General features: G+C 40.1%; 9 protein-coding genes and 1 pseudogene across 24 annotated transcripts in view; 4 read left to right on the forward strand and 6 right to left on the reverse strand.

Annotated features, from left to right (window-relative positions):
- Nucleotides 1-1751: 1751 nt before the first annotated feature.
- Nucleotides 1752-48428, reverse strand: pdzrn4 (PDZ domain containing ring finger 4). Its single transcript, XM_022222615.2, has 9 exons — nt 47988-48428; nt 21097-21368; nt 20248-20350; nt 10733-10831; nt 7913-7975; nt 5512-5613; nt 5180-5299; nt 3624-4685; nt 1752-3519 (listed from the first exon to the last, which is right to left on the reverse strand). Exons 1-9 carry the CDS (start codon nt 48054-48056, stop codon nt 2947-2949), a joined length of 2463 nt encoding a protein of 820 aa, XP_022078307.1. The 5' UTR covers nt 48057-48428; the 3' UTR covers nt 1752-2946.
- Nucleotides 48429-93375: 44947 nt separating this feature from the next.
- Nucleotides 93376-108718, reverse strand: cntn1b (contactin 1b). Its single transcript, XM_022222626.2, has 24 exons — nt 108574-108718; nt 102931-103034; nt 102787-102822; nt 102571-102697; nt 102287-102468; nt 100988-101083; nt 100601-100813; nt 100425-100524; nt 99524-99708; nt 99284-99408; nt 99059-99176; nt 98785-98935; nt 98484-98611; nt 97958-98130; nt 97745-97868; nt 97478-97645; nt 97128-97277; nt 96965-97035; nt 96632-96884; nt 96398-96519; nt 94987-95176; nt 94772-94893; nt 94524-94680; nt 93376-94443 (listed from the first exon to the last, which is right to left on the reverse strand). The coding sequence occupies exons 2-24, from the start codon at nt 102983-102985 to the stop codon at nt 94361-94363; spliced, it is 3129 nt and encodes a 1042-aa protein (XP_022078318.2). The 5' UTR covers nt 102986-103034; nt 108574-108718; the 3' UTR covers nt 93376-94360.
- An 872-nt stretch (nt 108719-109590) lies between these two features.
- On the reverse strand, nt 109591-183952 carry nrcama (neuronal cell adhesion molecule a). Of its 11 annotated transcripts, none has more exons than XM_022222650.2 (32): nt 183722-183951; nt 154394-154445; nt 135464-135650; nt 134955-134972; nt 134523-134628; nt 133303-133496; nt 133062-133184; nt 132652-132822; nt 129857-129968; nt 129534-129718; nt 128622-128753; nt 128280-128423; nt 127997-128108; nt 127639-127805; nt 126756-126903; nt 126533-126657; nt 125489-125518; nt 124273-124374; nt 123821-124018; nt 123658-123728; nt 123218-123443; nt 122938-123053; nt 121513-121720; nt 119770-119892; nt 118981-119157; nt 118749-118781; nt 118055-118120; nt 116618-116740; nt 116286-116441; nt 115811-115942; nt 114539-114617; nt 109591-113051 (listed from the first exon to the last, which is right to left on the reverse strand). In XM_022222650.2, exons 3-32 carry the CDS (start codon nt 135555-135557, stop codon nt 112817-112819), a joined length of 3906 nt encoding a protein of 1301 aa, XP_022078342.2. In that variant the 5' UTR covers nt 135558-135650; nt 154394-154445; nt 183722-183951; the 3' UTR covers nt 109591-112816. The 11 variants fall into 11 exon arrangements, with proteins under 11 accessions (XP_022078342.2, XP_051802082.1, XP_051802127.1 ...); XM_051946446.1 differs by lacking the exon at nt 109591-113051 and adding an exon at nt 113058-113922 and having other exon boundaries at nt 183722-183952; XM_051946371.1 differs by lacking the exon at nt 109591-113051 and adding an exon at nt 113940-114451 and having other exon boundaries at nt 183722-183952.
- Nucleotides 183953-191482: 7530 nt separating this feature from the next.
- Nucleotides 191483-203123, reverse strand: pnpla8 (patatin-like phospholipase domain containing 8). Its single transcript, XM_022222696.2, has 10 exons — nt 202988-203123; nt 199771-200884; nt 199225-199374; nt 198979-199130; nt 198077-198171; nt 197799-197970; nt 197627-197684; nt 197275-197469; nt 192961-193156; nt 191483-192788 (listed from the first exon to the last, which is right to left on the reverse strand). Exons 2-10 carry the CDS (start codon nt 200698-200700, stop codon nt 192514-192516), a joined length of 2223 nt encoding a protein of 740 aa, XP_022078388.1. The 5' UTR covers nt 200701-200884; nt 202988-203123; the 3' UTR covers nt 191483-192513.
- LOC110972143 (arg8-vasotocin receptor-like) lies at nt 202200-208568 on the forward strand (annotated as a pseudogene).
- Nucleotides 208569-209725: 1157 nt separating this feature from the next.
- LOC110972323 (THAP domain-containing protein 5) lies at nt 209726-214260 on the reverse strand. The gene is given in 5 exon segments (XM_051951663.1): nt 209726-211738; nt 211836-211840; nt 212264-212303; nt 212305-212377; nt 213928-214260. Coding segments are annotated over 5 exon segments (822 nt in total). The 5' UTR covers nt 214014-214260; the 3' UTR covers nt 209726-211120.
- Nucleotides 214261-214510: 250 nt separating this feature from the next.
- Nucleotides 214511-216999, forward strand: LOC110972342 (dnaJ homolog subfamily B member 9-like). Its single transcript, XM_022222738.2, is given in 5 exon segments — nt 214511-214630; nt 214920-215164; nt 215520-215654; nt 215657-215914; nt 215917-216999. Coding segments are annotated over 4 exon segments (690 nt in total). The 5' UTR covers nt 214511-214630; nt 214920-214947; the 3' UTR covers nt 215997-216999.
- Nucleotides 217000-221215: 4216 nt separating this feature from the next.
- On the forward strand, nt 221216-225074 carry LOC110972333 (aldo-keto reductase family 1 member B1-like). Its single transcript, XM_022222726.2, has 10 exons — nt 221216-221382; nt 221713-221880; nt 222304-222420; nt 222636-222713; nt 222808-222930; nt 223025-223131; nt 223234-223315; nt 224126-224209; nt 224376-224458; nt 224583-225074. The coding sequence occupies exons 1-10, from the start codon at nt 221317-221319 to the stop codon at nt 224623-224625; spliced, it is 951 nt and encodes a 316-aa protein (XP_022078418.1). The 5' UTR covers nt 221216-221316; the 3' UTR covers nt 224626-225074.
- A 1978-nt stretch (nt 225075-227052) lies between these two features.
- Nucleotides 227053-234901, reverse strand: LOC110972354 (aldo-keto reductase family 1 member B1-like). 2 transcript variants are annotated; one of them, XM_022222746.2, is made up of 10 exons: nt 234741-234899; nt 233357-233524; nt 233095-233211; nt 232789-232866; nt 231628-231750; nt 230664-230770; nt 228423-228504; nt 228053-228136; nt 227879-227961; nt 227053-227795 (listed from the first exon to the last, which is right to left on the reverse strand). In XM_022222746.2, exons 1-10 carry the CDS (start codon nt 234804-234806, stop codon nt 227753-227755), a joined length of 951 nt encoding a protein of 316 aa, XP_022078438.1. In that variant the 5' UTR covers nt 234807-234899; the 3' UTR covers nt 227053-227752. The 2 variants fall into 2 exon arrangements, with proteins under 2 accessions (XP_022078438.1, XP_051809324.1); XM_051953364.1 differs by lacking the exon at nt 233357-233524 and having other exon boundaries at nt 234741-234901.
- Nucleotides 234902-283215: 48314 nt separating this feature from the next.
- tfec (transcription factor EC) overlaps nt 283216-288358 on the forward strand; it is an 11376-nt gene continuing 6233 nt past the window's right edge. The window contains exons 1-3 of one of the 5 annotated variants that reach the window (XM_022222754.2): nt 283217-283462; nt 287167-287421; nt 288127-288228. In XM_022222754.2, the coding sequence (XP_022078446.1) occupies nt 283406-283462; nt 287167-287421; nt 288127-288228 (414 nt within the window). In that variant the 5' untranslated portion in view covers nt 283217-283405. Of the gene's footprint in view, nt 283463-283947; nt 284091-287166; nt 287422-288126; nt 288229-288358 lie in introns of those variants that run through there. The other 4 variants (XM_022222759.2, XM_051956982.1, XM_022222764.2 and 1 more) reach the window with 4 other exon arrangements.

Raw genomic sequence — 288358 nt, forward strand, 5'->3', positions numbered from 1 at the left:
CGGTGATGGGGATGCCAGTCTGATGTCTCTCATTAATTCTTCAGTTCAGTGGGCTGTGGACAGACACAGCACGCTGACAGGGGATGAGGAGACTCCTCTGGTGTCTCCTTAATGCTTTGAAATGGGAGTATAGTTTAGCTTTGATGCTTCCTGTCGCTAAATGGACATGCACCCCCTTCCGCACACACACACACTCCCTGAACCCACATCCCGCCCCCCACACTGCCAGCCAGTCATCCCAGTATGAATACATGAATACTGGGAACTGTAGCGACAGGCTAAATTACTATGTGTGCTATCAAGCCGCAGAACATCAGAATGCTTTATGATTTCTTGTGAATGTGGATATGGAGATCAGGAGGTTTGGTGTGGCACAGCTTGAAGGCAGGTGTGGTAGTTTCTCCAGGTGCATTCGATTCAATCAGCACTATAATCATTCACTCCATGTATTTAGAGTGCAGGTGATTGCACGGTATTGATCAGTTGCAGCACTTAACCACAAGGCATTTCCTTCATTTTGGATCTTAGATGAACAGCATGGAAGCCTCGGTTCATGGAGCCTTTGCCTGATGCACATGCAAGCACACACACACACACACACACACACACACACACACACACACACACACACACACACACACAAAATCAAATGTATTCTCATTCTGCAGGAGACAATACATTTTCCTCACAAAAAGTGCACTTTTATAAGCATACCTCCAAAATCCAGACATGTAAACACCTTGCCCTGGCTTGCATAATGCATGGCATGCTCAAACTGAATCACTAAGAACATTTGGGCTCTTTGTGTTTGCCTTTAAGCAGAGGGAAGCATAATAATAACACACTATGATATGAATTTTGTCAGGTATTCTGATGTTTTGCAACCAATATTTACCATATTCCAGATATAAGTAACCTCAAGCTCAACAAACCAGACGATGAATCCACTCCTTCAACAAGACGCCTTAAGTAGGCTCAGTGGAAAAAGAACTTTTACTGAATGCAAAAGTGCTAATTAGCAGTTCTGTGAGGCCCATGTGCTGTTGTGAGCTAAAGATTTAGCAGGTACATTTACTGTCTCAAAGAGCCCATATTGTGTGCTTTTTTCTTTTTCTTTTTCCCTTTCCTTTACAGCTTTTGTGTGCATGTAAAAGGTCTGCAAACTTGCCCAAAGTCCTCTACCAAAACAGAGTACTGCTTCTTACCTGCCTGAAACACCTTATTTCAAGTTCAAGCTTTTTTTTTCTGTGACCAATTTACATCACAATGTAACACATTTGCATAACTCCAGCCTAGCAGCTAGTTTGGCACGCCATCAAATGAAGAATGAGGCACCACCACGCATTTCGCCATCATTTCCTCACTAGAGTTGCTTTTAGTAAAGTATATCCGCAGAGATTTGGGATGATGGTATATAGCAAACATTTCCTGGTTTTCAGCAGGCAAGCTGACCAATCAGAGCTGACTTTTTGGGAGGAGGGCCTTAAAGAGACAATAGTGAAAATGAAGCGTTTCAGACAGACGTTAAAAAGAGGTGCTGCAGCAGGGTACAACGTAAGAAAAACTAATGTTTTTGATCATTGAAGTATGTCTTCTAGCAGTTCACAAAAAAATGAATTTCTAAACTGGTAAACATGCATAATATGGGCTCTTTAATTTACACTGCTACCATGGCTGAAAACTTGAAGTATAAATTAATATACTGAATGTAAACACACCAATGCCTTTAAGATAAAATATTCAGGAGCGTATTACCAACTAGAAAGGAAGTCTTCTTTCTCTGGCTTCCTTTTTTTATTGTTATTCTTTTATTACAAACATCACCATCAACAAATACTGAACTCAAGGCCTCTTCAATTAACTTTACAGTGAAAAGCTGCAGTTCTGAGTTGAACAGCTGCAAATATGATACATTTTCTACCCTTGAAAAACATTTCAAGGGTAGCCACTTAATGTGAAACACTTATCAGACAGACCATAAAAATTAATTTACAATAAATACAAAAAAAGGTAAACAATATAAATATGAATCTGTTTAACATTTTGAACATAATTCACACATTTATGCTTTAAAGTAAGGGTTGAAGGTTAAGTCAGTGATTCCATTAGCCAAGCATTCAAATACTTAATAGGCCAGAGTTTTGTTTGTAAGTTGAGGTAAAGCTGTTTCAAAAGGCCTTCTCGACTCATGAATAATATGAGCCTTTGAGATGGCATACTGATATTTTCAGTGCTTTAAAATGAGTGCTATACATTTTAGTGACTCAAGTGACTTCATAAACACATCAAAAGAAGTGTTTTGTGATGGGGAAGCGTTGTCCTTCAGCGATTTCATGAGGTTTCTCATATCTGTGCTGGTCTGGCATACAGTGTGGGCTACAGTACAATCAAAAAGTGTCAAGACATTGATATTTTGGTGATGCAAACATAAATAAGAAATTACAATAAAATGTTTAAAGTACATTGACATTCAGTGTAAAAATTCCTTACAAAAAAGTCGAGTTTACAAAGTGTGAAAAATATTTTCCCCATTGTAAAAAAAATGCCACCTTGAACGAGGCAAGTCAAGTTGCTTCATGTGCAATGAAACAGAAGAATGGAGAGCATGGAATCACGACACAAAGTATACACAAAGTTAATGTGTTGGTTCCTCAGTTTATGTAAATCTGTTTGAACCAACATGCTACCAAACTCATCTGCTATTGGAATCCAGTGCTTTACCAAAAAGCCAGTAAAAACAAGTCACGTTTTGAATGGCTGAGGTCTGATAGTGAACAAACATTCTTCAAGTGGTGGTTACAAAGTTGCTTCGGGAATGCTACAGAAGTCCTCAGCATTGATTTATCCACACAATTGACACTTTTAAAACCAAGCAGTAGTTCCTGAAATGCAGGCCACCTGATATGAAAGCATTCGGTTCTTAATATGAAGTATCAAACATATCAACTAAACAGTTGTGACAGAAAGGAAGGCATTGTGTACTTTGGAGCCCTCTGGGACTCTGGCCCCGTGGCTCATCAGCTCCTGGATGGTCATCCAGTTGTCCAGGATCTTCTTGTTTCGTTTCTTCATCATCTTTTTGTGACTGAGCTCTAAGATATTGACCTCCTTCCTGCCCTCAGCTCCACTTGCTGGTCCTTCCTTTAGACACTCCAGGCGGCTCTTCTGCATGAACTCCCTCCTTTTTCTTTGCTCCCTGGCCCTCGCCAAATGCTGCTTCCTCTCCTCTTTGCTCCAGTAACGGCCCATCTTCATCTCGCTCATGGCATCATCATCTGTAGTCATGCCCCCGCTACGCTCCTCTCTGATTCTTAGCGCTCGTTCCCTCAGTATGCGGTCACGAGCAGGTCTCCGGGCAACATAGCGTGTCCCGTCTGCACGAACTTTGACCTTCCACTCTAGACGTGGTTCCCCAGGGCGTCCGTTACGGTGCACAGGATCTCGACAGACACTGAGGAGACTCAGCTGGCTCTGAGAATACTCGAGAGAGGAGTGCTGCTGTAGCAGCTGCATGTAGCTCTGCAACACAGAGAACATTGTTAGCACAGAGTTGTTCCTCTGATGTGCCTTACTCAAAGGCATATCAGCATGATATTTACATGTGTCTTCTTGATTATACATACCTGGAGCTGTCTGGATCCTCCCTGGCCATAAGGAGTTGTCTGATATGGAGACCCATAGGGAAGCCCTCTCCTTGAATCTCTAGTCCTCCCTTTTTTCTCACACCTCTCGTCATCTGCTGGCAGAGCAGGGTCTGACTCAGACCTGGAAGGGTTGCTCTGGTCTGGACTGCTCGAGATAACAGGACCAGGATCTGCTGGTCTGCTACGATTGGCTGTGCTGTGGGGCTTGGGGATAGGGATGGGAATGGAGGGTGTAGAAGAGGCCAGTCTGAGGTTTTTCTGGTTGGCGATGCTGATGTGTCTCTGCAGAGAATGGTCAGGTGATCTCTCCATACCGAGTGGCGTCGACCGTGCACTCTCTGCTGTGTTGTAGGCACTGGAGCTGTCTTTCTCACGGATCTTATCGCTGTCCGACCTCTCCGGGTGTTCGTGGATGTCGGCCAGCCTGCCGTGTCGTTTGTGTCCATCTTTGGGGCTCCTTCCTGAAGAACAGGGCGAGGGCTGTGAGTGCTCCAGCTGGTGGGACTGGCGGAGCTGATGGGCCTGCATGATGCTCTGGCACTCCAGCTCAATGTTGCGTAGTTCTTCATTTAGCATCCTCAACTCCTGCTCCACCCCTCCTTCTCCTTCAATGTCATCCACACTATCTCCGTCCCCTCCTCCTTGCTCGGTAAGGCTACACTCTATGCTGTGTCGGATGGAGTACACCCCACACTCACCCCCGTTCCTGATTTGACATTTGAGCTCCAAGAGTTGCTGGAAGCGGTTCTCTAAACCAAGGATCCCACCTCCACCATTGCGGATACTCAGTACCCCTTCATGGCCTTGGCTTGTGGGAAGTGTTCTTGCACCTTGACTTTCCTGTGACGCACCAACTCCTCTCCTGGTGTGTGGATGCTCGGCCCTCCATCGTTCCCTCAGGCAATGGGCTGGACTCCTCCTGTGGAATCTTGCTAAGAGGGGCTGGTGCTCTGGACTGTCTGTACTGCGTCCAAACCCACTGTCTTGATTGTTGGAGGAACATGTTGCTGTATCTGTTGTCATTTCTTCTTCAGCTTGACACTGGGGAAAGTAGAGAAAACAGTCCTGTTTTTCAGGGGATGTTTTTTTACAAAGTGCACTGGGATGAGAGAAGGAAGTATGCCTTGAAATTACATCCATATTGGACAATTTTGCACCTTATGATTTACACCCAATGCTCCATTCCATTGCATAAAATGTTCTATATGCAAAGAGACTAAAAGTAAGGCTGATTACTCGACCTTAACCATTTGCTGCAGCCAAGATGTTTCCCCAACTTTAACCACACTAAAGTTCCCATATGCAGATGTTAGCATTTAACATAACCTTAGCTTTTTGCAGAAATGTAACAGTAAGATGTTACATAAATCAAACCCTGTGCTCTCACCATCCTTCCTCATCAGCTACCTTCTTATGTTTAGTCTCTCCTTTCTTTCTTGTCACCTCTACTTCTGCATTTACTTCCCGACACCCTTTTATTGCACATTTTTTTTGCCACTTGTTTGCCATTTGTTTCACTTAGCGCATGTTCTCACCTCATCTCTCCTGTCAAAGCTGCGCTCCTTCTGCTTCCTCCTCTCCTCCAGGATCTCCATCTTCAGCTCCTCTACGAGCTCCTGTTGCTCATCATCCAGCCATGCGGCATCGTCCTCCAGCTAAAAAAAAAAAGAAAAAAAATCACAAAATGTTGTCAGAAACCCTGTCTCCGTCTCTGGTTTTGTATGTGTTTTTGTGCGAGGGTGTGTAGGATCTCCAAACAATTACGCCGACAGGCAAGGAAAGAGAAAGGCACTTAGCAGGCAGCGGTTATCTGACATGACATAGGTTGTCAAGATGGGGCAGGAAGGCGACGTCGGTGTGTGCTTACCTGGATTTCTGGCCTTGTCACCAGTAGTATGATGCTCCTTGCTTCTTCACTTGACAACAAGGCAACAGCTTTTTCTCTGTCCTGCACTTCACAGCCATTTATCTGTACACCAAACACAAGAATAGGTGGACATGTTAATGAGAAAGAACTAGTACACTCTAAAATATTATGTTTGTGCGAATCGAAAAAGAGTTCAATCTTTTTGAGTTATGACAATTTCTAAAATAACTGAAGTTAAACCAAAAAACTATATTTGAGGAAGGCGAATTACCTTTTCCTCTACAATCAAAGAATTTTGAACTCAATATGAAGAAAAATCAAGTTTTCAAGCCAATTTTATTGAGTTGCCCCAACTAAAATTTGGTTTTGAATTAACCAACACAAAGATTTGAGTTTAAATGACACTGAATATTAGGTTGATGCAGTTACCAACATTATTATGTCAACCCAACCCATCAAAAGCAAATTTGCAGCTCAATTGTTTATCTAAATCAGTAAATTAGATGTTACCTCCTGCAAGTTGTGGGAATAGGTCAGTTGAGTTATTTTTAGAGAGTAGATGGACCACACACCAAACAACTGTTAAGTAATTTTATCTTCGATTTAACTAATATGAAGAACAATAGAACGCAACTTTATCTTTAGTGCTCCTATTTTATAAGAAACTTCGAGTGACGTTCTGATTTTATCCTTTTGCTGCCCATTTCCTCCCTTCATTAGTCTCTTCCCTCACGTCTTCTCTACCATCCGTCTTTCTTCCTTCCTGCCATCACTTCCTCCAAACTCCACAAATCCGTAGTAAAAGGCACGGGCAGGCTTCAGTAAAGGGGAGTCAATTGCGAGCGCGTGGTCTCGACCTCACGAGAGTCGGCTCTCACTGCGCCATCCAGACATACAATTAACTGTTCTTTGACAGGTGGCGTTCATCTTTTCCTCACTAGAGTAATGGGGCTGTCAGATGAAGATAATAGGGCCAGGAGTACAGCGGGCCCTGTTCCCCACAGTCATACATAGTGGTAGGGAACAGAAACACTACACTGTTGAGAATGGAGGTACTTGGAGTGCTGGATACAATAAATACAGAGGAGTGGCGATGTTGGTACACCAGATGGTAATCCAGTGGAGATGTCGCTTACTGAGAACATTAATAATAACCTCACTGAGAATCTGATTTATATAAGGAAGCATAAATAAGAAGTTACTAGTTTGCTGTATCCTTGTTTTCGCAGCTTGTTTTCGTAGTGCTTATTTGCGTGCACATTTTCTAACATGACAGATGTTTACGTGATAAATCCATTCAAAATGGGCAAGATAAGTGCCTTCAGATTCTCCCCTTTTCAACCAGGATGCTACGTCCTGTCAGGATTTCATGGTAAAGCTGATGTATGCTTCAAAGCAACGTATAGGCTTGCCGTTTTTTTGTCTTGTCACTCCAATTTCCCTTTCCCAGCAAGCAAATCTACATTGAAATATCCCCACAATGCAGAAGAAAAGCATGCATGTGCACTAACAAAGATGTGACAGACTCTTCGTAGACAAAATGGTCTGCAAGCCATCAGAAAACCAGAACCAGACTGTGTGGCTCTGGAGGCTTAAATAGGCTTTCACGGTAGCAGCCAATCAGGAGGGAGATACACAAGATGTTTTCAGTGAGCTTGTTAACGAGTTGCATGGAAAAATGTGGAGAACTTGTGTAAATATGCACCTACATCTGTATATTTTGGGTGCACGTGTGATGATGCACTAGTGTCAAGAGAAAAAAAAATGAAAAAATGCGACAAAAAACAGCAACCAGCTTCTTGTTCGGACTTAACAAGGAGCTGCTCACCTGGTTACACACACTTGGTGCCACTTATTGAGGTCAAGAGTGCAAACTTTTTCACTTTGCTGCAATGTAGTGGGAAAACAATGCAACAAAAGCTGCACATGTGTTTCAATAGATGCGTTTTAGCTTGCAAAATCTGCTTGCATTTCTTCTATATGTCACTTTGCATGCCCAGTTTTTTTCATCTGTATACTCTAAACAGCTTTGAATCTCTAGTTAGACTCACAAAGAAAGAGCTATTCTCAGGCTCTGACCCCATAGGTGTTTCTGCATAATGAGAATAAGAGAGCGTGTGGTCCAGGGGATGATGTAGTGCCTGGTGTAACTGCGACTAAGGACTTTAATTTCCCTGGTAAAACGAGGTGATTAAATATGCATATGCTTGCCCAGACTGGAGACACCAGCAAAAAGGCTGTCTTACAAGCAGCTTGGAGGCATTTTTCCACACAGACAGAAGATTTATTTTTGTAAACAGTGAAGAATACTAAGGCTTAAAACTACACAATGAGATGGAAGATGCTCAAAGCTGTGTGAGTTGATATTCTAAGCTGGTGTAGATGTGCTTTGGTCACGCACCTGTAGAATCCGATCTCCCTCCTTGATGCGTCCGTCTCTCGCTGCTATGCTGTTTGGCTCCACCTGCACAAAAGAAAGTAGAAATCAGCGCTGACAACTGCTCATTGTGCATCTATGTATTCTCCCGAAAACACCCAGCGCTCCCATCGCCGCTCTTTCATGTCTGCTGTTAGGAGAAAAGACTGTTTTTTTCATGAAGAGAAGATGCTTATTTTCTCTCCTGACAACCTTTTATTGTTCACATGATACTGACTGGTTTCGGTGATTCTCATTCATTCTGATTTGAGTTGCTGGTGACTGACACCAACAGACGTAGCATGTAAGTCTTTACACAGATGGAGTGTGTGAGGCAGCATGAGTGAAAGACTGCGAGAAGGGGAGGAGGAAGACAACTCAAAACATCAAGAAGTTGCAAGTGTTTACGGCGCAGATGCTTCTATTTTAGCCGGAATGAATCAACTGCTCGTATTTTCCCAAATGCATCCCAGAGGAAATGCACATAAGCAACAATCATTTGGTGAACTTTATTGTTCTTGCATTGAAGATCAAGAGAGATAGCGACATGTGGAATAAACGAAACTTGCATTTCCCAAAGTTGCACCAACACTATCCACACGTGCATCCTAATGAGGGGAAATTAGCATTTTTATCCTTTTATCAAATGTGCAAAAATAGACTCTGGGCGAGTGTTTTTCTGCAATCTGTTGAGGTTCAGCAGGTGCTGGTGGATTTTTTTTTGTGCTTTTGGTTTAAGAAGGTGAAAAAATCAGAGGAATAGTTGGCAGATTTATATTCAAGTAATGGAGGGTAATAGAGAGATAGGAGATAAATATACTGCATGTCTTTGTAATTCTGCCATTTATGTCTTTATGGTGGTGAACTAATCCTCATAGTGGCTCTTACTTTTCACAGCCTTTCCTTTGTGTTCGTAATGGGATTGAAACTGCACCTGCAGTCACACTAAATTTCTAATTTACTTTGTTGTGCTTAAAGCCCTCATAACTCCATTATTCACACAGGTTTGTCTCCAAAAGCGCAATAATTTGTTTCCATTCGGGCTTATCAACAATTTCGCATGAGGAAGTGTTTTGTTTTTCATTTGAATTTTAAAAAGAATCTTCTGGCTTTGCTTCCGCGTGTTTAGTATTCAGATGGGTTACAGTATAAATGGGAAAATGTGTCATTTAACATATTGTGTGGGGAAAGAGAAGGCTGTCGCTCAGAGGTAATTAAAACCTTCAATTAAAACACGGTAAAGGAGGAGGGATGGGAGCGGCAGGAACGGAATCACATTTCAAACCTGGCTTCCTCTTTGGCCAAGCGAGTCGATATTCGACTGACAAACATTTTTTTCTCTTCCTCTTTCCCTGATTCAGTTGCTCTTTGCTTCAGTATGTGAAGATGTGGAATTCAAATGGGATTTTATGCCATCTTTCAATAACGTCCTGCTCCAAAGGCTGGTCCTCATTTTGCTTTAATGAACAAGCTGCTTTGTTTTTATAAGATCTTATCGTTTAGCTTTTTTTATTATCCTACTGTAAAAGTGCTTCTATAGCAAGAAAACAAGTTTATGTAAATTTATACCTTATCATGCATAGAGGATATTCAAAGTGCTTTACAGGCAAAGGTAAAAAGGATAACCTCACAATGAAATTACAATAATAATAATTTTTGAGTAAAATGTTGAAGGAAGCACACAGATATTGCATAGAAATATTAGAATAGATTGAACAAAATGAGAAAAAATAAGGAAAATAAAAACATATGAAACATAAAATTCACAAAGAATAAAAATTATCATTTTTAAATTAAATTGATAAAAATGCAGATTAAAAGTACTGTCAATGCAGACCAACTTATGACTTAATGCTGATAAATTCACCAAATAAAAGGTAAATAAAATGCTGAATGGGGTACACAAAAATTTTACAGGAAAAATTAAAAATAACAATAAAATTGGAAAATAAAATCACGTAAAAGATAAAAAAAACTACAAAAAGAAAATAGAAAATAATAATTTAAATTCAATGAATGCAAAATAAAAAGTTCTGTCAGTGCCAACCAGATTTTATAAATTAATTTGATTAAATCATTAAAATAAAAGCATGAATAAAACCTTTATAAAACACACATAAATTGTAGAGGAAAAATTAGAAGAGATTACACAAAACAACAGAAAAAGACAAAAAATAAGAAAAATAAAAACATGTAAAAACAAAATAGAAAAAATAATTACTTTAATTTAAAACAAAAGGTCAACTGAAAGTACAAGTAGTTTAGACCAGATAATTTTTATATAAAAAAAAAACTTGATTATTTAAAAGTCGTGGAAAAACTGTTAAAAAAAAAACAATAAGATGGAAAAATATTAACTTAAGTAAAAGAAAAAAAGTGCGGACTGAAAGAACTAGCAGTTTAAACCAGATTATTATTTTTTAAATAAAGTTAATTACTTAAAAGTAGTGGTAAAAAGAACTGCGTCCTTGTTTCTTTATTTAAAAACAAAAAATAATCTAAAAAATTATTTTCAAATTGGCTATATTTGACGAAAATTCAAGCAAGTGTTATAATAACTAAACAGAATTTCACACGTCTGATCTGAATTGAGGCAGCAGTCACTAACCAATGCCTGTAGATCTTTCATTTAGCAAACTTATCTCTAATATAGTTTGAGTCCTGATCATTCAGAGACTTAAATTCATATTTAACTGTGAGCTGGTGCTGAATCTAAGTGATGTGTTGTCTTATTTGGGTAATTGAAGAGGCAGTTTCCATTAAAGCCCATAAAGAACCGGCTAATTGTTTAAACTGTGCTCATACCTGGCTGACATAGATGCCTGTATCCTCCTCGTCGTCCGTTCTGTAGCACAGGGTCAGGCCGAGCTTCTCCTGGCTGTTCTGTCTGCACAGCTCCACCTCCTGTTAAACAAACAAGCAAATGTTTCTGCTTTGATTAGATTGGATAAAATCCAACATCGCATCATTTGATGTACAGACTGTATTCCTGTATTACAGTTGAAACACGACGAGAGATTTGATCCACCAGGATTTTTATGCTCCACACGACTGCCACTAATCACTTTGAGTGTTTTGTTGTTCTGTCGTGAAATTGCTGCAGGCAAAGAGGATCTAAGTTAATTTTCTACTGTTATACAATATCCAGGCAACTGTCAACCTCTCTGTGCTCAGTTTTACACACATACACTGACTTTATATTATATGTTCATGAGGAATATTGCATACTGTGTGTAATATTTTTATTCTGTATATAAAACTGCTAATGTGTGCAGCTTTAAGCACAACTCGGCTCCACTTTCAGCTGCCAGATGAGCAACTGGGTGCCAGAAACCTGATGCCACTGAGGTGTTTCTCAGCAAAAAGTTCCTGACATTGGTTCCCAAGTCGAGAAAATGTTCAGTTCCACACTGATTTAGTCTCTTGTTTGGCTGCACATTGTGATATGTAGCTTTAGTGGTAATATAAAGTGCGATATATAGAAAAAAATGCGATGATTTTCACCAGATGACCAAAATAATTCCGTTTGAAAAGCATTAATCCCTCCAGAATGAATTTGGTGACTTTGCAGGGGAATGAGCCTGAAAATTAAAAAGAGGAGTTTGAAACCGTTCTCACATGGCTCCACACTGGCACAATTCATCTAAAACAGGTTTTATTCTTCGGTTAGTGCTCAGATTGGGCTCAGCATAACAAACCTCTGTATGACAAGTGTACATTTAAAAGGTCAAACTAATTAGTTGTGTTGCTTTGTGTAGTGGCGACAACACGGTACCTGTTTTTGGTCCTTCCTGAAGTAGAAATATTTCCATAAGATTGATGTTATGTTTCTTTTTGCAACCAGATTCTGCTTTTTTCCCCACTCATTTTGTTGTGCACAACAAAACCTTTGTCTCATATGAATAAATTAGTAAAAAAAAACAACAAAAAAAAAACAACCTCTCTGTATCCAAGAATCCTTAAATCAGAATAAATTATGTTCGAACAGACAGACTTTTTGTGCAGATTAGTCATGGAAAATGAGAGCTGTGCGAGTTTTCTTCTGACATCAAACAGCAGAAAAACTTGTAGAAGGAAGTGTTTCAGTTAATCTGTTTCGCTATTGTGCATTCACACACTGGAAAATTGATGCTGTGGTGATATGTTGTGTAGCTGTAGTCTCTTTGGGGTGCAAGATTTAAAGCTACAGCGGTCAACACATTCAATCCAGGACAATAATAAAGCAAAAACACACAACTTGAAATATATAGAAACACACAGACAGAACTGTAGCTGCATCATGTCATCTGCTGATGAAAAAAAACAATGTAAAAAAACAAAAATAAAGAAAACAAAAATGTGTGAAATATTTAAAAGAATATACCATACGATAGAAAAAAAATCAAAGATCACAATTTTATGACTTCATTTTAATAAAATAATAAGTAAATAAAATGTGTCATGAGGTACACAGAAATTAATACTGACAAAAAAGAGGAACATAAAACCATGTAAAAAATAAAATATACAAAAAGAAAATAGAAAAAAGCTAAATTTAAATGAAATTAATGAAAGCGCAGAATAAAACTGCTGCCATTGCTGACCAGGTTTTACAATTTAATTTTATTAAATTAATAAAGTAAACAGGAAGATTAAATGTTGATTAAAGCACTCGCAAATTGTGCAAAAATAAATCTAAATGATTCAACAAAACAACAGAACAAGACGAAAAGGAAAATAAAAGCGGAAAACGAATAAATATACAAGAAAATTGAAAAAAAAATCTAAATAAAATGCATAAAGTGCATACTAGAAGTACAAAAATGCAGTCAGGGAAATCTTCAAGTGTAAATAAATACACAGAAACACAGACATAAATGCAGCTGTATCATTTCGTGTGCATCAATGAAATAAAAGCCTGTCGGTATCAAACTGAACCCAGCGAGCCCTAACATACGGAGCAGCTCTTTTGATGGCTTTGGTAATGGCATTTCACTCACTGGCCCCCCTCCCACAGGAAATGTCCTGCTAAATTTAGCCCCAACTCACCACTGCTTCCTTTTGATCTCTGCTGTGTATAAAGGTAATCACATAAGGATAACTCTGGGGGTAATCTTTATTAACCCCGCACTGCCAGATTCATTTCACCACTGTGATGTTATGAAAGAAAGGGGGCATGGGATGGGGTAAAAAGACGTTCAAGGTGGGGGGTGGAGGGGCAAGAATTAAACCCCATAGTAGCTTTTTTTTCTTCCTGTCATAGGAAACCACGATAGCAGAGACTGACAGGGGGGGAAATTAATTTCTGTGGCATTTAACCCCCTCTGCAAACAGCCCTGACCTTCAAAGGTTGGGGTGTGTAAGGAGTTTATAATATTGTAGCATCGCGGCTACCAGCACACCTCACCAGTTTACTACACTGGCTGATTTGCAAAACCGACCCCCCTCTTGCAGCAGCATGCAGTGAGATCAGACAACGCTAATGCCTTTATGGCGGTGCTCATTGGGTGGTTCGTTAGGTTTCAGTGGATTACAGGATGCCGTAGGTGCTGAAGCTATAGAGAGTCTTGATTAGTGATGATTGGATCATAATCTCTGCTGCTGTGGAATTTGAATTACGGCTCAGCAACGGCTTCAAATCTCATCCCATCCAGGCTCTCAACTGATAGAATTTATCCTTGCTGTATGCAGTGTCCCAGTTTTAATGGGAAAAATCACATTTACCAGATGTTACTAATATATACGAGAACTAAAGACATATTGACAATTGGCGGCGTTCTATCTTATAGGCCCACATTAAGCATCTGTTAGCAACATTTCAGTCCAGAACGCACTTTACTGTCCATTCTTCATGTTTCATTCAAAAGAAATTACTGCCGAATCTAATGTTCACCGGCTCATTGTTTCTTCATTGCAGATGATGACATCTTTTTAGCTGCTACTGTTTCGCAGCAACAGTCTTTGGAGCGAAGTGATGATAATTCAAGCAACCCTGCAGGTGATTTTTAATGACAGGCTCCCCATTGATATAATGTTTCGGCTTTTTGAAGCCTTTTGTTTTTCACTTCTTAGGATTTTTTAGTGTCTGCTTTAGTGCTTCTTGGTCTATGCCAGCCTGTATTTGGATTACATTATAGGAGAACAGCTGCAGACAGCATCAATATAAAGCATTTTCAATTGACAAGGTGGTGTTTGAGATTGTGGATTTTTAACACAAACAAGTACAAACTAGCGGTCTGGACTGGAAACATTTATCTGGTACAGATAAAAGTGCTCTGACCAACTGATGTACGTCTGAGCAGGAGGACGTATGTGGATGCTTTACTTGATGTGAAACAGTGGAGCAGCTCTTAACTCTAGCAGAGTTGCTGAGGGGGTCATCGATGTTTGATCATCCAGTCTACAAATGTTTTGGTAACTCAGGAAAAGGCCTATACTTGTGTCCCTGTGGGGAGGCTCTTTGGGAGTATGAGATGTTGCCATAGCTACAAGCAATCCAGTCCTTGTTTAACCAAAGTGAGAGTTGTGTTTGTGTCCTTGGCACAAAGTCAAACATGTTTCTGGTGGGTGTCGGACTCCAAGGTTGCCCCTTGTCTCTGTCTTGTCCGTGATGTCCATACACAGGATCTTAAGATGTTGTGAGGGAAGTGTTCGTTTTGGGAACCTCAGAGCTGCATGTTTGCTTTTGGCAGATGTTGTGGTTATGTTGGCTTCACTAGCTTGCAGGAAGGTGTTAGGTGGCTGGAATAACAGTCAACACCTCCAACTCCGAGGTAATGGTTCTCTGCCAGAAACCGATGGATTGCTGCCTCTACGTTGGGAGGTAAGTTGCTGCCCAAAGCAAATTGAATTCAAGCATCTCAGGATCTTATGTTAATGGATACTAAGAAAATGGGAGGTAGGATGGACAGATGGATTGGTGCAGGTTTTGGCAGTCATGTGGGCATTGTACTGGACCGTCATGGTAACAACAGAACTGATCCACCTGTTGATCTACGTTTCAGTTGTGGCCTCATTCTTTGAGTCATTACCTAGACCTCATGTCCTCTTGGTAGTGACCCAAAGAATGAGGCTATGGATACCAAAATCAAATTCCTTGGACTTAAACTTAACATCAAGGTAACGTTGCGGCTCCTTCACCTCTAAAGGATCTATCGGAGGTGGTTTGAGCATCCCATTAGGACGCGTTGACCCTTGGTTCGGATCCAGAACTTGGTGGGGGGATTTCATATCTCATCTGACCTGGGAACACCTCAGGATTCCCTAGGAGGAATTGGAAACTTGTTTGCCTGCTACCATTGCAACCTGACCCTGGCTAGCTGAAACAAAATGGACAGATGGATGGATGATTAAGAGACAGATGGTTTAGCTTCAGCTGGAAATTTTAGAATCTAGCATTATGCTTGACTAATATGAGAATAAAAGTCTGGAGTCCAAGTTCCCCATTGGCATGGAAGTGCAATACTAAATCACAGCATTACCAGCTCAATAGTAGAGCTTACTTGTGAGTTTTTCACTTCTTGATCCATAAAATGGACCTTATTTTTCTTTTTCATTTTAGCATGCTTTGTGCGTGCACAACTCAAAGCTCAACGAGACTCTTTGTTCTTGTACAGTTATTGAATACCAATATTTGTTTTTGGTTTGGGAGATTAAAAAGCCAGCATTTGAAGTTTGGCACCTGTTGACAATCCATAATTAAGACATTAAAATAAAACGAATTTGGCAAACAGATAACTGGCAGACTGCTGCCACTTCATTAATCGTGCTGTGAAACCTGGTGATCAAACAGAGCATTCATTAAAATCTGTCATTATTCAACATTACTTTTCTGGGGAAAGAGCTATAAATACCCAAATGTGGCCAAAACTGTTCTCTATCTGAAATTCTTTACTTTTTACCCTTGAAATCAAACCATCCGAACGTAACACTTAGAACTCTGCTGCTACCTGGCAATATTATGGTATGGTAGATTTGGCAGAAGTAGCAGCAGTAATCTGACAGCCGGAGTACCCATGTGGACAATCAGTTTGAAGTGGAGCTAAACCCGTCAGTCAGAAGTAATGTTCCTGGGAATGGCAGCCCTATTCTGTTTCATCCAAGAGGAAAGCCATTCATGTTTCAGTTAGATACACATGGATGGACAGGGAAAAGTGTGGACAGCTGATTGGGTGTGTGTACGTCTGTCAGGTGTGTGTGAGAGAGAGAGACTGTGTAAAGCCGACCCAGATACTACTGCTATTACCACACACAAGCCCTCCACCCCCCCAGCTCTACCCCCGACCCACACAGGAGGCTCTTTCATCCAGACGATGCTGTAAGGTAAGGCCCCAGCTGGCAGCAGAGGAATCCTAATGACCCACAATGCAGTTCACTGAACCAGGAAGCACCTATTAAACCAAGGAGGATCACCAACAGTAGCAAATGTCAGCCATCACTGTCATCTGGACTGACCTCAGGGACCGTTAGCTGACTGAAATGATGCATCTGTCACAATGGAGACACTTGTAGGGGCAGACTGTGAATATGCTCATCTGTTCACAAGATTTTAGAAATATTTGAATATATAGAGGGACGCTGTTGGGAAAAAAAACAACCGGATTACTGAAAACAGTTGGTAGATTTGTTCAGATCAGCTTAGGGGTCATGTTTTATCTCAAATTATTTGCAATTGAAAAATCTAATTTCAACAAGAATGGCATTAATGGCAGTAAACATTCACATGACTCACTTATTTGTAATGTAGCAATGAACAGGAGAGCCACTTTCAGTGCTTAACAAGTTGAAAAATTTATCCATCCATCTATTCATTCATTTTCTACTTTGCTATGGTCAGGTCATGGTGGCAGCAACCTAAGCAGGTCATTCTATACTTGATCTCCCCAGCATTGTTTTCCAACTTTTTCTCAGGGACCCCAAGGCATTTCCAGACTAGATGAGATATGTAATCCCTCCAGCGAGTTCTGGGTCTACTCCCAGATGGATATGACCGGAAAACCTACAAACAAAGGCACCCTAAAGGCATCTTGATCCATCTTAATTACTTCTCAGTGCGAAGAAGAAGTGACACTACGGACAGTTCCCTCTGGATGCCTGAACTCCTCACCCTAAAATTGAACCCAGTCAGCATCCAGAGGAACCTCATTCTGACCGTCTGTATCAATGACTTCATGCTGCACTTTTCCATCACTTCGTGAACATGTATTAAGATACTTGCACTCCTTTACTTTGGGCAGCAATTCACCATGAAACCAGGGGCAGCCATACACAGGTTTCCAACAGAGATCCATGGCCTCAGATTTTAGTTGTTGACTCTCTCCAGCTGCTTCACAATCAACTGCAAGCCACTCCAGTGCACACTGAAAGTCATGGCCTGATGAAACCAAAAAAGCTATAGAGGCACCTCTGAGTTCCCCTCCTCACCCTGGCTATGCATTGACATTCTGTCAATTAATATCACAAACATGATTGAGCAGAAGAGGTAACACTGGCAGAGTCAAATGTGACTTTCTGTTGAGACTAGACACAAAGAAGAATGTATGTTTCCTAGTATTCATTTATTTTTGTTCCTGAATGAGCCATTATGTGTTTTGAATTAAGCTAGCAGGGCAATTCCAAGGACGGCAGTGTTGATTAGTGAGTTCACGTTTTGATTCTGACTGAAACATCTCAACAACTATTGGATAAATTGCCATTGAACTTGGTCAAATGTGGACATTAGGAAGAATCTTGATTACTTCAGTTAACCTTACCTTTAGCATCACCACATTTGTGTTTTTGTGTAAAATGCCATGTTAAATATATGACTGAGTGCCATAAAGTCTTGTAGATACTCTCTTGGCATTTTTTACATGACATTAGAGCAAGATGGGATCATTTCAGACAGAAATCTAACAGGCATCCACATTGAATCTGCAAGTCTGGCTCATATAATCTATAAATGAGCTGCACTTTTATAGCACTTTTTAAAAATCTGAATAACAGAATGTGTATTTCCCATTCACCCATTCACGTCATTGTCAGCAGAGTTGTCTTGTAAGGGATGGACCTGCCATCAAGAACAATTTGGGGTTGTCTTGCCCAAGGACACTTCGCCATGTGGGGGTGACTAGGATTGAACCACTCACCCTGCGATTATTGGACAACTTGAAGCCACCGCTGTCCACATGGCGTAAGATAGTAAAAATGGATTGTTCGTGATGAACATGCACTTGTTAGCATTATCACTGCATTAGCATTAGCAGGTATTAGCACAGAGCTTGCCACAAAGACTGAGGCTGTAGACTCTTGTTTTAAGATCGATGCTGCATTAAATCATCTTCAGTTTTAATTAAAGCGTCGCAGATCTCAGTTACACATCTTTTCACTGAGCGCCTGCATTTAAGCAAATTCACATTTTCTTTTCAGCCCGAAGTGTGTATCTGAAAAGGCACACAAATATATCTGACAGGCAGTTCTTGATGAAAGGGAAACTAACCGCCTGTGAATGAATCACACTGGTAATTCAACAGGGAGGCCTTTCAGAGAGGGATTTTCTTTTGGTACGATTATATGAAGAATGGCCTTCCATCTTGAACCCAGGGACTTTGCTATGCTACACAGAACAGTCTAAAGAGTAGATGCTGGTTTCACATGGGGCATCCAGTTTTCTTTTATTATTGCGGTAGGCAATTTTACTTGTATTGTTGTGAGATTTGTGAGCGTCATACATCAGGGCTGGTCTTGGATTATCTCCTGGGATTTTGAATTACTGGCACAATAGTGACCTCACGTTCCATTGTATGAATGGAGAAAAATAAGACTATATGTCTGAGTTACAATAGCTTATAAATAGTCCAATGAGCAATTTTATCGCACAAAGTGTTGATTTTGGACTAAGCATGAATACGATACAACATCATGACCACGTGATTATTAATTGGAAAACTGAAGGCCAGTTTCATATTATGAGGACATCCTCCTCACACTTATTGAAAAGATGCTATGATAAAAACACGAGAGCCAATGAACTGTTCAAAATTAGAAGCATAAATGTGATCTGTTAATTAGACTTTGCTATTTGATGTTTTTTTTAATAATTATTATTCTTTGAAGAATTTTATGGTTTTCATTAGATAGTCAGTAGAAGATAAGAGATGATAGTGGACAATATAGCACATAAAAAAGACATACTGCAATTCTACAATTTCATTTAGCAGACGCTTTTGTCCAAAGCGACGTACAACACAAGCAAGAATTCAGACATAAGGAAAAACCTGTAGTAAGTGCAAAAAGTGCTTCAAGTGTGATTGGTCAAAGGTGTTGCCATCAAGTTGCAGAAGAATTCCCCCCCCTTCCCTTTTTTTTTCCAACTTTGTCAGTGCTAAATAAGTGCTGGGTTTATGGACCGCTTGACTTATTCTACCCCTAAGGTGGAGTCAGATTAAGTGCCTAGGTGTTCTCTGAACAATTGAGTCTTCAATTGTCTCTTAAAAGTAGAAAGGGACTCAGCAGAACGCACAGAGTTTGGTAGTTTGTTCCACCATTTGGGAACAACAGAGGAGAAGAGTCTGGCTAGAGATATCGAGCCGTGCTGGGCTGGAAGCACCAGGCGTCTCTCACATGCAGAGCGAAGTGGGCATGAAGGGGAGTAGACCTGGATCAGGGAATCGGCTGGCATACTATTGTCCATGATCAACATCCACACCTCTATGGCACCAAGGTGCTGCAGATTTCTACTGTAAGAGTAGACATTTTAAACCGATAATGCCATGAGAGAAAAGATGAACAAGTGAACACATTGTAAAAAGTGTATTTGAGTATTTGAGCTATAATTAAATTGAAGTACCATTCCAAGTAAACCTCACTTCTCTTTCTGCTTTAGTGAAGCTAATTTACTTTTGTGGATTCTATCAAATTGAAATGACATTTTGTCCCTTTTAAACAATGTTTGATTATTGGAATTTCAAAACAACTGCAAAAATTGATGTCCATGTTACCACCCAACAGCCATTTTCTTTGAGTAGGATTACAGTGTAACGAATAATAAGTACTTACAAAATCATGTTTTGCATTTTACATTTGGGTGAAGCCAATACTACAGTTGGAAAAATGAGAAAATTCAAATTGACTTTCCTTAAAATTAGGCTGCAGCAATGCTCATTTCAGAGGAATGATTTAAGTAGATCTAACTTAAACCAGTGGCAATTTTATGACTTTTATTTTATTTGGATAAACTTAACCTAGTTGCATGTTTTCAGTTGAAGCAATTCATTTAAAATTGGTCCAACAACTTTCTTTTTTCAGTGCAAATTCTGGAAATTGATGAATGAATACAGTAAATCTATGGCGCTAAACTGTACCTCATACTCATACTCCTCAGTCCTCTCCACCTCTGCTGGGGTATTGGACAGATACTCGGGACATTCATAAAACTCATGTTCCATGGTGTGGATGGAATGACAACTAGAGAGAAGAGAGAAGAAGAAGCAGTTAGATCAATAATGGATCTCAAAACATGCAAGTGGTTCCATGTTGGTTATGTCTTTGCTCTATGACACCATTCTCAGCCATATTAAATGACCTCTTGTTCAACCAAACAGACATATTACCGACTATTCTCAATTTTATGTCACTTTTTAAATAATGGATATCCCATTTTGAAAAAAAAAACTCCAAATAAGCAATGCAGACTTCAACCATTCCCCTTATAAAAGCCATGACCTCTGTAAATGGTGACCATGATAACTGCCTCCCCATAATCACTGACCAAGTCGAGCAGATTTGTAGTTTTATGGGACAAATTGATTTCATTCACTGCCCAGCAAAGCCCTATAAATAGCCACAGAATGGATGTAGCATCAGAATGCCTGCTCCATCAGCCCATTGGCTTTTAATCGCCCAGCAAAAGCCCCCATTAAAGAAAATGGATGTAGCACACCGAAGCAATTATTGCATGCAGGTTTGGCTCTGCATAATGATATCACAGTACTTAGCTTTGTTGGGAGGGTTTCCACAGTGTGATAGGGCTGCTTAATAGCTACTGTGAAAGTGAAACAGAAGAGTGGTGGAACCTCATGGAAGGTAAAACTGCAGGAAAAACTATTTCCTGGCCTTGGTTAGAGAGGATTTCCAGCCTGTCTGTGTCATCTCAGTGTGTGGCATGAACACTTTCATAGCTGTTATACTTTCCTCCAATCACTTGGCCTCACCTGTCAGACAGCAAGAAGGGACAGATGTCGGGGACCGGTGGAGTCGCCGGCCGAAGCTTCGCCAGGGCCATGATGTGTTCAAAGGTGATGTCAGTTTGCGTGCAGACGTCCACCACACACACATCTTGTGGCTCACCGCTGTGGTTGTGTACGACGGCAGCTGTGGCTGTGGAGGGAGTCCGCCGGAGAACCTGGACAACAATGGGGTCTCGCCTGATGGCCTCCACCACCGCCTCGTCATGTTCTGCCTTGGAGAAGTCGCGCCCGTTCACCTTAGGGAAAAGAGAGTCTGGTTAGGTGAGACTTCGGCAATTAATGAACAGCCTGGGAGGAAGTGAAGTGACAAGCGGAAGCTGACACGTTTTTTTTAACCTTCATTTCCCAGCTGAGATTGGTCACTCATTCACAGTCATTTCAGCTACAGCTTCTTTCACATTCACGCCTGGAAACCTTACAATACCCTTACAAGTTGGCACAGTTAGAAGCTGAATGACTTCCTATAAAGCAACTTCAAGTTAAGTGCTTTTATAAAGGGCACTTTGGTAGTAATTCTTGACGGAGTGAGCCCATTACACCTCCTCCGTATTTTACCTACACAGTACACTTTCCCAGCAGGTTCAGACGTTTTAACTGCTGACCAGTTCTTCAAAAATCTGCTAACCTTTAGGCAATAGGAGAATTTACAGAGCCTGCATAATGTGCTTGATTCCAGCATTTGCTGAAGGAGTAAAAAACTCCCCAAAGCCTGCTTTAATGAGCTCATTTCATCTCTTTGTGTTTTGCCTCCGTATCTATTTCCAAATCAATCTAACTCAGATGCATTATTTACATTTAATTCCTACCATTCAGCCTATTAGACTTGGAATAATAGCACTGATTTTATACGATTGAGCAGCAAAGTGGAGAGAAGTGTAGATCTTGCTCCCTGCAGAACACCAGTTTTAGAATCAGAGCCTGCTTCATTCACAAGATCAGGAAAGATTGTGGCACAAGGGAATCAGCTGAGAACAGGTGTGCTTGTGAAAGACGTCATGCCAACAGTTGTCAACGTGAAAACTCACACATGTATGCAATTACTCCATCTAACGTGCTCCTTGTGTCATCCAGTTGCAGGCTCTTTTTATTTTGAAGCATTTGCTCACATTCCTTTCCAGTCTGTCACACCATGAAACTCATTGTTTGCACTGATTTTTGATGTCTGAGAATGTTGAAGTGTTTGTCAAGGGTGTAAAATGGGGAAGCAAAAGTCAAATGCCAACATCACTGTTGGTGAGACAACTACAAGCATGAAGAGATGCGTACTTGCATGCTTTTATTTACTCCTGGGAAGTACTCAGTAGCAGCAAATTGTACACATAAAGTGTATGTTTAAATTGCAGCTTTTTCTGATACCGCGCTGTAAAAAACTTTTTGGCACTTTTTTTTTACAGCTTCAATGTAAGTTAATAGTTAAAAGTTCAAGTTAATAATGACGACTAATAATGGTGATTTTACAAGACGTTATCTGTAATTTAACAATACAGGGAGAATTTGCCATTTTTCAGTATTTAATAAACACATTTTTTAAGAAAACTAGCACATTTCTGTAAAATAAGCATAAATTTTTTGCTGACTTTGATACAGCAAAAAATAGTGTAATTTCACAGTCACATCTTGTAAATACCAAATAACCATTTTTAGAAATACAGACTTTAAATTTATAGTTATATTTAGGGCTAGTATTACACATATATTTTTTCCTGTATTTTAGTCCACATTCTTATCTGAAATTAAACTAAACTGCGCAAATCTGTCACATAACAGTGAAACAAATTCTATGTAATTTTTTCAGTCAATATGAAGAATTTTTCTTTTACATAATGGCATTTTAAAATATGTAAAGTAATTATATTTTTTCTGATTTAGCTGCATTCAAAAAGAGTAAATCAATAATACAATAAATTGTATTACAGTTTTGGTCTGTTTTTTGCTTTTTCTTTAGTTTTTTTAATGTGGGCATGTAAACAAATACTTTTAAAAATGATGTTACTGCACTTTATATTCTGTAATGTGACAAAATGGGGAAAATCTGTAAAATATCATTATGTATATCATACAGTTGAAAGTGTTTTTATTTATTTATTTATTTATTTTACAATGCTGTATCAGCATTTTGGTTGTCATCCATGTTGGACAGCCTTTGTTGACATATTGAGGACTGACAGCAGTTGGGAAAACCTTTGGCTGACCATCAGAACACAAACTATACTGGCCTCTGACTTTATGGTGGCATTACAGATAACTGCTTCAAACGTGTGACCTTTTTTATCTGATGTTCATGTTAACACTTTTAAACTATCCCACCTCCAAAAAGAGTGTAGAGAAAGTTCCAGAACATTTTGAAGTTGTAATGGGGTCCAGATGGACACGTTAATCTCCAATCAGTGGGAATGCTCTGGAAGGCAGGAAGTGATTGTGCAGGTACACCTGCCAGCGTGTTTACCTGCTGTTGTCCCTCCGTTCAATCTGCTTGTTGATGAGCTAACTGGGAGCTGATTAATAGCCAGCAGATGTGACAAAGACCAGGGATAATGGCTCAGAACGTGCAGGATTCCTGTGTGCGTGGGTGTTTGTGTGCGTGACACATTTGGACATAATATACACTGCATTTACAACATTAGGGATAATTAAGCCACAAATGAGGAGATAAAGAGAAGCAGACAAGTTGGAGAAGGGGTTTTAAAGCTTTGAGCCAATTGAGATGTGGATTGTACAAAAAGCTTGTGAATGAAGGAGTTCATTCGTGCAGTTTCTTTCCTTATGTCCACTTAGACTTCAAGTGTATCGTTCATTATTATATTAGTCATGCTATTCTATGTTTTTATCACCGGAAGTCTGCATTAAAGCTTCACGTGATACAATGTACCATAAACAAACATTCAAAATAGTGAAATGTCTTTATGTCCTTTCTGTTTATTGCCCCCCCACGCCCCCAAATTGATATATTATTGTTTATTCATGCAAAGACCACAGTTTAATTTAGTCCTAACAGCTACCTTCCTATCTGTGTGTGTGTGTGTGTGTGTGTGTGTGTGTGTGTGTGTGTGTGTGGCTTAAATAAACATGCATACAGGTGTGTGGATTCCACCAATATCAAACTGTAATTCCATTTTGATTACAAGATTCCTCTCTCATTACTCAACTGGGCTGCTGCGACCAAGACGACAACGAGACAATAACGCCTCATTACATCATCTGATATAAGCCGAGAAAGCTCCATGAGAACACTAAAAATAGTCGGAGTTCACAGCAACCCATAGGGACGGCAGTAATGAACCAACAATCCAGCGCAGCCTTCATATACCTCTCAAGTTAAAGGTTATCATTGCCAATAAAAATGGCTCCCAGTAGCCCTAAACCAGCGCGTCTGGTCTGTCCAAACACTCCTTCCTTAAAGGCCAAGGTTCAAAGTGGTGATGCACTTCTAGAGGAATGAACATACTGTAGCTTGTGTGTGTGTGTTTCTACTTTGTGCGCTTTATGAGTGCAGTGTGTATCCATCATCGATCTGTGACCTTTAGCGAAAATGCCATTTGCTCTCACTTTGTATGTTCATTACTTCTCTTTGAAATTTTGTATGCTTTTTATGATTATAAAAGAAATTGTTGCATCTTAAGATCTAATAAAGGTACAGCTAGTTACCCTTGAAGAAAACTAGTTTAGCATGAACTTAACACGTGAGGGTCAGAGCCAACTCTTGACCCTGCACCCTGCCATCATATTTCAGTATCACAGTGTCTCTTAAAATCTACTTTAAGACACCACTTGCACTGAACAAACAAATGCAGAAGGTCACTTTCTCTTATTAGAATTTATAAAACAATGCTAGCATCACATAGAAGCACAATAGATACTGTCTCCAATCTGAAAGATCAGCTTTGTGCAATTTACAAATGTGACAGGACCGGTAATGTACAATTCCTGCAAACAACTGTTTCTAAGGTGATGTTTTTGGGAACAAAACGCTTGCAGTCAGGATGAATGTAACAGCATCACAGCTCTCCATAGAATGATATTTTAAGCAATAGTCTAGAAATGGTTTCCTCTGGAGAATCACTAGATTTCTGGTGACATATTAAGTGGACTACTATAGGGAGTCTGCAGATTGTTGGTCAAATAAAGCACTATTTGCAGTAATGGCGATGACAGACAATCCATTTAATCATTAAAACCCCTTTTATTAAACTTCCAACTTACAGAAAACTCACAATAAACTAAACAAGAACACTTTGACTTCTATCTGATAGTATTGGGCCATGAAGATAGATCTAAATTTGGATATCTGACTCTTCGATGTCACCGATACAATGGAGATGCATAGAATTTAGTTTTTTAATTTAAAAGATGTCCTTTGGAAAATTCTGTTGCTGCATCTTTTTCCCGAAACACCATATTGTCACTGTGGACTGTCCAAATCTACAGAACATAGTGTGTGTAGTTTTCACTCCTTTATACTGAAAGAATAGTGGTTTTGTTGTCTGTAGTCTGCTCTGTGAGCACAGAATACTTTTTAAAAACTTCCCTGCCTCACAAATCCCAACTTAACCTTCATATTTGGCTACCGCTTAATATATGTGTGACAATAAACTGGTGCATTAACACAAAATAGTAATAAAAATAGATTTCTTCTCATCAAGAATGTTGTTAAATTTGTCGCTAGGTAAAGCAAACTGTTGTTGCTCGTGTTTGGAGCCACATGGCTGTATCAGTGTTTTAAGCTCTGTTTTGAATTTAATATTTTTTCATATTTACTTATTTTTCACATGATAAAACAAATCATTGCCCATTAAAAGCCAGCCAGTGCCTGACCTGAAGCTTCCATTGTGTTCAGTTAACGGCTCGTGCCAACCTTTTAATGTGTCACAGGATTTTATCTGTTCGCCCCTAGGATGGCTAAATGTCGTTTCCACTTTTGAATACAAACAGGAGCGATAAGAAAAGCCCATAGATAAGAATAAGTGTTTGTTTGTATGTGTGCTTCATGTGTGCCTATGTGTGGCTGTTGCTTGTGAGTAGGTGTGTTTGTTGCGCAGAGATAAGAGCGGGATGGAAACCACTCAACCTCACTGCTAAATCTGACAGATACGGTGTCAATGCGAACAAATGGAAGCAAACACACAACAGAACACTTACACACATGGTTGAGGCATTACATCAGCTCCAGACAGGCTTAAAACACCACTACACTGTTTGCATTAACCATGTTTGACTGAATAATGGCGGCATCTTGCACTGAATAGGCTCACAATGGAAACAATATGCTGCCCAGGAGGGACCTCATATCCATTCAGCTCTGACCTCATCTGCCCCTGAGACGCAGCGCTCAACACCATCGCGTTTTCTTTCTAACCACAATCCCCCAGATCATGATTTTTGTGAACTTTAGCTCAGTGCGCCATGACTGCTTTTACATTCATAGGAACTGGCGTATTGTGATGAGTGAGGAAGCGCAGGTGGAGTGCCCCAGTAATCTGCCAAATCTCATTTCTCTTCCCCCTTTTGCTGTGTCGAGATGATTCAGGAGGGCCCGCTGTCATAAATGTCTCATTTCAATAATAAAAGTCTTTGACATGCAATATCATCCAGTGCAGCTGAGACAAAGAAGAGCGCGGTTTTCTGCATTTGAGTGGCAGGCTGTGCAACTGGTGGGCTACATGCTCGGTCAACTGAATCACACCGCATGCGAGATGAGAATAACGCGACGCCATTGATGCATGTGTGACAAGCAACCAGGGAAAACGAGCAAAACAAAAGAGGGAGGGGGGTGAAATAAACCTTTTATTACATTCTTTGTTTACAACTGTTTTTTGATGATCATTTTGTCGTGTTTATTGCCAGATAAAAGGTTGATATTGCAGTAGCTATGAAAAGTATTCACCCCTCCCTCGGATGTTTTCCATTTTTATTGCTTTCCAACGTGAATCATCATCAATTTAATTTGGCTTTTCATGTCAAAGTGAAAACAAATTTCTACAAAGTAATGTGAACTGATTAAAAATATTAAACGTAAAAAGCCTAAAAAGCGTCACTTCATTCAACACAGTTGCAGCCAATAGGTGCTAGAATTCATACAATTAGTGAAATGGAGATCGTCTGAGTGCAGTGAATGTATCTTAAGTGATTGCAGTATAAAGACACTTGTGCATCTCTGTGATGAAGGTTCTTGAAAAGTTAGCCACTTAATATCATTTTGAGCATAGCTAAATCCATTGTTAAGAAATGGATGTACTATGGTGTAATTTTGTTTAGAGCAGGCGTCCTAAAAACTGTGAGAACATGAGAAAAAAGACGGTGAATGGAGGCCACCAAGACATTTATGAGTCTGAGGGAGGCCACCAAGACGTCTATGATCCCTCTGATGCAGTTACAAGCTTCAGCAGCAGAGATGCGAGAGACTTTGCAACTGTTTCCTGTTCTTCTTCAGTCAAAGCTTTACGGGAGAGTGTGAATAGAAAACTACTGTGTCTGTGAATATGCAAGAATCTGCTAGGCCCACAGTAACAGATTTCATCATCTTCAAAAACTCATGAGACTGTAGACAGATACTTAGGAAGATGCATGTGTGTGAAGCAACTAAGACTGGCTTTTGTCTTTGCTGTCTTTCTGGAAAAGGGTAGTGGAGAGAGGGCATGACCAATCAGGGAAGGACACATGATAAGATCCAATTAGGAAGCGATCGCTGGCGTCTGAATCATAATCCCCAAAAATCTTCAGACTAAAATACAACTCCGGGGTTTCCAAACTGAAATGATGTCTGCAACATTTCCACAAGTCTTCAGTTTAGATGTAGTATGGAAACCAGGCAACAACCTCTGACACTGAAAAACTAAGCCAAAGTTTCAAAACCTGTAATTTCTCTCTTTTGGCTGACTCCAAAAGATAGTCAGTCCCAAAAGACCGCCATGTTTAAAAGCCCAAATTTACAGCAGAAATCAGCATGTTTGCAGGATGGTGCACAATCCAGAAAACAGAGTTTCAAAACTGTTCTTCAGAAAACCTATGGGTGCCATCACTGAGGGTTCATTAAACTTTATTGAGAGTCAGTGGAGGATGCTAGCTGTAAACATCGCATTGTGTGTATTAGAGTGGCTGGAGTCAAAACTGATGAGCGCAACAGTGGCATCTCCAACTGCTACCTTGAACCCTTGACTATGGCCCACACGGACTTTTTCTATATTAAAAAGCACTTACCGGTAAGTTTCTTTTCTGAAATAAGTGGATTACATAGTTTTTAAAACTATAGGTGCATTACTGTGGCAGAAAGTCATTGTTGAGGTTTATTTTCCTTAAAAATGTTAAATTCTAAGTGCTCTGAAGTTAGAAAGTGCAAACTAACTTTTCTTTTATCTCTCACACACTACACAATTACAGCACCTGCCATTTCAAAGGAGAAAGAGTCTCCCACAGCTTTATGTAAGATGTGTCTGGGAAGGGCTAAAATATATAATTCTCTACAATTATAGGTAATTTTAGGCTGAGCGTGATGACTTTCTGGAGCAGATGACTGTTGTTATGATATGATATGATTCATTTTAAAACTATATTTAGACAGAAGATTTAGGGCTTTTTGTGTTGCCCTGTGATCACCTTCACAGGAGCAGCTGAAGATGAGCTCAAGGGCACCTTTGTGTGCTTAGAGACAATTTCATAGAGGAAGACACATGCATTGTTGCACTGATCGAGGATTCAAACCAGGAACAATTCAGTCGTACAGCATCTAGGCCACTGCCCTATTTCAGTCAGAAAAACCTGAGACAAAAGGTCTTTGGCTAAAGTACATCAATCCTCACCATTAAATCCATTTGAAACCAGCTGTCTAGACTTTAAAAACTAGAAAACTGCGAAGTCCTGACCTTCAGTAACTGCAAATCATCCTCCCAACTGCGGTATTTTCTTCACATTTTGAGAGATTTGCTTCAGGGTCGTAAAAAAGCCTGACTCAACTTTATTTACTTTGTTTATTTTTAAGTGCACGAGAGACATTTTCACCTCTGTTTTGCATTTTTTCGCCGGGCTCGCTCGTCTTTCCCAATCACCAACTGCTCTCTATGCATTGTAACGCTCTGCTGTTTTACATTTCGGTATCGCACCAATTAATCAAAGTGACAAGGTATTTAATGAGAGGCAATTACAGTGTTAACCAAAATGCAAATCAGACGGGGAGAGAGCGAGGAAGGTGGGGGGCATTCGTGTTGGTGTTTTGGGGTATATGCATAAGCGCATGATAAGCTATGGCAACGGGTTCAAGGAGATTTCACTCAGTGCTCTTATTAGAACCCTTACTACTCGAATTGAGTTCAGCTCTTCCCCCCTGTGCTCATCTGCCTCCATGATTGCATCTATGTCCATGCCTGCGAGTGTGTGCACAAGTTGTTATGAGTGTCCTTCAGTTTTTTTTCGTTTTTTTTTTTTTACAGACATTGGCTCCGGCACAACAGGAGAAAACAACCAATTAGTTCTGCATGAGGAAGATGGGATGACAACATGAAACATGGATTAAATAGCTGCTGTCGGGACGGATGTTAAGCAGCCCGCCAGGTCAATCCCTTCCTCATCACACAGTGGCTGTTAGCAGTAGATTAGACTGTACTTCCTCTTGGTATCGCTCTTCACACTGCTGCCTGGTTCGAGCTGTTAGATCTCACCTTCAGAGGGAGCAGGCAAGATAAAAATGGACAAACTTTGAGGTAAAGAGTAGCAGGATTTAAATGGTCTCGCAGCAGCAACACAAGTCAGTGTTTCCCACATGTCCAAGCTCAATGATACTCGCTCCAAGTAACACGCTGCTGTATCGTCCTTCAACTGGTTATCCTGCATTTAAGCCCATTGTCATGAAGCATGTGCACTGCTAAAGTGTCCTTCAACAACATCGACTTTACAGGCCCTTAGCTGAGCATACAGTGTTGCCTCTGTATGTAGGACTGAAACAAAACATTATTTCTTAGATTTCCCTGAATTTTCAGATAATCTGCAAGCATTTGGGTGTTTAAAACTTCTAAGTACTGTTGTATTATATATTTTGTAAGTTGGCCAAACTATAAAAGGAACTGTTTGGTGTTGTCTGGTATATGTCTTTCAAACCAGTTTCAGTGCACTTTCAAAGGAGGAAAATGTCCTTTGATTTATAAATTGAGAACAGCAAGAATTGCTTGTTTTTCCCGTTGACAAAGACAACAGAATCATGAACTTGAAGGCTGTCACTTAAAAGCACTCGAGTACTGACCATGCAGTAACCACTAGAGCTGAAAAATGAAGGGACTGAGGTGTAGAATGTAGAAAACCCGCTCTTCTTTGAATTGCTACTCAAGGCTGGCTTCAAAAGCAAGTCTTCGACGTCGCGACACAAAACACTCAATTAGGAAGTGAATGTGCATGCAAATGTGTCATAATTTCCCAAACTCTTCACACTAAAATGCAACCCCAGAGTTTCCAAACTTAAACGAGATCAGCAACATTCTGACAAGTCTACATTTTGGCGGTTCTGTAGTGCAGACACCAAGCGATAACGTCTAGCACTGAAAAACTAAGTCAAAGTGCCAAAACCTGCAGTTCCGCAAATGGCCACTTGAGGCTAACTTCAAAAACGAGCCAATGTCCATAGATCCCCATGTTAAAATGCTCAACTTTACAACAGAAATGACGATGTTTAGAATCTGGCACAAAAATGGTTTTGGTCTCTATCACGAATTTCCTTGTTCATGACAACTGTACAGGAGGTGAATTTTTATAAATTACATTGAGGCTTATAGTCATGCTTTATTAAGGCTGCTTTGATTGACTGGTGGATGCAGTCACAGGACAATCCATGACCCAGAAATGTTTACATGGCCCACCTCAGCTCCTCTAATGTGCTACCTTTTTGCTCAATCTAGATTGAGGACACCTATGAGTAACATCACGAAAGGTTATTCCATCTTTATATACAGTCAAAGATACTGACAAACAGACAACTGAAGATGCAAGTGCAGTAAAAAGGTCAGAAAAACATTTATGCAATAACTGCTAGTCGGTCATTTTGGGTCATTTTTCACATCACACCATAAAAGAGCACTTGTTTATTGCACTGAACACGTCGTGATGTATGTATCGTATTCCAACTTTTTTTTTCTTGTTGAGTGGTTGCAAACACAACACCGGCTTAATGTTAATCTTTCATGGCAGCATGTGTGTGTCTCCATTTCCTTTATAATGACTCATGAACATCTGATCTGTTCTTATTAGTACTTTCATTTCTCACGTTCTCCTCTGTGGGATGCTTTTCTTTGTCTAGTTGTTGAGGTGTTTTTCCCCTTTTATTGTCACTGTAAGTCAGACCATTTCAGTTTGATTTACTTCGCAGAAAAACATCCATGTTGCCAAAGCAGTCTATAAACAGAAACTGCACATCCCTCTGTTTCTGCCTGTTATTTGTGTCTCAGGGGGTTTTCTCCTCTCTCGCTCTTCACATGTCTATCTTTTCCTACTCCGGCATAACAACACCAGCAGCAGAGACACGCACACCAACATCAGAGACTGTTGACATGTGACTGTCATTCCAAGCAGCCATTTCTGATGTAAGTGGGGGGAAATCAAAGGTTATCATCTGTCAGCGAATGCATTAAGAACCATCTCATTTCCTGCTCTTTGTACCACTTTTGTATGCAAGGCGGGCTTCCTTTCAATTAGGTTTCATGAATACAGATCCTTCCCACCGGTGCAGCATTGGAATGAAACATGATTTGTCTTGTATTGGACTTTTTTGGAATTACAATGTGGGTATTTTCTTTTATTCATACAACAGTGTATGTGCAGGTGATACTTTCAAGGGAACAAAACAACTTCCACCCATGTTATCGGTGAGATAATCCAAACTGTGCAAAGTCCAATTAAAAACCTCCTTTTGCAGCTGGAGACTGAAAAACCTGACGGCAAAAGTCAAGAGGTTTGCAACAGTCTGCCTGGTTTAATCCACAGTCATATTCGACATGTACTGTAGTTTTCTTCATTTTCTCTCGTAGAGTGAGTAATGCCTTCTGCCTGGTGAGCTCATACATCATGGCAGGGCCAATGTGTCTGTGTTTAACTAATAGGCTCTGTGTCCTCAAGCAGCCACCGATGGCATGGGTTATGACAAACTGCATCAACAAGACATTCATTACCCTCAACATCCTAGCAACCAAATCACAATTACCGCGATCCAAGAGCGAGCATCCAGCCCCACTGCCACGCTCTTATTCCTCGCGCATCATGTCGCCAATGCATAAATTAGCCTCCTTTTGTCACGTCGGGGGGTTGGCGGGTTGAGAATTAGCTCAGTTTGTTTTTGCTCACGATGAGACGGGGGCGCGCTCACGCTGGATGACTGTAAAACTTCTTTTACTGGCAAATCAATACACGCCGCTCTCATTTTCACTCACGTCTGGATGCTTTTTGTGTACATTTTTACGCATGCATGCTTGTGTACGTGTGTGTGTGTGTGTGTGTGTGCATCCAGGCAGATAGTTGTCTTGACTGACTAATGTACTCGGCCTGTGCTGAAGCAGGACTCTATTGTTGCACTGTGTCCTCCCCACAGTCATTAGATCGCCATTAATCTCTCATCTGCCATTAAAACAACACAGCCCGATCTCACGAGGATTCGTGAAACTGTCACGTAAGTTTTAGTTTCGGTTTCGTGCGCACCAACACGATTTCGTCATGTTTTTCGTGCCGCTCACCACGAAATGCGCACCAATGTATTTTAAACGGCGGACTTTTCGTGCCACCCAGAACGTATTTCAAACGAATGTGTGTATTATATTTTTAATGTAAAACCATGGCGAATCCAACGCTATATTTTGCATGACATCGTCCCTAACCATAACCCTAACCATAACCATAACCCGGTGGTACACTTACCTTTTTTTTTTTTTTTTTTTTTTTTTTTTTTTTCCCCAATTTGCATAGGAATTTCAAGAATGTCCGGCGGCCGGCGGCCGCAAACGCGATCACACAAGCAGTATACGCCGATGGACAGCTTAGATCGTCATGAATCCGCTGGTATAAACCACTTTCAGCTGTGATTACCACAGCGGGTTTCGTTGTGAGCAACACGAAAAACATTTCGTGGTGAGCGGCACGAAAAACATGACGAAATCGTGTTGGTGCGCACGAAAAAGAAACAAAAAATTTACGTAACAGTTTCACGAATCCCCGTGAGACCGTGTTCAGCCAGTGAGCCGGGCTTAACAATGGAGTGGCCCCTTCCTCCAGCCCCTCGACACATACTAGCAATGAGTTTGAATTAGGCTCTCGGGGGTCACCGATTAGACACACATAATTCATCCAGACGCCTGAGTTCACAAAGAGGTTATGTGTTACTTTTCTATATGAGGAATACACATTCTCCATCCAAGCATGTGAATTATTCTTGTAATTTGTATGAAGCTTGGTCTGTATTTGTCTTACAGTCGATAAATCTTGATTAGTTGGTCTGTTTAGCAAATACTGACCTTGACGTAGTTTGTTTCTCTGCTGCCATCCAAAAACTATTAATAACACATCAGTGAGCCATACTGGGTCATGTGTTCCTTCATTATTATGGATGTGGGCACTGAAGTTGATTGTAAGCCCACACAGAGTCTTGTTGCTGGTAATATTCACTAGATTGTCAAATATGTAATAATCCGCAGCTGAAAATAGGCCCTAACAAAAGCAGCATTTACTCCTTTGTCAGTAGTAGTTTAGCTTTTTTTTAAAAAAACAACAATTTGATTATTGTACCTCTTTTTCTTTTAATGCCTTAATTAGAACCAGGGCACCTTCTGAGATTAGTGCCACAGACAGAGGCAGGGATTGACAAAGAGATGATTGGTTTTGGTCTTTTTATGGCATTCATAACAACAAAATATGTAATAAATCTGTTTAACTCTTGAAAAATCTATGTTTGGACGAAAAAATGTGCAAAGAGGCCAGAGGATATATATATATATTGTATTGGTTTTTCTAGTCTAATATTTATGGCATTAATCAGAAACTAGGACAAAGGACATTTTCTAATTTGATTACCTTTTTCTAGTAACACTAAACAGTTTACGGTTTGGGAGTGATGGTATTTTTCATGGCATTAAGTAACAAAATGTGTAATATGCCTGTAGAAATATGACATTTATATGAGTAGTTCTACACTAATATTTAAGGAATTATTCCGAAACCAGGACAAAAGACTTATTCTAATTTGTTCTGTTGTTGGTGAGAACTGATGGTTTGTGGGTTATAATCAAATGTGATTTAGCAATAGAATACTAATTCCTATTTTGTTGTAGCCTGAGGCATTTCAATAATGAAACTTTTTTCTTCACTAAAAGTGGGTTCTTTTGTGAGTAGAAACCTTGTTAATTTTTGTTTGATTTCGCCTAGAGATTAATGCTGAATTGCTTAGATCTGGCAACGGTGCCTTTAAGATCCCATTCTGTTGACCTCGTTTTCATTGTTCTGGGTCTGAGCTGCCGCGGTGCTACAGCTTAACTGGACAGACACACTATTAGCGGTTCACCAGTGTCATGAAAGTGACACCACGCACAAATACCAAAGAAAAGAAACAGAAATCAAAGGTTGACTGAGGCTGAATAAATGCTGACTGAATGCATCAGTAGGATATTAGCATATTCTCTTGTTGCTTGAAGCACTGAAGCGAGCAGAAATAGAAAAATACACCCAAGTTCATCATTTGTTTTTATAATCCCAAACTACATGTAGATTCTACTTCATTCCACAGAGGCAAAAATATATGATGCAGGATCCAAAATAAATTTGTAGTATAGTTTATTAATATTCATGTGAAAATTGAAAGTGCAATGTTCAGAAGGGGAACATCATCACTGAATGCAGTCTATCTGTGGATCTTCACATATTTGGTTGAAGGCAAAAACAGCCAGTTCTGGATGCAGGGGGCATAATTAACAAAAATGCTAAAGCTTGGGAAGTGAAAACATTTTACTGGGGAGCAGGAAAATAAAAGATTTATGTGCTGCTTTTTTGCATAAAATTAAGTGATTTTTTTTCCCTTTAAAAGAAGCCTAGAGTGTAACATTTCCCTCCTCCCACCAAACTTTTTTGATTTTAAAGTGATGCATGTTTATGCTCAGTGGAAGCACCTAGCACATTAGCATTATTCATAACGTGAAGCTTCCTCAGTCCGCCCTTTGGTGGGGAAGAAAAACGACTTCACACTCCAGTAGCTGTGAGCGGTGGAGAGGAGAGCTCTCCCCGCGATGAAAAATGCTTCCATCCAAAAAGCACGGCTGCTTAGTTAAGTGAGAGACACACTGTGGTGCAATTTAACCCTCATTCGACCCACCTCAATCAAGACTTTAACTGTGTTCACTGTTTCAGGCAGCTGAGCAAAAGTCTGGAGTATGAGCGTGTGAATCACCTCTGGACCCAACATGTTAGAAGTCTGGTGATAATTAGCGGTGGTGCTGCGCTAAATTTCAGATTGTGTCACAGACTGACTCGGACCATTGTTTCTCTAAATGGGTCACATGACTAATTTGTGCGAATTTCCACGTAACAAAGCTGTGAAGCATTTTGTAATGATAATGACTGACTAGGAATGTGTGCACTCAGGAAGATAAGACTGATTTAGTGGCCATATTTTGAGAAGAAAATCTGGTTTTCCTTGTTGTTTATCGCTCCTCACAAGAAAAACTGCAACGCTTGTCACTCCTAAAATGATTTGGCTTGAAAATGTGGCTTCTGTATATCAGATACAGAAGTACTGTGACATTGTTTTAAGCTCTGCAAAGCCTCTTGGGGTGGATGGTTGGGTCAACAATCCTCCTTCCTCCTGAGAGTTAACCCTGTTTTTTTTTTATCTAGAACCAAGCTCTTTTTTTAATACTAGATTCTTTCTTTCATCTAGTAGCGCTTCTGTTTATTCTGTCTTTAGAAAACCTCTTTAAAAGACTTTTTTGACCGGATTAAGGTCAAGAATTAGTCTCAGCTGGTCTCACTCCCAGCTAGTCACAGTAGGAATCAGATTTAAATGCATTGGGTATTGTCTAGTGTCATTTTTGGGCGGTGTAATAGAGCTATAAAAATGTGTGAATGTCCGAAATAAACATCATTAGAGCCATATGTTCACTGCTGATGTCGTCCCTTTTGCTCATCTTCAGGCAATGAGAAGCTTGAAAGTCTTGTAACGTGCTTAATGTTATGACCAAGTCCATTTTAACCCGTATCATGATCTTTCCCTTAACTTAACCAAGTTTAACCAGTTTTGGTGCCTAAATTTAACCAAAAACAAAGTGTAAAGTAACCTTAAGTCACAAAATACAATGGAATTCAAGACAAAATACTGATCCGACATGGGTCACGATCCTCAGTCTCCTGGATAAAACTCCCGTATGTCCACCGGCTGTGTATATTGATGCCGAAAGACACTTTGTGCAAGATGCCAGACAAAATTGCGGTATTTCACAACACGGAAAAGATAAACAGGCAGCTCAATTGGGCCTAGAGTATTGGAAAGCTTGAATATTTATTGATCTCAAAGGTGAAAGTTCTGTGGATAAGTAAAAAGACCTTGACTGCATTTTTTAAATCAAACCACAAGACTTCAAAAACCTTAAAAAATAGTTTTGGTGTCCTTGGTCTTGCCAAACTTTAACCATCGTGTTCGTGGATATGAAAACATTCACATGAGTCATTTTTATTATGGGTATTTGCCATGTTTTCGGAAGGCACTTGCAAGTAATCTTCTTCCAAACACTCACATTGGTTGTTTTGTTGTTGCAATGATAAAGATGTGTTTTTTGTTAGGTTTGGAAGCCTTAAAAAACCAGTGTGTGGGATTTAATGGCATCAAGGAGGGACTACCAACTGAAAGCCCCATCTTTACCACACCCTTTCCAGCAGAAACTACGGTGGAAAAAAACGTTACAGGCCTTCTTTTGACGCAGTGTTTGGTTTATCTGTAGAACTATCTCAATGCAATATGGTGAACGCTGTGGTAGAGGATTCTAACTGTATTAAAAACTTGTTATAAGCTAGGTAAAACACAATAATTCATAGTTACAGGTGGCATTCCATCTCTTATAGAACCCACTAAATTCTACACACTGATCCTTTAATTGCACATTCCAGCAGAAATTCATTCAGTTGGGCAGAAATATGAAACAGTGTCGGACTACTCATTTGGTTTTCTTATACCATGAATATATTTGGAAGATTTCTGCCTAAACATTTCTACATATACACTTATTATGCATTTTATGTGGAAAATGGCCTACGCACCCCAACCCTAATGGCGACATAAATCTAAAAAGCTCTAATAAAGCTGCACCACACAATGCGTTTCCACAAACACACAACAACAAAAAACAACCGTGCCTCAGCCCCCCCTGCATCCTGAGGGCATTTCTCATGTCGGCATAAGGCTTATGGTTACACCCCGCGCTAAATGTAATCACCCCCCCTACTATGCAGATGGTTTAGTGTTATTCTATCTGTAACTGGACTCGATGCCAGGCTCAGAGTGGGCCTAATGACTTCTAAACCCAAGTTGGTTAAGTGGGAATTCAACACCAGCTCCCTGCTGTAACTTAATCTCCCCTCAGACCACCTGGACCCAAGATACACCCCGTGGGTTCACAACACACTTGACAGTGGCACAACAACAGTCCATTTGCATTTTTGAGCACGTAGCTAAACTGCCGCACAACACAAACTGCAGACCGAATTATCCTGCTCTGACGAAAACACTGTAGAACAGGTGTCCCGGTGACTGTCAAAGAAAAACATTTTACAAGCAACCAGCTGGAAACAACTCAGAGCCACTGTTTCTGTCTGTCTGCCTCCCCAGATGCTTATGCGTGATGGAGAATTTTTTGGCAAAGAGAATAAAGAGAAGAAAAACAGTGAAGGTTTTTGCCTTTTATAGTATAACTGACATTTGGTCTCAGATGAGAATTGCACCTTCGCTGCCAGAAAAATCATCCAAAGATCTGACTGGGAGAAATTTTATGCTAATGCGATGGGTGTTGGAGGTTTTTTATGTCTCAGAAGTTGCGCTTTAGCGTTTTTCCCCCTGCAACGGTGAAATATCTGGGGATTTTTGTGCATATTTCATGTATATGTGTGCATTTTTCTAGCAGCATGTAGCAGCAAATACCTGCAATGTATCCATAACAGCTCCAGATGGTTTGCTGTAACATCTGTCTAACCTGACAAAACATAGCCTGCAGCATGTGGCCATAAGGTGTATTATTAGGTTATTCTGGCACAAGGTTGACTTCAAGCCGTATAACAGTCAGCGGCTGACAGCACACACAGTGAGACTAGACAAAATTATTGGCTCTCCCTGCCACACATGAATGACAGGCGGTTTCTGTGCCTTCCGCCGCTATCTTTTCCTTTCCAGGGTCTTCCTGGAGACAATTTGCGGCACCTCTGAAGAAGGTGGGGTTACGCCAAAGTGTATTAATGAGTCAGACAGTGACAAACAGGGGAAAAGACAGACAGGGGCAGTGAAATGGAACGGACTAAAAACGGTGTCTGGTGACTGATAAGTGATGGGAGAAGCATGAGGAGGAGGTGGAGGGCGTCACTTTGTGTTTTGGAGAGGTTAAGGAGGGAGAAATCAGGAGAATGGGGGGGATTTAAAGGACTTATTGATGGCACATGACTTCCCTCACTGTACCATCTCCTCATTGTTTGACACAGCTTCTTCCAGTTCACCTCATCCGGCTCCACCCCACCCTTCTCCTTTCCTTTTTTTCTCTCCCTCGTATCACCTCGTCCAGGCCGCTGGGCTTGATCGGCGAGTATGGTAATCAGGGAAGAGGCTGATAACAACTGATAAGTCCTCTTGTCAGGTGCTAAGAGCTCGAATGACATTTTTACACAGTCATAAAAAGGGAGAAATCGCAGTAAAGCTGACGAATGGACGGACCCTGTGATTATCTCCATGTGTGAATGTACACAACAAATAGGCATGTCTGCCTCTTGACGTTGCTGTGTCGTTTGTGTACATGCATCACGCGAGCGTCCTTTGCCTTGGCTGGAGGAGTTACAGGAGAATGGGGTGAGGAGTGTCACTCTGCCCACTGAAAAAGGCTTTCATCCTGGGCTTATCAGAGCCAACACAGGGGGAGATTGTTGGCTGGTGAAGCGAAACGGCGACTGTCGCTGCCCCCCCACCCTCACCGGACCTGTCTTCCCCTGACTTTGTGACCCTCCCCAACCAACCTACGCACACATAGATGGACATATGTTTGCTCACAGCCTGGCAGACGGATACACAAAGGAAGACACACCTACAGATGACATTAAATGTGCCGAAACCATCTCTCTTTCTATCGCTGTGCGCAGCAATATATGCACAAAAACTAATTTTACATTGCAGAAATTCCACTTTTTTTCTCACACAATGTAAAGATGCTGTCTCCTCCGTTGAGTTGGCATTGAATAATCGCCCGTTTTCTGCTTCCATTTTTTGGCCTTCAACCAGAAGACGAGTTTCCCGCGGCGCCAGTGACAAGGCCATATGCACCTCTAAATCATGTGGTATTATCACCATGCTGTGCTCCAACGAGCAACTATAACCATGATGGAAGACACCAGATGATCTGTGTTTAGCAGCAGAGCTCATTTCCATAACGCTAGATGAACATTTTTAAGGGAAAGGAAAAATTACCCAACTTAAAGGCATTATGGAGGATGTTTTTTTTTTGTTTAATTTGTCTGATTCACATAAAATGAATATACTGACCTTTAGTGGACTTCTATGTATGGTCTCTCAAAGAATAAAAAATAAAAAAAAATAACTGTGGACATGGCAGGACCTGAAAAACATCAGCCAATCAACGCGCTCGGACCGAGGCGTTTGGTTTGCTCCCTTTCCTGTCAGTCAAAAATCTTCCGGCTCAGGCCTAGTTACGTAGATTACGTACACCTTGGACTTACGTGTTTTGTGTATGTGTTGCTTTGGTATAGCTTCGTAGTTAGCTGGCGACTTGTTTTGCTCATCTTTTTTACATAATGGCAGATAAAGGTCCAGGGGGACCCAGCCGTAAAAGACAACTTCACGAGTGCTACGCAAGTTTCTGGAGGGGGGCGTTTCTTCGTAAATGTTAAGAGGGGGGAGGTTAGCGGGGGGTGAGGGAGAGGTTGTATGTGCGCATGCGCATGCTACGTTCAAAGTCGTAGGAAATTAAATCTCCTCTAATGACTTTAAGTAAAAGTGTATAGTGTTCATAGCTAAAGCAAGTAATAAATCAGACATCAGATAATGCAAACCAAAAATCTAATTCAGTTTTTTGACATCCACCACAAATCTGCCATTCAAAACCTCCCACAGCAGCAGTGTGTGTCTGTGGATATGTGTGAGACCATAAGAGGGACTTGTCAAGTGGAATTACCCTCACAGGTGAAAAGGTCAAACTCGCCGACCCGCACAGACAGGCAGTTGGGCCGAAAAATGCAAGAAGAAAACTGGAAAGGTCAGTCCAGCCAATACTTTCTGCAAAGCTCAAAATCCCATCAGAGACGGAGGCGGACAGAAACAAAACAAGCGTGGATGTTGCGTCTCCCTGATAAGTGAGCAGCTCTGTTCATCTGTAGCATATTTTAAGGGCCAAACAATCAAAGGTGGGAGCACAAGATGACATTCATCACCCATCCAATATTTCCCCAAATCCCAGACTTCTGTGTCAGGATGTTCAATCTAATACCACATAATTATTTTTGCTGCAGCTGCATGATAACTGCATTTTCTCATTTCTTCACTGGCGCTGATAAAGGCCCGACCTCTCGGGCCGATGTGAAGCGATAACATCGGTGTGTTTCACGTCCCGATCTGGATGAAGTCATAGTTGAGGTCTGATTTTGGCCATATGGAGGTGACGGCTGTGTGGGTCTGACCACAGCCTCCCCTGCTCTGTGTGGCGCTCGCTGGACTCCATAGGTGGCGGCGGGATGGAGGGGTGTCTGTCTAGCCCCATCCATGCTGTCTAACAAGCTGGACATGAGGCACAGCATCTGTCTCTGGAGGACACACCCAAGACTGACCTAATTCACACACCCATATCTATATATATATATATATAAAGAAACCTAACATGCATTTACTGATTGTCCAGTAACAAGGCAGTAAACGGTATGCAACTCTCATCTATAAATACCACCCATATACCTTGTTCAAAGGCATCTGTGTTGAATATGTAAATGTAGCTTGTCTAGGTGAAAAGACATATCATTGCCCCAACTCCTCCATCACAAGCTATATTCTCTAAAGCTGACAAATGAGCCAGGAATTCCAGTTCCATCTAAAAACCACTTGAATTACAATATCCTAATAGGCTTTTGCCCCCAAAATATTGCTTCCACGAGCTTTAAATATTCAGTCCTGATTGACTTGGCTTCTGCAAATAATAGCACCAGCCTACAGTACTGATAAGTGCCTTTTGAATGTCAGATGCTGTAGTATGGCTGAAAATGAGCAGTCTACAATATCTATAATATGTCTATTACTAATATGTGCCAAGTGTTATAGTTAATAGTCTCATCCAAACCACACCATAACCAGCTGCCACGTTTTAACCAAACCTTGTACTTTCTGTTGTTACCTTGCAGCGATATTGAGGAAGGGAAATACTTTGTAGTGCAATTTTGACTTGTCTTGTTTGAGGACAGGGTTGATGATGTGTATCGACCGTTGACGGCAACAAACTTCTCGAGTAGGTATTTTGTCAGAAAACACAGCCCAAGAACAACAATTTCTGTGCCTGCAGACAAAGAAACAGTGACTTGAAAGGTGTCATACTGTTTAAAATTTTTTTAAAGATGCTATCCAATACAGTATAATGAAACAATGACTGAATATGCATGAAAGTACGCCTCGGTCTTCGACTTCTGCATCCAGTTCATGAGTATGTACTTGTCTCCTGTGCCTCCATGGTACTTAAATACACAATCTGGACTCTGGACTCAGCAGTAATGATGAAAACTGTGTTGTGTTCTGCTAAACAATGTCAGACATAATCAGTAATATCAGCTGAATCTGATATAATGAAAACTTTAAGGATTGCAGACAAAACCTATTGGCAAATTGACCAATCTACACCCAACAACCCCAACTTCAGTTTGGATTTCGTTCTGCACAATTGGATGTTCTTCCCAATCACTCACCCTTTGCTAGTTGGGGAAATATTACATGCAGGGTAGGTAGTATCTCCTGGAAAAATACAGCTACCGTGCGTTGTTGTACAGTGTAGTATTGTCTGGTACAATAGCGCAGACCTACCCAACCAAAAGCATAAAACATGTGTCCTGAGACTCCTGTGTGTGAGACTCTAAAGGCCAGAGGCTGTGGGACAATTTAACAAAGCCACAAGCGAAATACACAGAAACGGTGTTTGCTGCTGCCTAAATGGAGCCCTGCGGTGTGAGTGTGCACAGACACACACACAAAATCACAAATGAAATGTTGAATGTAAATGGTCTGACGAGAGTCATAAATCTCTCGGAGGCCGCTGGGCAGCTGGGGTCATGCAGCCAGCAGTCCTGTCAGAGCGGTGCAGCTGTGTGAACAGAGATAGCCAGTGGTGTAGCAGACAGAGGGGCGAGCCTGCAGGCTGCAAACTGGAATTGGCTTCTGAAATGCTCTGTTACTTTTTCAAAATGAAAGCTGCCGAATTGGTCTGTTCCAAACACTGCATGCCTGTTTTTAGGATGGGGGAACCATTACCATGTCTCCAAAATAGCTGCAATCCATTTTGTCATTGTTTTCATCCACAAAAGACATGTACCCTCTTTAAAAAGAAAAATCACCCTAGAGGCCTAGTTTCAGTAGAAAGTGGAACATCAAAATTCATCTGTGTGTCATTGCAGAATATTTGGTTGTGGAGCCTAATGTTGGAGTGACAACTCTCAGAGCTAGTTGGAAGCCTGGAAACTGCAAACACTCTATATGGAAGCAGTTAATAGACTTTTTAGCTCAGCACTTTTCTTTCCCACATAAAAAGTATTTAATGAATGAAATGAAGCATGATGAAAACAAACCAATACCAGCCGGAGTAAACAGCACAGTATAGCAAACATATAAAAGAAATGACTGCAACTTGTGTGGCTTCATCTCTGTTGGGAAGCTTATTAGTTTGGTTGATAATAGGACAATAAGTTCACATAGTTTATTTTACATATGCAGAATTGAGCCATTGCTTTCTGATAGCCTATGCATTTATTTGGCGGTTTTAATCTTTCGGTTAAATGAAACTAGGCGGTAAAACACAACTAATCAGGTAAAAAGTTATTCTATCAAATCATCAAGGGCCTTCTGGTTAACCATCTTTGATTTCTTGAAACTTTCTTGAAACTTCAAATTTTGGATTGAGATATTAAGTTTTTCTCCAACATAATTAAAATTTTCTTCACATTTTTCACACATTGAAATTTGTGGTGGTGTTTGATTGCCGATATCTCAAAAACTAATAAAGACAAAAGCCTTCAATCTTCACTGTTACACTGTCTTGAACAAGTAGATCAAATTGTCTCTGATGGCTGAGTTGAAATATATAAAACAGATCAAACAGTAATGAAACATCTCTGAGCACAAATGAACAGAAACAGTGATAATGCAGAAACCAACTAGTGATATTTTCAGAACCACATGTAGTTGCATGTTTACAATAATACAAAACAAGACATGTCGAATACTTTAAAAAATGAAATCCTTGATGTCAAAAATAAAAAGCCTGTCATTTTTGTTGAACTTTCATAGCTGATTGAACAGATATTACAAGTTGTATGACAAAAATAAAAATATTACTAGATAGCTTACACTAACAGAGTTCTGAATTGTCTTTAATAGTTCCTGAGATATTGTCTTTAAACCTCAAATTTCAATGCACAAAAAAGTGAAAAAGTGGGTCAATGGGAAATCATTGGCTACATCAAACTGAAAATTTTACAGATATCTTTATAAATATCTGTGTTTTATGTTATAACAAATGTTCAAATCAGAGATAGCTGAGCAGAAATTCTTCAAAAAAAATCTGATGATTTGAGACCCAATCATAGTCTCCAATATGTACATCTCTCAGAAGTCAGCACTGCAAAGATGGTCATAGTTCACCAACTTGTTTGCTGGCATGAAATCCAATAATCACTGCAGCCATTGGAATGATTTAATTAGAAACTTTTCCATTTTGAAAGTCAGGCCTTTCAACAGAATTGAACTTGTTTGGATCTTAACTACAGTTCAAAGACTCTCCACTCAGATAATCCTCAACAGAATCTATGGGTGAATCCTGTCATTCCAAAGATGGCAGCTGTATGACACGTATCACTGACCAACTGTGTGCTTTAGAACAGCCAAACAAAACCTTATTTTTGTAGAAACTAACCAGACTTTTTAAGTGTTTTTCATCGGATTTGACTGGTGACTCTATATATTCCTGGTGGCTACTAAAAATGTGGTTATTGCTCTTATTCTATTCATTTAGATAGGATCTTGGTCTCATTAGCCCAAAGCAATTGCCTGGGAATGCTACCAAGTTGGCTGCCAAGTGGGGAGACTTTTGTTAGCCTTTACCTCAACCCATTCAACTATCTCATTAAGATGGCAGTCAAAACAACAGGTCTTGAATTGACAAGTCCCTTTCACTTCCAACTAAATCACACTGTTAAATGTTTCATTTCCAGCCAGAAATCACATTGTTAAGGCCCACTGCCCCGTAACACAAGGAAGAAATAGACATAACACCACAGCATGTAGACAAATGTTCACATTAAGCACCAGTCCACTAACACTATGCACCTGTTCCAGCTCCGCTTTAGCTACATTATCAGCATCCTTTGTTTTTTTTTCACTGGTATAATGAGCAGGTGGCATCCTATTGTGTGGCACTGTTGGAAGTGAAACAGAACAGAAACACATTTAAAATCTGTAGTGTTGTGTGCGTGTGCCAAAGTAAAATGAGAGAGGGGAGAAACAGATTGCTGAGAGGGAGACAGTCGGAGGGAGAGAGGAGACTAATGAAGGTTACAGAGAAGGAGAAAGTATGAAAAAGCAAGCAGGAGAAATCAGTCTGGAATGATAAAAGGAAAAAGAGACAGTGGGATTGTTGAGGAGTCTCTCTGGATTTGCAGAATCCCCTCAGCCTCCAGTTTTGGGACACACTGACACACTTACTGCCTGGTGAGCCCTCTTTCTTTCTCTTTCTCTCTTTTTGTTTCCCTTTCTCCACTTTCTTTCACACTGGTAATGAGAACTGTAGGTGTCCGCCGACTGTCACATACACACCACACAGTGTTTAGCAGTAACACACATGCACACACACATACAATATTCTTGGACATCTGCCATGCTGCCAGGACACCTACAGTGTGATGCGGAAATACTGTAGGAGGAAACCATAAGGGTAATTTTTGTGTTAGTTCTAGCCAATCTCTATGCAAACGCCGTACTTTATGCTACATCTGTTGCAGCTCTTTTTTTGGTGTCATATGCAAAAATTGCAGTTTAATGCACATTGTAATTGTAGAATTTGAGCTAAAAAATAAAGTTGGAAATGCTGGGTGACATTTATTTGCTGTCTTGCTGAGAGTTAGATGAACTGGTTAATGTGCATATGGAATCCGCAGCCACTTAGCCAAGGAACTAATTTTTATGCTAAGCAAAAGTAGCCCTTATTTACCATGGAGTGAATGTAATTTGACCAGACGAAAATGGTGGGAAATACACATTTGCCAATCGAAAACAGTGGTATAGAAAAGAAAATTGGGGTCTTTACCACTGCAGAAACTTGAAGGCTGTTTTAGCATGACCTAAACCTTTGTGCATGTTCTGACTGCAAGCACGGCCTTTTAGAACCCATTCCGTAGCCATTTTATCGTGAGAAGTTGCTGCGTGGAACTCGGTGCTGATTGGCTAAACTTGGAGAGTAAAATTCATCATATAGGCTAACATAACAAACCCTGTGTTGTTCTTTTTCCTTCACAGAACTGGAGTTAAATCCACTAACTACTGTTTGCTAAAGATGACAGTTGAATATCCCGTGGGGGGGAAACAAATATGAAGTTTGGGCAAAATTACCAAACTTTATAGTTTTGGATCAGATTTGCCTGAAATAATTGATCAGAAGCAGGAACAAGATGGCTGCCAAGTGATGAGACTTGTCAACTCCCTGTTTACAGTCTCTATGCTAAGCTAAGCTAAGCAGCCATTAGCTCTAACTCCATTTTTACAAGATAGACATGAGAGTGGTATCACCTAACTATTGGCAAGAAAGTGAGTGGATATTTCCTAAGATATAAAACAATTTCTTTAAACAATAACATTATTATAATTTCCTTGGCCACATCCTTTTTATGCATCTATAAAATAGCTAATCAGTGTTAAATTACCAGTGCGTTTGCATACTGTTTGAGCGTTTGTTTTGGAGCAATCACCTCCTTGAGTTTCTTTTAATCGGCATGGCTAATTTTGTTGCAATCCACCCAGGCAGACGATACAGACATCCACCGTCTCATTAAGGCATGGGGGCATTTAGTCTGAGGGCATAATGAGCTCGAGACTGCAGCACTGTGAATAAGGTTCATAAAAACGGCATCTCGCAGCGATTGAAGGTTATGGTAGTGATAATATTTTTAAATGCCTCGAATACCACAACTGGCTGCCTTGCTACCGTTAAACATCATTTTCATCAAGTAACACTCCTGCTGCCTTTACTGTTGAACATAATCTGAGTTTTAAAAATGTACACACATAATCCGACCCTTTGGATGATACTACATGATAACCATATATTTCTAAACTAGCCTGTACCCAGCAGTATTGCTCAGCATCATCAAGCCATATCCAGTTTCTCCACTGTCTGTAACAGTGTAAGCTACTGAATGATGAATGAATCCAGGCTTGTTTGAATGTACTGTACTCAACAACAACAAACCACGTGTTTTTCCACAACCAGCTCCATACATAACCATATTGCTGCTCTATAAAACCACGTAACTGTTCACTGCATGTTCATCTAGCTGCATACTTGTATTTAAAGTGCTGTTAAAAACACGAGTTACAGTTGCTAGAAAAAGTCAGACAGAAGAAACGTGACGTTTTTCGGCAGTGTGTTCTTAACCAAGATTTGCACTTGCTGACACTTCCTATCTAATCAACACAATCCAACCAAGCCCAATACAACATGACAGGTTATTCATTCACCATATTTTACTGCTCATTTTGGGAGACAAGAATATGTGGTTGTAACACATTTAATACATATTTGTGTCTTTTTCCAGCTCTATTTTTCCTGAAATTGAAAAAAAGTCAACAAACTCACTGAACACATCAATGAAAATGAGATATTTTGTTCAAAAACGCCCAAAAAAAGCAGCCAAGGAGGATTTTTTACATGACAACAGCGATAGAAAAAAAAATGTTGAGTTAGAGAAGTCCACTTCTGACAAACAACACAAAGGGAAAACAGCAGAACACATTTGCCGGTTGTCCTTTGAACTGTATTGCCTCTGCACAGTCACAGGCGAAAGGAGATGTGATGAATTCCCCCGGAGCCAGCGCAGGAAGAAGAAGAAGAAGAAGAGCTGAACTTGTTCTCACATCTCCTGCTACTGAGGAGAAATAACTAGCTGCACTCACTTTGATGGAGACACGAACACACAGTCACTCACACACTCTGGCTTTCTGCCTGGCTGCTTGGAAATAACTCATTTTTTGTTCATTTCTCGCTACTATTTCTCCCTGCGTTTCCAACTCAACCTTGCTCACTTTTGCCTTCATTTGGTGGAAAATCCAATTCAACCCTGCCACATTTCACACCACGATCATCACCACTGTTGTCACCAAGTTTCAACCAAACCATCCAAGTTTCTCTTACCTGTGCAATCTCATACAGCAGTTTGTAGTGTTCCTCCCGTTTCTGCAAGGTGCACAAATTGCAGCCCATTCTAGTTGTCAGGGAAACAGTGCCGAGAGCCCGCTGGAGTGTGTGCGCTGTCTGCCGTGTATGTGAGCTTCCCCCCGGGGCGAAACACACTCGGGCTCCTCTTCCTTGGCTCCCCCACACCTCTTTCTCATCCGAGTATCCTCACAGATCCCCCTCTATCGCTCTGAGCACACATGTGTTTCACTGTTTAAGCAGGAGACTGTGGACCCTTCAGTGTGGTGTGTATATCAGTGACTAGATGAGTCAAACCCTCTTTGCCTGTCACTCCTTTCCCACCCTGACTCTCACTTGCATGCCTGCATACACTCTCTTCCCTCCACCTCCTCTCTCAGTGTGAGCGCACTCTTGTTTCTGCACACACGTTTGCCTCATAGAGACACACCTCCTCTTGTGGCAGGCTGCCTAACACATGCCTGCTCCTACTCCAGCTCATGAATAGACACCATCCTCATTGGTTGTTGGATGGAAGGGGCTGGATGAAGAGGGAGGGGACTGGTCTTATCTTGGGAAGATTCAATATCTGAGCATCAGTGTGGTTGCGTGCGAGCAAAGTGAAGGACATGCAGCTCCTGAGGGGTGCTTGAATGCTCAAGAGTCACCCCATATCCATGTGTTTCAATACAAAAATCCACTCAAACATGATGCCATCCCTGAACTCCATCAAGTTCCTGAGAGGGCTGTTTGTCAGTGTGCACGTTTAACAACTGGATTTGGCATGGAAATCAATCTCATTTGGATTCAATCAGATAGCCCTTTGCACTTAGCACAGTGCTTGGAGGAGTGGTGTTTAGTAGTCGCCATAGATTTACAGTCAGAGGGCGTTAGTCACCAAACAGATGCTCCCTCTCTCTATGCCGGCAGTTAGACAAGGGCACCGGACTGCGCTGACACACAGGAAGAAACACAGACTCGTATTGATTGGCTTCAAATTAGCTTCCAGCCCAACTGGCCCATCTCTACGGGGGTGATGGGGACAGAAAGAGGGGGAGAGAAAGGAAGACAGAGGATGGAAAGAGGAGGAGATGAAGAGGATGGAAGAGTCAGAGATGTCACAAAGATCAATTAGAAGAGCGGTGATGGTATTAGACCTGTCTCCTGGAAATTATGGTTATATGCCACTGATTTACAACAGCAAATATGTTTGAGAGATGCTTTCATCAATGTGACAAAATGTTATCGATCTTATCTGGCGACTCACGAAATGTTGATCCTGCACATGTCCACGCTAACAACGTGCTGTGTTTAATTAGTTTTGCTGCAATGTTTGCTGTTACAATGTAATATCCGCTTGCAGCAACAAAAGCATGATCATTTTGTGGTTGTTTCTAATAACCTATAGCATTTGGTGAAAGAAAAAGTTTATTTCTTTCCAGACAGCTAGTGAGAACTGCAGAAAGTTGTTAGTCTCGGGCAAGAAATAGTTTAGAAGTCAACTTTTGCACAAGCCAGACAAGATGCATTGTGTATGGATATACTGTACTGTTAGCCATGAGGCTGCGTTCACGAGGTTTTCCTGTGCCATCTTGGTTGTTGTTTGTATGCAACACCATCCCTCTGTTACTGCAACACTCCAGACTGTGCATGACAGTATTTTAATTTATTCTTGTACACACTGTGTGGTATAATGGTTTGTATTTCTTGTGTACTTTCACTTAGCAAATGTTATAGCAACCTCGCTGCAGGAATTATTAAAGCAATTCTGATTTAGATGTGCTGGTAGACAGATTTGGTACCTTTAGACAGAACAAGCTAACTCCCTCCTAATCTTTGTGCTAAGCTAAGCTACGTATTGGCATGAAAGTGATCTTGATCGTTTCTTCTAGTTTATGGATAGGATGTGAATAAGCATGTTTCCCCAACTGTCTTTGCTTTTGCTTAAAGTTATAAACCGCAGTCTTTCCTTATACTGTAAGAACTGAAAATCCAATCCATCATATGTCCATCATCTACCACCATATGACTAGCATGTAGAATGTAAATGTCTGTGTTGCGCTAATGTTGCTAATCAGCAATAAAAACACAAAGTACATCAGATGGTGATTGGATTGCCATTAGTTTTACAGGCTTGTAGTCGTAAACCAAAGTATTGAACGGCTTAAAATTTTGACTTTAGGATTGTACCGAGATGAAAAAGGAAGGAAAATGTAAATGCCTGTGCTGAACTTCATGTCAGTCCATCTAATTGTTAAGATATTTCACTCAAAAACACAAATGTTACACCTCATGGTGGTGGTAGCATAAAACCAAGTTTGTTGTCATTCTCTGAAAACTCTAAATGTCTATACCAAATTTAATGCAAATGAATCCAATAGTCGTTGACATGTTTTGACCTAGACTCTAGATTTAAACAGACCTACCAACTGACAGACAGGCATTACCGCCCTTAGCCAGGATCACTGATAAACATCCAGGCTTTGTTTCGTTCTCCTCGACATGACTGCAAATGTTTCTCGTTTGTGCGCAGATTAAAAAAAGATCTGAGAAAGAAAAAGTAACAAAATAAACCAACATTGGGACACTATACTAGAAAACATATCCTGTCTGGAGAGAAATTCAGTGGACAGTTTGCAAGGACAACCTTCATCATCCCAGCACGTTTGGGTCATTCTGACTTTACAAGAGGCCAGAACAGTTCATGCTGTAACACAATTTATTTTGCAATGAAATACATAAATTGCGCTGCGTGACGGTGTAAAATATGTTGTGGCAAAAGCTGCCTTCCAGTCAGGAGGCAGATGCACCATGTCTGCATGACGAATAGCCGTCACTGCTAAGACTATGAGCAGAGAGCACAGATGTGTCATCCTCCTTATCACCAGTCATGCAGGTACAGGGACCACAGTGGTTCAGTCAAGGGCGTCAGAGCAGATCCAGATACAACCCTCCAGATAACACTTAACCCTCTCTGTCTCCGACCACTCTTGTCCCTTTCTGATGAGGTCACCACTGTCTCCGCTGACCTCTGAAGGTGACTTCTCGGGGTGACATCACCAACTAATGAACTTTTAGATTCCTTTCTTCATTATTCTCCGTCGTCTGTTCCTTCCGCTCTTCTTTCAGTGTCTCCTACACTCTGTTAGTGCTGATGTTTGCAGTCTGGGATTACTAATATTACCAGACTATGGATAAATTGCCACTCTGATCATCCTTAAGCTCGGATTTGCTGACGAACACATACAGCTTGAAAGCTAATACTTCCGTCTAGAAAGTCCACACATGCAAACACAAAGGCAGACACACATGTACAGTGGGGTCCAAAATTTTGAGACCACATGGAAGAGTCATATTTTCATGTAAACCTGGAAAACATTACAAATTTTAAAGAGGAATTTTGAGCCTTCTCAAACAGCTTCTCAACGGTACCTCAATTCTCTTAAAGGAGAGGTTTTTTTTCTTTTAAAGTAGAGTTCAATGAAATCCTTATTCATAGTCAGTGTATTGTTTTACATTGGATTTTTTCAGACTGCAGTTTCTAGTGTTAATTTAAGCAAATTTCTGGCATTAAACGGTTCAGTTTCCGTAAGTTGTGTCCATTCTGATGAAGAACACATTCAGATATGTCATTAGAGACTTGCTTAAGTATTCAGCTTTCAACCATTGTTCATCTGTACCCCAAGTTTTCAGCAGAACCTTAATTACTATGTCATTGTGATAGTAAGAAACATGGCAATACATGAAAGTCTCAAAAGTCAAACGACTCTAAGCAAAGGGGGGCTTTCTCAGCATCAAATAATGATCACACTCAGAGCATGGCTCTCTAAAATACTCTACTTAGACAACATGGTTACATCAAGGTCTGTTCACTGGGAGATAGAAAAAGAACTTTAACGGACAATTAAATTGATGAAAGTTCCTTTCAAAAGAAGGCTGTTTAATCATGGCCTCAGAGGATGACTAGTACTCTTTAAAGTACTTCTCGGGAGGGAAAGCAGCGTCCAAATGCTTGGTGTGGCCAGAGATATCAGTATTTTGGAATTTATTGTGGGAAAAGAAGTATATATGCAAGGAGACAAACAGGAGACAGAATAATACAGCAGTGAATCAAATCCAGAGTGAAACATGGTGGTTGGACGAATCAGATTTGAGGGTGCTTTGTTTCTCTGGAGTGCCACCAAATCAACCAAGAAGGTACACTCCATTCAAAGAAAACATGCTTTGGTTTGCATCATTGTGGAGAAGGATTCGTGCTGCAGCAGGATAATGAGCATTAATGTACCTTAAAGCTGTCCATGGACAACAGAAGACCTGACTTCAACCTCATAGAACAATGGCAAGCAGTCTGACGTTCCAGTGAACATTTTTGGAATGGTGTGTCAGATCAAACTGGGATAACATAAGATACAAGGCTTTGCAGAAACTTGCGGAGACTATGACTGCTAAAGTGCTTGTATTATATTGTATTATATTATTATATATATATTGTGCATTTTTTACGTATCAAACCTTTCACTCAAGTCGCTGATCTCCATTGTCATTTGCAATAGTACTCAAAACAAATTGAAAACAGAAGTATCTTCATTGGTGGTCTCAAACTTTTCTGAAAAGCTTGAATATTTCCATCTTCTTTTCACCGAAACTAAAGTAAATCTGAAATGCAAGACATAAGAAGGTGACATCATGATTAAGGTCATTTACAGCCCCTCATTTTTACTGTTCACATCACCCCACTTTTCATCATCTCTACCATTCCTCTCCCCCTCCATTTCATCATCCTGTATTATTGCCCTCACGTAAAAGAGACGCCGGACAGATGTCTGCCACGCATAAAACCGAAAAGACCTGTATAACTTTATACATGCGGAATTTGAAACCAAGGGATGAGAAATTGCATTGGGTCTCTTGCAGCTTTTCACAAACAAATTGTGCCTTCATCTTTGATGTCTGGACTGGCAATCCAGCAGCAGGAGTGGTGTCATAGCTGTAAGGTTGCATGCTCAATAAATTCCTTGACAGGTAGTTAACTTTAGAGGTTGGGGAGGGCTGAGGTGGCTTCAAACAGCTGTACTGGTCATTTTATATTTTATGGTAAAGTCCGTCGCTGGGATCTGACAGTCAGTCAAAGGTTGACCAAAAATAGCTTTGCTGCAGAGGGAAAGTGTTGCACTTCAAAGGAAGCTGGTAACAGCACATTAGCATAATGTCCTATACGGCTGTGATTGAAAGAAAATGGGCCACTTTCGCACATACCTCTCTGAACATAGAAACTTTTTAGATAAGCACTGAACCATTTCAGCACTGAATTTCCGTGAAGAAACTCTTGAGTTCTTAGATGCAGCAGGTAATGACAGCTGTGAGAATCCTTTGCTGAGATGTTCAAAGGCTACACTATCCTTGACGAAAGACAGAAAAAATGCATCATGGGTAGCGAGTAGATCTAATCAAGAACAGTGATCACGCCTGCTCAAAGGCCTGCCCTTCAGAATACCAACAAGCTGCCATTAAATAAGTTACAAGAGCAAACTTTCCTCTCTCCTTCTCCAACAAAGTTAAGTTGAAGCACAACAATGTAGACACATAACGGAGACATCGCAGAGGCTCGTCTTTAATGTTAGGCAGACACAAAACACCTCCAGGACTCATAAATCTTGGTTTTATGATGATCTAAGAGTGTCCTTCATGCAATGTCATTTATGAGTCTTTCGTATGACAGTTTTGATGCTCAAAACAACATCTGACTTTGTTTTTGGAATTGAAAACAGACCTGTGAGCACAAAACACGCTAATAGGTTCTGATATCAGACCTAAATTAGCAAATACACACCTATGATTGACAGCATTAATGTGTCCAGTTTGTTGGTTCATTACATGACTTGGTTCATTCAGTTCTCATCCGCAAAGTTTGCGTTTAGAGTGACTTTTAAATGTCACGGCACGTATGGAAAGATCAATACGAAACAGCAGCGTTTCTGCTGGCGTAGACAGCTGGGCGTCTCAAAGCCAATGGCGTGAGAAGAGCCTCAGGGCGACCCACACACAGCTCTCAATAGCCATAACCCATACATTATTTAACACACTGAACCATTCATCTAGGTAAAAACACAATTAGAGTTCTACTTACATGCGTGGAGTTAAAGGCCAAGGGGAAATAATGGTACATGATCGTAATTAATTGAAAAACGACGTCCTTTTCTGTTTTTTTTTTGTTCTAGTAATTACATTGTAACTATTCATTATTGTCTAATTACTTTGTAGGAGGCCAACGTTCAGATCCAATCCTCATAATGACTATTGCTCCTCCATTCATTGTCTCCTGATCCTGATTGTTGAAGCAAAATGACTGACTCTGTAAAAAAAAAAAAAAAAAACACAGAGTGATTCCAGTCATTTAATTATCAAATTATGAGCATAGTTATAAGAAACAAAAGGCAGCCAGTGCACAAAAGCAGGAAAAAGACAAAACAGCTAAACTGGGATCTATTCAATGAAACACAGAGGGACCTTTTGTTCATAATTTGCAGACTGCCAGTTGGACAAAAATCTTTCACTTGTGAGTTGTTGTAGAAACAGTGTGTTTTAATGTCCAATCTTAGTCATATCCCCTTTGAGCAGCTGGGCAAATTCACACATATACACAACCAGACAGTCTTTTAGAAGAAAGCCATTCAGACTTTGGTGTGAACACGCCAAACAACCATTTAAAGAAGTCAAATCACTGTCCTCTTTCTTCTTTTTCACTGCTCTGTTGAACAAAGTTATTTTGAAAAGCGAATGGCAGCATTTCAAGATCCCTTTTGGACCACAATGAACAGACATCCAGACGATGCCTGGTTAAGTTGACTATTCAAGATATAACAACAACAACTTCGAAACCACAAAAGCAGCATGACCAGGGGGAATATGAGACCACGACAGCCTCTTTACTTGATAAGCCAGCAGCCAAACTGGCGTCTGACCAGCTGACCTCACACCATGTTAGCCATGCAGGGTCAAGTAGCTCGCAAGGGTGGAGATGTCCTCAGGCACTAGGACACAGGTTCAGGTTTCCTTCAGCAGGTTCGTTTCATTACTGAGCAGTACAGATTCACAAAGCTGAAGCTAAATCGACCCATTAAGCAATTTCCTTAAAGATCTTGGTAGTTATTCTGATAACATGATGACCAAAAAGGAACACAGATTTTTGGCATTTAAATGGCCGAAACTGCATTGTACTGTGCATTAGGTGGGTTTTTGGTAGGGCTCTAGGAAAGGCATTGTCAGCCTGTAAGTGTGTTAACTGCTTGGTCTGGGCTGAAATATCTCAACAGCTACATGAGTTAGCAAAACATTTGACGAGGATATCTACGCTGATGAAGATGAATGACTTAACATTGTTTGGGGCAGGTCAATGTTTTAACTTATCTAGTAAAATATTGCAGCATATAGTCAATGGATTGCCAAGAATATTCATTCAGATTCATGATTCAGTGCAAAATCATTCTGTTTGTGGGTACACCTATATTAAATGGCCACATTCTACATTGCCATGATTTCTGATGATCAATATCTGAAAATCAAATGCTGCATTTAAAAAAAAAAAAAAAGGTGCCTTAAAATGGTGAACTTTATAAAAGATTCAATTCATCGGAAATCATACAACGACTGAGCAGCTTTGGCAGAGTACTGCACTCTGAGTGCTTTTCATGTTTGTTCATATCATGGTCTCGTGCTAACAACTAAAGCTTTGTTAGGGAATATGAGAGTACTTCAAAAAGTTCTCCGATCAGAAGATGTCACAGGGGTAAGATAGTTCTTGCATTAATTTTTCAACATAGTCTTCCTTCACTTCAAAGAACTTGTCCACCAGTATTGAAGTTTTGCTATCCTGTCACAGACAAAGGTCACATCTTCAGCCTCCAAATACTCCTCAACAGCGTGCATGACCTCATCATCTATCTAAAAATGGCGACCACACATGTTGGATTTCAGGTTGGGAAATAGATAGAAGTCAGATACTGGAGGTCAGGTGAGCACAGTGGATGGAGAAACAGTTCAAATCCATGTTTGACTGCTTCTGTCACCTGTGCTGTGTGGATGGATGCATTGTCCTGGAGCAACAAAGCATCTGCTTGAAGTTTCCCTCTCCTTTTTGATTTGATCACTCCAAACATTTGAGCTGTTATTGACAGTGATTTAAAGTTTAACAGTTGACAGTTATGCCCCTAAATGGGAGTTACCCTATGCATGAGCATTTTAAGCAAGCTAAAATACAGGGTCCCTTGTGCTTAAGCGCAGCCTCAGAGAGCTGCTAGCTTGTCTGTAGCATCTTGGTCTTGCTGCCATTTGCTCAGTCATACTCAAGTTGTCTTCATTCCCAACAAGAACACATGTACATATATTCTAATTTAATATATTGTGATCTCATGCAGTTATTTGATCACAGAGTTTAAGCCAACTGGAGCTCATCTGCTGCACAGCTGAGTTTCAGGTTTCGCTCTGATCAGCTTGTTTGTATGCGAGTATAAAAGAGGCAGAGAGGTGGAGATACATTACTATCTGTGCTGTAGCCTTAGGGTATAAACATACACAGATACCCCCTGTGTGTGCACACACCACATTTGCACTGGAGTGCCGCTGGGCTCTGGGGCTGACCCTGTTGTGTTAACCCAATAGCATAGCTCCAATAAAACTGATTAGAGAAGTCTTCCCCTGCTGCTCCCAGGCCCTGCTGCTGGACTAATGGCACAAGCGGGCCCCTTAAACTTTCTACAACATCTGTGCCAGTATTGAACCATGAGGATGGATGGAGCACCAGGGCTAAGGGAGCGCCACTGGCGACCCAAGGGAGGGAGGAAGGAGGACATAGAAGACAGATAGATGGAAATATAGAGATAGATTGGCTGCCAGATAAACACAGCAGAAAGGGAACAAATAGATCAATAGATACTTTAGATTCGCTCATTCCACTGACATCCTACTTTTTGTTTCTCCTTCTGAATGTTGTGCACATCATCCTCTTCATGCTGCAGAGTGCAGGAAGGCCAAGCCAGCTGTTCCTCCATTGTCCAGGTGCTTAACAGGATTACAGAAGGGCAGAAGGCCAGATTCTCTTCACATATACACATGCAGCCGCTTCCATACACAGACTTGACCTAAAACTTCAAAGGCAGATCTGGAAGCACAAGGACACATCATCCCTGGGCTTTACGGATAAGGACTGGAGCCATGCTTGGCCAGGCATGCAGATACCATGTTACTAGGTTACTCAATATGACACGAAGGGTGTAACGAAACAGAAGAGATGCATCTCTACGAAATATGTACATTACAGTGTTGTAGCTCTTCAATATTTAGCTTTTTTATAGTCCTTTTTTCAGTTTTGACATACCTTGCTTTCTTAATTATTTACATTAATAACAGCAAACCACTCATAAAACTATCATCTGTGCAAAAATGGACATTAAATCATGTCTTAATGGAAAAAATGTCATTAATTGAAGCCCTGATAAACTTCCTAAACTGTGCATTTTTGTGCTTTACCGCACACTGCTCATAATCTCCAAACAGATCTCTTGTGGTTGCCTCTTACATGAATGCAAGAAACCCTTTTCACTGCCTTTCCCATTTCATTTTTGTTGGCCTGGGAGTTTTTGTCTGTCTGGAGCTCTTTTGATCCACATCCCTTGTTCAGTTTGGCCTTGAAAAGATCCTTTATTAACTTCATTTTGGCAAAGGTTGAAAACATCAGACCTCTGTTTTCAATAAGGTTTACAACATGGAATAGCAGCTGAAGAGATGAAGTATTGATTTCCAGAAATGTGTCAAACTAGAAGGGTTTATTATAATATATAGTGAAATAGGTGAAGTGTTTAATTTAGCCAACCAAGACCTTGAGTAACCTGTTATGCAAAAATGACGGTAAGTAGCTTTCCATAATTATGTTAATGCTATTAATCATTTCCATGTCTGGAGGGCACTAGATCTCTTTTTTTAAACACTTTTTAAGATCTCCCCCTCACTGCCTCCCACTCCACTGCTTTTTACATCTTCCGCATGCACATCCTCCCTCGCCGGAGCGCAGCCCTTTTCGATTTTTATCAGCACGCCGGCTGGGTTTAAAAGGGCTTCCCTGTTGTGAATTAATGTGGCCCTAATCTGGCTCCCCACACACGGCGATAAAGCGGTGTAAGAGACGGAGCATGTTCGGTCAGAGGACACCAGATTAGTCATACGCCACTGAGCTCGAAGTGGGGTCCGCGATGTCGCGTGCCGTCTCACTTCCTGCTTCCAGCTGCTGGTGCCCCTTTTTTCCCCCTCGTCTAATCCTGACTGCAGGACAAGCTTCTGCCTGTCAGGAAGATAAGGAAGTGGCCATTGTCTCCCTGATCCGCCTTATGCCTGTATGTTTAGGTGCTGCTTATGTCAACGTGCCAACCTGAGGTGTGGTAAGAACAGAAAGGCAGCGGGAACAATGCCTCCATCTGGATGGAGGAAGCACAGAAAAGGACACATGTTGAGATGACATCCCTCACAGTGGTGTAGTTTTTTTCTAATAACCGTAAACCAGAAGGACGGCAAAAATCTCCTCCTGTGCTCATTCACCAGCACACATTGTTGTTGTTGACATCAATTCCTTTACAGGGCCGGAGAAGCAATCATTGAGTTTACATCCGAACACCTGGCATGCGCTACATCGCATCAGTAACAACGGGGGCCCCGAGTCCATGTAGTGAATAAGCACACTGTATTGATTTGGGGCTTCGGGTGTAGCGGCCTAACTGGCAGCGGTTGGCCTTACAGTCAATATGCTCAATAAGGTGCAGATTGTAGAACATACAGTAATTTGGCAAATCCCAGGGAACACAGATCTATATAGAGTAAATCTATACAGCAGGTCAGTGGGGAGTTTTCACACAGATATAAATGTCTGTTCTTTAATCACAGAGCAACGTGCAACCGATGGTGTTCACAGTTTTGGTGTGACAGTCATTAAAAACCCTGCAGCTGAATATAGCTGTGAAGCCTCAACATATACAGTTGAATGCAATGCTATGCTTGACAAACCCATTTCGTGCGATGACAGTAAAAAAAAAAAAGCGTAATAATAGCATAACACATCCTCTTAATTCGTGTGTAGCTGCACGAGGTTATAGCAACAGGCCTTCAGGATGCAAACCTCTAATCTTTTTTATGCTGTGTGCAAGATAAATTCATAACATGCATGAAAAGAGAAGTCGAAACAGGTTTAATAGATGTTTATTTCTATATTTCTACTTCAAATGCACGGAAATATTAATTAAATCTCATGCAATTGCTTCCCGAGGTAAAGCTGAATTTATGCTATAGTGGATAGAAGGCTTTGAGATTAGCTTAAGTAGTCGCTTCTCTCTCGATCATGATTAATAAATTCACCGGATAAACCAATCTAAGCAGAATAGCATCACATTATACTGATGTCCAATCGTTCTCGGCGCATTTTGTTTTATTAGGTTGCATCTGCTGGAGGCTTTAAAGGCTTCTTGCTTCTACAAGTTATATTTAATGCTCACAGTATTGGCAGATATTGTGAGACAGACTGTTTTTTGACTTCAAAATGATCTACACACAAATAAATGTGATTGATTGCTTGATTGACTGGGCGTGCCTTTAGCACCATGCTGGTCTCAATCTTCGTCCAAAGTGACCAATAAAAATATTTACAGTCCCCCCGATGGCCATATACACGGAGAAAACGATGGTTTTACGAGAAGAAGATGACCCATCACAGTCCAGCTGAACACTTTCATTTCATTTTTGCAATATACAGTATTTACTTGAACCCCAAAAAACAAACAAAAAAAAAGACCATGAAAGTCCAAAATTGCTAACATAAAACATCAACAGCAAGAGGTTTACTTACATTCTTGTGATAAAAGGCTTTATTTTAGGCATGAACTCTAAAGATTTTATGTGATGCATGACAGAAAAACTTAAATTCAAGGAAAACAATATGAAAAGCATGACTTCAAAATGGTCAGTTTTCCATAGAACAGCGTGAAACAGCTGTTTTGCAGTGACATATAGGTCATTTCATGGATTACAGACTGATGCTGTGCAGTTCAAAGCAGACTTAACACGGACGGCTTGGAACGTACACAAAGCTCCACCACCAGCTCTGTTATGACCCCAGAGGTCAAAGGGATGGAAGGATCAGATGGCCTCAGTCTTTACGATGCTAATGAGGATCGTGGAAGAAACCCTTTTTCACAAATACACGGCAACACACACACACTTTCTAATACTATCTGAATGAGGATCTTACATTGATGACGTCCACTCACCGGCCTTTACCCTAATATAAGCCTCAAACCTGAACCTAGCTAGAATACCTCTTCAAAGGAGGGAAATTTTCCACCTTAGCAGCACTCAAAGCGCTTTACTGTGTGTTAGTCATTCACCCATCCACATAACAGAGCAAGGTTCAGCAACTTCACACCACGCCTGCCCATACAATGATTTTAGACACTTTTTAAGTCCAAACAGCACACCAAGAAGAAGAACAGCAAAATGAATTAGTTAATCTTTGTATAATATTTGGTCTGTCAGTTTGGGGATGTATACTCGCATGTATAGTTAGCTAAGTTAGCAGCTGGTAACAGATGGATAGTTAGTGTCTATTGGAGTGTCATCTTCTCCTATTAAACGCTAAGTCAATCGAATTGTTCTTGATAATGTAATCTGGGAAATTCCCTTCTTCTGATCAGAGTGTTGGGATACATTTAATAATAATTGTTAATTAAACAGAAGTTAGGTCTTTCAGATTGGCAAGTCTGGGTGTAGCTGGCATATTTGCCTATCTGGTCTGGTGATTGTCAGGCCATTTGGACAAGGTGGACCAGGAGGGTGATTTTATTTTTATTAAGCTGCGTTCTTTTTATGTCACTATTTTCTCATTATGTGTTGCTGGACTAAGAAATGCGTCTTCCACACCGAGTTTTGCTGTTTATTAGCTTGCTTTAATTAGTTTTCAGTTCACTGTAAATGGAATGTTTTTCTCAGACTCTCAAGGGATTTCAATGTTCAGTTTTGGTAATCAAATGTTTATTTACGAAACCATCTTCAACTTAATGTATATTCTGTTTTTCTCCCATCCTCATTGACTAGTGAACCGACAAGTCAGTGCAGTCGTGTTTACACCACTTGGCATTTTGTTCACAATTATATTATCTTTTTCCTCAATTAAAACAAAGCAAAATAAACTTGCTTGTTAGCGCTCTAATGGCCAATTAGCAAAGTCTTTGCTTGTTGGTTTTGCCCATTTGCTAAAAGGACAATACATTCACTATTTATTCAGTAGTTATATTTGTACTATTGACTTCTCAATAACTGCATGGCCTCATATGGGAAATGTTCTCTCTTGGGAATAGTTACTTCACAACAGCGTTCTCCATTTTGGACTCTCCGGTTCTCCATCTCCACAAAGGTCACCGACACCGACATGAACTGATCCAACACTGATGGTTGCTAATTAGCCGGCAGCACAAATTTGCCGGTTGAAGTTCACCAAAGTTTGTCTCGCCACGAAAAATTTGCACCGCGGCCCTCAGGGTTAATCCTCTGATTGCAGCAATTACACTGGAATGAACTGAATTCGCTGTGAAACATTTTAAATCTGCTTTCTGCCAGTCAGGCCCGGTCTGAACATTAGTCCCCACAAGGATAGCGATGTAAGAGCACCAAAACACGGGAGGTTTACGGCTCTCCTTCACCTTATAAAATAACTTGTTTTTCTAATCCAGCAGCAGTCTTGTCAGTTGTTTATGATCCAATATCAAGCCTTTTTTTTACAACCACCCTAGACAGAGAAAAAGCACAGAAGGTCAGAGTGTAGGTTTTTATTGGTACATACCAACAGTGAAAGTCATAATGCTGTCAGAAGCATTTTACAGCACTTTAACTGCTTGGTAAAGACAAATGAGACTGTCAGCTATGATTGGACTTCATCACTTAACACATATCACTTGCGTGTGCAATTTGTGCCATATGTTTATCAAATCAGTCTCATTTATAAACTAGCAGGGTGCTGAGGATGAAGAGACAAATTTTTTTTCCCCGCCTCCCTTTCTTGACATCATGCCGTGGTCGTCATAGCAACCATGCAATATGACAGAGCCGATGACAGAGGGGTGCTAAGCGGAGATCTGTCACTGAAATAGCCTCGTATGGTGGAGCCACGCTGTAATGATGTGTGTACCTGTGGAGGTGTGTGCGAATCAACACACATGTCATTACTTCTTCTTCTTCTTCTTCTTCTTCTTCTGCTGTGTCCACAGAAAAGCCAGATGATTTTTGGTTTGATTTGACCTGGGAGTTCGGCTCTCTCCACAAAAATGACAAAGGAGAGATGTCAAGTGTGTTTGGCCAGAGTGTCGTATATTGATGGCAGACAAAAACGAATAAGGTTTATCAGTTTGGGCGCACTTGACTGAGAGTCAAGGTTGGAGGAGTAAAAGTAACCTGCAGAAAGACTGCCACAATAAAGCCCTTCTGCCAAAGAGTTTGGAATAAATACTAAAAATGTTGCAGTAGTCGGCCACCTTAGCAAGAGGTTGTGTTTGGTAGTAAAAGTTCACGCATAAATATAATGGATGAAGCATTTCTGTTTTGATGAATTTTGTGAGTATTTATTTGATGCTTTAGAACGCTGCATGTTGTTCGTGTCTGTGGTTCAAAATAATCACCTCCATATGGTATTTTTATGTATGCTGGAAGACATATCTTGAGCAAAACAAGCACTCAAAGTCACGGCTGGACATTTCAACCTTGAAACTGCAATGTGGTGTTGACAGTCACCAGTCAACTGGGGTTTCTAATATAACAAACCTAATTCCAAGGCTTTCAGTGTGGGGCTTTCTGTATCGAAAATTATTCTTCAAAATCTGATTCTAACATGTAGTAGAATAGTCCAATATAAAGCTTGCCTTTATGGAGTGTAAAGAGCAGAGTTGTTGATGAGCTGGTGTGCTTGAGTTGCAGTGAGTGGTGCATGGTGGGTGGAGATAGCAGTGCCTGGTACATTCTAACTGTAAGCCTATATGTAGATTCACATCTAAGCCATTTTAGGGCAGGAATGGATTCATTTCCATCCCAAAATAACCTTTTAAATGTAAAGTGTTGATACATCGAGACAAGATGTGGTGGCCTTTTGTAGAGGGGCGTTTAATTTGACTTTTGATTTGGGTCTTTTGCACACCCGGAAAAGCACCAGATCTTTTCTCGGAATGTCCTGCTGATTTACTACCAAACTAGGCTGCAGTTGTTGCATTTTCTCTTTCTCGTAGTTTGTCCTCTCTGCAGGTACTTTTGGCTCCGTAGCCACATATTTCTAATCTGCAGTTTCTGGCCTCAACAATCTCCCCAGTCTTTGTTGTTCTCAGATGTATTGTTATCTGATTTGAAAAGCTTTTCCCTTTTCTCCTCACTCTAACCAGGTGAGTCAGATGACTGCCCTTTCCTAGCCGGGTTCTGCCAGAAGGTTTCTTCCTGCTGAGAGTGTCTTCTTTCCACTTTGTTGGGTTTCTTTCCATGTTATATTATTGCAAGGGGTTCACATTACAATATGAAAATGATTTATGTTGTCAGTTAGTGCTCCGTAAAGAAAACTGAATTTCTTCGAACTGTCTTTTCTGATGGAAAATGTTTTTTGTTATGCTGAACAAGCGATCAGAACACTAAACCCTCTGAGAAAACATGAATAAGCTGTTAAGATTTGACACTGGAGATGAAAAAGTAGTAGATAAAGTTCGATTTGTTTGCTAATTTAACAATAAAACGGATTTACAGGAATGTTAGCTTATCAGAACAAGACTGGGCCACATGGTTTACCGGTCATACTCTTGTTGCACTTCATTTACTGTTAGTCAGATTTTATAAATCACAGCAAATGACCTAAATCCTCAGCACAATACAACGACAGCATCAGATCATATGTTTAACAAGGTTTGCCAGTTAAATCTGCACCTCTCCTGCCATGAAGAAGCACTTTCTTTGTTGACCTTTAGTTGTCATTTCATCAGAACAGAGCATGAGGGCATGTTCGGGTCACCCTGAGTCCCAGTGGGGGGGTCCTCTTCGGTCAACAAGATCAAAACGCTTAAGAGGTGTAATCTCATGAGAGGGGAGCTGTTTGAGTGGATTCCTGATGCCACAAGGTCAGCGAAGTGTCAGAGTTCATCAGGCTCCACTCGACCTCCGTTCTTTCTGTTGAGATTGCGCTTAAGAGGAAGAGTTCTGAGGTTGTCTTCACACAGTACAGGGGTAAATTGGCAAGTAGCTCCTGGTCTGATTTCACAGCTCTCTTCAGACTCTCGGGGTTATTTTTCAAACAACTCTACTGTGTTCGATCGAGAGTGGTGCAATGCAGTGATTTTTTTGTTTTCTTTCTCGACAGTTCAGAACTCTGTAAGTGTGCTGCAAACACATCCAGACATATTTGACATCAGTATGTGTGTCTACGGGAGAATCTGAACCAGCACAGACTCATTTCTTCAGTGTCATTCTAGATATTATCACATACTGCTTTGTAATTGACTTTCTTATTATTTTTACATCAAAACAGAACAAATCTCCATTTGTGTGAGCAACATGATGCAAACAGTTAAAATAACAGATTTGGCAAGAGCTGATTGTTTCCACCACAAATATCACCAAGTATCTGTTCTGTTTGTGTCGTGACTTGACCCAAGAATCCATGTTTCCATTTTATTATAATTTCAGGGCTCACAGCATCCATGAGTCTCTTCGAGTGCTGCAGTGGCAAGCAAGGCCACTCAAAGCTTTTAGAGCATGAGGGATAAAAATACAAAGCATCTAATCATGCCAAACATAGTTACAGTTTGATGTAGTGGTCTTAATGATAGAGTATTAGATGCTTTTATTTGGCTGTGTCTATGATAAGCTCACTTTCACTTGTGTTTTTACCATTTTCCAGCCCAACTGCCCGTCTATTTCTTGCTCTTACATTTTAAAGAAACTTTAAAGACACATAAAGAGAAAGAATAGCCGCAATGAAATTGATTGAGGAGCAGTTAATTAGAAGTGATAGGGTGTGACACGCACCCCGAGGTGTCATGCGATATGACAGCAAAGATAATTGAGAACCTCCAATACCATCGCTCTGGATTAAATATTAACTCATATTCATTGTGACCTGAACGCGACAGCTGTAACCAGATCACAGTGATTTGTAAAAGCAGTAATGTGATCCTGTTGCCTAAAGGTATAGTGCACCCAAGGAACAAAAATTTAAAATGGAGCTCAGACTAGATTTTAAATGCATCTATTTGATATATTCCAGAGCTGTGCAGGCAGTGAGAAATGTGCTAAAAGTACATGGAGTGCAAACTTGTCAGTTAATGTCAGAGGGGCAAAATGAGGTGTGTGTGGCGAGTCTCTCTATATGGAGGAGACTCTACAGGTGCAACTAGTCAGTGATCAAGGGCTTGATTACGCACACATGAAGCCTCTTAGCAGCAGGTCAGGTCACAGCAAACACATTAGAGTGATAGAAATCCATAGCATTAACACATTTCCATACACTAATTTATATACACTACCGTTCCAACGTTTGGGGTCACTTAGAAATGTCCTTATTTGTGAAAGAAAAGCAATTTTTTAAATGAAGATAACATTAAATGAATCAGAAATACAGTCTAGACATTGTTAATGTGGTAAATGACTGTTCTAGCTGGAAATGGATGGTTCTAATGTAATATCTCCATAGGGGCACAGAGGAACATTTCCAGCAACCATCACTCCTGTTTTCTAATGCTACATTGTGTTAGCTAATGGTGTTGAAAGGCTCATTGATGATTGGAAAACCCTTGTGCAATTATGTTAGCACATGAATAAAAGAGTGAGTTTTCATGGAAAAGATTGTCTGGGTGACCCCAAACTTTAAAATGGTAGTGTACACAGATACAAATGTTTATATGTTACACTGGGGCCCATTGTTGTAGAAATACATTAAAATAGAGTGACGGAAAGCGGTCCGTATCTAAGTCTTTATTCAAGGTAAAATATATTGCTGCAATTGCTTTGGAGTAAAAATTGGTCCACATGGTGATTGGGAATCATAATGTTGATGTCACAGAAAAGCAAATTTGAAAATGAATCCGCAAAATGTTCACCAACAGATCACTCTCATGTTTGCTTCCCCACATGCTGGATGTCACATTGGGTACATAGGCAAGATTCCTTAAGGTGTATATGATCGATTTTTTTTTTTTGCTTCAGCATTCTTTTTTCTTGTCCCACAGCTGGTAAAAGTATTGATCTTTTTACAGTGTGAATATATGGAAAGAAGGACGGGAAGAAACCTGTAGATCAATTTCTGTACTATAGGACTATTTCCATTTCATGTTGCTTCATACTTCCCCTTTACTATATTTTTTGATAGCTTTTTACCGCCCGGCAAAACTGCGTTTTCCGGAAGGTATTGTTTTCAGCTGCATGGTCTTGCTTGCTTGCTTGTTTGTCTGTAACAATTTGGTTTCCGTGCGATAACTCGAGAAAATATTGATGTAGCCTCACCATATTTGGTACACAGGTGTACCATAATAAGACACAGGTCAAGTTCGCATTTGGTGACCGTGACCTCATTTTCAAGGTCACAGGGGTCATCTTTGTCACCGGGCAGTCCAAGTTTGGTAAAACTTCTTGTGTTACTTTTAAGATGAATATTTTTTTAACAATGGATTCCATGTTTGTTTTTAAAAGACAGCACATTGTTTCCAGGTTAAAGCAGTAATTTCCAACCCGTTTAGTCTCTGATGTCTTTCAGACAGCAGTGTTTGGTTGGAGTCACATTTCAGGTGTCTTTGAGTTGTTTAAAGCTCCACAGAAAGAGGATTTCACTCTTTCAGTCTCCCCCATTAAATATCTGATGACCCCTCAGATTTATCTGCCGTCTTTGTTTAGAAAACTGTACATGTAGTAATTTAACTAGCTCCATCTATAATAATATCAGTCAGAGGAACCAATCCAGTGCTTTTACTTTAAAAGTTTAACTGCATTTTCCTATTTAGTTAAGTAGACTTTTTCATACAGGATTTTACTCAGTATTTCTCCATCATTATGTTGTTAATTTTAGGATTTGAACGCGTCATTTATTTCATAACACAAATTATGGTGGGTGGAAATTTTTCGTGTATGAATGTACCAGTGTGTCTCCCAAACATTCATTGCTTTTGTGAATTATTGTTTTGCCTAAAACACATGCCTAAGCCTCTATAATTAATATTTTGATATTAACAATGGATCATATTATTACATGCTTCATTTGCAGGGTTAAACCCACAGAGAATTACCTCGGTTCTCTTCAGCTTTACAAAGTTTACTTGTTATTTCTATCTCCTCCACCCTTGTGTTCGATAGCTGCACCAAGCTGCTTTTTTTTAAATAAAAGAAGCTCTAAAAATCTACTTAGAAGCGATGAGGAAGGAAGGAACTCGAAAGTAAAATGTAATTTTATTGCGCCTTTTTGTTAACACGCAATTTGTTTGCAGACTACGAAGTATTTTTATTCAAGAGAGATAATGAGCTGACCAGATCGTGTCATAAAAGTCTATCTGAATCAAACAGATGGCAGCATAAGGCGTTCAATATGCAGAAATTAGCTGATGAGTCCTCAGTCAACTGTTCAAAGTTAGCTTTGCCCAAAAGCTGAGGACCTCATCTTGGGTCTGTTTATTAAAAGCCATATGCTGCTGCACAAACCACTAAACTGCAACACCAAGATAGTTTAAATCACATCTGATGTTGTGACTGTGAATATGTCTACATAGGCTGTGATTTTCATTTCCTCAAAATTACGCCTCTTAGCACACGTTTAGTCTTTCCAGTTCTAATCTACATATGTAATTAATGGCTCTAGATCAATGAAAAATAATCACGCCATTTTCTCTATGACAATATATAGTTATCACATCCTTTGTTCCATGCTGCTGGCTGAAATAGCAATGTACTCTGGCATTAAAAATTCTAATTTAGAAGGTTATTTGATGTACTTGACAACTTTACTGACCACTATTGTTCACATTATAGCCTGCATAAATGCTACAGAGTCCGTGGGTGGTATGTATGGAGGCTATAAAAGGAGTGAAATGAATTGCAGAAGAAGAGAGAAAGAGAAGAGACATAAAAAGACATAAAAAGTAGAGTAGAAAAAGGCGTAAAAATGAAGAGAGAGTGGAAGAAAGTGAAGGGGTAGAGGGTGAGTCATGGAAAAAACATTGATCATATACTGGGTTGTGCTCGGCCTGCTTTGTGCGAGACAAATGGTAGCATAGTGTCAGTATCCAGAGCAGTATATATATGGCGTGTCTCCACGTCTATCTGGGCCTGTCATGCTCTCCTGCTTCCAATGCATGACAATTATCCTGCTCCAGACTGTGCGGACAATAAAAAACAAGGCTCCATGAAATGACACCCTGCCAGCGTTTTAGCGCAAAAACTTCAGCTGTCAACAAGTACTCTGTGTCTGCAAAACTTCGAGTGATTTCTATAGTTTCCTGCTAATTTAGTGTTTGAGTGACTGTAAGGAATGGGAACCGTCCATTATCCGTGTGCATTTTATCCCTTCATCTGGAAGATCAGTCCAAACTACATCACAGCTGTGACACTTTGTGGTGTTACAGGGAATGTTTTGCATTCATAATCTGCCAAGTGCAAGGCTGCTGGAAAGTGATTTTAAATTTCAGTTGCCTTCTTATAGCTGAGAGAAAGGCGCAGCACCAAGTGTTTTATGAAGCGCCTTCAGCCAAATGAATGCATTCAACCAACGTATGGAAATAGATGTAAATGAAACAGTATTCAGAGAAAAAAAAGCAATCAGAAACACCGACCTACCAATCAACAATCAGTGTTAGCACGAATACTTCTGAGATTTGATTTTTCTTGGTACAGTGAACTCTGGATGTCACTTATCACCAATAAGCCAAATAATCAAAGTGTAAACCATCAATTCGGAAAACCTCAACCAAGAATAAAGGACATGTACACAGATTCAGTTTTTTAAGGGAGTAATTCAAGCTGAGGACTTAAAATGATGTGGTTCAAATTTAGTTTCAGTCAATTAAATTCAACATCAAATAATGTCATTCAAATTAAGGTTAATGCAATTCTTAAAATTATACATTTCAAAATATATATTTCTGCCGATACAAATATGTGTCACAGTAAACTGAATCACAACTTCAAGAAGTGAATATGTATTTTGAAGGCAGAATTCAGTGTTAGTCAAATAAATTCAGTTTCAAATTAAGTAATTCCAAATGATTTTTTAATACAATAATTGAAGCTGGGAAATTCAACTTCAAATGATGAAATGCAGCAGTAATCTAATTTCAGTCAAAGGTAGTCACAAATCATGTCATTCAGATTCAGTTTTTCAATACAATCATCCTAATTGTACATTTAAAATTTTATACACTTCAAATAGGAAACTGAATTCTATTTCAGTTATGTAGTTCAAATTCAGTATTTAATAAAATTTTTCAGAATGAGCATTACAGATGCAGATCCTAGCGGCAAACGTTTCCGCCCAGACATGGACTGTAAACCTTAAAAACCTTGACTGACATGAAAAGTAAATTTTACACTTAAAAAAAAAAAAAGCTCTTTTTAACAACTGAGCCTTAGCTACTTTAAAACAGTAACAACAGGAATACAGAAGTCTCCTAACTGAAACATCCAAAGCTGCTCCAACTTTTGTCCTCATATGAAACCCCATTATAGGTTTATTTTTGGGGAGAAATCATTTTCAGGGTCTTAAATCCCAACTAGCTACCATCTCCACTGCAAAAGCAATTGGTCCCGTCCGTGTCCGACTGCCAAGTATAAAATGTAGCATCTCAAAGAAACCTTGTCCAATTATCCCCTACATGGTGCCTAATATGGATTTATGTCTCTGGTCAGAAGCTTTTGTGTCCTTTCAGCGTCACAGGTCATAAACGTCCAGTGTCACACGAGGTCAGACGGACACTGAAATCACCTCCAACAAATCCTGTCCACACTTTGTATCCATCATCATTTATGTGCATCAGGCAAGACAAAAAATACTTCAATAATAGCAATAACTATCTTAAAAGAGAATTTTTTTTTTTTTTTGGGGGGGGGGGGGTCTGTGTAAAATTAATTAATTGAATAAATAATTGGAAGACTGCATAAGAACAACCTCTGACAGCCATTATTGAAAACTCTTCAAACTGTGAAAGAATTAGACCGAGTCGTAATTACAAAATGCATACATCAGCTTCAAAGGCTGCATAGCAGGGAATAAGAAATGAGATATTGAATCCTCAGCCGGTTTAAAACAGAGGAACGTAACAAATGTATTATTGAACATGTTTTTCTGCTTCACTTTATAAGATTTAATGTTTTTCACTTTTAAACTCCGAGCATCCATTTATTCTGTTAATTGGCCAAATAAAAGCCATAGAAGGGGTTTTAAGTGGCAACATAAATTCCAATTACTGATTCCAATTATCTGAAATTGGATTCACCTCTACCTCGCAAACAATGATAAAAGAAAACAACACGTGCACGGTGCGCGCACGCTGTACATGCAGAGAAACACCACAGGGAGGAGATAACCTTAAGAATTAAAGTGATTATTACAAAAATTGAATTATACAAATCAACTTGTATGCAATTATGATATTCTTACATCAATTAAAGAGCACAGTTGGATTCAAAGAGTCGGGCATATTTTTCATTGTCTGCAGAGAAAATAACGACAAATATCACTGCACAGGACTTAATTTGTAAATGTGTGACCAAAATAGTTCAGTATATTGAGAATTACACTTTTTTGTGTTCTTTTAAATAGTAATTCAGTTGATAGACATCCAAGCAAATAAAGAAGGTAAATTATTAATTCTCAAGGGCCTAACAGTGGCAGCTTGGAACTGACTGGAAGCCATTAGCATAGCTTAGCTTAGCTTAGCATAGCATGTCATGGAAACTTGCTATATCACCAAGGTCAGAAAACTCAAAACACTTTACTGGGCCATTATCAGATTTAATATTTTACACAATATGGAGAATAATAGAAGGGAACTTTCACTGGGGGTGCACAGTGGGGTAGTGGTTACCACTTTTGTCTTGCAGCAAGAAGATCACCGGTTCAAATCCCAGGTGCGCCTGGGATCTTTCTGCATTGAGTTTGCATGTTCTCCCTGTGCATGCGTGGCTTTTCTCCGGGCTCTCCAGCTTCCTCCCACAGTCCAAAAATATGCTGAGGTTAATTGGTCACTCTAAATTGCCCGTAGGTGTGAATGTGAGCGTGATTCTTTGTTTGTATATGTAGCCTTGTGACAGACTGGCGACCTGTCCAGGGTGTCCCCTGCCTTCGCCCAAGTCAGCTGGGATAGGCTCCAGCACCCCCCGCAACCCTAGTGAGGATAAAGCGGTGTATAGAGAATGGATGGATGGATGGAACTTTCACTGGTTAATATTCATAGATGTAAATGTAACTCTGTTATTACTTTCATATCATGTAAGAACCAGAGTCCTTCTTCCCAAAACCTTTTAAGGAGTGTAAAAATATCTAGAATTCTTGGCCTCAGACCTTTTGACCTGCAGCACTCCTTCAGCACCTGATCTACTAGAAGCTTATTCTACTCACAAAAATAATTCCATTCAAAGGACACATGCACTTAAAATGGACACAGACAATAAATGATAAACTAAGAGATCATGATTTATTTGACTTTCACATTCCCTCCCTTTATAATTTATTATATGATTAATATGCTATCCATGACCAAGCACTTCATTCTTTTCAGGCATATAATAAATCAAAATGGCATTTTCCATGGGAAACCTCTCATTCTCATTGTCTTTTAACATATAGTGCAAAACCAGTTTTTTTACAACAATAATGAGAGTTGATTAGCTTTCAATCATTTCTCACTTTAAAGTTATCACATATTGAGTCATGTTGTGCTTCCGTCTTCTATCCTCAGATTCAATGCCATCCAGATGATAAAGACAGATCTTTTTAAAATTCATCTGCACCAGATTTCTTTACCTTTAATTGTAACATGACATCTGACAGTGGCATAGTGATAAATCTTTTGACCACTGCCTTGATACAGGTTAAGATAGGCATACAAAAAACAGGGAAAGAACCATTGCAGGTAAAATGAGATGAAAGAGGATGAAAGAGAATCAGTAGAAGTGGCTCTTGGCTGGAAATATCCTAAGGTAGTGATTACATCTGTCAAGTTATCAGTAACATCCGGGATCAATGTCATACAAGACCCTGCAGTTAAATTCAATAGATGTGTGATTTCAGCATGGCTTTGATGAATCAAACATGTTATGTACGCTATGCACATTAGCAAATAGATCATGATTCATTTTACTTTCACAAGCGCAAAAACGAGAAACAGCAACCAGATAGCAGGCCAGTCTTTGTGCTAAGCTAAAAGTAGCTGGTTTCCGGTGATGGCTTCGTATTTACAGTAAAAATATAAGAGCCTTGATGATTTCATTTAAACGCACTCCACCAAGGAACATGTCAAAGTTATGTGACAATCGGCGTATGTTTGTCTGTCTGTCTGTGCACAGCATTGCTAAAAAACGGACAAACACATTTGGATGAAATTTTTAGGGAAGGTCAGAAATGACACAAGGACCAACTGATTAGATTTTGGCAGTGGTGCAGCTTATAGTCTGGATCCACGGATTTAATAAAGATTTCCGTATCATTGCGAGATAGTGGCAAGGCATCACTGTAACTATGACAACAAGTGAACGCTATGTCAACTGCCTGCTGATGATCACATGATTATGATCCTACAAGTGCGGACTTACTGGGATTTATCCGTCAGAAATCATACTAAAACTGAGCAGCCTTGCCGGAGTACTGCACCCTCCAAGTGCTTTTCTTGTTGATCAAATGTTCCTTTTAACAGCAGTTTTTTAAGCTAATAGTATCACGTGTGATGTTCCATTAGAAAATCCATTCTAAAGAGCAACACACCTGATTGAGAGATATAAGCTGATTCTATTGGCTATACATCCCCTCTGTATAGTGACCCACAATTTTAAATTATGTAGCGAAGTAAAGTGCACTCACATACTTCAAAAGGCACCAGAATGAATAATGAATTGTGATTTTTAATAACAGGTTTCACTAATGTATTCTGTTGAATAATTTTTAGTGTTTTTTTTGTATTTTTTATAATCTCAGGTTAATCTTTAAAAGCCAGGCTTTTTGCACTAAAACGCAGAAAATTTAGTGCATTTATTAAGCTGGTAATTATATGAAAATGCATTACATATTTTAACAGCACTTAGAATATTCAGTCTTCTCCCAGCTGCATAATAGATGTTATTCTTGCACTGTAAAGTGAGAGTGAACACTTACTGATGCATATTCAAACCAATGCGTGCTTTACGTACAGTAAACAGAAAATATGCTGCATTGCAAGCAACACACACACACTGATCAATACTACAGCTGTGTTGCAGGTCTGCAGGTCTGAAGGTAACCTTGTTTGAGGATTCAGCTAAGAAGCTGCAGAGGCTGATAGAGATTTGTGTTTTTGTTTCGCTCCATCCTTGTAGAGGGGACCTGTTGACCCCTCTGCTCAGCTGCTGATTATCTTTTCACTGGCAGAGAAAAATATGTTTCTCATTACAAGCATTGGAGATTGATTGCGGTCTTCTAGCTTCAGCGCAGTGTGTCTGATTGGCCTGCGGTGGAGATAATTGCAAGTCTTGTTGTCTGAGGAGCTGGTTCTCGTACGCAGCCTTTTTTTTTTCCCCTCGACTGGCTGCCCACACTGGAGCCCTGCGTTTTCATCAGTCTCAGGGTCTTCAGGTCGTAGTTTTATTCTTCACTACACATGCCAATGTGCTCCTGAGAACAATACTTTCTGGCTTTAGTTGAGGCAGTGGTTTTAGATATTATTCATTATGGAATTAAAGGTTAGACTGTGCTGCTCACAAACAGGTTTTGATCAGAGCACTTTTCTGCAACTAAAACTACATTCTGAAGCTTCCTGACATGTTATTTTTTTTCCTCCAGATGCTGCTCCTAATTAGGAACTGTTTCGAAAACCTCCAGACGCTCCACAACAGCTTTGTACCTCTCAGCTTATGTGCCATGTCAGATTTTCAGTGACGGGCTCTGCAACACAGATTGTTCCATTAAATGAGAACAAACATCTCCAAAGTGTGTGTGACAGGGTGTTGAGCAAGAGTCCATGAAGCGAGTCGGATTGTGTTTGCGAAGCTAAAACCTGGCGACAAATAAAATCTTCTGTGTATTTTAACCTGTTTCTGCTTTTCAGATTTATCGACAAGCATGGATTAACAGCAGCTCGTCTCTCCAACCTCCTTCTCCTGCTAAAAACCATAATTACTCATCATTGTTAGTTGCACCTCAGACTCGGCTGCAATTGGGGTCATTCAGGAGGTTAAAGGTCACAAAATAATCTTCATGCTTCGCAGGTATTTCTGCATTGTTTTCACACTACAAGGTTATCTTTAAAGTCAAGGAGGAACCTTGACTGAAGCATGTTTTATAATACTTCAGTGGAGATTAGAAATGGTAAGAAACATGTGATTGCATGAGTGCATGACATAAGTCATACATCTGTCAAAGGCTTCTTCTCCCATTCACATTCATGCATTTTTTAAAAAAGACAGGTGGAACTAATTGCAAGTGCACACCGATATTACACTTTGTTTGGATGAATAACAGTAAATAATTTTACATAAAGATCATTCTATCTTTGATGATTGGGGGAATTCTGCTTGGACATCTCAAATTTTTTAAAATGCTGTCTATGATGTATATTTTTTTGAAAATGAAAAACATGCTCATATTAAACAATACATTTTTAAAGTTATATTTTTAGTACCATTTTGAAACTCCAGATATCTGTTCTACTTATTTCGATTTTTGTGGTGCAATTATCATACCTGCTCAATTAGTTAGGAAAGTAAAAACTCTTCATTTTTGTGGCCAAATACTTTATATTTGAAGTATTCTGGTTAGAAAGTATCAGTTCTTTTGTTAATGTTTGCTCAGTGATAAGGCTTTTTTTGGCAGATTTTTTTTTCTTAAATCAACTCACCAATAATCACTGATTATTTGATCCAATATTGCAGATTCAGAATTAATGGCATGGTAAGAAATAACAGAAGGGAATTCCAGATGTTTATCTTTAATAGTTCCTGAGACATTTGCAATCAAACATGGCTTCCAATTTACATTTTTGCAAAACATGCTGAAAGTGGGTCAATGGGCAATTAATAAAATAAAATTTCAGAAAGTATATGATGCAGTAGATCAGTTGAAACTTTACAAATATTTTTATAATCATATTTCATGCTTGAAAATTTAACAAAATATCAGAGATGGTTCAGAGAATGTTCTAAAAATGTCATGATTTGAGATAGAATGACCCATAAGGACAAACCAACAGCTACTTTACAGAAGCTAATGTGATGCTAACTGTAAACTCTAATGGGGATCCAAATCAAGGATAAAGATAATTAAAAAAAAAAAAAACAGCATTGCAATGCTTTGATACCATTACAATATATTCGATCCAGTTTTATACAACGCGCAACTTATGTTCTGCAAAATCAATGTTCATTTCAAAGCAAATGTATGACCACAGTATCTAATGCAGACTGAGCGAAGGCTAAACTTGCTTTCTTCAGATTTACTCAGTTGTTGAAGAGTTGTTTGCATTAGGAGTACAGTAATGCATCACTGCCTCACTGCCTGACCTTATTACCCAGAAGCCCCTGCCCTCTGACCTTTGACCTCATCCTGATGTTCACACACACACTGAGGTCAAAACCTTCACTCACATGTCACTTCTCTAACCTTTGCACAGGATTAAAGCCATGTGCTGGTTGTCCAACTTGTTAACCTTCATTTGTACATCTTGTCATGTTGTGTCTTCTTATGATTGCAACCGATTGAAAGTTGTATTTTTTTCACCCTGTTCGACAGTGTCCACTTTCTTTCTCACTGAGTGGACTCACAGTGTGATGCCCATCTCTGCTGACCCAAGGATTGTCCTTCTGCACACTTTACGAAATGTGAAAAATGAGTTTAGAAATCACACCTGACAAAAGGCAGCCTGAAATCGATGGGTAAGGCCTTACAGAGCAAGGGGTTAATGGTTTGTTGAGAAACAGGCTTGAACATATCTGCTTTTTAGGATTTACTTTGCTCGTGTTGGACAGCTTGCAGCATAGAATGACAGGAAGGGTGAGATGGGAAGATGGCGTCATGTGAACTCAATCATGGAAACTGAAGTTTGAAGCAAAACAAACAGTGCGAGATAATCCATGAATGGCCTCAAGTATCTGAAGATGTTGTTTCTAAAGAGAGAGACATTTGCCAGTGTTCTCTTTACAACAAATAGCACAAAATCAAGAGATCTCAGTGTTGTTTGACTAAATGAGGGCCAATTACAAAGTGTTCAAGTTATAATTTAGAGCTTGACAACTCAAACCCTCCAACTTAAAATACCTCGACTTTTTGGATGGATTGCAAAGAAATATTGTGCATATTAAAATCCACCGAGGATGACAATGCAAGCAAAACACGAACATGCTGAACATATGTCTGTGTAGGTTCTCATTCATCCAGTGTCACGATCTGAGGAGGGCTGGACCTGAGCAGAGAGCCACACCACCAAGGCTGGTTGGAATGAAGTGTTTTATTGCTGGGGGGTGAAATGATGGCTTGGTGGGGGAAAACCAGGGTGCAGGAGCAGGGGGTTCCAGGCAGGGACAGAAGGGGTCCAAGTAGGAGTGGGGGTCCAGGCAGGAGTGGGGGGGTCCAGGCAGGGACAGAAGGGGTCCAAGTAGGAGTGGGGGTCCAGGCAGGAGTGGGGGGTCCAGGCAGGGGAAACCGGTGATGACTGGTCTGGGGAGAGCCGGAGGGGAAGGAGAATGGCATGGATCCCGGACAGCTGAACTGTGTGGAGGCAGGAAAAAAACAACGTAAGAAAACCAGGTAGGAACTCAAAACAGATATTGTGAGAGGCAAGAGAGTGAACTGAACTGTGTGGTTCTTGTTCAATACTCTGGCAGGGAGTGGAAGGCTGAGCCGGTACTTATTGTTGAGGTGAGTCATTAGTGTGATGATCGTCAGCTGTCCGGGAGCCGTGGAGGGGGTTGATTGCCTGAGTGGAGTCAGCTGAGAAGCTAGACTCCACTCAGGCACCGAGCTGTAGGGGAAGATACAGGGCAGAGGAGCGGATGGGAGACAGGCAAGGCAGAGGAGAAGAGAGCTGTGACATCCAGGTCATGGTTATCCAAAGTTGTTTAAATCAATCCACTGGACTTTAAGAAAGTTCCTTGAAGACGTTTCTTCAGTTGAGAACTGAAGAAGCCTCTTGGATGAGAGGTGAATCATCTTCAAGGAACTTTCTTAAAGTCCAGTGGATTGATTTAAACAACTTTGGATATGTTGAATATATCTTCTATTAAGGTGATTGTTAGCATGTCAATATTGTGGTTTCTCCCCCATTCTGACATCACCAAAGCATAATTATTTAGTAAATGTTTTTGGAAACTAGTGTTTTTCCAGATGACTCATATACTTCTATGACGACCCTAAAACTCATCACATGGATGTATGATCTTTGAGATTCTGACCCAGTCGCCCACCTACATGGCTGTGGAAGGCAGTGTTGATTAAGGGTTAGGGTATGAATATACAGGAAAACTTCAGAAAGCCTTTGTCTTTCTCCAATAGAAGTAGGAACTTTTGTCGGCATGTTGTCTGTTCAACATCTGTGGTGATTCATGCAGCCATCCATCATTTGCTGGAGGATGTCAAGGCAGATGGCAAAAAAGCACATTTATTCAGCACTGCCAAATACTTCCATTTTACTCCTTTTTTTTCTCCTCATATTTCTCGTTCTTGAAGATTAACCTTTGTAATGCTAATGAAACCAGAACTGGAAACCAGAATTCGACAGTAAAAACCAATGGATTGCTCCCTCTGGACTGAGGATGATTTGCTGGCCAAACAAAGGGGTTAAGTGCCTCAGGATCTTTTTACAAATGACAGGAAAATAAGTGTCAGATGGACAGACGGACTGGTGAAGCATCAGCAGTAATGTGGGCGTTGCACCAGACCATAGTGGTGAAAAGGGAGCTGAACCAGAAGGCAAAGTTCCTCGATTCCCCAGTCAGTCTATGTTCCAACTCTCACATATGGTCATAAGCTCTGGGTAGTGACCGAAAGAATGGGATCATTGGTACAGGTGGCCAAATTAAGTTTCCTCCGCAGGGTAGCTGGATTTAAAGCCGAGACACAGGGTGAAGAGCTCAGACATTCGGAAAGTGTAGAGTCGCTCCACCTTTGTAGTGAAGAGAGCCAGCTGATGTGGTTTAGGCATCAGACTAAGGTGTATCCTGAGTGACTTCCTTTGGAGGTTTTCTTGGCATGTACTGGTATGAGGAGACCCCAGGGTAGACCCAGAACTCAATGGAGGGATTACATATCTCTTCTGGCATTGGAACACCTTAGGATCCAAGATGAATTGGAAAGTTTAGGAAGTGAGCTGTTGGCCTACTGCCACTGCAACCTGATCTCATGTAAGAGGAACGAAACAGATGGATGGATGCAGTGAGTCAAATAAAATGGACATTACTGGATAGATTCTGCCTTCAGCTGCTTACTACTGCCAATGTTCTTGTTTTTTTCTTACATTTTCACAAAAGCCATTTTATTTCCTTCACCAACAAGGATTTCCTTTTGATATAACTCCCCAAAACTGGATTTTTTTCCATGATTTTGAACACACAAGTAGCTCTACACTTTAAAGCAAGCTTTTATACCCATCCTATTCAACTGTTGTTAGTTTTGAATGGCATTTAATGTTGCAGACCCTCCATACAAATGCTAAAACAGTCCTCGTGGGTAGGGAGTGGGTGTAGGGAATGAGTGTAGGGGGTGGGGTCGAACTGAGCCTATCATTTATTATTTATTATAGCATAACTGTAGACTTTCAGTCTTGTCCCTATGTGCTTGGGGAAAATAATGCAAAATAACAACGCGTCCTTGTGAAGTGTCCTTGAGTAAGACATTAAATCCCCTAAATTGCTCACATACTTCCTCTGCCTGGATCAGAGTGACAGATAAATTCTAGATCTGAAAAGGAAAGAATCCCCGCTGTTTGACAACTTTGAGCTTCATACAATCTTTTATCCAAACAGAGCACTCCAAAAGTAGAACTGTGCATCGCTACCCAAAGAAAAGGCTTATACGGGTTTATTCCTTCAGACACATGATATTAGCAGCTAATCTATTCTCACAGAGGAGCTCTGGTGACATCAGCAGGGAGAGAGCTTATGGACTCAGCTAATTTCTGTAATGTTCGGGAACAATGGGAAGAGGGGCTGCACTGTGTCATCCGTCAGTGACTAATGCAAGGCTGCCGAGGCACTTCTAGTGGGAATTGACAGGACATGGCACCTATTGTTTGGGAGGTGTTCTTTAATATGTGCCGGTGATGTCATTCTGGGTGCACATATGTCAAACCAATCAAACACTTTCCCTCCTGCATCATTCTTCACCATCCTCCATTATAATGATGGAATGCGAGCAAAGCAGTGGCTCCAATTGGGATCTTGGGGAGACCATAACATTTGCAGTAGATATGATGACACAATCATTTCAAATTAAAGTCACTTTAAAATTTATAGCTGTAGCCAATCAATTTTAGATGAGCAGGTGGTGAAATTACTGTCTGCAAGAGGTTTTTTTTTAGTGATAGAGCCACAGAATCATCACCCTACTTTGCAGTTCCCTGACCTCTATCAAGCATTTTAGACTCTTTAAGTTCATTGTTTTGGTTTTTCATCCAGATTTGGGCCTGGAAATGTCATCAATTTGAATTGCACAATGTCACAACACAATAAAAAGAATACTTTCTTTGACAGATTCTGACTTCATAAGTGGTTGTCGCATCGCTTTGCATGTAAGCCAAATGTCTGTCCTTCACAATGACAATCATGAACAGAAAACAGATGTTTCTCCAACCGTTTTGTGGGGTGTCATTAAATAAATGACATTATTACATGACAGGAGCTTGCTCATGTTGAGTAAAACTCCTCATGTGGAGAGAAGCGTAGAAACTTCACAAAAAGCAACGCAAACATCTGCTATGTTCTTCGTTTTTGCACTCAGCTGTGGCATACTGTACATCCCTTGAGGTTTAACAGCTGACAGATGGCAGCAAAACAAAATCAGCCTATGTTTATGTGCCTATTTATGCACCTATCTGTATATGTGCGTGCACATTTCTCTGCATATGTGCAAAAGCATTTATGTATTTCCATGTTTTGGATTTGGGTGTGCATCTGACAAGTGGTTCCCTGTGACACTGAAACGCTTCCTCTTTGATATGGACCTGATTCTCTCAAAATACCAACTGCAGGAGTGCAGTCAGAGCTGAGGCTTGGAGATAAACACTACTGAACTGGAGAGGAAAACAGATGTTGTGTTAGTGATTACAAATATTATCACGGATTATGAAGCTGTGAACATTTTGAAATAAAAGCTATTTTATGTGTGTGAAGAAAAAAAATACACGAATGAAGTAATATGCACACCAGACAGGTTCTTTAGATGAATGTCTGGGGTAGAACTCTAAATTGCACCAGCATCCTCTAAATTTGCACATAATCCCTTTTTGCTTTTCAGGAATAAAACAAAAGCAGGTTAAAATATTTCACCAGGGGGGAAAGGACATAAAAAACTGCAAAGTTTCTCTTTCAGCAGCAACCTAGAGCAATAGCCGGGCCATTAGCATTTTTCACTTACTTTGCATAATTTGAAGCCTCTCTTGCTTTGAGCGAGGACTGGTCATTAAAAATGCATCTGTCTCAATTAAAGCAATAACACATTAAGTCATTCCCGCACAAGGCACTTTCACCTTTTAGTATTTATTTGTATTTGTGAGGATAACTACTGCAAACGTGCTCGCCTCTTGGAGGTCATTGAGCATGTAGCTTCATTCAGGTGATGTGTTTGTTACGTGTGATCATGTTGCAGTGTGAACCAGGGTAGCTTACAGAGGCACTTTGCTGATTGTAGATGTCAACGTTCAATTTACTAGTCACAGGAAATACTACACAGTCTGTGAAAACAGTTGTATAATTTATTAGAAAGACACGTGTAGCTGTGCTCAGTGTTTAGAAGGCTTAAATCTGAATGTTGCTTGGGTTGAGTGTTGTTTTTTTGGTGTGAAAAGAAGAAAATCTCTCCAAACCAAGGCGTTCCTTGTATTAAAATGTCTTTATTCTGTTGACATGTCCTTGTTTGACTACCTAGCAGCTTATGTCTTCTTCATGGGTATAGTGCAAATGAGCTCAGGAAGGTAAGTCTTTGTATACATGCTCAGCTAGTCAATGAAGCAGCAGCACAGGTGTCTGTTATCAGTCTGCACCAACCACCAAAACACTTCCATTAGTTACACAATCAGGTGAATTGATTCTGCATGCGAAAAGATATCTGAAACATGTAGATCCACTTAAAAAAAAGCACCTGCAACATAAAAAAAGATGAAATTAAAAATGTATCGTGGCCCAAAGTCAAACACACAGAATATCAAAGCTCATTAAAGAACAGTGCACCGATTTAACACTGGTTTATACATATAGCCATTCATTAAAAATGTACAGCTCTTTCAAGAAGGTCTCAAATCCATTTCCTTCCTCAGACTTGGGTAATCTGCAGTTTTCAATTTCCAAAATCTAAAATGTTTCTCATTGAAGTAGCAACTTCAATCTGTCACCCCCACCCTTAGATCGTTTTTTATAATCTGACTGCTCTGAACATTTGAGCACATGTGTATTATGTGTTCTGGTGCTCAGGTGGAGCTTTGTCAGATATAAGAAACTTCCTACCAAGAGAATCTCAGCCTCAGATGTGAGACCACATGTTGCAGCTGGAATTTCTCTCCCTCAATTTTGCCCCTCTTGTGGGTGGGAATGGTGTCCGTTGGTTGATTGTTTTCCCTTTTCGTCCAAACTACACATCCAGGATTAATCCTTCTGATTTCCATGATTCATTCACTTTTCATTTGCTGTTTTAATCAACAAATATTTTATGTATTATCATCAATATTAAATAGAATTATTTAGTGCAAACATTTGTGTTTGTCCAGTAGTTCAATTTATGTAGAAACACCTTCAAAACTGCTTATATTTTCATCCATGCTTGCCAGTGTAGCCCAGATGCTTCCTCTAATTAAGAGCTTTTTCCAAAACCTCCAGACACACACTACAGCAGCTTTGTACCTGTCAGCAGCCAAATGTGATTAATGGATAAGAAAAGGTTGTGGTTTTGGTTAAATGAAAATGAACTGTGGTGCTTTTGCTCACTCTCAAGCATGTGCAGCGATTGCCTTTTAGAGGGAAAATATGCTGTCAGTGAATGTATTATATATTTGCCTTTTGCAGTTAATAATGTCACATATTGTGTTTAGTGCCAATTAGTAAATGTTAGCACTCAAACAGGCTAAATTACTGCAGTGGAAATGGTAAACCCCTAAGAATCAACACATTTATGTTGATGCTCCTTTCATTCTTCCATCATCTTTCTTCTGCTTACCAGGGGTCATGTTGAGGTAGCAGAAGGCTAATCAGGGCACTCCAGATATCCTTCTCTTCAGCAAAGTTTTCCACCTCCTCCTGAAGGATCCCAAGGTGTTGTACAGGAGATATGTAATCCCTTCAGTAAGTTCTGGGTGTCCTTCCAGTAGGGTATGCCCAAAAAATCTCCAAAGGAAGTCACTTAATCCTCTCATCAGATGCCTGAATCACCTTAGCTAGCTTCTTTCAACACAAAAGGTGACAGTGACACGACTCCAAGCTTCCTGTGGATTTGCGATTTCCTCGTCTTATCTTGAACGCTGGGCCCAGCCACCCTACAGAGGATGCCGATTTTGGTCTCTTGAATCTGCAGTCTCATTATTTGGTCTCTACCCAGAGCTCTTGACCATAGGCAGGGGTTGGAACATAGACTATAAGCTTTGCTTTCCTGCTTTTTGTGTAATTTATTGCCAGCAGTGCAGCTGCCATCTGTCCATCTCACACTCCATTTAGCCATTCCCTGTGCACAAGACTTTAAGATGCTTAAACTCCTTTCTTTGGGGCAGCAACTCACCCCCAACCCAGAGGAAACAATCCCCTGGTTTCCAACAGAGAACCATGGCATCGGACTTGGAGGTGTCGACTCATGTTTCAGCTGCTTTAATCTCGGCTGCAAACTACGCGCTAAAGGTCACAATCTGAGGAAACCAACAGAACCATATCATCTGCAAAAAAGCAGAGATGCAACTTTGAGGTTCCCAAACTGGATGCCCTTCTCACCGTGGCTGCTGATGTTAGCATTTGGAGTCACACCTCCAAAAGATGGAAGACTCACAAGAAACAAATATTTGTTATGACTGAAGACCAGCAGGGATGCTAAGAGCTCTGTGAGGCTCTCCTATGTCCTTTTTCCCTTGGGAAATATTGAAAGCAAATTTATCTTAAACGCATATTGAAATTTTGAAATGAATGAAACACCTATCTACTTATTTATCTGTCACAGGCATCTTTGTTGTGTCCATATGCTTCACAGTGCACTTATCTGCCCAAGCAGGACATTACAACTGTTTGTTATCAGTGTCACCTACTCAGATAAAAAGGGGAACCATTGTTAAGGCTCACAGTGTGGCATATTTGTTGCTTGTTTGGCCCACACAGGGAAGTCATCATTTATAAGGACTGACGTATTTATTGTTGTGTTGTTTTTTTCAGTGAAGATAAAATTTTATGGCTGACAGAGGATAATGGTTGTTCCTACGATGAACAATCTCTGCGGTGTACAGGTGCAAGAAGACAGGACGAACTGGACTTACTTAACAAAGCAATACCACTAATGAGTCTTTATGTAACAACTGTGTTGACAATAGAGCTGGTCTAAGAGGCTGAACCTGAGCCTGCTTGCGCCCACAACACCTGACATAATCTGCTGGCCCTCCTGATGCTCGTCTGGCATGATGTGAGAGTCTGTGTGTGAAAAGGATTTTCTTCTGGCTTGCTGTCAGGGAAAAAAAAAAAGGAAAAATCCCCAAAAGAGCTGCCTTTAAAACAGATGCACAAACAAAATCGGCAGACTGAGAAAAACACCACAGCGGTCCCATCTTGCAGTGCATCTGTTCCCACTTCAGATTCAGATGAAGACGATGTTTTAGGCTTTTGAAGTTGACATTCTCATTGTGGCTCCCAGACTGACTTCTTTCGGCATAACAAGTAGGGTTTGAACAGGATATTTTTGGTGGTTGTACCGACTTAAAACTGCTTCTACTCTTTAACTTGATTTCTACCTTTATGTCATCTTCTCCCTTTTGGAGAAATTACCGGGTGAAGACGCAGCGTGTGATGAATTCTGCCATTATTTTGAGAGTGTGAAGAGGGATGGAGATGATCGTTTTGCCTTGTGGGGACAGACTGATGCCACATCATTTTTGCGGAGTCTTTCAAAGCCTGTCTCTCTTTCCCCTCTCTCTCCCTCCATTTCCACTTTCTGTCTTCGTTTTTTCTTCCTGCCAGCTTGTTTCCTGTTACTCTCTGCTTCCATCCCTCCAGCTTTTCCTTCCTGACGGTGCAGGTATCACTTTCCTCTTATCAACCTGACATCGATCCTTCACTTCATGGCCTCCCGTGTGACAGCTGAGAGCGTGCCACACTAATGGCTGAAGCCCTGCTTTCCTATCCACAGCAGAAACAACGGCAGCAGTAAGCAGATATGTATCAGTCTGTGCAGAAATACATGATTTGATTCATTTATTATTCAGGTTTCAATTCATATTAATCCTAATGTACAAATCTAAGTATTACTAAACCCAAAAAGGTCACTCATTGTGGGTTAATTATTTTTGTATTTTAGTGTGTTAAGATCCAGACTTTTGCTCATTAACAGTGAATGCAAAGTAGAGCTGAGCTAAAAGTATTCAAGCATTAATGAGGCAATCACCAAAATCATTAGGATCCATCATCTGGCAGCCCATGTATAAAATATTCTGCCAATCCGCCAAAGAACTGTTGAGATTATTCACAAGACAAGTAAAAACTTTGACCTATTCGCAGAGCTAGGCTAGAACTTAGGATCACCAAATTATTAGGATCCATCTTTTGGCAACTATGAATGTCTATACACAAATTTCATGGCAATCCATTTGATAACTTCTAAAACATAATACAACAAAACAAAAATGTTAATTCCACATTGATACTATAACTGAATGAATCAGCAAATTCATCATCTTGTGGTCATTATGACTCCCTGCTCAATGGGTTGACTGTTGACTGATTATTAATAGTCAAGGAGATCGTTAACCGATTTATGCTGATATACACTGCAGTTGAAGGTAAAATCTTGTGGTAAAAATTTAGTAGAAGACAAAGCCAAATGCAAATCTTTGTTGAACTTTCTTTAATATATGTCTAACATTTCTTTGATTAGTGTTTTTAATATCCATTCTTCAGTGTTGACGGACTATTATTCTTGATGTGCTATCATGCAATTGTGTGTAAATACCAGGCTCCCGGGTGTGCAACCAATCAAATAGTGGCTGAGACCAGAGATTGGTGATAAAGAGACAGCCACATTAAAGCAAAAGTAGTGCTGTTATGGTCCAGCTTGCTTGGGGAAATGGAATTAACAAGAAAACAGACAGATGGATGGGGTAGTACCAAAATTAAAAGTATGTTCATTAATAATTGGTTCTTGAAATAACATAAATCAGCACAGGTAATGCAAAGCAAAGAATGGAGGGCAGTGGATGCAACTCAAAAACAAAGACACTGAATATGTACAAAAGTAGTCATACAAAATTCTGACTAGAAGTTATAAGTGCACATTACAACAGCAATCCTTAAAATAACAATCCTTTGTTCTTTTACCTTCACTCCCTAAGCCCACTCTTAAACCTGGCATCAACACATGACTTCTAATTGTGTTTAACAAAATGCACCTAACTAAACCCCTTAATTTGTCCCAGTCTCCAGTGACGACAAGCAATACACAGATTTGCTATGAATAAAGTTCCAAAATCACGAACAAAGAGACACAGTGAGGTGCTGCTTTCACCAAGTTACAGCTGCCCTGAATGAGAGTTCTCCTGAGTTTTCAGCAGGTGCTGTAATGGCCAATGTTGATTGATTTCAGGAGTGTTGGCCCAATCAGAGAGGGGAAGAGACAGGACAGAGGAGGAGCAGGCAAAGTGAAAGGCTGGGTGGAGTCCAAGTGCCGGCACCAATCTGCTCCAGAAGCCTCCACATTTTGAATTTACTTACAAAACACGGACAAGATGTATTGTATATTTTTAAAAAAGGAGTGCAGAACTGCAACAAGTGCATTTTAAAAATCTGTTTCTTTTATTGCATATTGCGTAAAAATAGATAACACAGCCGACAATGGAAAAAAATGCTTAATTTCACATCTAGTAATATCAAGGTTGATCCAAAGTCTGTACTTGTTTTAATGGTGTCTTGACCAAAGTGTTAAACCAACTGACTCACATTGTAATCTGCTGCTATGTCTTAAATAACATGGATAAAAAGAGATGAGAATGTCCTCACCACTATAGAGAAGACAGTTTTCAGTTTTATTCTGCTGTACTTGTTTATCTTGTACTTCGGTAAAGCACTGGATCAAGATCTTGGAACAAATTGAACCCAACAGCTCAACGCGCCCTTGTCCTTTCTGTTTAAAAGTGCTGCTACAGATGTCAGACAATGACGCTCTGAATCGGATGTTTTGTGCGGACTGCCCATTTCGCCAATTTCAGCAATCACGTTGAATTGACATCCCCTAAACAAAAGCTGAAAAGGTATATACAATGAGAAAGGTTCGTGGCTCTGTGGATGTACTGCTGCTAATCTTTAATTGGACTCAAAGAGGATTGGAAACAGTTTTTTCCTGGCATCAGCATCAGCAAGCATCAGGTCTGCCAGCACAAGACAGACACGAAGAGAGAGCGGGAGGATTTGGTGTTTCTGCCAAAGCTGACCAGGGGGTCCTGGTGCAGAGTGAAGCACAAATCTGGCAGGAGACTGATGAGCTCCACAAAACCAAGTCACACAATAGGACAACCTGCATGTAGCTATTCCAGAATTGAGACAACAGCGTTGGGTATAGGTATCTAGGGAATATTTCCACAATGGAGTTCCCCAATTTAGTCAGTGGAGAAGAAAAGCATCTTCTGTGAGAGTTTACAATGAACAGAAAGCAATCAATTCCCTTTCAATGCCACACAATGCGGCTAAAATTGTTCCCTTCAGCCTCAAGGTGCACATTCTTTTTGTTCACTAATCGTGAGAGAGTACCTACATCAACCATCAGCCTGCCAGAGCACCACCACCGGAAAAGATATGTGGAGGAGCTATTCTTCACAGGGTAAACAGGGTCATAAACTATCCATAGAAGAGGCAATTACTTCCTGACCTGACAACACGACCCATTTCAGCCAATCAAACAGCAGGAGGAGCCAGCAGCCATGGTCTTACAGGCTGCTAAGCAGGTTAGCTGTGCTGCTAACACAGGCCGCCGTGCAGCAGCAAATTGGTCTGGGAGATTTAGTGTGGCTCTCACTGAACCCCGAGAGCCATCTGATGTTGCTCAGCAGGATCCTCGCTCTGTGGGGCCAGCAGCAGCGGCTCCTCGTCTGGGCTAACTAGCTAGCCAGCCAGGGGGCCGTGCCAAATGCATGTGATTTATGGGCCAATGCGAAGGCTAATGCAGACTGCTTTGCATATGTCCTGGTTTGGCTCTTGCTTGGCTATACACACTTTACTTTGAGCTTTTCCATACCTTTGATGCTAACAGAGCTGCTGCTGAACTATATAAAAAGTGCTCTCTCTTTACATTTATAGTTGGCTGTTGTGCAAAAATGCCATCTCTTGTATATTGAGAAGGACAGGAATAACTCAGAGAAGGGAAATGGGGCTAAAAGGGTTGAGAGGATTTTATAAGAATGCAATGAGTGCATGTGAGAGGCAGGGAATCACACAAGCTGAACCTACTTAAAGCACTGAGGGCTCCGGCTGTATTACTGAATCTATTTATGTGCCTCAACCATCACAGGTTCAGCCTGACAGCAAGAGAGCTTCTTCTGATCAAATGGAAAGCAGCAAAGGGAATATCTAATATGCAAATAATCAGCCTCATTCCAGGGCATCATGGGAATGTATTTACTGTAGCTGACATCTAGGATTAGTTTATCTGGTGTCTGTCAGGAGGAGAGAGAATTTATTCAGCAAGAACAAAAACTGAAAATGTGGCAGTTTGTTTGCAGGAACCTGTGGACACACTTGGGTAGAATGTCATATTGTATACACAGTGAGAATAGAAGGAAATAATGCAAGGCAGGGGGCATGTTGCATACAGCGTTAAAAATAGATTGAAAATACAACCATATATTTATAGTGGTGAAGGAAGGGATTTGTTGCTATGTACAAAAACACCATCAGCAACGTGACGGATATAAGAAGTAAAAGTACTTCACCACGTTCAGAGTGTACACTAAAAATATAAATGTAGCATGCATGTGGTCTTTTCTAACTTAAAGAGAAAGTTACAAATCTAATGGCTGTTATAATCCTTAGGAAGAGTTAAATTTAGCCATTTATGCACAAAAATGTTCACTGGTGGCAAATTTCCATTCATTGTCTTCATCCACACTTTAGTCAGGTGTGACTTCAAAGGACAAAAATCAGTAATTGTAACCAACACAGACACTCATTGCACCAATGACTATTACAGACCACCTCAAAATGTAGCTTTGATCTACTACATGATGCCACATGATAGATTCTGGTGTGTCAGTCAGGGTCGTAGTCAGACACTCAAATGTACACAACTCCACCATTTGTTGTCAAAGAAATTGTTTCAGACAAGTACAACAGTGTCTAACAATGTGAACTGATTTCTACCCAAAAATCCACACCAACTTCACTGAACCCTTCTGGAAAAGTGAGACGACATTCAACAAGCAGGTTCAACATTCTCATTAACTCTGTTAGTCACAGATGTGCGACTCGTTACTGACTAGTGATTTCTGGTTTGTGACACCTCTCCCCATTATCACTTCTAATGTACATTTCTAGTCCATATTTGGTTGTTTCATGACCTTTTTTGTTGTCAAGATAGCATGTTGTTGCAAAAAAACACGTATTCCCCTACATTGTAATGAGTGGCTGCAACTGAATAAAATATTACATGCTGCCTTTATATCTGTTTCATCAGTGATTTATAACTAGGGACAAATTAAGCAGTATTTCAAAGTGTATCTTATATTAACTGTTTTATCTATGTTGAACAGTTTAATCAATAAAATTCCATCAAATTTCATCAATTGTGCTTTTAAAAATGTGCTATCTGTAAAGTAGCAAAAGAGAAAGACCAATATTCCCTCTGAAAGTAGTGTAAATGAAAATAGCCAGGTTACAAACTCATACATCAAAGCTGTACATAGCACTTAAGTAAATGTATTTATCATTCAATTCCTTTACATTGCTGGTTGTGACCGACTCATTCCTCCTTCCCTTTCGAGCTTTCTCGATACATATTCCATAAAAACCCCGAATTGTAAGATGTCGTCTGCTGCTCCAGTGGTGTGCTATTAACCCTTGTATGAGTAATCCTAAGTGCTTCAGGGGACCACTTAGGATTAAAATGACCTCGATCATGAGTAACAGTCACAAAATCTGATGTGTAGATGAATTCCCTGAAAAGCCTACCATATTTATGTCAATAATAATACAATGATGACTTCATTTGCACTGCACCTTTCAAAAACAGCCAGAAAACTCCAAATTAGACAAAAATTAAAGCTGATTCAAATAAATCCCAAACATGCCACACAGACAAGATAGAAAGGTTACAAAAGAAACCGTCACATAAGGAAAATTCATGTGATAAAAGTGAGTTTTAATAGATTTAAAAGACGACAGTGAGTTTGCCTGCATGTTGACATCACAGCCAGAGCTGAAGTTTAGTTTGCATCTGCATCCTTCATCAGGTGAGTTGGCCCACGCCACCTTTCTTATTTACAGTAATGAGCCAGGGGATTGCAGCGCTTCCTGCACATATATTAGCACAATATGAGAGAGACCTATCAAGCAAAACCAGACAAACCCCCACAGTGATGAAGGAACATTAGCAGTATTTCATCTTTTGCATGCTCACAGTCACATTCTACTGACTCTAAGTGCAGAAATTCAGTCAGATTTCACTGAATCCGACTGACAGACTACAGAAATCACATCACAATGTGTGAGTTTCATGTCAAATAAATGTTTCTGTTCATTGTCCAGGGTAGAGCCACACAAAGCATGTTAATAAAAGCAGAAGGATCCTTGTATCGCAACAACAGGCTTTTCAATATCCTTCTCTGGAGGAAGACTCACTCTCCTGCCACGGAAAACTCACCTTTGTGCTTCTGCTGTGATTGTTTGTAAATGACGGCAGCATTGATTTCAGCCTCACATGGGATTTTCTGTGTCTGTGTAATTTGTTTGAAGGGAAGGAGGTAAAATGGGAGAAAAACTGGTAATGGAGGTGTAAACAGGAGAGATAACAGAGAGGACTGTACTGTATACAAACAGGCATACTTCAAAGCAGGGGTGTCAAACTCATTTTAGTCCACTTGTAATGTATACTGTGTGCACATTACAAGTAATCTTCTCAACCTGTGTGCAGAGGGGACACACGTACGGTCCGCGGACCGGTACCGGACCGCCAGGGGGTCCGACCCGGCCTGTGGAATACATCTGCAATGTCAAAAAATATTCAAAAAATTATGACCTACATTACCACTGCCTTTGTTTGACCAAACTGCAGCCCCCACATTGTCTGCGAGGGGCGCTCTGTCTCACTCAGAGCGGACGGCGTGACTCGGCACCCGCGGCAGGTGGCAGCAATTCGGAACCCGGGTCTGTAGGTGGGGTTTTGTCTATTGGGGTTTTACCTGCTTTTATGCTGGCCCTGACACGCTCATCAGCAAGACGTCTTTGTCAACAAAGAAAAAAGTGAACATACAGTCAAGTCAAGACAAATGGACCACTTCCTATTCGTTCACTGAGGTGAATGACAAACCTGTGTGCTTGGTGTGTATGCAAGCTAGGAATTTAATCTTCTGAATCTATTTCTCACAAATAAAGACTGAAATTGCCAGTGGTTCAAACCTTTAGCTCGGATAAAGTTTACGGTTTGCATTACAGTGCTCATTAAATGTTCCATTTTTAACTCTTTACCACACAGTGTTTCCTGATGGGTGATGCAGTGATATGCTGTCTACTCACCAGTACACTTCTCCTCCTGCATCTTTACTCACATCCTCCCCACTTTTTCACCGCACATCACCGGTGCCCCATCTGTTGTAAGTCCAACAAGTTTGTCCCAGGGAAGTTTCATGTCGGTTATACTTGGACATACGTTTTCAAAATTGTCTTTTCCTGTCGTTGTCCCGTGCATCGATTTAATGTCCAATGTTTCCTCTGTAACGCTCAAATCGGAGTCCACTCCATGGATGAAGACGGCTAGCTGTGCAGTGTCCATCATGTCAGTCCTTTCATCAACAGCAAGAGTATGCAGTAAACTCTTTGCTTCTTTTGGTCAACCGTGTTCTTAAATCAGTGGTCATCTGACAAACCCGATCAGCAACTGTATTTCTACTCAGGCTTACATTTCCCAACATCTGCTTTTTGTGTGGACACCTTCAGCATACAGTTCTTCAGAAACTCTCCCTTGGTAAATGGCCTGATTTGGCTATCTCTTCTGCCACAATAAAGCTTGCTTTCACAGCAGCTTCACTTTGTGTTTTCGCTCTGGTGAAAAATGTCTGCTGAGATGTCAGATTCTTTTTTAACTCTTCTACTTTCTGTAGCTTCTGGTCTGCATGCAGGTTTTTCAGCCTGTCCTGATGTTTTGTCTCAAAGTGCCATCTTAGATTAAATTCCTTAATTACAGCCACATTAGCTCCACAAATAAGACACATGGCTTTACCGGCAATGTCAACATACATATACTCAACTTCAGATTGCTTTGAAAGGCTCTGTTTTCAGAATCAACTTTTCTTGTCGCTATTGTTAAGGGCTAGCTTTGACGTTACAGCAGGGTTGCAGACAATATAGACGCTTGACTTAAATGACGCGGAAATGTTTCCAGCTAACCTGTCATTCGGCAAGGCAGCGGTTGCGCTGCATTATGGGATCTGTAGTTTCCGTGTTATCAGCGCTTCATATCGTCGGGCCATTAATAACAACAATAATAAATCAATGTAAAATGATCTCGCGGGCCGGATATAATTGTATTACGGGCCGGTTATGGCCCGCGGGCCTTGAGTTTGACACATTTAAAGGATGTGTAAAAGCATGGAGATATACAAACAAGCCTCCTTTTTCTCTGTAACAGCATCAGAAGATGTTGTGGAAATGCTCTTTTCAATGGGTTTAGGATGAGGAAAGCAATGCTGCAGTAGCTGGTGGGACAAAAAACCCCTGATGATACATGTGAATAATATGATGTGACACTGGTGAAATGCCAGGAAAGATGATTAAAGAATGAGAAAAGGTATTTTTGATGAGCAACTTTCTGGTATAGATAAACCGAGTATGCAAATAGGTTTAAAACAAGATCATGATTGTGAGATTGGAGTGATGGAAACGCTGGTTAAAGGCACGTGGACGTACTGCCATCTGTTGACTGAAATCACACATCACGTTGCAGAGTTGTGGGCTTTGAAATGTCACAAAAATGGACAATATAACCTCACATTCATTGTTTAGCAAATGTTACATTGAAATCTCAGAGTCAACAGCAATGCTTGGGCAAAACTCTGTTATTAATGATGCATTTAAAACATTTTTTCCTTCCAAAATCTTTAATTATTAATGTTAAGCTATAAAAATAGCGCTCTATTTATGCTTTTGTTACTGTTCCTTGTATATTCTATATTTTGGTGTTTCTTTAACATGGACGATATTGTCACGTTAAAATGCATTGCAATGAATTAACTGAATGAACTACAAAAAAGTTCACTTTCAGTCAAATTGCAGTCTTTACACCTAAAGCAGTCTGTGATGATTGTTATTTTAAAATTCATTGTACATAATGTGTGAAAAAAAATTGGATTCTTCAATCTTGTACACTATAATTGGGAACTGATGAATTCTAAATCATAACGAGTCTAACTGTATTGATTTGTACAAACCGTATTTTTTTTCTATTGTCAGAGATGGGCTTGAACATTATATTTTTCCAATTTAAAATGATTAACATGAGATTAAGAAGGCAGTAAAGAATTCCATAAAAACATGGTTTTCTATTGTTGTATTTAGTTTTATGGTATTGCAGCTTGACATAAAGGAAAGTAGCATACAGATACATGTGATATACAGTAGTTTCTGTCCAACCCAGACCTCACAGTTCATTCAAATATAACCATTCACAGTCAAAAATCATCATCGGTGTCCAGGGAAAATGCCAAAGTGACATAATTTCCCTTGTTGAACCGATTTTTAATATTCTCTATTTTGATTCAAGTGTAAAATATTCAAAATAAAAAGCACCCTTGAATAAATATTGACCAAACACATTTTGGGAAATATAAAATAACCTTTTACAGTCTACAACAGTGGCCCAATGATTGCAAAATAACCTTATTTAAATTTTAAAAAATGACAGATTTTTGGCATTATATCTTCATAAAATGCATTTTCTTGCTCCAAACAAAATACATTGCTTATTACAGTCTTTATATAATATTCACTGGTTCGACCATCTGAGAGTGACAGCTAGTGTTTGCTACAAATAACACTTTAAAAAAAGATGCAAATAAAAGATGGAAGTAGCACAGGGCATATTGCATTGCAGTGACAGAGCTGTTTGACAAACGCAACTTAAAAGACTTTCCTATGTGTATTTATTTCCATCTGAACAGTGTGCGGAAAGAATTAGGTGCAGTATTATCAGCCAACAATCACCATCTGTCTTCATGTATTTTGGGCTAAGTTGAATAAAACGTCTGAATTCATCACAGATATTTTGGATCTACTCAAATATGATATTTTACCGCATGTATCCTTGCTGTTCTTCTAATGCAGTAAGTGATATATAAAAAGTTTCCACTTCATATTTGAGAAACAACAGCTTCCAGTGTGGTGTTACATCAGAATAAATGAGATGCATGATGTAGGATCTTAACCTGTGACTATCAGTGTAAAGACCGTTTGATGACTGGATCTGCTATTAAGTCCACGTATTTGCCTCCCAGAGTCTATTATATACACTTGTGGCAGAATTAAATCTCCAATCCCATAATGCACAGCGCCAGCAGCACCAATGACACAAGGCTTAAAGTGGGTGTGATCATCGATGCTTTACCTGAGGGGGAAAAACAACATGAGTAAAGTGCATAAAAGGAGAAAAATCTTACAATAATCAATAATTTGCTTTAGCCTCACCCTGAATCCTGATCTTCCTGACTGGACCATCTCCTCCTTCATAGCGGCCGCGAACCATCAGCTCATAGTCTCCAACCTGAGGCATGGGGAAGTCCATGAAGTGCCAACCGGTGATGTAGACCTTCCCGTAGATGTAGCCCGTCTTTCTGAACATGACCTAGGAGACACAAACCATGGATTATTTTCAATATTCCCCTGATTAACCCTTGAAATTTGGTTGATTCTCGCTTTATAAAGCTTGCATGTACCTTGTAGTAGAGGGGGAAAGAAATATTGCCAAAGATGTCGTACGAGATGTGATCCCACCACACATACAACCACTTTCCTGTCCAGCTGATGTAGCGCCACATCCTGGGAGGATCTGGTGGTGCTGTAAAGAAATCATTGAATCAGCCCACATGTAAATTTGCATAATATTACACATCTCATTGTGCTAGCGTTAGATTGCGATCGTCTGTCTTACGTGGTCTCTTTGTGAACATCTCACAGTGTTCACCCGGAGGTCCAAGGCCTGCTCCGTTGAAGGCACGGACCTCAATGAGGTAGTGTGAGTCTGGCAGCATGTTCTCCAGCCGGGTTTGATTGACTGTAGCTGGAACAAAGATACGATTGGCTCCTGGCTCTGGATCATCATACTTTCTCCAGTATTTGACCTGGAAAGCAAGAAACAAAAGGCTTTTTTTTTGGATCATTTTCTTGAACTCTTGTAGACTTTTGAACATCCATCCATCCATTCCCTATACACCGCTTTATCCTCACTAGGGTCGCGGGGGGTGCTAGAGCCTATCCCAGCTGACTCGGGCGAAGGTAGGGGACACCCTGGACAGGTCGCCAGTCTGTCACAGGGCTACATATACAGACAAACAATCAAACTCACATTCACACCTACAGACAATTTAGAGTTATCAATTAACCTCAGCATATTTTTGGACCGTGGGAGGAAGCCGGAGTGCCCGGAGAAAACCCACACATGCACAGGGAGAACATGCAAACTCCATGCAGAAAGATCCCAGGGATTTGAACCGGGGATCTTCTTGCTGCAAGGCGAACGTACTAACCACTACCCACTGTGCAGCCCTGGGACTTTTGAACAGATGGTAGATAATATATTGTGTCATACCTCCCATTATCTTGTAATATCGACGTATCTTTCAGTGGCAATACTTTACTTACTTGCACATCAGATGTAGCCCAACTAATTTGACAGACAGTCTACATGTGCCTTAAATCGAATCATTGCATCTCGGCTTTATGTAAATTAGCAGACTCAAAAGATGAAATGCTTGGTAAAGGCTTGGGTGCTAAGGATCACTATCTTGTTGAAAAATCCACTCCTGGTTCCAGACACTTTTTTATAGTTTGAGTAGCCACATGAGTATGGTACTAGTCCGGAATGTACAAATTGTCAATCAAGATTGAACAAACCTATGTGTAACAGTTTATGCATACAGCTACAGTAGGCAGAAATCTGGAAAAAATTCATTTTTGACTGTTTTCCAATTTTCAATTCAAATGTGCAACAATAATCTACCTTAGTACGCCACAGTGTCCTAGTCTTGCTGCTGACTTTATTGGTCTTTACACACTATCTCACCTAATCTGGGTGAAAAGACCTGTGATTAACAAAAGCCTCCCGTCCTGGAAAAGATTTTCTACAGCCTAAAACTGAGCCAAAAGGACGGGCTGAAGTCTAGGTTCTTCTCAGACCACTAGAATTACCACATGCTAAAATGTTATTGCAGATTTTTTGCTACCAAACGACACAAAAAAGATATCTACCTCAGCTTTAAACCTACAGAAAGGATACTGTTTATATAGCATGTGTTGGGTTTTTCAGCTAGAATATGCCAGTTGTTGTGTCTGTGGTTTTGTACCTGGTATCCCTCAATGTACTGCTGCAGGCCTGTTCCAGTGTCGACCACCGGCAGCCACCACACCAGAGCTTCAGTGGATGAAACCGGCCGAGCATAGACGTCTGTCGGAGATTCTGTCGGTACTGGAGAAGACATTAAAGAAAGACGAGAAAAAAATTACTCGAGTGCAGCTACTCTAAACAGGGACCCCAATATGGTTGAAGGTAAAGTTGAAAAGTTGAACCAAATCCTCACCATCTCGTGGGTAGTAGATGACCTTGGTGTAGCTGTAGGGTCCGTCTCCTTTCAAATTAAAACACTTGATCTTCACCTGAAACTCTCGCACCTGGAAGTCCTCATCAGTGGGAATGAAGTACGAGTCTCTGTGGACGTATCGTCTCGTCTCGGGGTCTGAGATGGTTTCGTACCACCAGTCGTAGGCGTCATGGGGCTTGAATGCCACGATGTAGCCAAACTTCTTGCCATAGAAATACCACGGCTGCACAGGCTGAGCAAGCAGAAAGAGATTCATGTCAACTGTGAAATACATGGAACTTAGGAATGCGACATTGAAAGGGGGAAACATACTGTCCATGTGATAACGATCTCGCCATTTCTTCCTCCATAACCTGCCACATCAGTGGGAGAAACCACCGGAGCTAAAGGACACAAAACAGTTTACCATTAGCACTTTTAAATAACATCTACCATATGACACAGTGACAAATATAAATCTCTTCTCTGTCCTCACCAGCATCCCAGGTTTTAATCTTGAGGGAAGGGATGCTGGCCTCTCCAGAGCCATACTCATTGGTAGCAATGATCCTAAACTGATATTCCATCCAGGGGTATAGATCCGTTACCTCTGCCCGCTCCATAGTGCCATCAAGGAAGGTTGGAGCTGAAGAACATGAAAGGACAACTGAGTTAAATCTTTCTATAAATCGGAGTACAACTGATGACGATGCAAAGTTATACAGAGGTCCCAAGGAAGATGAAAATTCAAAGAGATCACACAACATGCTCTTTCTTCTTTCACAAGGTTGCTCTAGTTTATCTGTGGTGCGAGTTGGCCCCCTGGTGGCAATGAGTAGGACTCACAGGTGCTGGCGTTTCTCCAGTCATCTTCATACAGAGCCCAGTAGTGCCTGGTCTGAATGGTGTAGTATAGGATGGGGCTGTTGTGCTCTGATCCTTTAGACCACAGCAGTTTCACCCATGTGTCACCAATCTCCTCTATCCGGATAACACCGGGAGGTCCTGGAACACCTGGAGATTGCGTAGAGAGGTGTTTTCAATCAAATTACAGTGAAAAAGGAAACTTGACATCTGTCGCTGTCTCAGGCATAGGAGCATGCTGGGACTGACCTACGACTTTGAGGTCAGCGTAGGCGGTGTCGTTGTCCACCACGGTCTGAGCTGTGCAGGTATAGCGACCTTCGTGCCATATCTGGGCGTTCTTTATTCTCAAGTCACCAGTGCCATCTTCATCCTGAACCACCGTAAGCAAAAGGGATAAAGAAAATATCCAATCACTGAGAAGATGTAGTATAAAAAGATTCCATGGCATCGGCTACCCACCATGACACGTTCGTAGTGTTGCCACTCAGCATCAAAGTCAATGACTCTGAAGTCTATCGCCCAGATGAATGTGATGTCCAGCATGGGGTCAAATGAAGCAGCACACCTCAAAATGGTCTCTTCACCAACCTGAACCTCAGTGTCTTCAGGTGCAACTGTAAGGCTGGTGGCCTCTAGGTGAGAGGGAAGATCACAAATAAAGTTGGAATCATTACACAAGTGCAAAATTTTATCACTGTTGCAGTATCAGACACAAGAAGTATGATGATATTGATTGAAAACGTATAAAATTTATCTTAACTTTCTCTGTTTATTGTGTTGAGTCTCTTTTGGCAAATTAATTACACTCAAAATATGCGTGTATTAATGTGGAAAGTCATTGTTCCCATGTTGGAATAACTGCTAGCATCGGATTTTATTTTATTTGTTTAACATTATATCGGTGTTTTATTTTGAAAATGTCACAGTTATCATCAGTACCGGTGTATGTGACACCCCTCATTGAGATTTGTGCACACACACTGACCTGTGATGGTGAGATAACCAGAGCTGTTGGCTTTTCCTCTGTCATTCTCCGCAAAGCAATTGTAAAAGCCTTCATCATTTTTGGTGGCATTGAGGATCTCCAGACTCCCATCGAACATGATGGAAATGCTAAAAATGGACATAAGTAAGTTTTCCAGAGCTGCACTGATTTAAAAAAATACACTGTGTTTGTTTATGTTAAACTTTTATTGTAAATAAGGCAAAATTAAGGAGATGAGCGTAACTACGGGGGTAAAATGGGTCCTTTGTTGTTGCTTCACGATTAAATGAATTGGGCTGACCGTGAATTGTTAAAGAGGAGCTCTTTGCCCTTTGTCCAGGTGAATCGAGGTCTCGGAGCCGCTCTGGGTTTACATTCGATCACCACACGTCCGTCTTTAGCTCCCAGCAGCTGCTTCTTCACAGGCTTGAACTCGAATGTTGGAGCACAAGCTGGAGAGCAAATTTAAGTATAATTACGTATTTGACAACTGTTGTACAATACAATGCAGCAGTAGAGAGCCTTGGAGCCTAATTGTGCTATCTACGGGAGTACAGTTTTCTGAGGTTGCTCACCGATCACTCGCAGCTCAGCGTTGGCATATTTTATGCCCCAGTAGTTCTCAGCGACACACTGGTACATCCCTGAGTCGTCAAAAGTGAGACTGGAAAACTTCAGCTCACCTTTTCCATACTAGAAAGCAACACAGATGTGCACTTGAATATAATATCAAGGAAGATCTACACGCAAAACTGAACTGTAACTTTGACGGTTGGTAATAAAAGTCAGGTTTTCTTTACCATGTACCCGTCTTTGTACCAGCGGATGAAAGGAAAAGGTTTCCCTGATGCCACACAGCGCATGGTGTGCTCTGAGCCAATGTCGATCTGAGTGTTGTTGATGGTTTCTGCCCACTCTGGAGCAGCTGAAAGCACAAAATCATTACTTGATGTTACTATATACAATGCTGATATACAAGTCTTTGTGTTTTTGCAGGGTAGACTCCATAATGTAATTTGCACACCATTAGCGTCACTTACACTCCACATAGAGCCAGGCCTTGTGCCAGTCCTTTCCTTTGGTGTTGATGGCTTCACACTCATACCCTCCCACGTCTTCATACTGAATGTTGTACAGATGCAGAACAGCTCCAGATTCACTGATTTCGTGATTCGCTGGGAGGTCTGTGGCATCCACCTTCCTCCACACAATATGAGGGATGGGACTGAGGAGACACAAAGGTAGTTTGTTCACCATCACTTACAGTCATATGAGAAAGGAAGTACACAGAATGGAAACTGTTAGCTTTTTTTTGACATATTTGGACAAGAAAACATGTGATCCTCTTTAAAGGTAACATACTTGAACTCAGCTAAAAAGAAAATATTTTTTCAGTCACTAGTTAAACAAAAATATCAATAAGAGTTATTTTTCTTGCCAGTACTGCCACTCTCTAGTGGTTTTACACCACTGTTCACCCATGTCCCACTAAATTATTTATTTGCAAGATATTTTGAGAGTTTTCTTGCATGTATTGTCCTGTTCTAAATGTAATTCACATTTTTGGACCATTCCACAACTCTCCATTTCGTCTTTTTGAGCCACTCCTTCTGTATTCGGGATCATTATCTAGTTGAAAAATGTATTTCTGGTTCAACTTTTGGACAGATAGTGTCACATTATCCTTGCAGCGCTCTTTGATATACTGCAGACATCCATGTTAAATCAATGACTGGAGGCTGCCCTTCCCTGAGGCAGAAAAGCAACCCCAAACCACAGTATTTCCAGGACCAATTGTTTACTTGGCAGATATCTAAAAACAATAACTTTCACTACTTTTTTTAGATGGCTACATTCACATAAACTAATTTCCTGCTGTATAGGAAAGCAGAAGTATAATGTGACCCTTATTGAACAAACACCGACTAATTTGAAACTTACTTTCCAAGAGCGAAGCACTCCAATGTAATATTTGAGGCCAGCATGGCAGTGGTGTCTGGAAACTTCACCCTGATGTCTGCTGGGTACTTTCTCTCTTCACCTGAGGCAAAAAAAAAAATGCACCACATAAAAAAAGTTTTAGCTTTTTTTTGTTCAGCTGAAGCCCAGTGACTTACCATCATCAGGAGGTGAGGGGATGAGAGGGATGAACTTGGAGAAGACGCTCTTCCCTAAGACGGGACTAGAAACGAAGCAGGAGTAGTTTCCTGCATCCTGAGCCTCCACTTTGGAGATGTACAGATTCCCCGTTTTCTGGGAGACAAAACGACGGCGGTCGGTGTGCAGGAATACTGGAAACTCATTGTAGATCCAGCGGTAGGTCACCTCCTCTGGAAAGGAAAAGACAGACGGACATGAATGAGTTTGAACCCCAACTTCAGGCTCTAATGAACAAACAGGCCAAACTGATTTTAGGCAATAATGCAGCCTTGGCACTCATATTCATACATATTTCAGAATTTTGAAGTGTTAATGCCTTGAAATACATGAAGACCTGCACATACGTGGCCAGGCTTTCGGAGGCGCACACAACAGAACTGCCCCTTGTCCTTCTTTGACGTACACTGGGTCTCTTTCCTCATCAGGAAACTCACCGATAACTACATAGAAGATGGAAATATAATCAAGGGACAAATCAGAATGATAAATGACTGTAGTACACAAAACAGTGGAGCCTTCACTGCTCATCATACATTACTGGAAGCTCAAAGAAATGAATCAGCTTTAGTCATTAAAAGTCAACAGAGTGGGTGTTTTCTTCTTTCAACACAGAGCGGTTTGATATAGGAGCTAATTTTATATCCCAGCAATTTGTCAAGACTGAAAATTAAGAAGAAATTAAGAAGGAAGACTGATATAAGCCTCAATATCATACAGCAGAGCTGCAGAGAGCTACATCGCAGTCAGATTCCATTAAAAGACCTGCAACTGAGGTTAAGCTCATTATTAATACCTCTGAATCAAAATTAAATCAAAACAAAAGGGCATAGCACTTCAAGTTCTACACTTACACATGCAGTTCAAAGTTTCCATGTAAATATCCTCATGTTTTATGCAAGCTTGACATAAAACATGCATCAGTAACTAGGGATTTAACCCTCCGAGGCCTAAACAGTTTCTAGGCATCGTCGTTTTTGCTCCTATCGCTTTTTCCCCATCGTGGATTCATTGTTCTCTACAAAATAAAATCCTGCATGGAAACATCTAAACCATAGCTAGCAGTAGAGAGAACTCAGAAATGCCTTTTGGACAGTAAACGATTAAAAAAAAGCTACTTGAATTTCTTTGAGTGCTTTGTGTAGACACTGCCTTCAATTCAGCCCAGCTCAATAAAAAAAAAAACTTTTTGACATGACTGGGTCAGCTTACTGGTTCCATCAAGAACTGCAGATTTTTTGTGCTTTTTACCAATTGTATTTGCTGCAAAAGCTTTGATTTGCTATTTTTTTAAAAATATGAGACATGTAGAATAAAGTGACTTAGATGAAAAATCACAACTTTAAGCTTAGATTTGGTTATTTTACCAACAGAACTGTACGTCACACATGATTAGTTCATGGACGATCAGAAAATTGAATATCTGACATGTCTTTCCTTTTTTTTTTTTTTTTTTACAGTTTCTGGCTCCACTAAATGTAATTTTGATGATATTTTGTCAAGACAACATGCCTCTCAAACCCACTGTCAAGTTTTTGTCAAAGAAATATACACATTAAGCTTTACACTGGAGGATCAAACTTGATGCATCACTTCACTTCTTTTTTTCTACAAATTCTCTGCAGCAGCAGGGTTCACATGCTCACATCCAAACTTGACCCTGGCCTCCTTGCTGATGACGGTGCCGTAGATATTCTTGGCCACACAGATGTACGTCCCAGCATGTTTTTTCTGTAGCGGGTTGGTAATAACCAGGTTCCCTCCCACCAGGCTGTAGTGTTCGTCTGGCTGTTCCATCAGCTTGATTTCCCAGTTATCACGGCGCCACCTAGCAGCAACACATATCCAGACTGTAGATACTGCGTGGACAAAATAATCTTGTGGATTCTGTTATGTAGCACTGTTCTTTCCCTTTGGAACTGTGTGTAACCTGTATGAAGCTGGTGGGTTTGCTCGTGCCCTGCAGTTCATGGAGATCCTCCCATCGGGTGAGTCTTCAATGTAGACCACATCCACAGGCTCCTCTTCAAATATGGGGCCATAACCAGTAGCATCCTCTGAGAAATTTCACAAAACAGTACAGTCACGCCCTCATCGAAAACTGTTGTTTTTCTTTTGGACAGCAATTACAAGATGCTCAACTCACCTCCGAATATTCTGGGCTCACCGAACAAGACGGCCACTAGGAGAGCAGAAACATCGCCTCGTCAGTGAACGTGTGCTTATGATCGACAATATTTGTATCACTTTCAGAAAGCAGGTAATACATTTTCTTATTTCCTTGTCTTACCTGTGAGGGAGAAAGAGGAGGAGAGGACCAGCAGCAGCAAAGCAGTGGAAGCCATGATGGACAGAGGGATGCAAACAAGAAGAAGTTGATGGACAGGGTATGAACTGGAGAGAACACAAAAAGAAACACGTTCAGGGTGACCAAATTTAGTTGATTTTGTTTAAACACAACTGGCAGTTTAATTAACACACGTACATGACCTCAAGCACGCAATCTACTGACTGCACGCCATCTGCATCCAGACCAAAAAGCAGCCAGTGCAGATCCAGCTAGAATCCTCCCCGCTGCATATAAATGATTCAGGATGTGAGTGAGTCAGCAGAACAATGCAGGAGTGTGAGCTGAGTGCGTCCACAAAGACACCTGCAGAAACACATGGGCCTCGACTGTGCACACTGAAATCCCAAAGGTGTTTGTACGCAGAAAACACACGGCAGCTCTGCAGCATCTAGACAGCTCCTGCCGTGCCGTCACACTTGCTTACACATCGCTTCTGAAAGAGGAAATCGCAGCACTGCTGAGTGCAAGTGCAGCGTTTCAAGCTCCTCTGACAAATGGGATGTAATGGGAGAAACAGAAGGAAAGAATCAGAGAGAGAGAGGTTAGAGAGCAATGTGGATATTTAAAGCAGGATGAGTCCAGGATAGGAAGAGGTGGAGAGACTGTTTCACTGTAGAACTCGTGTTATGTATATGGGATGTATATGGGATATAAATGAGGGACAAGGGGAAATCTCTGCACAAATCTCCTGTGCCATTTTAGAGTCAGGTAAGCTGAGCATGTGACAGAAATTGAATTTGGGTGCAACAACTAAGCATGCTCCATCTTCAAATATAGCACTTGGAGGCTGTTTCTGTTGAAAACATTTGTGTGAGGCGAGTGACGGCTAACTAAGGGGGTGTTTGTGGGTTGTAGTGTCGACAGTGAGTCAAGAGTGTAAATAAAGATGGAAACATAGAAAAACACTGCAGTAGAAGAGAACAATGATCAAAAACCGTCAGTTGCATTCTAATAAACACCACATAGCACACATTTTATGTACATATCATTTACATTTTAGGTGTTTTCAGTAGGAATTGATCATTCCAAAGGGAACTAATGTTTCTTTCTTTTTGAAAATGTATTTAGAAATAGCACTTTACAACACATTTAATGATACTAGACCTTTTCCCAGTTTTTGTTGTTGTACAGTCAAGCCTGGAATTATTCAAAGAGCAAAGTTTGACTTTAAGTTACTTTTATTCAACCAGCAAGTTTTTTTGGATTGGAAATGACACAGTTGTTTCCCAAAAGATCATTAGGTGATATACAAGAGGCATATATCTATTAGAGATCAGCTGATATGTTTTCTTGAGGGCCGATACTAATACGATTATTAGTAGTCAAGGAGGCCAATAACTGATATTTGAAGCCGATATTCATTTGCAGTGAAAGTGATCCCGGGATCTTTCTGTGTGGAGTTTGCATGTTCTCCCTGTGCATGACTGGGTTTTCTCCGGGTGCTCCGGCTTCCTCCCACAGTCCAAAAATATGCTGAGGTTAATTGGTGATTCTAAATTTTCTGTAGGTGTGAATGTGAGTGTGCTTGTTTATCTCTATGTGTAGCCCAAAGCAATTTATTGCCAAAGAAAAGAGACAAATTTAACATGAAAGTGATCAAACAAAGGAAAGCAGGGTTGGTAGATATTTCTATAGCAAAGAGCCAAATAAAACTAAAAGACTAACAGAGTTCTCAACCTAACTAGAGAAAAACTGAACAACTAAACTCCTTAGCCAAACCTAAACACAGTAGCAACACCCACAAACAAAAAACAGAAATGAGTGCAGAGTACACATAATTAATAAATAAAACATGTGCCTCCAAAACACACATTATCAAATCACCACCCCTCAGTGGCTACCAAACACATACAGGACACGAGTAGCTTCTCACCAAATTAGCCAACTGTTAACAGAAGCTACAGTCTTCACCAAGATGCAGCTAACTTCTCACCAAGTTAACAGCTGCTGACAGAAGCTTCCGTTCCAAATAGCCACCCCTCAGTGGCTACAGAACACAAAGACACCAGAGCCATTGAATCCCAGCCACCTAACAGAGAGTTTGGTTGTAGATTTATAGCAGGTGCGGTCATGGCTGGAGTCTTGCGGGAAGAGGAGTTGCGTTTGTGGACCAATCCGACAGGTCGGGTGTTGGGGACAACCAGGGTTGAGATCAGTTGTGGAGCTCCAGGCCAATCCATCCTGATGTGAGCCAGGTGGGATCTGGAGCTCGGTCTTCAGCCAGCAGTGATCAACACAGGTTCCACAAGCTATCCCAGCACAGAGGCTGTACAAAGTCCATCACCAACCACATGGCCACCAGAAGATGTAACAATGCATTAGAACCAGTGGAGCTTAGATTTCTGTTTTTCCCATCATGATCAATAAGAAACCTGGAAATAATGCTGGATCTATAAAAAATCTGGGGTTACAAATCTGATCCATTTGCTCCAAATTTGGTAGAATTTTTCTTTTTGAATCCTCAAAGAAGAGGTCAGTTTTTCCAATTTGGATATTTCCAAATCTTCATAGAACAAGTATTCCAATGAATGCAGTAGCAGACTAGATGATTTGTTTACTTGCTGGTGCAACAGTTTTGTATCCCTCCTGTGTTCCAAAACCAAAATGTCGCCGAGATGAGAGGCCTTCAAGATCTGGAGTATCTGGGCCTTGAATACCACACTTAATGTTCTGTGGATTCCAATCCAGTATGAACTTCATTCAGGACAATGGTAAACATAATATGTGAAAATGATCAGCATCCTTTGATCCACATCGTCTCCAACATGTCTGCCTTACATTGTTGTACTTTTCTGGCTGACGTGTTTTCTCCATATTCAAGCCCGATTCCGGTTTATTTTCCCCACTCTTCTTTAATGCACAAGGCGTTTCCCTTTTAAGCACACCACAGCATCGCACAATCTAGAGAACAGCATATTAGGTACTGAGCAGAGATATGATTTTAAGAATTTATGTATCTGCTGTTCTGATTAAAATACTCTGCTTTGAGGCACCGAGGTAAGTTGTCGTGCTCGAGGCTGTGTGTGTTCTGAGAGGGAAAACTGCATGGAATTTTTGGGTGTAAATGAGATTGTAAGTTATTTTCTTATCTAATTTTCAAATCTCTTCTCTCCTCTGTTGGGACAAAATTCTGTATTGTAAGCACACCATGTGAAAAGTTCTGGCTCGCATATGACTGGAACACCTTCTGCCATATGTTTAGTGAGATTTATTGCAGGTTTGCCTTTCTTTTTTCATCTCTTCCAACTGGACTGTGAACCCTGTATCAGCAATTACGGCTTGCAGGGGCAAGTTAGTAGCCACTCCAAATTGAGAGTCTTTCCATTTGGCCTTGTACTGCAATAATTACACCAATAGTGAGCTGTGAGGCACAGAAATAAGTTCTTTAACAAAAAGTCCCATTCCTGCTTTTTCTTTTCCTGGTGGTAGCACAATATAAGAGACGCAAAATAAGCAGAAATCCAATTGTTCTACTCCTTAAATGGATTTGCACAGCCAGATTTTCCATAGCTAATCTTGTTATGCTGGTTGGTAGATTGGTAAGACACATCTCTGTCATGTCTTGTTTTGATCTGTTGTTGCAAAGTGAAGCAGAGCCCCAAAATTGCACAGAACAGCTGCATCAATTGCTAGCTATCAGGAAAAACAATCAACACAGCTGCTGCACACAAACATACAGAAAATACAGTCGTTAATGACTTCCACCAGAGCTTTCTTGGGGTGTGTACTCTCCATGAAGATGTGCATGTCCATACATTTACTCGTTTGGCGTAGAATGCATCACAAAGCACTGAAATCGCCCTAAAACATCAGCTTAATGCTCAGGCTACAACCGATAATCTTCCTACAGTGTCACAGGGCACTGGGCTGCGATCAGGAGAGGGAATTAAAAACAGCAGTCTTCTCTTGGAAATGCTGAGAAAATGGGATGCAATGTTGAAAAAAGCTAAAGGAGCACATGCAAAGAAGCTTAAGTTTGCGCTCCAGGGTAACTTATAATAATGAAAAAGGTACATTTAAGGTAAATAGCTAGGGCTAATATCACAGCTTTCTACAGCAACAATCATCTGGCAACAAGCTAGCAGAAACATAGTCTTTGCAGAGTCATTCTGGGTGTGAGATGGACTGCACAAACTGTCAGACATCCCATTATTCTCAGTCAGCAGCCTCATCCATCCCAGCCAGGCAGGAATATAAACAGAGAGAGAGAGAGAGAGAGCAAGCAGAGGCATCCACCCAGTACAGAGATGCAGAGACTGCAGCACTGACTCCTCATGGGCACTCCTGATGACTCAACACTAATACCACGATGCTATACAGCAGTCGCCTGCTTATGTCTTTCAAATGCACGGCTGTATATCCACCATGGAGCTTTGACATGGAGTAAAAACACCAAAAAAGCAGACAAGACGATGCTATAGCTGCACCGGTTAAATTTAAATCATGCAAATATCATTAAAAAAATCCAACTTTTAGAGTTTTATATGTGGTTTTGGCCTTATAGACTGGATCTGCGCCAGTCTATCCTCTGATCAATTCATCCGTTTTCATATGTTCCCCTTGGCAATAATCCCATCGCAGATCCTCTTTGGACAGAGCGGCGAAATTTAGGTCAGCACATGTATTAAGCCCACTGTCTTAGTGACTGACCAAACAACTGTGTGGATTTGTACATGCAAGAAATCACATTTTAAAATCATGATTGTGGTTTAACCTCGGGCTTGCTTCAGTAGACATAACGCCAATGTTGAGGATTTCATTTCCTGGTGCTGTGTCCATTTTGTCAATGTTTTTGACATGTGGGCAGGTAGTTGTTTGTGCACCCTTATAAATTTTGCACATTTCGGTTGCAGTTTAGGAGACAAGGGAATGAAAGAATGAAGAAAATCCTGCACAGTGTGACAGAGCACATTCCTAAGTTGTTAATGCACTTACGTCGCAAATAAAAAAACACACTATATCAGCTCCTTTTCTTGCAAATCATGCCATTTGCAAAAAGAAACAACCTCCATCATTTTGAAGCTGGATACACAGCGTTTGGATTCGTATCCTAACAGTTTTTGCAGCATTTAAGACTTGATATGATGGTTTCTGCATTGTTTTAATGACACTAGAACACATTCTTCAAACAGCACTTGAGGAATAAGGGAGTTGCCCTCTTGCCCAACACTTAATCCTTCACCAGACAGATGCCATGATGCCTCCACAGCCTCCCTGCGCCCTTGACGCATTCAAATCTGACACTTTTCACCTTGAGTCTCCTCCCTGCACACACAGACACTTTTCTTTAGACTGAAAACTGCACAGTGAGAAGCCAAACCGGCCTTTTAAAAATACAATTTTAATCTCCTGACTTTGTCGCAGCAGCCTCTAAAAGTAACTGCGCAACCCCCTTACATCACTTCACCCCAGTGACGACTGAGCGGCACCGGTGATTCGCTGCTCTGCATTGCGGTACTCCAGTGCCGGTCCGTTTCAGCTGCACGCTGCGCTCAAACCGCACACCCGGCTTTACGCTCACACAAGTCCAGACATAAAAGCCAAAGCTCGGTAACGCGCACTCCGGTGTGGTGTCGTTCTTACCTTTGAGGGCAGAATGAGGGGGGGGATCTCAGAACACTCTCCTCATGGCTCACCTGGACCCGAACCGCGTCGTCCCCACAGAGCCCACCCGCCGGAGCGTCCCGTTCACACCAACTTTTCCATTGGATGGCGGAGGCTGAGTGGCACGTCCAGGCGGAGGCGAGGACGAGGCTCTGATTGGTCCGTCAGGGAGGGAGGGATGGGAGAGTGGTGCTGATGCTGCTGCTGCACATCCCAGACAGGGACGTAAAAGCACCTTGAAAAACCTTATAAATCCTCATGTGGATTCCCTCGTTGGATTGCCTTTAAACTGCACATCAAACAACAAAAAAAATCAACGTAAAAACATTAGTGGATTACTTTAGTCCCTTTTATTTTAGTGATAAAACACAAGCAAATACAAACATGTTCCCAAATCCTCAAAATGAATAAAATCGGGAAAAGTTGAATAAACAGGACTACAGAATCTAGAAAAGGCCACTCTAGTTTGTGCCACCATGTGCTGTGCATCACAAATGACCTTCACATCCATCTATTATTAATGACAGATCCCAGACACGACTTCCTGAGATGAGAGAGAATATGATTTGATCCACAAATTGACTGTTTTTGTGGAAAATGCAGGATAAATTGTGCATTGCAATCCTCCATTTTTCCCTGATTTAAATGACTCTTATTGTAATTTTTATTGCAAACACTGTTTGGAACCAAATCAAACCTGCCTTTGTCATGTTCATCTCATCATTCAGCCATCAAATTTAGATGGATTTGCTTTTGGAGAGGCAGAACAATGCAGAAAAGCTGCCCCAGTACATGTGAATAATAATTTAAAGAAAAAAAAAAAACAAAAAACGGAGACACAGCCCATGCACCAGATGCACGTTAATCTGGCCAGGATTAACTTTTGGAGGTTTATCTCTGTGGGTTATTAGCTGGGGAAAATAAAACAAATCACACACTAGGTGGAGCCACATGCACACAGTTTTGCATCACAAAGAAAGAAGAAGACAGAACCCATTTGAAATCCTGAAACCAACATTTATTTCATTGTTTTTTAAACTTCATTTAAAATACAAAATATTTTGCAATATTATATTGTAGAGTAAACAATTTTGACAGCCTTTCATGCTTCTCGTGTAGCTTCAACATTAACCAGAATGTCATATTATATCATATCATATACTGTATATCCTACTGTATGTTCACCAGTAACTAGAACATTGTTTCCAGGCTATTCACACTCCAATTTGCCAGTCCACTTATGTATCCATGCCGGCCATCGTTCCATATGCTCAAAATTAGTTTTATTTTGTTATTTTTTTTTGAGTGCACACACTTAAAAGGACGTGTCATTTTCCTGCGACATCTAGTTTAGGACAGCAGTTCTCCAGCGTGATGCATTCAGACACCAGATGTTGTCGTAAATTAGATGCATGGAGTGTTTGAAATGACACGGCCTGTTTAATTGGGTGTGTTTTTATAAAAAATACAGGAAATGTGCATGAACTGTCAAAGACAGAAACAATACAGGTGTCACAAGAGCTCAGTCACAAGTTAAATAATCTCCTTTGATACCTGATAGGCTAAAACGTTTGACTTAGCAAATTTCACCTGACGAGTTAAAAAAGAAAAGAAAAGAAATTTCACACCAAAATGAAAAAGTGAAAACTGTAAATAGTCTCATCTCACGCAATGCCATTTTTTTGTTGTTTGTTTTTTTGCCAGCCCCCTACCCATAATGCAGCGGGGCCGACTGAGGTCAAGCTCTCATCTCCAACCTCTACGCTCAGTTCAAGCCAATTATTTACAAAATACAACAGAAATATCTACATGTGGAAAGCCGACACGTTGCAACCTAAAAACTTGATGCAAGTTATGATAAACCTAAAACATGGAAATGTTCTCTGAGAAAAAAAAAAGAAGTAGTCTTGGATCTCCTGCAGGAGCAGACTGCTTGACACACATTGGATTTATTGACCGTCAATGGAAATAGAAAGCAGTAGTTTACATCACGCACGCTGTAACACGGTAGCATGCATGTGCTGCACACACACGCACACGCACTCATGCACCCAAACATTCACACGTAAGCTTCATTCATTTACAGTAATAGAAAACTCACTGAGTGCTGCGCTCAGACGACATATATATAAGGTTAAATGCATAAACCAAAGTCACCAGTGTGTTTACCATTTGCAGTGAAACAAGCAATATTTTTCATTCACAAAAATGGATACTTGTTTCCACATTCAGCATCAATTCTCCAACCCCCTTGAATTTCCTAAGAGCTACCAGTAACGGTGAGTCTGTCCCACATGGTGCGTCTGGCTTCCATTGGCAGTTACCTGGTGAGCAGGTTGGCAGTAGTTTGGTTCCTCCTCCAGATGAAACGAGGTGAGGAGGAGAGAAATGAATCATGACCTCAGGTTTCTTACATTTTTTTCCACTATTCCACATATTTCCTTCAGGGGAGATGCTTTTTTTTTTTTTTTTCACGGTTTGCGTACCACGTGAGCTAATGGTAGCTGAATAGCATGATTGTCAACAAGGCCAGAACAATCTACAGCTGGAAACGATTCCTCGCAACTATAACGCCTGTCAAATCTGTCATATTCAAAATGCACTTTTAAAATAGTGTCCCTGGACTGCTCATACTTACAACTCAGTGACCACACAGCTCATAACACAGTTTAAATGTTCCCCTGTGAAGAATTTCTTCATCATCGCCTGAATCCTGTAGCTTATTTTCCATGAACGTTTAATGTAGCGTTTAATACTCGCATATATTTAACAGCTAGAGTTAAGTTGGATGGTATTTTCTATGTAACGCGTTCTTTTTTAACCAACTCGTGTATGAAGAGGGATGTAACTCTGTGGATCTAGGTCACCGTTCTCTACAAAGGCACTAGAAACCGTGCTGAGACCTTTTCTTGATCGTCAACATCTAAAATATCCAGAAACTACAGTGTGCACTTTCAGTGTAACATATTTTTCTGCCGGTGTACAGAGCAGAATAGGAGAGAAATGCTATTGGTAATGATGTTTAGCTCCGACACAATACCGTGATCATTGAAAACAAAAAGACTCGAACAGTGGCCACGACTCCGGGTGGAAGCACTTGACGATGACACTGGATCAAGAAGCACAGGAAAGAAACGGACTGGGGAAAAAAGTCGGAAACACGAGCTCGAGAAAACATGAGGCTAAAAATCAGGCCGACTGGAATTCAATGTGGGAGTTCTGGCTGGCTGGCTGGCTGGTGTGATACGGAGTGACCAAACGCTGAGTTCAAAGCATTTTCTTGCCAGGTTTTCCAATGACTACAAATGGACAAACCTGACCTTGAAATATAGCTTTCTTTCTTATTCCATTACATATGTACAAACAGTCCGTCTGTCTCAAAAGAAAAATAAAACAAAAGCTAGCTTCTACTTTGAGTCACACACTTCCCAGCAGGGTGTGTTGAGGACACCGCTGCCGTTTTTTTCCTCTATATAATCATACGCCATTTAACACTTTCCGAAAACAACAAAAAAAGGCGGCTGCTTGTAGGGGTGCACCATATACAGCTTCAACACCTCTGCAACAACTGACACGAGTGTGGTGAGATGCTTAATAGAATCATGATTTACTCCATGCAGATGTTTGTGATCGGGGTGTGTATTTGCCTGCCTTTTGGGTCATGTCCCATAATTTCTTAAAATATATATATTTGGATATTCGGTATGTTTGAGATCAAATGGCATCAACACACACACACACACACACACACACACACACACACACACACACACACACACACACACACACACACACACACACACACACACATTTGGCCACACAGTCTGAGTGGTAAGACCCTTCTCTGGTACATTCCTCCTGCTCTTCTATATTGCTTGCTCTCTCCTTTTCCTCATCGCGTCATTCATTTCACACCTTTTAGCGGTCATGGGGGGGTTGTGGTGTTAGTCTTATCGAGTGTGTGTTCATTGGGAGGTCACAGTGTGACTTTGGGGAGTGGGGGCTGGCAGGGAAGCGGAGATGAGGACGTGTCAGCAGTCTTGGTGACGGGTAGCCGTGGCCACCAGAGCGACAGCCACCACGGGGTAGAAGTTAGGCGTCCACAGAACGACTGTCACCTTAGCAACTGTCACCACGGAGGCAGTCTCCATGGTCACATTTGCCAGGGTGACAAGGATGCAGGCCGTAGCAACAGTTGCAGCCAGGGCTGTAGGCCCCTTCGTTAGACGAACGAGTTCATGGCGTTGACGGGCGACGGGGCCTCTGAGCTCTCGTTGCCTTCGTGAGTGTCTTTCTCTTTCTTGCCGCTGTACTGGCCGATGAAGGAGCCGTCCTCGTTGAACTGTCCGTCCCCGCCCTCCCCGTAGTCCACCAGACTGTCGTCGCTCTCGTCGCGGCGCACCGTCCCGTTGGACGGCGTCCGGCTGCCCTTCAGCGGCTTGTGGTCCTCTGTGTCACTGTAAAAGACGTTTTAAAGGAAGGTCAGGGAGGAATAACTCATGCGGTTTGCACAACTTCTCTGCCCACACTGAGTACAGGCTCTCAAGCGTTTTAAACATTAGCAGTCTGGCTTTTCCACTGCACAAGTAGATCCTGATAATGTCACAGCAGCATGACCTTCTATTGTTTTTTTATATGCACAATGTTCAAGTGCACTGCAGAACACATACATGAGAAGTCACTTTTTCCATTCAACTCAAGGGTTCTCTTAATGCACAGAAACAGTATAGCTCATGAGGCTGTACTTGTACAGTGGAGGAGCCGAGCTACATATATAGGGCTATCTATAGTGTTAGTGCTGTAGTGGTTTAAGCCCGGGTGCAATGCTACAGAGGATTCTGCAAATGCGTGCTGTTCAGTCCTTTACCTGCATTAGAATGCAATTTCTGAAGGGATTTCAGTCAATATGCTTCCATGCAATTATCAAAATGCAATTATATTTACAAAGGTAGTCACTGTTACCACTTATATCCTGTTTTTATGCTCCAGTTTTCTATTTGATACTACGCAAGCTCTACATTTCAGATCAGAATGCTGTAACTCACTAAAATAATCAAATTAAATGCACTTAATAAGCAAAATAACGAAATAAAGGAATCTAGAGTAAGTAAAAGCAATTGTAACTGAATGTAAAATTTCAGTGTTGAGGCTCTAACTGTAGTTGCGGTGTTGACACAGTCACAGAAATGACTACGATGCCACAGTCGACCAGTTGCATTTGTTCTTGCCTTTACTTTCACTTGAGTTAGCAAGAGCTTAAAGGCATTTTATTGGTTGCGTGAATTGCATGCTGGTTTAAACCGCATCTCGTCTTACCTCTCCATCGACCTAAAACCCCCGAAAACAGAAAGATAAAAAACATGGAAGGACACATGAAAAGCAAATTCACGAGGGTCTACTTTTTCATGTGTTTGTTTTTTCCAGACACAGACACAATGATTTCATTTGTGCAAAATAAAGCATGCACATGGAAACATTTAAAGCACAATGAAATCCACATTAAAAGCTAAAAAAGTACAGGATAGCAACTAAATGATTTTGATGTCTAAATTAATGAGAAGTCGTGATTCGGGAATAATATTTCTAGAATATTATGTATATCTAGAAGAAAGATGAAGGCGACGAAAAAACAAAAACTATTCATGTGTTTTTTCCCCACTTGAACAGTTAGTACACAACCATCTTGTCCAGAGATGAGCTAATTTGTTAAAATGGACATATTTTGCCTCATACAAAGCTTGTAGGTGAGTTGGTCATTTTAAGAATTACATAGTAGTTTGGTTTTTGCCTTGCCTCAGTGTTGTGTTTGGTAATGGAGTCTGGTGGGGAGAATATCTCTGCAGCCTGGTAAAATGCTCTACATACAAACAGGCAAGTCAGGATACAATGAATGAAATAAGGGGAGAAATCTGTCTTGATCATACGTTAGACTGTTCTGGCTCACCTGTACTCTCCAAATGTCCCATCATCCTCCTTCATGGGCTGGATCTCTGGGTCTTGGTGAGCATCTTCTTTCTCTTTGACTGTCAATGAAACAGCATTTTCTTTTAAATTTCAACCCATCCACGTCAATGCAGTCGTGTGCAAACGTTTAGGTACACTAAAAGATCATGTATTTCATAGAAGCCGTGAGATTCCAGTGACCCCTATGACTCGGTGATTTCAGAAAGTATAGGTATTCTATTCCAGTAATTTTATGCAAAGTACCAGTTCCACTGACAGCATAACAGCCCCAGAGCATGATACTGCCACCGCCATGCTTGACAGTTGGAATGATGTTCTTGGGGAGAAAAGCTTCAACTTCTCTCCTCCAAATATATCTTAGTCATTACGGATGCCAGATGGCTTGATTTTTGTCTCATCTGACCACAAAACTTTTTTCCCAGAAAGCCCCCATCATTGTCCATGTGATCAGAAACAAACTTCTGTCAAGCTTTAAAGTACTACTTCTGGAAGACAGTCTTCCTTCTTTGCATGGCTCCACCATCAATGGTGATGTACCACATATTTGGCTGGTGCTTGTTCCAGCAGCTTCTAATTCATTGCAGACCGGTTTTTTGGTGACTCTTGATCATCCTGACTAATTGTCTCTCAGCAGCAGGTGATAGATTGTGTTTTCTTCGTCATCGTGGCAATAACACAGCTGTGCCATTCACTTTAGATTTACAAACGGTTGTTTGCACAGATGATTCCGGCATCGGGAGCTACTGTTGAATGGATCCAATCAAACTACCCAACTTGTTCAAGTCAGTAATTTGTATTTCCAGATCTTCGCTGAGGTCTTTAGACTCTCCCATTGTAGCGTTTGTATGATGCGTGTATCAAAAGGACCTCCTAAACTGTCTTAGGAGTCATCAGCTGTAGTCAACTGTAATCACTCAAGAGAAGTTAAGAGGCCATGCCACTAAGAAAATTAAAGAAACACAACAGTTTGCTTCATCAGAACTGATCATTAAAGCAGCTGTATGTATATTTTTGATGCAGCAGATCATTTTTCCAGATGACCTAGAATAAATGGATGAAAACCAAAATGCATGGTTGTTTTTTGTGACAAAGATTCATGTGTGCCAATGATACAATCATAGAAAATGAAGAGTTATAGGAGTTACTGGAAAACTCAAAACTGCCATGATATGCATGATCTTTCTAAGTGTATGGAAACTATGTTCACAATTTGTACTCAAACTGCATATACTGTAGACACTGTGTGCTTTACCTGGATATTTGCCTCCCTTGTTTCTCTTGATGAAGCACACTATGAGAAGCACCAGGATGAGCAGAGCGATGGCACACATGAGTCCAATAAACCAGCCCTGGGTGGCGATGTCTACCTGCCGGCTGGGTACAGCTAGATAAGGGGGAGAAATAAATAGAAACGAGTAATCATCTGTAATTCCAAAATTTAAACTGAGGCTGCTAAAACGATGGAGCTGTTCTCTTCATGCTGAGCAACACAGATGAACACAGGAACTGTAATGGGATTTTAAAATGGGTTGTTATGCAATAATTATTTAGGCACTGGAGACACAACGCCAAAAAGAAAAGACCAAAAAGAGTTAAACAATGGACCTATTAGTGGTGGTTATAAATGACATGCAGTAGACCGACTGAAGACCACTGATGAATCTGACAAAAACACGAAGCAGGCAAAAATAAACAAAGACTATCTATTCTGAGGCATGCTGCCTCACCTGGCACTGCAACCAGCACTTCATCAGTGCTGTGGACCGTTGGGTCAGCTGCATCTTTTGCTACCACACGCACCCTATAGGACATCCCTGGCTTTAAACCCTTTATCAAATGCGAGTGTGAACCATTTACCGCCTCCTTTTTCCAGTCCTCTTTACCTAGAATTGGTGCAGTGGATGAACAGGAATTAGATCCATGGGAACCGCTGAGAAAAGTAGTTATTTCAATGATTTGAATAAGATCTCTTGAGACAAAACCAACACAGATCAGAACGACTCAGTGACAGACAAACGTGGCATGCACTGATGTTTTGAGAAACGAAGAGAAACCTTACTGTTTTCTACTATATATTCCACATATACATTCTTATGGTGTCCAAAGTATTCCCAACTGATCACTGCACCGTCCTCGGATACAGATGTGTTAACTGTACCAAACGGAGGGCCTACAGGACGCACTGAGCACACAAGAGAGACAAGAAAATGTGCTTGTATTAATATTAAAAAGAAGGTACCACTTTCACAATGTCACCTGAACTTTTGATTTATTATATTACCTTAATCTGTAAAAATACATTTCAAAAATGGACCTAAAGTATCACTATCCATATCAATCACCATAACATTTCCAGGACAATTTACCAGTATGCCAATGCAATATATGTTGCTAAGGTCTTTTCATTACATGTTTGATATGTGAACTTAACAATACTGCCTGGAAACCAACTCGATAATTTAACCAAAAATCTTTCTGGGAGAGAATATACTGTACATCTGTCCCACCAGACTCTACAAATACAAACAATACCACAATAACTTTCAGAAAGTAACACTCATTTCACATATCAGCTTTAGAACTATATAAAGTATCATCTGTTGATCTGAATTCATTTAATCTCTAACAGTTAACTGAAGAAGTTTGACCTGCATCTCTGTAAGTTCATTCCATGCAAAAGCATGAAGTGCAAATAACACTGAAGTAGAAAAAAATATTAAAGAATTCCTCTGAACTCCACCCACATTTTTTTAAGTTCCAGTGGACCAGCGTGAGTAGTTGAAAGACTGTAGGAAAGTTTCAAATCCAACAATTCTTTTTGTTTTTACAGTTTCTCTCTCTGCTAAATGGTGTCATTGTGGTGCTTTATAAAAAAAATGCATGTCTTTAATACCTTCCAGTGGATTTTGGGACCCAGAAGGTTCAAGTTCTACCTATTTGTTCCAAAAGATTGCAGGTGTATTGTATTTATACTTTTTGAACAGGTTTAAACATCTCAATCATGTCACCTCTGAGTCTCTAATATCTTAAAAGTAGGTCACTGTAACTGAAAAAACTATATATTTTCAAGTTTTATTACATAACGAAATATGTACACATTACTGTTGCTTGAGCAGCCAACGTAAAGTACAAAATTACAAAAAAAGACCTCAATGTATTGTTTTTTACGAGTTAGAAACATCTGCCACAATATCAAAAACAGGTCAGCTGAATGCAGCAAAAACGTCCACCTCAGTAAAGATTGAAATGAAAGAGAAATATTGTCCGAACTTTAAGAGTGTCCACAAAACAAGTGCAAATAAATCCATATGGTTTGTTTATTGCCATCACTGTATCTCATCTGTGTCGAGACAACTGCTAAAATGCCCTTTAATCATTTTTGTTTCTCTGTTTTGACTTTGACAGTGAAACATTAGCTGAGGTGGACCATCTTTGCAGCACTCGGTTCATGGTAGATACTTGGGGAGGCAGTGAGGGACATGGGGAGTGCTTGTACCCTTGTGAAATGGGGAGTGCAGAGACTGAGTGATGGGGGAAGTTGGGTGAGGGGGCTCTGTGGGGCCTGAAAGAACATGGAAAAGAGTGAGACAACACATACACACCACAGCGGACAACACACAGTACTGGCAAGCAGAGATTAAACATGTTGCAACACCTCTCAAATCCTGAGATTCAGAGTTAAACACCTGGTTCAGCGTTGGATCCAAATAAATGAAACGGAGTGGCTCTGAATCACAACACTGCAGCATGCACAGTTGGTTCCTTTGAATTTCTACTCCATCAGTTTACAGCATCAGCAGCTAAATAAAATCTGTTAGCACTATAATAGAACCAACACATTCATAAGCATCATGCAGGAGGGTTTAACGAGTTTCATTTGAAGGAGGCAAATGCAAAAAAGAAAAAGGCTGCAAGCAGTTATTTCTAAAGCTGAAAATCCTTAGATTTTACACTGTGTTACAATACAGAACAGCCTATTCTCGAAGAATAGGACACAAGCATGGTTGCTTGCGGATGCCATGGAAGTCTGTCACACTTAAATCCTGTTTAGTCACAAGAGGAGTTTGCAAACTTAGTAGCATGCAGGGAAATGTGAGACTATTGTAACATCTTTGCTGAGGTTGTTTTGGTTTCTATTATCTGAGGATGTAACTAGCATGCAGATACTTCCAGTGGCAAACTTGGGTTACCTTTGCCCGTCTCTACAGTGGGCTGAATACGAGCTTCAGAGAGAAGAGAAAGAGAAAGAGGAGGTGTGAGATTTTGAGTGAGGAATGCAGTCGATCCTCCTCCTGGCTGTATTTTTTTATAGACATCCTGTGACGCCCTTATTGAGTCTGTTGATATAAGACTTTGACCTTTTCTTTTTATCGTGCCTTTAATTTGCTGCCAAATCTGTACGTTTGTGTACATAGGACTCACTTGTGTCCATGGCTGTGGACGCCTCTTGTGTGATGTTGGGGCCGGGACCCTTGATTGTTCTTGCACTAAGGTAAAACTTGTAGAGCATGCTGGCGTTCAGGTTGCCCAGGGTAACGGTGGTCTCGTTGGCAAGGAAGGTCATGACCTTTACTGGTCCCAGTTCACTAGTGTAGTTGACTGGAGGGACAAAAAACAGTCAATGATGGAAAAAGAAAAGATGGGATGAAAGTACTCTAGATGGGAACAAGAATGTGCAACAAAACCTTTGAATTGCACAAATGTGGCATATTTCTATTACACTACACAGGTAGTCTAGTTATGAGCTCTCGTATGATTTAATTTGTTTATTCTACATTACTTCATTTGTGTTTCATGTTTGTGTACAAGTTGCATGAAATTCCAAGAAAAGGAGGTCAAAGGAAAAGACTTTAGGTCCACCTAAAATGATATGTTTCATCCCCAGAGGGCTTTTTGTCTTTAGAAAGTTCAGGCCAGTATTTAATATGCGGTATTGAAAGCTAAGATCACTCGGTTAAACTTACAAAATGATATATTCTGGCCAATTAAAAGGATTTCCTGAGTTTCTGTTCAAGAAATATGCTTGAAAGATAGAAGGTGAGGCCTCTAAACCCAAGAAAACCACAACTACTGTCAAGCATGGTGGTGGTAGTATTATAATACTGTTACATTTATGCTTCTCCTCTTGAGAATCTGGACAAACTCTATCATTCTCCATATGATATGCAATTATTACAGCATTTTTTCACGACACCATCAGTCTACAGCTACCTGGTTGGTATCCGAGTGTGTATCCAGCGAGGCGACCATTGTTGTTGGTTGGTGGGCCCCATTCCAGAGTGAGGGAGTCCATACCATGGTTGACCACATTCAGAAAAGAAGGTTGCTCTGGAACTGAAAATACAACCAGAGCCAGAGTCAGAGTCTGTTGAATAAAGGCCCATGTGGTACATTCAGAGTTCAAAATATCGTATCTGTGGATGTGGAGCAGGACATGGACCTGTTTGATTATTAGGGCTTCCATGAGATTTCAAACTCATATGGAAGGTTGCTTACAGTTCCAGCTGCTACGGTCTAGCTATATGTTTGTTAGGGTGTGGAACATGATCTATGAATGCTATGGGTAGGTCCTCTTGAGATTTTCAGAGGCTTGACTGGTTATTGGAGCAAATACCACAGCAGTGCCAATCATTGCTTGAGTAGCAGTCATGGTATAATAGATATTAATGGTGGAAACAACAATCATATCAATATTATATTAAACAGCCCACATGATACACATTTACAGGTTTTGAATTTTGTTTTGAGGATCTACGACAATACTTTTGAGCACTTTAATGTTCAAAAACAGTACACCTTTTTAACTTTTTATGTGAAATGCGCTGTTTGCACTCCTGTCTCTTTAAGGTCACACCCCAAAAAGGCTGTCTTGTTTGGACTGTTCAGATTTAATGATAACGAGAAGCAACAAGGTGAGGTAGAGTAATTCCATATCTCTCAATAAAGAGATGTAGCTCTGGCAAAAGGGGCTCGACTGAGGAAATAATGGTAGACTGCGAAGAGGCTTCTTTCTTTCAAATAATCCATCAGGTAGGTGTCCAGCCAACCCGGTCTCACGGGGATTCGTGAAACTGTCACGTAAGTTTTAGTTTCGGTTTCGTGCGCACCAACATGATTTCGTCATGTTTTTCGTGCCGCTCACCACGAAATGTTTTTCGCTGTGGTAATCACATCTGAAAGTGGTTTATACCGGCGGATTCATGACGATCTAAGCTGTCCATCGGCGTATACTGCTTGTGTGATCGCGTTTGCGGCCGCCGGCCGCCGGACATTCTTGAAATTCCTATGCAAATTGGTAAGTGTACCACCGGCTTATGGTTAGGTTATGGTTAGGTTATGGTTAGGATTATGGTTAGGGTTATGTTTAGGGACGATGTCATGCAAAATATAGCGTTGGATTCGCCGCGGTTTTACATTAAAAATATAATATACACATTCTTTTGAAATACGTTCTGAGTGGCACGAAAAGTCCGCCGTTTAAAATACATTGGTGCGCATTTCGTGGTGAGCGGCACGAAAAACATGACGAAATCGTGTTAGTGCGCACGAAGCCGAAACAAAAATTTACGTGACAGTTTCACGAATCCTCGTGAGATCGGGCTGGTCCAGCAAACGCGTGACATAAATACGTAACAAGAGGAAAATCGTGTATGTCTGACGAGGTGTCACAGACAAGTCAAGAATAGTATTAACTTTTGGAGTTTTAGACCTTTTACATGCATGGAAAAGCTGCTATCTAAAACATAAAGGCAAAGGGGAAAATGCAGAAAGCATAAAATGGGTGTTTAACACTCTCAGTATGGCTACCAAGCATTATGATTTTTGGTTGTGTGTACGAGGTCATATTTGTTAGCCCCTTTATTTTGTAATGAAATGAAAAAATCCAGTCTTATAGCAAGAGTTTTCTATACACATGATGCAAAAGACATGCATCTGAATCGCAGCCATACACACCTCCCTCTGGTGTCTCAAAAGTCTTGCTGGGGCTGGGAGGCCCTTCTCCTTTGCTGTTAAGGACTTTGACGAAGACGCTGTAGACGCTGTAAGGCTGCAGGCCTGGCAGACGTCCCTCGCTACGGTTCCCACTGAAAGATAAAACCTGTTCCTCTTCCTTGGTTTCCTTTTCTGTCTCATGTAAGCCACGCTCGCGACGGTAGTATACCTTGAGGAAACACACCAAGTGTTAGTGTGATTTGTGGCAGTTCAACCATTTTTCCCTCACCAACACTGACACAGATGCCTCAGCAAAGAGGCATCTGTGTCAGAAAAACTTGTTAATACCACCTACAAGTCAATATGACAAGATTATTTCAAGCCTGGCTTAAAGGTTGCATATTCACGACCTCAAATATAGTGACTGAAATAAGCACGCATTGCCACCACTTCACTAGAAGCAAGTGTCAAACAGAAAACCAGCAAATGACTGTATGTCAGAGCACAAAGTAACACAGTTTGCATTTCCACAGAATTTTAAGTTGCAGCCTTTTTTGGTTTCATAGTTGTTTTTCAATTTACTTTGCTTCATATTGTGACATAACTGTGTTCATTGGGTGGAGTCTCTAGACAGGCTGTCTGGCCTTCTTACTCAAATTTAGATTTTTTAAATGACAACAAATGGTTACAATGAGGCTAAAACCCTATTATTTAGTTTTGCATTGCTTTTATTCGTTTGAAAACAGTGCAGATACAGTCTGCTGTAACTTTGTATCACACGGTGCTGCAGTAATAAGGGACTGATGGGGAGATTTTTGGGTAAAACACTTGATTTCAGTTTGGTTTGTTGGTAGGGACCAAGCTGCACTGAAGGGATTATATGTACAAACATTTCTTGAAAGTAAGCAACTGAATTCAGCGGAGTCTCAGCTTATTTTCTTGCTTTTCTACAAAGTCGTACTTTAAGAGAACTTTAGCTACATATACGAAATAAATGTGCAGTGAACTCGGCAACTGATAATCTCAAGCCAGCAACAACATTTTACAGACTGAAGCAAAGCACTTCCTTTATATGCAATCGTTTCTAGTTGCAACTGCTGAGAGGTGGGCATTGTGTGTGTGTCAACTCCCCATTGGATAATCAAGAGAACCAATCATTTTGGGCTTTGTGTATAAAGAGAATATGCTTGCACTCATTCTGTAAAAAGCTGTTGAACCAAAGGGGTCGAATGGGGATTTTACTGCATCAGTTAGTATTTAGATGGAAAAGGCTAAACCAAAGAAGCATGCAGGGTTTTAAAAATCTTACAGAATGCTTTCAAATTTGCTCGACACACCTGGTTTTAGTGTCGTCACTCAAGCATTAATTTGAGGGGCAAAGCAGTTGTTTTCTTACCAGAAACAACCAAAGAAAAGCTGAATTAATACGCAGCTATCAAATAATACCTTGTATCCCTGTAGTTTTCCTCGCACTGAGGGGAAAGCTACAGGCTCCCAATGCACTTCTGCCAGTGTGCTGCTGTGAACCATCACACGAACACTATCTGGAGCAGACAAAGGCACTGAAAAACAGAAAGACACCAAAATGTTAATCAGAGAATATAAGCTCAGGTGTATGACTTTATGCCTGAGTAACCTAAAATTTGCATTCAGCTTCATCTTCCTTTATCATTTTCCACATTCATGATGGAGAAACCGAGGTAGGTTTAGCATAAAATCCACTTACGGTCTTCTCCAGAGTACCCAATCACTACTTCAGGGTCAGGTCCGCTGCCGTAATCATTCAGAGCCTGGACTTTGATCTCGTAGGGCACGTAGGTCGGAGTTCCAGACACGACATACTGAGAAACATTGGCCACGTTCTTTGATGACCAGTTCTCCTCTACGTCCTTCTGTCTCCACTGCACTTTGTACTCCAGACCGGGCCCATTGGACTGGAATCCTGTCAGCGGCTGCACAGACAGTCATTTGAATTATTTATTCCCCTAAAAAACAACACTGAAATATTCTGACTTCTTCATATTAAATGAATAATGACTGCTTTTAAAGTCCTGGGTGTGTCTTATAAAAGCATGGGGCTTCCAGTATGTTCTGTAATCACTTTAGTATTATTATTAGATTTAAAGTCAGCTGATAGCACCCAGGAATCGATTAAATCCATCTTACTGTCCAGGAGATGACCAGGTTGCCTGGCTCCAGTCCCACCCCATGAACATCTGATGGGTTTTCATCAGGAGCTGGGAAAACCGAAGAATTACAGGGTCATCTGAATATCTGATGAACAGAACAGTGCATTTTGTATTTTCCGGAAGATGACAAGGCTTTTTACCAGCAGGGTTGGTTCTGTACTGCCGTGAGGGCTGGCTGGGCTCGCTGTAGCCGACATTATTCAGAGCCCGCACTCTGAAAGAGTAGTAGACGTATGGAGAGAGGTTTAACTGAGCCGTGGTGCTGGTACCGGCAACTTCTGTCAGGTTGATCCAAACTCCAGGTTCGTGGAGCAGATCCTCGTACTGGATCAAAAACTCTGGGGAAGGTGAAAGATTCAGAGTTTGAGTATTTATTCACTTGGCTTTAAAGAATCACGATGAAAAAAAGACCTCTTTTTTTTCATTGGTCATGATAAAATAACAGTTGATGCCCCACAAAAATCTAACTGTACCTCAACCTTCTGTGCTTTCTGCTGATTCTAATTTGGTAAATTCAGAAAGCGAGGATTCGGTTTTGACTTTAGCTCAAAGATCAACAGTGGACAAATGTGGTATAGTCTGCCTTTCATACTCTGTGTGGGACTGTTGTGTTCGTCTCCTGGGGTCCAGGTGAGCTGAACGGTCCTCTCTGTTTGGTCAGTCAGTTCCAGGTCAGTCGGAGGGTCAGGTTTCTCTGTGAACACATGGAGAAGCTCAGGACCACAGAAAAACTTAAAGTTCCTGTTAAAGTCAGCTACCCCTTCCTACTGTTTCAGCAGAAAAAAAAGACTCTGATATTACATCTTTAATATGAAGAAAATGGCTGATGCAGGAAATAAAGCATAGAGTAATTTGTTTGGATGCAAACTGAACTGTTTGAGCTTCAGTTTGAATGTTGTTGTCAGAACCTTAAGCATTTTATGACATTTAGGATAAGATAATCCTTTATTACTCCCCATGTCAGGGGAAATTTCTCGTGTTACACCAACAACATACAGAATATATAATAATTACAAGAAGTTTTACCAAACTTGGACCGCCCGGCGACAAAGATGACCCCTGTGACCTTGAAAATGAGGTCACGGTCACCAAATGCGAACTTGACCTGTCTCTTATTATGGTACATCTGTGTACCAAATATGGTGAGGCTACATCAGTATTTGTAGTTATTAGTTATCGCGCGGAAACCAAATTGTTACAAACACGCAAGCAAGCAAGACCATGCAGCTGAAAACAATACCTTCCGGCAAACGTAGTTTTGCCGGGCGGTAATAATAACAATATATATATATATATATACAATATATCCTCACTTTAACTTTATTCACCTTTAACATTTCATGACAAAAGCAAAAAGTGCTACATGAGTAAAGACACCACATCTGAATGTTAATCTGAAACGACACATCTTTAATCAGTAACACACCGGAGTCAGTTTGCAAAAAAGTGTTTTGTGAAGAAAACTTATGCTGCATTGAAATGATTCCTCATTTTGTGCAAAAACCAAACATTTGCACACCCACACAAGTGTTTCCACTGCTGCTTGATTAGACCTCTGAAGGAGACGTCAATCAGTCCGTCCACACCTGCGCCCTGAGGAGCTCTAATCAGCCAGGTGAAGTGAAAACACCTGTGTGGATGCACCATACTGCTGCTTTGTTTCAAAAAACTGGTGTTGAACGGTGGAAGAAAACTTAGCTTAAAAAATGGTAGAAAATGTAACAGAACAAGATGTAGAAATGGAAAAATGAAGAAAATGGAAACGGCGGATGCTACAACATGCTACGCTGTGGACATGTCTTGTTTACCGTAGACAATTGCCGGAGTAGGAGTCGCCTCTGATAGCGAGTAGCAAGAATAAAGTGCAAGAAGAGGTTTAAACGTTAGTGACAGACATTTTAGAAGCAGCAGAAACATCCCAGTGATTATAGGGACACATCTGAAAGCTGAAAAACGAGAAGATATTGAAAAATATTCAGCCTAAAGTTGGGGTTTTCAATTTAACCTGCAACATCACCATGGTAACTACAGCCGCACAGCTAATCTGCTCTGGGTGAGGTTCTGCTCAGAGTCTGGGATTTCATCAGTTCTTTTCCTGGCCATATTCTCTATGAGCAATATGGATTCTCAGCTGATGGATATTGTCATATATGGAAACCTTCTGAACCATACATCCATAAAGTGCATCACATTGCCCCAGGTTCTTCCATGCATTCAGCTAGTGATGCAGAAAATGCACAAACATGTTTTATACTTGCTCCTGATTCACTGCCAAGTCAGCTGTAAACTTAATATTTAATTAATGGCATTCATTTTTACCTTGACTTGGCCAAAAACTAAAGTGATTTTCATTTTTTCCTAATTATGAGACAGTGTCAGAGCTATCATGTTTTAATGAATTCATTAAAAGCTTTAATATGCAGCTGTCATGTGTGAAATAAACAGCTGCAACAGTTGCATACACCACATGATAAAATAAACATCTTACATAATTAAAGCTTTTCTAGCAGCATTCCTCTCTCGAGTCATGTGCAGCAACAGTGGCTTGTTTTGTGGGAATGCAAACAGAAGTTGATGAAGGAAATCTGGGTTAACAAACAAAGTTGCAAACCACCCAAAATCTGATCTGGGTTTTAGATTTTGTTGATCTAGCTAACGCACAGAAAGCCTGGCTGTCACACTTGCTTCACAGTACACCCCTTAGAACAGGGTTTGAACAAAGGTGAAAAACAGGACAAAGAGACAAGAGCTTTTTAATACAGTCACATGGAAAAAGTTGCAGGAATCTCTTTGTGTGATTTGGACACTGAAAAAGACGGTAAAATTTTAAATGCATCCAGGTGTGAACGTACCGACAACAGTCAGCATGGCGCTGGCTGAGTCCTGATCCAGAGTTGTGTTCATGATGCAAGTGTAAGTTCCCTCGTCCTCATCGGTCACGTCTTTGATGATCAGACTGTCTGTGCCCACCTCAAACCTGCAAGTATAACCGAGCGACATGATTTCTACTGAATCACATCAGAGTGAAGATTTAACATCTGAATCTGGTTACAACTATCTCGGGGTCTGTGGTACCTCTCATCGTCTGGCAGCTCTCCTTTGTCTTTGAGCCAGGTCATGGTGGGATGAAGAGAAGGGTCGTGTTTGACTTTACACTCGAACACAGCGCTCATTCCTCTCTGCACCACCTTGTACTCAGGCTGCTTCAGGATACGAGTGGGCTCTGAAAGACATAAAAGTAGTTGACAATGATAAATAATGCAAATTGATGACATAAGAGCTGAAAAGGCCTGAAATATCATCTGAGCTATTTTTAAGACGGCATAAATCCCTGGTGATACGGAATACCAAAAGTACAATTCTATTGAGTCAACTGATTGATTGAGTCAACTTGTACAACATTTTTTTAAAGTGCCCACAGTTGTTGTCAAGACTGGATGCTATAGATATTTTATCTCTTACTGCCCTGTGTCTACACAGCCTGCAGTTCAGCCGAATAGCCCCTGAGTTTTTCAGTTTTTCAACTCTACAGAGGACGTTTTGTGTGTTTTTCAGAATGTCTTTAATAAAAATGGTTTATTTTTGCAAATTTTAAACACGACATGTAAAATAAAGTGATTTAGAGGAAATATCACATTTCTTTTTGACGCGAGCCATACAATTCATTCAGTGACAAAGTTTTAAAAAAAGTATTAAAAAATCTTTTATTTATTTTATTTTACAATCTCCAGCTCTGACATATAGTCTCACTTCATTTGTCTTTTTTTTATTTTTATTGTTTTTCATTTTGGTTAAGACAACATGCCTTTCAAACTTGGTAGCAGGTTTTTGGGGTCACATGGTTAAGCTATATCCTAGACCCTGAAAGGTGACATGCTAGTCTTGCAACAGGTTTGGTGGGCTAGGCTGAAACCAACCATTTTTAGCATTGTCTGACTCGTGATTAGTCCATTCTGACCTTTAACCTCGAGGAAGACGTGGTTCTCTTTGATCCCCAGGTTGTTGGTGGCAATGCAGGTGTACTTTCCGCTATTCAGCGGCTGGGCCACATGGATTTCCAGTGTACCATCCTCACGGATGACGTATGGGTCACCATTCTTGATGCTGATCTGACTGTCTTTGAACCTGCATAAAAGAAGGAAACAAGACAGACTTAGTAAAATGCATTTAAGTGCATTTTACAGAAAAGTGTACATGGAAATGTTTCACTTCTTAGGAATTAAAAATATACAGAGTAACATACTTTTTAAAAATGGTGTTGAATGATTAAAATGAGTGATTAAAAAGGTGTTTTAAAGTCAAAACCAAGACGTCACCATGTGATTGTTGGTATTGGTGAGCCAAATGAGGCGCAGTGCAGTAAAGCAGGGTTGTTGGTGATGACCTGGTACACTCTGTTAGGTGGAGTGAGAACCCTTGGAGGTTCAGCTGTTGGAGAAAAACAACATTTAAATTACCACTTGCTTCATATCCTCCATCACACACTGGCCTGAATGTCCAAATTGCGCTGCTAGATTGTTCTCTACATAACTTCTGAACAAGATTATGCAGCATCAGGGTGAGGCAACCCTCATGCTGCTGAAAAACGTGTTAACTCACCAAGAACATTGACAAAAGCATTAGCCATCAGGTAGCCAAACGCATTGGACGCATTACACTGGTAGACAGCGCTGGACCCTGACTGCACACTGCTGAGAATCACAGTGTCGTCGTCCACTTTGCGACTGTGGTCTTCTGGAGCATCTAGAACAGGAACAGACAGAAAACATTGTAAAAATCCCTGAAAACGTTTCCATATACCACTCTCCTGTAGTTCTACTAGACTACTGAAATTTATACTTCAGCTCAGTTGCAACACAGGAAGTTTTTGGGATCTTTATGCAGAAATATGCATAAGTGTACTGTATTCAGGTTTTGACAGCATGGTCTCATTTTACTCACTCTCTATGGGAACTCCATTGACAAACCAGCTAATCTGTGGTTTGGGTTCTCCGCTAACTCGACACATCAAGATGCCAGTCTCGTTCGGAGCGAGGATCAGGTTCCTGGGAGCGCTGACCCAGAAAGGAGCAGCTGGAGATGGTGAACAGGATTGAAGATACAGCGAGATGAAATAAGTCAGTTAAGCTGATTTGTAAAATATTATTATTTTGACATTTAATCTCTTTAATCTCTTCCTGAATTTGGAGATATAACAGTTAGTCGACTGAACATAAAAATTACTTGGGTCATTTTATGAACCAAATTCATTTTTTCACAAGACAATATTTCCAAAAAATAAGTCAGTTTGCAAAATTATTTGGTTATAATAATAATTCTGATACTATTACTAGTACTAATGAAAAAGTAATGATTATAATAAAACATCTTTTTTTGGCACAAATAATGGATCAAGACACAAATCTGCACTTAATTAAAATATTAATTAGTTGTATTGGCCTATTTCAATTAATGCACTTAAATTTTATTGGTACAAGGACAAATAATCGTTGAAGAGTTTTCTAGAAATTCTATAAAGGTAATGCCAGATATCACAAAATTCTTTTTTTTTGTAATTATATTAATTAAAGATTAATGAGTGTTTTTCTGCATTGGTCTCTACAGTATAAATGTTTGCTTGTTCATGATAAATTCAGAGAAGAAAAAAAACACTCAGGATATTTTTCCACTATGCACCATTAGAGTGGCTTGTTCAAATATACATCCATCCAACCATTCTCTATACACCGCTTTATCCTCATTAGGGTCGCGGGGGGGGGGGGTGTTGTTCAAATATTTAAATAAATTAAAAATAAAGTGCTGTGAAGTTCTCCCATCAAATTGACCATATAATATCCCAGTTGGTCTACATACCATTGACGGTGACCTTTATGATGTGGTGCACGGTTCCCAGGTTGTTTGTAGCCGTACAGCGGTAAGCGCCACCATCAGCTTCATTCACATCAGAAATCTTCAGCGTCTTCTTAAAGTTGTGGAAAGACGTCCTGCTGCTCGGCAACTCGCCTCCATCCTTCTGCCAGGAGATATCTGGAGTGGGCCTATCACAGAAACAGAGTCAAAAACTTAAATTTCAAGCCATTGTTTCTTGTTTGTGACATTGTAACATTTGATAAAGCGAACACAGACCTTTGAAATGAGACAAATTACGAAACTGATTGCGGCACGTGTCAACTTACAAGCCATCAGCGATGCATTCTAGCTCCAGAGTCTCTCCTCTCAGAACCATCTGTGTGCTGGTGGTCCCTAGAGGCAGCATAAAACCAGGGCGACGCTCCCCGTCTGGGCTGCCTGAAAACGCAAGGACATAAATCAGCATCAGGCCAAAACACTGGACCTGATGGATGTTGCTGCCACAAAGGTCACCAAAGAGCAGATTAGGAAGTGAAATTGTAGCCTCAGGGGAGTCATTAACATTCTTGTGAAGGACAACGGTAGAGTAGGGGTCAATGTATAGTTGTGAACAAAAGTTTACATACACTTGTGAAGACCATGCATATGACTGTCCGGAGTTTCCAGTAACTCCTATAACTCCTTTTTTTCTATGGTTGAATGACTAAAACACATGCGTCTTTGTCACAAGAAAACAATCATGCATTTTGGTTCTTTTGTAGGTTGACTATAGGTCTAGCAAAGTCTGAGGAACTCAGCATAGATCTGAAAAAATAAATCCTTGATTTGAGCAAGTCAGGAAAGTCACTTGGAGCCATTTCAAAGCGGCTAGAGATCCCACAATCAGATTCAGTTGTGTTACTGCCACTATCGGGAACAAAGCACAGACTATCACCTGCTGTTGAGAGACAATTGGTCAGGATGGCTAAGAGTCAACCAAGAATCACCAAAAAGCAGATCTACAATGAAGAGAAACTGCTGGAACAAGTGTCAGTCAAGTGTGTTTTACATCGCCATGGTCTGACAGGCTGCCATGTAAGATGGAAGAGCTTCATCTAGAAGCAGCATCTTAAAGCTTAACTGAAGCTTGCTGTTAATCACATGGGCAAAGAAAAGGCCTTCTGTTGGAAATATCTGTGATCAGATGAAACAAAAATAGAGCTGTTTGGCCACAATGTCCAGAAATATGTCTGGACAAGAGATGGAGCCTTCAACCCCAAGAAAATCACACCCTTGTCAGGCAAGGTGGTGGCAGTGTAGGGTCTGGGGCTGTTTTGCTGCCAATGGAACTGGTGCTTTACACAAAGTAAATGGAATAATGAAGAAGGAAGATTACCTCTACATTCTTCAGGGAAACTGAAAATACTCAGCCAGAAGGTTGGGTGTTCCAACAAGACAATGACCGCAAACACCAACAAAAGAAATGCCAAAGCCAGTCTGTCGCAGGGCCACCCACATCTAATCAAATATTAGTAGTGCTGTATGAAGACCTGTAGTGAAGACAACACATCTGCTTCAAAGATTCCATCGTTGAAGATTCAGATGTATAGGTGTCATTCCAAACTCAAGACTGCCATGCTATACAGGGTCTTTAAAATTGTACGTAAACCTTTGGTCACAATGGAACACTGCTGATGAGTTTGGGTTGTTTTTGCTATAGTGGAGAGAAGGGACAGGAAATGAGTGATGATGAGCCAGCACAATATTAAAGCGAGATGCTTTTTTTTCTATACACTGCATGAGCATTATCTGAGAGAACGAGGGAGCAAGAAGAATCTCCCTCGTTGAGATAGCCGTCTGTTTGTTGCTATGGCAACACTGGGGCTCTTTGCAGAGAACAACCCCCCAGCTACACTCATACGTGCGCATCCTTCAGAAGTTCCTCATGGAAGCGTTTGGGTTTCCTCATTACTTTGCCAAGAAAGGTCAGAAAATCAGATTTCACAAGGTGGAAGATGAGCAACACTGTATTAGGATAATGATGTTTTCATTCGAGGCCGCCGTGGATAATGATATAAAGTTCTATCATTCAAGGAGAGTTGCAGTTTCGCATGCTTAAAGGCTTCTTGGGCCATGTTAAGCTGTAATATATGAGCTATATTAATGGGTACAGGTGATTTTTCATGCATAATAGTTTATATATTGACTAAAGTCTCGGGTTTGTCTGATGCTGTCTATCCTTCTACCTCTAACTTGCATATGAATGAAACAGGAGCAACCTGGGGGAGAATGTGTTAATATAATTAGAGGAGAGGATTAAGTTGAAGATGTATGTTGGATATAGTTATGCTAGGGAGTAAAAAAACAGGGCCGGGTTCACACTGAAGGGTCTGAATGGAGAATAAGCCAGCAGCACTCACCACTATAGAAATCAGTGATATTGTATAAAGCAGCCACAGTCGCATTTATGGTTTCCACTGGAATACAACAGAAAATCAGAAGCATGCAAAACTAGGAAATGAACAACTTTTCTTTACAATGACCCTTTTTCCTGTACATTAACCAATACATTAGCTTGTGGGAATGCATTTTTAATACAGATTAATGTGGACAGATTGAGTGCACTACTGTACACTGTGCAGTAGAGCTGCAACGATGAATCAATTAGCAGTCAACTATTAAACGAATCACCAACTGTTAAGCCTGATTAATCAGATGGAGTAATTTGCCTAGAAAAAAAATAATGAATTCTATGATTCCAGCTGCTAAAATGTGAATATTTTCAGGTTGTGGATGAAACAAGATATTTATGGATGTCATATGACATTTTAGAGACCAGACAAGTGATGAGTTCATCAGGCGCGGATAACTTAAAAGTGAAAATATTTGTTTGTTGCAGCCCTGTGCAGCATTGTGACAGTGAAATATGGCCATTGTAAAATCAGATATTGCTAGAAGCTTTCTATAGAGCCAAGAAAAGGTGGAACAGAGGAAGAAAAGCAACTAAAATTCAGCTAAGTCTATTGCAGGAGCAACATAAGGAAATAACACTGAGTGAAACAAGATCCACAAATGCTAACTGTTGATTAAAAACACAAACACTGAAATAGTTGCTCGTTTGAGCTTCTGTGTCTCCACTTACTGTCCAGCACAGTGACTGAAATGGGCTGTTTTTGCTGGATGGTCTGCGTATGGGGGAAGCGAGCGTAACAAATGTAGTCACTCCTGGTGTCTTCTGGGAGAACATTGGAAAAGTACAAGTCTCCGTTCAGGGCCTGGGACACTCGTTTATCCAGCGGCAGCCTCTGAAAATCTGATAGATGGGGACATCGAAGAATTAATCAATGCATATAGCTTGTCTGATTCAGTTTTACAAGAAAAAGATATTTTCTTTTCCATAGGGTTAATGAATTATGTAATGAATTCTATTTAAAAATAAACAGATATGAGAGTGAAAAGGCTTCATAAGTGCACAGTGACTGAATGCAGCTGTTTGTGACTTTCTTATGTCCTTGTATGTGTGCAGTTTTTGCATACGTGCACATGACTCACTGTTATCCATCCAGAAGATGACAGGAGGAGGTAACCCTGCAGGGGGTCGGCACTGCAGCACGAGGGAGACCCCCTTCTGTACCACGATGGCCTCATTTCTCTCCTTCGACCATAAGGGGGACCCTGTGAGTCACACATAGCATCATTCATATTTTACTGTACTAAGTAGTATTTGGAGCCCTTGCACTCTGTTTTATTTCTATTTGAAAATAGTGTAATTGAAGAGAGTTAAATGTCTCACTGGACTGTCGGATGACGATGTTATTGGACACAGCGGTGCCGTGCTCGTTGTGAGCTGTGCACTGGTACGTTCCCTCATAGGCTTCGGCCTTCTCCTGGCTGATGTCAATGACCAGAGTTCCTGAACCGGGTTTCATTAAGACTTTAGAGTCTTTCTCTACATCAAAGTGGCTCCCATTTCTCGTCCATGAAAAGCTGGAATCGACAAAAACAACAAGTATTTATTTTCAAACTGAGCAGTAGGAAGGAAACAGAAAATAGTAATGGATGCAGTTTAACTCATTTCTTTAAGCCTTCGGCGTCAATTTAAAAAGAAAGTTACTCTGAGGTCCAACAATGCCAGAAAAACATGAAATATTAATATTATTTTTCACTTTCAATAACTTGTCTATTTTGATCAACATCAGTCCTGACCAGGGCTGCACAGTGGGGCAGTGGTTAGGACATTTGCCTTGCAGCAAGAAGATCCCTGATTCACATCCCGGCCTGGGCCTGCGATCTTTCTGCATGGAGTTTGCATGTTTTCCCTGTGCATGACTGGGTTTTCTCCGGGTACTCCGGCTTCCTCCCACAGTCCAAAAATATGCTGAGGTTAATTGATGACTCTAAATTGCCCGTAGGTGTGAATGTGAGAGTGATTGTTTGTCTGTATATGTAGCCCTGCGACAGACTGGCGACCTGTCCAGGGTGTCCCCTGCCTTCACCCAAGTCAGCTGGGATAGGCTCCAGCACCCCCCGCGACCCTAGTGAGGATAAAATGGTGTATAGAGAATGGATGGATCAGTCCTGACCATAATGACCAAATATTTTTTTAATATTCAGGATTGTAAACATTTAAATGTCAGTTTGTCTGTATGATGTCAGTGTTTTTTATTAAAAAATGTGAAAAAATGACAATTTATTAAATTTATGCCCAATGTATAGCCAAAATGTTCGAAAAATCAAAAATGTCCTCATGGGTTCATGAGTTTTTAACCATAAAAATCTATTTTATTTTTAGAATTCACCGAGAGTTTTGCAAATTCTCATTTTATTCAGATCCTGGGTAAATTTACTCTTCCAGGTGTGTTTCTCAAGCTCCCGAGTCTCCAAGACAAAAGTTGCTAGGGTGCCTTATATTTCCGCTCTGCTCCAGGTTAAGTTGTCCCCAGAAGTGGAGCTATAATTGAACCACGGGACACTGATTGTAAATCATTAAGTGTTCCAGAGTGATTTTCTCACCTGGGCTGAGGCTTCCCCTTGGCCTCACAGTGGATGACGATGTTCTCCCGTGGATCAAAGATGTAATCCTTTGGGGATTGTAGTGTTATAGTCGGGGGCTGGGGCACTGGAGAAACAGAAACGTAGTTCACACATACTGACAAACACAATATGTTGGATAACACTTCGCGAGCAGAAGATATAAAGGCGACATGCAACAAGCATTCACATTAAGCCACACTTCAAGTCATTTGGAGCCGAAAAACTCACTGCAAACAGACACAGCAGCTTTCTCACCTCCACTTACTATTCTAACATCTACGAAACCAATCCAAACCAAGCAAGTCACTCCATACAGTTACAGTGCTGAAATAACTGCATGCACATTGTTGCTTAAAACCACACAAAAGAGAATTTTCAAGAGCAAAAACTCCACACTTTGGGCCAACTTACATCCTTCCAGTACTTTAGCTTTTTGTCCAACGTGACATGTCGTACCACAGTAATAGAATATTGAGGAAAAGGTGTTAGTTTTTGCAAAGGAGTAAACAGCAGGTGATACAGTTGCACTTTCACATACTTTTAAGCATTTCATTGAGCCTGCTCTTTTAGCTTTGCAATGTTTTTTTTAGTGTTTTATGAAGCAGGTGCAATAAATGCAAGAAAAGTAGTTGAAGACTTTAAAAGTTCACTCAGGATGTGGAATAAGTAAAAAGATCCTTCAAAATGTAATTGCATTTTATGGAAACGACATGCTGAAACATGCAGAGCTGAAATAAAAGATAGCTCTTCTCTTCCCAGTACAGTTAGTTACAGCATTTTTTCATCTTCATTGTACCCCAGAGTGTGAAAGAGCTGGATTAAATTTCCATCCACGGAGCATGAAAGACTTCCACAATTCATACAAGTGAACGACTATGCTTTATATTCATAAAAGTAACATTGATGAAGACGATGCTTACGATCAAGAGGCACTTCCAGCGCTACAGTCGTGTGACTCAGGAGAATCAATAGCACAGCTTCGAAGCCTGGCACCCACTTCCTGTTCCTGTCCATGTTCGGGCGTGTTGATGTCACGATGTAAACCTTTTCCCCAGGTTCAACAGCAGAGTCAGGGTGGTCAACAGGGTGAAGATGTCGGAATCCACACTGTACAAAGGAGGGGAAAAAAAAGATGAAAAAACAAATTTCAACCATGTCACAAACAAACTCTGATCTCATGATCTGGTGACTATGGATGCCACTTGAGTACAGTGAACCGATTGTCATGTTCAAGAAACCCGACTGAGGTATAGTAGCCATAAAGATGGGTCACTATGGTTATAAATGGATGGACATGGTCAACAACAATATTCAGGTACGATGTTGAGTTTAAGAGATCCCCAATTGGTGCCAAGGGGCCGAAAGTGTTCCAAAAAAACACCACCAGGCTGAACTGCTGATGCAAAGCAGAATGGATCCATGCTTTTATGCTGTCCAGCCTAGTTACTGTTGCCTTTCCATCGTCTTGAACCAGTCTGCCCATTCTCCTCTGACATCAACAAGGCATTTTCGCCCAGACAACTGCCATTCAGTGGACATTTTCTTTTTCTGATCATTCTCTTTAAACCCTTTAAATCCCAATAGAGCAGCAGTTTCTGAAATAGTCTGGCACCAACAACTTCAGATGCTCTGTTTGAACTTCAGCAGGTCATCTCGACCATGTTTACTGAGTTTCTGCCATGTGAATGGCTTATCAGATATTTGCGTTAATGAGCAGTAGAACAGGTGAATCTAAAATAGTGGCCTGTAAATGTACACAAGGTTATCCTACAAAAATGAACTTCACATATACGGGCATAAATATTTAGTCTAACTACAATGGAAATCCTACTTTGTTGCATTTTTTTATGAAGCTAACTGACGTTCTTATGGCTCATCATTCATCCATCCATTCTCTATACACCGCTTTATCCTCACTAGGGTCGTGGGGGGTGCTGGAGCCTATCCCAGCTGACTCGGGCGAAGGCAGGGGACACCCTGGAAAGGTCGCCAGTCTGTCGCAGGGCTTGGCTCAGCATCCAAAGTGGAGTATCTTAAGTAAGGCGCTGTGAGTGGATTGTCTGTCAGACAGCACATCGTTCTGCCAACATGATGACTTTGGCAGCAGGAGAAGTCCAAACAAACTCAATTCCCATCCTTAAACAACTCAAGCATTCTGCACTTGTCTGTCCTCTCTTCTGTTATTTACCTTCTCCAGTGATGAAGAACCCAATGAGACACAGTTGCTTAGCATTTACATCAGTGTAGCACTCACTAATACTCAGCAAAATCCATCAGCTGGGGCTTCTGCTCTAGAAACTAGACACTTTTGTGTAGTTATTTGGCTTAAGCTGCCTTCACATTGCATTGCCCTCCTGACAAAATATCCACTCAGACCGCCCATGTGCACGGCCGAGATGCCCCGACTGACCACGTGCATGCCTGTAAACATATGGCATGTGAGTGCGCTCGGCTGGAATGATGACAACTCTGCTGCAGATAGAGCCGCACACAGAATTGGCACATGCATGCACATGAGGAGAAGCCTCCCCTGTCAGTGTGTCATATGGATCAAGTTACACATGAGTGCAGACCCACAAGCGCTAGCTGCTGTTGTGTAGCGCACAACAAAAGGGATGCAGATTAATGCGTACAGCCGCTACAAGCACACAAAATCATGTTGGCATTAATAGGTTCTTGTAAAGCACGCCATAGGGAGCAGGGAATTATGTGTTTGTTCTTCCCTTTCACGTCCTCAGTCTCGCAGTGTGCATGAACTTAGGTTACATGTGCATTAGTAGGCTTTGATTTATTAGCAGATAAATAATATTTTACTGCTTCAATGGCATTAAGATGCTCCTATACAGACAGTTTTTGACTAATGCCTTTTCTATGCATAAACATGTCAGCCTTTGTAAGCCACACATAAATATGATTCCACACAATGTTTATCCTTAACATGTCTGCAAGACTTCTTCTCCACTGTCATAATCATAAATTAACTGGCACATTATGGGGGTTTTGACAGACTTAACTTCAAAGCTCAGCTGGCACTAACTTACATCTGCTTTGTAATTACTCATCCTGTGTTTTCCTTTGAGAAAAGATTCAGACACCAAGAGGGGCAGATTTATACTTCTTTGCTTTCATGCTAGCGCCCTGCAGTTTTGCAATAAATTAGTGGAATACTAGTAAAAGTGTGTGTTCTGTCATAAATAAGGTATTCTGTCAATAGGAGCCAGACAGCAGCTCACCCTTCAAGTAATTTCAGCAGTTATTTGCATTTTCCCAAGTATTTTCATGATTAGGCAGGTGTCCCTGTGATGCACAAACAGAATTTTAAGAAGAAATTCAGAGATCTTTCTAAACACATTATAAATATCAGAAAATAATTGTCTTAAAAATACTGAATTATGAGAATACAACTGAGAAATCAGGCTGTTGAACCGTTTTCCTCACTCGCGAATGCCCTGGAGCCACATTTTGCATGACTCCTTCTTCTATGACTATGAAAACTAGAGTGCATTAACATCAGAGGTTCTCGTGCTAGACTGAAAGGTACTGTACCTACTACAGCCGACAGCTTGCTAGCATGCAAATGCGTGTTCCCTGGATGCCAGAATTTGCAAAACAGCTCGGTCTCCTTATGTAGATTTCCCTAAAATGACGGTATGAGGAAGAGGTAGATTGATTTTTGTGGAAAGCCACAATAAGAGAGCTGAAGATTACCTGAATCCATAGCGATCAATGTGTGGTTTTAAACTCATCAACTGGGATTCATGGATAAAGATGTAGGGAAATCGGGCTAAAATCACCATCTCCCTCCCTGGTCATCCCAACAAAATATCATGCACATGTCCACCAAGACTGCTGTGTGCTTGGTTTATTATAGTAGGTAACTTACTCCACAGATGTCGACAAACTGCATTTACGATTTCAGATATAACATGTTTGGTTCAGTTAAAACTGAAGTCACAGCTAGCATGGTTCCTTCTGCATCATATTTTGTCCACACAATAACACTTACGATAAGGGAAAAATATTAGGAACACTTAAATTTAATACATTCTAGTGCCCTGCTACCACCATAAACTAGAATTACCACCTTTGTCACAAAGTCAGCTTCATTAAAGTTGAGTTTTATGGTTGTATTAAGTTGCACTAGATTCAAATTGTGTATCTAATAGGTGAAAATGCTCACAACAGATTTAAGTTGCACATTTTAGATGTGATCATTTAAACCAACCATGGAATATATTCAAATCTTGATACGGTGCTTGGATAGAGCGGACAGCTTTGTACATCAAGAGAGCAGTGAGGCCATGTTTGTAGTTTTGTTTTGGAAATGCACGGCACAATTTGTGGATGAACTACATTTAAAAGTGGATTACACCTCAAGCAATGATGCTATCATCCTGGGCAAACAAACACCTGCGATACCACAAGGATACCTAGGAGAAACTGCTGCTAGATAACAAAAGTGTTTATTTTCCACAAAATATTTGCGCCGAAAAGCCTGTGAGACCACATCACAGACTACAGCATAGGGACTGCTGAGGTGACATAAGGCCTTCATTCTAATTCAGACTACAAGCAGGTGCACACATTTGCACCTGCAAGTGCAGAAGAAAAAAATCGAGCAGGGGAAAGTGTAGAGCTAACATCAGCTCGCTGGCAAGATAGTTAGAAGTAGCTCAGTTTCAGGATATTAAACAGCATTTAATGTAGCTGCAAATGTCACTTGGTGCAAGTCTGTCTGTGATTCAGTCTGCTGGCTGCTGTGAATCACGGATAATGACACACCTCTAGCTGGTGGTGGTAAACACGCATTTCTGACATTTCTGAGACCATTATTAAATCCAAAACTACTAACAATATATTAAAAAGACCCACTGACATTCTTTTAAACTATAAAGCAGGATGATGGAAGTGGATTTTTTTCTCTGTACCGGACTGTATGACTTGTTAAAATAGCCTTGTTTTCCCAACTATGAGCTGATTAAATGAAGGTATGCGTAAAGTGGCAGTAACTGGAGTTAAAAGTCAAGGTGGAGCAGTGTGCTGCTGTCAGGTAAGAGTCTCAGTGGCTCCTGACATCTTAATTATTCATGAACTTCTGTGCATGTCTGCATATGTGTTGTCTCCATGTGTGTGCACGCAGACGGCACACATTAATGCACAGATTGACATATGAGCGGGGGGTTTCAGTCTTCAGAGGCGACTCTGAAGGTGAATCTAACCGGCTCGCTGCTGGATTCAGGCCTGTTATATCTCGACTCCGCAGGACGGAAAGCACATCTTATGACACAGGGAGAGTATGGAACTCAGAAAGTAGTGTGTCAGATTTTATCCAGCTGAGCTATGCAGAGAGTGTGAGCTAATACGACCCCAGGACACGGCTAATTAGGCTGTCACGTCCTATTGGATATTACTCTTGCTATTTAATTGAGGGGATGGACAACAGTGAGACAGAGAGGCGCACAAGTGAATGCATTCGATGCAGTCCATGCATGCTAAGTCTGCTAATCTCATCGTTAAAAACAAAAAAAGGCAATGTGACGATGCAAATGTAATAGCTTATCTTCACATTAATTACAGTAATGTTCCATGCAGCTTCAGTAGAAGTGGCCTCCCACACACTGATACCGGCCATATGGAGCTAAGCTTGAACTCCCAAAGACACAACTCATTCGTAAGGCTGCTTATAAGGACCATTCTGTCTAAAAGTTAAGGAGTGACAACAACGAAGGCATGAGAAAATGGAGACTGAATGTACAAATGGGTAGAAAGAAAAATATTTAAGCCAGAGGGAGAAAAAAAAATCCTAATCTGAGAGAAAAATGTGGTAACAGATGTGTAAAAATCAAATGCTGCATCAGTTACCTTTGACCGAAGCAAACGCTTTAAAGCTAAGCCAAACCAATTATTTGAAAGCCATTTGAAAATTGAATAATTTATCTGTAATGATCTGTTAACTTGAAAGTCCTGGAATTCATTTGTATGCTCAGTAAACTAGGCTGCTGAGGATTGTGACAAAATATTTCAGATTTAATACCACAGATCAGAAAACTGTGTGTAAAAATGAGGGTATTTGCATTTGTGGAAAAACAGTACAACTAATTCCAGAGCTACCACTAATTATTATTTTCCCACTAATTAATCTTTCAACTAGTTTCCTCATCACTCGATTGATCTAAATGGTTCTTTTTCCTCCAAAAAAACAAAACAAGCAATTTAATGGTGCTTTGCTAAACTGTGTCATTGTTTAATGCAGCACAGGGGGAATTTTTAGACAAAGGTTTATGTGTTAAAGGGAAAAATTGTACAGAAAAACTGGAAACTCCAACATAATTGGACAAATAAAAAGACTTCAGTCACTGGTACAATTCCAAAAAAAATAATAAATACACATTTCTGTCATATCCCCTCACCAAGTGAAGAAGTCAAGTCTAGATGTTAAAGTTTAACTTGGACATGATGGATATTTACAAGCACCAAGCAGCTGAAGCATCTTGTTTTCTCTGATTTTAATGTGAACTAAGAATTTTGCCTCATATGGTGAGTCTGTCAAACAATGTTGTGGTTCAAAATCTGGATTTTAATGGTACAGAACAGCAGCCTGGAGGCAACTGCTGGTTACCATGTAGCCTTAATGAGCAGCTTTCAGTCACTATTTTACATTTATTCATGGTCTGACAACAGAAGCAGAAAATATATAAAAGAGAGAAGCTTGAATAGGAATTTCGCTGTCTCAAAATACAGTATATACGAGCACAGAGAGCAGGAGAGAAGCAAACAGATTTTTTCTGTTCAGGTGCTAATGCATTGTGGTATCCCATTTACATTTTATACAGTGTATTGAAACACATTTTTGTTCAGCGACAATTGAAGTACTCCCATATTTTCAGAGACTTTAATCTTTCACACTGAATCAAATCGGACTCTGCTGTCGTCACCAATGAATGAAGCCATAAACGACTGACATCATGACACAACAATTACAGTGAAACTGAAGAAAAACATTTGTTTTACTGAATTTGAAAAAAAAAAAGCAGTGTTGGTTCATATAATGATGTCAAGGACTATACTAACAAATTGCGACAGCCTTACACAACAAGAGTCATTGCCTTTACAGTAATTCAAACAAACTGTGCTCACTTTGTTCATACCTGCTAATAAAAGTTTATAAAAATAGTTAAGGTAAAAGTTTTCACATTGTGTGGAAAACATTTATTTGCTGTCTGGTTAAGAATTGAGACCATTATACTTGAATTTCTATGCAGCTTAACAAAACAAGATATGACATTTTAGTTAGAGAGCTTCACCTAGCAGAAGTATTACGCTAGCGTATGAATAGGCGGCCATTTTTCATTATCCAATCTGCAAAAACTCTTTCCCTATTTTTCAGTGCTTAAGCTAAGCTACACTGTATATTCAGTAGAAAGACAACTGGTGTCAAGCTTCACATTTAACTCTGGTTGAAACTAATTTAGGCTATTTCTGTAAAACAACAATATTTCTATATTTCATTTATAAAGCAGTCAACTCTGCCAAAATAAAAGCTCCAGCATGAGAATAACTCTCCATATGTCATCTGTTTTTGTCCTGCATTTCCTTTTTTCTGTCTAACCAGGGTCACATCTCCAGAGAGAATTCTGCCAGAGGGTTAAAGAAGAAAAATAGCATAGCAGGCAACAATGATGACTCCCTGAACACAAACACACGCACATAAAATTAGCTACTATGTCCAAATGTCAGCATCTCCATATTCCAACAGCTCGAATGTCACTGAGTGTTAACTGGCTCATTGCTTTGAGTCTCATGTTGGTGATACATCAGCGCATGTGATCTGCATGATCGTGTGCCGTAAAACCGAACCTTTAACCGACACTCTTTCATACCTGTTTGTCGCTCAGTCGAATATGTTAATGTGTTTACGAAGCCTGTTAAGTGAATTTTTCAAAAGGAAACGCTTCGCCATGAGGCTGTACTGTGCAGTGTGGTGGAAGACATTTCTCCGGCAGCAATATTATCCAGAGAAAGGCATAAAAAATGGAAAAAAAAAGTTGCAATTACACACATACCGTGGACTTGCACTCCTCCTTGGGCTAAAATGGGCAAAAATAATTTCTCGTTGCTCATTTTCTCACAGGCTACAAACAAAAACAAAGATGATAATGTTAATAAAGAGGACTGAGCAGAGGATGGGAAGCATGGCTTTGGCTAGTGGGCAGGTCAGTGCTCATCCTTCTCTTGCCTCTTCTTAGTGACTCAGGGGTTAAAGGTCAGAGCTCAGCCCTTCCATCTTGATCAGATCAGTCTATCTTGTCCTCTTTCTTTTATTCACTTTCTGTCCTTCTGACGAGCACAATGCAGCAGTGATGAGAAAATTGGAAAAGCTGCAACTTTATGGCTTTCTAATCCTTAAACTAATGCTGTAATTCAATTTTATTCAATTCAAGCAGATTGAAACTTTCACGGGTCGTTTATGCAGCCCATTTATCAGTGTATACTGCATCATTCAGCTGACATAAATCCAGGCTTAATAACCACATCTTGGACATTTTGCAGCTCCCATGTCGACGTTTTTACTCATTCCTTCCTTCCTCTGTGTGTGACAGTCACATATCTGATTTTATCTCATGTGGAAAAAGCTCTAATGCGTGTTTTACATCCATTACACAGCAAATATGGAAGTGAAGATCAATTTTAACAGATAATATCGCAAAATCCAAACCGCAACATTGATCATAGGGCTTAACAATTTACTGAAATTATCCATAATGCACTACGATGTGGCTAATTTGTCACTGATGCAGTATATTCAGAACATTTACAGTCCTCTTTGTGCAACTGGAAATGTTCTAATGTGTGTACTAAAAGGACATTTTGACAGATCCACTTGATGACGCCTGCTTGCGGTCACCCTTTCAAGCCTATTAGTGAAAGTTTGCAAGAACATACAATTATTTTACAACCCCATTCAGAAGTATTAACACTGCTACACACTGCCATATACAATGGCAAATAAACTGTAATTCATGGTTGAGGTTACACATCAAGTACGTTGCTGAATTAATCGAGCAGTGCACCTATTAACATGTACGCCACACATGACCTTCAGCAACCTGCAGCTCTTTGTATTTGGAAGTAAACACGTGAATTATGCCTTTTGAGTCCCTTCAACTGAGACCTTGAACTCCACTTTGCGCTCTGTGAAATTACCCCCTCATAAAAAGAAATCGCTACGAGCTGAGCCGACATCTCTCAGCAAAAGACTGACACGAAGCCGGTTGACACGAACGCAACAGTCTTTGCTGCCTCTCAGTTTGCAAACCCTGCAGCATCGTGCTAAGTTGGTCCCTACGCAGCCTTCAGTCACACCGAGGGACGACAGCCCGACGAGACAGATGAGGGAGGGAGGCAACGGGAAGCCGGAAGAAAATTAAGAGGGAGGGATGGAAAACACAATCATCCAGCAGTCACATCAAATCACAGTGACACAGATATTTCTGAGACAATAAACCGGAGCCAGACTGCTTTCAGCTAGACTCTTATCTGTACACCATTTCTACAGAAGTGACACCACAGTGACAGTTTGCGGAGTAAAACTCGCAGTCTGTCTTCTGATTTAAATTGGTATCAGATATATTTACGTTGAGGGATAAAATTTCTCTCCATTGTGTAGACAGTCAGTGTGGCTGCTGTGTTTGATGCATGTATTGACTATCTCTGACAATGTGAGCGTCTCCAGTTCTCTACAGTGGGAACTGTGTGCCATGAGAGAACCCAGAAACACATGGAAATGGATTGCAGCCTAAATGTGAACCCAATGTCATAGTTTCCGGATGTTTTATTTGCTCACAATTTGAGCTCATTTTTCAATGCAATGGAAACAGAACGATGGCTAGAAGGAGTCAAGGGGTCAAAAATATAAGTCATAAAAAAACAAAAGCTGAATTTCTTCAACATGTACAACATTTTTCCAAAAGAAACTGGTGACTCCACATACTGTATTGCATTTTACTGCTCATTGTAGATTTTGCTTTATCCAGATTGACACTCCAGGTCCTTCAAATCACAGACAGACTGAAAAACAGCTTCTACCCCAAAGCAACAAGAGAACTGAACTCTGCCAAACACACTATCTACACACTTTGTATTGATGTATTGTGGATTAAAAGAAGGATCAATTTTGTTGCAAATTGCAATAACAAGAAAGATGTTCTATTGCACTGTACTCTGTTTCCATATTTGTCTCCCATATTTACATAGACTGCAGTTCAGACCAGCTCTACTGAAAAGTCCCCGAATTTTTGTCACCCAATTGTTAGTTGCAGCTGAGTCACTAATAGCTTCTTAATTCTGCCAAAGAGTGCAAAATGTTTTTGTTTTTACAGACTGTTGTTACTGCCAATGGTTTGTTGTGTGCAATTTTTTAAAAAGGGAACGTAGAAGAATTTGCTGAAATATGATAATTTCAACCTTAGCTGTGTCGCACATGATTTGTCTGCAGATTCTTTGTTTTTACAGTTTCTGCCTCTGATACATGGTAATTTTAGCAATGGAAAATAAAGGATAAAGCTTTTAAACGTGCTAGTGGGTTCTTAAGTTCAGAATTGCTGACATGGGACAAAGCAGACGTTGCATTTTGTTATTCCAAAGTGGGTTTCCTTTAATTTAAAAATCCCTGAAACCATGATCACAACTAATTTCCCATAAATCTAGTAGCTGAACAAGCTCCAAGTATTGGGCTTCTGAAAAGAGAGCGGGAAGGAAAAAGGAGGACAACCTTCTGGAAGCACCAACAAAAAGCAGTTCAGACCACACACAGATCATTTCTTACACCAGCTAACAACCACCTTTGTGCAGCCACCGCCTGAGGGTAGGACTTTACCTCGCTGGCTCGCAGTACTTTCACAACTGATCCTGCAATCATGAGAAAAGCAGGTGCTACTGTGGTGGCATTCTATGAGGGAATAATCCCTTTTCTGTTTTTTTTTTTAAATGTAAGAAGCATAATCCTTTGATGCAGCTGTACTGCAGAAACTGGACAGAACATCTTTTGTAAACTTGGCAGCAGCATGAATAATCCTTGAACCAAACATTTAAGCTTAAATGACAAACTGGAGTTGTGTTTCTAGCCAGCATGATGAGATAAATCCTACATTCATGCTTTTTGCGGCTCAGTTTGTGGTCTCTTGAAGAAATATCTCACCCGCTAGCTGCTAAATGCTTTCTACTATATATTCTGAGATATCAAGCTAACTTGACAGTAAAAAATGACAAATGAAAGCAGTGCCGAAGGATACCAGACACCTGTACTAGACCTACAGGCAGAAACAATGGTCTGACCCTGCGTGAGAACCTCCTCTTTGTCTTTGTCTCTGTATCTGTCAATTTGATAACTTTACTGGCTGACTGCTCTGCTCCTCGTTGCCCTTATGTCTCTTTCTCTTTTCCTTCTTGGCAAACTTGCTCCCGCCAGCCAGCCTACGATGAACAAAGCCCACTGTAAGATGAGAAAATGCCCATTCTTGGTGGCAAAGGCCTCGATTTCAGTTCTTGATGCTGTACAGTAAACCACAGGTAGCACTGCCTTGCTAATCCGCCTTAATAGACGAGCTGCTATTCATGTTTTTACGGAGTTAAGTATTATTTACTTAAGCACATTTATGCTTCACATAATAGGCGGATGAGGTTGCGCTTTTCTCCACTTGAGAGGTAAGAAGAGATGGAAATAAAGCGCTTACCGTAGAGCTAAAGTGAAGCTACGTGGGGTGTTTAATGACTTGTATTTTCAGTCAAACAAATAGTCGACACTGAAAAATGCACAGGTGAGGTGTTGAAAAGGACAATGACTTGGGTGAGGTAATGTCAAACTTGTGTTATGGATATGGGTTTGTCGTTTCCAGGAAAAGGTTTAGACAGTCCCCCATGGATCAGATACATTTGATTCCTTTTGAATCAGGACAGACCGTATGCTTAATAGTCGGGATACACTGATTATTGACCTGGCTGACTATCATGAACAATCTCATAAGAATCTCTCAAGTAGAAACTGCAAAAACTGAACAAGAAACACAAGCCGTTGCCACAAACCAGGAATTTAGCTTCTCTCACAGTGACTTACGCTTCGCTAATGGCTAAAAGCTACCTTAGAAGGCAGCCACACATTAACCTGGGACAAGGTCTGGAAAATAATAAACAATAACACTTTAAGATATGGACCTTTAGTGGGCAATGAAAGTGAAATATTAAGAGAACTGCAGACATAACTGCAGGAGAAAAACTGAAAAATCTCAGTCGATCCAACATAAACCAAAAAAGAGAAGGTCCTAATTTAATCACTCATATCTATATTACATATTCAGTTGAGATGCTATCAAATGCTGTTAAAACATTACATCTAATTGATATCGGTTCCAAATATCGGCTTTTCCTGAGTATCATTTATCGGCATTGGTACCAGCCCTAGAAAAACTCATATCTGTCGATCCAAGTTTTGAAATACACATTCACATTGCAGACTTGTGATGTGGTACTCTTGTGTTTCGATGAGTAAGAAATAGGCTGTAAACATGTTTTTTACTCAGGTTTCTTCATTAAAAACTGAAACCAGGACCTCATGATTCAACCACTTCCTCCATCAGCAGCTGTCTGCTACACTATAAGTTTAATCTAAGGGGAGCTTTCACTACACTAACACCACTTCTTTACAATGAAAAGACAGAACCGGCAGCCCCTTTGTCTCCAACAGCCCCCAAACCGGATCGCACACAGCCGTCTAATCAAAACAAACTATCTCAGCCTCTTTTGCATGTCCACACACACACTGGGCCTTCCCTTTTTAGGGTCATTTATTCTAGCAGCATCCACACAATCCCCCAGCGCCTGCTTTTCTCTCAGGCTTTGTGAAGTGCTGATGGTCAGCATGCGCCTGCCCCCCATCCACACCTCTAACACTCACCCACGGGAGCTATTGTCCTTCCTCGTTGTTTACCGCTGGGATACTGCTGAAGTGGCAGCGGGTGTTCTAGGGCACAAGGTGACACCACCGGCAGTGCAAAGATGTGGCCACAGCGCCGCTGGCTACAGTTGTAGTGACAGAAACTAATATTCATGGGTGCACCGCGACCTGGTTTTCAAAGTCATGCAATATTGATCTGAAAATGCATTTCTAAACAGTTTGGTTCAAGAAACAAGATTCACTACAGACAAGGGATGGAGTCATCTGCATATTTATAAATGATGCAGATTTAAATTTAAATATAACACTAATACTGGGAGTGTGTGTGGGAGTTTTGGAATTACGGTCTTATATGCAATTGTATTTTCACCATTTTGAACATTTAGCCAAAGCCAAGAAGTACAGCAAAGGAAAGACAAAGCTTATAGTTCCATTTTTTTGTGTGTGTGTTGGATTAATTTCTTCGCTAAATTTTACAAGCGCACTGCAGGATTCCTACTGATTTTGCTGGAAAAATATATTAATGTGGAACAGTAAATTAATGTGGAACAGTGAATGTGTTCTTGGAGTTTCTAAAGAGCCACAAAAGTACACGGATTAATACAAACACGAAACAGTAAGACATAAGATGCATGGACATGTAGCGACTAATGAGCTAAACTTTATCCTACTCGCTTTCAGACAATATTGGTGCATAGGGACAACATTTTATTTCATTTTTTGCATTTGACACTGTGGCATGTCTGAAATAAATCATGTAAATAAATAAATTGAAAAATAAATCGATACCAGAGGTTTCTTAAAGCCCCTAAATATCATTTGGTGACATTATTGACCACTGTATGCATTGAATTTAATGGTTTAAACATCTATCATATGTACACAGCACACTAGCTGCTGTGACAAATGGTCTTAGCTGTGTTTGTTCTGGCTAAAAATGAACCCAATTTGTGGTATCAATATATACAAATGACAACTTTACGTGTTCATCTTGGCTATCTGACTGACCAACCTTGAATCAATGTTCCATTTGAATGGCTTTGTGACCGCAACATAGAACCATCATCCTAACCTGACAGGAATATTGTTAAAATGCTGATTAGCTGAGGATTAAAACTACATAATACAAAACTGCGCAATTAATTTAAGTAATATCAAAATCGCAACATGGACAAATGCAGTTTCCAAATCATAGGAGCTGGTAAAATGTACCAACATCCCATTTTAAATGAAAGGCTGTGGTGAAAAGATGTCCATTCCTACAAATTATGTTCTCCACAGATAAGGGCTTGTTTGGTACAGATCACAGCAAAATCCACATAATCATTTTTATAGCTCTTTCTGTGAAAAACTGAAAAAAGCAAGACTCATACGGCAACTGCAACATAACTGATAAATAATATAATAAATAATCTCAGTGGGATTTTGTTTGCATATCATTCAGCCGTAATTAAAACTGTATTGTAGTGATGCTGTTTAAGCTTCATTTAACAGCTGGATAGGACAAGCCTATTTATGAACGAGGAGTAAAGCTGAAATGCATCTTTACTTCTGTGATTCTGTGCAATTCCACAGTTTAAACATGTCACTTCACACATGCTTCCTCTATAAGCTAAAGATCTCCTGACCCCTCTCCCATTTTAAAAAGAATTCTCCATAAATCCCTGATATGAATAGCTGACCCATGACACAAAAAAGGAGTATCTCATTGTCATTTCCTGTTCCCCTTTTTCCTATTCAGGGAACGTGAGCAGCCCTGTCATTGCATGAAGTGAATGTGAACAGCTTAGCTTCAGGCAAAATCATGTAAGAGTGATCCTCTGCTTTAGAAGGTGAGAAAACAGGAAAGGTTAGGACACCTTAGACTGCCTGACAAAAGAACTGTTAACACAAGCTGCAGTATTGATTTTGTGACAAAAATCGAACTTTGACAAAACGCCAAAAAAAAAAAAAAAAGGTTTGTTGTGTTTTTGAAAGAAAACAGGAATCTGTGTATTTAAAATAGAAAGACTGAACATCCAATATGAAAACAAGCCACTGTGAACTGTGGTTTCACTGCAGAATTAACCTGTAACTGATAAATGCTTTAAAGTAAATGACTCATTCATGTGTGACTCCATTACAGAAAGCTGCCATTAAAATCCGCTTCAGCCGCCATCCAATTATAATGCTGCGATATTTGGACAATTGCACACATTTTGCCAGGCGTATGGACCAGTTTGTTAGCTGCTAGAGGCTAGGTTGGGTGTTAGAGGTGTGTGTGCAGACGTAGGTGTGTGTTTGTGAGTGCATGTCTCGCCTGTCTAAGACCATATCATCAAAAGCCGTGGGTTCAGTCAGAGCAGAGGGCCACGCTGGCTCAATCCATAAGAGTCTTTTTTTAGTTTTTCTGTCTGTGACAGGTAGAGTGAAGAATTTTCACTGTTCCTGAAAAAAACACATCTTGACGTGTAACACCAGAGTGTGATTTTTGCCCGGATCGTCACATTTCTACAGGAAACAGTTAACAATGCATTTTATTTACAGATGCCTTTAAAAACACCCGAAGGACACCGTACAAAGTAAACAAGGTTAAAACACATCAACAATATAACACTTAAGCCTCATTCACATGGGATTAGCATTACCTCGGGACCAGTGGTGATTTGTAATAATTGAGGAGGATGTCTGTGGTCTTAATCCTGTGCAAATGTGTCTGTAATTTTGAAAATAAAAATTTCAGCATCCTGTGATAATACTAGTCCCATGCGAATCTGCATCTCAGTGATTGGGTTTTTGTTTTGTTTTTTTTACAGACAATTAGGCAGTAAATTATCCATTTTCATGGCCTCTCCCTGCAGGTAAATCTTCTACCCAAACAATTCCCCTGACACTATTTTAAGTGGACATCATGGCTACACATCACTCAAGACAATTGTGCTTAGTTTAAAGAAAAACAAACTGACCAGAGTGTTTTTCTTTTTCTCCTTTAGCAAAAATAATAATGAGGTGCAGTCAGACTATTCTACACAGCACCGTGTCTGCTTTAGAGAATGGTCTGGCAAAACTAGTTCAACAGGAGCGTAATTTTTAGCTGGCAGAGCTGATCCCAGACAGTCAGTAAATCTGTCTCCAAGATGATGTTGTCTTTCACAGTGCAGCTCAGAATACTGTCATGTTATCTACAGTATGGCATCAAAATAATTCCATGTGTAAAATGTATAGTAGTGGTACGTTTTAACTGTCAGTCTAGCAAAAATGAAAGAATACACCAGATTGAATTGCACCAAATTCTATATAAAGACTTGGTTTTGATACGGACAGCTTGTAGCTCACTGGTCCATATCAACTGTACTATTAGAAGCCAGTTAAGAAAGACCGTTGCAGGGCATGCAGCTCCCAGGTGGGAAAAAAAATGTGTTTGAAATGAAGCAGGCAAAGAACACGCTTGTCGGACAAAAGAACCAAAAATCAATAGTTGGTCTCGTTCTAATACAGTGTGACAATGTGACAGTGGACACATAAATCCAGCTGGGCTTGTAAATGAGCCCAGTCTCATTGGTATTCCTGGGTGCTACTGCTAGGTAAAAAGTATTGATGAGCAGATAGACGCACGTGGCCTTGATACGTGACTCCAGGCTTTACTATGACATGAGTTACTGTGTGCATTCGTATGTTTGTCCTTCAAGAAAAGACTCTTAAACCTTTTACGGCTAAGTTTTCTACATATCTGGACGGTAAGACAGGCGGTCGTATCGTCAGACTGATTGATGGGCCAAGGTTGGGGGTTGCCAGGGGTGAATATCGGAATTAAAACAATGAAAAAAGAGGGGAAAGATTGAGACAGAGCAGACTGAAATGTTGACAGGACTGAAAAGGGCATGATGGGACAGGGGCAGGAGGTGAGAGGGGGAGGGGACTGATTGACGGTGTTATAGTGGTGCAACAAGCTGGCATCGCCCTTCTTTTTTTTTCTTTTTTTTTGCCCTCCTCCACCCATCTGTTCATCAGGATTACTCATCGAGAGGGGAGGAGAGAGGACAGATCTCCACAACCTGCCAATTCAAACCACCTTTGCCGTGACATCTTTTCACGAAAATAAACTGCTGCTGATCATGACTCGGTGTAAAAAAAAATAAAAAAAAGGCTCAGTGCAATATAGTGGAGAGCTCTCAGGGGGCTATTCAGGTAACAATGATAGTAATGAAAGGTGGACGCATTGTAGTGAAGTGTTATGTAATACTCGGCGGCTCTACTTACTGAGACTGCTGCTCCCTGCTGAAAAATACGCTTTATAGGTCGTGCACGAGGTGGATGCAGCACTGCTGTATAGTGGCTTGTTATGTGCATTTAATAATATGGAACGGAATTACGGTGATGGATAACCTCGCGTGTGCGCAATTCTCAGACGTAAACTAGTATGTTAGTGCTTCAAGCTGCAAAATTCCCTCAGTTTCTGGTGTGTTAAACGGTGCCCTTCTCTGTGTTCATATGTGTGTTTGGCAGCAGGTGATGCCAGGACATGTGGGTCCTGTTTTTCCAGTCATATTTAAGCACATGCTGGGAAATCCTAGTGTCCTCTCACCCTGTCAGACTGCATTCACATTGTTGCTTTTTTTTAAAATCAATGTTGGACTTTTGCAGGTTTACATTCATGGTTATTCAGGGCTGATGCCGATATTTGGAACCGATATGTATTAAATGTAATGTTTTAACAGCATGTGGTGTCAGAGAACTTGCCATAACTAGGCTTCTTCATTAACAAGGGCGACTATAACTGAGTTTGTAAAACAGAAATAGGAATGATTAAATTTGGACACTCTCTTCTGTTTATGTGGGATTTATGAGTTTGTCTCCTGCAGCTACGTCTTCTCTAGTTTCTTAATATTTCACTGTTCTATCACTTCTACTGCTCACTGAAGTCCATATCTTAAAGCAAGAATAATTATAGTTTTCCAGACTCTGTTTCAGATTAATCTGGGGCTACCTTCTAACTTAGCCGCTAGCCATTAGCATAGCCTTAGCCACTATGAGGGTAGGTAATTTCTCGGTTTGTGACATCGGCTTGTGTTTCTTGCTCAGTTTTTGCAGTTTCTGATTGAGAGACATTTCTGAGATCTGATATCTAAAGCAAGACAATGAATTTATTAATAACTGGTCAAAGAAATACCGATATCGATAATTGGAAAAGTGTCAAATATCGGCCACAATAATCGGTCAGGCTGATAATCATTCCATCCCCATTACATTTGATTGTGCTCTAAAAAGCATTCTGCATCACACTGGCTTGACTTTCCTTATGGGTCATTTTTCACCATCAGATATACTTTTTCATGCACAAAACAACCTCAGTTTAGCCTAAATCACAGCCACACAGAGGGTACACCAAGCAGAAAGCTACAGTCCTTGGTTTGCTAACTTACTACCCATTGACTGCACATTGCAGATACAAACAAAGGCACAGCCACGACTGCAAAGGGTATAAATTAGTCCCTGACTCTGACTCACGCTTTAACACTCAGCACTTTTCATCCATGCTAACTGACCTTTCTTCTTTGAAGTACAGCCAGCATCTGCAAAGCTTAGAAAAGTCACCGAAAAGGTCCTTCGAGGATATTTTCAAACACAGAAATACACTGCAATCTGTCAGAAACTGATATAACGTATTACTCAGGTTTAGTATAAAATCTAGGGTTGTGTGCGCAAAGCAAACCCCCCACAAGGTGATGCTCAGTGTAACACAACTGCAGCGGAGGAAAAAATATATACATAAAATGCACAAGGGCAGACATGACATCAGCAGAAATTGTGTTCAAAGTTCAGAAGCTGTCTCGAATTTGAGGTTGGAGAGTTGGAAGGTGCATCCGGCTGACACATTCAGTAACATCAGTGTGTATATAGTACACAAGAGCACAGAACAAACAGCTGCAGTGGCATTATGAGTAAAAGCAAAGTATAAGCAGTTTTTTGTTGTCACTGGACCTTGCTGACCTATTTCTGTGATGCTGTACGTAACATAATTACAGTGATGGTTATATGCAGAGCCAATTACAATGAGCACCAACGTTTAACCCTCTCAACCCCAAGCAGTTTCTGGATATTTACTGGCTCAGTTTCACTCACTGATGGCCCAATTTTCACTGCAGTATAAAGTCCTAAAGACAACTATGGAAGCAGCACAGCCATGAATAGAAGTAGAGTGGATTCTAAACTGTGTTTGGCAGTAAAGCAACGAACAAAATGATGAAAAACGACTACACAGAAGTTGCATTTCTTTTGATGGATTCTACAAAAAAAAGAAAAAATCTGGAGTCAACATGCAAAACATTTCTCGATTAGATGTTGCTAATAATGGAAAAGCACGGTGATCTTACTACGAGCATTTTTAAATTGTTTTCCCTCTGCTCTGTGAAAGTAATGACTGCAGACCATCCAAAAAAAGTCAGATTTTTTTGTCCCAGCCATCTAGATCCCAGTTGAGCAATGCATGACTTTATGACTGATTTGTTTCTTACTGAATCTGACTGGAGCAAATGAATTACTTGTGGCATTTTTAAATGATAGAATAAAACAATTTTGATGAAATATCACAATATGACAGATGAGCAGTTCAAGGATTAGTAGTTTGTGTTATATCTACTCTCAGATGTGCATCTCTTTGGAAAAAAGTGTCTGCGAAATGAAATTGTAAATTGTAAAATATGTTGGAAAGCGGAAAATCCAATGATTGTTTCTGTTTATGCAGCTTATAGCCATGATAAATGGTACATGGCAGTTTTAAAAATATTTTTTAGGACTTGCCGTAAAACTGACTGGTTGTGTTTTTGGGGCTCAGAGTGATAATAACAACACTGGACCTATCAAAAAAAACAAGATAACAGTCAATCAGTGGAAATAGATTCAAAAGCAATCTTTGACTCACCAGTGTGGATTTAAACCTCAGATCCTGTCTGTCCTCAGCAGGTGGTTTTAACCTGCAACAAGAAGGAAGAAAATAGCCCAGATGAGAAAGTATGCTCCCAACAGTTCTAAAACTGTGGATGTTCACTACCACTATCAAAGAATAGGGGTCAAAGTGTCCACTAGACATGAAAATTCTAATATAAAAACTATACTATTACTACGGTAAATCCTACCTGCAGCTCTGCTTGCATTTATGCAAACCTGCATCCACATACTGCCTATCCACATTCACTGTTTGAAATGTTTCACCTTTGCCACATCAGTCATTTTTAGCGAGAGTAAATCTGCTAATGGAGTACTGGAGTCGTTGGTTGACCAAAATAATATTTAGAAAATGAGCTCATCTAATGAAAGCAGATGAACGCACTCAAGAGCATCTAATTGACGGAGGACTCATTTCGCCCTCAAAGCCAACAGACGTCAATTCATTCATCATAGAAATCCAGAGTCTCACAGCGTCTCTCTCCAGGGAACCCAGTAAATGAGTGCCGAACCCGAGGCCTCCGATCGATAACCAAAATCTCTCCTGTCATTTTTATTACTTTTACCTCCAGCGGGGGACACGCGCAATTGAAAGGTTACCCACCAACACACACAAAAAGTGAACCCCCCTCCACCTCCAGCAAGCAAGCTCCCCTTCATGACGGCGAATGCATTATCATAATCTCCAGAGAGGGCCTCCATTCATCTCACATTAGCAAAACAAATGTGACAGACAAAGAACGGAGGCGCCCGTTCAGACGTGCAGCCATTAAAACTGTAGTTAGCTCAGAGGAGAAAGATGGCAGATTATGTGAGAGGCCATTAATAAAGTAAGGTTGAGCTGTTTGAACTTATCGGGTGATATAAAAACAGATGACGAAGGCTGAAAGAGCGACTGCTGTTCCAGGAACTCCAATGACCCAACCCAAAGCTGTGATGCAGACACACAACGAAGGGATGATTATTTTTTTAATGTGCAATATCAGCGCCTTTAGAATTAAATCAACACAGTGTTTCATTCTAATTGAACTTAAAGCGTATTAACGGAGTGGTCTGAAACGCTAAAAATCAAGTGAATTCAAGGTGGACTGATCTGATTTGAGCTGAGCCACATCGATCTCATCTCAGAAACAAATTGGAGCAAGACAAGAAGGAAGGAGACACAGATGAGGGGAAAAGAGGAAAAGAAAAAGAAAAATAAACAACAAGAGTGTGGGATGATAATGAATGGAGACAGGAACGCACTGAGATGTCTGGAAACTGTGGCAGGAGAGGCAGAGCGAGGATGATGGAGGAAGGAGTGTCTGAGAGAGAAGAGGGGGAACAAACATGAAAAAATGAAGCGTGAGTGGGGATCAGAAACATGCATTATTAACGGGCAAATCTAAAAGCGCTTCATCACCAGAGCGCAGGGGAAGAGGAGGGGGGTTGGAGGAGAGAGCTGCAGAGAGAGAAGACGACGGCTGGGAGGTGGCAGAAGAGCAAACCTCACGGAGCTGACCCCATGATCCAGCACGTTACCATGGAGACGACCAACAGAGACATACATGCGAGGACAACAAGCGGCAACGGAGAATGCAACTTCTGTTTTAAAGAAATAGGTCAGCATTTTGGAAAATATATTTATGCGTGAATTTAGAAGAGATGTTCTTCTGTCTCTGTGCTGCAACATGTTAGCTCATCTTAGCATGAAGCATCATTTTTTTTAAACTCTGAACACCTGAATCCTAAAACCTGTCAGTGGATTTAAAGGCTATGCTATCTTTTTCTTTTTTAACCACCATTCATCACACCCAGAAACTGCAAAAACTGAAAGAGTTATTAGATGATCTATGCTCCAGTGGTCATGGAACTCTCATCTGTTACGTCTTGTTCCATTGGGAAACATAACATCACCATCTTTGATCACTTCATTCTGCGCGTGCAATTAAAAATTCTCTAAAATATAGACCCATTTGCCTTAGCTACACTCTGTAAATAATGAAGATTCTATACTTTTTGGTGCAACTGTGAAGTCATGAGGGACTCAGCTGCAACCAACAGTCATGTGGCTAAAATTCAAGAATTTTTTGGCTGAACTGGGTTGAACTACAGGTTGTGTTTATGCAAATCAGACAGGAGACAAGTATGGAAACAAATAGAAACTTAAAAAGTAAAATATCTACAGTATGAAGAGCCACCATGTTTTTTCTAGTATTGGTAACACACGTAGGACCTTGGAAAAATATTGTATATGTTGATCAAATAGTTTTTTTAATGTTTGTAAAATGAATGATTAAAGAAATTAATTTTATTTGTTACAAATACATTACAACACTGTGAAATGTTGCTTTTCGCTTATCCCGATCAGGGTCAGCCATAATACAGCATCCCCGGAGCAGGAAGGGTTAAAAGCCTTGCTCAAGGGCCTGACAGCGGCCACATCGAAGTTTAAACCACTGACCTTCTGATCGGTAGTCCAGCGATTTAACCATTGCATCTCCACTGCCCAGTCCAATTTTCACTGTTCTTTTTTGATGATTTATAATATAACTGTGCCATACTACGCAATAGACATTTGTAAGTTCTTTCAACTTCTAGTCCTGGTTGTGCTGTTTCATAGTCAACGGTGTGAAAATGTGATGGAAGCAACAAAACACCCAGAAACTTCAGGGTTAATCTGTACAAATTTATTTAAAAATGATAATTTGACAAGGCTACAAGAAGCTGCTTTTCCTGGTAAAGAAATAGTCCCACAGGATAGATGATAAATTAAAACATTAAGGTGCAACATGTTAATTAGTGAGCTGTAGAGGCACTGGTAGGCGTGTCAAGTTGAGCCGTTTCCCCTCCATTTACAGCCTGTATGCCAAGCTAAGCAGCTGCCGGCTGTAGCTTCATATTTAGCAGATATGACAGTGGTGACAGTCTTATCTAACTCTTGGCAAAAACGTGAAATGATGTCTGTTCCAAAAATGTGAATGTCTATTTCCAATAGAAAATCTATTAAATTAACTGTAAGTTATTCTGATGTTCACTTTATTTGCACTGATCTAATCTGGAAGCCAGTATTGTTCTCTGTCTAATATGATGGTTGAAATTTAGAATATTATTGACAAAGGAGGTTTAGATATTAAACAGAAGAGGCAACATTTACTGGTCAAAGGTGTGTGAAAAGCATTAACACACATGATTCATAAAACATTACTTATACGTGTGCGGACGACCGTTAATTTAATGCAATTCAATGCTGCAAAAGCTGGAAAATGCATCAGCTAACCAAGTGTGAAGCTACCAGCTGAGCTAATGATTATTGAAATACAGCCACAGTGGGAAATACACTGATTCCTGCCCTACATTGACTCTATTTTAAACAAACTTTATTGGAAGGAGAGGAGTTAAACAAGTACTGTATTTGACATAGTCTTGAGTAAATGCTCTGAATCTGCCTCAGAAGAAGCAAAAATAGTCTCAGTAAGGAGATAAAATGTCCCTGTGACGACAGCATGTATGTGAAGTGTAAGTTCTGGAGAAAACCTTTGTATGCTTTTACTGTTTGATCACTATGTCTGATTAGAAAAGCTCTACATCCAAAGGCGTGGTGCAATATCACTGTGATTTACTACATATCTCCCGTTTCAATTAGCTTCCTGAGTTTATGGATCCACTGGGAGCCGGGGAACCGGTAAGCTGCAGGAGTCTGAATGTTTTGGACGTATGTGTGGTACAAAAGGGGGATTTTTCTGACTGTGATAGAATAAGTGACCCTAGGTGTGAATATAAATGTGTAATCCCTCAGGCTGAGGGGCCTCAGCGATCAGCGACAGTAGTAGCTGCCCGAAAAACACATTTAACACACTCTTAAACTGCAGAAGCTGCCAACTGAGTTCTATCTTCATCTGATTCCTGCAAACAAACACAACAACATGTACATGAAGTGGCACTCCTGTGTCATTTCCTCCATTTCAATGTGAGCAGATACTACTTTGAATGTAGTCTAAGTGTCCACAGTGTAATTCCAAGTTGATTTACATTAATGTAAAGAAGACAAATACACTCAAGTCTCATATTACTAGCAGTAGAAAACATAGTCTGTGAATTTAGCCTCCGAATTTATCATTTCCAAAGTCATAATATTAAAACTAAAAATAGCATCTACTGACAGTTTAAACAGTGTCAGAGGAAAACATGAACAAAATCATAATTGTATAACTTCACAAATGCTTGCAAAGTAGATTATAAAACTTTGGATCCTAAACTGTAACTGCAACATCTGTACAATGATAAAAATATATATGTGGAATGACATCATGTTTGCGAGTTTTGTATTGTCCTAGTAAACATTTCCTTAATATGCCGATAAAGTATATAATTAATATAAATAATTTTCACTCCAAATGACCTCTGACATGTCTGTAGTTTTAAGTAGGGGTAGACCAATTATCAAGCTGATTACTGTAGCTGATATTTGGCATTTTTACGATTACTGGTACCAGTGTCTTTATTGGTCGATTATCAGTAAATTAAATGCTCTACATCAGGTCTAATGCAGCCTCCTGTCTCTGTCTGTCACTACTCTGGGGTCTCAGAAATGTCTCTCAAGCGCAGACTGCAAAAACTGAATAAGAAACACAAACCAGGAAATGAGCTACTCACACAGTGGCTAAGGCTATGCTTACAGCTAGTGGTAGCCACAGATTACCCTGAAACAGTCTGGAAAACAGGAATCAATAATGCTTGAAAATCTGGACCTTTGCGGTCAATGAAAGTGATAAAACTGTGAAACATTAAGAAAATCGAGAAGAACAGGAGATGTAACAGGAGACAAACTGATCAATCTTAATCCACCCTACACAAACAGAAGAAAGTGCTCTAATTTATCTTTACTATTTCGATTTCATATATTCAGTTGTGGCCACTTTTATCACTGAAAAGACCTAGTTATGAATGATGGCTTCTCTGAAATGACACACTGTTAAAACATTATATTTAATGTATATTGGGGCCAAATATCCCAGAGGTCATTGACATGGGAACTAGAAAACCACCTCCATATTGGTCGATATTTGGTTTGAAGCCATTTGCTAATTTAGTTTTTGCAAAAATGGATAGTTAATCCTGGTTAATGTTATTTGATGAGGTAAAACTACTGGCTTTGAGGCAGTTTGACATTTTGAAAGTTGCAAATGATATGATATGATAGTTTGTTCCCTTTAGAGATTTAGAGAGACTTTCTAACTTCATTGCTGAGCCACAGAAGATCAACACTGATGTTCTTGTCCACAGAAACAAAACATATTGAATTAAATTACAGGAAGCCATTAAAGAGAAATTTGCTTAATAGCACTTGTCCAGGTTGTTTTCTCCTGACTAGATCCTTGCTTGTGCTGTATCGACTCACTTTGGATAAAGGCGTCTCCTCGATGAAACTGTAGAAACCTATGAATATAATACAGCTTACAGTATCCTGTGTTTTACTGTATAGATATCGTACATACAATCAAATCTAATTTGTTGGTATAATCAGATACTCAGTAAGATCTGGAGCTTTAATTAGAAAAGTAATTTCAAACAGAGGCTTGGGGATTCAACATCTGATGGTCTATCCATGCAGAAAGGTCATTCTGTTGGTGAAAAATGATGCATTTTCTCACAAATTATGGGAGAACTGGAGTCAATACCATGTTTGATGGGCTGTCAGCTGAAAGTAGCCTGAGCTGCTGCAACGTGTATGAACAGAGACCCTGAGGGAGGAAATGCTCTAAAATCAGAGGTGAGATGAAACGCCGGTCAACGTGTTCTTTAATATTTTCTAAAAAATAGCAGTTTCAGTAATGCCACCTCCTGCCGTTTCCGGTTGAGATCTTTCTTCTGAGGGTCTTCTGTCGCAGGATTTACCAACCACAAAGCTGCGAGGTGCTTCAACCTTCATGCTGTGACCTTGTTCCACCATTGAGAAAAAAAAAGTGATCCCATTTCCTTTAATCTCATTCGGTTTCAGCAGCACCGCCAGACACATGTAGCGATTGAATGTCTGCACTTTGCTGTCAAACGAAGCTTTTGTGTTCCTCATCACGGCTTTAAGCCTGAGAAGGAAAATTTTGTCCTACATTAATGAGAAATCCGACTCCACTAGTGTTGCTAATATTAGGAGGCCTCAATCCTCTGTTCTGCTGCCTTTTCCACTCTGTTTGGTGGAAGATATGCAGTCAATATTGGACGTCTCCCAGGCTTCCTATAGGTCCATACTGCTCGCTGTTTGCGCTCTCTTGTCAACAAGCCTTTTGTCCCTCATGTTCTCATTTCCAGCCTTCTGTTTCTCATCGCCTTCCACTCATTTCCACTCTCATTTGTCTACATCTTTGCTTTCCCTTATGTCCCTTTTGTGTCATTGCCTCAGATGAGTTGGTCTCCAAGGGTGCCGCTTTGCATGAGCATTTTTTTTCTTTCGTTGCGTTTCTGACATGTTCATGTCACTGATGGCCAAGTCCTGCTCGGCTGAGCTCTCTTGTGCCATTCTGCTTAGCTGTCACCATGGTGATAGTAGTTGCAGAAATGTACTGTAGAGCCTAGCTTCTTGAGTAAAGGTGCTGCTGTCAGGATCTTTGGGGCGGTTGGTCAATCAGTGGAAGCAAGATCGACCAATAACCATCATACATGGTCTATTTGAAGCCTATCAATCGTGTAGAACTCTTTATTCATTAAACTGTTCTTAAAATTTTATACTTGGCATTAAAAACCAATGATGAGAGAGTATCATGAACAGAGAACTGAAAACACAGGGAAAAATAAGCAAAATGTCATAAAACAGAAACTGGAATAAAAGCTAAATGTGCACAAGAGATCAAGTCAACACCAATCAGTTCCAACAGACACGCAAAAGCACAGGGCTTTTATCAATTTACTCCAATTTTAGGCTAAATAAAAGATGCAGCAACAGAAGGCGACAGAAAAAAAATATAGTTTCAAGTCAACCAGTGTTCAGATAATAGACCACAAACAGTCATCAGCTGAGTGAGTAGCAACTGAAAAAAGTGCTGCTCTTTTTCCTTTCATTTTCAATTAAATTAGCTTATTTGGCTTAAACGTGAAGTAGAAAATATGGCCAAAGCATCAAGGAAAACATGAAAATGATATTAAACATTCACAAATGGACAAAACACAATAATTAAAAACAAAAATCTGTGCATTCTGTTATCTAATACATCGCTCTTTCTCTCCTCCTTAGCTGCAGTAGCTTTGAAAACCATCACATTCCTTTGTGTTACTAATCATCAAATATCTCAGATTTGTGGCGTTCAAACGATTTGGTTGCTTTCCTCCATCAGATATTACCTTGGAACACATTTTAGAAATTGCAAATCTATTTTCTTTTTCCGACTCCTGACCATTTTTCCTGCGAGCAGAGACATTATACTGCGAGTTTTCAATTTAGAGAATATGGATCAAACTATTTCAAGGTAATAGGAATCAGCGGGCGATGGATTGGAGCAACGGTATTCTACAGCAACGTGCAAAAGCCTCAGGTCTTGTTGTTGAAGGTGGTGTCATACTGTGCAACATTTTAGAACCTGATTTTTCATACAGAAGGACACCAGAGCGGTATCTATTGTAAGTGTATTTTTATATGCCAATCTGAACTGGTTGAAAGTTCCCTCATGTTATTTATAGTTATGTCTACTCTCACTTTAATTATTAAAAACCGTGATGATAGATAACGCAATATAATGTAGAAGATTCACAATGTAGGAAATTCAATAAGTTCTTTTAGCTATATATTCAGTGTTTTACTTCATTGTACTTGCAGGACGACTACAGCAGCTGTTGTATCTCTTGCAGAGCAGCATATAGAAATCCATCCAAACATGGTGCTTTATTGCAGGGGCCTGTGTTCTGTAATGGAAGTCAAACGTCGGAAAAGGTCCTCAGAGTGCACGTTTGTGTTAAATGAGGGTTTATAGCCTTGGGAGTCGCCCCCCTCTCCCTGCACAGCCTGCAGAAATCCAGAAATTAACATAGAAATCAAACTCTATGACAGGCCTCTCTCTCACTATGACTGATTAATGGAGCCATACAGTGAAGTATTTCATCTGCATTCATGGTGATCAAGCGGTCCGTCGTTTTCTACAGTCCGTCTGTTTCTTCTTTTTGCTCCGGACCTCCCACTCTTCTCTCCATCCCTGCCATGTTTCTGCTCCCTCTCTGTCTCACTTTGATGCTCTCCTTCTGCTGGAGCTTTAAAATGAGTCTGATGATTGGATCTGATCCCCAGAGATCTCATACCTGGACGTTTTCACAATACGCTCCTCTCTGCTGCAGACAGCTTAGCAGAGGATCAGCACAAGAAAATATTCTCCTTCCTACTGCTTCTTAATCTTGATTTATCTTCCTCTATAGGTGTGTGTGACATTCCTGATGACTCCATTGTGTGCACTGTGTGGTGTTGAGTGGGAACTGCGAGGATTGTCCCTTTAACCTCTGGAAGGGAACTTTGAGGAGGCAGTAAATCTCTCTGATTAAACCCAGCTCTCTTTTTGTGTGGGACTGGACTGTGTGTGTTGTCTGTCATCTGGAGGATGCTCCCAGACTGTTAAAATTAAAAACCTTTGGGAGAGTCATGGAAACCAACCCCCTCCCTCTCAGCCTCTAACGCACACAAACGTTAAAAGGGAATGTATGGGTTTGAACAGCTCAGACTTCAAACGCAGCTGGAAAGGTCAACCTGACACTGGCTTGTGGCATTTTTCAAAGTAGTCATACCTTCAAAAAGACTTCTGCAGTTTCCTAATTTTCAGCCTAAACTGTTAACTGTTTTTAGGGCTTGGTGAAAATGTGAAAACTACTTAGTATACCAGTGCAAAAAGACAGTGGTAGACTATAGCAACAGAAACGTTTCAAAGTTCTGCATGACTTTACTTTTCCTTTCATGTCTTGATTTGCATTTTCAACCCCAGAAAGTGTCTCAGTCAGCGAAGAACTTTCAAGGTGGAGCCTTTACTACAAATGAAATCCAAGCAGTTTGCACTCGTTTCTTGCTCCTGTCACATATAAAGTCCAGCACCTCTGTGGAAACAGCACAACCATGACTAGAATTAGAGACGATTAAAACATTTCTTCATGACACAATTATAGTGCTACAAACCATAAAAAGGAAAGCAACTTAACTTGAATTTAATTGATTATATGTTGTCGAACAATTAAAAAAAGTAATATATCGGACTTTACTCCAAGCATTCTAGGTGTTATCAAGACGGGAAAAAATGTAATATATTACATATATTTCACTGTTTACATTTGTAATAGGTTTCCATACACATCTCCTATATGCTCTGTGTAAACACTGCTTGCAGTTCAGCCTAGTTCAGCTGCAAAGTGTCTGAATTTTTGTCAAATCATGGTTGGTTGCAGTGGATTCATTAATGCTTCATGGTTGCTGTAAAGAGCTCAGAATTTTTTTTTTTTTAACAGAATCGGGTGAGAGTAAACGCTTAATTTTTGACCATTTTTAAAATCAAATATGTGGAAGAAAGTGATTTTGATGAAAAAAAATCATGATTTGGTGAAATTTTCCAATAGAGTAGCACATCACAAGTGAGAAGTTTGAGAAATCTGAAATTTAAAATCCGATCAATCTTTCTGACTCTGATAAATGGTGTCATTTTTGCTGTTATTTTGTAAAAGATAACAACACGTCCACTGAGATTCAAGCCCACCAGTTAAACACAACCATCAAAAAAAGAAAAAAAATCAGCAACTTACAGAAAATTGTATTTGTGCATTTGTTTGTCATGCCTAAGTGGTTTCCATTGTTTCAAGAAAAAGCAAACAATAACTAATTTATAGCCTCTGTGGCCAAGGGTGCAATGTATCTTTATGACACAGTGACATGATGCACTAAACCCAACCTGGCAACCCATCTTAATAAGGCCATTTGTCATTTGCTGTGACTATAGGACCATGTAGACAGATGCACATGGGAACAGGATGCACACACACAAGTAATAAGTAACCAGGGCGGCACCAAAATCTCATCACGCACAGATGGTAAGTGTCTGATACTGAAGGAAACAGCCTTCAGGCCAATACTGACAGACAGTTGTCTCACGCCCAGGTGCTGCCGTCTACGTAGCTGACATCCCATTCACTGTGGATACACTTTTTTCAGCCTTCAAACTGAGAGACAGCTGAAAATTCCTGTAATCATGTCTCCCCGTTAGGGCAAACAGGTTACTTTTGGCAAAATTTTAAACAACAATTACAGTGAAGTGGCAACTGAATAGTTCACAGACCACTGGAAAGTTGAAAATGCAGTTTCTTTCTGGTTTTACAGTTTATTGCCATGACAAATAGTCTAATTCAGACCATTTTTGAAAATAACAGTAACTAACAATAGAAAAATAACAATAATAAGCAGAATGTGGGGTTCATAGGGACAACATTTATAATGTCCCATCACGTAAAAAAATGTCATATTTGTTTATATAATATTTCTATATTCCCTATTACAAAGTGAGTTTTTTTAATGTCTTTCCATTAACTTAACCAAGTATTGTACACTCAACAAAATATAAACGCACCACTTTTGTTTTTGCTCCCATTTTTTATGAGATGAACTCAAAGACCTAAAACTTTTTCCACATACACAATATCACCATTTCTCTCAAATATTGTTCACAAATCTGTCTAAATCTGTGATGGTGAGCACTTCTCCTTTGCTGAGATAATCCATCCCACCTCACAGGTGTGCCATATCAAGATGCTGATTAGACACCTTGATTAGTGCACAGGTGTGGCTTAGACTGCCCACAATAAAAGGCCGCTCACCCACACATGCTGTCTGCCATCTGCCCTAAACAGTGTAAACTGGGATTCATCCGTGAAGAGAACACCTCTCCAACGTGCCAGACGCCATCGAATGTGAGCATTTGCCCACTTAAGTAGGTTAAGACGACTAACTGGAGTCAGGTCGAAACCCCCATGAGGACGACGAGCATGCAGATGAGCTTCCATGAGACGGTTTCTGCAGAATTTTTATTTTTTTTTGCTTTTTTTTAATTAGATAGTGGAAGTGAAGGTAGACAGGAAACGGGGTAGAAGACATGCAGCAAAGGGCCGCGAGCAGGAATCGAACCCGGGCCGCTGCGTCGGAGACCAGCCCCTGTACATGGGTCGCCCGCTTAACCTGTTGAGCTATACTGGTGCCCATGCAGAAATTCTTTGGTTATGCAAACCCATTGTTTCAGCAGCTGTCCGAGTGGCTGGTCTCAGACCATCTTGGAGGTGAACATGCTGGATGTGGAGGTCCTGGGCTGGCGTGGTTACACGTGGTCTGTGGCTGTGAGGCTGGTTGGATGTACTGCCAAATTCTCTGAAACGCCTTTGGAGACGGCTTATGGCAGAGAAATGAACATTCAATACACCAACAACAGCTCTGGTTGACATTCCTGCTGCCAGCATGCCAATTGCACGCTCCCTCAAATCTTGCCACATCTGTGGCATTGTGCTGTGTGATTAAAACTGTAGCCTTTTATTGTGGGCAGTCTAAGCCACACCTGTGCACTAATCATGGTGTCTAATCAGCATCTTGATATGGCACACCTGTGAGGTGGGATGGATTATCTCAGCAAAGGAGAAGTGCTCACTATCACAGATTTGTGAACAATATTTGAGAGAAATGGTGATATTGTGTGTGTGGAAAAAGTTTTAGATCTTTGAGTTCATCTCATAAAAAATGGGAGCAAACACAAAAGTGTTGCATTTATATTTTTGTAGAGTGTAGAAGCTTACTGACATGTGGGACACACAGTATAAACCCACTCCAATGGTAAAATCCACTGTTTTGGACATCCAGTCAACCACTCCAATGTCCTTTCTATGACTTGTGGTGCCGTGCATAAAAAGCTGCTGAACCAGTTTAAATGGAAACCAAGCAGTGATTTATTTTCTCCAAAATGTACGTGGCAAAGACAATTGCTACTATATTCATGTACTTAAATAGGTTTGGATTGTTAACTCCGACTATATCACTGTTAAAAATGCATACGCAGTATCATAGATCTGACAGCATGAAGAGTTTGGGCACCATCAAGTGACAGCAACAACAGTGAAATGCAGCTATGTGAGGCGGGTTACACTGAGTTTTGATCATGTGTGTGTCTGAACGAGCACGCCTAATGCAAAGTGACTAATTAAACTTCACTCAGCAGTTGGCCTTCATTAAACATGAAAGCTCTAGAACATCTACTTCACCAGACCTGCTGGACTCGACATTAACAGTCCACTTCTGAAACAGGCAAACAAAGCAGAGCGCTATCCAAACAGTCGCATTATGCACTAACCGGGGTCTTTGTGTTAGCTTGAATTAATATGCTTGTGTGCTTTGCCTTTGCATTGATAAGTCTGTATTTGTTTGTGGGGCTTGAGGTCAAATAAATCTCGTGTGCCCCTTGCTTGGCTTTTGTCTCTGAGGTTCTCGGCTTTTTTAATACTTATGGGATAACAAAAGCAGCATTAATGATACCACAGAATCCAAATGTTCCTGAGGCCGCTGTGAATTATGGAACAGCCATGGCTCATGACCTCACCTGAGCAACAAATTACAAGAGTCTGGTATGACTTATTTGGATGCTGTCATGGTTCAGTAATACAGTGATGCTGCTGCTTCCTTGCTGTGGTTATGCAGGGTCACTGTAGCATGGACTGGACATTCATAAATCCCTATGCTGCATACATGTAGCTTCACATATGCATACACTTGTAGCTCCTGTATTTGCTTTCTGTCTTTGACTTGAATTTCATTAAACAAATTGCCAGTGAAACAACATGGGCCTGTAGGCAAATCCAAGCAGACAAAACAAACCCGACAACCAGCCTGAAACGCTCAAAGGGACCAACTAATATCGCACTCCGGCTCATTTTAAAACCATTTGGATAAAAATGGCACCATGTTGTTAAGCTAATTTGATCCATTCGTGCCACCGCGGATAATAGATTCTCTTTGTGTGTCCCAGTAACCTCATTATTTGACACCAATCTCGGGACTAAAGAGGACCAAATATATCCTTTGACACCTTTTCAAGGCTTTTGGAAGATTAGAAAAAGAAATCAATAATTCAAGTGCCTTTTCTTTCACACCTACCAATCTCTTCACACTCCTCAAATTGCTATAATCAGCTCCTCTTCATCTCTGGTGAGAAGACTCCAGAACATGACTTCAGCCTGGCTTGTTCTATATTTTGAAATGTCAGGCCACTTAAATTAGTTAAATCACAATTGCTGAAGTTCTATTCAGAGCGGAAACCATCTCATCTAAAACATGTTGGACCAAAAGTAATTTTAAATCAGTAAAACTTTGAATAGTTTTTACTTTAATGCTGTTAATGAACTACATGTATACTGATTAACACATGCAGTTTGCTTCAGTTCAGTGGAGTGTTTTAGCACTTTTCAGCTTGCTGTTTTGGATTTACGGCCTGCAATGCTACTATTACAGAGAATTTACCTGTAACAGCTGAAGATCCAGATATTTTCCACTTAGTGTGAACCCAGTGAAGTAAAAACTGGATGCATATTGACCAGATGAGCACAAATCCGTCTCCACCTTCACCTCATTGCACTGCAATGTTCTGCTAGGAAACCATAGGTCCCGGCATTCATGCGGATGGAATTTTGCAGATGAACCGTAATCTCAGCAGACTCCGCAAGCAGGACAATATGCACTCCCATGCAGCCTAGAAACAGCTTGAGGAACACGATCAAGAGTCTAAGACATTAACCCAGCCTACTCCACAGATCCCAGTTTGACTTACCCCCAAACCTACCAAACCTCAAGGATTCATTGCCAACATCTTGGTGGCAGACACCACAATACAACCTCAGAGTGCCCAGAAAACTACACAATATGAGTCAGGTGGTTTTACTGTTATGTCTAATCAGCATAAGGTAATATGGTCAATGTTGACAATATAAAATAATTGTTACACGTTTGACTGCACGTTGGCATTCATGTTGATTTACTCAGCCATGTCTACTATTTAATCACCCTGCCTTATGCAAATAGTTATTTTCACTCTAATGGTACATCTGCTGCCACTAAGCTAACAGCATAGCAACCATAACATGGAAGATCTGAGGAACACTCTTGTGCTGACACAGAATATTCAGCAGATACAGTGCAATTTATTATTTTCTCTTTCGCTGGACCAACACCTGCAAACAAAACGAGTGTGACGTAGCAATACTCCGACCCACTTAGGTGATCAAAATAAAAGAAATCACAGTCACCTTAGCACAGATCCACAAGGAGATCTATCCAAGAGCTGACTGAGTATTTTCTGCAGATGCGAAAAACTCAAGTTAAATTTTCCTGCTGCACTTCCTGAAGTACATCACACTAACTCTCAGGCCTCAGTGCTAGCCTAAATGACTCCAACTTTTGTCTCGCATCTTGTCCTTTAAAAATATGCAAAAAAAAAAAAAGTGAGCCGAAATCAATAAAACTGGGAGAACTTCTTGGAGTCGAGCTTTACATGACTCTTGAATGGACCTTCCAAAGCAGCAGACACTAGCAGCTTTCCATCACACATACACACAATCGTTCGCTATTCAGTGCTCGGCTGCTTGTTTGGCCAGCGGTGCTGAGCTCATGGCAGGCCAGACAGCATGGACCCAGCTGTAAAAGAGAGGCTGTAGCTATCTCTATACAAAGGCCCCAGTCAGCACTTTGCTACTCTAAAAACAGATGCTGTCTGAACTAATGAGTGTAGCTCAGAGCGGAGCAGAACAGGGTTTACATTGGGACAGTCCACAACTCCATCTGTGTCCTATTTTCGGTTTACTAGTCTATTAAAGGTGATGCTCCTTGAGGAACATTTAAATCATGACCACTGTGGAACTATTATACATGGATTATGGAACAGTAATAAGCAATATATAGTGCAGGAATGCAGATCTGCCACACTGAAGTATGGCTTTTGTCAGATTTTAATCTTCCTCATTTTGGCCGGAGGAGGCTCCATCAGACAAAATGACTGCAGGGATTTTGGCTAACAAAGATAAACAGAGTTAACCCACTCGGCTCTATCATCCAGCCGGTGTTAATGAGCTTGTGAGGGATCACGCAGCTGTCTAAAACATGGGGGCTCTGCTTTCAGCCACCCTGATGCCCCGCGGGACCCCATCCTTAATCCCTGGATCAATAATCTCGATGTCAATACAACCTCTTGTCCTGGTACTTATGGATTTGGATACCTGATCCACATTATCGGTCAGTATGTTAGTGAAAGTGTTCTGGTGTGGGTGAGAAAAGCCAAATCATAGTAAGTTGAAAGTAAGAGGAAGCTGACAACGAAGAAAAAAGTATTTTCTTGGACAAAAGACGAAACGAACAAATCTAAAAACTGATTTAGAACAAGGACAGTTGATCCTCAGCCAAACCAAATCTGACCCTAAAGGAAAACATGGAGGAGTGCAAGTGACAAGAAACAGGGAAAGTGCTTCATAATTCATTAGTCTGTACAGTATTTTGTGGCCTGACTTTGATTCACCAAAAGAGTAGCAGTGCTTCTAAGCAAGGAGATAAGAGAGATATTTTAGCATATATATGTGAGAGGACATCAATTATTCAAACAGGAATCATCTCTCGTGACCAGAGGGATCCCACAAATCCTGTGTTGAAAACTAGCCAAGAACACTATATTATCTTCCTCTTGAGCCCACAAACAACAAAGACCTTGAGCTGGTCAGCTTGATGACTGTGAGCTTCTTCCAGCAAGATCAAAAATTTGGGGCTTCCAGCAACAAGAACTACAGATGAAGGCCAATCTGCAGACTTATGCTGCTACATTCCACTTACTAGAGTTGAAACAAAATATAACTTACAATGTAATTTAGCAAATCAGGGCAATTCATCATGTATTTGTTGGGTCATCTCAAGTGGTAATTCAATGTCTGAAGTCATTGTTGCAAGCATTGCATCCAGTTGCATCATTGCAATGTTATGTCATCATGTGGGAAAAAGCTCAAAGATCATCGGACCACAAACAGCATACCCAACAGGAGAAAAAAGCATTATCAAAGAGAAATGATGGTCAAAAGCTGATTCATACATCACTGGCTTTATGACTGAAAAGATTTTTTTTTTCATTATAAAAGGATTCTCTGAATGAAACCATTACAAATTCAATCTGTAATGTGTTAAAAAAAAAAAAAAAAACTAGACAAATGCTGAGATTATTTAATCTAACAGCACAAAATCTGAAATAATTTAATTAAAATTGAAGGAGGGCAAGGTAAGGACAAATATGCACATTTTAGAAGATGGAATCAGTGAAATTGTGCCATGTTCGCCGAAAAGTTTCATAAACAATAACCAGATTACTGAAACTATTACAGATAAAATTGCTTAAATGATATCAGTATTGTTAGTACGTCCAATAAAGGCTCTAAATTAAAATGTTAACATTAGCCCAAAATAGCATCTGGCTAAAAGTTTATAATTCAAGTCATCATTGAAAAGAGCCAGCTGAAGTGGTTCAGGCATCTGATTTGGATGTCTACTGGGCACCTTTCTTTAATGGTTTTCTGGTTACATACAACTAGACCCTTGAACACACCCAGAACTTGTTGAAGGGATTACATATCTCATCTGGCCTGGGAATCCGACCCCAGAAGCAGATAGAAAATGGATGGTTGGATGTCCAGTGAAAGTATGCATTTGAAAAGCATTGCATCTGATGTCTGCATCTGCGAGTCACCCATCACAATGTCTATCCATCCATTGTCTGCACAGTTGTTAATCCTTTGATGCACAACATGGGTCAAGAGATACCCATTTTCCACTGAATATGGGTCACTTTTGACCCATGTTGTGCTTCAAAGGGTTAATCCTTATTAGGGTCATGAGGAGGCTAGAGCCTATCCCAGCTGACTTAGGGTGAAGGCAGAGGACATTCTGGACAGATCACCAGTTTATCACAGGGCTACACAAAGAGACACACAAGAACTTCACATTCACATCTATAGACAATTTAGTATTATCAGTTAACCTCACTATGTTTTTGGACTGTGGGAGGAAGTCAGAGTACCTGGAGAAAATCCACCCATTCACAGGGAGAACATACAGATTCATGTCCAGGACCAGGCCTGAACATGAATTCTCTAGCTGTGAGGCGACAGCACTTACCACCGAGTTACTGTGCAGCCCCCATCACAATGAGAATAGACATTGCATTGATTCTGTTACAGGAGAAACCCAACAGCCTTTGCAAAATAAATGTGCAGATATTGGTATTTGTTCAAAATGAGTCGGAGAGAATCAGCATATTGAATCAAAGCAAAACTCCAATATTGTGCATCCCTAGTAACTCCTCCATCTCTACTTTCCAAGATTAGAAATATGAAGTCAAAATTCACCTCCAAATTGAATCAACAGCTCTTACAGTCTTGAAAAAATACCACAAATTATAATCACATTGTTATTTCTTGCACTAATGTTGGTTGATTACACTTTGTTTTGTCTGTACTCAAAGGTTTAAGAGCTTTGCAGTTCCACTCCAGCCTGCTTTTAAATGTTTTTGCATTACATTACTTTATGCACATGGGGTAAAGAAAATATAGCCTTATAGAGAGGGTACAGGTTGATGCTGCCATGGCTTCCTTTTGATCTAATGTAAGGCACACACACATCAGTCACGACTTCCCGAATAAAAAAAAGTCTTTGAAGACAGGATAAAAATCGATTGTGCAAATGGAGATAGTAGATAGGAGGTGGGCAGCCGCAAAATGCAATAACATTACATCAACACTGTGCCATATTTACCACCAATAAAATGTAGTTAAACTAACCACAGGATGTATCAGTCAAGAGCTTCTGTCTGTTCAAAGAGATGGACAGATTTCTGAAAGTTTCAAACTGTTTAAGATAGTCACACACAATACTGACATACGGTGGCATTAACTGTGACAGTGAAAGTGATCCAACAGTTGCAGGACACTCCCTTGTCACCTGATAGCTGGTTATGTGAGTGTGTACACAGAGGAAACTACCATGGGAAAAGTAGGTGATACCCGTTTTAGAAAAGTAGCTGCTCTTCCACTTATTAATGGGCCTTTTGTAGAGAGAATATCTCCCAGGTAATATATCACATAGCTGCAATGGATGGCTGGCTCGAATGAATATGTAACAAAGCAAAGGGGTTTCCTATGCTGCTGCAGTCATCAACACCAAGGCTCTATGAGGCTGTTTGCTTGTCCTTCTTCTTTGTCTTGGGTTATTTTGTGGACAAAAAGGAAAGAATGCACACTGAACATGATATACAATACATAGACATGGAGGTCTAAGAAACACACCAAGCCAAGAGCCATGTTTCCAACATTTCCATAAAAACTAGCAGAAACAACAAAAAATATATATTTGGTGTTTGTAGCCAGTGGGTAGCAAAGTAAGTGCTGACTTGTATTTAGCTGGGTAAAGGTTAAATGGGCTTTGTGAGTCATGGTTCAGAGCAGAGAGTGGAGGAGAGACGGAGTGGGTTGAGGGTCAATACCAGCATACGGTGGGAAAATGCTGGGAAGACACGGGGGAACAGAAAAGCCAGACAAACGGGCGCAGCGCCGATCCATGTGCATCCCTTCAAGGCAGGAAGTAATTACAATTTAAAGAATGTGGATGCGTTCAAATGTCGTATTTTGTAACGTCACTTCGATGGCACAACAAGCCTGTGTCCGTGACATTTCCACAGGAAAATGTGCAATCGTATTGATGTCAAGTGGAAAAAACACTTACATAACTTGTTTTCAAGAAAATGATTTCACTTGCTATGATTTTTAGCTCAATACATCAACTGCTGCTATCAAATAAAGGTCAAATGACAAAAGGAATAAAAAGATGTCACACTCTGGGCAGTTTTACTGGCCATGTACTTCAGTGATATGGAAGAGGACACTAATCAATGAAACATATGGCTGTCACAACTAAACTAGAGCTGCTGGTTCACAATCAAGTCCTTAAAGTGGTCAGTTATCTTTGTGCTGGTACAAAAGCAAACAGTTCAAAGGAAAATGTATAACAGTATATCTTGAGAGACAGGACCTCCAAATCTAAAGGCCATGGTTTGCTGCTGGAAACTGGTAGATTCTCTCTGTGTTTGGGGATGAGTTGCTGCCCCAAGCAAAGACATTTATGTATCTTGGGATCTCTTTGACGAGTGATACAAAAATGGAGAATGAAATGAACAGAAGGACTGGGGCAGCATCAGCAGTAATACATGCACTATATGGAACTGTCATGTTAAAGATGGAGCTACGCCGGAAGGCGAAGCTTTCAATTTACCCTTCAACCACCAGTGGTCATGAGCTCCGTACTCATGATCTCATTCTTTTGATCGCTACCCATACAGCCGAAATGAGATTCCTCGGTTGGGTGACTGGGCTCAGCCTGTGAGATAGGGCGAAGAGCTTGGACATCCAGAGGGAGCTCAGAGTAGAGTTGCAGCTCCTTTGTGTCAAAAGTAGGCAGCTAGGGTGTTTTGGGCTTCTGATTAGGATGGGTCCTAGATGCCTACTGGAGGAATTATTTATCTCATCTAACCTGGGATGCCTTAAGATCATCCCAGGAGAAGCTGGAAAATGTTGATGGATAGAGAGAAGAGTGGGATGCCCTGCTTAGCCTGCTGTCACCAGATAAGAAAATGGATGGGCGAATGATCTGGAGATCTGGAGCATAGTGTTCCTGCTTGTAAATGATAAATGTGTTATCTGGGATTGTCACATTTTTTACTAATTGGTATTGACAAGAGCCCCAGTCCGTTTCATTATTTACATCTCCTGTCACACGTGTAAATTAAAAAAAATTAACAAATTCTGCAGCAATATCAATCAATACCTGATTACTTAATAATAACAATTGAGCACATACTTGAGCCATAGACACAGCTGTTACAAATTCAACTAGGATAGAGGCTCAGTGTATTTCTTTTCCATTAGATTTAATAAACATGCACTTGTCAAAAGTCATTAACCCTCACAGAAGACTTTGTCATGGTGACCCTTTCTCTAATCTGATGGTGAGTTATCAGATTATTTGAATATTTACTGAAATTAAATCATGTGAGAAGTTTAGAGGGAAAAATCCCTACTTGGTGGAGCCGTAAACAACTCAGACATCTGAATTTTGAGCCAACTACACATCATTTTTTGTTTGATGACAGAAGGTTCGCTAATTGTATGGATGAGAACATGTTGGAAGATGCCCTTCATTCTGGTTGGTGATGTTCTTTCAAGTGAACATACACATGTACATATGTAAATCAGAAACTGTGTATAGAACTACATCTCTGTTGCCTTTGTGCAGGTAATCTGTCTGATTTCAATCTTGCTGTGAGTATCTTCACTGCATATCTTTGCAATCTGAGCAGGGACATCAAGGTCATCTGTTCCCAACAGAACACAGATCTAGAAAGCAAAGAGCGCAGGAGGGATGGAAGCTAATTCAGAGGAAAATGATACCTGATCACAATCTGTTCTTTCTTTTGATCAGTGCCAGCTACACAGAATCACAAAAAAAATCCAAGATACAAACTGAAGTACAATCCACTTTGGCAAAATCAAGCAAAACATCAACTATATTTGCCAGCAAACCTACAGAGGAGCGCTCTGAAGACAACAGAGACATCTTCGGTTAGGTGGGGCTGTCTCATACTATATCTCACGTCAAACTGCAATAAGCTAAAGTGCTAAGACAGCAGCCGGGGATGGATTGTGTCAGGGAGCAAAAAAAAAAAAACCAAGGTGAGTAACACAGGCGAGCTCTGATAGGACAATACAGAGTATCTGGCAACCCCCAAAAAAACAACCAGCGCAGCAGTTTGAAGGGTGAAAGAGACGGAGTGGCAGAGTGCGGCATTACCACTGATGTGAAATGCCATTGACTCATACGGGCGGACATCCAGACGCATCAAATGATGCTGAGTAAGAATAAAAAGGAAATGACTTCTTCTTACAGTAAGTCATAGTCCCACACGGGCTGCTCTACATCAGGTCAGCTGAGATATAAAAAAAAAAAAACATGGGTTAAATGCATTGTTTACAGCTGCAAACACATTTTGCATTTGTGGCCATTTTTAAAATAAATTATTCAATATATTTTAAGCACCTGCTAATCCACTGGTGAAATGTGAAGCGTCTGCATTGTTGCAATAGCTCGAGCATGTTAGCAAGTAGCTCATTCAGCACAAATAAAACAAAAAGCTGGAATAAACAAGTATTAAAGGCTCTAAAATGACAGATGCTTCTGGCTTTCTTTCCTCCTGCAAGGCCCACCATCACGACGGTCTGTCTGTCTTTAATTGGTTTATCAGTTAGCAGACGCAACTTAAGCTGATGGATGGCTTTTCAGCGCTGAGAACTTGCTCTGTTCTCCATCCTCTTCATCTGCTCTCTGCATGATTTTATCTTTTTCTACAAAGACGTTCTTTCAGTGCAAGCAGAGGACTCTCGGTGATGGAATGGCCTTCTTTCTGGGGTCAGACGAGGAGGATCGAGGACTTACTCAGGCTCCGTCAATCTGGAAGCGCTTGATTAGCAGACGGGGCAACTTTCTTTAGAGAAAAATTCACTAAAAGATGTAGGAAATTACACTACTTTCACCATATTGGTGTATAAGGGTCTTCTATAGGTGTGGTTCGGACGCCGTTGGCTTTAGCCGAGTGAAACAGCTTTAAAAGCAATACATAATTACACACTCTACAAATCATGCATGAAGGCCTAAAGATAAATTCCCCACCAAACTAATCTCCTCTCATGGCCAGAGGTTAAAAAAAATCTGCTAAATAAAGTGATGATGCAGTTCAACACAGCAGTGTATCAGCAAAGAAAAAATAATCAGTCAAAGCTGACAGATTCAATTAAACCCTGTAAAAAACATCTTTTAATAATCACTGCTGAGGCTGGTTGGTTCACACCCGTCATGTGACGCTGGTGCCATTATCCAATTGGATGTTTGGCGTGATAAGAGGACTTCTTTAATGGCTTCTTTGACCTAAATCCTCACTAATTATTTTAGAGCTGTGACAAAGATTCTGCTGGATGGGGGGTAATATTATTTTTAAGCCTACTGCACAGTGAATTAAGCTCGCACCGCTGGGATTTAAACATTGCTCCTTTGTTTCCCGCTAAGAAAAAAAGAGGATATACAGTAGATCTCCATATGCCTCAGAGGATTTAAATTCAGATTTTTTTTTTACTCTCTTGACACTTACTGTCAAATCCGTACAATATTGATGCTGCTTTTCCTTCTTTAACAAAACCTACAATAAAAAATCCAACTTCAAAAGGGTAATATTAGAAGAAAAATGACTCAATTTGGTGGTTTTAATATAGAACTGTGCCATCTTGCATACAAACTCCCACCTCTGCTGAAAACAATGCTCGCCTGCGTATGTCTCAGTATGTTAAAATTAAATCAGCCGTTCAGACGGATACACTGATATGTTTTTACGCTCGGCAAGTGACAGCTACTACCAGTCTGGCAGCTCCTCTGCTCTCACCCACTCGCCCATCTGCTGCCCACCTGATCCACACAAACAACTCCTCTGCAGCCTACAGGCAGAGCCGAGCCTACCGATGGCCTCCTGCGCCAAAGAGGTGATATAAAAGTGTAATTATTGACCTTTTATGTTGACTTCGTGCCCATTGTGTGCATATGCAAGCATCGATGTGCATCATGTGTGTGTGTTCAGTAGTTCGGCAGCAGTGTCTCCTTTTATTAATCTCCAGTGAGCTTCAGATGTGTCCTGGCACAGCTGGTGATCGCAGCAGCACATCGTTCTTCTTCTCCTCTACATTCTCCTTCGCTCTATTTTTCTTCACCGCAGCTTTTGCTTCCTCATTTCTTATTCATTTGTCTTCTCTTCATACTGTTCTCTAATATTGTGCCTTGCTATTTTTACTCTTTTCTCAAGTAAAATAATGACAAAAGAGACAGTTTAACAGTCGTTGAAATGTTTAAGTTGTTAAATTAATGAAAAAGTCAAGTATTTGAAATGAAATATGTATTTGTTTGTATTTAATCTTATTTGAAATTGTACATTTTCGGCTTTACAACCACTGAAATTTGCAATTTGAAGATGCTGTTTTGGGAGGTTGTAACACTTTTCTGATATCTTAACAAAAATATTTATAAGATTAATCAAAATAAATCTGCAAATTTATGAATCATGTAGATAACTGTTTATAGAACTTTTTTTTTCAAAAAAAATGTACACAATTTTTCAATATTTTTTATTTAATAGATGCATGAAGCAACAAGGTCCTGAAAGAAATGTCAGTGGAAATCAAATATCAGCACGAAAAACAGCATTAGCTTGATACTGATGTCGCTTTCTTAAAGCTAAATGGCTAAAAACATTGTTAAAAATGTTGTGAATACACAGATTAATGTCTATAAATTCTATATAATCCTAAACTGAGATAGTATATACTTTATTTTGCACAGGGCTGTGAATTAATGGTAAAATTATCGGACCAGCTATCATTTTGTGTTGAAAAAAAAGTATAATCACAATCTCTAGGTCCAACTGCACATAGCACATATTTAAATAGTTTGTTTCATCACACTGGAGAATATTTTTGCCTTAAAAGTGACCAAATTAAAAAATAAATAAAAAGAAATACAAGAAAGCTTGCAGATTAATTCTAAGTTTAAGCTCCAGAAGTTGAGTTGGAACATGTCAGAAAATGACAATATCTGCTACCAAAAGCCCAAAATGACCTCAAGTGTCTTATTCTGTCATCTATCCAAGGATATTGAGTTTACTGTCAAAAAGGAGGACAGAAAACTGAAAATATTCACACTAAAGCAGGCAGAATGAGAGAATTTAGGCTTTTATTCCTCTTACAAAACACAAACTGATTGTTTATTAAAATAGTGAATTTAGTCAATGAAAACTAATCATTGAATTGCTGCAGCTCTACTTATAATGAATTTGGTGTTTAACAAAACACGCTGGCAAGAGGAACTTCCAGTGTGTTTATCTGTTCGTAGTAAACTGACTTGGTTTCTTCCTGAAATGAAATCTCCCTGACACAACCCCAGCTGATTCATTGCTCCCCTTCTAGTCCCTCGCTGGGCAAAACTAGGTCTCCCCCATCTCCCAGCAATAACATCCTTTTCCAAAAAAGGAAAAAACACAATTAAAAACCATCTGTCTTGTGTGGAAGGCCGAAAGAACAACAGCATCTGCTCGACCAGCGCAAGTCTGAACGTCAGACTCCGGCTCTGGCTCGAACTCGTCCCCATTTTCCAATCCATCGATCTCCAGCCACTCATGCTAATTTAATAGAAACAGCCATCCCAAACATGTAAGCCAAAGGGGGTACAGGGAAGGATGTGGGGGGGCTGTTTACGCTCCTCCCACGGTAAACCCACCATCATCGCTGCAGGGTGCCATTAACCCAAAGCCACTGTGGCGCTAATTGTCTTTATTTGGCTTCAGCTTCCACAGAGGTCTCAGTGATATCTGGGAGGAACTCATACATCTGGACTGAGACAAAAGCCCAGAATGCTCCTGTTATGACTTCATTAACATGTGCACCTGCATACTTCATACATGACTGCTGATGTAGAGACAACCCCTGGGGATGAATTAAACAGCAGAAGCAATGTTTTTTTGTTGTGGCGGCGCCTGAAGCAGCTCACGGTTTGAGAATCTGAAACGCAATTTCAAAAAAATGATTTAGCATCTCCTCAGTATATCACTGAGGCGACAGCAATGCTGAAATGCAGAGTTATGTAGATCTTTAGCTCTGAAAAATTTCATTTCATTATGTCTGACGTAGATCAGACACATTTTATAATTGTTTATTTGTGTAAGTTATTTAATTAAGGGAAAAGTTGATTAAAAGTTCTGAAATGTCACAATGACTTTTCTGTTCTCTTTTTCATCCATTTTCACATTTTATTACAGCTTCAATTTGAAATTTGAAAATTTCATTAAGTAGTTGTCACATTTATCACTATTTCCTGGCATTTTAACAAAATGTTTATTAGATTAGTTTAAAAAGTAAAGGGCCAAATTTCAAATTTGATTAATTATTACATTTTCTCCTAATTTAATAACTGTATGTAGCAACCTGCTCTCAAAAAAATGGCAGTAAAAAATTTAAACTAGCCGTAAAAGTAATATTGGCTTGATGTTGATATTGTTTTTTAAAGACTAATGGCTTCAAAGACTGTTAGAAATGATTCATTTTAGTGTTTAGTGTAATAATTTCTTTGCTTTTCTATATTTAATCTTACTTTATAATAAACACTTTTGGATTTATAACTGTCTGAAGACTTGAAATTTGAAGACTTAATTAGGAAATTGTAACATTTTGTCACAATTTTCTGACTATTAAGAAAATAAAAATACCATCATATTAATCAAAAATAAACTGGCTAATTTTTCAATGATGTACATGACTATAAATTGTTACTTTCACTTGTTCTTGCTTTAAAAATGAACAAAATTGGTTTTTTTTTAATTTAATAGATGGATGTCGCAACCTGCTCTGGGAAGAAGTGGCAGAAAAAAAAAATCAAATTTCAGCAGTAAAAAAAAAAAAAATATTAGCTTGATATTGATATTGCTTTTTAAATCTATTTGGCTTAAAAGAAAAACAAATTTAAAGAAAATGTTCTAAAGACACAAATCTTTAATAATCAAATGTCTGTTCCTGTGACTGTATCTGTTCATTTTCTTTGTGTAATTGTTGCTGATTCATGTTTCTGGTTGAACAAATCTACTAAAACCTGCTTTTGATGCTTCATTGTAGTTATTTACCTCTTAAAAATGCTCCAATCCACAAAAACAAAGTTTCAAAGAATGAAATCTGTCACTTGTCACAGTGAAAAAGAAGGGATCTGACCTCAGCCCTGATCCCCGAAGCAGCCTGAAAGCAATATTCAGCGTCTCCCTTGTCTCCAGATTGTGCCATCACTTAAGGTGACACGGGGCAGAATGAGAATGCACCTAAAACCCACCATAAGCTCCATCACCCGACTCCTGGCCTAATGGGCCGTGGATAAATGGGGGGAGAGCGGCGGAGCGACGACGACGCTGCATCGGCCGTGAGTAATGGCTCTGCTCTGACAGTCTGGCGAGTTGTCACAGGAGACTGAAGTCATGTCGTCTCATGTCTCGTGGGGGGGGGGGAGGCTCGCCAAGAGCGGTCACGATGCCCTCGGTGCCAAAACACGACACCTGTCACGCCTCGAGATTACAATGCATGGGATATATTTTCAAAATCGAGAAAACGACTTCTCATCTCGTCAAATTAAAGCAAATGATGTCTTTTTCTGAGTAAATTGAACACTTTAACTCAACAGATGTTAGAAAGATTATTTTAAAGCACAGTAGTATGCCTGGATATGGTTGAATATACCTTTGAACAGCAGCAGAACTTGTCACAAAAGAATTACTCATGTAATAACGGTGCCTCTGTTCTATTCAAGTGCCTTGATGGAATTCAGCCATTGTTTCATTTTACACCTGAGCTTTTCCTACTGCCACTTGTCAAAATGTTTCACAAGAAAAGGGTTTTTCTATTAGGGAGTTCCACTGACGCAAAGCAAGACTATGAAATGAATGCTGAGTAAATATTGCAATTAAAAACGAGACAGAACGGATATTTGCAAGCCACAACTGTGTAATATCAGTTGTTTTCTTTGGATGTCTGTAGATAAATTCAACTAGATTTTTACTCATTTTTTGAAAATATTTACAAGAATTTTCTTGCCACATTTGGGGGATTTTTTGAAAATAAAATTTTTAAGGAATTATTGGAATTTTCTTCCTTAAGGTTTTCTAAATTTTCAATTTTCCAATTTTTGCTGAATTTTTGCATTTTTTTTCAGACAAGGAAACAATATTTTTTGGTTCCCACAAAAGAGGAAAACAGGAAGGTTAAAGAAATAAAACCACAGGAGACAACTAGAGTGAAACATGCCGTCGTTATGTTTCCCTGCAACAATATGTAGAAAGAAATGCTGACTAGAGCTTTCAAAATCTAGGTTAGCAGGCTGATATTAGCATCGTGGTGCAGCCTCAACGCAACACAACTGCAGGCCTCACAGTTATGAATAAGAATCCTGCAGAGTTTTTATGTAGAACTGATGCGAATCAGCTCCAGAGTTCCAGCAAAACTGGCTTAGGGTCAGAGTGAACACACTGCATGGAGTCATATTGTACCGCAGAGTGTTACAACAACAGCAGATGCTGACTGCAAATATTAACACTGCATGAAACAACTCACCACTTTCAAATTCCACAGTGACACACAGTTCCATTCTTCTTAGCATCACAAAGATTCCTCCTACTCTGGTCGTAGCGTTCAAGCAAACACGTTAAACTTGATGCAATACCACAGTTTGAAAGTCAGCGATCACAACAGATAAACAACAGAGACCTTTAAATGAGAACGAGAAAACAATAAACACTGAATCCCATCTATAATTAAGTATATATTAAATATGTATCATGTCATACCTCACTCTCAACTACAAACACCAACAGAGTTCAGTCTACAATCCACTCTAGAGTGCAACTAAAACATCGGTTATCTTGTATTATCGGTCGATACTGATCTGTAGTAGATGTATTGCTATTGATGTATATGTTGCTCAAAATGAAGACATAATTTTAAAGGATATAATGCAGAAAAAAAGCTTGGGGTAAATTGAAATGAAATGATGCCATCACATAGTCCAGAGCAGTGTTCAAAACACTTTCTGCAGCACATGGAGCAGGGCCGACAGTGGTGTGGAGTCAAGCAGTGACTTCATGTTAAGCTGCAAAATAGTTTGTCAAATAGATTGCTGAAAAGCTAATAAAAGTCAACCCTATCATTTCCACTTTTGTTATAGCCAAGATGTACGTACACTACCAGTCAAATATTTGGACACATCTTCTCATTCAATGTTTTTTAAATTATTTTATACATTGTAGGTTAATACTGAAGACATCCAAACTATAACAGAATGCATATGGAATTATGTTGTAAACAAAAAAGTGCTACAAAATTAATCTATAATGTAGAAAATAGTACAAATAAAAAAAGCATTGAATGAGAAGGTGTGACCAAACTTTTGGCTGGTAGTGTATATAAACAGTATTGACGAATGCATGAATACTAGAACTTCTTACTGCCCAAAATCGATATCGACCCCCAAAAAAATCCAATAATGGTCGGACTCTGATCGACATTCCACCTTTGCTTCATGTGAAATTGTCTGTCTTTTATCTCCTCTAGCAGATTCATATCTGCAAACACAACGAGCTTAATCAGAACTGTATGATGACTTGAACTGAGTGGATTATGTTTTTCATCTTTACTGATTATTTACCTCATCATTTTTTAAACATGACAGGGCAAAAAGCATGAAATCTTTCGGCACTCTTGCTTAAAACTGACCAAAATGAACAATCAGTGCATCAATTTTGATGATTATTAAGTTAAATTATTTATTTCAACTCAGAAAATGTGAACAACTAGGTTTATAGTTCCTTTACAAATGTGTTTTTTACCCTTGAAAAATAATGATGTTCACTTCAGCTGCTCATTAAATCTTAAAATATTGTCTCGTCATGCTTTATCCTTCTATGTCTTTGCTTTTCAACTCGTGCTAAAGGACATCTCCTCCTCAGCTGTTCACAATTACACACAAAAAAAGCATCAATAATTCCCTCATTTTAAGGAAGGAATGGATGATCAGAACAGGTCACAGGGCCTTCATTTGAAAACAAGGGCCTTCCTCGCTTTGCCTTCTCCCTCCTTTAAGTGAAAACACTTGAAATGAGAGCCGGAGGAGCTGAGCTACAGCTGGCAGCATCTCTAGCAGACATCAAATAATCGGCTCAGCGCTGCGGGCCTCTGCTGAAAACCTTCCTGCCTGCACCGGCCGGCAGCAAACCCTGCTGCTGCAGCAGCTCAACAGACGCATCCAACACAACAGCTCCATCCTCACACCGCTTTTCCGCCTCCTATCTGCCTGCTTTGATGCTCCCTCCTCAACATGCAGCGCACAGACTGCAACGGTCTGCCTTTGATGCTCTGCACAATCCTCACAGAAAAGAAAGAAAGGAGAAAAAAAACACACGACAATCGGAATCAGGCGCCTCCATATTGCGATATTATTTGCACCTGGTCCTGCAACATGAACCAGCATCAGTGGGAGAATGAGCTGAATGACTGACACAGACACTGCAGCATTATTCTCAAAGCGACATGTGAGGAAGATCCATGTTTAGAAATAAGAATTAATAAAATAAAAAAGCATGATCAGACTCACCGATTGCTGCAAACCGGCTTCTTCCAGTGTGGATGCTGCTGGTAAATGATGATGATTATGATGAGGAGGAGGACTGTGTGTGTGTGAGTGTAAGTGTGTGTGTGCGTTAGAGGGACCGTGTCCGGCTGGTGTGTCTGTGCCCCCTTCAGCCGCTGCAACAGCAAGCTGTGGTCCGCTCCGATCCTCCGCTTCTCCTCACCCGCTCCCCTCCGCTGTCAAAACCAGCAGCCGCACAGATCCTATATGCTTCAGACAGGACGACGCACTCCTCCCCGAAAAGCCTGGCCCACTTTGACACAGCTATAACTGCAAGCATGCCTGATTATTAGCCACTTTAAAGGCTCCTTATGGGTGGAAAGACATCCAGCAGCAACATCTATATTCAGGCTATATGAACAAATACCCTGCCAAGACGTTCAGCGGACCACATTCACATAAAAACGCATGAAATAAATAAACCAGCACATGCAATAGTACTTTTTTTCACCAGTTTGTGCAGTAGATGGATGGACAATTATATAATTATTTGTGTCATTTAATTTTATTTGCAATATTTCTTTATCAAGTACAATATTTTTTAATTTCTGGCACAATATCCCGTTATCACATGCGATATTATTTTATTACCTCAAAATCAATGCCAGTATTACTTCTTGCTTTTTCCATTCAACTTAATATTCTAGCTTTCCAGTGATGCATCACACTTATATCTTATTGCTTTTTTCCCCTTACAGTATAGTTTTTTTGAGCAATATCTAGCAAAAGAATTTTCTTTGGTATTCATTAAGTTTTATCTTGTCTTAAATTATGATTGTTTTCTTTCCACAATGAGCCTTCCATGCTGATAATTTAGGCATAATTTCATCACAGTGGTTAAATAGTTACATCTTCTAGAAAAAAAGTATTCTAATAATCCAATGCTTATAAATATGTGTTGAAACTTTAAAAATGAAAGAGACATTTTTTATGCTTGAGTCAGCACTACTATATAAACTCAGAAACTAACATCACTCAGCAATGCCTAAAAGAAGAGCAAACAGCCATTTTGGTGCTTAATGGACATGGATACAGCTACTGCTAACAGGCTTGAAAGCAGCAGAAGAGATGTTCATTTCAACCTTTAACATAACGTCGCTCCTCCAGAAACTACAAAGGAAAACACATCAGAGTGCCACCTCTTCAATTTCCACCTATCTTTGAGTCGCTCCCAGTCCGGTGCGGAACGAAAACCGTCGCAACTGCAGCGACCCCATTTAATGAGCGGCAGCAGAGAAAGCTGCACACAGACACGAGGAATAAACAGAAACCCTGCAGAGCAGAGCGCTGATATCATCCCTATTTATCTAGTACGGGATGTCTATACGGGGTAGTAATAATATACAGAAACCTGTAGCCTACACTGTCAAAAACGATTAAAATCTGGCAACAATGGTGCCAGGAAAATATGCTACAATAAAAATAAAGTGTAAGAACAGTTATTGTATGTACTGCAAATACAGTATGTCTATGTTAACAGTTGGAACTCTTCCCTATTAAGGGCAATTATTGTATTTGTTGAAAAATATATGTAAAAAATATAAAACATCAATCATACTATGCACGCTTTAAAATGACAGACATGCTATGGACAGAAAAATACCTTAGATATAGAAGAATTTGCATTAGAAAAGAGGAAAAAAATACAATTTGACAGCTTTAGCACAGAAAAGGTAGAAAAAATACATATAAAACCTTTAGAAAAATTGTAATTGTAAATTGTAAAACAGAAAGCAATTACCGGTATTTAAGGTTTTGACCTTTTTAATGGTTAAAAAGTAAATGACAAAACTAAAACAAAATTAGTCATTTTACTACCTGTAGTTCAACAAAACAGTAAAATAGTAAGAAAATGTCAAAAAAAAATGAATGAAACACTTTTTCAGTGGATGTCCATGTTAATCAGCAAGTTTTGTGTTGATGTGAAAATGTTTTTTTCTGAATTTAGCAATTTTCCTCATCGATTTTTTTCCCCTGGACCATTTTATATTTGTTTCTTTTCTTAAATTCAGTCAGCACTTTAATCACTGGCACTTAAATAGTTTGAGAAACACTCCCACAGACAATATCTAGCATAGTTATAGCTCTAAATATCTATTTTTCTCTTTAAAAGTCCAAAATCTGACACAAAACAGCATCCAGAGAACTAGAAAGGTAGAGGTGGGTCTTCTAAACAACACATAATCCAAAGAAAAAAGTGAAATTGTGGGTAAAATGTGTTATTTCTAGAAGATTTCCATGTCTGATGTGACAGGTGTTTCTCTGCCACCATCACCAGACAGGTGGCTGATGCAGATCTGCTGTCAAACACTCCACCTTATTACCAACACACATCACGTTATGAACCGCAGTACCTCGTTCTCACATGACAGCGACACCCTTCACCTGTCCAGCATCACTCAATTACAGACGGACGTCCGAGCATGTCTTCCACACATCGTCATCAGCAGTCGCCATCAGTATCCGTAAAGTTCTGCCTGTTTCTCTCTCACACTCGTCATTTCACACTCATTTTATGTCAGTAAAAGTGTAAAGAATCAAACCGGGGAGCTCAGTTTTTACAACTGTGTCTTACTCATGCGTAGCTCCCCATGAGGCATGTTCACATGAGCAGCATCACGTGTAAAAAGAGGTAAACATGTCCAGTTCCTCCACATGATAAGTGTATTTAGTAACAGTCATCCGGGCCGAGGGGCATTTAACAGTGACTAATGCTCCTTTAACGGTGATAAGGCCACAGGGAAGGTGTTTTTGGTGTAAAGCTCCTCGCAAAACATGACTTAACTTGAGATAAAAAATGTGTTGGTGTGTCAGTACATGCACCACACGGCTCACTGATTTCAATGCATTCTTTCTCTTTATAGGTGTGACTAAGATGATCTTTTCAGAGTGTTGATCTAGACGATTACAGACGTTGGGTGCAGGCAGCACATTCTGACATTTCACACAGGGTAAATAGGATGTGTTTGTGTGTGCAGGTGTGTCCAAACTCTAACTGACTGGCGGAGATCTGTGGAGAGCCACACCACTGTGTAAACGGTTTCTGCTCAATGAAGAGACGTGATGGCGGACAGATTTTTTTTCCCAACGCAACATAGCAGAAATACCAAAGACAAGTGTGAAATGCCAACATATTTTCATTTTCACTGCTGAAAAAGTGTCAGATATCTCAAAAACTCTATAAGCACACCATATTGCCCGATTAGATTTGTGCTAAAATCATTTTTGAGTATCATTTTACACTTTAAAACTCTTCTCCAGAGCTTCACTGTGTACTTTAAAACCAGTTTATCCAGTTCAGGTTATATTACAGCAAGACAAAGTCTCTTTGATACTCACCAGAGACGTGCTTCCACACTGTTATTGTTTACACAGCAGCTTTCCTAACTTGGTCACAGAGCTACAGTGATGTAAAGCAGCTGGGCTCCTTCCTCCCACTGATGGGCTTCTTCACACCACTTTTGCTGACATGACCCAGGTAAGAAGAAGAAGAAGAAAAGGAATCATCAGGAGGAAGATGCACCAGGAAAGCAATTTTTGTCCTCTGTTGAGCCATGAAGCCATTTCTTCTTCCTTATTTGTGGGCTTCACATGGAGGTCTAACCCCAGGGGGACTCATTTGTTGGCCTGCTTGCAGATCTGGAGCATGCTGTTAAGCCATACACTGTGATCACATTTAGGGCTGGTTATGTAATAGTGAATATACATGCAGGTGACATATTAAAGGAAAAACCTGAATCCATTCCATAAAGGAGATCTGGTGGCTTTGGTATGCTGTAGGGGGAACTTAGCTGGATTGATTTATGTCCACTTAGAGGAACACGTTACAGCAAATCAATACATGAGGGTTGACCATATGGTTTAGGGCGCATGAAAATGATTTAGATTAAAGACTATGGCCTTCACAGCCATCAGATCTCAACCTGACTGAACTATGAGAGATTTTGAGATTTCAAGATTCAAATTTTCTGTATTTGTCATTTGTCATCTCAGAAATATCATTCCTCCAGCCTTAATAAGCACCAGATAAAAGGCAACAATCAAGAGTAGGTTAAAAAAAAAGCAATAAAAATTCTAATAAATAGAGACTGCTAGAAAACAAATAACATAAAAACAGTCAAATGTAACAGCAGAGCAGGACCCTGAGTGTGATATCTTAAAGTGCTATAAATTTCAGATGTTGGACTGACGTGTTCCATGGCCTCCATTTTTATCAAAACACCACATGGAAGAACAGCGTTCCATCCTTCTTGTAAAATTTTTAAGTCTTGGAGGTTGAACACCAAACCAAATGATGGCCCAACATGACACTTCATGTTGGTTTATCCTTTAATTTGTCACTCGTCTGTGTATGTAGCTACATTTGTGGACAAAAACCTACGTAAAGACCATCTTGAGTTTCCAGTGACTGAATGAATCACTAAAACACCATCAGGCATTTTGGTTCTTTCATACATTCATTCTGGCTCGTCTTGAAAAATGACACAATCTTGGATGCAATTGGGTGTTCCCACAAGACAATGACCCCAACTCACAACAAAAGTGTCAAAGACATGCTTAAATCAAGCTAGAATTACTGTTTTGGAACAAGTCTCCCCAAAGTTCTGACTGAAACCCCAACAAGAATCAGTGGACTGCACAATTCTGTAGAAGAGGAGTCGAAGATCCAGACAAAAGTTTGTGAATGGTCACCAAAAGTACCCAGATTAGGTAAAAATGGCCAAAACCTTAGAACTGCTGTATGTATATTTTTTTCACCAATTCTGTCAAGAGGAGTCAAAGATCCGACCAAAACTTTGTGGATGGCCACCAAAAGCACCCAGTTGAGGTAAAAATGACCTAAGAACCAAAATTTAGAATTGCTGTATGGATATTTTGACCAAGCAGATTTTGAACCATAATGAATGACTTCTTTTGTGACAAAGACATGTGTTTCAATTATTCCATTCTAGAAAATTCTGAGTCACAGGAAGCTATAGTCATTGGAAACTCAAGACATGGTCTTTACAAGTGTCGTTTAACTTTAGTTCACAATTACCAAGCCAGACTGTAATACTGCTGTGCATTTAAAAACAAAGCAAAACCACGATAAAACAAGATGAGACAACTTGCAATAACATCGCCTCACATGCCGCGCTGCTGTTTGCATGATGGCCCATCCTGGCAGACGTCAGGCTGATAAACATATGAGCCAACTTAAACAGAAGGGGAAAAAAAGACTGTAGTTCCGGGTTTTGAGCAGCGTTAAATGTGATCACTTTTCTGTGCATTGCAACGTCAACTGACAAAAACCTTCTTAAAGCGGCCAAATGAAAACAGGTCGATTGTGTAACGCATTTCTGCCGGATCAGGGACAATTTTAGGCAAACGTGGGCGCACATACATTGAGAAGATTGTAAATGAGAAGGCAGCTATAACAGTTGCTAGGGAACACCATAAGACCACACAATCCAATTCTGCTTGAGGAAGAGGAGGAGGAGAGACGGACAGCTCCTGCCACGACAAGCAACTAATAGTGCAGTGGTATGAACTAGATATATATGTATATTCTTCGTCATGTAAACACTGGCTGGCAGACCTCTCTCTACCTTGGCATTTTGGCCTTTCACGCTCAGGAAAATTACCAACAGGATGAACATCGCCAGAGAGTGTTAATCCCATGTTCACCTCATTTGTCTGTCTCGACTGCGCTTGTCAAAGACGCTGAGTCCCCACACAGCTCGACAGAAGGCATAAATAACATTCTTGGTGGCAGAAAATTAGGCCTCTGTATTCTAAGCTTTTAAGTCTTCAGATGTGCGGTAAAGTTAAGATCTAACCTGTAAATTGGGCCTTGGAAAAGTCAAGTCAGGGAAGGAAACACAAATTGAAAAGGGCCTTTTTTTTTTTTTTTAGCAATTTTTTAAAAAGTAATTTTAAAACCAGGCTATTATGATGAAAAAGTAGCTTGACCTGATCGACACTCTTTGTCAGGGAGCTTGAGGAACAGATTGCAATGGTTTCTGCATACAATTAGAGATTCCTGTTGGTGCTTAAGCAAATTTAACAAAGCTGAGTCACACATCTGCACATTCTGAGAAGATAATGACTACATCTAAACCATTTTAAGGGAGGAAGGGATTATTTTCATAGAGGAACTTCCAAATATGTAACCTGAATACACAAAGATGACTAGCTAAGTGTTTAATCAATGACTGGAGAGGGAGCTGCAAGAGTCAGTTCACTGGAAAGACAAAACATCTAATGTACTCTGAAGTCAAGTGGTTTCCACCTCTGGAAAAATATCTACTTCAACCCACTATTATGCTCAATTTTTTTTGGCTGAAACATATGTAAATGTGTACTTTTTGGGTAAATTGAACCTTTAAGGAATAGGACGGTTCAACAAGTTGAAATTGTGTTTTTTTAATGTGTTTTCCATGTGAAATCTACTCAGTTTTTTAAAAAGCATCAAAATTGTACTATGTTTGAAAAGGAGAAACTGTCAAAATAAGAATAAAAACTGTGAGAGTTCAAATTTTCCAACAGTCCTTTAACTCAACTTATCTGTGATGCACTCTTCTGTCAAAAAACAAAACAAAAATGCAATCCTAAAATATTAAAAATCATGATAATCACTTTACTAAACATGCCTCACTTATAAATTCTGCAAAAATGAAGTGTTTGCTATAACCAGCTTGCATTAAAAGCTAAAAATTCTGCAAAACTGAAAAGCCATGACGAACACAGCTGCTGAAAAAATTCAGAGGTTTTGGCTAAACTGGGATGAGCTGCTGCTTGTGTACAGAGTAGCTAGACAAATATGGAAATAAATTAAAAATCATACGTAGAAATTTAGCTCTAGTACGTGGAGTCACCATTCGTTCCCAGTCATCTAACATCCACTTACAGCAGAAAAAGACAGTTCTGAGTTCTTTCTGCTTCTAGCCATGGTCGTGCTGTTTCCCCAGAGGTGCAGGACTTATTACTATATTTTAAGGAAGAATTGAGAAATCCCACATATCTAACCTGCAAACATATCTCATTGCAACATCCCAACAGCCTCAACCATGGTCTTTAGAACAGTGCACTTCCCTGAATCAGAAACTCATTTTCAGGCCGACTGCCAAGCTTTCAATGTCAACACTCCTGTAGGAGCTGTCATCCCAGTATCAGTGTTTACCCAATGAAAAGAGCCTTCGACAGCAAGGCCGAGCGGAGGCGACGCAATCATAAATCAGGCCTCGACGTCTGGCTGAAGCCGCGGTGAAGCTCAAGCTGGGACTGAAAAAAAAAACTGCCCATCAACCTGTAAGTCAAACCAGTTAGAAACTCTGACAGTTAGAAAGCAGGAGTGAGGCATCAGTCAAGTGAAACACTTGACGTGACATTCTTTGACACGTGCCGCTGCTGTGGAGGGTCGTAGGTACGGCTCTTTGTTTCATATTGTTCACGTTGATTGGGGAAACAACAGTGTGACTGAGAGGAATGATGCTCTGGAATTTCAGTAGGACCAAAACAGCAACGCAGAAAATCCGTTGGATAAAAGGTAATTCATCATAGGAGGACACTTGGCATATTCTTTAGTGATATCTCTATTGTGTGCTGCTTTGTGATTTGTGTTTGTGTCAATTGGATAAACGCAAATGCAAACAAACATGACAAAAAAACAATCAATGTGACATACATTTCTGTTACATCTTCCCACAAATCTTATAAAACTTCAAGATTCAAAAAGGAAAAAAAAAGGTTTAACAATAAAATTTTATTGTTTTATGACATTTTAGATGATTCTTTTTCCATTTCACTACCAATGAAGAAGGGAGGAACCAAAGCAATTAGGATCTCACAATGTAAAAAGTGTGTTGGATTCAGAAAGTGTACAACAACAACAACTGGCAGAATGGAGGAATTCAGGCTTGACCGAGCTTAAAAGTTGTAAATTAACTAATGGGCCACAAGTCATTACTCTAAGTAGAACAGACATGCTCTGTACTATGAGGTTTACAGTAATTACATTCTAATACTTTATTTTATGTATCAGAATAGACTTCAAAGAGGCTGTTTGTGAATCTTTAGTATTTTCTTGAGTCATACTCTTAAATTCTCGCAAGAGCAGTCAGTACTGTTAAAATTATTTTAAATATTATTTACATTTTTTCTCCCCACCAGAGAGGCTAAGAATTCTATTTCACAAAGTGCTTGAGGTCTTTTTCTTCTGTACTGTTACAAACAGGCAGTAACATTTTTCCTATCACTGTGCAATCATGTATTAAGTACATCTTAATGTATTCAAGTTACTGAAAACAGTTATTTTCTTAAAATTAAATAACCACAGTTAAACTATCGTGTTGGCATCATTTCTCATTCTCTATACAGCCTCATATTCCTGTCTTTGTGCTTTCCCAAATCAATCAACCAACACTTGCAGCCACTTTAAAATGTATGCTTTTTTGTTCTCTCATCAGCCAAGTGAAGCATTTTTAAAAAAAAATCTATTAAATTCTTTTTCCATTATAGACACATTTCATCCAGCAAAAATTACACCATATGTGTTATTTTACACCAATATTTATAATCTATGTTCAATAATCACTTTTTATGTTAGGTAGATGATAATCAAACCATGTAAACAGCATTACACTTCTCTCCATGCGAGATGCTTCAAAATGTGCCCAGTTTGGAGTTGTTGTTTTTTTTTTTATTTCTTCCATGATTTAGTCTTTTGTGTCTTCTTACCTTAAAAACTCTTTGTTTCTCTTGTGTGTTTCTTACAACTACAGCTTGGAGACGAAGGGGAGCCCCTCGTACATGTCGCCCTTGAGTTTGGCCCACTCGGCCAGTCTCTGGATGGTGCTCTTCTCCTGGCCCAGCACGCTGGCCGCCTTCTTCAGCTTGCCGTCGTTGCGCTCCAGATAGCGCTCGCCCTCGCCTTTCATGAAGTTCAGCCTCTCCCCGCGGTGCTCGTTCAGCGGGATGTCCTCGCTCATGTAGGGGTTGAAGCGGAAGTAGGTGTCCGGGGGCAGGAGTGCGTCCAGCATGGTGTGCACCTCTGAAACAAACATGGAGTTGTTGTTGTTGTTTTCGGAAGTCTAGCAGCTTCACACTTTGCCTTTTCATCTCCTGAATAGCAAGTTTGGCCCGCGACTGCACCGATCTAACCTATATTTTATAAATAACTGTGTGTGTGGGACGCTTACAAACTCCATCTTGTGCGATCTTACCCTCGGTATCTGTGGCGCTGCTGATGACGTGGGTGAGTTTGGTTTTTAAGCTGGTGTAGGTTGTGCTGTTTTTGCCCGCTGTCTCATAGCGTCCGGTGCCCAGAGACAAAACACACTGCAGAGGTGTGTTGGGCCACAGACACTTGCACTCATGAATGGCCAAAGCTGTGGGGTTGTTGATGAGCAGTCCTCCATCCTATACAAGGAAAAATACGCTTAAGGTAAATATATTCACAACAAAATGAAATTATTGTACAACCTTGCCTCTGCGGACTGAATCTGCAGTTTTAATACATTTGCTGTGACAGTCTGTTGGGGACAAATGAGGATAAGTGGACAAGTTGTCCCAGAGCCACAGAGCTTTGGGCCAGAGATGTGCCACGTTGGCAAGCAGCCCTGTTTATTCACAAGTAAACAAGTAGGGAAAGAGCAGCTCCCTGAAACTAAAAGGAGTCAGAAATAACTTATATAATCAGTCTGTCAGCAGCATTACACTACATCCAGCTTGATTCCTTACCAAAATAGTATTATAATGCTGACTTAATTCAGTGGCTTATTACTAATTATTTGTTCTGCTTTTACTCTACATATGCATTGTCCTTTTTCACTAAATAATTGCTATCAGATTGATGAGAGTTGCCAACAATAAGGGAAAGAGGACTATCAGTCTCAGTGGATGCCTGGATCGATTCAGGGCTCTTTCTCAGTTGTAACCAAAGCCCAGTTCTGGACCGTTTTCAATCACTAAAATGCTTCTGGCTGGGATTAATAGACATGGAGAATGCGGTAAACCAACTTGCCCAGCAGAGCAAGGTGAAAGCTTATTTCTCTACTAAGGCAGAAACGCAAGAGCTCAGGGATCCCATAAAACATGAGAAATGTATTTGACACAACTTTTTTCCAACATTTTTGATAAAATAAACATTTTTACCTTGACTAAATTAAAAATTCTTAATATTATGTTGCACATCTGACGAGTCAATAAGTTCATTTAACTGTCTGAGGATCATTACAAAACGGCTCAACATGCGACATACCACTCTTAACCTGGTTATAAAGTCGCTCAGCCAAAGACGTAAGTAATTAACGCAATGGAACAAAATTAGCATTCTCCAGACATCAGATCACACTGATTTTCTGCCGTGAAGCTCAACCTCTCAGCCCATGGCCTCGTCTAACTGAATGACACTCAGTGTGCCTTAAATCACGGAGCATAAGAAGAATGCAGCTATACTAAAGCACCTAGTTGCAAGAAAATCAATGGAGTTTTACAATAAATACCTGTGATTCAAGGAGAAATCTCTCAAATTTGCCTCTATACCGAGTCTGTGAATGCATCTCTCTCTGCAGTGCTTGTGTGCGTACATATGCGTTTTCTGATCCCCTGCAATGGCAGAATTCCCCTGAGAAATACCACTGCTAGTGCTGAAAACTAGAGTAGGAGTGAGACCAGTGGGTGGCAACGGTAGCTCAAACTGTTGATAAAACACTATACAGCTGCAAGAGGAATGTGGAGAACAACACACAAAACTTATTCAGTCTTCAATTTCTCCATCCCTGCTGTCACCTCAGTCCATGGGAAGCTTTCTGCAGGTGTGAGTGCAAATATAAATGTAAATACAAAACACACCAAAGCATATCATACAAGCAAATGCACGTAAGATATAATACAGACGGACAGTATACACAACTTTTCTGGACTTGGAGCTGCTCCTACATCAGCTTCTGTGATAAATTAGTGTTAGAGAAGAAAGCTTTTCAGACACAGAACTGTTAGGCTATTTGTTTTGATGCTAACTTCTTAAAAGGATTAGGTCAGTAAATATGCAGAGTGGTAATGGAGATTAAGATCAGTTATTGACTAAAACATAGCACAGGGCTGCCTACCAGGGCTGCTGCATTAGAAAATGGCAGGGGAGAGGAGGGACAAGGCTAATTTTGCTTAAGTAGGTTATCAAAATTAAGCTAAGCCTTGAGCATAATTGCTACCCATAAAGACCATCTAAAGATATCTGGCCTCATAATCAAACTTCATAAGATAACACATTAATACGGCTCTGTTTGGACAGCTCCCAAAAGGCACACACAACTGATTTAAAAGACCATAGCAGCACAAATTACATTAATGCTCTTTAGATTTGTTTAAATCCATAATTACAAAACACTGAAAGAATTTTTTTTAGTAATATCCACTGACCTCCTACTGACACCAAACAGCCACAACAATAAAATTACCCGCTTAATACTGTGTAGATCGTCTTTGTGCCACCAAAACAGCTTTGTCTGGACCTCCGAGGGTGTTTTGTGATGTCTAAAAATGTGCTATTGGCCTCTTTGGGTTGCAGGATGGGCCCTCTGTGGATCAGTTTTGCAAGGACACAACCCATAGATGCTCAATCATATTGGAACAGGGGAAGTTTGGAGACCACGTCAACCCCTTGAGTCATTCATACACAGTTTTTAATGGTATGTCGGGGCACATTGTGCTGATGGGGGAGGCTGTTCTTGTCAGGGAGTGCCGTTGCCATGGGAGGGTGGGTGTGTTTGGTCTGGAACAATGTTTAAGTGCTTGGTACATGTCAAAGAAGCATAAACACAAAAGTCTGAACACAAGCTTGCCCAGCATAATGTGTAAATTTTTACACGATGATCAATGTTGCTCACTTGACCCGTAAATGGTTTTAATGGAGCGGCTCATCGCAATAAATAATTCTTGAACCTAATCATTTTTCCTCTCCTCCAATTCCTGTGACACAACAGAGGAAAGCGCTAGCCTGCACTACCTCATGCACCACATCATTATTCAGTCTGGCAATGAGTGATGCGAAACTCATTATGCAGAGAACTGAGATTGCATTTGCTCACAGTGCTATGTAGTCAAGCATCAAACTAAAAGATCCAATAGGAACGGAGATCCAAACATTTACTGAGTGGCATTGTCTTCTTCACATACACTCCAATGAGATCTTAGGATGTTATCACTGCATTCAGAATATTAACAAATGCAATGCTCGATTCAATACTGTCCAACACTGAAAAAGTACTGACATTATGCCTCAGTTTTTGTTATATTGCTGTCTGACCTCAGTAAATGGGCAATTTACATCACTGTCTCTGCTGCTGCTGCTCCAGACTACCTCAATATTCACTCACTTCGTGCAATACAATCATACCAAAGTGTTCAACACACTTTTTTACAGTGAAATACATTATTTTTCTTCACAATTCTCATATATTTTTTTAAGATATCTATCATTTGTGCCATTTATATTGTGTATTTGTCAATACAGACTGTTTGTATTACCTTTAAGATTTTTTAAGACTTTTATCTTGCGCTATGTTTGCACTGAAAAGGAGAAGCTCTCTAATCTCGTTGTACATTGTAAAATGACAATAAAGCACGTTCTATTCTCTTCTATTCTAATGGAATTTAAGATACTGCTAATACTATTAAAATTTGATTGAGACACTGTTATGTATTTTTAGTCATTTTGGACCACCTGCAAACATCCAGTGATGCTCTGATGGACAGGCCTCCTGCTGGATATTCTCCCTTCATGGGGAGTCAGAAACTCTTTCCATTTCCCTCCAGGAAGAGATGCCAAGTCAGAAGAGGACAGAGGCTTTGATGTTTAGGGGCACAGATCAGGTCTAAGGACTCTCTCTCTACCTTCATCTCACTCTATTCACTTTCTCTCCATCCCTCAGTAACTTGACAGCCAGAAGAGAGGATAAGCCAAATGGGGGACCGTTTCAAGGTTGTGGGTTTGGAGGAGTGAAACAAATCTACACACACACAGTGCAGCTCTGTCCTTGGCAATGGTCTCGTCTAGGAAATGCGGCATCATAGCAGCAGCGTATTGACTGCTACGATTTCATGAAAATTACCCGCTCACACGTAGCTAAACCCTCTCAGACATGTGACCTCTTAGACCACCAAAACAATCTGCATTGCTGTTCATGCTGTTACACAAATGAGCACACCGTTTGAAGGAAATGATCTGATATTAGATAAAATGGCATGACACAACAATCTAGAATAATTCATCAGTGTGAAAAATGTGAAGCTGAAAATCATTTTCTTATGGGCAACATTGGCTTTCCAGGGAAACTGAACACACTGACAAAAAAAGAAAAATCAACATTTCTTTGTCTTTCATCTTTAGTATTCATGAAACATGTTACAGTGTGTTTGTAATATTAGTATTCACTGTGAATTACGTGTTCTTTTTCTTTTTCTCAAACACAAAAAACCCAAACTAAACTGCGCTGACCCTGTCCCATTGACGATATTGTCTCAGTCTCATGTTGTACCTGATGGAGGTCTTTTCCCAGAACAAATTCCTGGAAGTAGCCTGGGGCGGCAGACGAGGCCCTGATAGCCTGCCACATCTTGTGTTTGCAGTCTCCAAGGTAGTGGGATCTCACTCCTGGCATGAGTCTGTAGTTTCTGAACACATAGGCCTTCAGAGGCAAACCTCTGTTCACAATGGTGCTCACTGCTGACACCTAGTGGACAAACACAAAACGTGACGAGTCAACTATATTTTTGATGGACAAGCGTAAAACAAACAAGTGCATCTGAAGTTTGTGATTGTGTATATATAAACATGCTCATACAGGATATATCACACCTTTGTCCAACAGAAAAGGACACATGACTTACTTTAGGGCAGTATGGGTCCCTGGCACTCTCAATCATACGCCCCTCACCCATCCGTTCTCTAAAGAAACAAACAAAAAAATCTGATTAAAAATAAATTAGACTGCATGAATATGTTTGAAATCAAGAATGGAAGAGAGGTGGCTGATAAAAAGAAGTGGTAAAAGAGTCTAACTTTAGAATATTTTCCCAGATTTCGCTGTCATAGAAAGCATGACTCCAGCCCATCTTCACAGTTCCAACGATGACATTCTGCTTGAAAACATCCGAGCCGAGTTTCCTGTACATCTCCTCGCACTCCTCGAGTGGGATCTGAAAAATCCCCAGCATGAACGCCAGGATGGCCCCTAAGACGAAGGATGAAATGCAAGTGAGCAAAGGACAGGTGACACTAAACCTATGGGATCAAAGAGGAACAAGCTTTACTAACAGTTAAATGTGACAACAGTATACCTGTGCTGACTCCACAGATGTAGTCAAACAGCTGGTGGACTCGTTTTCCAGTCAAGTCCTGCAGTTTATGGAGAGTCTGCAGGGCCAGGAGTCCCCTGTTACAAAGGCAAAAAAATTACACAACTACACTGACAAAAAATGCAGCTTGTTGAACCACTAAACATGTAGAGATGCCCTTATCCTTTTGGTCTGCAGTAGAAGTTAGTTTATATTTTTCTTTTGTGCAATTAAGCCACTTTAAAAGGAATAGTTTGTTCCTTTTGAAGTGAAGTTGAATAAAGAACTTCTCCACAGTCAGCGTATTACCTACAGTACATGGTGGTTGGAGTTGCTGCTTTACTGCTGTGTGACTCTGGAGTTTTAACATGTTAATCCAGCCTGAACTAACATGTTTAAATACTAGTCACACAATAGCATAAACAAACTCATCAGTCAAGGCAGCAGTAGACAAACAACTCCTATGTTCTGTGATGTAAAATGACTGTTTTTATCAAGGGAGTTGGTGGCTTTGAAGAAAGAGATGGAACAGCTTCTTTCTTTGACTACAATGTAAATACGTGAAAATTTTCCAAATATAGCATGAATTTATACTGATATAGATATTTTTAGTTGGCAAAAATATGCTTTGCTGCTGTTTCAGTCCATTGCAGCTTCTGTGTCGGATCAGTCTCTCAGGTTTTCCAAATTGGCAGCATGTCAACTGCTATCTACTGTAAATACCACTGGCAGTGGTTAAGTATCGTATACAGTCGAGCTTCAAAGGAACCAAACCTCAGCTTTAATGATCAGCTGTTAGTAGCTGCTATGTCTTCACAAATCACTATCCAATATCAGCTTGTCAAAAAAATAAAAAACAAGTTGTGTTTTAATATAGAAATGCCACCGATAATCAAATACTGCACCTTGTTCCTCCTCCATCTATGGCCAGGACTCTTATTCCTCTGCCTTTGACTGGTTCATTGTAGCCGACCACAGCCAACGCTTCTCTCACTGCAGCCTGAAGAGGAAGGTCTCTGGCCTGGCGCAATCGAAGCAGGCAGGGCAGCACACTCTCCTAAAGATCGCAATAAAGCAACAAAGGTGGTGATGGGTAAAAGCCCCACATGCAAGAACATTTGACATATTCAGAAAAAAAGAATCCCACTAACCTTGATGGCCACACCTCGTGTCTCGGGGAATTCGAGGAGGTGAAAGCTGAGCTCCTCCACTCGAGTAGTGAGGAGTTTGACATCAGTGACCCTCTGCAGGCCTTTCACCAGGGCTCTGGTCCTGTTGTCTACACTCACCCTGGCTATTATCTGCATGACAAATACACAGCATGTACAAAAAATGACAAGATAATGCAAATATGAACAAGTAGATTACAAAAAATCCCTAAAACAGGTATCCCAAAATATTTTCTCTATGTTAAGACCAGTTCTTTAGTCCAAGTGTAAATTTCTCCAAAAAAAAAGCATGTTTTGTGTCTTCCTTCTTTAGCCTATGTCTCAGTTACATGAAGAATTTTCAAGTTTTTTGGAAAACACAAAGTATTTAGAATACTTAGACAATACAGAATCTGATCTCTTGATTTTTCATCCTCTTTTCTAACAGTTATACAATCATATTCTGTTTCTTCATTTAGGTTATTCCCATCACATTTGACTAAGCTCCTGAGCACTCAATAGTCATTACAGCCCTCTACAACATCCTACCTTTTCCCTCTGAAGTAACAGCTGTTGTTTTGCTTTCTCGGCATTCTCCTCTTCACTTTCTGTCTTCTCCCCCGCCTTGTCCACAGAAGCTTCATCCACAGCCACCGCAGAAACTTTGTCCTTTTCAGCTGCGATTCTTTTGGCGTCACCTCTAAATTTGGGGACCAGAGGCGCGATGTAGCTGCCAACAAACGCCTGAACGCTGGGTCGAGGGTAGGACAGGTAGTGGGTGAAGCCTTTTTTGGGGGAGCTAGTCGGTACAGCGGTGGACTGAGCTGTACTTTCAGCGGCAGGGGTTTCAGAAGAGGGGACTTCTGCAGGCGGACTGAGCTTTTCTGACGTCGAGGTAGTAGGTGCTTCAATACTTTTCGCCTCAGACACTGGAGACAAAATGGGAATGTGGTCCCCTGTTCTCTGAGCAGCAAGATGAGGAACATGTTCAGAAGCAGGATGATCATCTTCTGAGTGCTTCCTGCTCTTTCCATCTTCTCCTTGTGCGCTGGTGCCGAAGTAACTATTGATGTGGTTGGCCAGAGTTTTGTAGGTCTCATCCATGTTGGTGGACAGAGCTGTTGGGTGGAGCAGCTGCATGGTTTGTTTCGCCACAGCAGAGGAGGAGTTTGATGAAGCCAAACCGGATGCGGACTTCGTTGTAGCGATAAAAGGCTGCTCTGTAGCTTGTTGCCATTGCTGTTCTGACTCAGCCTTTGCTGTGCTTTTCTCACCCTCTTCTTCTTTCATCGTGGTTTCAGGCGGCGAGGCAGCAGCTGTGTTGTTGGAGGTTACGGTCTCGGCTTCGACCAGAACTTTTCCTGCACGGGTGCCGTCAACTGCAGCATTACCAGGCTTGAGACGAGAGAATTTGGAGATGAGGTCGGTGCTGCCAACTGCCTTGGTAACACTGTCGAGCGTGGATCGAAGCCGCGACATCAGCTGCTGGGTCACTGTAAACAGCAGTGGAGAACTGACCGTATTAAGCACTGGGCTGAGGCTTTAGTGTTTGTCTAAAATAATGCAGCATTCTGGCAGGTTTTCTGCCACCAGCTATAGTGGCTTTAGTTCCATTTTGGAGGGAAATTCAGTGTGGAAATGTTGCAGCCTGTTCCACTCTTTCCTAAAAACACACACATACAAAAAAAAGCAATTAAGTCCAAAGACAATCAGCATAAACAACATAAAACAAGACACTAGGGCTGCACAATATACAGTTTTAGCCTCGACATTGTGATGTGCATGTATGTGCAAAAGTTAAGACTCACACAGCTTTCATTTTCCAAAACTAATCTACAAGAGAAATCTGTTTGAAAGAACATAATTTACTCAAGTTTAAGGATTCTTGGATAAACTGGGGTGATTTTTTAAAACTGTATTCAGAAGACAGAGTTTCTTGACATGCAGGCTCCGCATGAGAACAGCAAAATGAATGAGGTTGTAAAAATAAAACACGTGCCAGTTGCATAAGAGTACACTGGCTACAGAAAGGATGAGGTTGACCAACATTATTCCTACCTTATATATTTGTATTTGCCACATTTTAGGAAGAAGTGCATTTTGGTCTTTGCCACACATGTCTTGTAGTTTGGCACTTTTTTTCATTTGGCAGCAATGACTTCTTGTGTGTTGTCCGAGTCTCTATTTAGTCAGGATCTGTCTATGCTTTGCATCTCTGACAGTGAAGGGATATTCTACCAATTTCTATTCACGATTTACAGCCAGATAACTATCAAGTTACTTTTAAGAATGTCATTAACTCTGCTGGTCTTAGGTTGATTAATTTTGGGTCTTATCTGATCAGTAAGTCTCAAATAGAGTTATTCTAGTCAAATCAACTACATTTCCAAAGCAGTTGCTGAACCAAAGTGCTGTCCAGTTATAAATAGCATCCCAAAGGACAAAAACACAATGACTAAAATGACAAATCTGAATATAAACACAATAAAGAAAACTTAAAAGTGCACAACAATAAAAGATGAAGTCAGAGGGTGAATGAAATGCTACACAGTGATTTAAAAGTTTCTAAAGTCTCATCAGTTCTGAAATGAAGAGGCAATCTTTCACAGATTAGGTGGAACAGAATAGTTTTTCTGTAATATATACTGCAGAAAAACATAAAAATTGCAATGTTAGTATTGTTTCTAATACTGTACAACCCTTAACGACGCATTTTAATGTCACGTTTTATGTGTAATTAGTTGACATTGCAGGTATAAGTTGGACCAACAGAGGGCTCCTTCTGACATCCTCCCCATGGTAACCATAGAAACTGTCCCAACGAACAAAACAGATACTGACAACAGCTTTAACCAAATATCGAGCTACACCCTGCAGTTCCTGAAACCTAAAAGGGTTAGGAGGGAAAGATGAATCGATATTCACATGATCTGAACCGCACAGCAGAGTGTGCTCAGCTTGTAAAAACTTTGCTGGAGATGCACCGCCACGGAAACGAACAGCCTCCTGAAGTGGAAAATATTCACTGGGCTTCTTGCAAAGACTTCACAGTGGAAGTGGGGAAAGAGCAGATCGATTCGTATATTAAAACGTGGGAGATTCAGTCCTGCTGGCTGCACAGTCTGGACTTTCTCTACCGCACCGAAGAGGAGCACTACAGCTTCCACCACTACCGGGCCCGGTTCAGCACCCCGACATCCCGGAGGCCGATCCAGGGAACCGCTAGCGTCTACTTCTTGGTGGCAATTTCCAAAGTGAAACCCCAAACTCTGCCGGTGGAGGTTCACTTCATAGTGGAGTCCAACAGGCTGGTACATACCGCTGGGAGGAGCAGGTTCACGGAGAGGTGGCTGGTGGATGTTATCGAGAGCAAGACTTTGCTCCGGAGAACCTTTGAACCAACTGGTATTAGACAGCACCGCTCAGAAACTACTGAGCGAGCTAACAGTTAGCATTGTTATTTAAATTAGCAGTACAATAAACACCTTTCAGTCTTTGGGCGCTGCTTTGTGGTGTTTGTCAGATGATGTTAGCCGTTAGCAGCGTTTAAAACTATCGTATTTAAATTAACAAAGCTGCTTTTGTTAGCTAACATGCTTATTTAAAGGTTCAAACATCGTACCGGGTGATGTTATTAAGCTAGCTCTCTAAAAGGACGTTTATATTGTCGAAAGCTCTCTGCTAGCTTTACTACTGAATGGAGCATGTTGTCAGTTTATCGACTTTAAAATGTGGTCACAATGTGAGTAAGCTGTTTTATTCTTACCTTAAGAAACGCAGACCGAGTTGCTGAAGTGTTTCATTCAGTCTGAGGCTGCGACAGTAACTACATGTATCGCTGCTGTAAAAAAAATAAACAGGAAAAGGGGAGGAAATTACGTATTTGGCCCAGTTTTTTATGCACTGCAGTGTTTCATCCGGGACACTAGATGGCAGCATAACATCACGTGGGTGGGATGAGTCCCGTCTTTACTGGGTGCAAATGTGAAGTTTTCATTTAAATTCAGTATTTACAATATATATTTAACAAAAACACGAACACAGCAAGGAAGTGGTCTAATTTTGTAACTTACAGAAAAGGTTAGAATACTTTAAAAAATGTTAAATTTAGCCAATTATACAACACACATTTTTTAGCTTATCATAGAAGCTTCAGTAGAAACAACTGGACTTCTCTTGTAGGTTCTTTAAGACATTTCACATCCAATCCAAGGGTCTTCTTCAGTTCTAACTCACTGATACGGAGGTGCAGAATTCATAATCAGTTCATAGTAAATTCTGTAACTCCCTATCAGTCAGCGAGAACTGAAGCAGCCTCTAGGACGATCAAGAATCTACAAGAGAATTACAGTTGACTTCTACTGAAGCTTCTACCTCTCCTTCTCTCCCCCTATGAATCTAAACAGACTTTTTTAGCTGATCACCTGATGACAAGTTCTCCACCACTGAGTTAATCCACTCCTTTTGGCTTTCAAGGACAATGATTGGATAGTGCCACTAAACACTTCTTTTACTAGCAACTTCAAAAGGTCCCTTAAAATGCATCCATTCTCTATATACTGCTTTATCCTCACTAGGGTCGCAGGGGGTGCTGGAGCCTATCCCAGCTGACTCGGGCGAAGGCAGGGGACACCCTGGACAGGTCACCAGTCTGTCGCAGGGCTACATATACAGACGAACAATCACACTCGCATTCACATCTACAGGCAATTTAGAGTGATCAATTAACCTCAGCATATTTTTGGACTGTGGGAGGAAGCCGGAGTGCCCGGAGAAAACCCACGCATGCACAGGGAGAACATGCAAACTCCATGCAGAAAGATCCCGGGCTCAGGCCGGGACTCGAACCAGAGATCTTCTTGCTGCAAGGCGAAAATGCTAACCACTACGTCACTGTGCAGCCCCTTAAAGTGCATATTTATTATTATTATTGACCCTGACATGTCAGTTAGGGTTGTAGTCAGGCACTTGAATGACTCCATCTCCACCATTTGTTGATTAAAAGGTAATTGTAACCCGTGATCTGATTGGCCACCCCGTGTGCCCCCCCAAAAAAAAATTTCGTTGGAAATTGACATTACTGATACTCCGATTTCCGACGCTCATGAACGCAACTTCATTTTCCGACTGCACCTGAATGCACCAATGACGTTAGTTTGATACATTTAGGCATACTGGCTCCAACCCAGGATGGTCAACCATACAGGTCAGTTCTTCATCGACCTCCTGCAGGCATCTGGTAATCTACAGTGAGTAACAAACAGTAAATGTTAGTCTAATCTGTCAGTGTAGCCAGTAACTTAACTGAGTCAGGTAAATTTTATTTGTAGCTGTGACATTACGCGTGGCTGGAGATGGTGAAGTTTGAGAAGTCTCATGGCGTTAATAACACCCTGGACACCGAGATGGTCCTGAAGTCCGACCACAAGGAGGAGGAGGAGACTCACATCCTCATTGTGGAGGGCTTCCTGCTTCACACCTACAGGCCTTTGATCGACGTGCTAACCCAGTGTTACTTTATTTCCATCCCATATGAAGAATGCTAAAAGAGGAGGTGCTCTAGGAAGTCCACGGTGCCAGACCCCCCCCGGCCTGTTCGATGGCAACGTCTGGTCCATGCAGCACAAGAGCATCTGCTCACTGTGAAAGATAATTGAGAGCAGCTTTTTGTGATTTCTATACAGAACACTATGATGTTTGCTGAGCTGTGCACTATTAAATGACTTAAGAATATGGAATATTGCTGCTGTTTATTATTGTTCTCATGTTTACATCCAACGTAGAATTATGATACAGCACAATCAACCCCACTGTGTGTTTACAGAAACAACACAGTGGGTTCTTTTGAGTGCATGAATGTGACATTATATGATCCTGTCATGCAAAACATCACATAGGCGGCATTGACACTCATGGCCTCAACAAGTCACAGAAGTCTGACTTGTTAGTGACTCGAGATTTCTAGTCTATGATCCCACTCTAGATCATTTTCATTTCAAAATAGAGCATACATACCTGTTTTATCCCTTCTGTTGTAGAGATGCTGTTGTATTGGAACGGCAAATGCTAGTAGTCATTCCTCTGTATTAGAAAGAATCAGCAGACCATAATAACAATATTCCATGCTGCATTTATGTTTTTGCTCAGTGTAGTATATGCATGATATACATTTAATTTATTTCACACTGAGATACATTTGATGATCTCAATTCACTCTACAGATAGTGTAAGTTCACTATTTCAGCACCACACCAAGCAGCATTACGCATCAGCACCATGGACAGCAACATTTAATCCACTTGTTGGAACAGACTATAGGGAGCTTTTTGTGTCCCAAGCTTAAATTAGAAACTCCCTTCACTGTCAAAACATGGAGATTTAAAGAAATGAGGCAGAGGAGAGCTGCTCAGTGCATTATGTCTACAGCAGCATAACAAATGGATGGTTCAGCTCTGTAGTCTTTGCACACTGAAATGCTTCTTGGAAACAAGAAGGAATCCTTGGAAATTCTATAATTACTCACAGCAATGCACACATTTATCATCTTTTCCTAATTCAAATGCACACATGTATCAAGGCAACATTCTTGTTTGTTTGTTTTATTTTGCAAACAGCTGTTTTGCATATTTTAATCAAAATGAAACAGTGAATCAGGCCCCTAATCAAATCAAAGAGTTGTGTTACGACATCAGTTCACTCACGTTTGCTTGAATTTAAATCTATTTCGGTGCTTGAAATAGATCTGTGGACCGGTACTGGACCGCCGGGGGTCCGACCCGGCCCATGGAGTACATCTGCAATATCAAAAAATATTCAAAAAAATTGTGACCTACATTACTACTGCTTTGTTTGACCAGACTGCAGTCCCCACATCGTCTGCTGGGGGCGTTTTGTCTATTGGGGTTTACCTGCTTTTCTGCTGGCCCTGACACGCCAATCTTTCCTGGACTCAGCCAACACACCTCTGGATGATAAGGAAGTTCTGAATTAGTCACTTGACAGAAATGTGTATGTATTGTAAGAAAGCAGAGAAGCACTTTAGAATTTAACTTACATTTTAAATATAAAACAATACATTACATTTAGCATTATTGCATTGTTGTTAATTTACAGATACTGTCTGCAAATTTAAAGGCTTTTCTATGCCTTTTTGCTTTACACAGAGAACCACTGTATAAATTTTGTTATTTTCATAAAGCTGGGGTTTATTTTACAATGAGAATTTGCTTATTCCAACCTTAACAGCCTCAGACTTTCAACAGCTCTTATGATTTCCAGGTGAAAACAAAAGAACCCCCTTTGAATTTACATCATAATTACCAGTTTTCTTTTGTGTGTTGCTCAGTAAGACTCCTGCATTCACTATGGGACACTGCCATTCTCACTCATGCTTACATTTCTTTCACTGCCTACACAATCTAAATGTCACACCTGTGAGTGCATACTGTCAAGCTGCTGGCAATAGGCTACTTGTTTAGTGTTTTATTCTTGTACTTAATTATGTAGTTCTGTACTAAGTGACTAATGCAAACCCTAATATTTGTAGGACAAATATGAAGCAAAAATGCATGACATTAATGTAGCTGGAATACAGACATTGAACTGATAAAAAAAAATACTGTGAGTACTGTGGTCTAGTACACATGCAATATGGTATAAATGCATTTCCATTTATCCAAGTCAATATTACGTGTAATCTGCAACAGAATATGGATATATTGGTGCTATTGGAGAGCTGTGAATGTTTTGGAGGGAAATGTATTGTGCATTTGAGGTTTCTAATGTAATTCTCATCTATGTTTGTGTATATCTATCTCATAAGCCATGTCACTTGCATTCAGTCATCATTGGTACCTGAACTCCCCCTCTCCCCTCAGTCACAACTGCAGAGCTTTCCCATTTGGTGCGCAAAGGGAAGCGAGTGTCTCGATACCTCTGCGCTAACATGGCAATTTACAAATGCTGTCGTGCACAGAGACACTAATTGAAACCTGGGACACAAAGAAAAGTAAATTATTTCTTCCCCAAATGGATACCAGCAGCGCCAACAAGTCTGGAAAGACAGCAGATGAAGATGGAGAGGTCTACGAGCGTTTTGCGCACATTCGAGCTGGAGTTCTGGGACTGATTTTTGTATTTGCAGCATGTGGTAATCTTTTCTTCTTGGGCACACTTTTGGAAAAAGAGGAAAAGAAACACAAGGACTCAGCTATCCTCTTCCACTTGTGGCTTGGCGGATCTAGTGGTCGCTTTTTTCCAAGTCTTACCACAGATTTCCATCGAAATTACGCACCGGTTCCAGGGGACAGATTCCTGTGCCGGTGCGTAAATACCTGCAGGTGGTTGGGAATGTTTGCCTCAGCGTACATGATCGTGGCCATGACCATAGACCGGTACCACCAGTTTGCATGCCGATGGTTTCCTTCTTGAAGGGCTCTTTTAGAGGTATCTCTTCATTGGAGCAGCGTGGCTGATCTCTCTCGCCTTCAGCGCTCCGCAGCTCTTCATCTTCTCTCTCCAGGAGGTGGAGGTGAACCAGTACGACTGCTGGGCACATTTGTAGAGCCGTGGGGGAGCAGGATCTACATCAGCTGGATCACCCTGTCAGTGTTCGCCCTGCCTGCGTAATTTTGTTGTATTGCCAAATGAGGATATGCACGACGATATACTTCAACATGAAGAGGAAGGCGCTGCAGTCAGGCCGCACAGGCACCAAGGGGTTGTCCAACGCGATGCTGAAGACTGTGAAGATGACTTTTGTGATCATCATGACATACACAGTGTGTTGGAGCCCATTCTTTGTTGTGCAGTTGTGGTCTGCATGGAGTCCCAGCAGTGCACCGACTCAAGGTTGGTCAGGTTGTGGGGAATTGAGGAAGTTCTCAAGCATTATTTGACCACAAATCCAAATATTTTACATGAAGTCAATCGTGGGCGTGCTTTAAATTATTATTTATATGAATCGAGGCAGCAATTAAAGACTAAACTCAGGAAAATATGGACTCTTTCAGTAATCTGAATGTACATTGTGGTATTGCATGAAAGTTTGATCACAGATTCTTTCATTCTCGTCTCTCAGGTCCAGTGTTTGCCATCATCATGCTGCTGGCCAGCCTCAACAGCTGTACCAACCCCTGGATATATCTCTACTACAGCCTAAAACAACAAGTAAATCAAATGGCACAGTCACTAAATCCATGGCATGATAATGAAAACAAATCAGGAAAATAAAATCCCTTGTGGAGCCTGTGTTTGCATCTATGTAGATGAAACGTATTTATAAGGAATATTGTCTGTTTTAGCATCATCACTGCCAACAAATAAAAGAAAATGTGCATAACGGCAAAGCATCTTGCATATGTTTGAGGGGAATACTGTGAAAGAAGCTGCGATATATATGTATGCTAAAAATATGCCAGAATAAGGGCCTTTTCAAAGGCATAACAATGCTTGCACTATCCTGTTTTTCATTCTGCATGGTGACAAGATGAAGGCTTTTGAAAATGAAATCCCCACTGAAAGCAACCATGCCTGCATTTGGCATTCCAGACACACGCTACAAGAGAAACCTAACATCTGGCACATATCTGCTGCTGGTGGCACATTATCCACTTAGTCACTTTGCAAAGGTTTCTTTTATTATCTGTGCACTTCAGAGTTCATCGTTGCACCTGTGGAGACAAACAGAGGAATTAACATTTTCCTCTTCTCATTTAATCCTTGTTGTTCTGTACTTCAGGCTCATTGATTCATTTGCCCAGCTGCTGGATTATAATGGTTTCATTTCATAACTAATTTTTGAGAATCTATTCTCCTAATCTTTGCCAGTGCAGCAGCTCTCATTGCTGGTCATTGCTGGGGAAATGCGTCATCTTGTGGCTTTTTCATCGAATGCAGCACCCTGGGGAAGGGGAAGACTGAAATTGCACCTCACAAATCCTTCCATATGTGCGATCAATCATTTTGTGCTCAATTCAAAAACCAATTTAGCCACTCTCCCACACAAACACAGGTGGTGTAGAAAATTCGACATTATAGCACAAACTCCATCATACGAGCATCAGGAAGATGCACTCAGTTTTGTGCCTAATTAAAGTCTAGAATGCAAAATGTAATGTTATGGCTGAATACAAGCACAGCAGGTTTTATTTCCTCTTTTGTCGCAACCACTTACATGCTGGTTAAGATGGAGGCGCCAATTTCCCTGTTTACAGGTGGTTTGTTTGTATTTTCATCACAGAATGTTCGAGTATAATTTCAACCCACAGATCTGTGGATGGCCGGCCTGTATTGAATTATACTCTAGAAGCCAGTTTCAAATAAGATTAGGTGTCCCACACAGCCAAAATAGTATGATGACGAATTCAAGGTCCAGAGATGGTTAAGTGGGAGATAAATGCTGCCATCACCTCAGGTTGTGAGGTTTAAAACAATCACTACAACCATGGTGGAGGCAAAAAAAAGCTCCCTGAGCGATAAGAAACACAGTGATAACACTTTAAAGTAGAGCCATCATGGATATATTTCAGAAAAGCAGAATATTTAGGATTTGCAGCACAGAAATAAAACATGATCCCACAACACTGAAGTATATCAATATGTATGTAAATGTTGTCGTTTGAACATCGTAAAATAAAACTGATTGACATTAATACAACAAGCAGTCGCTGTTCCAGTTGAGAGTTAAAAAGGTAAGAATTTTGCAAGTTGACAGGGATGATTCATATTGGTCCTTTAAAGAAAGTCACCATTTAGAATCATTCTGACAAACATCCAGCACTTGAGCAACAGAGTGGATGCTGGAAAGAAAGAAGTGCCCTTTTGCTTTCCCTGGTTAGTCACAAATGACTCACAGAAGTAACTTAAGTACAAGTAAAAATGTAAATTAAGGAAATATTGAGACTCAAGTAGCATTATGTCATCATATAGTGGACCAAAGCAGATACTGAAATGCAACAAAATGAATATACTGCATGACAAAGACAGCAGAGCAACTAAGAAGTTAAGATTTGTCATAAGATAGAAGAGAAAATCTTGGAAATACAGTACCACGCACAAGTGCTTTCAACTAATTAATAGTTATATTTGTGAAATAACTTTTTTAAAAAGTGCAATAAACAGAAAAAAGCAATCATTATTTGGTGTGACCGTCCTTTGACTTTAAATAGCACCAGATCACCTGTGCACAAACTTTTTAAAGGAAGTTTGATCCAAGCATCCTAAACAAGTTTCCACAGTTCTGCTGTAGATTTAAGCTCAAATCTTTTGTTGCTTTATGTAAACCGAGACTGACTAAATATGGTTGAGACTTGCTTTTCACCACATTCCGCTTGTCCCTCAGCAGTTCTTCTCTCTTGTAACTCTCAATCTGTCCATCAATCTTGTCAATCTGACGTTCAAGGCGCCCTTCCTCTGCCATGATGGCTTCTGATTTTGTGTTCACTCCGCTCATATCTCCTTTTGAAACTCTTCCTACTCCTTCACTCTGTGTGAGCAACTCCATCTGTTGCAGGATTCCTTTTTTCTGAAGATTATTTATATGACTCAGGCTGTACATTTTGGGTCACTGTCGTGCTGCAGAATGGATTTGGAACCTTTCAGATGCCACATTCAAAGTGCATGGTACTATATATCAAAAATGCATAGCAACAAGCTGCTGAAAAGTAATGAAGCTTTGAAAAATCATACAGGTCATACAGTGACCATGTGGACATAAAGCGTTAATCAGGTATACAGTACATTCATAATATTAAAACAGAAGAGCAGCTTTGAGTAACACTGCGTACCAGCTGAGTTGAAAATTAGGCACAATGTGTGCTGCTGTGCTTCATGTAAGGAATGTATGGGAGCATGTGCAACATATCTGCAAAAAAATCAATTCTCCTTTTAGGGTCCAAACTCAGAGCAACACAGATGATATACAATCTTCTAAAACTTTCTGCTTCTCTTTAAAAACAGCACCATCTCTCCTCAAGAGGGCGATCTCATTCTCCAGAGCTCGTATTTTAGCCATCGTGTTCTCCTCCCTGCGATCCAGTTCCAAGATCTTTGCATGCAAACTCAAGATCTTACTCCAAAGCTCATCTTTGTCCGTGTCCGGTCTGCAGTACGAGTGCTCGTAAACAGAAATGTGCTCTCCATCGCTGGGTCCCATCTCCTCCAGGAAGCAGCCAGTGGGTTTGTCCTTGATCACTTCCACAGGGACTAAGCTAAAAGTCTGGCCCAGAACTGCTTGAAGGGCCATGGCGTCTCCATATGCCTCTCCATTGAATGAAGGTCCGAGAGGCTCACAACACAATACAGTCACGGACGAGTCAGTCTCCTGTTTGGAATGAGGTTCAGTGCTTGGAAACAGTGCAGCTGGTACTCCAGTGTCACCTGTTTTCTCACAAGCAGCAGTCTGTATCTCTGAGACCAGAGGTAGTTCAAATATCGTCTCTGTGTGCTCCTCAGCAGTACTGCTTGCTGTACTTGATGGAACCTTTTTACATGTCCTGCTCAAAATGAGTGGCTCGTACTAAGAGGCGAGTCAAAACCTTTGGTCTCAGCGTCAGTGTCTGGAGTGTTGGCTTTTACCTTGGAGCTTGTTTTAATGCTGGTCGCTTTTTTCTCACACCCCCTGAGATAAAGGAGAAGGGTCAATGATTCAACAGGAATCAATTTAATAATCAAACAGCTATGCAACAATCTAAATAGTGTAACGTAACCCTGTGAAAGAAACCTATAAGAAGTGGGAATGGCATTAAAACGCAGGGCAATGCAAAAGCCCTACAAAATGGACAAGGGCCCTGCTGCAGGCATCAAAACTCCACTTGGGAATCACAATTTTCTGGTGAGTGGAGAGAGTACCTGGCCACTTGGCTCCATTTCATTTGCAGAAAACATCATCAAGAGGTATAGGAAATTTGATCAGCAGCTTGTTTTGGTTGTATTGCCAAGTCAAGATACATAACAATCTTCCACTGAAGGAAAAATGGTGCGGGGATGGCTTTTATTCTTTCAGGGTAACGGGATTCCCGGCATCACGAAAAATATCAAAAGCAAGTCCCTGTCAAATGATCGCTGCACAGATACTGATGTCGCCTCCGGGGTCCACTCTGCCGGTTTCATGTTGTCCACCCATTTCTGAAGCCTGGGCTTGTCTTGCAAGGGAAACCTTTGAGAAACAGATTATGGGAGATTAAAGGGCCATTATAAAGCTGAAACTCTTCAGGTTTTCCTGTTATGGAGCACACACGGAAGACGACAGAGTACAGCTCAAAATACATTAAAGAAGCTTGATTTTCCAATGACTGTAGAAACCCTGGTTTCCACAAGTCAGATGCTGCTCTTCCAACCCTTTTCAGGAGGAGGACAATCTCTCTGCATCAGTGATTGACAATGTGCAGCAAAACAGCTGACCGCATAGCAGCCAACACAGACATAAGTGTGTGAGACCAGGATCTCTATCGCTTCTAATTTTCTCTCTTAGTACTCTTCAACACAGAAATATCATAAGATGCACAGCACTCTTGCAGTTTGGTTAACATGAAGCTTTACTGGGCTGAGTTTCAGACACTATTTCACATTCATTTGGCTGTCTGACAACAGAAATAGAATATATGCAAATAAGAAAGGCTAATTTTTTAAAATTCAGCTGTATTTATGTGTACATCTGAGAACAGAAAGCAGGAGTGAAGTAAACAGATGTAAACACCCGCTCAGTTTAGGTGGCACTAAAACACACTGGCATCATAAAAACACATTAACCCATCCAGTCTTTGTTTATAGGTTTAAAATCGATCTGAACGTTTCCACCTTCTCCGATAGTCCCTCAGTGTCACAATTTCCGCAGAGCTCTGATCTGTGGGCATACGCTCAAAGCTACATTAGTCATAAAAGCTGCATAACGTGCTAACATCACTGTGTTTCACACCTATCGACAGTTTAGAATTGTGTTGTGGAGACGTTGCCATTAAAAAGAAAAGTAATCCACTATATCGTCACTTCCTCGTACGCTGGGAGTGCATGAAAACTGTTGTGTTCACTCTTGCAGTCAACAGCAGAGCATCTGGGGTGTTTGCTCATGGCTGAGGCATTCCAAGTTAAAGCAAGCACAGTAAATAAACCTGCTGGACTGCGAGGAGGGTGCTCATTCGAAATGAAATCACTTCAGAAGCATATTATGCAAAGTTTGAGCTTGGTGCAGAGTGGGTTCCTCATTTTGGAACAGTAAATTCTTACTTGCTTGTAAAACTGGAAGGCTATCTAGTTGTGTGCCCTGTAGAATGAACAGAAGCAAACATAGTCACATCTTACAGCTTTTATTTTTGAACCTCTAGGTGTAGAGCACAAAAAAATGGGTTTTCACCATTTGAGATCTTTTAATGCAAAAAAAATGAGAGAATTTCTCTAAGTTAAAGAAAGGATGAAATTATAATTCTGATTACATAGCTCAGAATTTTCCACAATGACCCTATTCTTTCTGTCATTCTTAATGCAATTGAATATTAAATAATTAATAACTCAACATTCAGTCCAGCAGTCTCCTCTTGTATGTTTACAATCGTGCATACATCACATACCACTGATCTGACATTACTGCCACCCTTCCCGTGTCTCTGTAACAACACTGTGATTGCCTAATAATGCTAAACCCAGCAGAAACAACACCACTTGCAGCTAAACTAACTGTCTGCCTCCGCTGAAAGAAAACAGAAAACATACGGGTAGAAGCTAATTCTCTTGTTGTCTTGTCTTGACGCCGTTCCCCCGCGGTTCCTGCAAACCTTCACAGCGCAGTACCGTGGCATACCTGCGGCGAAACTACATGAAAACGCCTGGGAGATACCACAAGACTGTATATATGGGAGAGACACGTTTGTGCTAACTGCGATTTTTTTAAAAAACACGAAACAGCTTGTAAAAACTTTCACGTCCGGGTTGGAGCCCTCAGGACGGAAGTGACGACTTCACTTATTTCAAGATAGTTCCCGTCTCACCTGTGATTACAAAATGATTGCAAGAATATCAAAAAACAGAAGAGCGCCTTCAGAATTCAACTTTTTGAACAGGATGATTCAAAAATTTGACATATAAACTACACAATAAACGTACTGGCTAAATAAATGCTTTGGTGTCACGAAAATAGCAAAAAAATTACGAATAACCGAGCGAAGCGAAGACGAGAGTACGAACAGGATATTATCTTGGTTCGACTGCGGTCATCTCGGTCTATCCCTACTCTCCACGTGCCCACTGTTTGACCAATCAGATCGCTTGGAGTCACTGTGTTGGCGAAACTGACCAATGGTGTTGCGAGTCGTGGTATTACGGCTCAGGAATGCAACTCGTCAACAACGGCTAGCTTTCGTTTCTTGTCGGCGGCTGACTGAGGTGTACCCAGGCTGTTTGTCCACCTCGCAGGCAGGTAAGCCCTCTTTCTTGTACGCACTTGTCCCTAAACTTGTTCCTGAAACTGAAAACGTACCACAGAGTGTCATTAACAAGCGTTTTTAAGGGCAGAGCTCCTGTAAGCTTCCCATATACTCTAGTAAAAGAGTGAGTTGTCATTTTCTTGAAACAAGCTAGGAAAGTAAGGTTAAGTTAGCATTTTCTTGTAGCCTGCGTTCTTTTAATAGCTGGAGCGAGCATCTTTAATTTGTGTGTGTGTTGCGTGGGTGTGAGAAAGGAAGTTAAAGAACCCGCTCTCTTCACAGCCAAAAAAGGGTGTTAAAACCAGCAGTCATGGCCACAGCGCAGTCGGTCTTGCTGCTCGCAGTGACTATCCTGCTCATCTCAGAGTTCATCCTGGCTAAGCGGGACTACTACGACCTCCTAGGGGTTCCCAGAGATGCATCTGAGCGGCAGATCAAGAAAGCCTTCCATAAGCTGGCCCTGAAGTACCATCCTGACCGAAACAAGGGCCCAGACGCTGAAGCCAAGTTCAGAGAAATAGCTGAGGGTAAGTGTGTCATCCTGTCATGCCCAGTTCATGCTTTATCGTTTCACTTGTCATCTAAATACACTAAGTATCAAGATTATAGTCGGGGAACAGGTATGCTCAGTAATGGTCCAAGTTCACGTTTTAGCGGGTCTTCTGGAGGACTTTCGGTCACCAGTTAGCTGACACACACACCTTACTTTGTTTCTGTTGTGAGGTTACACATGATTACGTGTCATGGCAACCGCTGACGGTTCAAAGCCTGAATCAAAGCCTTGTTTTCTGAATAGACTTTTATAAACGCAAATCGTAGTTGACAGGTGAACCATTTAAGGTGATGTGTGTCTGTATGTCATTTGTTTTCTGTCTCTTCCAGCATACGAAACGCTATCAGATGATAAGAGGAGGCGAGAGTATGACCAGTTTGGTCATGGCTCTTCAGCAGGGGAGGGCCATAGAGGAGGCGGCGGCAGTGACTATAACTTCAACCAGCACTACCAGTCCTTCAACTTCAATTTGATGACATGTTCAAAGACTTTGACACTTTTGGTCAACAGCAACAACATCAACACCACCACTTCCACTCCCAGGCCCATTCCCACCATCAAGCCCACCAGAAGAGACACTTCCAGGCTCACCGGGAGGCCATGAACAACCACAGGAGGCAATTTCAGCAGGGGGCGTTCGGTGGAGGACTCTTTGATGACATGTTTGAGGACTTGGAGAAGATGTTTTCCTTTAACGCGCACAATACCAGGACTGAGGACAGATTTCAGGCTCAGGGAAGCAGCACTGCAGGACAGTGACTCAGCGTCGGGGCAACATGGTGACCACCTTCACCGACTGCTCCTGAGGCTAGGAGGACGGTGCACATGCCCACTTGGGACACTTCCTGAGTCTTTAGTTGTGGTTTTGAAATTGAATGCTAATTTATCACTTGGGGGAATACAGAATGGTTCTGTGTGGCTTTTGTAATTTTCTGTATGTACGTTCCTCTTTGAACAAATATCCAAGCTGGCCTGATAAATGGCTGCAACTACCAAGCAATAACTCATACTCATTATTGTCTGTAAGATCATTCAGATACCTCCCTATTATTTAGCTTTCCAGGTTCATTATGTTTACTTGTTTTTATTTTTTTTTGTGATGGTACAATCTGTTGGACTCAGGTGTGATCTAAGGCTAAAAAGATCATTTCAGTTAAATTTTGTCTTTTGAGAACAGCGTGGCAATGAGGTTAGTTTTGCAGCTTTCAGGCCACCCTCCCCAGGATCTGCAGCAGTTCTCATTGTGTGCTCTGGGTTTGCAGATCTTGATTTGGTTAAAGACAGAATTGTGCGTCTAAAATACCATGTGATTCTATCAAATTTGGTTTTATAGCACTTATATCTAATGTTGCAGGCTGGCCATTATCAACTGTTACCTCGTTTAAGTTTCTTCCGACAGAGTAGAATCTACCTTCACACAGTCAGGGTAGGAAATTAACATCGGTCCCATGACAAATACTGGTAAACCCCAGGCAGAGTTGGTGGTGTCACTCGGCTGTTTTGCAAGCAGCTGTTTTGATGATTACCTAAAAACCTGGGCTCGTCTGCCAGTGAAGCTGAATGGTCTGAAATGTTAGTTTCCCAAACTGATCGTAACGTGCAATATTTAGCACCTTTGCTCTACATGTTGCCTATCTTTCATAGACAGTGCTGTGTAAAAGTCATTGTCTAATGTCAGCACTTTGTGTGCGTGCGTGTGCGTGTGCGTGTGTGTGTGTGTGTGTGTGTGTGTGCCGAGAGTGACTTGAGTATTGATTTGGTTGCATAATGTTTGAAGAATGAATAATAAAAAAATGTTCTAAGAGCAAATATCTGTGTTCTGTGTTGGGAGAGGGGGAAGAGTGGGAAATGCATTCGTGCACTTGATTCTAAATCATGTTTAACCGCTTGCAGTTAATTTTAATTTAAATATAAATAGTTTTATTATATTTCCCTCTGGCTTAATGCAGAATTAGCTTAAGATGAGTTACTGTGGGTCATGCTTTGTCCATTGAACTTCCCAAACTACATTATATCCAATAGAAAGTAATTGCAAAGCTTGTGACTTGTGTAACCAGAGAGGAGATCATTTGCTGTCCTATTTATTACCATGACCTATAAGCATTAACAGTAATCAATTAAATTGGACACACTGGTGTTACACAGGATTCTACATTCGTATGCAGAAGAAGAAGAACACAACGCAAATAGTACCGGATGCTCTAAAAGTTAATGGTTGACACTGAGTTAAGAGAGATTCTGATTCAACTCATTTTGAAGGGCTCACTAAGTGCATTTTATTCTAAAGTGTTTTTGAAATGTTGGCACCCCTTTGGTCAAAAAGATGCAATTTAGTTTAGCTGGCTGTTGTTTTAGAAAGCTGCTGTTCTAGCTGAACTCCAGTAGAGAGCGTCCTTTCTTCAGAAAAGACAACAGTGGCTAGAATGGTATCTATAATGGGTGATTGAGAAGAAGGCAACTTGATAAAATAAAAAACAAAAAACTGTGTTCTACAATTTTTAACATTAGAATCGAGATGAGTTAAATTAGAATAATGAGAGAGCAGCTGTACATCTTTTTGGGAAGTTTGGTATAAAAGAGAAAAATCTTCTACTTTTGTGGTTCAGACTGAATCTAACTGGGCCAAAAAGAGAATACATGTGACCTAATCACACATTTTAAGCCTATTGTATATTCTACAGAAACCCTTTGGGTGCATCATCATCATCACCTCATAGCACTTCTAGTTCAACAGCACCATGCAACACAGTTTTGCTCTTCTTGCTCCTTAAGTGCAGTAACATGATATAACAATGGTCTTTTCAGAAATGCAGCAGTATTTATGAATTTAAATATAATTTTACATACCATGTGTGTCCTACAACTGGGTACATTATCTATCATACCTTATCTGTACATGTGGAAGGTCTACTATATAGTCTTTTTTAAATCTTATATTTATTATTATTGTGCTTTAATAGTTCATTTGTATCTAGCTGCTGTAGCATGGATTTCCCAAGCGATGGTAAAATACAGTTTATCTTAATTTATCAGGAATTGGTTGAAAAAAGCAATAATGTTACCGATAATTTAAAAAATATTGAATATCAGATCTGACCAGTCATATCCAAGTGAAAATATTTCATGGAACTGAGCGCACACTCACACAAATAAGACAGAAATACAGTGGATAACATAATAATTTGCAATGTTGTTCTAAATTTCAGTGCCTTAAATGTAAATTAAATTGAAAAAGACAGCAATATGTGTTAACAATCCCATAGTTGACATGACCTGATTTCGTAGCTCTGTCGCTGCCATCAATATAAACATCTATCCATCCATTATCTGTACACTGCTTCATCCTCATTAGGCCGCACTGTGGGAGGAAGCCAGAGAACCCAGTGAAAACCCATGCATGCACAGGAAGAACACACAAAGATCCCAGGCCAAGGTCAAGGTCACAAACCGGGGATCTTCTAGCTACAAGGCGACAGCACTAACCACTAAGCCGCTTTGCAGCAATCAATACAAATATGAATGAGTAAAAGCAACAACACAAGTAGGTCAGGTTGATTATTTTGCCCAGAACATGCTTAACTTTTACTTTTTGGAGTTTCTCCAATCAGAGATGACACATTTATTAGAAGGAAGTGCACATGATAAAGAGGAAAGTCTTTATTGCTTAAAGCAATCCAGCTGATTGCTCATGAGATTGAACCGCAGGATGATCAGATAAAAAGAAGAACCTGCTGCATGCCAAACCTCTCAACTTCTCCTTCTGACAAACCACAAGAACACATAGAATAATCACAGCTAATCACGGCTAATTGTAGGCTAATGTTGCTACTTGATTCCTGGTTAACAACACGCAGTTACATAAACGGAGACGAAGATGCAACCAGCAGCTACAGACCTGCTAAACTGCAGCGTCATACAAGCTGCACCACACCCAGGCGTAGCTAAGCTAACGAGGAGTAGATAAAGTATCCGAAGAATCATCCAAATTTGACTCATCTGTTTAGAGATGATATGTCTGTTCTAAATAATGACACCAAACATGCATATTACTCACCTTAATGCTGCTCTATTGACTGTAATGTTAATATCACATTAATGTGTCAGTCCCAGTAATTGAATAATCACTCAAGCATCCTGTTCTAATATTCTTAATTGCTTTAATGTTTCTTATAATAAAATGCGCAACGAGCTGGCTAATATGGGGTCAACGTTTCTAATATGCAGCTTGGGGCTAAAATTAGATGTGCTTTAAAAATGATCAGTAAACTCTGAAATAAACAAATGTGGAGAAGCCAGGAAGAGGCCAAGCTGCTGCAATCTGAACTAGTTAAAGGTGAGATGGTGACTTTTAGCTAATACAAGATATGAGGAAGTTAGAGCAGTCAAGAAAATATAAGCATGAACAACTAGTTCCATGTTGGAATGTGAGATTTTTGGTTTGATTATGGAGAAATGTAATAATTGATGGAGGGCAAGTATGTTCACCTCCTTATTTTGTTGAAATAGGACACTGATGAAATAATGATTAGCTCAACATGATGCTGTTGCAGTTCAATAATTTTAATTTAAATATAAAAATAAAGAAAGATTAATTCTGTTTTCGTTTTTTTTCCCTCTTGAAACACAATCAGTGGAGTACCAATAAGAGCATCATTAAAGAACCAGATCGATAAGCAGTATTAGTAAGCAGCAGAACTGTGAAATTCTTTACGATATCCATCTGTAGGAGGAATCTAAAAAACGTACTGAGTCAACAATATGCCACCGGACACGAAAACCCTTTCAAGAAACACTCTCCATGTAGTCCATGATGGGCTCGGCAACACTATCATACGACAAAACATACCAACAGTACAAATACACAACCCATAGAGCTGTGAACTGCATTGCTCCCGATATGTTTTCACTGACATAAAACACTCTTTCCTGATATAGTTTTTTCCCATATCGCCAGTTTAAGCTGATAATATTCAATTAGATTGAGATTTGGGGAATTTGGAGGCTGAGTCAACACCTCAAACTCATTGTCGTGCTCCTCAAACCATTCCTGAACCATTTTTGCTATGTGGTTTGGTTCATTATCCTGCTGAAAGAGGCCGCAGCCATCAGGGAATAGTGTTTCCATCAAAGGTTGTACATGGTCTGAAACAAAGTTTAGGTAGGTGGTACAGATCAAAGAAACATCCACATGGATGGCAGGATCCAAGGTTTACCAGCAGAACATTTCCCAAAGCATCACACTGCCTCTGCTGACTTGCCTTCTTCCCATAGTGCATGCTGATGTCATGTGATCCCCATGCACACCCAGCCACCCACGTGATGTAAAAGAACACGTGATTCATCAGACCAGGCCACCACCTTAAATTACTCCGTGGACCAGATCTGATGCTCATGTGCTCCCTTTTTCTATATTTCTCACACTTCAGTGTTCTAAGTCACCAAACTAATATTTACATTGATTTAATGTCAGGCAGAGATATCCTCAGCAATATCTGTGTAACCCTTTCCAGACTGATAAGTGTCTGTGACTTTGTTTTCATCTGTTCTTGACCTTCTTTACAACGTGGCATCATGCAGCTACCTCACAATGCCAGGCAGCTTCTATTCAGTGATGTTTAGATTCAACAAGTAGTATTCATATGTGGGTGTAGCCGGTGAAATTGAACCTAACTGCCGAACAAATCTGGATATTTTGTAGTTCGATAGGCTGGGGTCCAGTTATTTTTTCACATAGGGCAAGATGGGCTGGACAGCATTTTTCCTCCAATAAATGAAATCATCATTTAAAAACTACATTTTGTGTTTTCTTCAGTTATCTTTGTCTTATATCAAAACTAGTTTGATGATCTGAACTATTCAAGTGTGAAAAATGTGAAAGAATAGAAGATGTAGTTTTATTCTCGGATACTTTTTCACAGAACTGTATAATCACACTCTTCGTGCTTCTGTCTTTGACTGTTCCACAGTGTTGATGCACTTCAGACATCACTAATCGAATCCAGATGCACTTTGTTTCTGCCCCTCCTCTCTCACTGACTGTTACACAACAGGCTGCCTCCTCCTAGCAGGAGTCTGCAGCACTAACAGACGTTTGTAGACTGAGAACTTCAGCGTCAGATCTGCAAGATGATACCTGCAGTTACACTCAACAATGGAGCAAAGATGCCTATAGTGGGTCTGGGAACATGGAGGGTAAGTCACAACACTTTAGTTTTTACTTTTAGCAATCTGTAGTAGACTGCTGACATCTATTATCTGTACTATGTATTCTGTGCTGTGCATTATCTTCATGTAACAAATCATATCCCTTGCTGCCTAAATTTATATTCACAAGTACAAAAAGATGTGGTATTTAAACAATAAACTGAATCACTTTCTCAAAAACTTGTTAAATCAGCAATACTGGTAATAATTTCTCCTTCACATTCATTTGAAGCTTTCTAAACAGAGCCAAAAAGGCCAAAATACACAAAAGACAATCACTGCCACATATTTAACTAGCTGTATTGTGTTTCTCTGCAGGCAGACCCAGGAAAGGTCGGCGAGGCCGTGAAGGTGGCCATAAGTTGTGGCTACAGACACATTGATGGTGCTTATGTGTACCAGAATGAAGAAGAAGTTGGGGCTGCAGTTTGCGCTATGATTGAGCAGGAAGTGGTGAAGAGGGAGGATCTATTCATTGTCAGTAAGGTACGCTACAGAGCCAGTGTTACTAAACTTATATGGCCTTACTGTATGTAGGTGTGCGATGACAGACTTGCACAAAATTGATTTTCTTTCTGGATGGTTTGCTATGAGATACCTTTGGACTTCCCCAGTGCAGTTGTATTTGCTCATTTGTCAGCTGCTGGGGGGTTAAACAACAATGTCTGTAAAAATGGAGCATGAAAGAGCATGAAACATGTTAGTCATAGTCTTCCCCCAGTTAAGCTTCATACTCTCAACACTTTGTTTCACTCATAAGATGCATGTCACGCTTTACAATGAGAAACAATGTGCTTGTGTTTGGAAGGACAATGAGTTTTCTCATGCAATACTGCAGTTTCACCACAACACATCCACATAAATCACACAGACAGTATGCTTGGTAAAACTGGTGTTTGCTCTTCCTAGTTATGGTGCACCTTTCACCTTCCATCTATGGTGAGGGGAGCATGTGAGAAGACTCTGAGTGATCTGAAACTGGACTACGTGGACCTTTACCTCATGCATTTTCCAATGGGGGCCAAAGTATGTACACCTCCTGACTTGTGCTTCTAATACATAAAAGAAAGGATTCTGGTCAAGCTGATGAATTGGTCTATTATACTTGCCTAGGCAACTCTGACTTGCTCTACTTTCTCTATCTATACCTCTGAATTTTTAAAAAGCTGAATTATCATAATAAAAAAGATGCCGTTTGACTTTGAATGCTGCATTTCAAACTTTTATATTCACTTCTGCAGCCAGGCGATGAGCTTTTTCCTGTAGATGGGAACGAACAGATCATTTCTGATGACAGCAACTTCTTGGACACTTGGGAGGTAATTTAAGTGGCTCATTGCATTTTCAGAGACACATGCTAGCAACTAAAGTGTGTAGTGCATCTCTAATATCAGTGTCCAATTTGTCTGCCAGGCTATGGAAGAGCTGGTGGACGCTGGGTTGGTCAAAGCTATCGGCATCTCCAACTTCAACAAAGACCAGACTGAAGCCATCCTCAACAAGCCAGGCCTCAAGTACAAACCTGCTGTCAACCAGGTGGGAAATAAAACATCTGTTATGAAGCTTAATGTAGCAGAAAATAACACCAGAATGACTTTAAAATCTAAAAAACATATGATGGTTTCTTTAGATTGAGTGCCACCCATATCTGACCCAAGAGAAGCTGATCAAGTACTGCCACTCAAAAGGCATAGCAGTGACGGCTTACAGTCCGCTGAGTTCCCCTGACAGACCCTGGTAAGAGAACTTATAACTTATACTTGCAGAAAATCTCCTGGAAGGTTTTCCTTGCAAGAATATTAACTGCCATTCAGTCTTTTCTGTTCTTATTTACAAAAGGGCATCATCTGATGAACCCTCTCTGCTGGAGGACCCCAAGATTAAGGCCATTGCCACCAAGTACAACAAGACTCCAGCACAGGTAAGACAGAAAAGAAATGAATGCTGTCCAGTAAACCTATAAGCTTTAGTAGAAGGTAATTGGATCTCGTCAAGATGTTTCATCTTACACTAGTTTTGAGTTCTTTTGTTCAGACAAATAAAGATTAGATAGATGTTGATTACCTTGCTTGACAGTGTCGGCAAGCACCGTCGCCTTCCTCGGCCCGTGACGTCACAGGCTGACGCTACAGGGGCTGGTCCCCGTTACAGCGGCCCGGTTCGATTCCCGCTCGCGGCCCTTTGCTGCATGTCTACCCCCCACTCTTCTCCCCCGTTTCCTGTCCGCCTCTCACGTTGCCTATCTAAACAAAGGCCAAAAAAATATCTTAAAAGTAGTCCAGTTATCATGAAGGTTTGTCTTTTCTCCCTTTTTTTGGGAGCAAACACATATGTAAAATGACCCTATAATTTTTTTTTTTTTTGCAATTTGAGGCTTTTGCACAAGATGCGTCATATTACACACCAAAAGGTCACATTCCACATAGCAGCAGCACGAGTGTGCAGAACAAACAAGTTAACAAAGACATATTGTGTCAAAGTGATGCATTTCGATTACTGGGCAGATGCCGACACCACAAGCAACCACACAACCCCAAAATTTTGTCATGCTGTATTGCTAAAGTTCAATAATTGAGGCCTTCAAGAGGAAAGTCAGTGCTGTCACGGTGGATCACAAGGCTTGTTAAAAAACTCAAAACAGTAGAGTACTGTCTGTTTGTGTGGTAAACCACACTGATGCTCAGGAAGAAAATACTGTGTCCTTCTCATGAACTATTGCCTCCTTCAACAGGTTCTGATCAGATTCCACACCCAGAGGAATGTGATTGTCATTGCAAAATCAGCAACCCCTCACCGTATCAAGGAAAATTTTGAGGTACAGTCATTTTAAGCATTCAGAATCGTATTTTTGATGATGCTGTTGGCTGTACTAATTGAGATCATTTTAAAATCCAGGTTTTCACTTTTATTTGACATATCCACTACATTAAGGGCAGCTTCTACAGTGTGTCTCAGCTTATTATTGTTCTCTTCTCTTTCAGCTCTTTGACTTTGAGTTGAGCCGAGATGACATGACATTCCTCCTGAGCCTGAACAAGAACTGGAGAGCATTCCAAATGCCATGGTGAGTAAAGATGGAGGAACAAGAAGGGGGAAAAGAGAAAAACTAAAAAAGACATGAAAGAATTATGACTAGGTATATCATCTGAACTTTAAGTAATCCATGTTCCTTGTTTTTTTCTCTACAGGGCCTCAAAACACAAAGACTTCCCCTTGAATGCAGAATACTAGCTCATCTGACAATACAGTACAATATGCTGCACTGTTTGCAGATTTTGAGTCTTTCTTTAGGCCAAATCTACATATAACGTTGTCAAACCACCACCTGACTAATGCAGTCCGAGCCTGAGAATTTATCCCTACTGACTCATATCTTTCTTGCACAATTCAATGCATAGAGCACTATAGGCTGTGCAACCATTACACTTTTTGTTTTTGCTAATTAACACTGTGTAATTTCAGAATGTAGGATTTCACTGAATATTTTAAAACAATACTGCCAGGATTAATTTAGCATTTTTAAAAGAACACTAAATATTAATTTCTAATATGTTTGAGAACATGATCCTGTTACATAAGCTACACTTAACCTGTGAAGTTGCAGTTTACATTCACGTCTGTCTGTGCTCATGCAATGTACATCATGTAGTCAATGCTTTAAATAAATGATGTAAAACGTATTTTGAAGTGAAAGTGAAGTTGTCACTATGCTAGCCTGTATGATTGGAGTGAAGAAGTTCCTGTGAAAATCGGTGTGCCTTCACTTTGAGGCGGATGTTGCTGCTAACGAGCTATGAATTCAAAAACTTGGATGCTTACCATCACAATTTCTCTGTCACAAATTCAGTATCTGTCCAAATGTGAATTGCACAATCTGATGATTAATCTAATGTCATCTTCATTGAAAAAAAAAAAAGATTTTCTTTCCAAAATAAGGACGTTTCTAAGTGACCCCAAACTTTTCAACGGTAGTATTTATCTGGGATTCCTAATCAGTCAATTGTAATGGATAAGGTTTCTTAGATGAGAGGTTAAATGTCTTCCAAGAACCAAAAAAGTAGTCCAGTTGCCTTACATTCTTGTGTCTACAAATGTTTGTCCTCCTTTCCTTTTTGGGAGCAAAATAAGCATTTCAAGAATATGTACAATGACTTTACCCCTTAGGTATGACATTGTTTTTTTCAGAACATTAGAACGTCACAGTGAAGCTGACTTTTTTACTTTTTGGATATAAAATGTCATCACTTCATTATTCAACAGACAGTGTGAAATTCTGGAGTTTGTGGTTCAGCTTTGACTCAAAGTTGACGTCTGTGCAAGCTGCACTGAAATTCCCTTGAGTCATTCTTCAGATATTTTGTTCATGAGAGGAGGATGTGCAGATGTCTGGATGACCCGCAAATAAAAATGCTTCCAGTAACAGCTGGTACTGGTGTAAAGGAAAAAAAACGAAGTTTATAAAGTTATTAAAGGCTTTTTAGCATTCATGATCAAAATAAAGTGTCTTTTCTCATGACATAAATCCCATTGCATGACTCAAACACCTAAAATAATTGAAATACTGCATCAACTGCATGCTTGTATGTTAAAAATAACAGCCATGATGGACCAGAAAGGCCTTAACATGCACTGCTGGTCAGTCTAATCCGATGTAAGCATTTATGCAGTGTTTATTTTTCCTATTCATATGAAAATCTATACTTGGGTAGCATTACTTGTAATGATAGTAGTACTATCAAGTATCCACTAGTTGGCAGTATAGCCTTAAGTGTGTTATGAGTTGTGGACAGACGAACAAGAATGCATTATGAGCTGAGATGACGTTATCAGTAAGAAATAAAATAGCTTGCAGCTCGTAGAAGCTAGCAGCACAAATGTTCATGCATGACTTCTTGAATAACAGAAGGCAGAACATTACATTACTCAATGTTTTATTGCCTTGCTGTATGACAAACAACTGCATTTCATTTGAAATGTCCTTGATAAATATAGTGCAGTAATTGCAGCCAAACTGCATCTCCTAAATCACTATGCAATCAGTGTTTTTAATGAACTGGCATGACTTTGTAGAAATCTGTTATCAGTTTGACATGAAGGTACCTTGTCAAACGTTTGCTTGCAATGTTAATCATAATCTGTGACACGTGAGCACCTATCAAAGCTCCGACACTGCTGATCTGCTATTTTAAGCGGTCTCCCAAGTTACATTAATACTCGTGCCTTCTCAGACTTTTTGACATCAACAGGCCTTCCTTCTGACTCCTATCTGAGCTACTGCATTTTGCAGCCTGCCATACAAGACTAATGGACGCTTAAATCGATTACCGGTACATAATCTTATCCAGTCAGTAAAAGCACACCCTCTGTTGACTGTCACTAGTAATACCTTTCTTATACAACACTAAACAGCATGGTGAACAAAGCTAACATTTACTCCCTACCAGAAAGACATTTTTAAAAAGCATTCTGTATCAAACTACACTTAATAGTGGCTACATATTACGTGTTGACGTAGGACTACACCAAATCAGGCCACAGCAGCTGATTCATTATTGCACTGTTGGGTTTTTGAACCTCTTCTGACCTTTAAGAGACACAAAGCTTTTCTTTTGCTTCAGCTGCTCAGCTGTGTAGAAAACTCGCAAACTTCCAGCTTACCTCATTCTCCCACAGGACTTTATTGCAGCGCTTAACAAAAACAACTGATACAGGAAGTGAAAGTGGCAATTTTCTGACAGAGAAAGTGCACATGACTATAAAGTACTACATATGAATCATCTTAAGGCAGGCTGAAGTAACTGGCTCTGCGTTTCACAGATATAAGTGCTTTAAAGTTTGCAGTCATGTTTATATCTTAAGGCATGAACACTTCTGGCCAAGTCACAAAAATAGACCTGGTCTGCTCTAACAGACACTAAGGAGTAACAGGGTTAGTTTAACGAGGAGTGCAGCTCTGGATGTGTAACATTTTGTGCTATAAAAATGTGATTCGACATTTGATACATATAGTAAAGATTTAGCTTCTTCAGTAACTGAAATGGAAAAAGAACGCTAATATGCAACTGCACAGGAACAAAACCAACATATTAAACTGGAGTATCGTTGAGAAAATTGGGAATATATACCTTTTTGGAGTGCGTGTAAAAGTTTAGAAGTAACATAAAAAGCTGCTGACTTTCAAGAAATGTAACAACAAAATAATACTGTGAAAAATATGCAAATAATGCAAAATAATGACAATAAAGGTTTGATTGATCGATTGAAGCAAAGACACACTAAATTGAGATGAACAGGAAAGCGAGCAGAAGCAAACTCCAACACCCACTGCCACTCTGTGGGAAATCAGCAGTTGTCCTTTTCAGAACTCAGCATTGAAGGGATAGTCCTTGTGCTTTATGCCCCTGAAGACAGAGAAATAAAGAAAAGGTTGTCATGCTTACAAGAAAAATAAAATATGAAAGAGAACAAAGACATAGAATCTCACCACTGCATTGGACAGGCTCTCCAGTTCCTGTTGAATCCAGATATAATCTTCATTTCATCCTCATTCAGTTCAAAGTCAAACACCTGGAAATATTTCAACAACAGTTTGAATGCGTGAACCAACAGCAGCAGAAGTAAAGCAGACTGAGGGGTAAAAATCTGCTCTACTAATGACCTGGAAATTCTCCTGAATGCGCTGCGGCGTGATGGACTTGGGGATCACGATCACGTTTCTCTGAACCTGGTAGCGGATCAGGACCTGGGAGAGGAGGAATTAACACGAGAGCATGATCAGTGGTCATAGCCTTTACTGGTGCAGTTCGCAATTCTGTGTGTTGGATTAGCTGTGACTTTAGAAGAGCAGTAAGGGTCAAGCAAACAGCAAAAGCATGAAACACATTTTTCTCATTTGGAACTGTTAACACCTACTACGACTCAAAACAATATCAATGTTATGATGCATGCTCACTTTGAGAACAAAAGAGGAAAAAACTTTTTGTGTGCATGTGCTCATAAATTCTTTAAAGCCTTTGTGAACATTGTACCTGAGCAGATGTCTTCTTGTGCTTGTCTGCGATGGCCTTAATGTTAGGATCCTCCAGAAGTGAAGGGTCCTCTGGTTTAGCCCTGCAATGTACTTAAATCATTATTCAGCAGTGTCTACAGGAGGAACGCATGCTTATTTTGCTGTCAGACACTGAGTGGACAAAATAATGATAAGTACTTCATTCACAGACGGACTTTTGAGATAACCTCCACACAGTTCTAACATTGCCACAGGAACAAAAATCTACTATTTTCTATGTCTACCAATGTCAGAAATATTGTTTGCTTTATGCATAATGAATATTTGAAGGGGGTTTAGTATTCATTTTCTACAGTAAGTTGACACACTGAAGTGCTATCATCCACAAGAATACACCGCCCTATCTTTAACTTTGCATATGGCACTCATCCACTGAGGCCTCATCTTGATAAGCTTCTGTCGGACCGCTGCACAAAGTCTTCTCCTGCACATCCCAAAGATTCTCAGTGGGGCTGAGGTCTGGACTCTGTGGAGGTCAATCCATCTGTGAGAACGATGTCTCATGCTCCCTGATCCACTCATTCTCAATGTGAGTCCCATGAATCCTGGCATCGTCATCTCAGAACATGCATCAGAGAAGATAAACTCCATTGATGTAAAGACCTGGTCATTCAGTGTCTTCAGGTATCAGCTGACCTCACTCTTCGGGAACAAAACATTGCTGAACCTGACCAACCCCAGATCATAACCCTAACCCCCACAGGTTTGTAGGTACCAGCCATGATGAGTGCATCATTTCATCTGCCCGTCTTCTGACCCTGATGCCCCCATCTCTTTGGAACAGGGTAAATCTGGACTCATCAGACCTCATGACCAACCATACTTGTTCCTTGAAGATGATGGTTCTCCACTATCCTTCAGGTTTTAATAATGCATTGGATGGTTCTCTGATTTTAGTAGTTTCAGAAACCTCCTTATTTGTTTTCTTCGCTTGATGCAGGCCAATAATTTGACTCTTCTGAAACAGATTAACATCCTTTCATGACCACAGGATATGGTTAAGAAATGAGAAGCTCCTCACTGCATCAGCTGGAGTTAACCCTTTAAGCTTCAGTCAATTCCAGCCGTTTTCAGTACAAAAAAAAAAAAAAATCGCTAATATTCTATTTTTAAATAAAAAAATTACGAAAAATACGGGGAATATTGGACGCGCATCGGGAGGTGCATTTCCTTGAAAACGACCGATTCGGGGATTTTATACCGACTTCAGGACATGTTTTGGACAAAATAGTTTACTGGCTTGTGTAATCTGATGTAAAAGGTTGGATTATGGCCGTTTTTTGTGGAATCTTTTTTTTTGTGTGTAATAATAAACCCGGAAATGTGAGTCGCGCCGTGTGCTTTGAAGCCGTGTATAGAGAACGGATGGATGAATATTTGTTTTTGTCGGACAAATGTGTTTTTCTCACCCGCTGTGGTAATCGCATCTGAAAGTGGTTTATACCGGCGGATTCATGAGAATCTAAGCTTTCCATCGGTGTATAGTGTTTGTATAATCGCGTTTGCACCCGTCGGACATTCTTGAAATTCCTGTGCAAATTAGTAGGTGTACCGCCGGCGGTACACTGAAGCTTAAAGGGTTAAATAAGTTGTTCCAGCTGAAACGTATTCATCACTGCAGTAGTTATCCAGTGGAAGCCTCTTACCCATTTGCTGACTTAAATCCAGGCAGTGCATATCATATACCAAGGTGGTTTCATTAAAGTACAAAGGTACTGTGTTACTAAGCCTTGTTATTGCTATGAAATATCAAAACTTTTTTCCCCCCTACTGATGTGTCATTTTTTTCTCCATAGTAATGAAAATCAATATTTTTAAGCTGTTCTATTGAAGTAAGATACTCCAGTGTCGCGGCAAAACAAATATTTACATGAGATTTCTCGTAGAGCAACATGAAACCCATAAGACAGCTTTTAAAAGAACAAATACATCTGAATAATAATTTAAAAAAATCTGTCAAACCAAATACAGCTGAGGTTATTATTGTCAGTCTCATGACAAAAACATGCCACGGAGACAAAGAGGAACAACAGTCATAAGCTGAAACTAACCAAACGGGACATGACAGACAGAACAAGAAAGGAACATCAAGACCACAATCAACCAAACATGAACTTCTTTGCACTGGTGAGAAGATTCAGTTACTTTCAAAATAAGTCTCGTTTTAAGCTACTTTGACTCAACTGTGATGTCTACTGACCAGGGTCTGTCAGGGGAGCCCAGGGGGCTGTAAGCAGTCACCGAGATGCCCTGAGAGTGGCAGTAGTTGATCAGCTTCTCCTGGGTCAGGTAAGGATGGCACTCCACCTAGTGGGACAAACATATCTCTTAGGAGGGAGAGGACAAAAAACTAGGAAAAAGTCTGGAAATACCAAGTAATCACATTAGCCAGGCCTCTAAAATGAATGCAGTATCTCAATAAAATGATCAAAAATGTTGCTTCATACAACACAAGATACCCTCATGTTTGAAAATTGAATTGTGTGTGCGTGTATATATATATATATATATATATATATATATATATATATAGTATAAACAGAGCATCACTTCTATTGAATTTAGCCTTTAGAGTGTTGTTAAAGGACACATTTACTGAAAACTTGTCTAATTCAGTTTATAAAGTATTCTATTATTTGTAAGCAGAGGGGGACAAGAGAACATCTGTACTGTACTCAGTAGGCATCATTTTAAGGATAAATTCACTGACATTAAATATATGAGACTCTGTGCTGTGTTCAGTGTGTGCATTGACAACATGCAGAAGGAGAATCGAGCTTTAATCTAATCCAAAGCACAAGCAGACACAAATGGTCAATAATTGTTGTGAAAAGAACAAAAATATAAGGTCACCTCAGCTAAGTGGTAAACCCTGAGGGGAAGCTGCTGTGGTTTATTGTGAATTACCAAGACATTTATTTCTGCAGCCTGATAGGAGGGGACAGATAATGCCATTATGTCTTCTGCTTGTCCTTAAAGAACCACAGGCGTATCTTGAGGTTGATCCGTTTTCTTGTTTCTCGATAATGTTCACTCAAATGTGCCATGTCTAAAACAACTGTATATTTGAGTTGCAAGTGGAGCTCGCTCAAACAGCTGCGACAGAAAACGGTTATCTTCTACAAATGTCAGTGGAAGGTGACATTAGAAGTACGTTAGCGTACCTGGTTGTTGGCAGGTTTGTACTTGAGGCCTGGCTTGTTGAGAATGGCTTCAATCTGCTCCTTGTTGAAGTTGGAGATACCAATCGCTTTGACCAAGCCGGCATCCACCAGCTCCTCCATTGCCTGGGAAAATTAAACAGAAACGCGCATTAAAACTTTCTGTTTTAATTTAGAAGGTGTATGTTGTATTTTCTCTTTGCTACTGTCAGAGGAACAATTTGAGCTTTCATTACAGTCTACAACATTCTCATTAAATCCAACTTTGACTCATACAACTGCAGCAACATTCACTGCATTTAAAAGTTTATTTTTTAATTCTAAGTTCTACAAAAACATGGATAACAAGATTACATGGACAGAGCAGAGCTTGAAAACATTTGTCTTAACAGGACACACACAGTGCGGGTGTAAATAAGACTGCTGTGGCTCACTGTGCTCACACACTTCTTCTAGACTTGAGAATTCAGAGAACAGTGTTTTAATGCCTTGTATTCACTGTTTACCACAGGAACAGATGATCCTCTGTCATTACCAGATTACCTCTACATGTCCTGACAGTCATAGTAATGAGGAATCAAGGCACTGCTAGCTGAACACTGAAACTGATATCACATATGAGTATTACAATGAAACTGCTAAACTCAAGGTCATGTAAGGGTGGAAACCATGATAATGTCTGGGAGGGTTCTTTTTACAGGGTGCGGCTCCTGGAGATTGGGTGAATCATGTGCCAAGAGATGTGGACATATCTGTGCACTGACTAATGGGAGAACTAAGTCTAAACCACAGTTTATCCACACTTTTAGCCAATCACATTTTAATATTTGAATTATGTTTGTGTTCTATAACCAATCACACACCATACTGTATAAAATGCTGTGTTCATATCAAACTTGATCTTTCTCTGGGAGGCTGTTCCAAACATAGAAGGACTTTGTACAAGAATCTTTTGACAAACTGACATTTAGAAAATAAAGCTTAATTAGAGAGAAGCAGTTTGTCTTCCATCTCAAAAAACAAACACGCTCAACAGATTGCATATCGTCATTCCTACTTGGTAATACTGTCATTAATTTCTCTGGTTATAGAGCCATAAAGTCTACAATAAGCTTAACCTGTTTGAATCCTACATCTGACGCCAGTGATGACTCATCATCTTACCTCCCAGGTCTCCACAAAGCTACTGCCGTCACTGATTGTCTCTCCGTTACTGTCCAAAGGCAAAAGCTCAGTGCCAGGCTGCAACATGACAAAGGATTTAATAACAGCATTCAGGCTTACACCACATTGATATGACACAGATAACAGAGAGGCTCGTTCCTTTATGAAACCATGACAGAAATAGGAGTGCAGATGGCACAGAAAAAAGAGGACTTGCTCTCATTGGGTGTTCAGTTCTGTTCCATCCAAGAAAGACTGAAAGGGTCAAAAATAATAAAAACACACACAAGATAACCATGATCTTACCTGGAAGCCCATGGGCCAGTGCACCAGATAGAGGTCTAGGTAATCCAGTTGAAGATCACTGAGAGTCTTCTCACATGCTTGCCTCACCAGGGACTTTGGGTGGAAAGTGCACCAAAGCTACAAAAGACAAAGTCACAGAAGTCAGCGAGTTAGCATTCATGATCAGTAATCCAGGATTAAAGAGATTTACGTCAACGTCTTCATGTGAGACCAATGACAATACAATAAGGACATGGGAGTACTTTCTGCACCCATAACTCACCTTGCTAACAATGAAAAGATCCTCTCTCTTGACCACGCCATCCTTGATCATAGCCCGCACACCCTCACCCACTTCTGCCTCGTTCTGGTAGATGAACGCCCCATCGATGTGCCTGTAACCCGCTGAAATGGCTGCTTTCACTGCCTCTGTAACCTTACCAGGTTGAGACTAAGAGACAGGGATGGTGATCTAGCTGGAGTATTGTTAAAATACACTGAGGCCTCTGCAAATACAGTGTTGAACCATAACGCCACCATCATTTTGTTATTTTCAACTATGGTGTCTAGTTAGAGTTTTTCTCAGTCGCTTTGGTGCATCTCTCAGATCACAATTGAAATTCTCAAAACCACTTGCTCAATCTTCACATCATTGTGTTCTGTCCTGAACACAATGATGAATTGGTAAATTGCTCCCAACAGACAGGAACATCAGGAGGTGAGGAAGACTGCACTGTCATTCCTACAGCACTGCATGTACAGTTTTCCCGAAGGTGATTGTCCGATGTTCATATTTCTACTTTTGTTTTTTTTCTTTGTGCAAAACATAAATGTAAATCTTGCCCAGTCTCTTGCAATCAATCTCCCACATACACGAAGGTGTAACTTACAATATATAATAATTGTCATCAAAACTTTAGCCATAGTTTACATCAGAACATCCCTCCAGAGTACACTGCTATAATGACAATCTGATTGTCGCATCCACACACAATGACACAAGGACTTGTCATTCTGAAGGCACTGACATGTTCACTGACACTGATATTTACTTTTGAGAGATGAACTAAGGATTTTGGGACCAAATTCAGTCGTTATTTTGTGTTTCAAACCAGGAATATATCTGATATAATGCGATACTTGATATTCGGTTTACAGTGAAGAAGAAAAGCGCTGCATTCTTGTATCATTTATCTTTGAAGGGCACAAACCTTGCTGTTCCTATTGTCTCCAAATGAAAGGTCATTGGCAGTTTAAAATGCATGACTGCCGATAAACAAAGCAAAGCAAAGCAAGCACTTCGAGGATTAAGATACACAACTGTGACAAAACGAAAACGAAAGTTACAGTACTTTTGGTGGACTTCACAGACGACATATGTGGAAATTAGCATGATGCTAAATCTGGTGCAGGCATCTTTTTAATGTAACGGCACGCTGTCCTTTTTCAAATAAACTTGAAAGAAAGAAAGAAATGTCTGTGCAGGGTTTAATTTAAGCAGCAGCTTTGCAAACATGTTTCTAGAAAGCAGGCATGGTGAGAACAGTTCGCTTTAACGACAGTCTCAGGACTCAAATTGTGCTATGTGCTGCACACCTAGCTAGCTTACTTCACTGCTGAGCTATAAACTTACCCTTGGTAGGTTAAAAAGTAGAAAATAAACGTACCTTCCATGTTCCAAGTCCCACAATGGGCATTTGGGCACCGGTGTTAAGTTTCACTGCTGTTGCCATGTTTCCTGTAGACGGGGGCAGAAGCTGAATGAGGCTGCCCAGTGGCGACGGTAAGTTCACAGAACGCCGAGGATCGTCGATCGATTAATAATGCCTTTTAATTCGTTTAGGGATCATCTGAGGTCACTGCTGCCACAAGCTGCTGTCAATCTGTTTATAATTATTATTAGATGTGAATCTGCACTTTAGTGTGTTTGGCTGCTTGTTAGAAGTCTCAGAGGTTATTTTTTTAAATTTTACTTTATTTTACATTTTAAAATATCACACTCACCCACTCATTTTAATTACTTATTTTACAGTGAATAAATAAATAAACTAACTAGAAGTTACATCTGCCCTTTGAAATGTAAATGTGAGAGGAAAAATCACAATATCTATTCTGTAAACTGTTCAGGAGACAATAATAAAATTCAGATATTTACACAAACTAGCACTCATGAAACTTAGTGCAAAACTACATGCATCTGCAATGGATGCAATAATCTGGAACGATCAATGAAAAGCAATACAACAAAGCACATTTACTCAAAAGCATATCTGATATCAAAAAGTGCAGACACCATGCTCACACTTGTGCAGTACCTGAGTAAATGTGCTTGTATTGCATTTTATAATGCTGCTTCAGATTATTAAGTTTCGTGTGTGTGGAAGTTTAAAGCTAGTTTATTTAAATATTTTCAGTTTATTATGTCTCACTAACAACATATGAGACACAAAGACTAAGGTGCAATACTTAAAACTCACAGTATATGTCCTGTAAACTGTTTATGAAATGAAATATATCAGAAATATTTACACAAACTAGCTTAAAGTAGGCTAAGGCACTAAGGAAACAGTGCAAAACTGCATGCATCTGCAATGATCTGGAACAATGAATGAAAAGCAGTATAAGCACATGTACTCAAAGGCATAGCTGATACCAAAAAGTGCACCATGCTCACAATTGTGCAGTACTTGGGTAGATGTAGTTTGTTGTGTTGCTTTTTATTAGTTGCTCCAGATTATTGCACCTAAGCTTTGTGTGTGGTCACTTAGAGCTGGTTTATTTAAATATTTTCAGTTTCTTATGTCACATTAACAACTTATGAGACATATAACCTTAGACGTAATACCTTAAAATCACAATACAATTCCCCTAAAGTGTTAATGAGACAATATAAAGTGGAAATATCTAAAGAAATGAGCTAAAAGTAGGCTATTACGAACATGAAAGTTAGGTGCAAAACTTGGGCAAATGTCCATGCATCTGCAAAGGAACAAGCAAAATGTTTTTAAAAAGCTACATGTATTGCTGTATTAAATTTTCTTTGTGAAGGTTTTCAAAAGTGCTATTTGATATCAAGAAGTGCATAAATCATGATAACAATTGTGCAATACTTAAGTTATTTTGCAATTTTTTATTACTTTTTATTAGTTGTTGCAGATTATTGCATCCATTGTAGATGCAAGCACAAGCAAATTACTACACCGATATATAAACCTACGTGCACTACTTGGCTCAGTGTGCTTGCATCTGCAATGAATGCAATAATCAGGAACTACTAATAAAAAGCAATAAAACAAAGTACATTTACTCAAGTACTACACCATTGTGAGCATGCTACCTGCATTTTTTGATATCAAACATGCTTTTCAAGACCTTGACAAAGAAAATGTAATACAGCAAAACAGATTAACCATGAGGTGAAAGAATTACAGACCTGTAGCACACACAGTTTAGCTAAATTTTTTTGAAATGTCTACGTGAAGAATGAGTTTATCTGACAGTTTCCAGGGATCCAAATCATTTTGACAAATCACCTGGCACAATAAAACCTGCCCTTTCTATCCATCCACCCATCATCTGTACACCATTTAATCCTCATTAGAGTAATTTGGGGCCAGTCTATCACAGGGCTACATAGAGAGAAAAAAAAGCAGACTCACATTTACACCTATGGACAATTTCAAATCACTCAGCAAGCTTTTGGACTGTGGGAGGAACCCGGAGAACCCAGAGAAAACCCACACATGCACAGGGAGAACACGCAAACTCCATGCAGAAAGATCCAAGGAAGGCCGGGACGCAGACCGGGGATCTTCTAGCTGCAAGACAACACAGCTAACCACCGCGACACTGTGCAGCCCCCTGCCTTTTTCATTTTTTCTTAAATTTTCTTGGTTCTGCAATTAAACCACTAGAGGGCACCATTACACTTTACAAACGTGAAACAGTCTTCTCAAATTACAACAACTGAGCCTCAAAGGTAGTATGATCAAATAGTCTAATGTTTGAGCTAATATGATCAGTAATAACATTAATTCAAATATTTCACTTAAGGCTCCAAAGGCACACATTCACTTTCAATATATCATTAGCAAAAAATAAAAAATAAAATTAAAAATGCACCTGGAACATGCCCTGAGTTTACCGTCTCAGTATGTGGCATGTAATGTAGGAAGTAGCATGTCTATAGGATATGCTATTTTTTCCCTTTATTCAGTTTCTATTACTTTAATTAGAAGCTGCGAAGGAGATGTGCACCATTGTTAACGTGCACACAAAGATCAGCCTTAAACCCCGAGAGACAGCTGAAAGAAGGAACAAATACAAGGTGACTTATTTTGGCAAAATCAGATAAAACCTCACAGACCTTTAACTGAGACATTCAACACTGCACGCAGGAGATAAGAGAAGGAGAAGATAGCCATATAGATATATTAAAAAAAAACATACAAAGGGAAAAGTTACGGGAGCCTGCAGCCACTGTGTACCTCACAATGGCTCCCGCCAAAGTTTGTGTCTCTTCTGATCTTCTCCCAGCTGGACGCCAGCTTTTCAGGCCCTCTCTTCCTCTGATCTAACTTCAGACACTGGAGGGCCTTTTGCCAGCCAGCAAACTGTCAAAGTACCCCAGGAATCAAACAGCGTCGCATACTGTCAGGATCAAAGACCCACAGGTAAACCAGACGAAGACACAGCCACATACAATTGTCACCTAAAAGGGGGGTTTTCATTTCAGAGGCTCTTATTTTTGCAGGCAGATACCGTTTTCACTGTACCAAGTGCATCGATTAGAATAAAGGAAAAGAGGAAACGATGAGGCATTTGAAGATACAACAGAGGACCCTAGTAAAAACCAAGTGCCTCTCAAGGAAACTTTTGGACAAAGAGTGTAGACTCAGGGTGAGGTTTGCATTTGTGGAATGGGTTTCCTGGAGAACATAAAGAGAAATGGGGATAAATCTTAGCGGAACGGACAGAGAGAGGACGGCGGTGTCACAAATAAATATATAGATCACTATGAGCTGCTGTCTCCTTTTCCATTATGTGCAGCCGTAATGAACGCTCGGTGCAGCTGCTGGTGTCCACGCTTTCATTGGTTCAACATCACATCAGACACCCCACCGGTAAGACCTGACCCATCCCGCGGAGATCAAACACCTCATTTCATTTCATGGCATTTGCTCCATTCTCCCTGCCTTTTCTCTCCACCTCTTGTCTCTCCCATTGGCCTTGGCTTTGCTGTCTTTTTCTCTGTTTCTGCCAGAGCGCCCTGGGTCATAATCTCCACCCATAAATCTAATGTTGAGTGTCAGCTCTTGCTGAGTTCACTCACACACTCGCATTCCGCACATTCCGGCTATTGAACAATAACAAGATCAGGGAGAGAAATCCCTACGTCATAAGTAAATCGTGGCCATTTGTCAAGTGCATTGCATGTTCTTAGAGGCACGGGAGATTATTAGGGTTGATCTGAGCATTGCAGACATCAGGGAGGAAAAAAATGTTGAATAATCCCACTGATATCTCCAGTAGGTAGACAGCAAATGTATAAAAATGCAAAATAATTAGTCAATTAAGACAATAAAGATTATTATAAAGCAACTGTAACAACAAATTTGAGTCATTCCATTTCACTAAATGTGAATATTTGCTGTCTCGTACACTAGAAAATTGGATTTTGAGGGGATTTGGTATTTTGGTTGCACAACACGAGCTATCTGGAGATGTCAGTATGAGTTCAGACATTTGCTGCACGTTCTATCAACCAAAGAAATAAAAAAAAAAAAAATCAGGATAGTGCAAAAAGAATTCTACATCCTCATCTTGTGACACATATTCAATATTAGAATGTCAGAATACGCTTGCATGCATTCACAACATACTCTCCATTTTATCTCATTTTACAGTGACGTGTATGAATTCATCTTTTTATCGCACAAAATTAGTTCAGACAGTTTGAATGCAACGTTAGAGCTCAAGTTCCATACTGGCATATCTAATTTCAGACAACAGAAGACTTGTGCCACTGGTCCTGGTGAGTGAACGGTCGCATAGCGTTAAAATTGTGTTAAGGCCCTGCTTAAGCGAGAAAGAGAAGCTTTGCCCTCTACCAGAATAGTTCAGACAATTTGTCCAGTTAATGTTACGGAATGTATGTGTGAAAGAGCCCTCTATACCAGCTTAATCCTACAGCATCTTTGGAGTTTTTGCTAACTTGCTAGATTCCCTTTGGATGACACTCCTGTCTTCTCGTACAGTGCTTGCTTTTTTTCTTACAGTTTGTGTCCCAGAAATATTTCAAGCTGCTCCTCGTACCTGAGAGGAGAGCCGCATAAAATCAAGTTTTCTGCTCTTGGCTTTTTTTCTTGTAAGCTGGTAGAAGAAGGTTTTAGTTTGTCAAGCCCAAGTATAACCACAGAGAACATAAGACGTGGGGTGATTTGACTCGGTAGAAGACATGTTAAAAAAAACAGAAAGCACATTTCTCCGCTGACTTGCCTCACTTTTCACATCGAAAATGCAGAAACAATTTAAAAACAGTGCATGGCCCAAGAGAATGTCAGGCTTCAGAATACAACAATAACAAATTCTGATTATTATAAAAATAAATAACTGATTTGTAATGGATCCAAAACACACACACACACACACACGTGATTGTGCGTCTTGACTTGCATACTGTGTACTCTGAACACACTCATAGCCTTGGCCTTGTCTGCGAGCAGAGGTGTCTCCTCTCTGGCCCCTCAGACATGGTTTGGTTTTTGGCTTGATTAACCACTTAGTTCAGTCTCTCAGACACAAGATTGCAGGGAAAAAGCAAGTAATGAAGTGCTTTTGAATTTGCATTCCTGAGAGCTTTCGCAGACGCCTTGATTTCAGTCTGCCTTTGCTGTTTGTTCTTCGTCAAGAGATGTCTGCTATTTTAACGGTAACACGTAACAAGTGTCCATCCAGCCTCCTCCATATTGCTCCCTCATCAACCTAACTGCCATGAATAAACACAATCAACATGCATCTGAAGGAGAGTTTGGAGTTTTTTTTTTCTCTCAAATCGTCCCCGATGGGTTGTTCATCATTGTCATTATGCAGATTACAGTGTGACCGTGAATGCAATATCGGAGCCCTTTCCCTTCTGGCATGAAATGTCACCGTTGTGAGAAGCTGACCAAAAACACTTGTGTGTTTTGATCAGTTATGGACAAACTGTCCCAAGAATATATAAAATTAACAAGATTCAGTCTACACTTGAAAGTCAAGCCTTTATTTTCAGTACTGACCTTGACAACAATATCACAGTGTGGCTGCGTTATCAGCTGGAGTGTAATTTACCAGGTCAGTACCATGATTTTGTTAAGAATTTCCAGAAAAGAATCACTCAGAGTTAGCAAAGTTAAACACACAAGACAACACGGTAAGGCTCGAGGCTTTGGGTGACAACTTTTTCCCGAACTGTTTGTTTCATTTGTGCAACTGTGGTTATGTCACACAATGACTTGCCAGAATCAGTGCTTATTTCTGTCTCGGATATAGGGGCAGTTGACGTAAAAGCTTCTCCTTTGCACCCCGCTCCTGGGTGGGAAAAAGAGGAAACAAAATTTGGTTTAAATCTGGGGCCCTTTCACTTACACATGTTGGCAGGGATGAACCAAACACAGGATAGATAGGACAATAAGAGGCAGATCAACACACACATTGGCTTGGATAATCTGAAGCTGGACTTTGAAAAAGGAACGCAGACACAGAATACCAACAGGGCCTGATTTCCGTAGATTGCAAACAACAGGTAATTGAGAATTTCAGTTTTGTTGCTTATTTTTTCATATTTTTGACTGACAAACAAGCTAAAACTGCTGTCCAGCTTGCTGTTCTAATACTCTACAAGGGCATTGTAAAGTTTGGTTTTGCTGACATTTGCATTAATGATAATGGAAGCATCTTAGTCCACTTTTCAACACACAATATCCTGTTCAACAGGAGCAACAACAGGAACTTGTTTTACCAGCAGATGGGAATGTTTCGGGATGTAAAATGCACATTTAACACATTGATTACTTATTTGTATATACAATATATATATATACAGTGCTTAGACACAAATGCAATTTGTATATTTAAGAGATTATGTTTGGATATGTTTTGCAATATTTTTGATCCATTATAGCTGTTTTATCTGATTTGAAATGTAAAAGTATGTATCAGGCAGTTGTATGTGTTTTTCCATCACAAATGTCAGATTTCAGCTAGTATATTTTAATGAATTTATTACAGGCTTTTTACAGACAGTTATAGATCCACAAGTGGGATTTTTGCTGTCTTTACTTGGACACTTTTGCAGACTTTTTAAAGACATAAATATAAGATTTTATAAGAATTTTAGAAGCACATTAAACAGTGGTGGAAGTCAGAGTGTGTTCAAGAGAACTTGCATGCTCACTTTTTCTTCGGTAAAACCAACATTTACACAGGGTGCTTTTCTATGACATTTCTGAGTTTGGGGATTTTGGAAATTACACTGAATGTTTATTACCACAACATGTCACCGGTTATGTCAAAATAACTATATTAAGAATTTTTTAAAAGCAATATAGTCATATATGTATAGCTATATAAAAATCAGTCTTAAAATGAATCAGTTACTCTATTATTTTAAACATGATTTTTAAATATAATGTCATAATTCGTGTAACTAAATTGCTGCAGGCATCTTTATCAGCTACGCTTAAATGCTGCACTGTACAGTCATGTTGCATTATGGGATTACCTTCGTAAAAGGCTGCACGCTGCACCAGGCCTCATAGCCTCAATATCCTTTGTTCCCTGCTGTAACTTCAACATCTCATCCTAGCGTGAGTGTGCCGTATGTTTACATGTTTGCCCGTGTGCAGCTTTGAATGATCAGAATGACACGGCGGGAAAACTTCCTCATTGGCTACTTCCTCTTTTTTTTTTTCAGTCATCTGATTTTATTTACAATATATCAAGAAAAACTCGGCCAACTTCTCTAATCTTGCATCACGGGAATGTTGCTGTCAGAGCTGTGTGTGTTGCAGAGTTGGAGGTGGGGAAGGGGAAAAACCGTGTGGACAGGATGAGTGATACGGCGACGAGGGGCCTCATGGGACAATGACTCATAAGGAAGATGACTAAGAAGTAATTTGAACTCAAGAATTGCCAGAGACAATCCTAGAAAGCATTAAATGAAGCACTGCGTCCTATTAAGTTTGGGAAATTAAGCAGTTTATTGAAGATTCAAGAGCATTGTTAATGTTTTTATCAAAAAATATGAACCTTTGTGTGAGATTTTGTGCAGCTGTGCAGTAGCTGGTGTGTTTGCACTCCTGCATCTTGGTGTATTTCCAAAGGGTGGGGTGCAGATTCAGAGTAGTGTGCAACTTAATGGAAGCAGAAGCGCTACTTCGACATTAAGGTTTAGAGCACACGGCACTTTGTGAGTTTCGGGAAATCAACGACTTGTCAGTAATGTCGACAGGAGACAGACAGCTGATAACACACCCACTCTTGCAACTATCCGAAGATTTTTTTTTTTAGATGTCTGGTTTGTGGGGGCCTACGTTGCAGTTTTACAAGGGAAATGAAAATATTAACAGTTTCCTTTTGAAGATGTTGAAGTGGCGTAAACAACACCATCTTGTGGATAATCTGGAAACAACAACATGGGCATCTAGACCTCTAGACTTGTTAGGATTTCCGAGAAAAGAATGAACAGGGCCTTTAACAAGAACTTATTTTTGTCCATATTTTGTGGCTTATTAGTGTTACGGTTTAGTTATCATTTCTGCAGGGAAGGAGTAATGTAGAAGAACGTAAACAATGTCTGCTCTGAGGACTGACTTCAAAGTGAGCCGGTGCTAACCTCCTCTCAGCGGAGGTGCACACCCTTGACCGGTGAAAAGTGAAAGTGAATGTTCATCCACGGTCTGCAGCTCCTTCCTGAAACCGCTCTTTGATGTCGCAAAATGGATCTGATTGACTTGTGAAGTAGACACAAAGAATCTCTTTGTCTCTTGTCTGGGGTTTGATTGTATTTCTTCCACCGTGTCAGCAAATGCTCATCCGTGCTTTCTGGTTAAGTTTTCGATTGTAACAGACAGAGGGGAGAGTAGATGGTAGAAGATCACGCAGACCTGTTTCTTTCACACTAAAATTTGAATTAAATGCATTTGTACCAAGCCATTATATAAACTGCATTACAAACAGGTATATAATTGAAATAAAATGAAAGATTCTGAATTAATTAACTTGTACAACAATGATATGTTGAATAAAGCTTGCAAAAGTCAACAGACCAACAAGTTCATCCTGTGAGCATCTACAGCTGTTATTGATAGCAAAGTTTAACCCTCGTGTCGTCCTGTGGGTCAAAACTGACCCGTTCTTCTGATGTCCACATTTTCAACATTTTTGGGAAATCTTTGAACATTTTTTGGTGGAAAAACAAAATGTTAAAAATGTTTAAGAAGGTTCACAAAAAAATCGACCAAAATCCAACAAATTTCGCTGGATTTTGGTTGATTTTTCTGTGAATGTTCTTAAAGAAAATATTAAAAGTTTTACTGATATATATGGAATCACTTCAGATATTTTTTAGGATTTTTTGGAAGATTTTTACTATTTTATTGAAAATATTTACAAGAATTTTCTTGACAAATTTGGAGGATTTTTTAAAAATAAAACTTTTAAGGGAAAATTTTAAGGAGTTATTGGAATATTCTTTGTGAAGGTTTTGCAAATTTTCAGAAATTTCGGGAATTTTTTGCTGAATTTTTGAATTTTTTTCAGACAAGAAAACTATTTCTTTGGTGCCCATAAATGAGGACAACAGGAGGGTTAAAGTATCTAAATTATACATTTGCGTGCATCCTATTTGAGAATTTCTGTTGAGAAATGAATACTGGCTGATCCATTATTGGAATTTTTTACTCTTAAATGTCAAAATCCTGAATAAGTCAGACTCTAATCTACAAGCTGTGAGTTCTGGAATAACTTTATAGTCTTCCTAGAACAATTAACTATATTTACACACTGCAGAGAGTTAAAAAAATCATGATGTGAAAGCAGGGATGCATACAGCAGCATTCAAGTCCACATTTTTGTGGTTTAGCATTGGTTTGGTTTGTTTATGTGAAAGAAAAATTCCCACTAGTTTCAGAATTAGTTTGAAAATTGAAGATGACCACACATTTGTGCACTTTATCAGATTAGTGTGTCTCACAAATGAGATTAAAACACATCAAGAGTCGTGAATCCTTCTTACCTTAGCATTCACTTCATGTACTGTATTTGGACTTCAGCAACCAGTGCAGCTTATTAAGTTTGTATGGAACTTCAATAGAGTCAAAGTAAACTGATAATTTTATGGATTCTTGATTAAATTAGTTCCTGTAAACATTCCAATTAAATCAACAGAAACACCAAAATGCTGATGGACAGGTGAACCCCCTCTATTTGAACACACCTAAAAAAAAGTGACTGAGACTTCAGACTAACTGAATACACGCTGTAATAATGACCTTGTGTGAGAGGCGTATGCTAAGAAGACTTCTCTGGTGTGATTGGTGTTAGAGGCTGGATCTGCTGCGTGTCTGAGCTCTTCATCATTATCTTGGCTCAGTGGTTCATATCTTGAGCAGAGGGAACAAAACTCTGGCGGAGACCTTGTTCCCGACGCAATGGGACGCCAGGAGGGACAATAAGAGAGAATTAGCGGTGAAAAAAGCAAGTAAATAGGTTCCTAAATACATGACAGCCCAGCGACAAAGCCGGCAGTGGATAAGAGCGAGAGCGAGAGCGAGAGCGAGAGAGGCAGAGGGAAAGAAGGAGGGGAGAGAGGCCTTGATGAAAATAAGTAGTGGAGCTCAAAGGGAGGCAGGGGTTGAGCGGATTGGAGGTGATGATGAGTGAAGAGCTGTACAAAGTAGCACATCTATGGGAAAGGTTTTAATGAGGCAGACGTCAGTGTGTGTGTGTGTAGGTGTGTGTGTTTTCTCATCTGTGACACAGACACTCAGAAAATCCTCAGCAATGATACTCCAAACTTCCTGTCTCCACATGGGTGGGTGAGGATTTGTGTAACATGGACGGACAGATAAACAGACGAACAGACAGGACGAAGAAGATGCAAGACTCAAGGGACTACTAACTAGAGACTGACTGATACTGGATTTTTGTGGATGACACTGACAGCAATTTTTCCAATTTCAGTATTAATATGAGATCATTATTAACTTTTCAGCAATGTATCACCACTTGACTCCGCACCACCATTTATTTGGCTTTTAATTTGTACACTGTTACATGTGCTGCAGACCGTGCTGAGAGTCTGAGCGCTCTCTGTTGGACAAATTTTGTGATGAGACCATTTCTAAATCAGCACATTCATCTTTTACTCTATTGTTCTCTGTACAAAAACAAAAAAACACAAAAGTTCTTATATCGGCACATTATCGGACAACATGTCCTCAACTGGCCAATACTAGTAGAAAATATCACTGAGCCAATATGTTAGTAGTTTTTTTTCATCATAAAAGCAGCGGAGTTCGAACTATTGCTGTCACCATTAATTGCTACAAATACTAAAATAAATGAAGTATTTCAACAATAAATTAAATAAATATCGTAACAAAATAATACCTGTACTGGAAACATTTTTTTGCTTGCAGGTTCTGAATATTTTAATAAGTACATCACACTGCACAACTTATAAGTCTTAGTGGTGAACATGAATTAAAATTCGAACACCACATATGCTGCTATGCACACATCCGTAACAGGCCACATAACAGCAATGTATTTGAAACTACTGCAGTCACCATGAATTGCTACAAAACCTTATAAATGAAGTACTTGAGTAAATAGTTTAATAAGCATATAGCACTGCACAATTTCAAAGCTCCAGTAGTGGACTTCAGTTAAATGTGGCTAAGAACTGAATTAGACTCTGCTACATGTGCTGCAGACAGTGCTGAGAATTGTAAACAAAGAAGTTCGTGCACACTTTGCTAGAGAAATTCTGTGACGACAGCATTTCTAAACCACCCCAAGCATCTTTTTTGTATTATGCTTTATACAAAAAAACAGCTGTTATATCAGACAACATATATGCATAATAACCTTAGTCATAAGAGTGGAAGTTTTTTCATTAAAGCAGTGTACTACTGCAGTCACCCTTAATTAATAAATGACATATTTGAGCAATAATTAAATAATATAATAAGATAATACCATTGGCAGAAATCTTTTTGCCATATTCAACAATTAGTCATGCAGGATTGTAATATTTTACACAGCCTCTGTGCCAGTGGTGGGCGTAAATGGCTTGTACAACGTGTTGTCCGACCAAATCAAAAGTGTTTATACCTAAACAGAGTAGCATGGAGGAGTAGTGAGAAGTTGGGTGACATGGAGAAGAAAGCGATGCAGTTAAAAACAGGGATAGCTGCACACATTGTCCTACCAGGTAGCCATTTTTAGTCTTGTACTACTATTGCAAACATGAAAAATGACATATATCACCATAATAGGTCATTCGTAGCTTGTAGCGTGTGTGAATATAAAACACAAAACAGGTTGCATCAATGAGCAGTGGTTTTTCAATGAGTTGCTTTGTGTTGGAGGAGTTGGATCAGGTGGTTACCATTTTGGGATGCTAGCATTACGTACGTTGCTCATTTACATACAGATTTGCCCCTGATGACACACAAGCAGGTGACCTCACAGAGACTGAAGCCAGGCCTGCAGCCTAATGCAAATGACAGTCAGCACTGTTCCTTGTTGTTTTCCAGCCGCCCTGAAGCTTTTTATATCTGTAATCTCCATCTTCAGAGCAGCAGGACACCTTTAGCTCTTCTGTTAGCTCTTAGTTGGCATAAAAGCAAATCGAACGGGCTCAAACAGGGGAAACACTTGTCGAACAACCAGGCGATCATAAGGTGGTGGTCTCATGAGATCACAACATCACAGTCAAACTGTTTACAGCGTTACGCGGCCATTCAACAGATAATCAATAATGAGCCACGTTAAGCTAATTACGGAGGAGAACACCTGATGCTTTCAGGACCAGCTTCCTGCCAAATGAAACCAAACGTAGAACCTGATCTAGAAAAATTAATTATGTCTTACAATGTGGCTTCTCTTTAATTGTTATTAGTGACTTCTTGATTAAGATGTAGATAAATGAGATTAACTGTATTGGTCCTCAGTACAGTGAGTATTAGAACGCAGTCTTTGCCATAATTTGTTGAATTAAGGACATACAAAACAAGAGATGCAGAAAAAACACCCACAAAAAACAATGACACACATAACATGACATGCATCTTTTGGTTTCCACAAAATTAACAACAAAATTGCAAAAAATAATATAACAGAGCATTGGCCCTGCCTTGAATAGATTCTTTTTACTATGCTGATGTAATGGACAAAAAAGATTAATGCAGGAATAAACTGTAACTCTATCAATATCTGTCATTTGACCAGTATATCAATAAATTACAATGTGAAATCATCATAAAATAGGAATTTCAAAAGCTGAACATGTGATTTTCATGTTCGGCAGCTGACTTCAGATTTATCACAGATAAACTCTGTATGACCCAAGATTGTTTATACAGGTTGAATTTGTGATTTGCATTTAAATGTTCACACAAGTTTACTAGTTTGGTGTAAATATATGGTTGTAATCATTAAGTAAATCAAGATAATCTGTGATTTTTGCACTGGAAATGATGAAGTGACGACAAAAATCGATGGAATTTCTTCATAATGGAGTGCAATCGGATCATAATTCCTGTGCTTCATTGTAAAAATGGACAAAAATGACCAAAAAAGAAGCCATATGTGAGTTTGGTGCTCTCCAAGGTCCTACTATTATTATTCCAATAAATAAAACAGCAATAAAAGCAAAAATCACACATTATACAATCTTCAATTTTACTTCCAGCCTTGAATTTGATCTATATACACACTTCACGGGTTAGTAGCGGAGTCGGGGTAACTGGGTGACAAAAGCTTGGCTGAGTGGCATTCACAAACACTCACTTAGGCCTCTCTCTTGTTATCTAGGAAAGATGCCTTGCTCATAGGCAAACAGAGAAGCCCACAAACCCCAGACAAAGATTCAGGCTAAGCCCACACAAACACACCACTTGTTCCAGATGAGCATTTTAGCAGGAATGCAGCTAGGTGGACAAAACCCTTTCTCTACATTTACAGAAAGAAACCTGTTTTCTCCTGCCGGGGCCTGCGTCATCGACACACTTTCTACACAGTGCCTAGAACTGCCTGGAAAATTATGCAGCGGAGGTATTCTGCGATGTTGGCGACAGAATAAAGGCAATTAAACAGTGTTTGCACCATGCTTGAACAGCCATATGCCTTGCCAATTAACCTCCCACATAAGGAGAGGGAAGGGAAAAGAAGAGAGAGACACTTGGAGATTATAATCACACATACTTCCACTTTCTCACCCTGCCCTCTCGCTTTGTGTCCAGTCAGTTCTGCTTTGTAACAAATGCACGAGCCTCGCATTTTGCATGTGTTCTCTGCTACTACTCCGCTGCTCCGCTGACAGCTAATTTGCACTCAAATATTGTAATTTAGACATGAGGTGCTTACTTACTTTCACACTTGCACCCTTCCTCTGCTCCCCTTGGGACCATCGGCTATTGACAACTGCTCCCAGTGTTACCAACTTCTGGAATAAACTCCCCAGAGTGTTAAAGTGAAGACCTATCACTTATATTTTAGCTTTGAACGCAAAAACAAATAAGTGGAACATTTTAATTCCTATCATGTCAATAGCAGTTGTCCGTACTGGAGCTTTTCTTGCATGTTTTGCAGGCTAAAAAAGTCAGATTTTCTGAAATGTTGCATCTGTGTTGTCTAGTTTCCAGTCATGCTTCCCCTAATGTCAGACTTGGGCTTTTTTCCCGCATTACTGATGTGTTCAGTGACAAAACTGGTGAAATTTATGTCATATTTCTGGCGCCACTAATTTGCCAGATTTAAATTTCTTGTTTTGCAACACAGAAGATGTTTCCAAAAAATAATGAGGGCCTCCAAATGATCTTATCCAAGATCATTGTCATATTTAGCTGAACAGATTCATTCATCTTCCAGTTGACAGCAATGGTTTTCCAATCCAATTGTCTTTGGAAAATACATCAACTGATTCTGGTTAAGCCACAACCTCTGGGATGCTTTGATCTGAGACATGCAGCTTGTTATTACCCACAACTAATCAAGTTTTTGTTTTCATAAAAAAAAAATATATATATATAATTAGACTCATTACAAATAAAATAAGGAGGAATTTATTTATTTCACAAATAAGGATTTTGACCCAGGTCTGGAGTAGGTAGTAGGAGGGAATCCTCTGGAAAATGGAAAAATATTCACTTTGCAAAGGGAGTCCTCTGAAAAGTCCGAAATTTCCAAGCAGAAACTTAATAAAAGAAGCTACAGAAAACATAATCAGATTACCACTTCTTTGTGTAACCACTGATGTAACAGAAGTCAGTTGCAGACTGAGAAAAAACTGCTATAAATAGTAAATATATATTATGTCCTACTTTGTGACTGATATGTGCCAATGTGGCTGAAAATTTTCAAAGTGCTAGTTTAATGATTTTATTGAAAACTGCTCAGCTTTCAAGATTAGTAACCGGTCAAACCAAGGCAACTACTGCAATCAGCTCTAGTCTACAGTGGCAGAACAGTCTTCCTATAGACAGCACCAATAATTACTAACAGAAACTAACACTGCCACATCCTTTCATGTCCCCTCTACCCTCTTTTCGCCCTTCTCCTTAACAAGATGTTCTCGATGAAACTCAAATATAAAACATTATTCAATAAAGATTATATAACAGTGTCATTACACAATTGGTTAATAGTCATTTCCTTTTTTTGTTTGTTTAGATCCAGCCATGTTCCAGTCGTGCTACGGTCCAAACAACGAATGGGTGTTTAGTCAGACAGAGGACGGACAGGCTTTTTATGATGCTGGACCTCATCCACACAGCTGGCCTCAGTTCTTCCCCCCAAGTTTAAGCGACACCGTCCATTATTCTCGTGCACAGTGTCCCTACGTTGGATCCTACAGCAGAGCACCACCTCCTACATGGACGGTAGGTAGTCACAACAGAACACTGTCATGGTGGCACTGAAATATTTGTTTCTGAGTGTCAACACAACTTCAGCCACACTTGAAGCTCCGCAAGGCACAGGAGTGACTGGAGCTAAATGCTAAATGCTTGACCATTTTCCCCATACAATTTTCCAATGATTAGACAGTAGTTGTTTGCAAGGTGTTCTTGGGTAAGACACTAAAACCCCAAGTAGCTCCCAATGGAACCCCTTCCATGGCAGCTCTGCCACCACTGGATGTATGTGAATGGGTGAATGGGGTAGTGCAGCGCAACAGTTAAGTTTCTGGACTACTGATCCAAAGGTCAGAGTTTCAAACCCTGATGCGGCCGCTGTCAGGCCCTTGAGCAATGCCTTAACCCTTCCTGCTCCAGGGGTGCTGTACTATGGCTGACCCTGGTTGGGATATGTGAAAAAGACAACATTTCACAGTACTGCAAAAATGTATTTGTGACAAATAAAGGCTTAGTTTAGCATTTAGTTTATGAGAAAGAGCATTTCAGTACTGCTAACAGAGAAAACTGCTAAATAAGTGCAGATTATTTATCCTTTGAAGACACTTAAATGGTGCACAGTCATCTACGTTAAAATTGAGCTATAGGAAAAGTACATCACAACTATCCACTGTTTTGACACCATTTCCTACCTTTAAATATACATTTATATGGCATTAAATTTAAGAAATCTTGTTGAAAAGAGCATGGGTCATGCTTGCAGCAATGCTAACACTGAATATAATGAGCTACATCACCATTTCAAAGGAGCAAATACGCCATGCGGCACATTGTGATGCAGGAATATTAATACGCATATGCCATTAAAGTATTTATTCATTTAAAAAATGGGTATCTAGTAAGGCTACACGATATTGGAAAACATATACAATATTTTAAATTCACATTGCAATCTGCTGTTTATCTGCAGCAGATACTACGAGATGAAAAAAAAAGAAATATAAGATGGGTATAACTTGGCAACTGCAGGACGCAGTCAGTGGCCAAAGCACAGGCTTCATTATGTTCACTGTATTGTCTGCTATCATACACACGTGGCTCATGGAGGATCCAGCAGCCAACACTTTTGTCATCCCTGTTGATCATTACAAGTGATGTTCTCACTTGTAATGGCCATTTGGGGAAAATGCTGTTTGCACAAAGCGACTTTTCAGCTGCAGTTCCTTATGAAATAAAATGGAAAGTGAGACCTATCTAGGGCTCTGTTATCCAGCTGGACCACAAGTCTGTTGCAGCTGCATAATACTACATTGTGACAGCTCTGTCACAACTTGTGCATTGCATTTTACATACACCTGTGGGATGTTAATTTGAGTAATGTATTGCATATTGCTTTTCTATTTCTATTTTGCAACCAAATCTTCTTTTCAGCAGTTCTCTCCTGTTCCTGCATGTCTTGTCAATGAAGTTTTAAAAAACGCTTAAAACCCTTCAATCTGACCATATTATGTTCTCTCAGATAGAATTTTCTTGTAGATTAGTCACAGAAAATGAGAAACTTGCAAGTTTTCTTTTTGCATCAAGCAGAAAACAAAGCGGTCGCACAAGTTAATTTGCCTTACGCTTCACATTTCACTTCTTGCAATGCGAATATTGTGCACATCTCAATACTGATGCAGAAACAATACATCAGGCAGCCCTTGCATCCGGTGATATCCTTGATGACGTACCTCTGTCATCTAGAAATGGAAGTTTAAATGATCTTAGTACAATATATTGACTTCAGGTGAGAATATTATGAAATACATTTATTTGGGTTACTTTTAAATTGATCCATTACTCTAATTTTGATCTGACGGTCACAGTAAATGACTTCAAGTTTCAGACCATTTTTCCTTCACACCATGCGGCTTTGTCACTCTTTATCTACACTGTTATCCTCATTTTTAAACAGTATTGCCTCTCCACCCACAAAACTGATTTTCATTTTATTTATTTGCATTTTATTTAATTTATTTAAGGGAATCGAAAATGGAACGATCCAGTCTCACTGTTCTAACAATCAGAACATTTCAGTGCCACTTCTATACTTCTGCAGCTGCCATTGTTTGTACATTCCTCTCCCTTTGTTTCCGTCGGCCTCTTTACATTACATTACACTAATGACGAGATGAAGAAGAAAGAAGCTGTGATCCCAGCATAAACAACTGCCACCTCTAGTTAAAGAGTTTTTCTTACTCACACATTTCCCTCCTAATAGGCCACGTATCACCGCAGGGATATAATTACCGAACTGCGAGGTAAAACAATACGTTGTCACACGTATAATTACAGAGCGCCATCGAATGCATCAGCTGGTATAAATATGAAACGAAAGCAGGTCGTAAACACAGAAGGACTCCACTGGTGAACCTCCTCCTTCTGGCTGCATGTAAATATCAATGACACATTGTTGTCTATTCATCGCAGGTGTTTTTCGAGGCCTTTGATAGAAAAAGGGCAACAGAAGCAGAAGAAATGTTGCTTCTGCTGGCTAAATATTGCACCGCTATTAATCCGGTTGCTACTTTTTAGAGGTTAAACATGCTTGTGCTTACCGTATTAGCCTTTTTGTTTATACTGCTGTCATTCACACACTATTTAACCGACCGCTGGGGGTCATTTCTTTGGATTTCTGTCTCTGGGGCTCATAGCAACATTCTCCACAAACCATCTCCTGACAGACCACTGAGCCATGCCCAGCTTCTTCAATTACTGTATGCCACTGGAAGTATCCATAATATGCGTATTCATGCGCTGTTGCATGCATACACCCTTTTTTTTGATTGCACAAAGATTGCAGGTTTCATCTGGGATTTTAAAAAAAAACGCATCTATTTTCCTGCTTTGCTTTGATGCAACACTAAACCTGAATTTTGGATGTCTGGGAAAGGTTGGGGGTATTGTGAAAGGAGCCAAATGACTCCCAGATCGGCTGGAGTTGTCTTTCGGCTTTAGGGAGGGGAATTTCCGGAAGGGGATATATGAATCAGACTTTTAGAGGAGGAGGAACAGAAAACATCCCTACATTAGATGGATGACTGGTAGACTTCAAAGCATTGTTGCACTATGTTTTTCACTTCGGTAGGAGGCCTTTCATGTGCTAAAGTTGCTCTGCTGTGTGATGTGTGTGTGTGTTTGTGTGCATGCGGGTTTGATATCTGCCTCAAGGTACGAGCTGCCCCCTTCACTACCTGAGGATGGATGCAGGTGGAGGAGTGAGGTGAGGGATGGATGGATTTCCAAACCTTCAACAACTAGCAAACCTTCGACTTAGCTGAGTTAGCTGGATACTTCCTGTCCAAACATATCATTTGTAACAAGAGTGAACTCCATTTCACATTGGAAATACAATTTTTTTCTGTAATTTTCCCCCAGATTAAAAAAAATGCACATTAAACACCTACATCCAACCCATTTCCTTTTCCATATTTATATTTAAGTCATATCTGACCTCTAGTTGTCAAGATCGATATACTGAAACAGTCAGCTTCTTCTCTATTCTGTAGGTTCTTTGTTATTCAGGTATATAATATCCCCAGTCTGCTCCTCCAAATTGCAGTTTGGTGTTAGACCCCAAAGTTTGCTCCAAAATCAAATCTGCTATGCTCTGAAACCGCTCTCAAAAACAACACTATGAGTGAATTTTTACTGTGCGCACTACAAGTCAAGGTTTGTTTCTCTAATATCCATGGCAGAGCCTGTGAGTCACGGTGGAAAACAGACACACAACTGTAGCGTGTTGTTGGGCGGGGGAATGACGCCGTGCAAAAAATGAATTCTACACATCCAGCTGGCCGACTCGTACATGCTGAAGCAATCAAAGACAAATGCAACAGTTGCTTTTAAAAGTGTATTTTTCCTCCTTTGTTGACTGTGTATACGCACTCCATTCGATCTTGTTAACACGAAACGGCATTTAGAAGCATTAAGTGTAAAGGCTTCTCTTTTTGCACAGTGGAATGTTTGACTGTGGATTTTCGAAGTGGGATCAAATGACTGATCCACGCTGGAAAACCCTTTTCTCAACTCTACAGGGTCTGCTAGAACTCCACTACAACTAATGAGGGGTGGAAAGTAACTATAAATACTTCTACTCTAGTACTGTAGTCGCATTTTTTGCTACTTCATACTTTTACGCAAGAAGCAAACCGTACTCGTTAACTCACCACAGTAAATATCATTTAAAAGCAACTGGTTTAAAACTCCACAAACCTTATCTCCAAGTCGTTCACTGAGGACATTAGCAGGGTTGGTGTGAAGAGAGGGAGGAGAAGAAATAGCTGGAATGCGTGCAGGAGAGACCTCAGAAAGTGGAGGGTGGCAGGGCCAAAGCAGGCCGAAGCATGAGAGAGCAGCGGTGATGGGCGTGGACCACCCATCTGGACTGGCTGAGCGCCTGGACCGGCTGGCTGGACTGCAGTTTGCCCGCTGTTTTGGACGAGGCACATGCACGAGTGAAGGAACACAGAGACAGACGCCCTGTGTAATAACTCAGAGAGATGAAACAATGTCTTGGAAATACTGAACGTGTCGGTGGAGAACACACATGCTGCAACCAGCAACTGAACACGGTTGCGGCTCATTTCATGCACAGTGTAGTTTGGCCCGGTTCCGCCTGTTATTTGTGTGCTCACAGTCTGCAGGCATGTCAACCGTTTTTCAAACTCGGTGACCCCAGAATGTAGCACTGTTTCTTCTACTACACATCATTTTTCTACTTTTTTGTGTGTTTTGCGTCCTGCACAATGCAATGTGACAGCTTAGTTCACACCTTTTTGTTAGTGAAACTCTCCTGTTATGTTTCTCAGGAACAACAGTGATGCATATTTCATTGTCGAATAGTGTCAGAAACCACAATATCCCAAGAAACATTTCTCATATGTTATTGATAACTCCATTTCAATCAATGTTTAGGGCAATGGTGTTCTTTACTTCTCACAGATCATGGTTTGATGGGGATATTTCACTCATTTTTCCTGAAAAAATGCACATTAATTTTTTTTAAATGTACATTGGAATGACCTACATATAAAATACAATAGTTTTACATGACAGTTTTTTTGGAAAAATTATTATACATTTAGATTTTTTTTTTATGGAGTGATGTCACGATGAGACACCTCTTCTGTGTGTGTGCGTGTATATATATAATCTATTTTTTTAAAGCATACAGGAGGGTTAAGACATTAAAAAAATAGGCGTAATAAAAAGTTATGCTCATAATCAAAATACAAATTAGTTATGATGTGACCATGAGCCTCTCATTCATGCAAACAGTAGTTATCTTGACACAGCCAGATGGTGGTGAGAGTTTAAATTGATGTATATTTCCAAATTAGATCTGTGTAGAAAAATAGTTATTATGGAACAGCAACTGAAAGCTTTTTTTTTTTTTTTTTTTTTTACAGAGCAGCCACACTAAACTCATTTTCTGACCCCTTCTCTATACTCTGCTAGCGGTCTGATTTACACAGTATATTGTAAATGTAAATGAAATTACCTAATCAAATGAAGTCTTAGTTTTAAATTCTGTTATCTATGTGACCTGACATAATTAGCCTACAGAGACAGCAGCTTCACTGTCTCTCCCTGGTTTACCCTGTAGAAACAGCTACACACAGATGATGTATTGTAGTTTGTTTTAGCTTTTCTCACTTGTTGACACAAAGCTCATTCTGACACAAGTAAAGGAAACATTGTTTTCTTTTTCAAGAACCTCACAACTGAAGTTACATTTCATATTCATGATAACATAAATTACACTTCACACTCTATGCTCCTGAGTGCTGTCATATTTCTGTGGATGATCAAGCTGAAGGTCAGATAACCATGAAATATATTGACAAACATCATATATTGTATAAATATAGACAACAATATGTTTTTATATACAGATGGATATTTAGGGAAGGACTCATACGTTCATTGCTACAGTCATTATTTATTTATTTATTTATTTGTGGCTCATTCTGTTTCATTTTTAAGAACAATGTGTTCAACCATCTCTGATTTGCCCAAGATTTTGATAGCATGAAAGATATCTGTGAAATTTTAGATTGATTTGTCAATCAATAGAATTCTTTCAGCAGATTTTTTTCTCCATTGAAACTTAAGGTCGTGTTAGAATGACAGTATATCATGAGCAATTAGGAATAAAAATCTAACATTTTCACTGTTATTTCTCGCTGTTGTTTAATTATTTAAAACAAAAATACAGGCACATGATGTCATTTTCAGATATCAAATATTCAATTTCCTTATGATATATATTGGCCAGGCATGCATATCTGCATTGGAACATTATTTTATTTTGAAACTCCAGAATTCTGTTAGACTTGGATTAAGCTATGTATAAATATATATAGATAATTTTATATGTTTTTTTGTAATATTGTGACATGAAAATACAAGCTTTGCAGAAAATACGACTTAATTGAATTTTTCACCAGCAGTGTTGTCAATATGTGGTCAAAGACGGGACTTTTAATGACAGCTTAATTTTTGTCTCTGGATATTTAAGCTCACCTAGAATCAGAGATTGTTTGATTTACTGCAGATTCTGAATAAATGACACGATGAGCAATATCAGTGATAATTTCAGGCTTTTATCTTGAATAGTTCCTGAGATATTGTCATGAAAACATAGATTCATGTTTTACTGTGTGAAAAAAACTTGTCAGAAGTGTGTGGACGGGCAATATTTAAAAGAAAAAAATCTCAAAAGTACAATGAAAAATTTCACAGATATCATTTTAAATATGCGTAGTTTAGGGCAAAAAAAGTTTCAAGCAATTCAGAGATAATCCACATATCTATATATACCACTTTTACAGCAGTTTTTTTAGTTTTACAGCGATTTTTGGATGCAGCCTATCACTTCAACATCTTTTAATTAGATGACGGAATTGTTATCTTTCTGAGAAATTTTCCACAGAGGTCTTTTCCTTTGACCCTGTCTAATATGTAAGCATTATCTTTAACACTAATAGGATTAGACATAATGGCCGTCTAAATGCTTCACATTCAGTTCTCTAATGCTTCACATTGGACACACCTCCCGCCTAACAACACACACATGCACACACAGACGTATCGGCACCTGTCCGGCTCACCCCTGACCTCCTCTTACACAAACTGTTCCAACAGCGGAGCTCAAGCCATCAGAGTGCCCTCTTAATTGACACGCAGAACAAAAACACTGGTTAAAACATATCATAATCCCTCAAGGTGGGGCGGTGGGGGGTTTCGAGGCCACCAAGAAAGCTATTCACTGCATCCAGAAACACAGAGAGACCTCCGGGAAAGACATTATGAGGTGCCAGTATGAGACTTGGTATGACACTCCTGGGAAGAATGGTGATTAGAAACGTAGATAGAGGATCAGCTACACTCTGGGGCCTTTGTTACCATCTGGTCATATATGTGAAAACACTGAATAACGCACGGTTGCTGCAACAAGAATAGCAAGTCATGATCTTGCACCTACTGTAAAGGCAGAAGTGATAAGCTTCTTGCACTTACCGGTGCTTAAAGTGGAATTATAGCTCTGTAATTACAGCCGTAAACATGTCAGTCCATGCAGGTGAGGAAGGTTGCTCAGCATATTGTGTAAATATGCTGTGGGGCCACAACATCTTTGCCAAAGTCTACATTAGGGCATTGCCACCTTTGGCAGATATGAACACACTCACAGCAGTTGTAACAGTTCACCACCTGCCTTTGTACCATTTCAAGCTATTCATTGGATGTGAACTACTTGAATTTCAATTAAAAAATGGAAAAAATTTGGGCCTTCTAAAACTTCTGACCGGTAGCGTGTGTTGGCTAGAAATGTATTTGTCATGTGTTAAAGACAAACAAAATCCAGCAGAAAATCAGTTTCCCTACAAACATAGTTGACAATTTAGTTTGGTTGTATAGAAATGCAATTTTTGGGAAACAGGCCTCCATTATAAGACAGTGCAGCCAGAGAAGCCTCTGAAGCATGACAACATCTACGGTAGATTATTGTTAGAAGTCGGGCTGGCCTGAATAACAGTTTCTGGGCTATTCTGGATATCTGGCCCCAATTAATGACGAATATCCGAATATTTGGTTCGGTTCCTAATGTCCGGCAGGGGGGACGTCGGACGAATTGACGAGACGAATACCGATCATGTGACATCGCCCGACGGGGGGTAGGGGGATCCGAATATTCTGATCTCAAAGTCAATATTCGGATACCACCGTCACGACTGAATATTCGGATAATCGCGTCCAGTGCTAGTTAGAAGGTATTTAGGTTGTGGGATAAACCGCACAAACAAGGATGGTCTCCTTAACAGATGATTCCATTGCAAAGTCCAACACACTGAACAACCAATCATGGTGATCAGATACATTTTCCTATGAATATGATTGGGAAATGTTAATTAATACAGCAATGTTGAGAGGTTCATTTCAGAACTTCTCTGGTCCCAACGCATCGCTCCTGTTCTGACTGATACAGATACAATCAGCTGGGGCTGATGGCTGTGACCTGGATTCACCTCATCAGTTCATGGAAAAGTAGCTGCCCTAATTATTCTGGGTATTAAAAGTTCATCCTGTTCTGCTTTTACCTCTGGAGCCTGTCTGGGGCCTCAGATTGTGGTTTTACTTGGTTTTACTTTCCTAAGTAATAGTATACAGTGTAGTATGAATTTAGATGCTGATAAGATAAAAGTATTTAAATTAATTAAGTTATTGTAATGCTTCACATGATTTACAGCACTCCAGAATGCTGGTCGATATAATTTAATGAAAAACATGTGATTGCATAAGTATTCATTCTCCTCAAGTTAGTGTTTAGTAAATGCACCTTCAGCTACAAATAAAGCATTAACCCGTTGCGCTTCAGTTGTGCTTCAGTGTCCCGCCCTCGGTACACTTTGAGATCTGCATAAGGAATTTGCTAAATGTCTGAAACTGCAATTGCGATTATACAAACACTATACACCGATGGAAAGCTTAGATTCTCATGAATCCGCCGGTATAAACCACTTTCAGATGTGATTACCACAGCGGGTAATATAAACACATTTGTCCGACAAACAACGAATATCCATCCATCCATTCTCTATACACGGCTTCAACGCACACAGCGCGACTCACATTTCCGGGTTCATTATTACACACAGATGAAAATATTCCACAAAAAACGGCCATAATCCAACCTTGGACATCCAGACGAAACAAGCCAGTAAAATATTTTGTCCAAAACATGTCTTGAACTCGGTATATAATCCACGAATAGGTCGTTTTCGAGGAAATGCACCTCGCGATGCGCGTCCAATATTCCCTGTATTTCTCGTCACATTTTTATTTACAAATAGAATATTAGCGATGTTTTTGTACTGAAAACGGCTGGAATTGACTGCAACTTAAAGGGTTAAGCCATTGTGGATAGGTTTCAAATAGCCTTGCACATCAGAAATAGGGATGGCTCGATACCACTTTTTCAGATCCGATACCGATACTGCAGCCTTGAGGATCGGCCGATACCGATCCGATACCGATATGATTCATTTTGTCATTCTAAAAGTTGTTAATAATACATGGATGTAATTTGCTTGATATTGACATCTAAAAACACCACGTTCATTGTACAACAACTGTTCTGGTCCACGAAAGAAAGAAGGAAAACATGTGACAACAAGTTATGTGTAACTGTTGTGGCTTTATTAAAACTTAAAGCTCACATCGCTTTTAACAGCGTTTGTAAACACAACAGACCCAGCTGCACCATTCAAATGTTTGAAATAAAACTACAACTTGGTGCACATATTTAAATTAAACTAAATAATCCCAGTGTATAAACAGAAAAGTCACATTATACCTCAATGGCATTGCAAGGCTGCAATAAATAATTTTATGAATTAACATAAAATAATAGCATCTCCACTAGAACAATGTAGGTAGTACTCAGTAAGTTACACATAGCTTCTCAAGGCACACAATCAAAACAATAAAAATCTAAGCTATACACCTGATTTGTTGCACAAAAACAGAAAAACAAGGGTAAACAGTGATAGTGCAATCTAGTGTCTCTTTTTTTGTATGCAGCCGCTGATGTACTGTTGTACTGTATGTAAAACACTCATGAAACTAAATATTAGAATGAACACTATTCCAATACTCACATTATGTTCACTGAAAACAATAAAACATACTACCTGCCTGACGTTGAACTGAAAGTACTTAAGCTGCCTTGTCTTGCAACATGAACGACTTCTTATTTTTCTTCAGAAAGATTAACATTTCAGCCTCCTCAGCTGTCAGTCTGCTCCTTTTTTCATCAATAATGTTGAAGGCTGTTCTGAAGAGCCTCTCACTCTCCACACTTGTTGAAGATGTGAAAAGTAATTTAGCAGTCGTGACTGCCAAGGAGGGTAGTCTCCCAGGTGTGGGATAAATAATTTATATTTTTTTGTATTGTTAACTGGTCCAATAAAATAACAATAATAAATGATTTATGTACAAAGTGTTTAGTATAATTAAATATAGTACTTATGTATAAAGCACTAGACATATAGGTATTGGTACCATGTCTTGCATTCTTGGGGGAGTCTAATTTTAAATAGGGAGATATAAAGTTTTCTCAGTGAAAAATTATTTTATTGACATGTGTACAACATTGATGGAATATAAACAATATCTGGTGATTAAACCTTGTCCTAACGTTCTCATGCGAGTGAAGCTGAGAGCAGCGTAGGATCTCCCCTCATGCCATTTAGACACTGGTGTTGTGGAGGTGCGGATGAGAAGAGGAGAGACCTGTCACTGAATCATATTTAACACGAAAACATGTCCACAGTTCGCTACTTAATCACATTTAACCCGAAAAACAGTAGAAAACAACAACAAAAAACAGTAAAAGTACAAGAGAAATGCCATCAAGTGGCCACAGAGTGAAACGTAAGGCGCACGCGTTCATGCGAAGGGGGAGTCTGATTTTTCCAGGGGATCGAAAAATACAACAACCCATATTTTCGACCACACAAGGTGGTTGGTCATCCAGCAAAATGAACTCCACAATTTTCTGTTATATTTTGGCGTTGGAGCGAGTTTTGTACTCTTCTGTAGTGCTTCCTGCAACGATGGTTGCCGCGGTTCACTTTTTTTTTTTTTTGCACTCGCCTGTAAAAAGTCTCCGTACTGCTTTTCATGATGCTTCTGCAGATGCTTTATTAAGTTCGTTGTGTTAAAATGTCCGGTTTTGCTGCCACCCCTTGAGACACTCATTTTGCAAACGTTGCACTCAGCTATTTTACTTTTCTCCTCCGTTCGCATATAGTAATTCCACATGGCAGACATGACCAGCTCTGCAGGCTTCTGTTCACTCTCTGCTCACGTGACGAAAACACGGGCACATGACAACCATGGCAACAGCTCGTCTGTGTTACGGCATGTCGTGAAAAATGAAGATGAGGATATATGAGATAGATTGGGCTTATGGATCGGATCGAACAAGTTCTAATAAAAAACTCCGATGCTCGATCCAGTCATTTTGGCCTGGATCGAACTCGATATCGATCCAGCAGATCGGATCGAACCATCCCTAATCAGAACGCTGCAATTTTCCCCCATTCTACTTTGCAAAACTGCTGAAACTCTGCTTGGTTGCAAGGGGATTGTGAATGAGCAACCCTTTTTAAGTCCAGCCACAAATTCTCTCTTGGCTTGAGGTCTGGGCTCTGATTCGGCCACTCCAGATCATTCACCTCATTGTCTTTCAGTCTTTTTTGTTGTGTCTTGGCTGCATGTTTTGGTTCATTGTCTTGATGGAAAACAAATCTTCTCCAAAGTCACAGTTCGCCTGCAGACAATATCTGGTTGTCCTTCAGAAGTCCTCTATATTTTGCTACATTCATTTTCAAGCCTTTCTGCACCTGCTGCCGAGATGCATAAACACATCATGATGCTTCCACCACCATGCTTCACAGTGGGGGTGGTGTCTTTGTGATGATGTGCAGTGCGTGGTATCTGCCCAACATCGTCTTCAGTCTTATGGTTCAAAAACTCAGAGCGAAGAACTTTCTTCCAGTTGACTTTGGAGTCTCCCACATGCCTTCTTCTGAATTCTAGTCAATGTTTAATACTTTTTTTCAACCGTGGCTTTTTCTTTGCCACTTTCCCAGAAAGCTTTGACTGGTGAAAAACCCAGGCACCTGTTGCTATCTGCACAGTCTCTCCCATCTCAGCCACAAAAGCTTGTAACTCATTCAGAGGAGTCTTTGGTGTCTTGGCGGCCCTTACTTGTATCTTTTTGCATGGTCATTGACTTTTCTGAGACGACCTCCTATAGGTAAATTTATGCATGAACCATATTTCTTTCATTTCCCAAGGATGGATTTAACTGTAAAAAGGGATATTTAGTGACGTAGAAATTTTCTTGTATCCATCCCCTGACTTATGCTTTTCAATAACCTTTCTGTGTTGTTTTGTCTTTGTGGTTCAGTTCTAACCAGGAGTACTGGCTCACCAGTGACTAGACCTTCCAGTCTTTTTCTTTAAGTTATAGTCACGTCAGACACATTCTCTACATTCAAATGATCTCCATTTCACTAAGTCTGGGACTTAATTCTGTGTTGAAATAGCAGCATTAATTTAAAATAAGTGAATATGTACAATATTCATTCACTTATTTTACATTTTAAATCAACCGACATTCCTTCTGAGGTATCTGTTTCACTTAGACATGATTGAGTCTTCTTGTCACAAAAGCAAAACTGAATTGACCTTGTCTCAATGTGGAAAACTAGAAAAGTATAAAACTTCCAAGAGTGTCAGTGAGTACTTTTTATAGGCAATGCAGGTCAACAAAAGAATTTTTGATGTGTTTGGTAACTCATTTGCTACTCAGCTGGCATAATCCTCCTCATTTGCATGTCTGCTTTATGCAAGGATTAAAATTTAAAATGACATTCCAAAATGTTTTCTTTATGTGCCTCACATAATTATATGGGATAAGTGTTCAAGTGATTAGGTCTTGTGTGGATAAGATGGAGCAGTAAAGTGATCAGTGACATGATAAAAGGCCATTGTTCTCGGTGTATAAAGAGACAATGACTGTTTGTAATTATCTTGAGAGCATGAGCCCCATCAAGCCTTCTACTTCCTAGACCCACTCTTATCTATCTCCATCTCTTTACATTTACGCCGTCATTCCCCTTGACTACGAGTGGGTTTGTGTCCTGTGGCAGTGTTTTTGACTGTGGTCCTTCAGCATTCCTTCCTGCTTTCACATACTTGGGGAGCACGTCTTTGATTGTGCCAGTATGGGTATAATTTCTTGTGTTTTAAGTTATTGAGGGCTCTAGATTCCATTATATTCTGGCAGGCAGATGGAGTAATGAGTTGGATTGTAGAAGAGAATCTGAGAGGATGGGAGGTTGTTAGGGTTGTGCGATATTTTAGAATTTTCCAAAAGTAATTTTGGTTTGAAACAGATTTTCTCACCTATGATGGGATAGGAAGAGCTTTCAGATTGAGCCACAAAGTCCACAGGGAGAGATAAATTGGCACAAGACCTCCCCCAAGAGACCAAGGGTAATGGCCGCATTATACGTTTTTTTATTTGTTCAGTTTAGATTCCTTTACATTTACGCATGTTCACAAAACTACATGGTTAGTATTGCAATTATATCTCACTTTGATTAGATAGCTACAGATTAGACACATGGTTGAGTTTAGGCACCAAACGTACTGGTTTGGCTTCGGAAATATCATGGATTGAGTTAAATACAACCCTTTCACAACATATTTGAAGCCTCTTGTCAATTTCCTGGGTTACCAGAGTGATGATACACATTTCCAACTAATATATGATTGGTTGGCATAAAAGAACCAATAAACTAAGTGGAGACTAAGGCTTTTCTGTGTACAGCTGACTAGCTAACCCATCATATGAGGCAATTATGGATTATTAGTAAATACACAGATGTTCCACTGAGGCATTTGGGTAAAACTGTATTTATATTTCAGGGTTCCCACTCTTTCGATGAAATGATTTTCCAGGACTTTTCCAGGACATTTCCAGTCGGTACAGACACACGTTATCACATCATCCACTAATACGTTCCCGTTCCCCTCATTCTTTGGAAGTATTCTTTGCTACAGCTGTAACTTGCATTTACCCAGATTGTTTCTATATTTATTACTCAGACATTTCATTTTCCAGGTTTTCCAGGATTTCCAGGACGCGTGGGAACCCTGTATTTGGACTCTAGGTGAAGAGAAGTCTGGTTTTAAGGCTTATTTTGATGCAAAGATTTGTACATGAATAGGAATGTAACTCTAGCCTAGCCGTGCTAGACAACCCACGGCAACGAATTTGATTCTCTGCCAGGGTGGGTCTAGTTACCCTCCATAAGGCTCGAGGTTGGATGCTCCTAAAACTGGCCGATGAATCACCATGAAGTGTAAAGTCAGAAGGCGGGCGTAACTAAGTGGCGACAGAGGCGCAACGATTCTGACAGAAACAACCGGAAACAACTAGTCCAGCCACGCTAGACAACCCACGGCAACGAATTTAATTCTCTGCCAGGGTTGACAACAGTCGTTGAGCTCCATTAGCACCGACTCTGAATAATCTTTCTGTTAACATGTCTGTAATATACTTGAGCTTCACCCATTGACTGTACAAAATAAGGCTTCACCGGACTCCCACATCCTCTGATTTCTGGCGCTCTAGGAACTACATCAGCCTATTCGTTGCGCTGATTGGTTGTATACCTACCCAATTGCTGCAGAGTGATTTGAAAGACAACCTTTTAGCCCGCCTCCCTCCCTGTCGAGAGTTCCTAGACCCTTGCGTCTTCAGACCAGGGTCTAGCGCGGCTAGGCTAATGTAACTCAAAATGTGGCAAAATATAAATAGTCTGTCCCTATAAAAACAATCCCAATCTCAATATTGATCAAAAATAATTGTGATCAATATGTTGGCCTATCGGCACAGTGGTAGAGTGGTTAGCACTTTCGCGTTGCAGCAACAAGATCCCCGGTTCAAATCCCGGGGTGGGCCTGGGATCTTTCTGTATGGAGTTTGCATGTTCTCCCTGTGCATGCGTGGGTTTTCTCCGGGCACTCCGGCTTCCTCCCACAGTCCAAAAATATGCCGAGGTGAATTGATTACTCTAAATGGTCCGTAGGTGTGAATGTGAGTGTGATTGTTCGTCCGTGTATGTAGCTCTGCGACAGACTGGCGACCTGTCCAGGGTGTCCCCTGCCTTCGCCCGAGCCAGCTGATAGGCTCCAGCACCCCCCGCGACCCTAGTGAGGATAAAGCGGTGTATAGAGAATGGATGGATGGATATTGGCCTATCAAAAGACAATTCAACAACTGGACTTGTATCCTGAGAGAAAGGGGTTTGTATGGAACTGTCAATAATCTGAGAAAAAACATTTACATACAGTCATATACACATAGCACTATATCACATCAATGCCACATCATGTATAAAATGACTGATACTGATAATCACTTCCATGACAAACTTCAAAAGTAGGAAACAAAAGTTTTAGCAACTTCTTTTAGTAGCTTTTAAGCACATTTTTTTAAACAAAATAGCAGAACACAAGTATAACTTTGATTCCACAGAAAGTTACAATGATGCTGTAGCTTCATTTATCTCGACATTTTCTTTGCCAGAATTTCATACCTTTCAACAGAACACTATCCGGCAACCATACCTGCAACCTCTTGGTTTACTATTGCCCTGTTTAAACCACCGGGCCACACTTCCTCTGGTACTGATGCCATTGTGGCTGAAACCCATGAACCAAACACAGCCATGTAGCCAACCATTCAGCTCAAAGCATCACCAGGGCCCCCACATACTCCATAACCTTTATAAGATTAATGCAATGGATTGAGCAGGTGTCTGCCAAAATTCCATTCCTATTTAAAACTCTGGGCCCATACCAGCAGCCTAATCCTATTAGGCCCAATTGAGTGAAGTCGACAGTCTTTTTCAGTTAAACTAAGTTCACGCACTAATAGGATTCAAAAGGGGGCAAAAAAGGTACAATGTGTAGAGAGTAGTAGTGTTGGTGTGTGGCTGGGGAAGTGGACAGTGCATTGGGAGTGACGAAGCAGGGACTGGACTCTGTGCTGGGAACAGCAGAGGGTTCCTGCTGGGATTGGGGATATGTGTTTAAGAGAGGGAGGGAAGGAGGCTGGAGGTCTCCCTGGAGGCTAGATAAGCTCAGGAGGGGGAACAAGACTAATGTAGCTCATATTCAGGAGCTCCTGGTGTGTGTGTGTTTATGGTCCATGCATAATACACTATAGGATGTTTGAGAGAATACAGTGTGTATTCTTGGCCACCTGGGTAAATTTTGGAGCAGAGAATCACATGTATCTGTATGTGTGTGAGGTATATGAATACAATCACATTAAATATACTGTTTAAAAAAAGGTAACGTTAAACAAAAGTTGAAAATCTGTCACCAAAGGTGTCAGGATAAGAAACAAAACAAAAAAAAGTAAAATAAAAAAAAATGGTGGAACACCGTCATATAAGCAGTTTTAAACAAAGTAGAAATGTAATTTTACAGTCATACATCAAGAAAGAACGAATTACTATTTTGAAGAGAAAAAAAAAGCTTTTCGGCCTGGACCTTTCCGACAGTCAGCATGTATGAAGACTGATGATTTTACTACATATTATCTGTAATTTAATTTTTAAAAAATAGCCTATTTGTTGATCCTTATTTTTCTTTCAAATAACAGGAAATATCTATAAAATTATGATTTTTTTTGTTGCAGACTTAAATACAATAGAGAGAGTGTAATTTTATTGTCAAATGCTGCAAAAGAAAAGTACCTTTCATAAAAATACAGATTTTGGATGTGGACATTATTTACAGTTTTGATCTGAATTCTTTTTTCTTTACTACCAACTTGTAAATTAATCCCTTTTCTGTGATTTTACCAGATAATATCTGTAATTCAACAAAACTGAAAAAATTTGTAAAATAACACTTGAAATGATTAAAACGATCCAACACATTTAAATTCCAAGAAATACAACATTTTTCTTTCAAGTAACAGCAAATATCTGTAAAATACAGACACATTTTGCAGATTTAAATATAGTATAAAGAGTGCGATTTCACAGTCAATCTGTGTAAACAAATCAAGTAGACCGATTAAAGCTATATTTTATGCAGTTTAGAATAAACTAAACTAGTTAAGATCAATAAAAAATACTTTATGTGAACATTATTTTCTGTTTTAGTCTCTTTTTTTTTTTTACAGTTAACATGTTTAAAACAATATCTGTTTCCTATTTAGTGGTATTAATAGTTATTTTCTGTAATTTAACAAAACAGTACAAAATGTAAAGTAACATTAAATTGTTCAAAACGTTACAGTTAAAAATTGCTTTAAATGTATTTCTTTATTTTACAGTGGAGACAGCTACATAATTGTAAAATTAATAGATCATTGCTCTCGGATCTGGATTTCAAGGAAACGAAGACAATGAAGTGACTTAAAAGCATTAATGAAATTTGATTTTTATCAATCAAGCATCCATCTGAATGTCAGCACATGCAGTGGATTTAGGATATTACGCACGTCACAGGGGTAATGAGATTTTTCTCAATGAAATCATCATTGTAAATTAAGCAAATCAGATAAACACAGACATGCATGCACGGCAATTCTATCAAACTTTCCTTTCATTTTTTATGGGACACAACAAAAGCTAAATAAGCACTTCCAGTCTCAATTACTTTCCAGATATCAGCACTTCCATCAAAAACTTCCTGGTAAGAGAAGCAACCTGAAGATATGATCTACACTGTCCTGAAGCCAAAGGAAACGCCAGCGCAGGCCTTAAAAACCAAAAAGCTTGTCACTTCATTGAATCCTTTCTGTTTTTGGCTTGTGGCTACTACATGATACTATCAAGGCCCTTTGTTAACACTCTCCCAAACTCCCACCAAGTGGCCTTTTGTCCCCGCTAAAAGACAAGATGAGCAGCCGAGATAGGCGAGGCTTCATGTGCTCACATACACGGCAAATTAAGGAGGTCAGAGCAGGACAGTGTTTCGCCAACGCTGCCAGCGACTGAAACGCGGCCTGAGGATCCGTCCTTTCTGGGCTGACCATAGCCAGAGGTGCAACATGGGACTTCCTTTGAAGAAAACACATCCAAAAGGACCTGAGAGACAAAAGACTAGCACAGACTTCTCCAAGAGCAAACAAGGTCACAAAGGATCTGAAGAGATACTTGATGTCTAACGGGAAGTGACAAAGCGCATATAATACAGGTTTTTAGAGCAACACCACCAAGTTAACAGATTAATAACTGTTTTACTGTTACATGATACCTCCAAACAGTGTAAATTTTGGCACCTCATTTGAACCAAATTACTATTTATCTGACTAATCTAGTTTTGTCTTGCTTTTATTGTGGAAAAACACCATCAACACATATTTTAGTTATAAGTTTCCTTGACAAAATCAAACCAAGGGAAGTAGAGTGAACTGCATCACAACAAGCTACACAATAGTCCAAATTACATCAGTACAGTACATTTTCACATCAACAATTATTAATCCAGATCAATGGGAATGGAGTAAATTATCATTATTGTAGGTGTACACACCTTCAATAAAAACCTCAAAAATAATCATTAAGACAGATGAATGTCACAGAAATGTGACCATACTTGTATTTCCTAAGATCCAGGTAGTTTTTATTAAGATAATGCTGCTTAAACAAAACAAAAAATTCTACAGGAAGCCATCAAGTGCAGAAACTTTCAGATAAAACAATGAAAAAGTTTGTAATTTTAAATTACTCTCCACAGCATTAAAATGTTAAGATCAACTTCTTTCCTCCATGAAATAATGTTAAATTGGACCAGAAACTTTTGGTATTTTCTCCTTGACTGTATCCTGTTATACTTTATTTTATTGTGGAGTTTGCTCCAAGAGACCTTTTTAAAAGTCGAGCTACAACCAAGTCTCCACATCCATCAGCTCAGACAAATGGAATTATAAATTGGCTTGCAGATAATTAAACAATTAGATGCTGTCTATTCTTATTATCGTGTTAAAGAGGATCTGCTCTCACGGACGTTTCCTAATCTGATTACGAGCCTCCTTTTCTTCTCATATCACTTGCAGAACTGCATTGTCTTTGTTTCCTGCATTTGTATGGAATCCATGGAAATGCCAAATTGTGTTCCCGCTGAACTATATGGCACAGTTTCTTTTTTTCCACACAAGGACAAGAGAGCAAAATCAATGCATTAGGAATATAAAAATATATATCTTTTATTGCTTTTTCCTGTACGACAGATAAATATGCGCCACTACAAAAATGTACAAACGTCGATGTGACTCTCAAAAGTCCATCTTAATTTAAAACTAAGTAATGCGTTTCCAATGGTCCGTTAAAAGTGGCTCAGACTGTGAAAAATCATGAAGCACAAACTTTTTTCAGCTGCTATGGGAACTTTAGAAACAAGCAGTTTCATCTTGAAGGCAAGTGTTTGAAAAAGGAGGAAAAAGATCCATATTAGTGGCGACCCATCACACAAACATTTCAAACATTCATATTTAAAAAATGATAAGAAAGCGTAATAATTACAATATATTTTTGAATTTGGACATCTTTAGTGACTGTGTTGACAGATACACAGCATTTTAACCTGTTGAGTGACATGGCAAGCAATAATAACGCAATAATCGGCTAGAATTTAACCCGAGAAGACCCTAACCGTTCACCTAAAATACCCAGAATCCCTGGCAAAGCACTATGTATTTATTTGTGTGTGTCAGAGAGACAGATTACAGTGACTGAGATCTAAAAAGTTGGGGGGAAAAAAGAGAGATGCCGCTTAGCACAATGATAGAACAGAAAGAGGAAGGGGGGGGGGGATATCAAAGAATTGGAATAATTGGCATAATTCAAGGTGGCTGGGCACAGTCAGGGGGAGTGTCAGTGTTGGGCGAATCTTTTGCCATCCTCAAAGAGAGACGGTCTGCACAATTAGCCACACGAACTCTGACCCCGCTCAGAATAATTAATGAATAACAGAAGGGATAAAGACAAAAGGCGCGGAGCGGTCTGGTTGAGTGGTGAGCGAGGGTAATACATCAAAGAATGCCGTTAATTGGCCCTGTGGCTTTCATTCTTTGCCCTATTTCTTTCAATTCATTGACTCAAAATAATGGGTTCAGGTTCATTATCAACAGGTCGTAAGCCCTGGGAGTGCCAAAATTCAACAGGAGAGTCAGGGGGTGTGTGTGTGAGTGAGTGTGCACAGAGAGGCTTGCCAGTCCATGTGTACAGAAATGTGTGTAATGGCTTAGCTTTTTGCCTGGAACCCCCAAGTCCTGACAACATCAATTGCAAACGGGGAAAACTAAGGGTTGTATAGCTCTGCCGGGGAAGAGAGCAACAGGGCCGCATTTTTTTTTTTCTGTTTAGAATTGCAACTTTTGTTGTTTGTGAACGCTGCAAGTGCCGTCACGATGCTGGAATATAACTGGTACGGACAGGTAAGTGAAGCTGACACACCTACTCCTGCAGACGGATGTAAACATGTGCAGAGATGCAGAATGTGCTGATGGCAAGTAACAATATTGTAGCGTACTGTGAAAACTGATTAACAAGGTAGAAGATGAGAGGAAAAATACTATGTTTATATGATAGCTGCATAAAATGTAGCTTTAATTGAATTATTTTCAAACATCACAGAGTTCCGATTATATTTCCGTTGCTTCAAATCTAATTTTTCTCAAAACAATACACTCGCCTCTTTGAATGCTTAAAATAAAGACAGGCCTAGTTTCAGAGAGTTCTTAAAGGACCTTTGATGGATCATGTTGGTATAAAATTCAAGTTCCACAGGTTGTATTTGAGGTTGAACAATGTAGGTTTATATAGCAGCTGATGCTCGATGCTTAAAATCGCATTCAAGAAACACTATTTGCTGTGGCGATCTGCCTTTTTTCCCTCACAAATTCACACTTCCAGGCTGCATTTTCTTTGGAATAACATGAAAAATATATTTAATACTTGACACCACACCAGCACAAATTCAAACAGTCACTGCTTGTAACTGTGAAAGTCATTCAGCTTCAGTATCAAAAGGTCAAGTCTTTTTTTTTTTAACTGTCTGTGGGTTTCTATCTTTTGTCTCTTCTTGCAAACTTCATTTACTCAAAAACAGAGAAAACTAGTGTGGTTTAATAGCAACAACCACGGTAAAAGTGCTTCCCTTGAGAATGAGAGCCCTTAAAAGGGTGAGAGGGAGGTTAACTCAATTGCCATAACTTTGTCTGCTCACAGCATGTGATTTTGTTAGAAAAACATTGCAGCTGGCTACACTCAGAAATATTCCAGCTATCCTCTTGGCCGACTGTTTCTCTCTCCCTCTCTCTCTGTCTGCTAGTCCTTTACTTGCTGTACGAAAGGTTTCCCATACCTGGGTGAGCCATGTCAAGCAATTAATACCCTGAAATACGCCTTTTAAGTGAGTCTTTTGGTCTCTGGGCCGCCCAGTTGTGATGAAAAGACTGGTGTCGTCTCACGTTAGCTTCGCACAGGTGCCTCCTCGGCCTACACATCAGATTATTACCATAACCGCAGATGGGGAGAGGAACTGATAAAGAAGACAGATAGGGGAGGAGGGAGTCAGATAAGGCAGAGATAGACACACTTTGGAACAGTTCAAATTCTGCAAGCGACAAAGGATTTTTGTGTTTTAACCCAATAACTACAAATCATGTTTACAGTGAAAGAGCGAAAATGTTCTGCTTAGATCAATTTCTTATCTGTCTTGGACCCACTTTTACATATACATCAACAGAGAAACTATTTTCAGCAAATTAAACCTAGGTTTATGCCCACAACCAAATCACCTCATTACAAAAATAAGACTTTGACTGAAACTTACAGATAAAAATACATCTCCATCAAACCATGCTGAAATGATCCTAAACCAATAAAATGGTAGAAGATCAATCAAAAACATAACATATGCATTGAAAAAATGGTTAGCTTGAATAAACAGTATGCAAAATTTGCATTTAAAGGCTAAAACATACACAACCACCGTGAAGACCCTTTAGTCCCTCATGCCTCATAACTATGTGCACGTTGTGGACTGTGTTGCTCACATACACCGAGATGAAAGTGATCACTCATAATTCTACATTATGTAACGACTACAGTGTCTTAATTTTTGGTTCATGGATGAGATTTACCATCTTGAAAACTTCACAGATGGCAGCAAAGAGAGAGAGAGAGAGAGAGAGAGAGAGAGAGAGAGAGAGAGAAACCACCAATGAACCATTTGTTTCAGTTCATGAATGAATTATCAACGCATATGTAGAATAAATGCAAAGCATGCTTGAACATGGACACTGGTGGGAGCAGAAGAAGAGAGCAAGTGATATTCAGGAAGCTTTAGCCCCAATATTTAAGTCAAAGAAATCCTAAATGTGGAGTTTTTAATGTGTTCTGCTTATTGCTGCTTCATTTAGATGTTTGGTGTTTACTTTAGAGAATGATGGATCAGGAGGACATCTTGTATCTAGCGGTTAAGACTCTTAGATTCTTGGGTTTTCAGTGCCTTACAAAATGTGTAAAAGTTTCTTGATAGTGTTCACAGCAGATATTAGGGTATACAAAGTACAAGATTACAGTCTGTGTCTTGCATCCCTAAACCTATTATCTTAAGAAGAAACCTCATTATGGACAATGCTGTAAAACCCTACAATAAGTTCAATGAATACTTTCTGTTTTCAGTGTAATGTCAGTGTTTTTGACCTTATTGCTTACAACTGTGGTATACGAAGGCACGGAAAGGTTGGATTTATAGCAAATAAGTCAAAATGAAGGTATGGTAAGACTAGGTTTATTGTCAATTTCGCTCCAAATGGTGTTTTTGCAGTAATTGGGATGTAGGATCAGAGCTTTTTTTATTTTTATTTTTTAGATATAGTGGATTTATTAAGTATTTAAAACGGGTTTAGTTTGGTTTAGGCAAATAAACTACTTGGTTTGGTATAAGATAGTCTCTAAGCATAGGCGTCAGTTTAGGGGGGGACGGTGGGGATGTGTCCCCCCCACTTTTTGTCAGGGGTCATTTTGTCTCCAACACATTCAAATTCTTCACATGTAAGCCGTCGTAAACCCAGTTATTTTCAGCAGTATAGAAAATTCCGACGCTCCTGAACGCACCATCCGCACTCGGCCGAGAGTTGCACAGACATGCAGCACACCTTCGTGAGGTTAAAAAAAAAAAGTGCAGATGCTAAATTTGCGCCCGTGCCAAGTGGAAGCTCCGACCAGAGGTGTGCAGGGGCAAAATTTCGGCCCGGGAGAATTAGTACTATAGCGGCCCACAGATCCCTCTACCTGCATGTACTGATAGCTCAACAGGTTGAGCCTCCGCCTTTGGTTCGGTGGTTGTGAGTTTGAGCCCAGCTTGTGACATTTTGCCGCCGTTCTTCGACATTTTCTCAAAGTGCTGTCTTACCAACGACACGGAAGCATCTGAGAAAAGCAGGCGTGCCGCACCAATGCTAAACTTTGATCTCAAGTAGAGGGCCACAAAATATCGTCCCACGGGCCGCAGTTGGCCCGCGAGTTTGACACCCATGATTTAAAGCATTATTATTATTATTACTACTATTATTTTATGACTGGAGCGGCCCAACAATAAAGCGGCCCACCGGGGATATCCCCGGTGTTCCCGATTACCCAGCACACCACCCAGGGTGTGCATTTCCATCTGACAATGGCTGTGGTCTCCACCCCCCCCCCACACACTTTTAAAAACAAACTGACGCCCTTGGTACTAACATAGTGCTGTGTAGAATGGTCTGACTGCACCTCATTATCATTTTGCTAAAGAGGGAACACAAAGCTCTGGCTCCTTTATATTTCTTTATAACAATCATCATCATCTTGGGCGGTGCCAAGTCCAGTGAACCCTCAAAAAAAATGACAGGGGAATTGCTTAGGTGGAACATGTGCATGCAGGCAGGCGAGGAGTGTCATTAAAATGGCAGGGCTGCCTTATTTGGCAAAATTTCAGCGCGACAGGTAGCTGGCCTGAAAATTGTTGCTTCCTGTGGTAAAAACCATTTTGAAAACATGTGAAATGCCCAATCAATGAGAGGCATATTCTAGCTGTCTACATCTAGTGATTCAGACGAGGTTTGAGTGACAAAACATTGTTAAGTAGATCTTTTCACATCTACAGCAAGCTTCTCTTCCATTTTCTCGGCTAACTGGGTGACAATTCGAGCCGCAAAAGAGGCAATAGTGACACCCCACTATCTCTATGTAAAAGTTAGGACATTCTACATGCATTTGTTCACATGACCAAACCTATTGACCTTAGTCGGTTTAACCCCTGTTGTTCTTTGTCTGGTCAGGTTGGGCTATGTTGAAGCTAGGCTAAGGTAAAGGTGAGGTTTGATTATGACAACTATAAAAAAGGTGAAAGGTGTACTCTCCACATTACCCCACTGCCACCCAAACCTATACACCCTAATGTTGTGCTTAAATACCATCCAAACTACCATCCATGTGCACACCGCACATGGATGGCAGTTGCCATTGGATATAAATCATCAGGACAAGAACTGTTGGGGAAGAATATAAGGCCTTTTCTCTTAGTATCCTGGTCTGGTGTCACAACTAAAACACCACGAAAATACAAGGCTGACAACCGGTTCTATGAATGTAGTTGATCCATTTTGGTTGTTGTCTAAAGCCAAGATCTGCAAATCCCATGTTCAAAGCTGGTGAACCTTTGATTTTGGTGAAACTTGCGTGATAGAAAGGACTTCCTGGCATGTGCCCTGGAGGAAGTTCATGGTAATCTACGATGAAAGATTGCCAGCAACAGAGACACACTTGGAACTGGCAAAGCCTAAATGATTGAGAAGACAAATTGAAGTCAGGCACAGCTAATTACTCAATTTAGCCAAGACTAGAGATTGGAGTGATGAAAGAAGGCAGCTGGCAGAGTAGCATGATCCAAAAGGAACTGAAAAATTAGGGGATTTGTGTGCTCTATACCGCACAGATTTGGTATGGATGGAGGTGCATTTTCACAATGTTTTCAGTAAAAAGTTTAATTTCAAGTTCCAGTTTTGAAAATGAACACAATCAGCTGACGGAAATTCTGTCTTTTATGGAAATAAGTATATAAGGCAGGATGCAAGGGATAATGATATAATCTTTCGAAAAAAAAAAAAAAAAAAGGCCAGTATCTGATCTCTTTCATTCTTGGTCTTCCACTGAGACGAGGACCACTGGCTCTCCTCCCTCCGTCACAACAGCTTACTCGTTCAAACGGCCAGGGCACAGAGATAGCCAGACGGAGCAAACAAGCAAGCCTTTGTCCGCAGCACAGACCATATATTATTAGTTCGGGTAAGGTCAAAGTTGATTGAATTTTCTGCTTAGTTCTCATTAAACAGCTATTGCATTATTAAATTTTCCACAATCAAGTTAAGGAGAGGGGGTGGGGGTGGCAAATCAATATATGTCCACCAAAAGCTTTTGAACAGTGGACTGCAAATTTAGTTCACAAATGCACTTTATATTGGTTAGGGACTGTAGGAGATCCTCTTTTTGATGCCATGTTAAGCTTCAAAGGTCAGAGGAGCTGCACTGAAATATTTCACATTTTGATCTTCTTTTCAGATATCCGAGTTCTGTTGAATCCTCATCTGAAGTATTTTGCTTTATACTTCTCTTTAGAACTTTACTTTCTTGGGATATTTACTCTAAGGCTATGTCCGGAAATGTGTAAGGTTCACTATTTACTGTTATCCACTAAATCTGGTGAGAAATTGCTAAATTGTGGAAATAGTTAGCAAAAACTAGCTGTAATACATGCCTTGCTGCGGCATAAATACACCGCAAATGTGAATGTGACCAATTTAAGTGCTACCACTGTACTAAAAGTAATGAATAAATGTTTAAATTGGCTACAAGTAGCAGGTAAATGGTTGAAATAGCTTGAAGTAGTGCATAGATGGATTGAATAAATTAATTAATGGTTGCTGTAGTCAACTGTGGTTTTGCTGTTTGCCTGTGTAGATTCTCAACCATCCGTGTCATGGTAAACCTACAAGCTTTGATAAAAATCAACCATAAATTTCTTTTAATTTCTTGAAGATATTTCACCTCTCATCCAAGAGGATTCTTTAGTTCTAACTGACTGATGGTCAAGTTTCACTTCACGAAACACATCTAAAATCTCCAATCAGTCAGTTACAACTGAAGAGACTTCTCTGATCAGAGGTGGAAGATCTTTAAGGAAGTAAAAGAAAACATTTGCCACTTTATATGACACAAGTTACTAACAAACCTCAGGAGGAAAGTCCTATTGAGGAAACAGGATGCAAGTAGGCACTTCATCTGTGCTTTTAAAAGCTTGGATTTGTTACATGTATCCCCCTGATAGCTCTACAGACCTGTTAAGATGTCTTTTTTTGTGGAAATGAGTTAAAGACGTAGAATTGTCATACATAATATTATATGTGGTAGTGACGTAGTCCAGTTAGAAGTTTTGAGCAGCTACATACCTGACAATCTTTATACACATTGCTTAACGATTGGACTTGGATTATCCAAAAAGACTTAATGCTCTCTTGGTAGAATCAGATTTTTTCCAGTTCACTTCATCTGGTATCTCTTGATTCAGTAGTAAAAATGGCAGATGTCTATGGTCTTCCTGCTTGTTACATCATGTTCTCATGTTTTTTTTTTGTTTGTTTTTTTGAGTTTGGAAAAAAGACTCAGGTAGGAGTTAAAAAGACTTATTCATCATCCTACTCCTGTTCTTGTACATGGGATGTGTGTATTCTGTGCTTTATAAATTGTATCCATTTGTTGATTTTTCATGCATTACCATGGAAAAGAATAAATGAAATGAAATGATATTTTTATATTCCATCAAAAAATCATCCAAATTCTAGAACAACTTCTGCTCGGCCATCTGTGATTTATGGCATCAAATATATCTAATACTTTCCAACATACTTTTTTAAAATTAAGATACATGTATATATTTTAAAAATGGACAAGTGGATCAAAGAGTCAGCGATTGTGGGTGAGTTGAAAAAAAAAAAAAATGTTGTCATGAAACATTTGACCTTTGAGCACATATTAACAAAAACATTGCAGAAGTCAGCTAGTGATATTTTATGATCATAAGTAGTAGCATGTTCCAGTAATACCTAGAAAACATGTGAAATTCTAAAATAATTTGTCTGTTGAAGAAGCATTTTGAAACTCCAGGACTTGCGGTGCAACTTGTCATACTTCTTCAATCAATTATGAAAGTTCAACTAAAGAGACTGTCTTTGTGTGTTTCATGTTAACTTTATTAATACGTGATCAAAGATGAGACTTTTCATGGAAGCATAAATTGTTTTTTTTCCATATTCCAACTCACCCATAATAACAGTGTATTTAATTCACTTGTCCAATATTGGAGATTGTGAATCAATGTCATGATGATAAATAACAGTAAAAATAACAGGACTTTATCCCTAAGAGTATCTGAGATATTGTCATTCACACAGTCTCACATTTCAATGTGCACAAAAACGTGCTGAAAGTGGATCCACAGGCAGTTTAAAAAAAAAAACAACAACAAGAAAATATTTGATATAGCATGCTAGAAGTCCACAGACAGCATTTGAAATACCCATAAATTATGATCAAACTATTTCCGCAGATCGGAGATGGTCGAGCAGAAGGTTGCCAAAGATCTGAGATGGAATAACCCTTTGGCTCCACTGAATAGTAAAATCTAACTTGATCAGTCTGTAATAAGTTACGCAGGACCGAATTAAAATTCTTGGAATAGGGCAAATGAGGCATCTGTCTTTTTTTTTTTTAAATTTTGTTTTATATTGCTTTTTTTGTTTTAGTTTGAAAATGTGATGCTAGTGCACCGGTGAATCTTTCTTGGCCGCTTCTCTTTTACTGAGTTTTTCTTCACTGTTGATGCCTGCCCTATTTTATATACATCCTAATTATATTCTAACTAATGCTTTCATTGGATATATTAATCTAGGAACAAAACTGTCTCAGAATTTCTAGTTCTACCTTACAAAGCTTATTTTGGAGTGTTCTGTGGATGTGTTGGCTTATTAACTAATAGATGCTGTGGGCACACAGGTACACACTGGAATGATGTAGTAGTACTGCAGTATTTCAAGTTGCTGATGTTTTAGTGATTGGAGTCATCAGCTGTTTGAAATATTTTCTCCTTTTATATCTCCTCTTTTTACTCTTGTCCTTGCCTGAATGCCTGTTATGTAGATATTCAACTATAAAACAATGAATCACATCATTCCATCACTAAAGTCTTACCCATGTTTAGTATAAAGACCAATCAACAGAGAGTGTTTTTAACCTGTCAATCATCCATCTCACATCCATCCTATCAAATGACAGCAGTTTAAGTCACACAGACCTCCTCCTACTTACACATTGTGAACATCAAGCGCATTTGTAAAGACTGATCAGGCTCCTAGTATCATCATGAGCTTTCTTTTTTTTTTTTTTTTTTAATCATGAGCTTTCTGGATTCACTTTGAACTGTCTGCTGCAGAGGTCAGACAGAAATGACTAAAATCAACTGTCAGGCTGCTCTTCTTTCACTCCCTTTGTGCTGTTTACAGACAGACAGCTGGTTCTGAGGCCTTATTTACTCACACTCACACCTTCTAAGATGTACAGCAACAAAAACACAGTGAGTTATTGTAAGAAAATAGGTTTGTCATGGATTGTATTTTACTTGAATCATTTTCAAAGGACTTTTGATATGAAAGCATGAAATCAGTAAAGGGCACTGAGTCAAAATTCATAACTTAGTTTCATCTACAAGAAATAGAGTAACACAATCAGCAAAACTATGCTTTCTTCTGAGAGATTATCAAGGATTTCTTTGTGGGAACACCAACTACTTTGTCTTTAGTTCTTTGGTGAGGTGGGACCATCTCGCAACCGACCATGTGCGTAATCTTAATAAGACTTCATGTTAATAGTTACAGCTGGAGCTCAGTGGGGCTTCTTTTCAGTGTCTGCCAAAGTGAAAGATTAAAGTTGTCCAAAGTACAGCTTTCTGACATCATTCGAAGCAGCAACGCTAAACACCGGTCTAACCTGTTCGAGCTCAGTGGGCAGTGAGGGTCAAGGATGAGGTTCTCCTTTCAGAACACAGCAGTTTACCCATAATCCTATTCTGTAAAGCTCAGCAGCTTTGCTTCTGTAACTTTAACCTGCTTTTCAGGGAGGACCAAAACATATCCTGTTTACTTGTATATTAACAGTTTGAAAGTTAAAGAATTACATGCAGATTTATCTCTAAGTTTTTTGGCAGTCCTAAGAAAAGACACTGCAGAGGATGGAAGTATGTGAGCAAACTATAGAGTATATCTGTATATACTAGGTATGTCCACATCAATGGTCAGTATGGTCTGTGACAGACATAGTAGTATTGGCGTATATGTTGTTCCACATATGACAAAATGAAGACATTTTTTTGCAGAAACACAATACAGAAAAATATGCCAGGGGTAAGTCAGAAACCATTTCTTTCCATAGTTTATTCAGAAGTAGCACCAGCCCTATTGTTGGCAAAACAGTCAGCTCTGTCTGCAGCACATGTAGCAGAGTATGTGTCACAGCTGAGCAGACAGTGGTGCAGAGTAAGAGTTGATGAGCTGCAGAGCTGGAAAGTCAATGCACAACTTTCTCCCTTTGTAATGTAGCTAAAACATATAAATATAAAAAACAATATCAGCTGATGGATTGATATCAGAATTTCTCAGTCCTCAAGACCGGTATCGGCCCAAAAAATTCCCACGAGTCTGCCTGCGTCAGCGTGTATTCAATACCTCACAAGAGTTTTATATTTACTACAGCAAAGTTTTGCGTAGAACGAACAGTATGGTCTGTCAAAATGGTCCCTGATTCATCATTTTAATTGCTCTGAAGAATAAAAAACTAATCTAGATTTGGTGTGGTGGAGACCAATTTGTACTAGGGTACAAAAATTGAGAAGATACATCCACAAAAACCTGACAATACTTTAATTTGAATGAAGTTGAATGTACTTCATAAACATATATAAACCAGTGTAAAAAAAAAAGGGAGATCATAAAAGCGAGAAGTGGATTTGAGCTGACGTGCACAGATCTACAACAAATACGCAAAGGTCAGGGATCGCTGTGTGTTTCCACCAGTCCAACAGCTATAATTTGAACTGTACATTTCTGGTGAATAAGCATGAACTGGACAACGGTTTGGGGGTTAAATCAGTGCGTATGAGGAAGGATATTTTGCTTCATGTTGTTTCTGAACAGATCTTCATTCTACCTTAAGGCATGACGTCAAACAGCAAGGTACCATAAATCTGGAGGGAACTAGTAGTAGGAAGTAGTCAGAATGAGAAAGTTTGGTCATACATGGTTTAAGGAGAGAGTACATAAGAAAGAAAAAAAACTCTTATTGTAGTTGACTATAAGCATTTACTGAAATTCAATAAATTACATTTAATATTGAACCTTTTCTGACATTGGCAGCCTTCATTAGTGTTACAGCATTGGATGCAAGTAAACTAGAGGTCAGAGTACAAACAGAACACATTTAAACTCACTTGCTACCTTCGGTTAGATACTGTACATGCACAAGCAAGTCTGACAGTGGGACACTGAGGAGGATACGTAAGAGGCTAACCTTAATTAGTGCTGTGTGAAGCCCTGTGCGTACATACATGTATGTGTGCAGAGGCTCTGCGACCTCTCAGGTGTTCTTGTGAACAGGCTCCTTTTCACTGCTCACAGAGAAAATAATGCGCTCTATCTGATTTAGCAGCAAAAATCGTATTATTCCATTTTGACTAATTGCATCTCCCCGGTGCTGGCAGAGAGGACAGGCTGTACCGCATCCGCCTCCTTTGCCTTCCTCCATCTCTCAGTTTTCTTTAGTCCTGCAGTTGATTGAAACTGTTTACGTAATGTTTGTTTTTGTAAAACTGAAGGCAAATGAGTAAGCAGTACAGTAGGAATATACTTTGTTAATTTATTTGTATGTTATTTAGGACTTTTGTGCTTAACGTCTGTAAATACCTTTCAGATTTTAGAATTAACTTGTTTCCTAATCACACATTATTTGGCATTATTTACTTACTAAGCTTCTTAGATATCACTGACAATTTTTTTTTGTTCATACAGACATCTTTTTCTGCATTACAAATCTGTAACTGCATTTAAATTCCCTCATAGGCTTTAAAAACAGACTTTTCTGATGTTTTCGTGATAAATACTGCGTGGTATTTTATAAAAATCCTGTTTGTTTACCATCACAACTCCATAGGGTACCTTTAAATCCTTTAACAGCAAGGTGTATTCACTTTAAGTGTGAATTTTAATTATTTTCACAGCGAGGCTGAATCATTTTCATAAATTCAATATTTCATCAAGGTAACAAGCGCATACGGACACACGGTTTCGTGTGTAATCCAGTTAAAATAGGTATAATATTTAATTCATATGTGAATCATTAAAAGTGCAGTGGTGCTGTGTCCATTATGCATTCCTTTTCTAGCAGGATAAAACAGTCCTCAGATGTGGGAGCTGCACTTTGAAGTGTTGTCTCAGAAGCAGGCCAACTCTTACAGGAAGTCCCTGATGTTTAAAACATGCCATGCAGGGGGACTAACAAAGGTGAGCACTTGTGGCTTGGCCCCAAGATGAGCCAAAAATGGCCAGCCAGGAATTTGGCTAAGATCTGATACACACAGCAGACATCAAATAAACAAAAAGTAGACAAATATACACAAGGGGTGTTGGTGAAGTGAGAGAGAATACTGAAAAAAAAAACCCAACAGAATAAAGCATCGAGTTGTGGCGTGAAGAACAGCTGAGCATGTTGACCTTCAAACAGCAGCAAAATAAATTAGACAGAGCAGCGTAAATAATTCTAAACCATCTAGCTGGACTGAGACGTACAGTGATTACTGTACATGTAGTATGGAGACTGGCATTCTCTGTGTAATGGAATCATTCACCCTGGACACGTGTGGGACCAACTGCAATTTAAAAGCTGAAAGCAGACTTCTTTAAAAACATAATCTGAATGGGCTTGATTTAACTGAATTATTGTGATTAAATTTGCCTTATTACAGTCACTGTCCTCAAATTAGTTCCCCGTTTAATACAGTGTATCAAAAGACAGAAAGCCCTAAATCACTGGTGGCAATAATCACTGAATTATCGGTGAGTGTAAAGCTCAATTTGTCTGGCACACCAGGTAAATGTGGGTGTTAGGGCAGAAAAACCGACAAGATTCTAAGCTAAACGTCACCAACAAATATTTGTTGTAGCATTTGCTGCATGAGAAGTTTTTCTTCTATCCTGATTTTGAAGCTCTTTGGGTTCGGATTTAGCTTATTATTTTGTTATATAAAGGGTGAGACAGGAGGGAGGATTCACACTGTTCCTTTTCAATTTTGCTGTGTCCAGGACTTCTCCGAGAGAAATTCTGGGAAGGCCTTTGTTGTGGCCTGATAATGACCGGGACACAATAACAAGTTTGCGTGCACATGCATGTGTGTTTTTGTATTTCTGCACACATACAGTGATTTCTTATGTGAGCTGAAATTGTAGAGTTTGGTGGTTTAAAGGGAAGCGGGTGTCATGAAGATAACCTGGGAGAATGTGCTGAGCTGAGCTGGATGTTCTGCAGGCAGGAAAATGTAGTGATCCACAAGCAGGAACTCACATTCTGTCAACTTATTACACCTCGACACACACACACATTCACACTCTCCATCCTCCCCTTCAAACTGCCATCTGTATTTCTGCCTCTGTCAGGCCTTTTCCTGACCAAAAGCACACGCAGACACACACAGGAAACGGCCCTGCGGCTCCCAAATAAGCTGATGTGTCATGCCTTCCTTTTCTGATATTTCTGCAAAAAGCTCAGGAAGGAGGCTGCTGCACCTCTCTTTTTCTTCCTCTTCTTCTTCTTCCCCTGTCTCGGCGTGAGACGCAGCTGTAAGCCGGTGACAGTTGCTCTTCTTCTGTGAGAACTTTGCAGCTCCTGTGGTGGGAGACGCTGCCACTCTGGAGAACCATGAGCCGCTGCTGTGTGGTCAAAGTGATCACCTTGACAGAGATCCAGCTTCTGCAGGTAGGAGGGTGAAGACTTGAGGAAATTAGGGCATATGAAGGGTGCACTTGTTTGTGTGTGTTTCTGCATGAAAGCGAGGTCCTCTCTGAAAGGAATGCACTTGCAATCAGCACAACTGAATAGCCGGCGTGGAATGCAAATTTTGTGATCAGTTCGCTATCCCAGCCTTATCTTCCCACACATTTCACAATCTAGTGTGTGGTTACAGCTATTTACTGGTTAGCAGGCTCAGCAAAAAAAAAAAAAAAAAAAAATACAGTAAGAGAAGGCATTTTGTTCCACTTTCATCTTATCTACAGATTGAAGATGGGGAAAAAAGATCATTAAACAGTGCCACTCTGCTTTCTGTAACTCTGTCAATGTTTTGTAAAGCGCAGCATTTTGCAGAAACGAATCCAAACCTCCTACGAGGTTTGTCCATAATTTGTACAGCTAGCTCATGTCAGCATCGCCCAGTGTTTCATAAGTTGTTGGATTTTCTGAAGTGAAAGGAGAACTTGGGCAAGACTGAAACTGAGTTATGCAAGAGGTTATCATTGAGAAGAAAAACCTGAGTTTGTCTGTTACGATCGAATTGGGAATGCAGATTTTCATTGGGGACTAAAGAAACACAACTTTTAACTGCGAGGTAAATGCATCTCTCAAATAAGATCATGCTTTCAGGACTCTGAGATTTAGCATTTCTGGTGTTTAACATACACAGCAGATCCTCTAATATCAGATAAGGATGCTATTTTTTTTCCTGTGGGTGACAGACTTATCACTGAATATCCTTTAAAGCTGCAGTTATGTGCATTTGTGATTTCACAGAGGAGCACAGTAAAGTACTTGTTGGATCTGATTGACCCGCTGCATTCATGCGTAAGAAATCAAAAGGTATGCAAGTGAAAACGTTTAGAAGTAGTTTGATTGAAAAGGAAAGAGGGAAATGGAAAATAAAAGGGCACAGAAAGTACAAATGTTGTATTCCTTGTCAAATATAATGAAGCAAGTGGGGTTTTCTATAACTGTTGCATCAAATAGTGTCCATAGAGCAGGTAAACATCCTTTCAGCCGGTCTAACATCAGTTTGCATGTCAGGAATAACTGTGCAAATGTGTGTAAATAGAAAGTGAACTGGTGACCTCCTCTCTACCAGTAATCTCAAACACTGACTCAATTGTTGCAGCAGGTGCTGGCAGCCACACAGAAAAGGAGCGTCTGAAACATCCGAATAGTCACAACAATCCCGAACTTGAGCCTCGATTGATTAGATTCTTATCTCATTCCTGTCCCATGTGTATGGCGGGCACTGATAATTTTTCAGCATGTCCACTTCACACATGTATAAGCCCGCCATTGTCAGGGCTGGCCTTGGTGACTGAAGCACCATTACCTCTCAAATCTAATCAGATTCCCTTAAGTGGATAACAAGCGTGTCTCCGGCATTTACAGTAGTGAGAAAGCTGAAGTGAAACCAGGACAATCTGCCCGTCACACAAAGCAGATGTGGTGTGTCGCAGTTCTGGCATCCCTCCTGCTATCCTTAGTGGAAAAAAATGTTGATTGGCTAACAACTGGCATCTTGTTTGGCCTGTGGAAGTCAGATAAGAGCTCTCAGTCACTACTGACAAGTTGAGTATTGTGATGAGCCTGTTCTTGGCTAGGTGCATGAGTGGTGAATAAGGCCAGCTCGTCTAGCTGACAGGGGGAATTTAGTGCTGAGTTTCAGGAGAAAAGCCAATTCTAAATTTGCACAGCTAAAAGTCCCTACAGTTCAGCAGAAAATCTCTTATTTCTAATGGTTGACCAGTTGCAACTACTCCTGTTGTGAGGTTATGCAACTTAAAACACATTCTTCCTCTTAAAAATGAAAAATAGCAAATCACAAGCAACAAAAATGTGCTCCTTCTGACTTGAATTCGCTCAGCGTTTCTTCTTGTAGTAGCTAATTGTGATGTTCTCACTGTTTGATAAACAGCAACATCTTTATCCAAAGTCAATCTAGTTTACATGCTTTTTATTATCTCTGATTTTGCCTGATAAGTCACATCTGTCACCTGTTTTCAGGTCGGGTAATAAGCTCTAATTGTGTCACCACTATTATGAGAACAGATGAAATGAAACAAGAAAAAAAATAATTCACGTTTCGCTTCCTCTGTCGGTTAAGCAATAAGGCACAGCCAACTGAATCTGCTACTACACCGGCACTGCTGCTTATTTCTTGTAGCTCCAGTTGATTAAACTGTTGTTAGTCATGGAAAAAGTATAAATTCAGTGATATAAAAAAAATCCAGAAGAAGCCATATATCTTAGTGAATAGATCACATTTAGGAGGAAGTTAGTAAAGTCCGGGCAACACACCAAAATACTGACAAGACTGAATAAAATCATTGCAAACACTTTCCGAATTATTTCAAAATATTCTGCAGTCTATAAACTAATACACCAAGATACAACAGCAAACTTATTTGTGAACACCAAAGAAGTAAAAACATGGCTTTTAGATGGTATTTTCCATCTGAAAATAGCCCTGAATTTAAAGTAAAAGAGACCTCAAAATAGCTTTTTAGCAGCTATTGTATGGAAAACCGATGACTCTAAGCTATCTACATTGAAAACAGTGAATGAATGAAAAAGCTTGGTTAAAAATGGCATTAGAGGAGTTATTTAAAACCCTCATTGGGGAACAAGGGTCAATTGTGGTGCCACAACCCCTGAAGCAGGCAGCAGAGGACTTTGGGAGGTGACCATTGATTGGCCAGCCAGACAGAAAGGGCGGTCCGAGTGAATTAGTGATAGTGGCTAAAGGCAGATATCCTGCAGTGATCAAACCCTGGGTGATCTGTCAGTTCAGTGTTTGAAGTGATTATCATGCTATGCAACATAAAGGCTTACGCCCAGCTTTGGGCCTAATTAGTTCACTTAGGGGCCTTTATAAGACTCCGGTAGGGGACTGGAAGGGACAGACACTCAGTAAGACGTCAGCAGGTCAACAGGATAGGAGCAGCAGACCTGGATACCTAAGGTTGAGCTGCTGCTACACCAGAAAAAAACAAAACAGCCCCGAAGATTATCTGCTTTTCTGAGAATGCCACACTTAAGTGACTGCAGTTACTACACAATGCGGGATGCGACCAGAGCTTCGAATGTAAGAATTTAAACATTTTGGAGAACTTGGAGTTAATTGCTTTGAACTAATTTTGTATAATGTCATTTATTTGCAAATATTTCATCATGATTTTGATTTTTTTCATCTTGATTGATAGCTGAGTTGATATGTTCTGTAAGATTAACAATAATGATGATTGTGATCAGAAATTGTTCGCTTTGTTTGTCTAAACCGGTTCAGGACTGTGCAAAGAGATTTTCCATTAGAAACCGTCACTACAATCGTCATATTTTACTTGAAGACCTTAAGAATGAGTCCTAATTCTCATAAAAGACACTTTCTTTAGCGGCAAATGTGATTGTTTTTACTGTGCGCAAATTCCAAAAAATACATAATTGCTGTAAGTTTGTAAATTTGCCGTGCATGAGTGACTAATACAAGACAAACTATTCCTGTGTTCTGAATGAGATCATTTTTCGCAAAGCCGACAGCTGCTTTGAACAACCCTGTGCATAAACTCTTAGTCAACGCTGTGTCATCAGTGTGAGAAACAGTTTCCCATCAACTAAACTGATTTTTTTAGCCCACAAAGTGAACTTGTTTTTTCTGACAGGTACAGAGCCGCCTGGAGAACTCCAAGTTCCACCTCCACCAGAGCCAGAACCAGCCAGTGAAGCAGTACCTGACGCTGGGCACCAAGCTGGCCTCCTCGGCCGGGTCGGGCCACGCCGTGCCACATCCGCACACCCCGGGCCAACCGTTGGCCACCGTGCCCATCATGAGGAATGGACACATGCCCTCCGTTAGCGACGGCAGCAACCCCAACAGTCCTGTCACCCTGCTCACGATGGCCAATCACGACAGCGAGGTGGGTGGACTTCCAGAAACAGAAAGAATGTGACTTATGAATATATGGAACTGAAATTGAGAGAAAATGTGCAATGTGGTGACAGGGAAACCGTGAAATTGCAACTGTGGGTCATAATTTTTGTAGATTTCACAACATCAAAGCATTTTCCTGTCAATCTGTCGTATTCCTTTAAAAAACATTTGCTTCTGCTGATTTTTCAGAGATTTGTTGCTAAATTCTTTCTAATTACGAGCGATAAATCATGGCAGACACTTTGTTGGGATGGATAGTTAACATACAGTTTGCTTCAGAAGCAGAAAACTACATTCATATCTGGATTGGTGTTTGAATCTTAATGCAGAGAGCAGCTCCAACTAATCATCTAAACAAAGTGATGCCATTATTGATCTCCCTCTCTCTCTGATGTGCTCATCAATAACTTCAGACATGCTGTCTCTGATGATGAACCCTTCCAAAGGAGGAAACTAGTTTGGTTACAGATGCATGTTTTTCCCGCCGACGCTGCTAACAAACCTCAGAACACGGCGGTTGAAGAACTTATTGAATTAGCCTCTCGACAGTTCCTCCCACCCTTTTTTTCCCCCTTCTCGTGTCTATTTTGGTTTGAATGTGGAGATTTCAAAAGGAGTTGGACAGTATTGAAATTCTGGTAAACATCTTCAGTCTGTCCATGAGTACACTGAAACTACTGTTTTCTTTTAGTTTCCAATGGATGAAGTTATTGATGACCTAATTAGTCTTGAATCCGGTTTCAATGATGGAGGCTTGGATTGCATGGAGCCTAACATCATAATGCAAAACAATGTAAGTATGAATCACACTAACTCTTGTTCCAACAGCTGCACACTAACTCTATTTACAGACTCTTTTTAAAATTGATTTCTGCATCATCTCCTCTCTTTGTTAACCTTCTTGCATTTGCTAGGCTTAACTA

This window comes from Acanthochromis polyacanthus, chromosome 1 (assembly GCF_021347895.1).
Source record: "Acanthochromis polyacanthus isolate Apoly-LR-REF ecotype Palm Island chromosome 1, KAUST_Apoly_ChrSc, whole genome shotgun sequence".
Lineage (NCBI taxonomy): Eukaryota > Metazoa > Chordata > Actinopteri > Pomacentridae > Acanthochromis > Acanthochromis polyacanthus.

Bases quoted from the DNA above. Each gene is read 5' to 3' on its own strand.
- pdzrn4 (XM_022222615.2), bottom strand. From the start codon at position 48,056: ATGGGCTGCAATTTGTGCACCTTGCAGAAACGGGAGGAACACTACAAA. The intron at 7,976-10,732 runs GTATGAGCACAG...TCTTTTGTGCAG, and splicing joins CAGGCATCTATGTCAGCCAG to GTGGAGCCAAACAGCATAGC. The intron at 5,614-7,912 runs GTGCGTGACCAA...TTTGGTGTACAG, and splicing joins AGGGAGATCGGATTCTACAG to ATAAATGGCTGTGAAGTGCA.
- cntn1b (XM_022222626.2), bottom strand. From the start codon at position 102,985: ATGGCTTCCACTGCTTTGCTGCTGCTGGTCCTCTCCTCCTCTTTCTCC. The intron at 98,131-98,483 runs GTCAGTGTGTGT...CCTCTCACCTAG, and splicing joins TGGTTATCTCACCATCACAG to AGGCCACCAGCCTTACAGTT. The intron at 95,177-96,397 runs GTACAAAACCAC...CTTGCTTTCCAG, and splicing joins AGTACATTGAGGGATACCAG to GTCAAATACTGGAGAAAGTA.
- nrcama (XM_051946122.1), bottom strand. From the start codon at position 135,557: ATGGACAGGAACAGGAAGTGGGTGCCAGGCTTCGAAGCTGTGCTATTG. The intron at 129,719-129,856 runs GTAAGTTGACAC...TTTCTGTGATAG, and splicing joins GAATGCATCGCTGATGGCTT to GCCCACTCCAGATATCTCCT. The intron at 128,424-128,621 runs GTGAGTAAAATG...TTCCTGTTCTAG, and splicing joins CAATGGAGTTCCCATAGAGA to ATGCTCCAGAAGACCACAGT.
- pnpla8 (XM_022222696.2), bottom strand. From the start codon at position 200,700: ATGTCGCGGCTTCGATCCACGCTCGACAGTGTTACCAAGGCAGTTGGC. The intron at 198,172-198,978 runs GTGCAGTATTTG...CCTTTGTAACAG, and splicing joins ATAGATGGAGGAGGAACAAG to GGGACTCCTGGCCCTGCAGA. The intron at 197,470-197,626 runs GTAAGTCATGTG...TTTGTCCACTAG, and splicing joins GGGACCCATACTGCCCTAAA to GTGTCAGCAGTGAGCACCAT.
- LOC110972333 (XM_022222726.2), top strand. From the start codon at position 221,317: ATGATACCTGCAGTTACACTCAACAATGGAGCAAAGATGCCTATAGTG. The intron at 221,383-221,712 runs GTAAGTCACAAC...GTTTCTCTGCAG, and splicing joins TGGGTCTGGGAACATGGAGG to GCAGACCCAGGAAAGGTCGG. The intron at 221,881-222,303 runs GTACGCTACAGA...TGCTCTTCCTAG, and splicing joins ATCTATTCATTGTCAGTAAG to TTATGGTGCACCTTTCACCT.
- LOC110972354 (XM_022222746.2), bottom strand. From the start codon at position 234,806: ATGGCAACAGCAGTGAAACTTAACACCGGTGCCCAAATGCCCATTGTG. The intron at 233,525-234,740 runs GTACGTTTATTT...CCTGTCTCTTAG, and splicing joins TGGGACTTGGAACATGGAAG to TCTCAACCTGGTAAGGTTAC. The intron at 232,867-233,094 runs GTAAGATCATGG...GTCATGTTGCAG, and splicing joins ACTGGCCCATGGGCTTCCAG to CCTGGCACTGAGCTTTTGCC.